This window comes from Panicum virgatum, chromosome 4K (genome assembly GCF_016808335.1).
Source record: "Panicum virgatum strain AP13 chromosome 4K, P.virgatum_v5, whole genome shotgun sequence".
Lineage (NCBI taxonomy): Eukaryota > Viridiplantae > Streptophyta > Magnoliopsida > Poales > Poaceae > Panicum > Panicum virgatum.
The window spans coordinates 7,817,908-8,055,554 of record NC_053139.1 but is presented as its reverse complement, the minus strand read 5'-3'; the positions used below and the strand labels follow the sequence as shown (position 1 = coordinate 8,055,554).

Sequence of the window (237,647 nt, the reverse complement as noted above, 5' to 3'; positions counted from 1 at the left end):
AATACCTTTCATTTGTTGCCTCTTGATTAATTGACTGGATTGATCTCACTTGCATCCTGATATTGCTGATTGTGTTCGGGCTGAAGAAAATGGATGATTTGCCTTTGTTTATGACTTGGCCTGAAGCTAACTCGTAAGTGTGTAGGATTCGCTTCAGTTCTTGTGCGTAAGCATGCCCTGCCTTCATCAAGATCAACGAGTCATCTGCAAAAAATAGGTGGCCGATCCTTGGGGCTTGATGACATATCTTGATACCTTCAATCTTCCCATTAGATTCAGCATGCTGCAATAAAGCTGACAAGCCTTCAGCACATATAATAAATAAATATGGTGAAAGGGGATCACCCTGACGCAAACCCCTTTGAGGGAAAAAACGATCAGTGTACTCCCCATTCACTTTTATGCAATATGAAACTGTAGTCACACATTTCATTATGAGATCCACCCATCGCGAATGAAATCCCAATTTAAGCATCATTTTCCTTAGAAAAGGCCATTCCACCCTATCATATGCTTTGCTCATATCAAGCTTAATGGCAGCCAAACTTCCGGTCCCTTTTCTTTTATTTTTCAAATGGTGGGTCAGTTCATAAGCTAACAAAATATTATCTGTGATCATGCGGCTTGGTACAAAGGCACTTTGGGAGGGAGAAATTATGTCAGGTAAAAATCTCTTTAGCCTATTTGCAAGAACCTTTGATATGAGCTTATAAAGAACATTGCACAAACTAATTGGCCTTAAATCTTTAAGTCTGTCAGGATGCTTCACTTTTGGAATAAGAACAATTACCGTATCATTCCAGCCTTGCGGCATTTCACCTCCATTTAGCACATCCAAGACTTCCTTCTTCACCTTTTCACCAATTAGGTGCCAGAAGCGCTTGTAAAAGATAGCCGGCATCCCATCAGCACCTGGTGCTTTTAGATCCCCAATAGTCTCCAAAGCAGCACGTACCTCCTCCCCTGAGAAGGGAGCGAGAAGTGCTTCATTCATCTCAGACGTCACACGCTCCTGGACACACTTCAGAACACCGAGTTCATAGCCACCTGCATGGGATAAGAAAAGGTTTTGATATTGGTTAGCAATAAACTGCTTTAGGTTTCTTCCTTCCACCGTGCCTCCCCCATCGTCTATTAATTTCTGAATATGATTCCTCCTCTTCCTTTCCGAAGCATAAGCATGAAAAAATTTAGTGTTCCGATCACCCTTTGTCAACCAGGCAGTATGAGCTCGCTGCTTCCAGTATATGTGAAGTTGATCCTGGAGGCGCTCTAGCTTGTACCGCAGAATATGTTCCCGGTTCACTTGATCTTGGCTTATGCCCCTCCTCCTACATCTCTCCAACTCTCGTCTTGCATTTTTAATTCTCCTTTCCAATTCACCTAAAACATCCTTATCCCATGCCCATAATTCTTCCAAAACTCTCTTCTGTACCTCCATCAAACTTACATCACCTGTCTCTAGAGCAGCCAACCACGCGGCCTCTACATAGGTACTGCACTCCTCCTCTTCTAGCCATCTAGCTTCAAATTTATGTAACATATCCATTGGTTGCCTCCAGCCCCTGGACACTCTTTCTCCCAAATCCACCACAACCGGTCGGTGGTCAGAGTGCCTTGGATCACCATTTAGTACTCTCACTAGTGGGAATCGAGCTCTCCACTCCCCATTAGCCACAGCTCTGTCCAGTCTTTCTTTAGTGTAACTAGAGGCCATATGATGATGATTCCTCCAAGTAAAAGCATCCCCAACAAACCCAAGATCATGGAGATCGCAATCCTCCAGAGCTGAACGGAATTTTTCCATAGAGCTCTCAACCCGTGGTGGACCTCCCTCCTTTTCATGATTAAATAAAATCTCATTGAAGTCGCCATAACAAAGTCACAGCAACCTGAATCTGCTTTTTAAATCACACAGCAGCTCCCAGGTTTTCTCCTTCTCGTCACTCCTTGACTCTCCATACACACCCGTAAGACGCCATTCAAAGCCATCCTCCTCTATTATCACCGCATCAATGTGGTGATCCGACAAACTCTTCACCAGCAAATTAACCTCCCTTTTCCAGAACAGTGCCAAGCCACCACTAGCGCCTGTACTACTCTTAGCTATCATGTTGGGCATATCAAGCTTCCATCTCCACCATTCCATCCATTTTCTATCATGCTTTGTTTCCGACAAGAAGAGAACATCCGGGGCCTCCCTCTTCTGGACATCCAGAAGACCTTGAACTGCCGGGTCATTCCCCAAACCCCGGCAGTTCCAAGCGATCAGCCTCATTTTTTCAGGCGAGGCCGCTTGAGCAGCCCCGCCTTTAATTGATTTTCATCACCAAAGACGCCTTCGACCCCTTCCCTCTCCACCTTCATCATTTTCTGTTCCTCTTCCACCTCCAGAACATCCCCCTCAAAAATTCTCTTCCTTTGAGTTTTTGGTTCTGCAGCATTCCCCTTCTCCATTGACCGTTGCAATCTTCTGAAAGTGCCCGAAGGCCTCTTGGATTTCCCCTGCACAACAGCTCCAGATTTAGCGTCTTCTGCCTCCTTTACCATTAATATGTCGTCATCAATCTCCATCTCTCCAACTTTACCATCCTTTTCTTCTACAAAAGACACATTGCTTCCCCCTACGCAGCACTCCTTAACAGCCTGGACAGATTCTTGAGCCCCATCGCCACCCTTCACTTCACCAAGAAACCTTTTGTCACCATCTTCCACTTCATGGGAAATATCCCTACCTTGCCTGCCCAGCTCCCTCCCAGACTCTTTTAATTCTTCATTCACCCCAAAATGTAGAACCCGTGCTGTGCCTTGTTTTTGAAATTTTGAGGGCTCCTTCATTGGACTGGTACCATTATCACGTAATTCAGACGTGTCCCGCGAGGAGTCTTTTTGGGAGCTAGTATTTGCTCGGACTAATTCCTTCCCTACTCCAACTCCCCCTCTCTCCAAAGAAAGTTGTTGACGACCTCCACCCGAGCTACCCCCACCTGACCACCTACCTTTTGTATCTCCTGATCTCCTTTTTGCTGGGCTAGCCCGAAGCCAATCCCCATACTGCTGCTCCCCTTCCTTCCCCAAACTGTAGTCACATTCTCGGAGGACATTGTCCTAAAAGCCCGCAGCCATAGCAAAAGTTGGGCAAGAACTCATATTGTATAGGACACCAATCACCATCCCCCTCACCATCATTCTGCATTGTTACTCCTCGCAAGAGTGGCTTACGAACATCCACCTGTACTTTCACCCGAAGATAGCCTCCAACTGCCGAACCATTGGCATCAACATCGGTTTCCAGAGCTTTCCCCACCTTGTCTCCTATTGCCTTTCCCGTTTCCTCATTCATCATCCCCAATGGCAAGTCGAAGACACGGATCCATACTGGAGCATAGTTAAACTCAAGTTCCTTCAGCTTTTTAGAACCATCAAAATCTGCCACAATCAGCAAATCACCCCCAAATTCCCATGGGCCTTCCATGATGGCACGCCTCTTTCCGCCCGGTTGCAAGAAAGTGAATAGAAACAAATTATCCCCTAGCTCCTTGCAGCTGATTCCCCTCTTTGGACACCATATTTTGCCAAGAGTCTGGACCATACCTTCAACATGGCCCGGCCTCCCTGAGAAGAGTTTCCCCACTGCCTGTGGCGCCTGTCCTGCCTCTTTTTCTCCTAACTTCCAGGCCCCTTTCACCCCACGCCTCTCTTCCTCCGTCAGCTTTAGGCCCTTCATGAGCCCCGTCAGACCATCACCCCCACCACTGTGCCTCCGCTCCATCAGCTCCAAGAAGCAGAACAGCAGAAGAGAGGAAAATGGAGGAGAAAAAAGATGGAAAACACCCAATCCGGTGGATGGATCAGGACGTTTGCAGATTTGTGGATGGGAATGGAAGAATCGTGGATTCACAGATTTTTGGTGGCAAGAACCGATCCGAAACCCCCACTGAGAGAGCAGAGGTTCGGGACTTTTCTCCAAGTCGCCAGAGCCGAAGCGGTACCCTAACACTAGAGACTTTTTTGGATGCGATTGCTCTTGGTTTGCCACGAGAGTTGGTGACGAGTGCGGAGTTTTTTTTAAGCACATCACAAGAGCTTTAATAATCAAGAGGGTTACAATGTTCTGGATACCTTCCTCTAGCCTAGTCGGAAGCAGTCCGACCAAAAGAACTCAGGATTGTGCGGAGTTCAGAACGATCTGATTTGCAATTAATGTGCAGCTTAGCATTTTACTTCAAAATTAACCAGATTTTGCTTCTTGATCGAATCCCGCCGTCCAACTTGCAAAATGTGCAGCTTAGCATTTTCCTTTCAACTTCTTAAAAAGAGTATCATTATTTAAATTGGAATAATTGATATTATGGAGTTCATTTTCATAATTATATACAAGTAGAAAACTTGTATTGCCGACATGAAAACATTTTATGCACTAAAGGTCAAAGTATGCAAATTTGACTAGTAAAAATTATAAAACAAACAGCCCCATATTTATAAGGTGTTTGGGAGAACCGCTCCTCTAAATTTGGCTCTACTCTATAAAAAAAACTCAAACACCTTAACAAGTTCCACTCCACTCTATCTTTTTTTTTCAAAGCTCCTCAAGAGGTGCTCACCAATCCTTAAGTGGTGTAGCACCATGCATCACAATTCAAATCAGGCCCACACAGTAAGCTTCTCAAAATGGCTCCACACAGGGCCTAACGCAGCAGGCTCAATGTGAGGAGGTGGACTGAATTTGATGGAGTGGAGTGACTATTTTGGAAGTGGAGTGCTCCCAATCAGACTCTAACCACACATAACTGCTATAAATAGAAAATAGGAAATAAATCAAGCATGCAAAAGCACTTCGTTTATATTGCGACACACCATATACTCCAACAAACTATATGTTGTTTTCATAGTACTCCATGTATTCTCAACAATTTTTGTGATATGATCCGAGTTCCAACTAAGGCCCTGTTCAGTTCCCAAAAAGTTTTCTACAGTACTCGTCACATCGAATTTTTGGACACAGGCATGGAGCATTAAATGAAGTTGAAATAACTAACTAATTACACAGTCTAGTTGATGAGGACTAGATGAATCTTTTAAGCCTAATTAGGCGTATAGCCCGCACATTTACGCGGCTAGTATTGAAAATTTAAAAAATTGCTTGTCATTTTATCCTTACTTAAAGGTTATACTATTTTTTTACCATACATCATCCTGTTCATTATCGTAAATTATGTCTTATTATTGATTAAAACAATTCAACTATAATATAACTATAATAACAATTTGATTTGTTGAGCTTTAATAATATTATGCAGATGATTATTCTTATTTTCATTTTATTTTGATTGAATGTTGTTAGCTTTGGTTTTTATTAATAGTATATATTTGTAATTGATACATAGATAAATGATATTTTATATTTAAATTTTCATAATGACATTGGTGGGTGATTTCTAATTAGGCACAGGGATATTTTAGGCTAATTTTTATCGTAATGGTAGTGGTGGGTAATTTTTATTTTTCTATTTTTCTCCGATTAGCGTGAGAATTTCTAAGCCTGATACATAGCTAAATGATATTTTATATTTAATTTTTCATAATGGCATTGGTGGGTGATTTTTAATTAGGCATAAGGTATTTTAGGCTAATTTTTATTGTAATGGCAGTGGTGGGTAATTTTTATTTTTCTATTTTTCTCCGATTAATGTGGGAATTTCTAGGGCTTGAGAACTTATTGTAATGGCAGTGCTGGGTAATTTTTATTTTTCTATTTTTTCGATTAATATGGGAATTTCTATGCCTTGAGAGCAAATGTGGAGGCTCCGTTTGTTGGCCAAATAATAAGATAATAGATTAGTCAATGATTGGACATTAATTGTCAAATAACAACGAAATATGCTACAGTATCAAAATTCAACCTTTTCGCGAACTAAACACAGCCTAAGACTGACTTCAACAGAGAGCGCAAAAGCATTTTTGCCTCTCCGCGGAGCACTGTGCATCACGAAACAGGCGTCCAACAGAGAAGGCAACGGCGCGATGCATTTTTCCTTCGAGGAGAGATGAGATGTAAAAATACATCCACTCTCTCCTCGAATGCATTTGGCGAGCGAAGGAGCGGCGCGGGGCGAGGCCGGCCGGCGGAGGAGCCCCTTCCTCCGCCCCGGACGGCTGCGGGCATGGGCGGCCGGTGGAGGAGCCCTTCCTCCGCCCCGGATGGTGGCGTGCCCGGCCGGCGGAGGAGCCCCTTCCTCCGCCCCGGACAGCGGCGGGCGTGCCCGGCCGGCGGAGGAGTAGGGGGCGCGGACGAGCGCCGGCGGAGCTCGAATCAGTGCCGGCGGAGGTCGAATCGACAACGCCGGTAACTAATCGGGGTCGAGCTCTTGATTTGGCACTGCTGCTGGCGGAGCTCGAATCGGCGCTGCTGGCAGCCGTGGAGCGCGCCGCGTCGGGGCGGCTGCGCGCGGCGGAGGCCGAGCTGGAGGACAAGGCCCGGCAGGCGGGGGGCCGAGTGCCAGGCGTGGATGAGCGTCGCCCAGAGCCACGAGGCCGTCGCCGCGGGCTCCGTGGCACGCTGGAGCAGCTCCTCCTCCGACCCTCGCGCGGCCGCGTCCGTGGGCGAGGACGCGCAGTCGTGCTGCTTCGAGGCGCCGGCCGCGGACGCGGCGTCGTGCGCAGTGTCGTCGGGCAGGTCGTGGGCCGCGGCGAGGTGGCCGGAGGCGGGCGGGGAGGTGGAGGTGCGGAGCTCGAGCGAGCAGGGCAAGGCTGGGCGGGCCGGCGGACGGGAGGGACACGGGAGAGGTTGATCCGCGCCGCCGCGAGGAGCTCGAGAGCGCGCCGCTGCTCCGTGCCGCGCACAGCTCCGCGCTCGCCGCCGGGGAGATAGGATTTCCTTTTGCTTTTGCCTCCGTGTTGTTGGAGATATGATTTTTGCCCGCGAGCTGCATCCACTGTTCACGAGAGGCAAACTCGATTTGCCTCTCCAAAATGCACATCGACTGTTGAAGTCAGTCTAAGACTACTATGCAAGTTAGTTCATGTGCACAGTTGTTAAAGAGCGTGAAGCATACAAGCACTCCTTGTCTTCTCAATTGCGCTCACTAGCATTCACTCAGTTCGCGGCTGCACCACTTTAGGCTGCTGGGCTGATTCCAACTGGGTTGAGCAGCCCAAGCCGTCTGGCTGCCCTCCACCAACCGTTCGGCTGCCCAACTAGAACAGCCCCAGTTCGCTACAGTGGCTAGCTGGAACCAGGCAGCCGGGCTGCTGCACGACGCGGTTTTTTTATTTTTATATTTTTTATTTTCATTTTTTTATAAAAATATATTTTTGTTTTCGAAATTTATAGGAATATACCCCGGCCGCCCCGCTGCCGCTGCTCCGGAGATATATGGCATAGGCAGTCTGAGATCATTCACTACACCAAATATCTCTACAATGTATATTCCTGTAAATTTCGAAAACAAAAATATATTTTTTATAAAAAATGAAAATAAAAAAATAAAAAAACCGCGCTGCACGACTGCGACTCCCTGCAACAACTCCAGCCCAGAGCAGCTCAATGTAGACCAGTCCAGTGTATTTTGGACTTAGTTTTCAGCTGAATGCTAGTTATTCCATATGCCATTGTAGCCAGACACGCAGTAATCTGCCAAGTATGCTTTTGCTGCTGCACCGAAAGCATAATAAAACAAGATTAGCCGCACTAGCCAAAACAAGATTAGCCAAAATGGTATTTGGCACTAATTATCTCCATCTTCGTCTCTCACTATAAACTCTCTTGTTGATTTTCTTAGAGCAACTCCAGCAGAGAGAGCAAATAGCCTGCCATATGAAAATTTAGTCGGTGGACATCAAAAATCAATCTCCAGCAGGGGGAGCAAATAGGGTGCCATTTTAGTAGGACTTCCAAATTTCTCCCCCCACCCCCAATTTGGTGGCCCTCTATTTGGGCTGCCAATTGTGGGCTCCACCAATTTCTCTTTTTTTCATTTTCCTTCATCTTGATCTGATCCCTTCGGCCCTCGCCCCGCCCCGCCACGCCGCCGAGCTCGCCTCGTCCTGCCGCCGCTCTTCTCCCCAGCTTACGTCTCTTCATCGCCATCCGCTGCCGTGCTCTGCTCTTCTCCCCAGCTCCGCTCGTGGCGCCGCCGAGCTCCGCCCGCACCGCGCGGGAGGGAGCTCCGCGCGCCGCCGCCGCCGGAGGGCCCGAGCACACCAAATCTAGCAGAAAAAAAAATCCGCAACCACCGTCCAAACGGGAGCAACACAGTCACGCAGTATTCGCAGGCAGAATGCCACCCACCGCGGTGGGACATTTCGAACCCAAACCAAGCAAAGCCTCCGGCGACTGAGCCCGCCGGCGCCAGGCACGCAAGCAGCAGTAGCACCGCCGCGTACTAGGGGAGTTCCGAGGCTCAGCAGGACAGCAGCCCGCCTCCTCGGGAGCGGCAGCGCAAGGTAGAGAGAGCTGGAGGAGCCGGCGGACGACACTCACCTCCATCGCGGCGACGGGGATCTCGCGGCGGCGGCGTGGACTCCAAGTCGACCAGGCGGGCGAGCAGCCACACGAGCAGGGGAGGCGCGCGTCCCTCGCGGTCTGGGCCGGCGTGCGGAGGAAGAGGACGACTTTTGGAGGCGCGTGTTTTTTGACTGCGCGTTGCGCATAAAGTTGTCGCGGCGGCACAGGGCCGACGCGACGCGCGGACGAGTGTGACTGGGAGTGGAGAATGACAGGTGGAGCCTAGTTGTCAGTTGGAAAAATAGAAGTCTAATTTACTCAGCCCGCTAGAATGGAGGCTCATATTTGAGTGAGTAAAATTTAGAAGTGGGCTTCTAAATAGACATTTGCTCACCCAAATTTAGCAGCTCTATTAGAGTTGCTTTTACTCCATAAGATCAGTCTCAGTCTCAGTATATCATTTCATTGTATAGTTATTAAAATTGAAAACTTAGTAATCGAGCTCAATAAGTACAATAACCTCATAGGCTGAAACTTCTCTCCTGTCTCATGAAGCCCTCTCTGGCAATTTCCTTACTTAGCGCGCGTGCGCTGCTTGCATGTCCCGCCGAACAGTTCCCAATGAATCTTGTTTGCTAGTTCTACGTGACTCTGTAAACATATTAACTATTTCAAGTGATGATCTCCTCACATCATCTATTTCTTGCCTATTATTTTTCACCTTTTTTCTTAGTTTTAGTGTCGTGTGTATAATTTTTTTTTTACGAAACACAGTATAGATGCAGACTTACATGTATGTATAGTCGTATACTCCTCCAATAAATACACGCACGCAACCTTACCTCTATAAGCACATCCGAGAGACTGAGCCAATAGATCCCAAGACCGACGAAGTCACTACAGACATCTCGTTGTCAATAGATGCATCGCCTACCACTAAAAGAAAGCATCAGTATTCCTAAAATAAATATAGAAAAATACGAGCACATATGCTAAGTTGAGGACTCGAATTTTGGATGGATACATTCCACCACAAACAACCTTACAAGCTGAGCTACACTCAATTCATGTGCATATAGGATTATGGCGGGCTCAGAATTTTTTTATATACTTTCAATCAAAGTTTTTTTTATATATTATTAAAAGTTTTAGGGTTCCTTCTTGAAAGCTTTCAACATACATGTCTAAAGATTTATCCAATATATGTTGTCTGGTCCTTTTAAGTGTTGGCTTAAAGTTTTAGAATTCATGTTTGAAAGTTTTCAACATATGGGGTCAAAGTTTTATCTGATATTGGTATTCATGTACTTTTTGTTATGTAGCATTAAAAGTCAAAAATTTCTCAATTTCGATTACAAAGTCTCCTACATATACCTTGAAAGTAGGGAATACTTTATTTTAATTAGCACATTCCAAATATTTTCTCCATAAATAGGAAGGTTTGAAATATATAACACGAAAGTTCAGGGTATAAAGTATTTGGTATGTGGTTTGAAAGTTTCACAAAATCATGTGTAAAGTTTTGAATATGTCATTCAAAAGTTAATAAAATTCACATTCAACAATACCTTTTGGTCACTGTGTTTTTTTAGTTGTTAGCTTTCAGTTGTAATTATATTATCTAGGCCTACAGAGTTCTTGGATTTCAGAATTTAAAGGCAAATTTGGTTGAGGCATACGAAAATTTTTACATTATTAGGGTGAACTAGCCTATATGAACCTACAATTTCAAAAGAAAGTTTTTTATCATTTGCAGGGTAAAGTTTGAAATTACAAAGTTTTTGTATATTCATAGTACAATGTTTGAAATGTAAGTTCTTAAATTTTGGAGTGCAAAGTTTTGAGTTATCATTTTTAACAAGTTTTTGACTAATGGCTTCAAAGTTCCTGAATTTAAAGTATGAAGTTCATAAATTTGGAACACAATATTTTTAACATGTGTAAATTTTAAAATTGGAGATGTAGAAAGTTTTTCATCTCCGGTTACAAAGATTTTAGAATATTACTTAAAAGTTGATATGTACAAAGTTTTTATTAGTGTTCGACAAGGTGCTATTCCAGGCTCATCAAGGTGAATTTAGCAACCTTAGTTTGAACTATGGGTACAAAGTTTTCGACATGTGATTTGAAAGTTGGAGACGTAAGAACTTTCAATGCTGCAGATATATGAAGTTTGAAATATATTTTGAAAGATTTTCACTTCCAATTGCAAATATTTTAAAATGTTACTTGAAAGTTTGATATGTACAAACATTTGAACATATTATTTGAAATTTTTTTATTATGCGTGCACTGGTTGACATGTGACTTGAAATTTGGATATGTAGCACATTGAAAGCTAGGGATGTAGAAAGTTTTGAATATATAGTATAAAATTCTTCCACTTCCAATTACAAAGATTTTATAGTGTTACTTGAAAGTTTGATATGTACCAAGTTTTTGACATGTAACTTTGAAAAATCGAGATGTAGAAAGTTTCTGAATACCCCACCCATGAGTATTTGAATTTTTTTTGTCAATTTAAAGTGATTATATATTTGGATGTGAAAATATTATAATACATATCGTATAGAGTTTTATTTTTTTATTAAAACTCACGAAGCTAATTTTGATGTTTTTTTCTTGTTCATTGCCGATTATTCTTCTTCAAATAGTTAAGATGATATATGAAAATATTTTTTAAGTTCTTCTACATCCATATAGGTGTAAAAGCAATTCCCCGCCCATATTATCTCCCACACACCCGCTGTCGCGAAGGGATTGGGAAAAGCAAAAAAAATATGCCGAAGTGCTAACAGAAGCTAGATAAGAGAAATAATAATCAAAGCTAGACAAGAAAAATGAGAACATCATTTGTTGCATGTGCACACACTATGCACCAGTAGCTAATTGCTGAGTTTGTGCGTCAGTAGTAGATCGCAGCACGTGTTCGCCGCGGACTCATCCTATCCTAGCGCGCGATCGCCCACCAAGTGCCCCCCCCCCCCTCTCTGGTCTCTTCTTATAACAATCCCACCGTTTCAGCAAATTTTGCTAATTTGATATAAAATTTAATGCCTACAATTTTTTTTTGAAACTCATGTTGAGACAGCGTGGCACGTGCAGGGAGCAATCCATGGTCGGTTGTCCGCTACTCCGCTCTGAATTATTTTTCCTTCACTAAATTTGAATAAACGGACAGGTGTCGTCCACCCGTCGAGCCCGAAAAGGTTCTCGAGTCCCGTACTCAAAAGACGCGTGACGAATATCCCACGCCTTGGATCCGCTCCCCCCCTTGGGCTCCTCGCGATCTCGCGGAACCAGCGCCGCCACCCCCACCCCTCCACTCTCCTCCAGCCCCGCCGCAACCGCGCCCCCTTCTCGACCCTTCCAGGAGCTTCCATACTCCCAGGCCCGGGCGCCCCCCGTCCGCCGCCGCCGCCGCCCGGCCCGGCCGCGAGCCCGGACGAGCAGGGATGGGGTTCATCGGCGCGCACGGCGTGGAGACGCTGAAGCGGTACAGGTACAGCGGGGAGGACCGCTCGGTGGTGGCCAAGTACGTGCTCCAGCCCTTCTGGAGCCGATGCGTCACCCTCTTCCCGCTCTGGATGCCGTGAGTAGCCCCTCTCCTCCCCCTCCCTCCCGCTGTTCGGTAGGCGCTCGCTGCTGCGTGGGTAGTTACTGGTCGAGTAGTTGCTGGCTTGCTGCGTTTTCCTAGCTTGTAACTTGTAAGTCCAGTAACAAGTGTCCTGGTCAGTACGGTGTGCCGATTAGGAGTTGATTGTGTGCTGTGTAGTGGAACCTGTGGAGAACTGGAAATGTCCAGAACGCTGCGTACGGTATTCCGCCTAAAATCATTTTCGAGAGGGAATATTCCGAAGTTAAGCAGACACTTAAGAAGTAGGGGGATTGATAGGACTGACCTCTGGTTGCTATCTGAAATTATATGGCTGAGAAAATTAAGTTGTGCATTTGCAACTTGTCCGGCTATTATACTGTTTTCAGTAGCCAATGGATTCTATGGCAATTTCTGTAAGCAGAGCAAGAATAAATTGTATACGCTGAATTGCTGCTAAGAGATTCTCCTTTTTTGTGGGTGCACGTGGAAAATATACATGTGGTTTCACGACTGTTGTTCATAGATCAAATTTGCGAGTGCGAGCTGACTCAGAAATACAGCCAAGCTATTGCAGCCTGGAAAACAAAGCACTCTTAGGCCCCATGTTGCAGACATCTGACTATTAGTAAATTAAGCATTAGCCCTATGCAAACATTATGCTTCATATTGCACTTTCTTTTCTCACCACAAGTTCTGTACTGACATATTTTTTTTCTCACCACAAGTTCTGTACTAACTTTTTTTTTCTTCTAAATTTCTATGCACGGATTCACAAATAGACCAAATATGGTAAGAGATTGATGGTTACATTGTCACTTCCTGGTTGGATTCATCTCATCTGGTTCAACACATGGTTATGCTTTCCAACATTTCAGATCACACTTACAGGATTCACGTTTCTAGTTCTATCAGCGCTGCTTGGCTATGTAAGCATCTTCCTTGCTTGAATTAGTTGCAATTTTGTGATGCTGTTACCTAGCTACAAAGATCCCACCTGTGCTTCTTTTGATGCATTCTATATCTCATGACGTCACCCTTCATTTTTCTTACTCATTGTGATGGTAATCAATTCTGCAGATATATTCACCTCGTCTTGACACTGCTCCACCTAGGTGGGTCCATCTTGCCCATGGATTACTTCTCTTCTTGTACCAGGTTTGTGAAACCAATGATAATATTCTAAATGGCCAATTATGTCTTCGTTATGATTCTTATTTCCCCCTCATTTAATTACCAAAGATTAACGCACCGCTTATGCAGAAGTATTTAGTTTGAAAGTTTTACAATGACCCTGCTTTTCCTATATTAGAATTTAATTTCCTACCAAGAGAGACAATACCCCGCAAACAAGGGTGTTGTGTCAGTGTTAATGCAAGTGTAGTAATAGTGTCTGACTAATGAGTAAATAGCATAGCTTATGGATAGAAGTGCAATTGCTCTAGGTGGTTGAATTTTGATTTCCATGTCATCTTTTGCAGAACAGTTATTTTTAGCTTAGTTGCAGGTGAATTGCAGGTCCAGAAAGTTTTTAATTGTTAAGGTTCGATTCAATTTTTACATGCTTTGGCGTGGTCAAAATTAGCAGTCATTGACAGAAAAGTAAACAAAATGTTTTGTTGTAGTCAAATGAGAGCAAACTACTCTTTTGGCTTGATACTGATTAGCACTTACCCTGTGCTTTTTCTGATGGTCTTGTGTTGCTAGAAGGGGTCTGATATAACCATATATCTTAAAACTTACTGAACTTTGTGTTGCTAAATTGGTTTATTGAGCTCATACTGTCATGCATTACCTTTTACAACATCCAACACAACTGTGGCATAATATCTTATTATCTTCAGATATGGACAATTTTACTTGGCAAACTCTAGCCCGTCCATATTCATATTATTTGCTGAATGTATTTTTGCGTCATATTTGCTTATGGACATTAAAAAAAAAAGTTCAGAACCTGCTTTCTTGTCTGCTGGTATGCAAAAAAGTTCATAAGTTGTCTAAATAAAGTGAAGACTATGATGGCAGCTTCTTCGCAATTTTGATAGAGTGGTAATGGCATAATATTTCCTTATAGCATCTTCTTTAATGGAATAATATTGCCTCTGTGCTAGACTTTTGATGCTGTTGATGGTAAACAAGCAAGGCGTACTAGCTCATCAAGTCCTCTTGGAGAACTTTTTGATCATGGTACCTTTTTCTAGCCCTCATTTTCTGTTTCTTTTCTCAATATTAGTATTTTATCTTACTATCTCGGAATTGTTATTTTACAGGATGTGATGCACTTGCCTGTGCTGTAAGGATTTTTAGCCCTTTCACCTTGTCCTCCTTTGATCTTTGAGATATTTCTCTGATTCATTGTTAGTTTGAAGCCTTGGCCCTTGGAAGCACCTTGATGTGTGGAGGATGGACATTCTGTTTCTGGGTGGTTGCTGCTGTCCCGTTCTATCTTGCAACCTGGGAACAGTAAGACCCTTTGCCTCTACTCATTTGGTGTGGAACATATTCTATATTTGAGCATGATTTGATCTCTTTTTCCTTACTATGTTTTCTGATCGTTGGATCAAATGGTTAAATTTGCGATGTTAGTTACTAGGCTTGTAAGCTTCGTACCCCCTGTGGTATTCAATTATCTGTAATGTTATCTATTGTGCATGTCATTGTATTTCTTTTGCATCTCATTGTTTTGTACTCCATGGAATACAATATGATAAGTGACAAAATAGCTGTGCTTGGATTGCCACCCTCATGATAACTTCCACAATAGCTGGGGAACACCTTGGTAATTGGCATGTGTTTTCATTTTCTTATCACTAAAGATGACAGTGTCTTGAAAAGCGCTAAGGCTCTAGACGGACAGTGGGGTGGTTCTGTATGCATCATCACTGATTAGGCGGGCTAGACGGTGATCAGGCGCTAGACAAGAGGATCTTACAGCGGGGGCTTCCCCCGCTGTACAGTTTTCAAAAAAGACAAGAGGATCTTGCTTAGAGCCTCAGGGTCACCTAGGCAGGCTAGAAGGCTTAGTTTTTAAACAGTGGTAGATGATCGCTACTTTCTCATTGTCCATAGTGAATGGAGGTTTTGGTGTGACAGGCAGTAGGCTGGGGACCTCAAAAACTTCCTCTAAGACCTGCTGCTTTTGTTGTTTGGGCCGTTTTTATTTCTGTTAAGTATGTGCGCGTGTGGGTGGGTAGTTGATGACTCCAGATCTCCTGTGCGTTTGAGAAAAAAATGGATGTTCATTTTTTCTGTTTTACTGGTTCCAACCATTGCTTCATGTATTGTTGGACTGGTGTTGTTAATCTTTAATTTTTCATAGTGTCTAGAATGTTTCTTTTAATAAATACTTGCACTTGTGCTACCAGCTTCTTTACAAATACACTCATCCTTCCTACAATAAATGGACCGACGGAGGGCCTGATGTTGATCTATGTGTCCCATTTGTTTACATTTCTTACTGGTAACAACCACACCCCCTCCCCCCAACCCCAAAAATCTCGATGTGCAATAATCTTCTTCTTGAAAATTCTATTATATTCTTCTTAAACGAAAACTTGTACCACAATTTATGTTTGTTCTCTCAACCTAGGCGCTGAATGGTGGGCACAGGATTTTCGGAAATCACTACCCATTTTTGGTTGGATTCCACTTCCATTTCTTTCTGGTATGTACTGTAGGAACTATCAGATGTCTCCATTGTTCCCTGTGAACTCAGTATTACCCTTTAGTTTATGCCTTATCTCTATGTTGTTTGACTGCAAGCATATAGGTATTGCTCTGCTTTTTGCTGCAGTATGATATCTGTTTCTTTAATCAATTGGATATGTGTGCTAGCAAGTGCAAGTGCTCAAATAACTATTACTATAGTTGTTTCTAATGTTCTTTCTTTTTGCTTGTTTCAGAAATTGAAATCCCCTTATATGTTATTGTGCTGATTCTTATGATTGTGGGTGCTGTTATACCTACTGTTAGATCCAAGTAAGTCTGTTATACCTACTTTGCGATAGTTCCCTAACATGAAGCAGGTCTTGTTGTGGAAGTACATGCAAATAAATCCTTCCAATTCCATGAATGATTCGCTTCCTGTTCAATTGACTTTGGGATATTCAGCACAGGACAGTAATGATTATTGATAACATAACTGTGCTATGCATCTCATTTGCTAATTGCTACAGATGATCAATTATACCATTATGTTACAATCCCTTGTAGTGAGTACCCAAAACTGCTTGCAAATGTTGATTCATCCTCTACCATTAACCTTTGCAACCACAAGATGAAGCGATAATAATAGTAAATAAATATAACTGTGTTGCATATGTCTTAATTAATCTTTGCTTACAAGTGATTCTCCTGTTGTCCAGTGTCAGTAATGTTCAGGAGGTAGTGAAGGCGCGAAAAGGAAGCATGGCACTGGCATTAGCGATGGTGGGCTTCTGATATTCTGATATGTAGGCAAAAATATTTTTTTAATGTTGATCTTAAGAAACATGTAGAAACGTGTATTCTTCAGTATTGCATTTTCAACTTTGTGTCCATTAGTAGAGTTTTTTCTTTCATTGAGTTCATATATGTTTGCACTGCAAGTGCTGAAAAAGCAATAGACATCTAGTTCCCTCCTGCATTTTGCCCCCTAGAGCATCTAAATTGTAAAGCTTAGGCATTAGTTTTAATGTGTCTTTAGCTTATACTTTATAGATACTAAGCTGTTTTGTCATTGTATGTGTGTCAGTCTCAGGTTGCATGCTCTATGGTTTTATATAACCTATTCGATTCACATTAATACATTATGAGAACTAGGAATAAAACTTTGCTTATCTCTACAGATACCACAAACCATTAGTGTTCATTCTTTTACTTTTTTATACTTGGCTGCAGATCCTTCCTTTTATTGCACTGCTAGCTGGAGTTTCTATCTGGTATGGTTATCGGACAACTTATTCTTGTTTATTGTATAGGATACAGCTTCTCTGAAATCTAAAAGATATAATTAGGTCCCTGTTATGTCTTATGCAGGTGTTCTCTTTCTCCTTCCAGTATTATGAGGAACCAGCCACATTTGCTTGTAATCGGAACTGGCTTTAATTTTGGATATTTGGTGGTAAGTTTCGTTGCTTTGTTTTTGTTGTTAGATGAAGCTCTGGAAATCTTTAACTGCAATGAAAATTTATATCTTTTGAACTTTATTTGCAAAACTTCCTTGTGGCTAACTATTATAGAGGGGGTTTGGTTCGACAAAGCAGTCTCAGAAACCCATGCAGGTTATCTCAGTGTGGTTAGTAGTTTAGTCTTCAGTACTTTATAGTCCCGTACCCATTAGACACCCCACCTGGATGTAATGTGTGACAGCATGAGTCAAGCAAATTCAGGAGTCGCTGATGACAGCACCTGATGACTACTACAGATTAATCAGATGTAAATTCAGGAGTTGCTTGATGTTCTTTAGTATTGTGTCATTGCGTGGTTGGTTTCATTGCGGGACAAAACCGGCACAAAATATTAACCCACGATCAAACCCTTTTTTATTTATCTCTAGAACTATTGTTCACCATTTCATAGTGTGAATAATCATGCATGGACAGGGAAGAATGATACTTGCTCATTTGTGCGACGAGCCGAAAGGTTTAAAATCTGGGATGTTCATGGTATGAATTTATTTGATGTCAAGTCTTCTCATCTTCACATACCAAGTGCAGGTCACATTTAATGCTAATTAAAAAACTCCTTTTGCAGTCTCTGGTGTTTCTTTGTTTTCCGATTGCTAATGCTCTCATTGCAAAGATCAATGATGGGTAAACTCTTTTGTTAGTTCCACCTAATACCAGTAACATCAGCTCTTTTATAATTATGCTAAATGTTTCAATCTTCTTACTGACAGGATGCCTTTGGTTGATGAACTTGTGCTGCTTGTTCTGTATTGTGCATATACAGGTGAGCTTGAGCATTTCCAGTTTCATAATTACACCTCATGATCAATTTGAAGGAACCCTCCCTGTGTCTTCCTAGGCACTAGTATTTTGCTTGTCCATTCCATTCGGTAGTATCACACCTGGTCACCTGGAGCCCTGGATAGTGGGACAAAAGGGCATGTGTATATTTATAAGGTGCCGTTTCAGATAGTGCATAGTTGGCTAATGTTTAGTCAAGCGTATCCAGATTTTATTTTCTGATTGACTTATACCGTACTGAGATAGTGGCTAATGTTTAGTCAAGTCTTTCTTCATTTACTAACGATAATGTCACAAGCAATATAAAAATGTACTGCTCTTTTTTTTTCTTTTATCGCTGTTATACTGGGTATGGTCAGGGGCCCACATGCATGCATGTGGTATTCTCTTGTTCATTTCATCTAACTATTGCATCTCGAAAGTCTGCACATGATGTGACAAACCTCTGTACTATGTTCTGCTGACTGCTGTTATGGTTACCTTTTATGCCAATCCTTCTGCTTGCTTCTTGGGCCGCAATAAGCATTTACATATCAGCATTTCATTTTTGTGACAGTGGGTCTTTACCTACACCTTGCCGTTTCGGTTGTGCATGAGATCAAGGATGCTCTTGGAATCTATTGCTTCAGGTCTGCAAACCTCTGTGTTATCCTACTATCAAAGAAAACTGCCATATTTCAACTTGTAATCACTTTCTCTTTTTGGCTGCTGCTGATGACAGGATAACTAGGAAGGAGGCTTGAGTTTGTTGCAATGTGGATATATTATTTCACAAATACTAGCACGTAGCAACAATTCATCACCATGAACGCTGGAGTTGTGTCCCTGGAAACGCCACAATCATCTGTTGGTTGTGATGAGAAGTCTAGGGATTGTAGTGCATAGTTATTATCTTGGTCATATGACAGTGTAATGTACATTATGGGCTGCAGATGTATGGTAGTAATAGGGCCCTTAGAAGATATGATGAAGGGATCAAAGGATACAGATAGCGTTTTTTTTTTTTGAAAACAGATCACCAGCTTTTCCAGAAAGCAAATAAGGTTAAGGTACAAAGTGAGTTGGGCCAGCCAACAGCACTTAAAAAAGAAAGGGAAAAGAAAAACAGCATCCTAGATACCGCCAACAAAGAAAAAGCCAACAGGACGCAGCCTGGGAACACAAAGGAAAAGTAGCTTTAGCACCAGACATCATCCTCCTCAGGCCCTCCGGACTCCTCAAAGGTCAGCACCCAGGTGTGCAGTTCAACAGCCTGTATCAATGAAACAAGATTTGAACAGCTTGTATCCTCCTTCCCGTAGAAGCACCGACCATCGCTGCATCAATGAAACAGATTTGAACAGGATTGAAGTTGGAGATCTCGGGTAATGTTGTTGTATTCTGATTTTATTTCTAGTCACCCACAAAGACCAAGCCACAATGACAAAAGCAAAGAATTTTAGATCATAATCATGACACCCCACCGGGATCCAGTAGTCTAACGTATGAGACAGGCTCGATCCCAACTCAGCATTTCTTTGAAGCACGCCCAAATGAATTTTGCCATAACACATTGGAACAAGATGTGATTGACCGTCTCGGGAGAGTTACATAGGACGCAGTTAGCGTCCCCCTTCCACTTTTTCTTCTTGAGAGCCATGCCCGTTTGCAATCTTTCGTGCAACGCCAGCCTCATGAAGATTTTTAATTTCATGGGAAGCTTAGATTTCCATCTTTCGTGCAACGCCAGCCTCATGAAGATTTTTAATTTCATGGGAAGCTTAGATTTCCAGAGTTTATCAAGCTGCTTACTCCGAACACCCCTAAACATGAAAAACCTATACATCGACTTTGTTGAGTAGCACCCACTCTTCTCGAAGGCCCAAACCGGCTTGTCTTTGCCTGGCTGCAAGGAGACATCGCTCAGCTTTGCGACCAGTTCCTCCCACTCCACTATCTCTAACGCCCCAAAGGAACGATTAAATTGAATATTGGGTCCCCCCTCACACATATAATCTTGCGCCAGAGCATCCTTCTTGCCGCAATAATTGTATAGTCTTGGAAACAGCAGGCGTAGAGGTACCTCACCAGTCCAACAAACATCCCAGAAACGCGTGTTCCGCCCGTCAAAGACCGTCATCCGCAAACCAAAACTGATGTTGTGTCGGATTCTCTGCAAACCTTTCCAGAATTGGGATCCCCCCCCCCCCCCTGCTGTTAATGAAAGGTCTATTCCTACAATATTTTGTTTTTAGGAGCTGACAGCATACATCCTCCTCCCTATCAACCAGTAGTCGCCAGGCCCACTTAAGGATGATGGCATCATTGAAGGTTCTTGTATTTATAATGCCCAGCCCCCCAAAGTCCTTTGGCACACAAAGTTGTTCCCATTTTACCATGTGATACTTGAATTTATCGTTGGCACCTCTCCAAAAGAACTGCGAGCGGATAGTGTCCATTTTGCGATGGATTCCCTCTCCCAACCTAAACATCCCCATAATGTAGGAGGGGATGCTACTTAGCACGGAATTTGTGAGAGTAATCCTCCCCCCAGAGGACAATAGTTTTCCTTTCCAAGGTGCAAGTTTTTTCCTCATTTTCTCCACCACCCCCACAAAGGAATTGGCCCCTAGGTGTCTATCACTGATCGGTAGCCCCAGGTATTGCATGGGAAAAGCCCCCACTTTGCAGTTTAAGATGTTCGCTACACGTTGCTGTTCCTCTTGGTCGACTCCGAAAACAATCATCTCACTTTTGTGGTAATTTATTTTAAGACCAGTCAGCCATTCAAAACAATAAAGCAGGAACTTCATATTGGTGAGAGGGATACAGATAGCGTTGATAGTGTAAAATCATGCTTGGAGAGTGATTCTAGCAGGCGATTGTCTTTGGGATTTCGCAGTTTCCATCTTTAGCTTTGTTTTTAAAATAGATCTAGCTTTTTAGGGAGACCATATGTATGCCAAAACCTGCTGGCCCATGAGGTCGACCCTTGGCTTCTGATTTGCGGTCGGTGGCCTGTTTTTCATTTCGTGGGCCGTTACTTCGAATAAGAAACAGGTGAGATGGCTCCCATGGCACATTAACTAGGCAGCTAGGACTCTCTCTCTCAAAAAAAAAAAACTAGGCAGCTAGGCCAAGCACTAAGCACAAAACTCAAACAAAGGGCTTATAGCCCAATAGTCCTAATGCAAAACAGATTGCAACGAACGAACCATAGGCTAAAATCTGGTTGATGCTCCAACTCCTGGTCGCTTTCAGAATTAGAAGTAATGCTATCGCATAACAAGGTAAAACCTATGGTGCTGCTCTGAGCTGGCTGTTAACAGTAACAACTGCTCTTCACTTTCTCTGAATTATAAGAGAAATTTCCATCATAGTTCATAGTTTAGTTTGGAGGGTGACAGAAGGGCCAATGCCCACGTGTACTTCCATAGAAAATGAAAGAGGAAGCAAACGGGCCATATTCACATATCCTCCTGTCATAGAAAAGGGATGGCAGGGTGTTAACAGTGGATATCATAATATCAGATATCCTCCTGTACTTGCAGATTATGATTTAGGAAAAAGGTGATGGATGCTGCTGAAGCTCACCGATTCCCATGTCAGAACAAGCAATTGGGTCTCAAAACTAATCATCAGAGAAAGAAGGGTTGATTCAAGTGCAGGAACAAAAACAAAGTGCTTAAAGCCCTGCTAGAACTTGGCTTCTCTAGTCCATTCTGATGCCGCAACCGTGCAGTTTCTTCAACATAACACTGCATACAAATCCAATAAAACTGTATATACGAGTACTGGTGACTATTGATACGCGGAAGAGAAAAACAACCGGCAAGACAGGCAATACAGAAAATGCATTTATTGAGACTTGATATATACCATCGAAAGAGGTTTCCATTGATATAGCATAACGAGTATTCAAATGGTATACAAAGGTTCATGACAGCATTATGAAGGGGGCAAAAGAGGTAAGACAGTTTTCCCCAATGCAAACCATCATAACTACTAAAGGAAATCCATGAAGAATTTTCTGCATCATATAGAGTTACCACAGGAATTTCTTAAGGAAATTCCCTCAGCCTAGACAAAGCCTAACATGCATCTAAAAAAACAGCTTATTCGCGGAGGCAAGCTTCAAAGTCATTGCTTCTTAAGGGTTTTCTAAGACAAAACCAGACATACGGCGTCCAGTTGGTGATATCTTCCTTGAGCTCCTCTGGGTATGGGATTTCTTCCATAACATTGGATTCCAAATGGAACACACATATCCAATACTTTTGGTAGCAATGTTTATCCACGTAGTAGATACAATTCCTCTTAATCGAAGGGAACTCCTTTGCAGAGAGGGCAAATGTGTCCCCTCGACCCACAAATAGCGAGTAGTCACCAAGGTCCATCACCCTCTCGCGGAGCTCCATATTCAGGTCCAGCGTCCACTCTGGTTTGTAAACCTCAGCCACCGATCGGTGGCTTCCCAAATGCAACACCACAAGCAACAGCTCGCCGTTGCAGGCTACCAGATGGGCCCCACGCCTGTCACACCTGCAGAGCTTATTCACTACCGACTTACCGAGCCAACATTGTACATCCTAGTGCACTTTGGAGAAGGATCGGCTGAAGGATCAGTTCCAGTGTTGAGATCACATATGATAATGTTTCTCTGGACATCAATATAGTATGCTTTTCCTTCAAGGAATGCGATGGAATCGATTTCGGACGTACGTACCATACTCGTACATCATGGTCCAGTCGGCATATCCAGGGCGCCAGATGAGCGTCGTCTGCCCTATCAGACCCTTCAGCTGGGTTGCAATGGCAATCCAGTTCGACGATATGAGCGGATCATCGGAGAGGAAGACTCGGGTGAGAGGGCTCGGACACGGGAGAGCGATCTCCGTGTTGGAGAGGGGCTCCCACAGCACGAGCCGCGTCGGGGATCGGGCGTCGTCGACCAGGGCGAGCCAACCCCGGGACGCGCCGCAGCAGTACGGGAAGCCGGCCGGAGGAGCGCCGACTCCCATCCTCTGCGCGCCGCGACGAGGGAGGCGGAGGGAGTAGTCGCCGATCGGAATCAATCCGCTCCGCCCCGCGCGGCCGGCGAGGACCCATGGGCGGAAGGCGGCTGGGAGGGAGGTGGAAGCCCGCCAGTGGGCGCAGACCTGGTGGGTGTGGAGGAGACCGGCGTCGGAGGACAGTCGGCCGGAGATCTCCTTGAGGAGATCGGCGGGGAGGGACGACCAGCCGCCGGCAGCCATAAGGAGAGGGTTTTCCTTTGAGATACTGTTGTTTGCTTTTACGGATGTATAGGATATATGATGCGGGGGCTTTGCAGTGGTTTGATGGCTGGTTGATGGGCCTAACTTTTGCGTACTAGGCTTCCTCCACTCTCTCCCGGGCCCAAATTAATTTGAGCCCGTCGTAGCTTTAGGACTCAAGGCCTACTAAAAGACCTTGGCATTTAACAGACTTTTTTGGACAAAATTCAGTCTAGCTTGATGCTGGATTTGTTGGATCGAAACCATGCCAGATTCCAATCTTGTTCGGGAACCATTCAGGCTGCCGAACAAGGCCTAAAGGTCCTTTCGGTTAGTTGGGATTTTAGTAATCGAACGAGCCAAGGTCTGGGGGTGGCGGCAGGAGTGACGATTGTGGGAAGGAGAGGACAATAGAGAATCAGCCCTCCCTCGGTGCAGGTGGTCTGGAACCCTCAGCCAACTTCCAGACCACCAGCGCCGAGGATTTCACCACCCATCAGCTTCCAGACCACCAGCGCCAGCTTCCAGACCACCAGCACCGAGGGAGGGCTGATTCTCTATTGTCCTCTTCCTTCCCACAATCGTCACTCCTGGCAATTTTTTATTTTTATATTTTTCATTTTTGTTTTTTATAAAAATATATTTTCGTTTTCGAAATTTAAAGAAATATACCCCAGCCGCGCCGCTGCCGGGCGGACGGGACGTGGGCGCCCCGCAGCAGGGGTTTTTCTGCAAAAATTTTCATGGAAAATTTGCGCTGAGGCCCCTGGAGGACCGGTCACCCGGCAGCAGGGCGGGCGGCCCTCCAAGCCGCCCGGCAGCGAGGCGGCCGGCTGCCCCTCCACTATTTAAGGGTTGGCTGCCCCCTCCCCCCACCCCTCATTTTCATCACTAAAATTCCAGAAAAAAGAAAAGAGAGGGAGGGAGGCGAAGCCCTGCCGGATTTTCAAACCGGCGACTGCAGGTAATTAAAATTCTTCTACGCTTTATAAACAGTTTATGTTGTAATTATTTTTGTTGACACAATAGATTAGCAATCAGTTTAATGTATAGCATTATTGTGTGGCCAGATATGTCGAGCAAGCTTCGTTTTCAAGTTCATTATGGTGACTACTATATTTCTCATGATGCGTATGGAGTAGATTTATCAGCTTTTGAACGCAGAGAGTGCGGAATAGATAAACTCTTAGAGAGGAGTTTTGGTTCCACATGCAAATGGCTTCACGAGATATTCAATGTGAATTCAAAGACATATTTCCTAACCGTTCAGACTGTGACGAATTGGGCAACTGAAGGGGATTTCTGAGAGTTTATGCTTATAACAAACACCGAAGAATGGCGGACTTACATGTAAGCAGCTCTTGATCGTGGGTGGCCTCTTGCAATTCTAATTCAGATTCACCAGAAGTCAGGTCATTTCGGTGAAGGGTCCACAAGTACATCATCTCATATGAACCAATCAATGGAACAAGAAAATAAAGATCAGAACATGCATGTCATAGAATCTGAGCAAGGTATAGCTGATTCGGTAGGAGAAAAAGAAGATCAGAACGTGCATGTCATTCAACCTGAGCCGCAAGGTTTAGCTGATGAGAGGGAGCGGATACCTGGAATAGTGGAAGCTGTAGAGAATGAAGACCAAGAGGCTCGAATGATGGAAGAATATGGGGACTCAATAGACGATGATGACTGCCCGTTGTTAGGTGAATGGCGAGACAAGGGTTTTGGAAATCCAGTGATACAGGATATTAGGGGTAATGAATATGAATACAGAGAGAATGAGGTTGTGCAGGGGGCAAAGTATCCTAGCATTGAAGCTGTGAAGGATGCTGTGAAGCTTTGGGCTATATCATTGAGGAAGGAATTCAGAGTTGTGAAGTCTAGCAGCAAAGAATATGAGGTGAAGTGTGTCAATGGCTATTGTACATGGCGAATACATGCCTACAAGGGCAAGTACAAGACACACGGGGAATGTTCAATTGTTACACCACATACATGCAAATTGACTCTTGTTGCGCAAAATCACTGTAACATCACATCCACTTTCGTGGCCAAGAAGATGTATGGGGTGATTCTCGACAAAATTGATTACGAGCCAAAATTGATAATTAGGGACATAGACGACCGTTTTCAATACAAAATCAGCTATGCAAAGGCTTGGCGGGCAAAATAAAAGGTGTTTGAGATGAGATTCGGCACATATGAGGCATCGTATGATAACCTGTCTCACATACTGTCAGCAATTGTGCAGAAAAATTCTGGAAGCGCGACTGATACCTACATTGTACCGATTTTATATGGGGGACCTGGGTTTCTACTTCGTGCTTTCTTCTGCCTTGGTGCATGTGTGAGGGCATTTATGTATTGTCTTAATGTTCTGTGTATCGACGGCACATTTTTGACAGTAAGATATAAGGGGATAATACTGACAGTGATTGGAGTTGATTGCAATAAGCATGTGGTTCCCATCGCCTTTGCTTTTGTTGAGAATGAGAACACAGAGAGCTGGTACTGGTTCCTTGAACGTGTGAAGATTCACGTTGTTGCTGCAAGGCCAGATGTTTGCCTCATCAGTGACAGACATGCAGGTCTTCTAGCAGCAATAAGTCAACTACATGAAGGAAGCCGAGGACAACCTCCTCTATGGCCAAATGTTGTGAGTAGGTGGTGCATAAGGCATATGGGTGCAAACTTTTATGAGCGCTTCAAGAATAAGGAGCTTATGAATTTGTTCAAGAGGTTGTGTACTCAGAATCAGCAGCGGAAGTTTGATGCTTTGTGGCAGGTGCTAGATAACATGTGCACCGAGCTGCTACAGGAACAGGCCTCAACCTCTAGCCGGAGACGTTCAGGCGGCGCACCTTTTGAAAGCATCTAGACCCTCTAGGTATGTTTCGGTGATTAATGACAACCATTATTGTGACTAATGAGTTTGTGCAGCTTAATGAAATCTTATCGCTCATTGGATCATATGTAAAAGAGGCTCCTAAATTTCATCATTCAAAAAGATGATCTTGGTATTCAACTCAAGTACATAACAAGACTAAGGATCTTTCTAGTCCTAAGTGTCGCAAGGTTGAGAAGGACACTTAAGTTATTATAGGTTTTATAGTTTTGTAGAGATCGCACTATTAAGAGGGGTTAAGGCCAAGTAATTTGAGCATGGACATGGTCAATCAAAAAATGGATGCACACATTGGTCACTCAGGTTCTTGGAAGCTCAAACAAGTGCTATTCAACTCATATCTCAAGAATATTTGGATTTCATTCAAGACTCAAATCAAAACAGCAAAATCAGGAAAAAGTCTTATCACCGGTTTAACCGACGATATCAATTTTCTATACGTCGGTTAAACACTGTCACTGAAGATGGACACTGAGTACACCGGTTAAACCGACGATATTTGAAATTAACGTCGGTGCAGTTGTCCAGAATGTTGGTTTTCCAGGGATTTCTAAGCTTATACTCACCGGTTAAACCGACGATGGATTTGAGTTAGCGTCGGTGCAGTTGTCCAGAGAGTTGGTTTTTCAGTTGATCAGTGGACAACTACACTCACCGGTTAAACCGATGATATATCGGTTAAATTGCCCGAGCTGTAATGGCTAGTTTTTCAAATGGACAGTTTACATTCATCGGTTAAACCGACGATGACTTTTGGAGGGCCGTCGGATTAACCGGCGTTGCGTACTTTTCTGGCAGCTTTTCTCCAACGGCTCTATCCGCGTGAGCTGCCTATATATACCCCTCCAATGGATCATTTTGAAGACTGTAAGGATCACCGGGGTGTCCGACCCTAGAGGGGGAGGGGGTGAATAGGGTCGCTAATCGCTTTCCATCCTAGGGCTCAATCTATTTGCATAAGATAAACCTAACACGTCCTACACATGCTAGTTATGACTAAGTTTTATCTATGCTACTCTCTACTTACCCCTAAAAGACTTGCAACCTATAGCAAATCCTAATCAAACTAACAAGGAAAGTAAAGGCACGCAAGAAAGAGTAAATGCGGAAACGTAATACGGTAAGTAAAGAGGTAAGGGAGAGAATATGCAAACTCCCGTGAAGACACCAAGACACATGATTTAACGTGGTTCGGTTAGGACACCAAGTCCCTCTCTACATCCACGGCCACTTGTCCAACAAGAACAAGTGTGATGCCAAGTCTCTTCGCTTGATCACCGTCTTGCGTTCGCCACCAAGGCTCCAGACAAGCAAAGACTAAGTGACCCCAAGTCACCCAGACAAGGCCACCGCCACCGTCTCTCTCAAAGCGTCACCAACGGCACCGTCTTCACTATTGGAGCTTCTCACCAAGAGGGGTCTCCTTCCTCGCACAAAGTGTCGTTGCCGCTCCACACCAAGTCGGAGGATCACACGACGAGTACACAAGATGCTTGCCGAAGCAAGACTTCTCTCAATGGAGCTCTCGCAAGAACTAATCTCTATTACAAGCACTAAGCACTCTCACAAATGTGCTTAAACCTATATGATGTACAATGAAGCTCTAAAGTGGTTGGAGAGGATCTTTAACTCTTTTATGCTTCCAAGGTCTCCATCAACCTCAAATGACCCGGCCTTGGGGGTATATATAGGCACACATCCAAAACTAGCCGTTGGGAAAAAGGCTGACGAATTAACTCTTTTATGCTTCCAAGGTCTCCAGCAACCTCAAATGACCCGGCCTTGGGGGTATATATAGGCACACATCCAAAACTAGCCGTTGGGAAAAAGGCTGACGAAATCTCTTAACGCCGGTTGATCCGACGCTCAGTTTTTGTCATCACCGGTTTAACTAGTGAGTGTATTTTCTGAGCAACTAGCCGTTACTGCTCCAACTTCTACTTGATCAATTGCACCGACGCTCTTGAAATCAACGTCGGTTTAACCGTTGAGTTCAAGCTCAGAACCCCCCCCCCCCCCGAAAATGGAGTCTCTGGACAACTGCACCGACGCTCACTTTGCCTTGATCGTCGGTTTAACCGGTGCCTGTAAAACTCCTGCTGTTTCTTCGGCCTCCAAGTCCATTACACCGGTGAGTGTAAAACACCCAACGCCAGTTAATCGGGTGCCAAACCCTAGCTCGCAGCTTCTGTGTTCATTGCACCGATGAGTGCAATTTACTCATCATCGGTTTAACCGGTGATAGCAAATTGTCTGCATCTTGATCTTTTCGACTTGGATTTCTTCACAGTCTCTTCAATTCTTATCCTTCGGGCCTAGCTACGCTTATCTTCCCTTTGTCATCACTTGAACCTAAAAATCCTGAGAATGGTCATATTAACAATCATATTAGTTCAAGTGTTGTGTGTGTCATCAATCGCCAAAACATTATATTGAAATATGGCATAAGAGGTCATTTTCGCTACAAAGACTCTTGACACCAGGCAACACTCATACACTCATTCTATTGTTGAGAGCCACCTTGAGCTTCATATTCCACTCATTTGAACTTTCAATCATCCAAGAAGCAAGGCTAAGGACTTGAGTAGAGAGAAGCTTGTGTGTATCCGTTCTTGGTGATCGGTTCTTGCTCAAGTGAAGGCCCTAGGTTGTTACTCTTATTGATTGGCATCACCTAGGCGATCTTGGTGATTGAGGTGTTTCTTGCGGAGCTTGCCAAGTTGATTGTGGGAGCCCGAAGAAGATTGTACATGGCTTGAGCTCCACCACGCCGGGATGGTGAACGGAGACTCTTAGTGAGCACCCTCGTCTCGGTGACTTAGGAGGTGACAAGACTCTTAGTGAGTGTCACAACGTGGATTAGGGGTGTGTGCCAACACATCGACACCACGGGAAAAAATCCGGTCGTCTCTTGCCCACTCTTTACATTCAAGCACTTACTTTTATGCAATATATTCATGTGCTTGAACCTAGAGATCATAACTTAGCTCTACCTTGCTTAGGTTTATATCTTGTTGTATTCTTTATAGCTTGTGTAGGTTGCTTAGTTAGCCGGTTGGTGAATTGAGCCTTACTAGTATTGCATAGGTTAAGGTTGCTTTATTTTGTTTTAGAAATTTAAAAAAGGCCCAATTCACCCTCCCTCTTGGTCCATCGATCCTTACACCTTTCACACAGTGGATTAAGGATGCACCTAAGGAGAAGTGGTCAATTCTATACGACACTGGTGGGCGTCGATATGGGATCGAGACAACCAACCACACAGAGTGTTACAATATGGTAATGCGTCATGTTTGTGGATTTTCTCTTGTTGGCATAGTTGAGTTCATCATGTACGGATGCACAAGGTACTTCAGAGAGCGGTACCAGCCAGCTGCTGTCTTACTTAATGATCCAAGAGTAGGTTTTGTAATAGGGTCACTAAATATATGAAAGAAAAGATTGAAAAGGCTCAATATCACAAAGTGGTCTCCATGGGCACAAAGGATCAAATGTTTGAGGTTTCATGCAAGGACAGGACAGGTCAGGGTGTCCGCAGACAAAGGGTCGTTCAGGATTGCTTGATAACACCGGAAGGCAAGGTGTTTTGCAGATGTAAGAAGTCACAGCTTCTTCACTTACCATGCTCCCATGTCATTGCGGCATGTTCAGAATCTGGGTTGGAAACTGGGGTTTTTGTTTCAGAATATTACAGAAAAGAAACCGTTGTGCACACTTGGGGCCATGAGATATATGGTATAAGCAGTCTGGGATCATTCACTGCACCAAATATCTCTCCAATGTACATTCCCAATCCAGATGCTAGGAGAGGGGTAGGTCGACAGGAGACAATTCGTATCCGTAACGGAATGGATGAATCTGAGGCAGGAAAGAAGAAAAAACGATGCAACCTGTGTGGAGCAGACGGTCACACTTACAAGAAGTGCCCTAAAATGCATGAAGATAATGCTGGTGCTGAGGTTGGACCTTCTGGGAATCCCACCGATGGATTGCCTCCGGATTTTGGAACCCGTCGCGTTTAGATTTCGTTATGTGTGGATATGTATTTGAACCAGTTGTATAGATATGTATTCCCACCTGTATGTGATAATTACATTTCGTTATGTGTGGATATGTATTTCAACCAGATGGTAGCACGTATCATTACGAAGGTATTTATGTAGTAAGATTTCTTGGTTGCAGTTCTAAATGTGTAGATTGGTTGAATTAGATTGCTCACTGAATGTAGTGTACTAAAAATAGAAGGTAGTTACGAACCATAAATTTCCGGTTTGCAATATAATTTTGTAAACAATGCTACGATTATAAAGCAGAGGCCTAAGGCGTTCGTACTATTAGGTACTTGAACAATGAAAAGTAGTGGCATGTGCAACACGATAATCTCGTGTTGTCAGTAAACCTAACATGCCTTAGAAAATGTAAAATGCCAGAATTACATGGTGATGCTTTACTGAGTGTACCGGGAATATTTTTCCTTTCTAATAGCTTCAGGCCCTGCTTTCTTAGCACGGCGGGCCCTCTCTCGCTTCCTCTCCCTATCAGCTTCACGTTTCTCTGCCTCCTGACGTTCCACTTCTGCAATCCTCTTCTGAATCTCTTCCTGGTCTTTCTTGCGCTTCTCCTCCATCTGTTCTTCATGCAGCATTCGTTGCCACCTTTGTGCAGCCCACCTTGCTTGACGCTCAGCGTGGTCCTTATCCTGCTGAAATTGCTCGGTGTCTAACCACTACACGAAATCACATAGAGGCGGTGGAGTCTTTCCCAAAATCATGTTAGAAGTCATTACCAGATCTGAAAGTGGCAAACTCTGATAGTATTTTGTAGCACCTTTGCTCGATCCTTACCGTAATGCTTGGGCGGGTCATACTCGTAATTCTCGCACATGAAGAACCTCATGCCAAAGTCGTCCCCCAAAACTCTTGATTTCATTAGCTTGCACAAGGATCCGCAAAATCACATAGGCACCTGGACTCCTTGGGGGACTGTTGACGTCACCTTACTCCATAGAATGTAGGTGGATCCTGAGGATGCCATGGTGTTGAGCCCTGGCAATCACATGTGCGCAATCAGATTGCTAATGTACTGTATCAATGCTTGTATTAAACTGTTTTCTAATCTACTGTGTCAATAAAAATAATTACAACATAAATTGTTTGTAAATCGTAGAAGAATTTTGGTTATCTGCAGTCGCCAGTTTGAAAATCCGGCAGGGCTTCGCCTCTTTCCCTCCCTTCCTCTCTTTTATTTTTTCTGGAATTTTAGTGATGCAAATGAGGAGTTGGGGGGCAGCCAACCCTTAAATAGTGGAGGGGCAGCCGGCCGTCCCGCTGGCGGGCGGCCTGGGGGGCCGGCCGCCCCGCTATCGGGCGACCGGTCTTCCAGGGGCCTTAGCGCAAATTCTCCGTGAAAATTTTTGTAGAAAAGCCCCTATCGCCCCGCAGCGGGGCGACCAGGTCCCGGCCGCCCGACAACGGGGGGCCGAGGTATATTTCTGTTAATTTCGAAAACGAATATATATATATATATATATATATATATATATATATATATATATATATATATATATATATATATATATATATATATATATATATATATATATTGGCACCATCATCGTTTCTCTGGCGGCGGAGAATCGCCATTCGTGATCCATCGCATGTTCCTGACCTGTCCGATGGCGATCGATACGCCTCGCTGATATTTGTGCATTTGGAATGCGTAGGAGACAAGTTCCTGACCTACTTCTCAGCTGCTTGCTTGCCACCAGAGAAACGATGATGGTGCCAAAAAAACGACGTTGGCGGCTTCCTCCGGAGCCGCAATGATACGCGCCGTGGCCGTACGCACGCCGACGACGCCGGCCACCGCGCCCCGCGCATCGGCACATGAACAGGAGTGTACGCACGCGTCGCCGCCGGGCCCCTCCCCCGCTCCCGGCGCGTCGGCTTCCCGCGCGCCCATATCCGTCCCCCTGCAGCCGAACGAGACCGCAGAATGGCTCGCGGCCAGCGGCGAATCCAAAGGGGGGCTGGGGGCTCCAGCCCCCAAGAGCCCCTAATTACATGTAAATTATTGTAGTAAAAAGCCTCAAATTACTATTAAATTTTTACACAAATCAACATATCTATTGTTTCAGCCCCTTGTCTCTCATCCTGCATCCGCCACTGCTCGCGGCGAAAACCAAACAGCGACGGCTCTGGCCGGCCTCGCGACGGGGGAGGCGGGGAGAGGGTGGGGGGGGGGGGGGGGGGGGGGGGGGGGGGGGGGGGGAGGAGGCGGCTCGGCTGGAGGCTGGAGGCTGGAGTGGCGCCACTCGATGGCGGCGTATCCGCGGGAGCAATGATGCGGCGCTTTTCCGGATGCGCAGGAGGCCGGTGGATCAGGGAGCACCCCGGCGGCCTAGCTAGCGGGCTGTGGAGCGCGGAGGCGTGCATGGAGCAGCCGAGCAGGGAGAGGTAGCTCCTCCCCGTCCTTCCTCGGCGTAAAGGCGCAGCGCAACGCGACGCCCATACCGCCGTGTCCTTTGGTGGCACGCTGATCATTTGGCCGCGTGGGAAGGATGACGCTAACTTGCAGTGCCCAGGCCCCATCCTGGATCCAGGTAGGATCCCAAGCAATCATGCTCCATCGACAGCCGTCAGCGCCCAAATTCTTCATAAACCTTTTAAAGCCTCTACTACGTGCAACATTTTGAAAGTTTTCTTCTGAAAGATTGAGAAAAAAAAAATAGAGTTCGTTCGGACGTGCTGAGCAGGCGAGCAGCTCGCATTATTCCGGGCCAAACATGTAGCGCGCTAATGGTGCACCTTCGGGGGGGGGGGGGGGGGGGGGGGGGGGGGGGGGGGGGGGGGGTGGGGGGGGGGGGGGCACGTCGCCCGGCGGCTACCGGAAATGGGTTGGGTTTCCTTTACCCTTTACCGCAAAGGCTACCGGCGTCCGCTTGCGGCAGCAGCCGCGCAGATCTGGGCGAGCACGAGCGGGCCTTCCCGAGGCCGGAGGAGCCGAGCCTGCCTGCCTCACCGTCAGAAAAAAAAAAGGCCCTTGCCTCGGCGCCCCCCATCCCTTTCAGCTCGCCGCAAACGGTAAAGAGGCCGGCCGAGGCCAACCACGGCGTGTCCGCGGCTGCCGCACCGGCGGGGCCTCAGCGGGCACTGCAGCGCGTGCTCACGGCGGCACGCTGGTGGTGTCAGCGAGCGAGAGAGAGAGGCCGCTCCCCGGAAAGTTACGGTGCCGCCCGCGAGCAAAAGCCCTTGGGTCCGTCCGTGCCGTGGCGAGCGTACGGCCGGCCGGGAGCGGCGAGCCCACCGGCCCGGCTCGTGTCCTCTGCCGATGGGGAGGCCGGAGGGGCCAAAAAGACGTGAGAGCGACGGGTGAGTGAGCAATGGACGAAGGGGGGTAGCAGCGCAGCGCTGCGCTTTGCGTGTGCGGCCACCGGCGCGCGGGACCCGCGGCGCGGGCCGGCCCCGCCGCCGGCTGCAGGGCACGGGCGCACGGCGCTGCCTGCCGGTGCGGCGCCCTTGGCCGCCCGGCGTCTCGTTGCTGGGCTTCCGGCCGCGCTGCCCGGGCCCCTCGCCGCGGCGGGCTCTTCTTTCTAGTTTTTTACCTGTGCCTTTTGTTTTTACTGGTACGGATATAGTTACCGCTGCGGCTGCAAGTCTGCAACTGCAATGCAGGCATGCAACCGAAACCAACGATCGGAAGGAACCAGCAGGGAACGCCGGCGGGAGGAGCGGCGATGGATCGAGGGCCGGCAGGGGGCCGCCCCCCCGTCGCCGCGGAGCAGATGCGCCACGCCACGGCTCCTCTACGGCGAGCTACCCCACGGATCGACCGAGCGTACGAACAGTCCGTTCTACTGTACAGGCGCCTGTGCGGCCATGCATGCTACACGTACGATACGAATACCGGAATACGTAGGGGTAGGGTAGAGGAGTAAACAAAAGGCTGGCCGCCGGCCCGTCACTGTGGACTGTGGTAGTACTGGTAGGTCTCGACTCTGCTCTACTACCATTATTCCACGGCCGGGCAGTGTCTGCCCCTTTTTTGCCCGACGGACGGGCCGTGAAAAGAGCAAGGGAGAAAGGCGCGCGACAGTGGGTTACGAGCAGCGAGCGCATTTATGAGACGTGCCATTTATGCCCGTCCGCGCCAATAATTCGCGGCGGCGGCACGGGAAGCCTCTGATGCGGCCGAGCCGTGCATCGTCCTCGTCCATCCACCAGCCGGCCATGGCACGGCCCGGCGACCGGCCGGCGTCCTGCTCTCGGCGTCGGCGTACGGCGCCGGTCGGCCGGTGCGTGAGGTACGGCGAGCGGGCGGCCGGGCGCGGGCGGTGTGGACTTTAAGGTACATGTGCGCGTACGTGCCGGGGCATGCATGCCGGGGAGTAACTTGGCGGGCCGTGTTCTCGGCCCGGATCTTGACCGGAATCTCTTGTCACGGGTAAAGCGTGCGTGCGGTGAAGCCCTAATCATGCGGCGTTATTACGGCGCACTGTTTGCTCGCTCGCTCGCTGCATGTCTCTCTCGACGTCGTGTACTTCTCGTAGTGCAGGGAGTGGACGAGTGGTATAGCCTGCCGAGCAGCGCCATCCCGGACGCGCCGATGGATGGCCATGGCTCTCTTTGACCCTTTCCAGCTGCTGCAGCTGGGAGGCTGGAGCTGCTGGCTGGGGATGCTGCGAATCTGCGACGCCGCGCAAAGTGGGAGTAGCTAGCGCCGGGTGCTGAGTTGACCCGTGCCTGCGCCGCGCAGCGCAGAGGTTCCTGCCCTGCCCGGGCTCTGCTCACGCATGCATGCGCCACTGCAAGTACCAAGGCGAGCGGAGGAGGGGAGGGAACTGGAGTGAACGGATGGATGGACAGTTGAGAGAGGAGAGGAGCTCCGAGCTCAGAGATCAGCCGGGTGCGTGCTGCATGCATGCCCGGCCACTGGCCTGGCTTCGGCTGTGGGTGCCGACTGCCGAGGGGCGAGGGGCGAGTGCCCAGGCCCCTGTGGTGTGGGTGACGCCGTGACGGTACAACTCGTCCGCCCGCCGAGCATCTGGATTCTGGACGCGACGTTTTCTATGGCCATATACTCCTTCGCCGCGGCCGCGCCCGTGGCCGCGGGCCGTGGCAGCGGCTGCGCACGACAGGTCCCCGTCGCTCCAAAGCGGAGGGGGACCTGCTGCTGCTTTCCGGCGCTCGCCAAGAACAAGAAAATCGAGGAGCGACCGGCGGATTTGCGCGGCCAAATACGGGGGACCGAATCTCCCAGCTCGCTGCTGCACAGGCGCCGCGCGCCGGTGGTGCCGTCCAATCAGTCCAGGCAGGCGTCTCGGCACGGGCTAGGGTTCTTTGTTTCCCCCTCCTCGTCAGGACAAGTACGCGGCGGCGAGGTTTATCGTCGTGCACGCGAAAGCGGCATGATTAGCTTCCGGAGCACGAGCCCCCCCGCGGGCCGGCGAGTCTTTTAAAAACTCCGCTGCCGGTTGCACGCCGGATTTGATCCCCCCCCCCCCCCCCCCCCCCCGGCTTAGGTTTGGTTGGTTGGTTGGTTGCTTTTCCTCGCGATCCGCATGGTAATGGACCCTGGCCGGGAGAAAGGCTGCGCCGTCGCTCTCGGAACGAATCATCAGACGCGGCAGCTTAGGAGCTCATTACTATAATACCTATTACCTTTTTTAAGGTTTTCATTCTCTCATCACTAATAATAGTAGCTTTGGCCGTGTTTGGTTTGCCATGAAAAAGTTTTCATAAAAACTTTTTGATGCTTTGACAATTAATTAGAGGTATTAAATAAAATTAAATTGCAAAGCCACCTCCGCAACTATGATACTGTAGCAGTTATTCTAGCTAATGATGCCTTTGACCGTAAAACTAGAGGATGATTAGGCGTGGTTACTGTAGCGTCACTGTAGTCAATCATGATGGAATTTGCCTCGTTAGATTCGTCTCGAAAAGTTACACTCATACTTGTAAAGGTTTCACAAATAAATTTTGTTTAATACTCTATGCATACATTCATCTTTTTGTAAAAAATTTTTGATGAGATAAACCAAACATGACCTTTGTATCGCATGAGGAGGGATTCATGGAGGCATGGAGCTGCTCCTCCCGACACGAACAGGCAGGCAAGGCAAGTGAGAGTAGGGTGGAAACGGATATTTATTTAAATGTCAAATTTTTTGTCATTTTTTATTATTATGGATAAATAAGATATAGAATTTACTATGTTAATTCATAATCTTGTATTTAACATCTACCTTGTAAAGATTCATAAAAACTAAACCTCAAATTTATCATATATATTCTCAAATAATAGATATAAAAATTCGAATACGGATCGGATACGGATTCAGATGTTTTTTCATCTTTTTAATTGTAGGGAGCAAATAATGCATAAAAAATCTATACAAAATTTCATTTTATGTGTAATAATATGGTTGATAATATAAAAATAGATTAGTATAAAATTTCAAACATATCTATTTTAAAATATCAAATTTGTTCTGATAATTCGAACGTCTGGTTCCACCCCTTAGCGAGACCACCCGCCGACCGATTAGATACATCTCCTCCGCCCGCCCGGCCTCGTGACTGATCAGTAACCTCGCTGGATTAGGGTTGGCGTAGCCGCAGCCGGGCTACTGGCTAGCTAGCCGCGCCGCGGCCCCCACCCGCGGCCTCGCCCGGCATGGGTGGAGCACATGGCGCCGCCTGCCGCTGCTCCGCGCCGGCCCCGCCAGTCATCCGTGGCGCGCGGCGACGCCGTGGAGGAGGACTATCGGTGGATCCGTACTGGAAGGTGTCCGGCCGTCCCGAGGGCGCGGGGCCGGACCGGGACGCCGAGGACGGGCGCGACAGCGACACGCGGGGCAAAGGATCGGCGATTGGATTGGAGAGGGAGGAGGGCGAAAAATCGTTGGTTGAGAGGCCCGAGGGGGGGAGATCACGCTCCCCGGGATTGATTGACGCGCCAGTTCGCGCCGCGCGGCACTGTTCACCCGGGAAAAGAACATTTCCATCGCCTGCCGCGCTGGTACTCCGCCTCGAGCTCTCCGGGCCTAATCTACATGGTTAAGCACTAACCTCTGCTCTCCTCCATCTCTAGCGTTAGGCTGGTTCCAACGGGGTCGGTACCGACCCCGCCGGTCGGTACCGACCCGCCTACCGACCCGCGCCGGTCGGTAAGCGCGGAAATCGAGAGCGCGGGGTGGTAGCGCTACCGACCGGCCGGGCAGTCGGTACCGACCGGCGTTGGAGCCGCGCGCGGTCGGTACCGACTGGTCGGTACCGACCCGGCCGGTCGGTACCGACCCCGCGTCCGGTCGGCTGCCACGCGGCGCTCTGTGATTGGCCAACGGCTGCCACGTCAGCGCCACATCAGCTAGCCGTTGCAATTAGCCGTTTTTGACCGTTTGGACTCCAAAAAATTCGAAAAAAATTCCAAAAAATCACAAATTTCGTCCTCAACTCATCTATAAATAGAGAGGGCTGGTTGGAGCTCATTCCACACCTCTCACTCCCCATTTCACCCACTTCCTCTCTCAAATTCTTCCACCATGGCAAACTGGAGTCCAAATATGCAGTCATACTTCGACCTGCTCAACGCCGACCCCGAGCGTTCGACTACCAATACGCCGGGTACCAATGCTTCCGAGGAGGAGTTCGACTACTCGCCGCTCCATCGCCGCTCGGAGACTGCTCCACCCTCGCAACCCCGAGCGCTGTTTCCTCCAGCTCCCGGCGCTTTCATAGGTGCTCCTCCGCCGTATCCGTACCCATCGTATCCCTACCCACCGTACCCGTATCCTCCAGCTCCCGCCACTTCCAGAGTCGCTCCCCCACCGTATCCATATCCTGCTCCCATGACCGATGCTCCTCCGCCATATCCCTACCCTCCATATCCGTACCCTCCATACCCCTACCCTCCGCCTCCCACATTCACGACATCTGCTCCTCACGGTCATGCTGGAGGTGCTGCCTCCGCCGGCTCGGAGAATGAAGGCGGGGGTACGACCGCACCATGTCGTCCAGCCATTCCCAAAAAGAGGAATGAGTGGACGCCCGCAGACGAGGAGAAACTGGTACGTCCTCATTCGTTTCTCGTGTTCGCTAATGTCAGTTGAAGTATAGTTTTACTAAGTTAGTTTTGTATAGGTTAATGCTTGGTTGATGCACTCGGTCGATTGCGTGGACGGAAACAGCAAGAGCGGCCCAACCTTTTGGGGCCAAATAAGCGACACCTACAACGCCACCACCGACCCACTCCGACACCGCACCGCCAAGCAACTGAAGGATCATTGGTCCATGTACAATGCACGGGTCTCCTTGTTCAATGCAATATACAACCAAGAAGTGTCGAAGCGGCAAAGTGGAGCCGACGACGACATGGTGATGGACGAAGCCAAAGCAAGGTATGCACGAAGGGCTGGCCATGAGTTTAAGCTTTTTCATTGGTGGGAAGCTGTCCGTCACCAGCCGAAATGGTCAGTGAAGCATGGTGGTGGGCCGAATATAGACGTGTCGAAGAGATCACGTCTCGGAGCTTCCGGTGAGTATAGCTCCGGCTCTCGGGAGACCGACGAGGAGGTGAACCGTCCCCCGGGTCGTGATAGATCGAAGGCGGCTGCGCGGAAGGGTAAGGGGAAGGTAGGCTCAAGCAGCCATACTTCTACTGATTCCGCAGAGATGGGCGAAAAGTTGGAAGATCTTTGCAAGATCACCCACGAGTACGCTCAAGCAAAACTGTGGAAGCAGTGGAACATACTCAGTTCACGCTCGACGGACGGTATGACGGATGCTCAGAAGAAGGTTCATGACCGAGCGTTAAAACGTCTGCAACAACAGCTTCACCTCAACGACGACGACGAGTAGATTTATGTAATTTTTATATTTTTATGTAATTTTCTTTATTTTAAATTGTCGTGTAATTTTTATTTCGAATTTTTATGTAATTTCTAAATTTTTAAATTTAATAAAGTAGTTTTGTTGTGTCAATTTAAATCATAGAGCAACGCGTTCTGAAATGGTTAAGTCTGGAATGGAGAAACTGACGTGGCGCTGATGTGGCTGTGGGCTGAGGCTGCAGGCTGACTGATGGAGCGCTGGGGTCGAGTGGGCTGGCGAGAGCTGACGTGGCGCTGACGTGGCTGTGGCTGTGGGCTGGGGCTGCAGACCCGCTGTTGGAACCAGCCTTATGGGAGCTCAGGACACGGCACGTGCGCGCAGAAGGCCTCGAGCCGGAAGCCAGCACGTTATGGGAGCTCCCCCTCGAGCCGGAAGGCGGAAGCACCCAGCTGGATGATGATCGCTCGACGCATGCAGGCGCGCATGTGAGCTCCTCGTCATCTCGTTACGCGCCCCATGCCATGCCGCGTGTCAGAGCTACTACTATCGTCGGCTCATCGTCCTCCGACGACCTCACCGTCGGCTGCGCGCGCGCACGGCCGACCCACGCCGTCCCCAGCGCCAACGCCAAACAGCGTGAAACCAGGCCCAGAAGCGAAGAGGAGAAGAAGCAGTGTTGGATCGCCGGTGCGGCAGCCCGGGCGGCTCCGGCTGGCTGTCGCAATGAATGGAGGCCGCTGCGTGTGCTGGCACTCCTGAAAAAGGGCCCCCTGCCGTGTGTGTCCTCGCAAAAACTGGGCGCGCACACGCCCCTATCCATCCTCCGTCCACCGCCCATCATTCGCATCATCCCTCTCTCTCTCTCTCTCTCTGGGGCCATGCAGCTAGGCAGTGGCTGCAGCTGCAGTGCAGGGCGGAAAGCGAGCGAGATGGGCGGTCACGTGGCGCGAGGCGTGCCCCCTGCCTCGTGGTCGGGAGCACAGTACCTCCACGGCTGCACGGCCGCAGGGAGGGATCCCGGTGCTGCTCAAAGCCTCCATCGATGCTCACGGCTCGTGCAGTCGTGCTCCCCCGGAAAGCTTCTCGTTAACGGGTGACCGTAGCGGATCAAACATACATGTATGATGGGAGCCCCGGCGTACGGCCGGTACCACGTACACGGACAGATACGCTACGCATGGATGGACGGCTTCCGTGATAGGGGCGCCCGCGCGCGCGGCCACAGAACTCGCCACCACCGCGCGTACCTCGGAGAATCTCTGGCCACCGCGTAGTACTCGTGCAGGTTTTTAGAGCAGCCAGCAACGGCGGCGCTGGGCAGCGTTGCTGTCAGCGCTGAGCGACTGCGCAGGGCGCACTGTTGCGGCCATTCGGTTCCGGCGATGGGATTCGGGTCCGCCGGGGCGGCAGGGGGCCACGGGCCGGTGGCGGTGCGCCGGCACCCTTAAATCGCCCCCGTCTGTTCGAATTTTTTTTTGTTTTATGAAACAGGAGGTAGAACCCAACAATAAAGTAAGAAATTGTTTTACAATGGAGCTCAAGAAACAAAGAGAGAAAGAAAAAAAATACGTTAGGCAAGGAAAATACGTGCCTTCTAAATTCGTTGCCACATTTGTTTAATCTTAAGTGCGGCTAACAACCAAACAAGTGATGCGACTCTTGATTTTCGAGGAGCCATACCATTTTTCTTTTCTTTTAACAACTAGGCAGGAGCACTGCCAATGCATGTAAGAAAGAGAGAGCAGAGTTTACGGTTAAAACAAAAGGTTGTGATTACATGAAACAAAATGAACTCCTCAACTCATCATTATAGCTAAATCCCCCTTGGGGTGCCACAGGCAACCCTTCTAAGGTTCACCTCCTCCTTGATAAGCTGAAAAACTTGTAGTGGCTGCAATGTTTTCTGTTCAAAGATCCTCCTGTTCCTTTTCTTCCAAAGATTTGAAGCAATATACATTTGGATTGCAGCAACTGATCTCTTTTGCACTTGTGGTAGAAGTTCCGGGCTTCTCTTCCACCAATACTCAATCTCTTCTGGGTTAGCTGGAAGTTGGATTGTGCCCGCTGTCCAATTGGTGACAAGGAGCCAAACTTGCTTGGCAAAGCTGCAATGCAAAAAGAGATGATCGCCAGTTTCAGGCTCCTGATCACACAGAGCGCAGATAAGCCAGTCCATTTTAAATTTGATCAAATTTATATAAAAAACTCACTAACATTGATGTCTCCAAATAGATTTAGAATGAAAATATATTACATGATTGATCGAATAATACTCATTTTGTAATATAAATATTAACGCATTTCGTATCGATTTAGTATATTTTGAAATTATCTTGACAACTCGAAAGCAAGAGTTGCGATTTTCTAACGTAGGGAGTAACCCATTGTGTACCTCAAGATCAGCGTCGCGGACGATCGGGAGAAGCATTTGCTTGCAGCACAAAAGGCTTCTATCGATTGCTAAAAGCCTAATGGCCCGTTTGGATGTTGGTATTGAGGCCCAAGAATTGGCATTGGCCTCGAATACCCTCAATTCTGTTGTTTGGATGGTCTTCACATTCGCAGGCGGAAACAAGCTTCAATACCGCGCGACTTTACATCTGCTTGCTCGACCCAGCCCACGATACCGAGGCCTCCTCCTCCGTATTCACCAGAATCGAACCTCCTCCTTCCCCATGCGAAAAAACCCGACGCTCGCCTCGTGTGGCTGTAACACCCCTCAATTAACCCTCAATTAGGAGTGTTAAACGAAATTTTAAGATTCAAATTGGGTCAAAAATATCAAGCCCATGTGTAGCTCTCTCTGCTCTCTCCTCCTTGTGCGTGGTCACCGTGGCCAAATTAGCCACGGCGCCGTCCGTGCGCATGCCGAGCGCCGCGCGTGCCTCGCCATACCGTCTCGCCCCACTCCGCACCTACGCCGCCCTCCCTGAGCCCGGTCGAGCCCTACCTCGACCGGAAATCAGCCCCTGTACTGCCGGCCTCTATTAAACTTTGACGAAACTCAGGTTGCACGTCGATCCGTCCTTCTGGCCCTTCTCCCTCCAACCTAGGTATAAGAATCGACTCCCCTCGACTCACTGATGCTCGTGCTCGTCTCGTTCCATCGCATTCACGTCGTTTCCGCGCTCGTTCCCAAGCCATGCCGCCGCCTGCATGCTGCTGCACGCCGGCGAGCCGCCTCCGGCCGTCCCAACCCACACCGAGCACACCACGAGATAGCTCGCGACCTCCTCTATCTCCTCCCCCACTTCCCCGTTGCCCCCCTCTCCCGTTTTCTCTGACCAGGGGCCTTGTGCTAGAATAGAAACAATTTCAGGGGGTTTTCTGCAAAGTCTGTGACTCATATGAATAGTGATGCGAAGGGTTCTTTTGCAATAAATTTGCCGAAACTTTGGAAAATCATAGTAAATCATAGAAAAATCAGAAAAAATGCAAACTAAAATTTGTTGGATTTCTTGTTCTAAGATCTATAACTTTTCTTACAGGTTGATCTTCAGTTTCTAAATAGTTTTTTCTCTAGTTAAATGTTAGTTGAAGTGGTTGCAAGCTTTGAAATGTATAGTAAATAGTAGAAAAATGGTAAAAATGTAAAAAGTAGTTGGGTTAGTTTTGTTTTGGCATGTAGAACTTATAAAAAATATTTAACCTACTGTTTATTTAATGTTTCTATGATGTATTGATTAGTCATGGTTAATGCTTGTCTTAGCTTGTTTATTTAATATCTGCAGTTTTGGAAGTTAAAAAATTATGAAATTTATGCAGTAGATCATTCTGTACATGCTTGGTTCACGGTAAAAGTTTCAAGTCCAGAAGATATGTGCATGTTTGTAAATCTATTTTTGTTCAGTTTGTCTTGTTGAGGCTAAAATAAATGCTTTCTGTTGTCAATAAATGTTGGTAGATTTTTGTTGCATGCTTTATTAAAACCCTGCCATGTTGGTAAAATTTGGTTACAAGTTTAATGCTGCAATTCATGTCTCTGCTTTTGTTTAGTAGTTGCTAGCCATAGCTTTCTTGTTATAATGGTTGCTAGGCAATTTTTTTCTGCAGGTTTAATTTCAGTAACTCATGTTGATCTGGTATAAGTTTTGTTAACTCTTTTAAAGACTAGAATGTGGATTACTTTTATATCACTTGGTTCCATGTATCTTGTTAGTTAAATAAATCGTTCTACTTGCTCCTGATTGTCTTATATCTTTGCTAGTCTTTTCTTAAATAAGTTTAGTAACACTTTTGTGGGAAACACTTTAGGCTAAAATTAAGTTGAATGACCTATCATATTGCAACGATGACTTTTTCCCTTTTGAACTTGTTGTTGTATTGTTCAGTAGATGGTTGCCAGTTCTGTTTTTCTTTTTAGTCGCATTGCATTGTATTGCATTGCATCATCAGTGCCATGCAATTGTGGCTTTATGCTTCCTTTGTATGCCTTTTATTTAAATGCATCATGTGGTGTTTTTCTTAAGTTCATGCATTTGCATCGTTGCATTTCATGTAGGTACGCTAGCTGCGCGATGCGTTGAACTAAAGGATAAAGTTGGAGCCAAGCCAGAAGATGATATACTGTGGACGTATTAGAAGATGGACGGATGGATTCCGATGTGCATGACGGACGCTGGGGTTGGCCCACCCGGCAGTACCCCGGAGGGCGGCCCTCGGGCTTTCCTTCCCAACCAACCACGCGATCCTGCTGCGCGCCCGCGCCAGTGGATTCCAGAGTCCGGGCAGCAGCAGCAGCCGCCGCGCCGCGACGAGCTCGCGCCGTGGCGCCGAACGGACTCTGCCTCGTGCGGCCCTGCTTGTGTTTCCTCGCAGTCGCAGGTGAAACGCAACGGCCTGCGCCGCGCAGGAGGGAAAAGCCTGGCTTTGGGCTGCTGCAGCGTCGCGTGACCGACGCGGGCGCCGCGCCCGGCCGGCGGGACAGGCCGAGCGTACGGGCTTGGGGTCGGGGAGGGGCAGTCGGAGGCAGTCGTCGCATAAATGCGGGGATGTCAAGGGGAGCAACTGATCGGATCGGAGGCAGCGCTAGTGTGGAAAAAGACTTCTACTAGACACCCGAGAGAGAAAAAAAAACCAATAATAAAATAGCATAAGATTGTTGGCTACACTATGGAAAAGATGCGGTTTCTCATAGTGGGGCGTCCCTCCCCGGTTTCCCTCCTCCGGGCAACACGTTGATCGTATTTGGTCTAGTTTCCATTTCATAAACCCCGTAAATACAAAAAATATCACATTTATTTTGATACATACATGGAGTACTAAATAAAGTTTATTTATAATTTTTTTTGCATATATAGGCGGTAAATCGCAAGACGAATATAATGAGCCTACTTAATCCATGATTTGCAACAGTAATGCTACAATAACTATCCACTAATTATTAATTAATTATATATTAATTAGCATCATTAGATTCGTCTCACGATTTACAACCCATTCATGTAAAATTTTTTGTAAATAGACTTTATTTAGTATTTCAAATTAGCAAAATTCCATCGCAATTTTTTTTAAAAAACATCTAGACACGGCCTTTATCGCTCGCTAAATGCGTGTCGATGGCTTTTCCCTATTTGCCGAGGAAGCCGAGATGGCATTTCCAAACAGAAGCTTTCAAAGTGATCGCCGCTCGATCTGCTATTCTGCAGCGTACACCACCGACCGCAACACGATTCTGCCAGCACGCGAGCTCCTGCCTCCGCCCCTGACCACCACCATTCCCCAGCAGCGGCGGCAGCAGGCGACACCGTCACGTGCCGCGGCCATCCCCGGCCGGAGCGACGACGTCCGCCACCGCCGCCTCGCGCGCACTGTTGATCCGCCGCACAGTGGACGCGCCCGCACTGTGCACGCCCGGCGACGCCTCCTGCTCTGCGCCGCCACTACGGCCGGCCTGCCACCGTCGTAGCCTCCATCACAGCATCATCTCCAGCCGGGATGCACAGGCCGGCCCTCCGCTTCCGGTTTGCTTGGAGGGTTCTGGAGGATGATGGTCCCTGGGGTTAAGCAGGGTAAAGGTTAAAAGAGGAGAATGAACGGCGAAGGGATGGCCGAATGGATAAAACCGAAGGGGGACGAGAGGGAAAAGGGGGCAAAAGCTAGGGAGATAAAAGGAGGGAAAGCAAGCAAGGCTCTGACAGTTGCGGCTGACGCCTGATAAACATCACGTGATCGCGTTTGGTTTGCTGGGGTCAATCATGGAGCGCTGACGTGTGGGGTACAGTGAGCTCTGGACCCCACATGTCGGTAGCCCGCATGTTTTTGGCATACGGGACGTGCTTGTACGCAAGGAGGTGGTACTGACTTTCTGTATCATAAGCCCAGGTAAATGGGAATTTTTTTTCCCTGTGCAGGTGAATGGCGCTAATACGCTTTGATGCCAACAAAGCATTGTGTGCTTACAACCACAACATCCTCTAGAACAAAGAGACCATCCGCATGCGAAGTCACCACTGCGGTTGATACTATGATCACTATGAAGTCTCGGCCCACAACCAATCTAATGCCAACAATTGGAAGGTGAGATTCGATATGATCATGATGTTTGCTCTCGTTGAATTTAAGGATAATACATGATTCTCTGGCCACTGAATTCACAAACTATTTAGTGTCTACTTAATGGGGCGGAGAATGAACCATGTACAAACCATTAACGATGGAATTTAACTCAAATTTGAATCAACCATTAACATCTTGATATCGAGTTGGCTTTTATGGCAAATGGGGGGCCTTTTGACATCTCCCCCACCTCTTGCCCATTGTAGGTGTGAACTTTTCTGATCTCCAGTTGAAAGGTCCATTGTAGGCCTGTTTAGTAGGAAAGATCGACACAGTGGATCCAAACACACAGCTTCAGTGTGGTGGCCCACCTGCAGGTGCACCCCTGCAGAGTCACAGGTAAGCATTTAACCCAATCCAAACTTGCTGGCCCTACATATCAGTTGTACCATGCCCCTCGATTTGTGACTCGAGTTCTACTGCTGTGTGTTTAGTTCGTGAAAAGTTCGTGAAAAAATTGTTGTAGCATGTTTTGTTTTTATTCAAATTCGTCTCGTTATTTACAATTAAACTGTACAATTAGTTATATTTTTAAATATATTTAATACTCCATGTATCGTAAAATTCGATGTGATGTGCGTCAGTGAAAAATTTTAAGAAGTTTTCGCGCAACTAAACACAGTCCTAAAGAAAAACACTGTACGACACTGATGTGACCTCTCAGTGCCCTTCCCTCTCCCCACTCTCTCTCCTCACAAGAAGCCACTCTCTCTAGCGCCTGAACTGCCCCCCTCCCCCCCTCTCTCTAAAAAACGGCAGCAAAAAAAAAAACTCCGAAACTTAGCCTACTAGGAAGCTACTCCCCTCTAGCTTATAGCCCCGGCCACTCTATCGCCCCGCCATACAGCTACTCGCTGTCCTGAGGCAGCGGCGCAAGTGCGCAAAGCCGAGTGCGAGAACCCACGAAACTAACCAAGAGCTCCGCCCCATTAAGGCAGGCAGGCAGGCTCGCTGCAGCACTCCATCGTCGTTGTCCTCTCCCTGTAATGTCACTCCCCCGAAGCTTGCCCGCAGCTCAATGGCCATGAGGACGACGGCCGCGCCCACCTCCCGTGCCCTCGTCGCCCTCCTCCTCCTCGCCGTCGCCGTCGCCGACGACGGTTGGTGATCTGTGCCCTTTTTCTATCTCCCCCTATCACCCTTTCTTCTCTGGGTGTCCTCTGGTTGGGTGCTGGGGAGCAAAGATTCAGGGGGGGTTGGGTTTGTTAGGATTAGTATTTTATTAGCGCCGCAAGTACGCGCTTTTGGAGGCATGGTGATTCGCTAGTGCTCCATTGCCATTTGTTTATTGCCGTAAGCCGGGTCGAACACTTAACTAATCCTTGTGATTTGTGCCATATTCTCATCTCGTCTTCTCTTCTTCCTTGCCTAGAAGCTTTTGGCAGCCTCAGCCTTCAACCTAGCTCTCCGATGTTCCGAAATGTATATCTTCTCCCTTCTTGTTCTCGTTTTGTTTTTACATGTGCCGTTTTCTGCCTTGTTCTGCTGCTTGTTGGAGCAAACTTTCAGAAGAATATGAAATAGTTTGTGCATCAAATCTTCCCTTTTTTTTCTTTGGCTCTTCAGTGCAGCAAGCATGGGTTGTTTTAATCTGTTTTTATGGTGTTTTTAGCCGTCATTTTGGTTTTGCTACTCAGTATGATCCTGCTCCATATGTGGATGAATCCTGGTACCTTTGTCCTTCACCATTTACCTATTTTTGGGCTCTTCAAATTTGATGTTCCTCAGCTTAGTTTGCTTTCTTTCCTTGGAAACAAGAGGAATGCTTCTTACTAGCATGTTAACCATGTCCCTTTCTGCTGATATTCCTTTTTGCCGAACCGTCTGTTAAGATTTCTACCAGTCTGGAATCCGCCGTGTCGCCGTTCTTTGTGCTAATGTGGCTGGTTCCACATCCTTCAGGTTCGACGCTGCTGGAGATCAAGAAGTCCTTCCGCAATGTCGGCAACGTACTGTACGATTGGTCCGGCGACGACTACTGCTCCTGGCGCGGCGTTCTGTGCGACAACGTCACCTTCGCCGTCGCTGCTCTGTATGATCAACGTCCATTAAAGTTACCTCCTTTCCTACCGACTAAGATGTGTGGCCACTGACGCTGGTTGGTCCCAATGCACTGCAGCAACCTCTCTGGACTCAACCTTGGGGGCGAGATCTCCCCAGCCGTTGGCAGCCTCAAGAGCCTCGTCTCGATGTATGGATGATTTCTTGTTTATCCTAATGACCGTGCTGCTTGCAGTTTTCTGGCCGAAGGTAACTTATGTGCTTTGGTATGTGCATCTAGCGATCTGAAGTCAAATGGGCTGTCCGGGCAGATCCCTGATGAGATTGGTGAATGTTCATCACTTAAGACGCTGTAAGTGATTGAGCTATGCGAGTTCGTCTGATGTTTGGGTTGTGGGCTTATGCTTTTCTGTACGGCTTGTTCAATGTTTCGTCTTTGGTTTTAGGGACTTCTCTTTCAATAACTTGGATGGGGACATACCATTTTCGATATCAAAGTTGAAACTCCTTGAGAACTTGTGAGGCCTGCTCTTGCCGACTGGATACAAAAACAGTTTGTTATGATGCCCCTTTTGTAATTCTTGCTGATCTTGTGCTGTTCTTTCCATTTTATAGGATATTGAAGAACAATCAGCTGATTGGTGCAATTCCATCAACACTGTCACAGCTCCCGAATTTGAAGATCTTGTAAGATGCTAGTGCTACTTGATTCGTATAATGTGGATTTAGTTAAATAGGGTGGTTCAAAGTTTTTAATGTGAAACTCATTCCAGGGACTTGGCTCAAAACAAACTGACTGGGGAGATTCCAAGACTTATCTATTGGAATGAGGTTCTTCAGTACCTGTAAGTCATCCTTAACCTTGTTTTGGTAGTTCATATAATGTGTACTAGTGCTGGACTACCACCACTGCTAGTACTGTATCTACATTATTAGTATATTTAGGGGCCTGGCCGCTCAGCAAAAGCTGGGCAGCTTCATGAAGTGTTTTTGGATTGGATGGTTTTGTGAAATGGCATTAATACTTGCTAAGTTTTATGAAGCATCAAATATTTCTTTAATGTTTGTGGCTAAATAGGTCATAATTCTTTGCTTAGGGGGTTGCGTGGCAATCGTTTAGAAGGGAGCCTCTCTCCTGATATGTGCCAGCTTACTGGCCTTTGGTACTTGTAAGTTCACTTCATGCCTAGTAAGTTGCAAGTTTGTTATATTTCTTCGACCTGATCTTAAGCTTTCCATTAATTTCGTCATCAGCGACGTGAAGAACAATAGCTTGACCGGGGTGATACCAGACACCATTGGGAACTGTACAAGCTTTCAGGTCTTGTACGTATATGCATTCTTGCCCCCTCTGACTAAGCTATTTTAATTTCCATTATGATTTTTCCTAAACTTTTATATTGGTAGGGATTTGTCTTACAATCAGTTTACTGGACCAATCCCGTTCAACATTGGTTTCCTACAAGTGGCCACACTGTATGTCTCTTTTATTTCTTTACTGAAGAATCTAGCTAAATGCCTAATAACAATAAGCTTACCTCCAAAAACGCATACATTCTGTATTAGGTCCTTGCAAGGGAACAAGTTCACTGGTCCGATTCCTTCAGTGATCGGTCTTATGCAGGCTCTAGCTGTTCTGTAAGTCCTACAATCAGTTCTGTAGTTACTAGATTATTGGTTGTACATCATTTTTAACATTTTTCTGTTATGCAAGAGATATTGTTGCTAATTGATACAGCCTTTTACTGTTCCAGAGATGTGAGTTACAACCAATTATCTGGTCCTATACCATCGATACTAGGCAACTTGACATACACTGAGAAGCTGTAAGAATTTTTTACTCCCAAAATATGGTTTAGAGCTGTTTTATATTTTTAGTAAAATCTGGTTTGGAGCTGTTTTATATTTTAGTTTTAACTGAGACATTTCATACTAACAAAAGTTTGATGTGAGCATATTTCTGAGTTCATAACAGCACATATCTTGTGCTCATAGGTACATGCAGGGCAATAGGTTAACAGGGTCAATACCATCTGAGCTAGGAAATATGTCAACGCTCCATTATTTGTAAGTTTAAATGTTTGTTGTGTGTTGTGGATATGGAAATTCGTGTAATTTATCGTTCAATCTGTGTTGACAAATTATCTATATTCAGAGAATTGAATGATAATCAACTTAATGGGTTCATTCCACCAGAGCTTGGAAAGCTTACGGGCTTATTTGACTTGTAAGTACCTTTTATGACCCTTTATGCTTGTCATGTAAACAGTGATTCTAAGTGCATCTGAAAACTAAATTGCTTGAACGCACAGCTAATTTTAATCATTTCACAGGAACCTTGCAAATAACAACCTTGAAGGACCAATCCCTGACAATCTAAGTTCATGCGTGAATCTCAATAGCTTGTAAGAACAAATAATTCATTAAGTTTTGCAGGTCTTTTGTAGTATCACAAATACATATATGATGCGCTAATTTTCTTTTACAGCAATGCTTATGGCAACAAGCTAAATGGGACCATTCCTCTTTCATTGCGGAAACTTGAAAGCATGACATATTTGTAAGTTCGAATAGGTTTAAAGCCTAATATATTGAATGAATTATTTTTTCATAGTGGTCTGCTGATACGCTCATATTAATTAGCAACTTATGTCCGTCACCTGTTTTTTAGAAATCTGTCGGCAAATTTTCTTACTGGCCCTATTCCTATTGAGCTGTCAAGGATCAACAATTTGGACACCTTGTAAGCCTTCATCAGCTTGTACTTTTTGAGTACCATTGTCATGCTATACTATATTTAACAATGATAATCGTACCAGGGACTTATCCTGTAATATGATGACTGGTCCAATTCCATCATCTATTGGCAGCTTAGAGCATCTATTGAGACTGTAAGTTTTTGGATGACTGTCTGTCTGTCTCTCAGATGTGTTGCTTGGTTCATGTACTGACATGAAACATGTTTCTCTAGTAACTTGAGCAACAATGGCCTGGTTGGATTCATCCCTGCAGAGTTTGGTAATTTGAGGAGTGTCATGGAGATGTAAGTGCCTGGTTTTCTAGTTTGGAAGCCTTTTTCCAGATTAGTTCCTTGCATGCTATTTTGAATAACTTGGCTGTTGTTTCTAGTGATATGTCCTATAACCACCTTGGTGGTCTGATTCCTCAAGAGCTTGGAATGTTGCAAAATCTGATGTTATTGTAAGTTTTATCCTTTGAAGTCACTTTTTTTTAATACAAATGATAGACAGCTCTCCTGCATATACGTGAAAAAAAGAAGTCGCATTTTTTTATTAATTTTGTAAATTTAGTTTCAGAAGGATAGTTTTTGATTCATCTGTTTATTTATTCATGTAGAAAACTGGAACATAACAATATCACTGGAGATGTCTCTTCACTGATGAACTGCTTCAGCCTCAATATCTTGTAAGTTCACATAACAAAACTTACAAAGATGCACAAAAGTCTATTTTTTTTCTAACAGTATCATTTTCATATGTGAACAGAAATGTATCATTCAATAATTTAGCTGGTGTTGTTCCTATGGATAACAACTTCTCGCGGTTTTCACCTGACAGGTATTGTGCTCCACCATTTCCATCACTATTCGATCCGTTTGCTCAGACTTGGAAACAGTATTTTAGTTTTTTTTTGTTTATTTTTTCAGTTTCTTGGGCAATCCTGGACTTTGTGGATATTGGCTTGGTTCTTCGTGTCGTTCCACCAACCACCAAGAGAAACGTAAGAACAGAGCTGCATTCGTGAATTGCTTTACTGCTTTGAAATAAACTTTATTAACATAAAGAAATTTCCACCTCTTCCCCTTGATCTGTATGCAGCACCAATCTCAAAGGCTGCGATACTTGGCATTGCTGTGGGTGGACTTGTTATCCTCCTGATGATCTTAGTAGCTGTTTGCAGGCCACACCGCCCGCCTGCTTTCAAAGATGTCACTGTAAGCAAACCAGGTAATGCATGACTAAGTTTGTAATCTACTCTTCAATAAATCAATTCTTTCATTACTTAATTGATTCTGATATCATATCTTACCCATCATGTTTAGTTACTAATAACTTTATCAAACAATACTATTTTCTGGGCCCTTTTTTATGAACAGTTTATTTTTATGAGTTGTTACCGATTGCTCATAGTTGATATGCTAGAACAGTATTAATACCTTGTAATAGATACACGTGCTGTTGCAGTGAGCAATGGTCCCCCCAAGCTGGTGATCCTTCATATGAACATGGCCCTTCATGCATACGATGATATAATGAGGATGACTGAAAACTTGAGTGAGAAATACATCATTGGGTATGGAGCGTCAAGTACTGTCTACAAATGTGTTCTGAAGAACTGCAAACCAGTGGCAATAAAAAAGTTGTATGCCCACTACCCGCAGAGCCTGAAGGAATTTGAGACTGAACTTGAGACCGTTGGTAGCATCAAACACCGGAATCTAGTCAGCCTTCAAGGATACTCACTGTCACCTGTTGGGAATCTTCTCTTCTATGATTATATGGAAAGTGGTAGCCTTTGGGATGTTTTGCATGGTAAGTACATGCAGCTAACTCATTTACCCAGTCTTTTTTTTGGGGGGGTCTAGGAATCATGAGAGAAATTTATTGAAGCAATCAGTACCTAGTGCCCACTATGCTCCTTTTTATTTCAATAGTCCTGTTTCTTTGATTTCATAGTCTTTGTTTGCTCACCCGTCACACATCATCAGCTGGGTTATCAAGACAGTTCATGTTTTGACAAAGATACTTCATGGTTGTGGTCTTGTGGATATTCAGACATAGTTACTATGACAGCATCATGCTGAAACTCTACTTTTATTTCAGAATGCTCATCCAAGAAGAAAAAACTTGACTGGGAGACTCGCCTCCGGATCGCTCTCGGTGCAGCTCAAGGCCTTGCTTATCTTCACCATGACTGCAGTCCGCGAATAATTCACCGGGATGTAAAATCAAAGAACATCCTCCTTGACAAAGATTACGAGCCCCATCTTACAGACTTCGGGATTGCAAAGAGCTTGTGTGTCTCAAAAACACACACGTCGACCTATGTCATGGGCACTATTGGCTACATTGATCCTGAGTACGCGCGCACTTCACGCCTCAACGAAAAGTCTGATGTCTACAGCTATGGCATTGTTCTGCTGGAGCTGCTAACTGGCAAGAAGCCAGTGGACAATGAGTGCAATCTCCATCACTTGGTAACAATTTTTCAGTCCAGAAGTCGTTTTCTTCAGCTTATATTGCTTTGGATTCCAGTAGTGCCCAATAATTGCTGAACAATGACCATTAGGCTTGTGTTCCTACAAGGGGACCAGCAACATGAAACCTAGCATGTGAGTAGATCTATCTGCACTGTAGACCTGCTGTGATGGTGAGCCGATCCATTGGACTGAAAGCTCCATTATAAGTTGCTGTGTCCGTCCCCAAAAGCCGGCCCTTTGTGTCCCCCTGTCATCAATAATACAGATGAAAAGCAAAAATGAGGTTACAGGATATCAGTTTTTTTCGTGTGCCCAGTAGCTTGCCATGCCTTGATGTAACATTTGATATAACCTCAGTGCCCACTGCCCAGTAGCTTTCCCATGCCATGAAGTAACAGGCCGACCATCACCCAAAATGACAATGCATATGGGCAGCAGTATCAGTCCATTCCTAAAACTATAATTTGCCCTGCTGCTGCTGCTGCTGCTTCTTAGGAAGTAAAATTTTCATATATATTGCTGAAGCATCAAGGAAACTTATTTAGTGCCTCTGGTTGGCAATTATGTCATCTATGCTGCATTTTAAGCTCTGATCAGGTTCTCAACCAATGCTTTAATTGTAGATCCTATCGAAGACGGCGAGCAATGAGGTCATGGAGACCGTGGACGCCGGCATCGGGGACACCTGCAAGGACCTTGGCGAGGTGAAGAAGGTGTTCCAGCTTGCGCTCCTCTGCACCAAGCGGCAGCCCTCGGACCGGCCGACGATGCACGAGGTGGTGCGCGTCCTGGACTGCCTGGTGAACCCGGACCCGCCGCCAAAGTCATCCACCCAGCAGCCGCTGGGCCAGCTGCCGCAGGCCCCGCCGTCCGTCCCGAGCTACATGAACGAGTACGTCAGCTTGCGGGGCGCCGGGGCGCTCTCCTGCGCCACCTCGACCAGCACCTCGGACGCGGAGCTGTTCCTCAAGTTTGGCGAGGCCATCTCACAGAACACGGAGTAGGGGTTCCTCAAGGGGTCTGCTGGGTGTTCAGGGCAGAGGGTGATGCTGCTGCAGGTAGTGGAGTAGTAGCTGACTGACATTTTGTCGAACATGTGCCGGGCCTGGTTACCAGTAATGCAGGAGATTGACAAGTGATGACTCCGTAGGGTGGTGGTGTTAACTGTAAAAAGTCATGTGCCTCTAGAGCTTCTTCCCCTTCTCTCTTTCCCCACTTTTCCTTGGTCTAACTTAGGAGGCTGCTGCATTGTCCGTCTCTCTCGCACTCCTGCCTATGATCTTTGCCGTGATTTCTGCCGTGTTGGAACCATGGGAAGTGGCCTTCATCTGCACGAGATACTACCAGCTCCTGGTTCCTACTGATGTTATGACTAGTGGATTGTTTGTTTCTGGGATCAAGATTGGTGGGCAAACAACCTGGATTTTCTGGGATCTTTTCTCGTGCACAGGCTGCACTGAACGCAGGACGGTTTGCCGCTGCCATGCCGTGGCCCCCGGGCGCCTGGAGGGCGGCATGTGCTCGTTGCGCGGCTGTCGCCGAGCTCATGGACGGACGCGCCGGCCCGCAGCGTGTCAGGGCGGCGTCGGCGTAAATGATGCGAGGCGAGGTTGCAGGACGCTGGGGCCGGTCGGGGGGATGGGGCTGCAGCGTGAGCATTTGAGCATGGTGGTGGTGGTGACTGATTGATGCGGGCAGTGGGGGCCAAGGAGGATGGGCGGCGCCGCGCGGCTGCGCAATGCCATCCTCGTGAACCCGAGGAGAGGACGGACGGAGGGCGCGGTAGGGCAGGGGCCCGTGGGGGCAGGGCAGAGATGAGATCTGGACGTGCCAAGGCGCACAGGGAAGCGTCGGCACTCGGCAGCGCCCAAGATCGTGCCACTTGCAGCTGGGGCCAGACAGCAGGTCCCATGAGCCCATGACCATGGAAAAACACACTGATTGCGGACTACTCATTCTATCATTAGCAGTGCAAATCAATGCGCCATGCGAGTTTATGGCCCTGCTCTCCTTGTGCATCCATAGGGCCAGGCTCTAGTGCCGTTACAGGCAGCCAAACAAGTTGAGGCTCAAATCAGCCGGTTGGCCGAGCTGAAGCAGCGTCTCGGGGCAAATGTTAGGAGTTGACCGGGCTACTAGCAGTCAAACCATCGCACAAAGTCTAATAACTATTTTTTTATTTCCGAACAATTTTTTTGTATTGCTAGAACAATTAAAAAAATATTTCAGAACAAAATAAATTTGTTCTAGACTATGAGCTAGTTTGTTGGGCTATTTTAGGCCCAAAAACATAAAATGTTAGGAGTGACAGGTCTGCTGGGGTCACCCGTGTGACCCAGCGTCTCGGTCCGTTGGTCGGTGCACCGGCACGGTGGACGAACAAGGGAGGTGTAATTGCAAATACTAAGAGTCGCTCGGGCGACTGAGAGTCAAACTATTACACAAGCCCCAATAACTATATTTTTATTCATGAACAATTTTTTGTAATTAAAAAATTGTTTCAAAAAAAAATTTGTCCTGAAATAAATTTGACTGGATTAAATATGTGGACTGATTTATTAGACTAGTTTAGGCCCAAAATATAAAATCTGGAGGTGGGAAAGCCTAGTGTGATAGGTCCCAGCAGCGCCCGGTGTGCGACGCCGCCAGCTCGGGAAGATTACGATCTTGCAGCGCCGGCCGACGATGGAGGCCTAGTGAGCCCATTACCAATCTCTCTATCTCGGGCAGCATCTAACGGACTTTTGTGGCCGTCTTTTCTCAATTTGGCCCACCCAGGTTTAAAATACTTTGGCCCAGCCACCCAGCTCGGCCCGCTTCTTCGACCCGCCGGCGGACCCAACACCAAGAGTGGCAGAAGTAGGAACGTGCTCAATGAAACCGGCTCTGATTCGGACACCTCACATGCACAGGTGCGAGACCAGAGCAACACTGAATTCGGATGAACACATACAGCCGCGCCACATGATCTGAGAATCCAGATGAAATTTGGGGCAAGGCGCAGTTGGTAGATGAGGCGAGCTTACCAGTGGCCTTGATGTCACATGTGTTTTGCACTAGACATACAGGCCAAGAGGATCCTTCAGCAATTTGCAAAATTATTTTGCTGCATGGTTACTGGTTACTCTAGTCGCCTGTGTCAGCACATAGAACGGTCGCCAGAGCCCAGCGGACGGCATCCATCAAGGCCAGCCGGAGCCCGGAGGCCAAACGATAAAGTGAAGCATGAGTGCACGACCCATGTCCAAGGAGACAAATACAGGTTACAACGGGAAAGTATTCAATGCTATTATGCTCATTGCACACCAGACTGCCAGCATCTGCTTGCTCGTCCAAGTTCGTGTAATTAAAAAAAAAACAAATTCCATCATATTTACAACAGTTTGAATGCACGCGCCATATTTGTGCTAGGAGCGAACCGCTTAAATACAACGGGAGATACGAGGAACATATAACGGTATCACATACAATCTCCTTAGTATGTTTAAGTCGAATGCAATTTCTTGCAAAACTACAGAGTCCTAGAGAATACAAAGCTTTGTAGTCGGTGATATTCTCCCGATAAGGTATCTTCGACTGATTTCACGGACCCGGGAGAAGAAGACATCAGTTGGTCCATCATAACCCCCACCAACTTTCTTATCGGATCTGAAAGCTGGATCTAAAGTCAAAACCTCCAGCACAGGGGCATTTTCCACAGTGTGCAGCAGAAACTCAAGTTGGCCTGTGCAAGCTATAAATCCCGAAATATACAAGTTCGTGAGATGATTATGTGGACATCGTGGAAGGCTCCTGAGAGGCTCCCAACCTAAATGTGCAAAGGAGCAAACACTGATCTGCAATAGTTGGGGAAAAGCGTGATGAATAGACATCCAATCCACAGTTTCAACAACTGATATACTCATAAAAATGGAAGAAAAATATACTTTCTTATAGCAAAAAAAAAGAGGGAAGAATTTGTTGCCAAGTGTCATCCCTAAGCATTACATGAAAAAAAACAAATTCAGTTTCCCAAACAAGTTCCCTGACAAGACAGCTACAAAATGAACTGAGTGGTGGGTACATCAATATCACTTTGGTTCCTTCACTTTGCTTTTGGCTCCAATGTACATACTATTATCAGCATGAGGCTTTAATTTTCAACTCCCTCTCATTCGTTTTTCAACCATTTACGACCGAGAGAGAGAGAGAGAGAGTGAGAGTGCATTTCGGCTAAGTGAATGCGAAAAGTACAAATTGAAGGCCTTGGCTTGATTTAGTTTGGGAAAGGGATGTGAAAATGTTCATGGTTTTTCCCTTCTCTTTCAGATAAGCTCATGATCAAGTCTGATGAGGGCAAAGCATGACCAACAAAGATGTTTTTGTGAGGACTTGTGAAAGTTGGAGACGGAGAAAATGCATGAACTCTGGTCCTGCTGGACACTAATTAAAACATGCATGTGAAAACTGAAAAAGAAAAATATAATAGATGGTAATCAGAAACACAAATGCATGACGTCAGCATCTTTAAAATACAACTGCAGCAGGCATTTAAAAGGAAACACAAGTATTAGTGGGGGGGAAGAAACATACAGTAGTATAGTACTTACATGTAACTCGAAGTTTTCAAGAAGAGGAGCTGCCCTTAGAATAGAGGCCAAAGAAAGAATGTTGTCAGCATCTTCATATACCATATATAACTCCAGCTGTAGATACTTAAGCTGAGAAAACCTGCAGGTGTTTTCTAGCAATGTGTGCGTCTGGAAGGTAGACAACTAAAGTTTAAAAACAAAAAATGTGACACAAAACTAAAATCATGAGAAAAAGAAAAGGTCGAAGTTTCCAACCTTTAATGTTGCAGTAGCTCGCAGATAGAGATATTCCACACTTGGAAGCACTGTAGGAAGTGTAGAGAGAGTATACTCAAGTGTTACAGAGTCAAAAAAATAAAGGTGTGCATCTTTCAGCTCCAGCGATTGAGTGAGGTCAATGGGATACCGGCTCCCTCTGCAATTAAAACTTTTGAGCTTCATGGCATTGAATTTTACTCCGGTTACCCTGCAGTGTGCAACCGACAAGTATAAGAGGCTAGGCAATGGGAGATCGACCTTTAGTTCGTCATCCAGATGGCGCCTAACAATACTCAACCACGCAATACATGAGCAACTTGATAGCATATCTTCAAGATCCTTTGCTGTGACATCGATGAATTGCAGATCAAGCTTTCTTAGATTTGGGAAACCACTGAATTGGGAAGGCAATTTGAAAGACACAAAGCCAAGTTGCACATTCTGTAGACATGATGTGCTTGCACTGTCCAGAAGTTTACTAGGAAGTAAATACCGATCATTATGACCACGGAATTCAGCTGGTACTAGATCAAAAGCTAGATTCTGTACATTTGATGACACAACAAACCCAACCCAGTTATCAAGATGAATAGCCAGTTCCCTGCTGAGATCAAACCTGACCTCAAAATGTCCGACAAAGTCACCTTTGTGTTGCTGAAGGACAGTATTGACATTCCTAATGAATTCCTGAGTATATTGTTCTGACCCATATTTACTGTTGGCGCTGCACATTGTCTTGCCGTCAAATCGAAATTTGGGATTAATCTTTGTAACACCCAGCCCATCTAGGCAGATAGGTGCTATGGGCCGTCATGCCACTCGTAACCAAGTCTACAGCCCAAGTGGGAGAGAAACACCTCTAAAAGAGGAACAGCAACACAGGAGGGGATAGATCAGAAATCATAAAGAATTTGGTTTTCCCCTTTCTCGGTCGTCTTCCTCACGAAGGAGCCTTCCGACGAGCTGTTCATCCGTCTCGCTCGGCGGCGACGCCCTGTCCGCGTGCTCAAGTCCCAGCAGTAGCTCGCCGGAGGCCACGGGTCGTGACAGTTGGTATCAGATTCAGGCTCCTACCCGGCACATCGCCCTCGCGGTCGATCGCCATTATCGGTTCGCTGCTATCCTTGTTGAGTTTGCTGTTCTTCTCTGTCTCTCTCGGAGTTCCTTGTTCTTCGCGTCTGGATTTTCTTCGTTTTCCCCTCGATCCCATCCAGTCTGGTCGCCGCCACGGCGATTTCGACCTGCTCTGCCGAGTGACCGTTCGACCTCGGTGTCCACGCCCCGTCACCGGCTCCCAGTCGGCGGCGGCCACGCAGACCGCCGGTTAGCCGCTCTGGCGCCGTCGCTCACTTCCATCGCGCCGCTTAGGTTTCTAGTTTGGGGATCGATTTCTCTCGCCGTTGGGTTCCTCGATATGGGGAAGTTTTGAAGGTGATTCGCGACGGCCGTTTGGTGGCTTGGATTTCGTACGGATTTCTCTCGGCTTTCGCACGGATCGGCTGCTGCGGGTGTTTCACTCTGGACGCTCGCGGGATTTGCTCTGGTGAGTCCGATTACCCCGTCGACCTTGAGCTGATCAACGGATTGGGTTTGGGTTCGCTTGGTTCTGGTCGCACCTCGCGCTAGAACCACTCCCTGTTATTCCCGTCCACGATTGGTTTGGTTTCCGGCGTGATTCACCACGGCGCCCCCAAAGCCATCCGCGCAAACACAGATCCTCCTCGAAGCCATGGAATCATCAGAACAGCGGGGGGATGCGCGTTGGGCTCCTGGTGGTGGTGTGCTCACTGGTAGCACCGACCCTGATGGGTGCGGCCATGGCGGCAGCGGGGCGAGCTACGGCGGAGATGGCAGCCTCGACTGCGGTGGTGGTAGCGGCTACAACGGCTGCAACGACTATGAGTGCTACATCCGTGACGAGAATGGTGGTGCTCCTCCGATGCTGTCTGAAGGTACGGCACTCCCTATGTTCGATGAAATGCGTCCCTCAGTTGTGGTTTGGGATGGGGACATCGAGCATGACGTCAACTACCATGGTGGGCTACTGGATCTGCTAGCTCATGGAGAAGAGCACTTGGTTGATAAGAAAATGATCTCAATTGCCAATCCAGACATCCATCACGAGCCACCTCATGTAAATGGCATCCACTTTCCTTTTGAGCTTGGTGTGGATGCTGCGTATGATGGGTTTGAGGGAATATCCCCTTCACATATGGTACTGAATGATGACATGCCGCATGACCGAGACTTGCATGATGGCTTGCTGTAGCAGGGGGTATGGAGTAGTGAGTGTAAGGGTGACGAGGTTGTCAAGTGGGATGATGAGTTGCAGCACGACCTTGAACCACATTGTTTGCTGCAGCACTTGGATCAACATGGAGATTATTTGGTTAGTGAGGAGAGGAAGCTAACTGCTGAAACATTCACCATTAAATTGCTTAGTCAGAACCATGGCATGGTGTTAAGTGATGCTACACAGGAGGTGCTTCAGCAAATGCCCAAGAAGATTGTATGGGATGAAGATCTGCTATCTGGCCCCGATGTGGGCAGCAACTTACTGCAGAAAATAGCCCTGGACGGACAGTACTTGGATAGTGAAAAGGCAGAGTCAATTGTTGGGTTGAACCGTGCAGAACAAAAGTTTGAAGCAATACTTGGCACACAAAATGCAGATACTTTGTTCAATGAAGTGGTGTGGGATGATGGCCTAGCACCTGGCCTTGGCACGCATAGTAGTTTGCAGAAGCAACTTGCAGGGAAGTGTAAGAAAAATTTTTAGTTCTATGCAGTGAGAGCCTTGTGTGGAACAACACAAACTGGACGGATCAATATCAACCAGTTAGTACTTAAAAAATCGCAAGAAGGGGTGTTAGGATGTTTCAGCCCATGGAAGGATGGCACCCTACCAATGCTGAAGGACAGGCCTATATGGAAGCATAGCAACATTGGTTCAGCAGTAGGTGAGCATCAATTTGCATTATACACGACTGCTATGAGACGGTGGGATCCAGGTATCCATAAGTTCACATTGTTTGATGCTAGTGTTATCTGGAGGTATATTACCATGGTATTTGCATTGGGTGACATATCAATGTTACTTCAGTTTGTGCAAGTGTTCAGTCTGCATATTGTCTATCCTGCTGATATGAAGAGTCATTTGGATCAAGATGGCATGGCTATATTAACAGTCAGTGAGGCTTGTGGACACCAACGAGATATAGAAGTTGTTGTGAAACCGAGGAGCAGCAGCAGCTCAGTAACCGCTCACTCCACAATTCTTCATTATAAGCGTATAGTTGTTCCAAGTAGAGAAGAATCAGAAGGTACCATGTGCAAAAGAAGATTACACCTTGTTGATGACAAGGATCACTATTTACACATTGTTATCTTATCAATGATCCAGCCATGGGATCCATCTGTTCCTGAATTCAGAGTACAGGTTGTCAATCCTAGCAGCATGATTAAGCAACCTATTCTGGAAGAAATGCTGACATGGAAGTTTGATAGTTTTATTCTGGTAGTAAGTGCTTTGCAAATTGATCCATACATGAGGAGACAATGGGATCCTGGTATTGAAATTGGCAGGTTAAATGATGTTGTTCAAGACAGCCTGCTCACACAAGTTCTTGAGACAAACTCAGAATGAGAAAAGATGGTATGCAACCTATTGGCGGCAAGCATATTGTTGCTTGGGGACAAGCAACATTTCGGCGGGGCGGTAATGTAACACCCAGCCCATCTAGGCAGATAGGTGCTATGGGCCGTCATGCCACTCGTAACCAAGTCTACAGCCCAAGTGGGAGAGAAACACCTCTAAAAGAGGAACGACAACACAGGAGGGGATAGATCAGAAATCATTCAGAATTGGGTTTTCCTCTTTCTCAGTCGTCTTCCTCACGAAGGAGCCTTCCGACGAGCTGTTCGTCCATCTCGCTCGGCGGCGACGCCCTGTTCGCGTGCTCACATCCCGGCAGTAGCTCGCCGGAGGCCACGGGTCGTGACAATCTTGTGGACAAATCGCCATTTGCTGGACAGAACACTAGATCTTACAACATCCTTCAGTGGCAATTCTAAAAGAATTGTGCACAGCACATCCTGCATCAATGGCGGGCTCATCAATCAAGATCCCTAAAATCTGCAGCTTCACTCACACCCGACAACTGTACGGAATGAGCTGATGTAAAGTACCTCCGGAAGATCTAAAATTTGAAGCTTTGGCCTACTCTTTTTTTGAAGACTGAATTGTCAAGGCTAGACCTTGTTTTGATTCTGCGACATAGATTATCCTCCATCATCTGTAACAAACAAAGGAAGGTTAGTTTTCAGAAGGCAAAGAATAATTGGAGAGCGAAAGTCCCGGTTAATCGAAACTCAGCTGCGGCAACCAAAAGAGACTTGCCTCTGGACACCGGGATTGTCGTCCTCGAAGCTGGTCCGGTCATATACCCTCAGCTCCTCTTCTGCGCCGTCGCTATACCTTGTCCCAGATCCAGCGCAAGCGGTCTCCGTGTCACCACACGCTGACGCTCGACCACCGATGTATATGCTACCGAGAAGGTCGCCTGATTCGGGAAGGGAGGAGTACCGGAGGACGGGGGAGCCGAGGCCGAGTCGCCGACGGGACGCCGTCTCCGTCTCTCGTCCCACTCGTAGCAATGTAGCATGGCAAAGGTTTGGCTCCCGCATGGACCCATCTTGTCAGTGAGAGCCAAACCGGAATCAGCCGCCACTTCAGAGTTTAGACATGGCTTGGAGATTTCAAATCAGATGGCACCTAACCATACTCAACCACTCTGGACTAGAGCAACTCAACAGCACATTAAGATCCTTTGTTGTTGCATGTACCAAGTGCAGATCAAGCTTTCTTAGATTTGGTTAGCCACTGAATTGAGAAGGCAATTTGATATGCACAAGGCCAAGTTGAATCCTCTGTAGGCGTAATGTGCTTCCATAGTCCAGAAGTTCAAAGGGAAATAAATACCTATCATAAAGACCACTAAATGTGGCTGGAACTAGATCAAAAGCTAGATTCTTTGTCTGAGAGGCTGTGACAAACCTAACCAAATTATCAAGATGAATAACAAGCTCACTGTGAAACCCAAACTTGACCTCAAAATCTTCGACGAACATGCCATTGTGTTGTTTGAGAGCAGCATTAACATTCTGAATGAACTCCTGGGTGCATTGATTTGACCCATAGAAACTGTTGGTGTATATGTGAGCCCATGTATAGAGACCCATCTAGAGGCTCATGTATAGCTACTATATCACCCACCTTTCTAGGATTTGGAGGAATACACACAATTATTCTCTCCTATATGGTATCAGCCTAAATCCCTCTCCCTCTCCAGCCACCGGCACCCCTCTGCGCCGCCGGCCGCCGGCCCTCTCCTCCTTCCCTCCTCTCCTAGCTGCTGGATCTGCTGCCGCCGCCGGCCCTTGGAGCGCCCCGGCCGCCGCCGGCCGCCGCCTTGGCGGTCCTGGAGCCTGCGCCGGACACCGCTGCGGGCGCCGCCGCCGGGGGGCCGTGGGCGCCGCCGCCGGGGGGCCGTGGGCGCCGCCGCGGCCGCGGGCGGCGGCGGCGGCGGCCCCCTGCAGCTCGAGGCAACGGTCTCCCGAGCCGCCCGGCAGGTGCAGGGGCCCCTGCCGCTGCTCGACGCCGCCGCCGCTGCAGGTGCAGGAGCGGGGGCCGCGGTCGAAGGGGCGCGGGGGCCTCTGCCGCCGCCGCCGCCAAGACCGTGCCCCTGCCTGACCCGACCGCCGCCGCCGCTACAGCACACCGCGCTGCTGTCGCTGCGGGCAAGCAGCCCGCCGCCGACGCCGCCCTTCCTGAAGCCTTTCCCGCGCCGGCCGCGCTCACACCCGCGTGGCCTGGCCTCGGGATACCCCCGCGGATGCGCCGCTCGCCGCCGCCGCACTCCGTGGGCCGCAGGTCGCGGCCCTCCTCGCTGCCAAGTCGGAGGCTTCGGCGGTCCAGGAGCGGGTCCGCGTGGTTGCCCTCGCTTGGGAGCGCGAGCGCGCCATGGCCGATGTTCTCGCTCTCCGGGTCGCCGAGGCGGAGCACTACTTCCGCGTCTTCTCCGGCCAGCAGCCCATCATTCCGGAGCATGGTGCCTCTTCTTCTCACCAGGCCCCGCCCTCTGGATCTGGACCCTGGCATGACCCGACCGACCCTATGGTCGCCCAGCTCCACCTCCAGGCCGCCGGCGTCCAGAACATCAGGGCCCTAGTCACCGTCCTCCTCGACCCCACGTCCTCCTCCTACGGACGCTGGCGGGACCAGGTTCTCCTCGCCCTCCGCCGCTACGCCCTCAACGACCACGTCCTCCTCGACACGCCGATCGAGATGCGGGACGTGGTGTGGTTGCGTCTCAACAGCGTCGCCATGTTCTGGATCTTTGGGACCATCTCCCTAGATCTTCAGGACATTGTCAGGATCCACGGTGACGCCGCGCAAAAGGCCTGGCTGGCGCTCGAGGGGCAGTTCCTCGGCAATGCCGAGTTCCGCGCTCTCCAGCTCGACATCATCTTCCGTACCTTCGAGCAGGGGGACCTCTCCGTTGGTGAGTTCTGCAGGAGGATGAAGGGCATGGCTGATGCTTTTCACAACCTCGGGTGTCCGGTGTCCGTTCGGGTCTTGGTGCTCAATGTCCTGCGGGGTTTGAGCAGCACCTATGACCACCTAAAGACATGGATCACCCGCCAGAGGCCCTTCCCTTCCTTCCTGCAGGTCTGGGACGACCTCGTTCTCGAGGAGATCACCAGGGGTCTCGCGCCCGGATCGTCCTCGTCCACCCCCACCGCGCTCGTTGCTGCTCTACTGGCTTCCTCCGCCGCTCCTGCCACCTCCCTCTTTGGGGCTGCTCCCACCGGGCAGACCGTAGGTGGGGGCCGTGGACGTCGGCGGCGGGGGGACGGGGTGATTTCTCTCATTACTCTTGGACTTTTCCTTTGCGCGCCAAGTTGAGACCTTCCCCATCCTCCTCCACTTCTTTGCCTGTGTGTCCACTCAGTTCGGCCTCACCATTAAGGCCGTCTAGTGTGACAACGGGCGTGAGTTCGATAACTCCACCACCCGTTCCTTCTTCCTCTCTCGGGGTGTTCAGCTGCGTATGTCTTGTTCGTATACCTCTCCCCAGAACGGCAAGGCTGAGCGGATGATTCGCACGACGAACGACGTCATGCGCACCCTTCTGATCCAGGCCTCTCTGCCTCCCCGCTTCTGGGCTGAGAGCCTCCACACCGCCACCTACTTGCTTAACCGTCTTCCGTCCACTGCTTCTCCTGCTCCCACTCCACACCACGCTCTTTTCGGTACCCCATCTCGCTACAACCACCTTCGAGTCTTCGAGTGTGCATGTTACTCTAACATCTCCACCACTGCTTCTCACAAGCTGGTGCCCCGCTCGACTCATTGTGTGTTCCTTGATTACTCCTCTGACCACAAGGGGTACCGATGCTTTAACCTCACCTCTCGCCGCGTCCTGATCTCCCGACACGTCGTGTTTGACGAGTTGGATTTCCCCTACTCCACCTCCTCCACACCTTCTCCCGACCCAGAGTTGGAGTTCCTGTTTTCGACTGACCCGGTGGTTCAGCCACCTGTGTCTGTCTGTCCTTTCCCTGCAGGTTTTCCCGGTACACCGGCACCGCTTCCGGTGATCCCTGCTGCGCCAAGCGCGGCCTCGGTGCCCGCTGTCGCGCCACGCGCGGCCCCCGGACCTCCGGTCATGCTGCGCGCGGACCCGGTGTCTCCTGCTGCGCCACGCGCGACCCCGGTGACTCTCCCTGCACTTGCGTAGTACGCTCAGCCGGTACAGGTGTACCGGCGTCGTCCGGCTCTGGAGACTCTTGCAGCGCCTACAACAGAGTCGCCGCCGCCGCTGCCGCCTCCGCCGACTCGCGCTCGAGTCGAGCCGGCGGTGTACCACCCGCCAATCATCGATCGGGATCCTCGGCATACCCATCCCACGGTGACTCGGCGGATGGCGTCTCAGGCCGCGACTCTCTCCGCCACCGAGGGAGAGCCACGGGTCTCTCCGGTACCCTCCTCTATCCGCGATGCCTTGGCGGATCCTCACTGGCGTCGCGCTATGGAAGAGGAGTACGCGACTCTTCTTGCCAACCAGACGTGGGACCTCGTGCCGCGTCCGTCTGGTTGAAATGTGGTCACTGGCAAGTGGATCTGGACACATAAGCGTCGGACTGATGGCACACTGGAGCGCTACAAGGCTCGCTAGGTTCTCCGGGGTTCACCCAGCGGCCTGGTGTGGACTACGATGAGACCTTCAGTCCAGTGGTGAAGCCTGCTACTGTGCGCACGGTCCTCTCGCTTGCGCTCTCTCGCTCTTGGCCTATGCACCAGCTGGATGTGAAAAATGTGTTTCTTCATGGCACTCTATCATAGACAGTCTATTGCTCTCAGCCAGCGGGATTAGTGGACTCCAGTCATCCGGATATGGTCTGCCGGCTCAACAAGTTTCTCTATGGTCTGAAGCAGATTTCTTGGGCTTGGTATTCTCGGTTCGCCGCGTTCTTGCTGACATTAGGGTTCACCGAGGCCAAGTCTGACACTTCTCTCTTCATCTACCGCCGTGGGGATGAGACTGCCTACCTGATGCTCTATGTTGATGACATCGTGCTCACAGCCTCCGGTCAGCAGTTGCTTCAGCACGTCATCTCCTTCCTGCAGCAGGAGTTTGCTATGAAGGATCTTGGTCAGCTCCACCACTTCTTAGGTGTTACTGTTGAGCCTCGTCCTTCTGACCTTCTCCTTCACCAGCTGCAGTATGCACTCGATATCCTGGAGCGGGCTGTGATGACTGATTGCAAGCCCTGCTCCACTCCTGTCGACACTCAGGCGAAGCTGTCTGCTGATCTGGGTGATCCCGTGGCTGATTCTACTGCCTACCGGAGCCTTGCCGGTGCCTTGTAGTACCTCACCTTCACCAGGCTGGATCTCACCTACGTTGTTCAGCAGGTCTGTCTTCACATGCATGATCCTCGGGAGTCACACATTGCTGCGCTGAACCGTCTCCTCCGCTACGTCCGTGGCACTGTGGACTTCGATTTGGTTCTTCACCGCTCTCCCACAGCTGAGCTAGCGGTTTACACCGACGCTGACTGGGCTGGTTGTCCGGACACTCGCCGCTCCACTTCCGGCTACGCCGTCTTACTGGGCGGCAACCTTGTCTCCTGGTCGTCCAAGCGGCAGCCCGTTGTCTCCCGCTCCAGCGCTAAGGCGGAATACCGGGCTGTCGCTAACGGCGTGGCGGAGGCGTCATGGCTCCGACAGCTCTTGGCGGAGCTCTACAACCCGCTCGCCAAGAGCACGCTCGTCTACTGCGACAACGTCAGCGCCATGTATCTCTCCACCAACCCCGTCCAGCATCAGCGAACGAAGCATGTGGAGATCGACTTGCACTTCGTGCGCGACAGGGTCGCTATCGGCGATGTTCGGGTTCTCCATGTCCCGACCACCTCCCAGTCTGCCGACATCTTCACCAAAGGTCTTCCCTCCTTGACTTTCGCGGAGTTTCGCTCCAGCCTCAACGTAGCCGGTGGCTAGTTGTGGCTGTGGGGGGTATTTGCCCTGCATGTACTTTCTTGTTGTCCAGTTTTGAACACCGCTGCACCGGTTGTTCAGACTGCGAGGGGGTGTTGGCTTTCTTGTTGTCCAGTTTTGAATATCGTTGCGCCGATAGTTCAGACTGCGGGGAGGTATTGGTGTATATGTGAGCCCATGTATAGAGGCCCATTTAGAGGCTCATGTATAGCTACTATATTACCCATCCTTCTAGGGTTTAGAGGAATACACACAATTATTCCTTCTACAGAAACTCCTGTTGCTGCACATTTTCATGGCATCAAATCGAAGTTTGGGATTAATTGTCCGGACATATCGCCATTTGTTGGAGAGAACACTAGTCCTTATGCCCTCCTTCAGAGGTAATTCTGATAAAATTTTGCATAGCATATCCTGTGTTGACAGAATATAAGATCGGACAGTTAAATTAATCCGTCTCATCAAGACTTCAAGTCTCAAATCAGGTGCAACATGCCTCTGGAAGGTCTAAAAGTTGAAACCCCAATTTACTCGTTTCGGACATTTGCTTCGCATCGCAATGTTTCGGCCTTTCTCTGCTACTTGAGCATGGAAGATTATCCTCCATGACCTGAAGAACAAAAAGGTAAATGGTCACTTGTCAGCAGAACTGAAGAAGACGGACTTAATAATTTTATTTTGAAAAGTTTGCAGGAGCACTGCTATTTCATCTAAGGGAGAATAGCAAATAGGTTTGTACACAGTCGTTATTAAATAAATAAAATAAAGTCTCATGCTCGAAGTAATGATACATAATCATGAAGTTGGTACGGACTTAATAATGAAATTGCAGTGAAGCTAGATACTTTTATCCAATCCTTACACATTCTAACCATTTGAGATTCTTCTGAGCGAGGCGGCGAGGCCCTGCTCAGGACGACGTATTTTTCAGTGTTGGACTCGCATACTTACAAGCCATCGAGCAACTAGATTAAGCAACTATGAATTGGCAGTGTGATTCAACAACTCAACCGTGCTGCATTTACCAATAGGTCATGAACTACAAGCGTCCATAACCTAAGGATACTAGGTCTTTCTGATTAACGCGAGGCTCCATAATCGCAATGCTCAGGGCAGGTCATTGAAATACGACGAAGCTCGATGCTTATCACGAGCGAAACTAAACTTGCAGCTATATCGATATCCGCTAAATCAGGGCTCATGGTTTGGAATCGGGACTCGCCATAAAAAAAAAAGGAGGGGTTTTCTTCGTTTTCGCCTACCGCATCAATCTGAAGAAACCCGTCGGATATCAACATACCTCACTCGCCGCCGACAACCGATCAGCTCTCCCGGCGGCCGCGGCCACTGGGGTTCCTCTTGCCTCCGCCGATCTTGTTTCTAGGGAATAACTGATTAACTTGATGCCTCTGCCCGGCGCCGGCGGCGTGCTATCAAGACGGGAGAGAGACACCACCAGACAGACCGAGATGCCCAAGGGCAGGGCCCGCAGGCCGCTTCCTGAGCACAGAAAGGCCGGCCCAACGGCTGAATCCAGCGAGACGTATGTGGTGATTTCGTCAATCTTGAAGATTTGCCAGCTCAGTCTTCAAAAATGCTCATAGAGGTAGGATTTGCATACATGTATTTATAAAAATGTGAATGTACGTGCGTTGTGAATGTCTAAGTTGTACTGTGTTATTAAAAAAACAATCGCACGAGCAACTCAACAAGCATACGCAGATCAGGCAACCCAGAACGAGCAAAGCATCAGACATTTAACTTGCCAAGTTCAGCATCTCTATCACTGATTGATCGATCATGTTATACTTATACCACTATGCTCTATGTATCAGGGGTAAGAAACTTAGCGCCACTGTACACAATTGCAGCCGAAACCTTACATGATCAAGCATCCATCCATGGCACTGAAAACGGGAGCACCGGCGACTGGATTCCGCCGCGTCTAGAAGAGACGGGCACCACACCAGTGGGTGGAGCTTGGTGGGCAGGCGAAGCTGCCCGCCGCTACTGCAAGCTCCTCCTGCGCTTCTCCCGGGGACAAAGCGAGGCGGTGGACTCCGCCACGTCCTCCAGGCAAACGGCCTGCATCTGGACGGCGATCAGCTGGGAGGAGGAGGAGCGGAGGGCGGCGGCGGCTGCTGGGGAAGTGGAGACGGCGGCCCTCGTGCTGGAGCTCCTCTGCAGCCAGCGGCGGGCGTGCTCATTGTTGGCACGCCCGCTGTGGCCCTGAGAGGAGCTTGCAGGAGCTGGAGAAGGTGCCCTCCTGCTGCTGCTTGACCCTCTGCTCCTCGACTTGGTCCAGCTGAAACTGAAGGAGAGGAAGCCCTTGCGCTTCTTGGGGGATGGGTTGCCAGGACTGGCAGTGGCTTGTGCAAGTTGAGCAGCACCAGCGACATTAGAACTTGACTCGCCATTGTAGAATTTGGATACTCTTTTCCTGTTGTATGTAGGTAAGAATTCAAATAGGTTAGAATAACTGAAGAAGTATATATATACAATAAATTGCCCGAATACGACAGCACAAATAATTGCATGTGAAAGATAAATGCAATTCAAAAATTGTTTGTCTCTGTCTAGCGCTAAACAGAGACAAACAATTTCCAGGCAGCTTGAGAGAAAGTGCTATTTAAAGATAAATGCATGTGAAAGAACTTTGTTGCACCTGTTTCATCATTAGCCACATTAATTACATGCTAAACAAAAAAAAAGTTACTCCCTCCGTTTACAAGTCTCCATCGTATTAGCCTTCGGTGCAATGACCAAGGAGCAGTAAATAATGTCAATTTGTATTTAAGGCAAGGAGTAGCCAAGGAGTCGTAGCCAATGAACAGCCAAGGAGCAATAAATTTAGACAAGGAGCAGCCAATGAGCACCAAATGCGCAGCCTGTACGAGTAGCCAAACCCGTAGTCCCAGACTAATACGAAGGAGATTTTTGGAAAAGAGATTTTTGCTTAGATGAAGGAGATAAATGGACGGAGGGAGTATGTTCGAGCGCGCTTGCCAAAAGTACGTTAAGCGTGTTATGCTGTTACAATTTTTGGCGCTTAGCTTGGTACATCAACTCATGAGGCAAAACCTAAAACTTCTCATACACAAAACCTTCTTAGTTCTCACCAGCTTCTTTTAGTGGGGATAAGAATTCACTATGCTCCATACATAAACATTGCAAAAGACCTGTCTATGGCGCTCATAACATGGTAGTATACACAATATCCTACAAAAACCATAACTGCATAGAAGGCGAGCTGCAGTTATCCTTGAAATCGATCAAATAATCTCAATGTAATGGCATGTGGAAGGTATTGCCAGTTATTGCAGACTGTATAGATAACACTGAGAAAACCACCAGGTAGAACTGCACAATATCGAAGCATAGCATTTAGATGAAAATACTCAAGAAAGATTCAAGAAACACGCAGCAAATAGAACCAAAGTGCAGCTTTAGTTTTCTGCTACTGTGGAGAACCGAAGAAACTAAGTAGGTGCACTACATAGTATATAACAATACATCTCCTCTTGGCTATAATTTTTAAATTAGCAAAAGTTAATATAGCATGATGAATACCTCATATAATTCACTGTATTCTGCAAATGTATCAACTAAAAATAATTACCTTCTGTAAAAAAAATACTTGGAAGAGCATGTAGTGTTCTAAAGGTTTACTATTGCTGGTTACTGTCCAAGTCAGAATTGTAACTTCACATCCTATGTTACTAATAGATCAGAAAAACGACAAGGGTTGAAGTATGTCTGCAAAAAATTTCAATGTGCATATGTTCATCCTGACATGGGGACATGGGGTCCCTTGGATGAACTCTGACAAAATGGTGCAAATACTCTATGAAGATTTCCAAAGAATCCCACATTGTAACTTAATAATCAAGCAAAAAAGCATGGACAAGAGCAAGAATTCAGTGAGTCTGGACAACATTCCAAGCTAAGCATGACAGGCCTTTCATGATGACATCAAAGTTACTCACAATTCACCTGGAAGAACACAAGTAGTCTTCCCAACAAATTGTCTGAAATCGTTATGGCACCACGCCAATAGGCATACCAAGAAATGAAAACTACATAAGCGGCCCCCATATGTCAGATGCAATCGAGCAGCAAGGAGCCAAACATACTAAATCCACTACTGTCCTTATCCAGCCTCTGTACCATAGCACCCACCAACCAGACCGATCAGGAACTAAACATTTAAGACAGTCATCGGTCGCAGTCCCCCTACAACGCTTATGCACACTGCAGCCACCAAAACATCCAGACCGAGTGCCACACCACTTTACCCGGACGATCACAAGAGAAATCCCCAGATTTCTTGACAGAGCACTTGAACACAGAGTCACAGACTGTTTCAGATAGCCCTCGAAATGCCACAAAATTTCACAACAAATTCTACAGCACTGCTCGAATCACCCAAGAGTCCAAGACCCCACAACACGTCAACACCCCCCAGAGATGATCACCGAAGAATCGGGTGAAAAAAAACAAATTTTACACCTACATCACTCCACAACAGAAGATCAGAAAAGTACTACCAGAGTACAAACTACAATCCGTTTATTTCTATCTGCAGTGCACCACATGACCCAAGAAGTAGAAGAACAAGCTACATAATCCTTGCAAAATCCGTAATAAACCAAGGATCCAGCACGAGTACGGATTACCAGAGGAAGAAAGATTGACAAAGCCGCGGATTGGACTGACCGACCTGTTGCTGGGCAGCGCGTCCTGCAGCGCCTCCATGGTTTCGAACGGGCCCCTGTAAGAGCTCTGCACCTCCCCGTCGCTCTCCTCCATCTCGTCGCACTGCAGCACCGCCGCCCTGCTGTCGCTGCCCGGCACCATCGTCGACGACGACGGCGACCACCCGCCCCGGCGGCCGAAGCCGGAGCTCCCGCTGTCCGCCCGCCGCGCGGCCTCGGACACGATCGGCATTGCTCCCACTCTCTCCCCCTCCTTCGCATGCAAAGAAAGGGAGCAGCGCCGCCTCACGCGCGCGCGCACGGGGAGGGTGGTGGCGCCGTGGCGGGTTGAGGGGTGGGAACTGCAACTGCCTGCCCCGCGTGCTGCTTGGCTCGCTCGCTTCTGACTTGTGCCGGGTCGTAGGGGTTTGGGCTGCACACCAGCTTTGGTTTTTGGTTGCAGTGACGTGCGGGCCAGAGCTTCAGTTGCAGCAATGGAGGCTTGCTTCCTGGAGCCGGAGATGGGTGCGCGGCCGTCTGATCTGCTCGGTGGGCGGCTCGGATCATCCGGTTAGCCTGCGCGGAGTGCAACGGCGGAATTCCGCCAGCTGTTGGGCGCCGCCTGCGGCTGGAGGCTTGTCATCGAAGCAGCCGCAGCCCACAGGCCAGTGGCATCGCGGTAATTTGCTATAACTTCAGCAACCATAGGGTTGAAATGCGAGTTTAAACATGGTAAAATTCTCAGTTGAGTTGGGCCTTTGAAGAGGTCAATTCCATTTACTGCTAACAAATAAGTTAATCAGCTAAATGTTTGGAGCGGTTTATGCTCTTTTCGTTATGTTATCTTGGCCGTTACATGTTCAAGATAATTAGCGCCGGCTGAAGCACCTCTCACAAAGTGAACCGTTAAGTCAATTTTCAGTTTTGTTGAAGATAAATACCAAAAATGCTTAATGTGGTGCATCAGATTGTGTGATTGTTATTTTTCGTTATATTCCCTTTCTCTTATTCTATCTTTGGCGGGTTCGATCGAGATCAAAACCTTCAATTTCCATATGCAAAAGACTTCTTATATACTCCCGTTTTGTTGGACTCACCGCTATTGCCATGTCATTTCCCATCTTGTCTTCACTCATTTTCCGTCTTGTCTTCACTCGGACATTCTAATTCAACATTTCCTTAACGTTATTAGGGTGTTTGTTCTACCTTTAAGAGTTTAGTTATGATGACTTCTTTAATGTTGCACGAATATATAGCAGAATAATATATGATAATATTTGTTATTCCAAATGTTGAGGTGAGCTTTCTATCAGTCCTTTTCCCTCTTTCTGCTACAATATGTCAGCAAAACCGCCATCTTCTTGCCATATTTAAACAAAGGGATGTACAAACCACATCATAAAGTATGATCTCGTTTGAGTTTGCGTTTTTTTTCATTTGCTTCTTGTTCCGATGTTCCCCACGCCCCGGTCATTGATTGTGAAGGTGGCCTATTCTCTTCATAAAGCAATTAAAACCACCTGATTCCTCCTAGGTGACCTTGTTTCCTGTCGATGTTTAGTGTTAACCTGCAGCGGCAACACACATGGTCCACAGAATCTTGAGGTACTATATATACAATCAAAACCCACAGCAGGGTTCCCAATTTCTTGTACCGCATGCTGTCCTTTGCAAATGCCTTGTAGCGCCACCCTGGTCCATTCTTCATTGCTCCGATCCTCAGCCCAACACCCACCTGAACAACCTACCTGCACTGTGCACCAGGAACGCACAGGCCGGTTGTGATTGTTCACTACTGATCCAGCACAATGTTTTCTACCTCCAGAAGATCAGGGTGGTCGACGTGCATGTTGCCATGGACTGGTGCTGACACTGCAGGTTTCAGCCAATTGGCCAAGCTCCGCTTCTGTAGAATTTCAACAGCTGGCGAGGCCAATGCAGCCGTCTGAAAGATTTAAGCATGATTCACCAATGGAAGGAAGATACGAGTAACGAAATGCTCAAAGAGTAGGTTACCCAGAGATACTGAACAGATGATTGGAGATTTCAGATTTGGAACATGCTCTGCTGATTTGGATCAGGCGTTGCCGCTAGCTGCCGACAGGTGCTGACAGCAGTGACTACCAGGTGGGTGGAGAGGACAGGCGATGAGATCCCTCCCTCGAGCCCGGCTGTCCAATTTTATCGCTGGCATGTAAACCGGGCACATGCGCGCGGCTGCTGCCGCCTGCCGGCCGCGCGCTCTACAGAAAATTCAATGCCCGCTGCTGCGCTGATCCTGAACTCGTGGAGCTTGGAGGAGGAAAACGAGCAGACCATGCGTGCCCTGCCATCCTTCTTCTGTTCCCAAGACATGGTTCAACGATGCAAATGTCAATGTTGACTGGCAGCATTACAGTAATTAACCAATCAACTGTGCAGTAGGAGTACTTGCTTTACTTCATGCTTCCTTGGTACTACTCAAATAAGGTGCAGTTTTCAGGTCAACTCTCTTGCTTTCCGTTTCTCCAGCCTTTCAGAACATATAGGGGGTGTTTTGGAATAGGGACTTAAAAAAAGTCCCAGAGACTTTTTAGTATTTAGAAGTATTAAATAAATATTAATTATAAAACTAACTGCAGAACCTGGGGCTAAACTGCGAGACGAATCTAATGAGGTATCTTAATTCATAATTAGCGAATGGTTACTGTAGCATCACTGTAGCAAATTATGAATTAATTAGGCTCATTAGATTCGTCTCGCGAAAAAGCACTCAGCTGTCAAAAAACATTTATAAACAGATTTTATTTAATACTATAAAATAGTAAGATTTCTTTTGATGTGATAGGGACTTCTGAAAAAAGTTGGGATCCAAACAGGACCATAGCAGCAGGAGTGCAGGACATTGCCTTGCTACATTATACATGTAATGAAGAACTGTTGGTTGATGTCAGAGTTGGTTAAGGTGAAAAATCGAAGCATTCTGAGATTGTTAGATACTCCCTCCGTCCCATAAAAACTGTTCGTTTAGTCTTCAAATTTTATCCCACAAAGACTATTTGTTTATATTGTAGTAAAGTTCATCTAATTAAAGCAATCACTCTGTTCGGCTGCAACCAGCCAACAGTATTTTTTCCTCACACCAAACCAACACCCGTCACCAGCCACCAGCAGTACTTTTCTCTCACAACAAATCAGCACCAGCCACCAGCCACAGCCAGCCGAACAGAGTGAATATCAAATACCAAGAAAGAATTGCATTGAGAAGGGCATGAAGCCAATCAAATGTTAACTTTTCTGGTTCCAATGCATTTGCATTTAGTGAGAATCTAGGAAAACAAATAAATATCATAATTTTCAATTATAATTGTTATAGTTAATTAGGATATCATAGTCATTTTCCACTATTAGTAGTATGTCTGAAATTTTTTAAGTGAGATGGAGGGAGTATGTGCCAGGTGTGCAGACAAAGTGTTGGTCTGTAGACATGATCCCGGATATATGGGCGCGTGCGTGCTCTTGGAGTCAGAACCAGGCAGGCAGGCACACACGTACATTCCGTACGCTTGCGAGAAATAGGAGTACATTCCCTTTTCTTCAATTATTACAGAGGTCATGTAAAACACTAACTACAACGTGAACTGAGATTTATGGTTGTTGTTTGTTTTTTGATGATGATGAAACTTGTTAACTGTCCGAGTCATCCACGTCGATGTCCTCATTACACAATTACAAATATTACAACTCAAAACATTGGAAGAACCTCTTTGTATGAGACAAAGATTATAAATATAAGATTATGAGTAAAGATTATGAAAACCTAAATCTTAAGGGTCTGTTTTTGCCATCTAGATTATATAATTTAATTTATGGTCCAGGGATAATATGGTAAAAGTACACCATGGACCACCAAAATGGCAGCTTATTTCAGATTATCCATGGTGACATTTTACCATGTTGTGCCCAGATCATAAGGTAGATCATATAATCTAGGGAGGAAACAAACAGAGTCCAAAAATATAGATTATTTGGCTCAATAGATTATAGAATCGTATGAATTTACAGTATTATCTACTTTTAGTTAGGTGAGACCAAATTATGGGATCGTAGGTTGGATTAGCTAGCCGCACTATTTGGGTGATGAGATCATAGAAATCTAGGTAGTTAGATTTTTACGATCCACACCATAATCTAGTTGTTTCGATCAGCTGCACTTGATCAAAACACCCTAATAGTCAGCTTGGTAACGAAGTCAGTGCAGAATACCTGCTGCGATGAGCCGCAAGCCGCATGATAGTCACTGAATTGTGAGGTCGTCCAGCCCATAGTCAGTGGTGGGCAGGGCAGTTGCTAACTTGCACATGGAAACGCTCGCACCTCACTTCACAGGATTTGCATCAATTGTTTCTTAGTTGTGCTTTAGGCCACCGTTACAAACAGTAATAAGGAAAAAAAATCAAGAAGCCCAGAGATAACAGTCAAGAACAGACGTATTCCATACGCTTCATTCAAGAAATGGAGCACAGATACAACAAAGGAGCTCTTATGGCCACATAGGATCGACACGTCGACAGCCCTCGGAAGTGCTGTTTACTGCACATCTTATGAAAAAATTTCTCCGGTGGCATATCTTATAGATGCTTCTACATAAGTACATATACATATAAAAGAAAACTAGCTGTCAAGTAAACATTTGGCGATAAATACACGGGGTTAGAACTTTGATGTCGCCTCTTTGATCTCCTCCAAGGAGATAGCCTGCCAGAAGTACACGAGTAAAATCATTGAGGGATTTGCGCTAAAGATGTCATGGATGCAGACAGTAGGGGATAACTAGAAAGTATTCTGTAGACAGTGTGCAAAAGGGACATGCCTGGTCCTTTCCAGCAAAATCATTGTCGGGAGTAAGAAAAAGCATACAGTGGCATTCCTTCCTGCAAAAGTAGACCACTCACATAGTTTGTTTGTTTATGATTTTCCTTCCAAGGGAAGAGAACCAAAAATTATATTCCCGAAGTTATCAACCAGAAATAATTAAAAAAAATATCAATATATGACAGGCTGGACTCCGTATTTTTTGCACGGCATTCATAGTGAATACTAAAAAAGTGAAAAGGAGCATCTGCAAAGTGCAGCCTTACTTTGAACATAAATTAGCGCTGTGGCAATATTTCGTCCTTCTATGCACTATCATAAAAAGAAAGCTGGAAGCATAGTTCACAAACACACCTCTCACGCATGGGAACGCATGGGCAGTTCCAAAATCCTTGTGCTACCTCGGCAGCTTTGTCATCATAATGCCTGGTTAGATTTACATGGAGTTTAGGAAAAATAAGTGCATGCTGTACAAATAATGTACGAACAATTGAGGGGGGGGGGGGGGGGGGATACGTATGATAAATTACCTACAAGGGCACAGAGGAGCTCCGAATGTATCCTTGTGATCAGCAAGTCCCTGCAAACATGTTAATAGTTTTAACTCAAAATGAAGACACAATAAGCATTATCATATATGCTTTAAAATTAAGCAGTTACTGAATTGCTGTACATATATTAGAAGATGATAATTGCTCTAATAAAACCGAAGTAGAGGACTTCACTCAACAAATACAGCAGCTGTTAAAGTTCTACCAATCACAGAATCAGGATTGCTCAGTTTAGCACAGTCCTTTGTTTCTTTTCCCCCCTTTTGCTATCTAACTTACCCATGTGCTTTAGATTATATTATTGCTGCTTTGTTACAATATAGTGGTGCACATTTCCTCAATCCCTAAAATGGCACTGAAGCTGATATCCTTAACCCTAATCTGCTTAAAAAGATCCTCCATCGACCCACAGCTCATAGGACTGTAGGAGGTGCATCTTCTGGATTTGGCTGAAGAAAATAAAATATCAGACTCCATGGTTATCTTTAACCGGTGTAAAGCATCTTCTGTCAATAAAATAAATTTACATTGTAAATCAGCACCTATTCCATTCAGCATAGTTATTCTTCTCTTTTAAGAATAAAATATAAAACGTTATTTGAGAAATTGGATGAATCATCGAGCCATCTTGTAGCCACCTAACACAGATGAACTGCAGGCCAGCCCCTGTACCAAAAGGCAGACGCAGTTTGCCTGCTATCATTCACAGTCTAACTCTCCTCTGCACAGTTACCACCCTCAGGTTATAAAGGCAGGAGCTGAGGCATCTAGAAGGAAGGCAGGGGGAATTAGTTCTCTCTGGTTCATCATTGAGGGCGACAGTGGGATTAGTGTTTTCTTTCTCTTTCAGCTTTATTCTTAGCATGAAATAGCTTCCATCTTCCCAGCGCAGGGATCTAGTTGTATTCCTAAGACACGGTTTAACGTACCTAAGCTTTGTCGGCTATGGCATCAACACTGTCCAAATCTTATCCTCTGAATCACCTGCTTCTTTCCAGCCTACTTCTACTCCTGTTCTTTGCTTCCATTTTCCCCCAAACTGCACCCCAAATACCCTCCTTTCTTGGTCTAAAGAAAAACCTGGTGCCGAGTTGCTAATATACTCTAAACCTTGGTGTTAATCAGTGGCTGAGTGAATGTCTTTTAAGGTTGGGTCGCAGCAGCTAGTACCTAGTAGGAGGTGAGTGGAGGACTATCGGATTTTCGGATGGTATACTAACCTTGATGACAACGGCAGTGACGGTTTTGTCCGCGCAGAAGTAGGTGTTGGAGCGGCGGGCATACTGCTCGGAGAACTTGCGCATGATCTCCACTGACTTGTCGTCGGAGGCGTCCGCTCCTGCGGCTGCCAACACCAGATTCCATTCAGCTCGTCCCGGTTTCAGTCAGGGGAGGGTAAAAAATTGCGTCCCCCAGAAATTTGGGGGATTAATTCTTAAAAAAAAAATTGGGGGATTGGCGCAGACGTACCTTGAGCTCGGACAACCCATCTGCCGCGGGGTCGTCGTGTGGGCGCCGTAGAGGACGGGCGGAAGGGAAGGCCCCCGCACCCTACGGTGGTGGCGACGGCGGATGTCATCGCCGGCCGGTGCCCGCCCGCCGATCTAGAGGAGGCGCTGGCGGTCGCGGTGGTTGGGCGGATGGGAGCGGAGCGGAGCGACCGAGCGAGGAGGAGCTGCAGAGTGAATGGCCCAGAGCAGAGCAGAGGGGCTTGGAGAGCTCAGTGCCAGTGTGAGGATGGAGGATGGAGTAGCGGCGGCCGTGCGTGTGGTCCGTGGATGCTGGATGGAGACGGAGAGCTTGCGCTAACGGAGACGATCACGCGGTGCCGTGTGGCCGTGCGGGAGAAAATATCCCAAGCCCTCGCAAATTCAGCTCAAACAGCGATTTTCTACAGGAGAATACAAGGGGTAAACCCGAAGTTATTAGATAATTTAAGAATGATCATTCGAGCTCCTAGATCGGAGGAAAATCGAACGAAAAAAAATAACAGATTCAAATATTTGTTATTGTCTCTAGTAAAAGTCATTTTTTGATGATAGCATGCTCTATATCGCTATTTTTTAAAAAAAATGTTTAAGAGTTATGTCAATAGTGAGTACTGTTGCCCCTCGCGGGAGACCGGTGGGCGGAGTGTCCGGCGGTCGGCAACACGCGAAGCGGGCCGGGAGATCGGGCTGCTGCTACCCTCGTCTCTCCTAGCGGGGCTCGTTGGGTCTAGCTCTTGGTGTTGCGGGCGTGCCACCTGGCTTGACCTACAGCCGGGAAGGGGTGAGTGATGAGGCTTCCGTCTCCTGCTTTCCCTACGTCATACAAGATAAAGCGTCAAATTCCTGCCGATCATCCGGATCGGCAAATTGTGAGCCCATCTGCTCTGTATCGGCACAATCAGCCGATCCAGTGATGTTCAGAGGCATATCGGCATATTTGCCGATTGTAGATGCGATCGATAAATAGCATGTAAACTGTATTAGTAAAAGATAAAACCTGCTTCGGAACATGATATAAATAAATCTACCTATCCAGATCGGCTCTTGCTACGCACGACATAGAATGATCTAAGCATACGTGAGCGTAGCTAGGATCTCCAAAGAAACCCATCCAGACAGATAGATCCGATCTAAGACATACCGGGCAGGGTGATCACGCGTTAACCCATCGGCAGGTCGCATGCACGTGTTGCAACGCACGTCGTGGATTGTAACAAACGGCTGGGCAACGCGTTTCGATTCGAAACCAAGGACGAAAAGGATCTTACAAATCCAGATAAAAACAAGTAAAACTCTTGGTATAAAGATACTCGCTCTGTAAACGACAAGTAAACCCAAACCACGACTGTTACAACTCTCACCACCATATAGCAACATTCCGTCCACGAGTTAGGCCAGATGATCGTAATAGACGGTGTCTATGACGCCATAGGAATCATCCAACACGTTTACCAGGGCCAGACATAACGAATGTTGAGCGAATTCTTATTAATTAAGGACGAACAATAACGATCGGATCTACTAGATGAAACAGAGCAAGGTGTCACCCCTGTGCGAATCGGCTCTTTGGCACGCTGAGTGAATAGGAAACTAGCCGATTCCACGCACAAGGATGACATGGTGAATGCAACAATTAAACAACGATAAAGCACGACCAATCTACTAAAGCCATGCTGCAAACACCAGGATAAGTAGCAGATCTCACCATCAAAAACGCTTTAGCACGAGATCCACCAAGGTAACAAGACATTGAGCCATGATGCTCTAAGGAAGATCCTTAGAGCCGCATGGCGCTTACCTCGAGATTAACCCTAATGTGATTAGAGATGGCGATGCGCCGAGAGAGAGTTGGAGACAACCGCTGCTGTGGGAACATTTGCCGTCAATCTTTATTCATCGGGTATGGTTACATATTTATAGCTTGTAGTCTTGACGGACAAGCTAACAAACCCTAATTTAAACTCATAGAAAAACTAATCTATCTCTAAAAAGATACAGATAAAACAGGAGCCCATCGGCTCCTAGCATGGACCGCAATCGCCACTCGCTTGGATGATCCGAACCGGCCCATTAACAGTCCAGGCCCATCAACATCTCGGTCAATTTCTGGCGATAACACATGCCCCCCTGGTTTCGTCAATAATATTTATTGTGAAATCAGAAAAGGACCCTTGGGAATCCACAGTTCCGTCTTTGACCGTCGGAGACTCCCATTGGAAACCGAGTCTGATGCCCTTTCATCTTCCTCCCAGCGTCTTTATAACCAGACGCTATCGCCTTGCTTCCGCACACTTCTTCCATCGGCAAAAAACTTCCTCTTTTCAAACACTACTCACCCTCCAATGGAGTCTTCCTGCAGCAGCAACACCACTCCACCATCTTCTCCCTCCTCGACACCGGCTCCTTCCACTCCTTCCACAACATCGACGCCCTTCCTGCAATATCCACCAGGCTTTTCTCTGAAAAGCCCAATGGATTTTCCTTCTTCTTCTTCCCCATCCTCATCACCTTTCACTTCGCCAATCCGCTTCCTCCCGGAGTCACCATAGACTCCGGTGAACTCCAGCAACATAGTGGGCTCTCCACCATGGAACTCACCTCCTCCTCCTCGCACAGAGGTCCCGCCGTGGTACGACGGCGGCGGCAAATCGTGGGGTTACAGCGACCCCGCTTGTTATACGCCGTCTCCCATCACCAGTGGCACGGAGTTCCTCCGTGGCCTCCTGTCCGGCTCCACCATCCCATCTAGCATCGACGACCGCTTCTCCTGGTGGGACACGACGGCAATGTCGTGGATGAGTGCCTCCCCAACCGCCTCCTACCTATCGAACGCCGGCGAGTCATCGGGAGGCACCTCCACCAGCAACACCAAGGGCGGCGGTACTCCTGGATCGTCCTTTGGAGCCTCATCGGCCGATTCTCCGCGCGAGCAGGTCGGGCAACAGCGGCGAAATCAACAGTAGCATTAGGGCTAGTAGTAGCACCAAAGCCGATAGCGATGAGTAAATCATCCCGGCTTATGTAAATTATCTGTAAAATATCAATATAAGCTACTTCCCAATAAGATATCATCTTGTTTTATTTTTGTTGTCATCATTTTTTTTGTCCGATGGCAACGCATCGGACTTACCAAGGCATCGGCAAAAGAACCACCATGCCAAGATCCAAGAGTCGATCACCCCTGGCCTCTGCATCGGCCGATGTTAGGAACGCTCATCCTTATCCTTTCACGCCGATAACCTATCGGCTCGGAGCACAAGGGTTCAGTCTTAAAGCCACAACTTGAACCCTTTTGCAACCCACTTAACCAAAAACTCCGCCTTCCATTCCGGCTAGTCGCGCAAACCTCCCTTCTCGCTCCAAGAATTGAACAGCGCACCTGCGAAGGATTCCGCTGCTCTACTTGCACCGAATCAGATGGCGTCCACCACTAGTGCTGAATCTTCAAAGAATCCGCAACAATTTCTTAGCCTAAAGGTAAGACTTTGGCCTCTCCTTTCTTCTCCAGATTTGGGGAATAAAAGGCTGTAGCATTTAAACCTCACGCTTCTTCGTGAATTTTCAGGTGAGTGATATACTAATCCCCAAATCTCCCACTTCCAAATCCCTTAGTTTGGGCCCTCAATCCTTTGAACCACCTCTGGATCTGATCTCCGCTGAACTGCGACGGATCCCTTTCATTGCCCAAACCACAGATCCGAACCTTTGGACCGACCAGTTACGAGCTTGGCCATTCCCCATGGAGGGCTGGGTGAATTGGTACAAGCGCATGGCAAAAAACCATGAGGCCGATTGGCAGAGAATAGGGATAGCCGATGCCCTCTCTTTAACTCTTTCCCCCATAGAGAAACATGAAAACCTCTTGAGATCCATCGGCTATTTTTGGTCGGATACCCTAAACTATTTCATGTTCGGCTGTGGTCCCATGACCCCAACTCTGATGGATATAGTCATAATCTTAGGTCTGGACATCCACTCTACTTGCCCATCTTCCTTTGCTCTGACAGAGTGCAGCCACAAAATAGTCGATAAGGCCACAGCGCGTAACTGGGGCCAATATATCGATCACCACCATAAACTGAAAGGAACTGTCAACCACCAGGAACACACCACGTTCTTAAATCTTTTCCTTGACCATTTCCTTTTCTGTGGTTCCTCCTTAGCACCTACAAAAAATTACCTCAATTTGGCGAATGCTTTGGCCGATGGAAATCGCATGGCACTGGGAAAACTCTTTTTGGCGCTCTATATCGCCACTTGTCTTTGAACAACACCCAGCTACTGTCAGGCGACCGCATCAAGGCCGGAGGACCATGGTGGTTTCTGCAACTCTGGTGTTAGCTGTACTTTTCTCCAAGCATCCCTAACTTCCCTCACTTGGCAACCCTTTCCTTTCCCGATTCTGATGGCAAGCTCATCCGGTGCACCTCCTACGGGCAAGCTTTATATTGGCTCCCTGGCAGTAGGCCAGATGAGGAAGAAACAGCCAAGTGGTTCAAGTTATTCTATCATGATATAACCCGTGTTTCCTTCTCTGTCTATTCTGAATCTGAAATTTTTGAAAATCCCTCTTTCTTCAGATTAGACGCTTTTGCCGATGATGCTGACACATGGGCACAGTTTGCACTGACAATTCACCCTTGCCTCCTGCCTGTCAGCATGAGCACTAGTAACAGAATTACCAAGCCAGGTTATGAGGCTTACCAGCCAGTGGTGGCAGCACGTCAACTCGACTTAAATCAACTTCCCCCTTCTTTTATCATACATGAGAACTTCTAGAGCCGAGCTGACCTTACTGAGGGCCTGACGTCCAACCGCGCATACAACCTCTTCTCAGATCTTGCCATCCCAATACCACACGACTTGGAATTCACATACTCCTCTGATGGCTTTGATCCTTGGTGCACTTGCTGGAAAACACACCTCTTTCGAGGCCCACTTGGAATCCTTCTGATCAGCATCAACCCATCACACGTGCCATCACAAGAGGAGGTAAGTTTGCCGATCCGGATCTTTCCAAAGTACCGCTTTACTTCTACTATTGAACTGAATATAATTCTCCTTTGCAGCTCGAAGAGAAACCTGCCCCCAGGGATGCCAAAGGGGAGCCGTTTCAATATGTGCTGACGGCACCAGTACCAATGTACGGCAAGAACGCTCCTTCCTTGGAGAAAGTCCTATTTGCTGCCCCCGAGATAAGACGTCGGCGCGATGATGCATGCCAGCCATCGGCCAAGAAACCCAGGATGACAAAGGTCCTGGGAAGGAAGAAACGAGCACCCCTCATCCCGGTTCCTGATACCGACGACACTCCGGTACGCCCCACACCTGAGATACTCTGGTCCGAAATGTTTGTTTTCCGACCATTCTTTTCTTTCTTGCAGGCATAGAAAACCACGAAGGGGAACGTTGGCTTGCTGCTCACAGCTATTGACGAACCCCTGCCAGAACTCCCGCCCGCCGATGCCTCTTTCTGCTGACCCCCAGCTATGCATCGGCTCTTCAGCCGATGTACCAGAAACTCCAAGAGGCGACGCTCCACCGGCGCCAGAGAACCTAGTAAGCGATACATTACCAGCTTTGGAGGTAAACATTTATCTTGCAGTTTTACCTGACTCCTTTTGTCTTGCCGATACCAATAATGCAACTTGCTCTCAGGTCCAAGACGTGCCATCTGCCTTAGGCTCCATTCCTCCTGCTCCAGACATTGCCATCCAAACTGCGGCACCTCCTTCACCACGGAGGAGTATACCAGCCGATCTCGCCGATCGGCTACGAGAGATGGTTGCCTTGCTAGAGACGCCCATTGACCAACTGGTCCAGGGTGAGGACCACCTCCGCGCGATGCCGGATTCCACAGCCGAACGTCTACCTGCTGATCTCCGAGAAGTGCTTTACGGTGCCGTCGATCTCCACCTCTACCGGGCCGAGGTAATAGCCGCACCGGCCCGAATCGCAGGACAGGAAAGCGAGGCTGTGCTGAGAAAAGAAATCGCCGAGGAAAGTTCAGCTCTACAACAACGAAAGATTACCTTGGTCGACGATAGCGCCCGGTCGGCCCTTTCCTCGGAGCTGCAGGAGTTGAAGAGGGCACGCAACGAAACAGCCGAAGAAATTCAACGCCTTCAGCAAAAATTCTCAGGACTTGATGAGAGAATCGCCACCAGAGAGCCTGAGCTCCAACGCCTTGACGATGAAAGGCAAACACAGGGGGAAGAAGTGGAATCCAGGTTGGTCGAACTCCGGGCCAGGAAAGCCCGACTCACGTCGGGCGCTGATAGCCTCGATCGCACAGTGATAGCCACTATCGATGCCGCTCGGAAGAAGGCCCTTGATGCTCTCCTGTCGGTCCTCCAATGAACAATTGTTGTAATGAACTCATGCCCCCCGAGCTTGATTGCTCGGCATTGTTGGACGCCTGTAAATTTATATATATATATATATATATATATATATATATATATATATATATATATATATATATACCCCCTTTAGGCGATGGCAAAGCATTGGCTTTTATATTTGTGGCCGATGGCAACGCATCGGCCTTCGTCCAAAAATTCTGGTATCTATGGCGCGGAAGTACATTGCCTCAGGGCTCTGCGCCGTGTCTTACTGTCTGCCCCCCGAGTCGGATCCTTCAAGTATTGGAGGACATAGACTCTCCAGTCGGCAGTGCTCAACTGCGATACCTGGACCGAAAGGTCATAAAAGACGCAGAATAATAAAGGGGCCGATGGCATGCATCGGCCGTTTTCATTTCATTTTGACTTGAAAATTTTACATATTTTTGTTGCCGATTGCTAGAATCGGTGTAAGCATCTAGGCCCTCAAGGTATGTTTTGGTGATTAATGACAACCATTATTGTGACTAATAAGTTTGTGCAGCTTAATAGATCATTATCGCTCATTTGGTCATATGTCAAAAGAGGCCCCTCAATTTCATTATTCAAAAAGGCGATCTCGGTATTCAACTCAATTATATGTCAAGACTAAGGATCTTTCTAGTCCTAAGTGTCATAAGGTTGAGAAGGACACTTAGGTTAGTATAGGTTTTATAGTTTTGTAGTGATCGCACTATTAAGAGGGGTTAAGGTCAAGTAACTTGAGCATGGACATGGTCATTTGAAAATGGATGCACACTATGGTCACTCAGGTTCCTAGAAGTTCAAATAAGTGGTTTTCAACTTATATCTCAAGAATATTTGGATTTCATTCAAGACTCAAATCAGAAAAGGCAAAATCAGAAAAAGTCTTTAACACCGGTTTAACCGACGCTTCCAATTTTCTATACGTCGGTTAAACGAAGTCAGCAGAGTCTGGACAAGTCAATACACCGGTTAAACCGACGTGTTTGAATTTAACATCGGTGCATTAGTCCAGAGTTGGTTTTTCCAGGGTACTTCAAGTTCTATACACCGGTTAAACCGACGCTATTTGAAATGGGACGTCGGTGCAATTGATCAGTGAGATGGTTTTTTCAAGGATTTCAGAAGTTGTACTCACCGGTTAAACCGACGATAGGTTTGAGTTGACGTCGGTGCAGTTGTCCAGAGACTTGGTTTTTCAGTTGATCAGTGGACAACTACACTCACCGGTTAAACCGATGATACGTCGGTTAATCTGCCCAAGTTGTAATGGCTAGTTTTCAGAAGGGGCAGTTTACATTCATCGGTTAAACCGACGCTGGCTATTGGAGGATCGTCGGATTAACCGGCGCTACGCAGTTTTCTGGCAGTTTTTCTCCAACGGCTCTATTTGTGAGAGCTGCCTATATATACCCCCTCCAATGGGTCATTTCGCATACTCTTAACACCAGGCAACATTCAAACACATATACCTTGTTGAGAGCCACCTTGAGCTTCATCATTCACACATATTGTTCATTCAATCAATCAAGAAGCAAGATTAAGGACTTGAGTAGAGAGAAGCTTGTGTGCATCCGTTCTTGGTGATCGGTTCTTACTCAAGTGAAGGCCTTAGCTTGTTACTCTTGGTGATTGGCATCACCTAGGCGATCTTGGTGATCGAGGTGTTTCTCGCGGAGCTTGCCAAGGATTGTGGGAGCCCGGAGAAGAAGATTGTACGTGGCTTGATCTCCACCACGCCGGGATGGTGAACGGAGACTCTTAGTGAGCGCCCTCGTCTCTGTGACTTGGGAGGTGACAAGACTCTTTGTGAGTGTCACAACGTGGATTAGGGGTGTGTGCCAACACATCGATACCACGGGAAAAAATCCGGTCGTCTCTTGTCCACTCTCTTTATTTAAGCATTTTCTTTCATGCAATTTATTCATGTGCTTGACTTAGAGATCATAACTTAGCTCTACCTTGCTAGGCTTTACTTCTCGTTTTATCTCTCTTAGCTTGTGTAGGTAGCTTAGTTATCCGGTTGGTGAATTGGTGCCTTACTAGTATTGCATAGGTTAAGGTTGCTTTGTTGTGTTTTAGAAATTGAAAAAGTCCCAATTCACCCCCCCTCTTGGTCCATCGATCCTTTCAATCGGCCCTACAGCTGGAGAAAAAAATATGACCCTTTAAAAAGGGGCCGATCGCTAGGATCGGCCATATCCTGGGTAGATATTTTCATGCGTCGTCGCCGGTTGCTGGAACCGGCATAACTCCATTTATTTACTGGTTGACAAAACACCAGTCTTGCTCCTTCCTGCCCGTTAGGCACTCGGTACCTTCTCCCCACCAGCTTGGAGGATCTACCATGGACACATCGCAGGAGTCGTCGGCTTGTACTACCTCCACTTCATCGCCGTCCCACTGCATCAAGCACTGATGCATGGTGGACGGTACGCAGCAGTTGACGTGGATCCAATCTCGGCCAAGCTGGGCCGAGTAGCACCCATCGGAGTCCACGACGAAGAAAGAGGTGCTGACCGTCTTGTGGACAATGGTCAGGTCAACGTTGAGAACCCCCTTTGCTGGCGTGGGGTTGCCCAAGTCATTTAGGACGACATTGGTCTTGACCAAGTCTTCCTCTGTCCTGCCAATCTTGCGGCACACTGCGTACGGCAGGAGGTTCACCGCCGCGCCGGTATCCACCATCATTCGATTGACCGGCTTACTGTTGATGTAGCCCTTGAGGTAGAGCGGCTTCAGGTGACGGTACTTCTTGTCGGCGGGCTTCTCGAAGATGACAGCCGCAGGCCCCAGATTGAGCTGTGCCACTGTTTCTTGGTTCGGCTGCGGGCTGCGGAACTCCTCCGAGAGGAAGAAGACCATATTCACATCGGCCGATGATCCTGCCCTCCTTTTGCCTGATGAGGCGCTTGACGTAGCCACTGCTGGATCGGCCGATGCACTCGCGTTGGCTACCGGCGCCGTCGGCTGCACCCTCCTCCAAACCATGCTGCGCGTCCTGCGAGGGGGAGGGATGGCCGCTAGCCCGGAGTTTACCTGTTTGAGGAGCCGAAGGTAGTGTTCTTCGGCTTGTTCGAGGCTGCGTAACCTCTGGACTCTCCGCTTCTGTGATCTGGAGAGCCCGTCTGGGCACCACCGAGGGAGGTGGCACTCGTCACGCTTCCGTCCGGATTCTTCCTGTGAAGGCCGCTCAAGTGAGGCGCGGCGTGACCGGGACGGCGACGGGTGTTCGAGCCTCTTGAACACCGATGGCCGTCGATCCTTGGGTCGCCGGGTGGAGCACTCCGAGCAGTCCTCGGAGGTCGAGAGCCGCTCCATCCCCTGGCTCCAGCAGTACTGGAAGAACGGGCACTCCCAATGTGCCCTGACTCCTCCGTTGTTGCCGTAGGCATGCTCTTCTTCATGACGCCGCTCGTGGCGGAGGCGTTCCTCCTGCCGATGCCGCGTTTCACGGCGGCGTTCCCCACTGCGTGAGTGGCAGCGCGGGCTGCGATGGAGCCCACATCCTTTGTTGTCCCGCCCGCAACGGTAAACGCGCCGGCCGTCGTAGTGTCGGCCTTCATTGTGTTGGCGCTCAGGTCTTGCGTACAGGCCGATCAACGCCCCTGAATTGGGTCGCGATCGGCGGCTCCTGGCGATCTCTTTGGCCGACACGTGGCGTTTGGGCTCGAACTTCAGGAGCCGATCAACATTAGGATCGGCTTCCTCTTTCCCCTTGGAACTGTGCGCGACTGACACCATGTTAATTGACGGGGAAAGGCATGCATTGTTCTCACCACGCGGAGTTCTGGCGATGGCGCGTCCTTGCTCGATCGGATTCCACATCCGCTGGAAGGATGCAGAGGAATCCCGAGGTGAAGCCAGCTGCGGCGCAGGTGCGACATCCACCATGTTGGTGCTCGGGAAGGGCATCTTGTCGACCTTCATCTGGTTCCGCATGTAAACCAGACGCCCTTGCTCGATGGCGTTTTGTATCTGCTGGCGCAGGGCTTTGCAGTCGACCGTGTTGTGCCACTTCCAGTACTTGTGCCCTTTGAGCTGGTCGGCCGAGGGAATTTGGTGCCCGGTCGTGAGCTCGCATTGCTTCTCCTTGAGGAGCAGGTCGAAGATCTGCTCCATCTTGGTGACGTTGAAGTCGTAGCCGATCACTGCCTCGGGGCGTTTGACCTAGGGGCAAGGCAAAGGCTGAGACGCCTTGGCCCACTGGACGACCGAGACATCGGTCTCATCGGCCGATTCTTCCTCGGCAGTGCGGAAGTAGGCGATCGGTTTCCGCGGCTTGTCTGCATACAGATCAGGATGTAAGCGTTCACATGCGGATACCTTCGATAATATGTGGCCGATGGAGTCGAAATCCGTCGGCCCGTAGACGCCCTTGGTGACCCGGGAGAGGCCACCGTAAGCGAGCTCCGCCAAGTTTCTCTCCGACAGATGGAGAGAGTAGCATCTATTCCGCGCCTCGCGGAAGCGTTGAATGTACTGATTCACAGTCTCCCCTGTGCGCTGACGGAGAGCCGTGAGATCTGACAATGTAGCCTCGTCGGAGCCGGAGAAGAACTAGGCATGGAACTATTCTTCCAGCTGCTTCCATGTAGTGATGGATCCCGGCGCCAGAGAGGTGTACCAACCGAATGCTGGTCCGGTGAGTGACAGAGCGAAAAGCCGAATCTTCATATGTTCGGCTGCAGTTGCGACGCCAAGTTGAGCCGTATATCGGCTAATGTGCTCCACCGTGCTAGTGCTGTCATTGCCACTGAACTTGGAGAACTCTGGCACCTTGAACTTGGGTGGCGGCGGCAGCTGGTCGTAGAGGTCTGGATACGGCTTGGAGTAGGTGATAGTACCTATTTTCGGGGCGATTCCAAACTGATTCCTCAGGATCTCAGTCAGTTGATCCTGGATGCTTTCCGTCCCTGCGCCAAGGGACTGGCTGGCCTGGTTGTGAGAAACCGGCCCTATTGCGTACTGGCTTTGCCAAGCCAGTAGCTCCTGATCGGCAGGTTTATCCTTGCCGATGGCGGTGTGGTTGCTGGTGCCGACCTCCTTGGTCGACGGTTGCCGACGGTAAGGTTGTTCGTCTGCCCGCAGAGGCCTGTTGTAGGATCAAGAACACCGACTAGAGGGGGGGGTGAATAGGCGGTTTAAAATCTAAAGCCAACAACACTAGAGAAATTTAATTGGTAACAAAGGAAAGCCCTATGTCATGCTATTACTATCTCTAGATGGGTTTGAAACCTAGGGTGACAAGATACAAATCAAGCTCTAGTAAAGTAAATTGCTCAAAGTAAAAACAAGAATTAAAGTGAGCAAGAGAAGTAACCAAGCTTGACATAAGAATTTATCCCGTGGTGTCGATGACTTGCCGGTCACCCCTAATCCACGTTGAGGTGGATTCCAAGAATCAACCGCTCCTCTATCAAGAACCTCTTGATCTTGAGCCGGCTTGAATCAAGGAACCGCTCCACACCTCGATTCCACTAGAGTTGCTCTTCACCACTCCGGTGAGGTGAGCACAAGACCTCTCACAACCGAAATCGGGGCTCCTCAACAATCTCCTTGGAGGAGCTCCACGAAATCCTCTTCTCCAAGCCGTCTAGGGAGCGGCAACTCCCAAGAGTAACAAGTCGATGACGCTTGCTTGAAGTTTCCCTAATGCCACAAAGCTCAAACTCTTGATGCAATGCACTAGAAAGCCCTCACACCCTCAAGAATGCAATCTCTAAGCAAGTGTGTGTGAGAGAGGGATGCCTTAGCTCTATGATGTCAAGTATGCAGTCCAAATGGCCGAGAGAGACACCCAATGGCCGGGCATTGGGTATATATAGACATCCCTCCAAAAACTAGCCGTTACACTCTTTTCTGCGAAGTCGCGGACCGTCCGCGTTTCAAAAACCGAACTGTCCGCCGTTATAAATCAGTGAGTCAGAGTGCATTTAATGCGTGTCAGAACTAGCCGTTAAACCCCAGCGGACCGTCCGCAGTTAAGAGATCTGACTCACCAGAGACAAACAAGCTCTCTGGTACAAAATCGAAATAGCCTGCGGACCGTCCGCGCCCCAAGGGCGGACCGTCCGCAGTTCACTTTTCAGCCCAAACCAGAGAAACAACCTCTCTGGTACAAATCTAAGATTAGCCGGCGGACCGTCCGCGCCCCATGGGTGGACTGTCCGCCGTTCAACTTTGAAACCCACCAGAGAGAGACACCCTTTCTGGTACAATTTTGAAATAAAGTGGCGGACCGTCCGCCCACCTGGGTCGGACTGTCCGCCAGCCCACCAGTGCCTCTGCAAGCTCTCTGGAACGGGCGCGGACTGTCCGCCCCTCGGGTGCGGACTGTCCGCCGTTACTCAGTCAGCTCTCAAACTTAGTCTTTTTCAAATCTTTTCAAAACTCCGTTAGCCCTCATGCATGCAACTAGACATTTTGAGTAAAATGGCACTAAAGACCAGTCAAGCATGAGTACACAACCCCTCTTGATAGTACGGCTATCTATCCAACAAATCCGGTCACTTTTCATCCACTAAACGCCTTGTGACCGGTAAAATACAAAAGCCCTATTTTATACCTTTGCCTTGAGCCCGAGCTTTGCTCATCATCTCCAAAACTCCATACGTTCACAACCAAATCTCTTTCATCCGTGGATCAACCTATACTCATTATCTCAAATGAAATTGTTAATCCACAAACCGTTGTCATTAATTACCAAAACTCGAATTAGGGGCCTAGATGCTTTCACCTGTAGCGGAGCTGGCAGATGTACCCCTCCGGTATGACTGTTGGCGGCTCTTCGTAGCAAGTTGGCCTATCCTGCAGGTCCTGCGGTGCGTGGAGGACGAACTCGGCCATTGTTCCCTCAGGAGCATTGATCTGAGGGACTTGGAGTGGACGCGTGTAGAACTTCTTTTCTCCGCCATGGGGAGTTGATCACTGGGCCGATGTCTTGGTCATGTTCACCGGCCAACACGGACTTGACGACGCGCACCACGACGTTTTCCATGGAGTTGATAATAACTTCGGTCTGCCGGATGATGGCACGGTGGATCATGTAGTTGATCTCTTGCCGAAGTGCCTGGCTTCGCTCCTCCGAAGGTACGGATAGGTCGATCCCGCTGAGTGCCGACTCGGGATCGCCGATGTACCTGATCTCTCCATTGCGGGTCCATGTGTACTGCTTGAGGACTTCTTTCCCCAGGTCAGCCATGACCTGGTCGTACTTGTGCTTGTGTTCCGCCGTGAGGTCATCCAGCGTTGGTGGGCCGGACTTCCCCTCAGGAAGGAAGTTGTTGTCGTCTTGCTCGCCTCCCTTGGACGTGGACACCTTCTGAGGCATGCTGACAGAGTCGGTGGTGTTGTTGTTGACGTGGTCCCACCGGGCGTGCCAAAAACGTGTTGCCCCTCGCGGGAGACCGGCGGGCGGAGTGTCCGGCGGTCGGCAACATGTGAAGCGAGCCGGGAGATCGGGCTGCTGCTACCCTCGTCTCTCCTAGCGCGGCTCGTTGGGTCTAGCTCTTGGTGTTGCGGGCGTGCCACCTGGCTTGACTTGCAGCCAGGAAGGGGTGAGTGATGAGGCTTCCGTCTCCTGCTTTCCCTGTGTCACACAAGATAAAGCGTCAAATTCCTGCCGATCGAACGGATTGACAAACTGTGAGCCCATCTGCTCTGTGTCGGCACAATCAGCCGATCCAGAGACGTTCAGAGGCATATCAGCATATTTGCCGATTGTAGATGCGATCGATAAATAGCATGTAAACTGTATCCGTAAAAGATAAAACCTGCTTCGGAACATGATATAAATAAATCTACCTATCCAGATCAGCTCTTGCTACGCACGACATAGAATGATCTAAGCATACGTGAGCGTAGCCAGGATCTCCAAAGAAACCCATCCAGACAGATAGATCCGATCTAAGACATACCGGGCAGGGTGATCGGCACGCGTTAACCCATCGGCAGGTCGCATGCACATGTTGCAGCGCACGTCGTGGATTGTAACAAACGGCTGGGCAACGCGTTCCGATTCGAAACCAAGGATGAAAAGGATCTTACAAATCTAGATAAAAACAAGTAAAACTCTTGGTATAAAGATACTCGCTCTGTAAACGTCAAGTAAACCCAAACCACAACTGTTACAACTCTCACCACCATATAGGAACATCCCGTCCACGAGTTAGGCCAGATGAACGTAATAGACGGTGTCTATGACGCCATAGGAATCATCCAACACGTTTACCAGGGCCAGATATAACGGATGTTGAGCGAATCCTTATTAATTAAGGACGAACAGTAACGGATCGGATCTACTAGATGAAACAGAGCAAGGCGTCACCCCTGTGCGAATCGGCTCTATGGCATGCTGAGTGAATAGGAAACTAGCCGATTTCACACACAAGGATGACATGGTGAATGCAACAATTAAACAACGATAAAGCACGACCGATCTACTAAAGCCATGCTGCAAACACCAGGATAAGTAGCAGATCTCGCCATCAAAAACGCTTCAGCACGAGATCCACCAAGGTAACAAGACATTGAGCCGTGATGCTCTAAGGAAGATCCTTAGAGCCGCATGGCGCTTACCTCGAGATTAACCCTAATGTGATTAGGGCTGGCGATGCGCCGAGAGAGAGTTGGAGACAACCGCTGCTGTGGGAACGTTTGCCGTCAATCTTTATTCATCGGGTATGATTACATATTTATAGCTTGTAGTCTTGACGGACAAGCTAACAAACCCTAATTTAAACTCATAGAAAAACTAATCTATCTCTAAAAAAGATACAGATAAAACAAGAGCCCATCGGCTCCTAGCATGGACCGCAATCGCCACTCGCTTGGACGATCCGAACCGGCCCATTAACAGTCCAGGCCCATCAACAGTCTCGGTCAATTTCCGGCAATAACAAGTACAGTAAGGAAGAGTGCAACACTTACGTACTTTTGTGTCAGAAATTTAAGAGGATGATATATTTAATGAGATCTAAATTATGTTCCAGCCTAGACTTTTTGTAAAATTATTAAGTGGCAGCAGCTAGCCTTTGCCAAAGCTACAATAAAGTTGATACAGGATAAAAAAAGATAGATGATGATATATTTAAAGTGGCCTATCAACTACAAGATAACATTCTAATAGTTTCGGAGGTACTAGGGTTCTTGAACGTCAGTTTTCAAGGCACAAAACTACAATTTGGGAAGATAAGAGAAAAAAATTGAAGGCTTGCATTTTCATTTCATGGAAGAAGCATCTTCAACTCTTAATGTTTTACAACTCCTGGCTCAATGGGAGCATACAGATACAGCAGCTACGAAGAAGCAAAAGGCCCATCCGAACAAGGAAAATAAAAAGGATGGGGGCCCTTGCGCAACTGAAGATGCTAACCTTCCGCATATACATTGGAACTTTTGCCTGCCTTGTTTACAAGACACAGATCACTCTATATACTTACAATGATTCTCGCCTATTTTTCCCGGTCATATGGTGTCCTCTCTAACTGTACAGAAGAATGAAATAATCATTCGACCAGCTGCCCTTGGATTTTCCGCTTTCCTCAGCTTCTTGCGATGAGTCCAGCCACGTTCTGGGCAACCTTTTTCTTGGCCTCCGGTGAAATCGGTGAATCGCCGATATACATGTCGAAGAAAGCCTCTGCTCATCAAACAAGAATCAGTTTAGTCAAATGTGAAAGAGGCACAAGTTACTTCCTCTATATAAGCTTATCTGTAGATTCACTTTCAGCACTTTCATATGTTCTGGGAGTAGAGTACAAGGAAAGCAAAGTGCAGAAAGTATAGCATCTTATGTAAATATTTACTTAGCAAGTTTTTACTTACTGCAAAGATCTTTGCTCTCAACAGCACCAATTTGTTTCCCATCAACTGCATGGAAATGTTCTTGTTAAGACTGATCCAATATTACAGTGGAGAACATTTCAAAAGATTCTAGCTAGCCTAAGGTACTTACTTTCTGTTATTAGCTTCCCATCTGATGTTTGACAGAAGTCGATTTTTGTGCCCTGCAGTTAAATTGACATATTATCACTGTAATGAAGCTGAGCACAAAGGACAGCTGCAGAGTGGGCAACATCAACAGCACTTTATCACTATATTCAGACCTAAATTGATTTATAAAATGCACCAAGGGAAAATTTTCCTGGATTATAAACCTACTATATATTTCAACGGCATACTAAAACGAAAAGACTGCAGTTTTAGTCATGCTGCATAGCTAGTTGCTCATTTTCTTTGGTCTTGATTTAAGAAATCATACTAAACTGTAAGAACTGAACAAAATCTTGGTGAAGTTCATGTTCACCACTACCACAAGGAACGCAGGGCGGCAGGGTGTAGGTAACTAGTCATGTGATTATGTCTAAAGTTACAGAGCACCAAATTATGGAGTGGACCTTACCGCAGGTATGGCGATATCTTCCGTGAAGTGAGAACCAAAGGTCTTCAAGCAGTGGTAGTCTGTGTTAGGATTCATCTGGTTGAATGAAAATATAAAAGGCCTGTAAGTCTAATGTTCTACTCTCTGCAGACTAGTAAAGAAGTGCAGTAGCAACTGAGCCACAAAGTACCTTCTGAAGACGCAGGCCAAGGGACTTCTCAAACACACTGCGAAAACAAGAAGAGAATTGTGAGCCTCGTCTTGCAAAGACTATTTTTTCTGGGAGAAAAGTGAAACAAAAGTTTTCTTTGTCTTACTCTCGCACTGCACCAACGCTGAGGCCATTGTAGTGAACTACCAATCTAACCCTCATATCAAGGTTTTCCCTGGAAAATGGTAATACAAGTTTTATTAGTGGAAATAGAATGTACAAGCAGAACTATTGGGTTTTGGATCATGCTTTTACAGCAACAAATTTAGTGCCAGCTTTCAGAAGCCTAGAGTCTACTTGCCCCCTGAACAAATATATCCACTCTGAGGATGAAGTAATCTTATGTGAGTGAGGCTGAGCACCTATCTGTTATGTATCATTGTCAAAAACATGCTGACATGAATGACACAAATACTCATGCAGATATAAGCAGGAACCCTAATGATAAGATATCAACTGATAGGAAGTATGTAGTGCTCCCAGAAACCACCTAGCACAATAACATATCCAGCTCAGTGCATGCTCCAAAACTTGGATCCTACAGTACTTAACAAGGCAATAAAATTTTGTGGAGTCACATTAGGAGGAGCTAAAGCCACTGTTTGGAAGAAGAGGATTGCTGTAGACGTTTTAGGATTTAGTGTAAGTTTTACTATAAGTATTTGAGAAAGAAGAAGTTGTACTATAAACCCTAAAAAAATCGGATCCCAAAACCTCCTTTCCAAATAGGCTGGGTAAGTAACAAACTTTGGGAATTAACACCAAAGAAACTCTGACGACAATATAGGAGTGGTGATATTGTAGTGTCCTGACCTCGGATGAGGCGATCAGAGCACCACGATAGCTGATCCCAAGAGATAGAGAGGGGGATCGGAAGAACTCAGAAGGGGATCGCAGAGGAGGAAGAACACGGGAGGAAGAGAAGAGATGCAGATAGGATTGTTTCCATTCTTTTCTTTCATGCCCAGACAGAAGTCCGTCGAAGTACATATAGCTAACAATACGGCCTCTGGCCCAAACTCATAAACGGCCCAAAAGGCGATAACTACAGTATTACATTTCCTACACTACTAGTAGACTAGCCACCGTGCGTGACATTGCCGCCGCCTTGAGTACCAGCCAGTCCCCAGGCTGGTGCAGTGGGAAATCTCTCCTTCAGAACGTAGTAGTCCTCCCAGGTCACCATGGTAACAGGCAGTCCACTCCATTTGATATGTACCTGTGTGATGGCAGAGTCTCCTTTCTTCACCAGGCGACGGTCAAGAATAAGCTCCGGAATAACCTCCAGGGTATCCAGGTGAGGAATAGCAGTGACATCCGCGAACACTGGTGTGAAGTCTGGTATGGATGATTTCAATTGGGAAACATGGAAGACAGGATGAATTTGAGCACCAGGAGGAAGGGCAAGTTTGTAAGCTGCTTGACCGACCTTCTCAACCACCTTGTAAGGGCCGAAGAACTTGAAAGCCAATTTAGGAAAGGGTCTGTTAGCAACAGACGACTGAGCATAGGGCTGCAGCTTTAGATACACCGAATCTCCCACTTGGAACTGACGAAGAGATCTGTTCTTATCAGCATAGGTCTTCATTTTGTTCTGAGCACGGGCAAGATGCTCCTTCAATCTGTCCAGCAAATCCTGTCGGTGTTGCAAAAATGTAGAGGCCTCAGTGTCACTTTCATTTTGCAAGACAGGAACAGCTTCAGGATTAGGATCGACACCATACAGTGCCTTAAATGGAGTGCACTGAAGGGCTGTGTGACATGTGGAGTTGTACCATAGCTCAGCAGAGGACAACCACTTGTGCCAAAGTTTTGGAGAATCAGAGACCACACATCTAAGGAACATCTCAAGACATTGGTTGACTCTTTCGGTCTGGCCATCGGTTTGGGGGGTGGTATGCTGAACTCATGTGAAGCTTAGTGTCAAGCAACTTGAAAAGCTCTTGCCAAAATGATGCAGTAAAAACTCTGTCTCTGTCAGACACAATTGTCTTTGGAACACCATGGAGTTTAACCACATTATCAAAGAAGAGATGAGCTACACTCTTAGCAGTGAACGGGTGCTTAAGGGGAAGGAAGTGAGCATACTTGGTGAGGCGGTCCACAACTACCAGAATTACTGAGAAGGAATCAGACTTGGGCAGACCTTCTATGAAATCCATGGAAATATCTTGCCAAGACTCTTCTGGAATAGGTAGTGGTTGCAATAGGCCGGGATACTTGCAATGCTCATGTTTAGCTTGCTGGCATACAGAACACTGTTTGACAAAAGAGTCGACATCAGCTTTCATACCAGGCCAATGGAACAGCTTCTTTACTCTTTGATATGAGGCTTGAACACCTGAATGGCCACCTACCGCTGAAGAATGAAATGCTGCAATAATTTTGGTCTTGAGAGCAGTGTTAGCACCAACCCATAGCTGTGAATTTTTGTACACCAAGCCATTTTTGAGGGAGAACCCAGAGGAGTTAGGACTGACCACTGCCAATTCAGCGAGCAATTGCTGAGTAGCCAAATCATTGGTGTAGGAATTAAGGACTTCCTGTAACCACACAGGAACAGCTCCAGAAATGGCTGAGCATTCAAAAGCATGACCCACCCGAGACAAGGCATCAGCTACACGATTCTCAGTGCCTTTCTTGTACTGCAACCTGAATTGGAGTCCAGCCAATTTGGCCATGGCTTTCTTCTGCCACTCAGTAGATAGTGTTTGGTCTTGTAGATGACACAAACTTTTGTGGTCAGTCTTAATGGTGAATGGACGTCTCTGAAGATAGCATCTCCACTTGTCAACCGCCATCAATATAGCAATGAACTCCTTCTCATATATTGACAGTTTTCTGTTATTAACACCCAATGCTTTGCTATAGAATGCTACTGGATGACCATTTTGAGAGAGGACAGCTCCTACTCCAGACTCACAAGCATCAGTTTCAATTTCGAATGGCTCCTGAAAATTAGGAAGTGCCAAAACAGGAGTGGAAGTCATAGCATACTTGAGCTGTTCAAAAGCCTGCTGAGCATCAGAAGACCAGCTGAAGGACTTAAGTTTTAACAACTGTGTAAGTGGCTTAGCAATCAGCCCATAGTTCTTGACAAATTTCCTGTAATAACCTGTCAAGCCCAGAAATCCCCTTAATTCAGTGACATTGGATGGTACTGGCCAATTCACCATAGCTTGAGTTTTAGTAGGGTCAGTAGAAACTCCCTGACCAGAGATGATGTGCCCCAGATATTCCAGCTTTGTTTGTGCAAAAGTGCACTTACTGAATTTGGCAACCAGATTGTGTTCTTTCAAAGTTTCAAAGACCAAGTGCAGATGCTCAGCATGAGCCTCCAGAGTGGGACTGTAAACTAAGATATCATCCATGCAGATCAACACAAACTTCCGTAGATATTTAGCAAATATGGCATTCATGAGACATTGGAATGTGGCAGGAGCATTTGTGAGGCCAAAAGGAATGACCCTAAATTGGAAGTGACCATGATGTGTTTTGAACGCTGTTTTGTACTCATCTGCAGGTAACATTCGAATTTGGTGAAAACCAGATTTCATATCCAATTTGGCAAAATAATGAGCTCCAGCAAGTTCATCCAGCAGCTCATCAATGATGGGCATCGGAAACTTGTTCTTGACAGTGATATCATTGAGTTTCCTGTAATCAACACAAAATCTCCAAGAGCCGTCTTTCTTTTTCACCAATAAGACAGGAGAAGCAAAGGGGCTCATGCTTGGAGTGATAAGTCCAGCTGCTAACATCTCCCTGACTTGCCTTTCAATCTCATCTTTTTGCAGTGGTGAATACCTATAAGGTCTTGAATTTACAGGTGTGGCCTGTGGAATCAATGGAATGACATGGTCATAGATTCTGGATGGTGGTAAGGTTTTGGGGTCTTGAAAAACAGCTGAATGCTCATCGATTAATTGCTGGATAATGGCTGGAATTGGCGGTGTTGGAGGAGGGGGCACATCTAGTGCAGGGGTGACAATTGCCATAGCCCAAATATCATTGCCCTTACTGGACTTGTACAACTGCTCAGCAGAGATTTCCTGGAGTTGAGGAGGAAGAGATAACACTCCTTGCAGCTTGACCAATTTGTCCTGATAGTGAAATTCCACCCATTTATCCTGCCAATCACATGTCATAGGTCGAAATTGTTCCAACCAGTTCATGCCCAACACCATATCATAAGCTCCCAATGGTAAAACCAAAGCATCCACTGTGAAAGTGTGGCCTTGCACCCACCAGGAAAAATTCTTCACCATCTGAGTGCACATAATTGACTGACCATTAGCCACCCTAACCTCTGTTGGAGCAATGTCCATCATATTACAAGGCAACTTGTTCAAGAGTCCGGCGTTTAAGAATGTATGGGAACTCCCAGTATCAAGCAGTTGGAGCACCACCTGATTGCTGGCCAATGCTCTGAATTTAATCAACCTAGCTTTGTCAGCTCCTGTTATAGCATTTAGAGAGACAAATACATCGTCAGGAGCATATATTGATTGCGGGGATTCCAACTGTTCCAGCACCTCATCTGATAAAATGATACCACCATCCCCCCTTCATCTACTGCAATATAGTTCAGAGTGGGACTGGCAGGTTGTTTGCACTTATGACCAGGAATGAACTTTTCACCACACTTGAAACACAAGCCATTGAGCTTCCTGTATTCTTTTAATTGCCGAGCCTTCCAGAGCTCACTAACTGGAGGTGGTGCTGGAGAGTCATGTTTACCAGCAGTAAGATTTTTGGGAGATGAAAATTTATGGGGTGGTGTCTTCTGTCTAAGTAACAGGCCCTCCTGGATTGCAGCCAAAGTGGCAGCCTTAGTCACCGTGTCAGGTAACTGAATCTCGACCGCTGCTCGCAATTCTTCTTTAAGTCCAAGCACGAACTGAGAGATTAGGAATGGTTCACTAATTGTCTTATCATACAGGCGAATGCTGTAGACCAACTGCTCAAAGGACTGCTTATATTCGGCCACAGTGGCAAACTGCTTAAGAGTTAAGAGCTCTGTAATCTTATCTCTATGGGTGGTAACATCAAATTCAGCAAGTACTGCAGACTGGAATTGATCCCAACTCAATACACCATAGGAATCCTTATAAGCCTGAAACCAGTGTGCTGCCCGACCATCCAAGTACATAGTGGCAGCAGTAACACGAAACCCCTCAGGAATTTGAAACATAGCAAAATAAGCAGTGCATTTATCAATCCAAATTCTAGCATCAGTACCATCAAATCGAGGAAATTCCATCTTAGGTAACCAAGGGCGACGAGAACCAGAGTCATCATGAAGTCCATGTGTACGAGAACTACCCATGCCTATAGGAATCAGTTGGCGACCATCCCCAGCAGTACCCACGACATCAGACGCAATAGCATTCGAATCAGGGAGGACAGGAGACTGAGGAAATACCACGTGTGAGGGATGATACTGTGGAGGCGGTGGGGGAGGAAATCGTGGGGGAGCACCCATCAGGCCGGAGCCATCGCGGCTCGGAATGGTCAGCTTCGGCAACGCAGAGGTCTTCAGCGCACGGGCGACTTGCAGCTGCTCCTGCTGAACCGAACCCAGGGATGTCATAGCCAGATCGACCTTGGTTTGTACTTGGTTGAGGCGGCCCGCCTGCTCCACCATCTTGGTGTTCATGTCGGTGAGTTGCTCCTTCAGCAGGGACAGGTCCTCCAGCTTGGTCACGACCGTAGTAAGCTTCTCCTCGAAGAGCTTGCGTATGCGCTCCTCCATCTCATCCATGGCGGCGCAAATCTGACAAGTGTGCGCGGCTTGGCGATTTGGCGCCGTGATGAATCGAGTGCCTCGCCGAGAGAAGAACAAGTAAATCCCCAACTAAACCCTAAGCGGCGCAAGATATCGTGGTGGTCGACGGCGCCGGAGCGGCTAACCGGCGATTTGCGTGGCCGCCGCCGACTGGGAGTCGGTGGGCGGGGCGTGGACGCCGGAATCGGAAGGATTCGCGGCGGAGCGGATCGAGTCGCCGGGAAAGCAGACCCGATCAGGGGAGGCGGCGGAGGAAAACTGGGCGGAGGAGAGCCAAGGAAGGACTGAGTCTGATACCAATTGTAGTGTCCTGACCTCGGATGAGGCGATCAGAGCACCACGATAGCTGATCCCAAGAGATAGAGAGGGGGATCGGAAGAACTCAGAAGGGGATCGCAGAGGAGGAAGAACACGGGAGGAAGAGAAGAGATGCAGATAGGATTGTTTCCATTCTTTTCTTTCATGCCCAGACAGAAGTCCGTCGAAGTACATATAGCTAACAATACGGCCTCCGGCCCAAACTCATAAACGGCCCAAAAGGCGATAACTACAGTATTACATTTCCCACACTACTAGTAGACTAGCCACCGTGCGTGACAGATATACTGATATCTCAACATACCTGAGAAGATCTCTATAGAAATCAGGGTTCTCCATCAGTTTGTCCGTTGGAACAGAAGCATACTTAGGACCCAGCTTCTCACGAATAGAACTCGGTTGCATATCTATGAGAAAATTTCATCAGCAACACAACACGAAAACGCTTCTAAAATAGACAGTATTCATTGCCAAAATGATAACAACAGCAGAAACAATTTAAAAATTCTGTAACTTACATAAACCAAAAGCGTACAGGTTCAAATTCTTGACCCTCATTACTCTCATGCCTTTGTAACCTATCCCAACAAGGGCCTGCAAATTCAATCATCAATGGGAACTGTGACAACGAGGCATCAACACCAAGAATTTTGACAGAATGATATAAAAACTGGAAAGTGATAGACCAAAACTGAATAGTGCAAGTCAAGTTATTCACGATCCACAAAACAATTGGAGTATGCAGATACAGTATGAATAGTAAATCATTATACACAACATAGTCATGTAAACTTCAAATTCTACATCATCAAAGAAAAATCGCGATAACACCAAACAAACAAGTATGACATTCCAGCTGGTTATATTGATATATTGGTTGTTTCGGGCACCACTTGTCTGACTATATAAGTAGTACATTCATAGGAGGGTTTTATTATAACAATTTCTATACATAAGAAACAACATCAATTTCTATGAAACAAGGGAAGCTAGGATTCTAAAGAAAAGGAAAATACCGGTGCAGATGGACTGGAATCACCTTCGAGAAATGCTGGAAACTTGATTCCAGTTTTTGGTTCAATGGCATCTTCTTTAAAGATAGTACTTGGCACAGAAGGAGAGGCACAACTTAAGCACTTTCCTTGTACATGAGTCTGGTCCACCGGTCTGCTGATATAACCATCAGCATTTCTTAATGTGATAGCCTCTGCAAGTATTATTGGCGATCTTGTCCATTCAAACAAGGAAAGGATCAGTCAACTGAGAGAGATATACAACAGAAAAAAGAGCAAATAATGAAGCTAAGAAAAAGAACGAGAGGAAAGAACAGAAAATAATAGGGACAGTGCATCATAAGTATAAACGAATTGTATCTGAGTATTGGCCTTACATAGTTTCGAGTGGTGGTACGACAGCAGCAGCGCCAGCAAGGGTGAGTAGATTGCAGGCGCCTTGTTTCTCAAAATCATTGCACAATCGCCCAACCATTGCATTTGCAAGCCTAGCTAAGAGTAGTTGTATTGCTTGCTCTTCTCTGACTAGAAACCCCAACTGCAATCTTGTCAAATTTTGCATGTGGGAGCTCACTTGCTTCATATGCAACTGACAGGATCTAGAACCGGTCGCTGCTATAGCTGACAGCCAGTGGAAAATCTTAGGATCAGATGGTCTAGAAAGCCAGAAAAAGAGAGCTCTGGAGAACTTGTTGAGGCAATTGAAAGCTCCATGGACCATTACATTTCCGGAAGAACAAATCTTCCGGTGATGTCTTAAAGAAGTCCCCACCACGGAACCAGCATGTGAAAACAAACTCAAACCAAGATCATGAGGCATTGGAAGCTCTGATGGGAACTTGTATACATATCCCTTGTCAATATCAAGGTTGGATAGAATTAACTGATTGGGCTTCATCGTGAATCGTCCTTCCAAAACACAGGCTTCTGAATGTAGGAAGTTGAATGTTGGGAATGTGTGACGAGGAAAATTTAGCGATCTGTCAATTGGAATAAAGTACGATGAATCAGATAAAGAGGTCTTTTACAGTAAGAAAGTATAAGCATCTAGCAAGGATGTGCATATGATGTCAAAAAAGATATTTCGCTTAAGTTGCTGGAAATAAACCTGGAGTACTATTCAATCTTGACCTTGCTCTTGCGACATTTTAGACCAAGTCAACGCTTATAGGCGAAATTTATAAAATTATGATAAAAAAAGTTTGAAGGGATACAACTGAATAGGTGACCCTGGAACATAATCTAGCTAGCTAAACAGGCTTCAATGACAATATTTCAGTAAAATCAGATTTTTTTAAAAAAAAGTATCAAAATTGAATTAAAATTCCACTTGGACCCGACCATTGTTCCAGCCAAGCATTTTTCCCCCCTCTACGACCAAAATCCGTCTAAGCTAACACCAACCACCCTGCCACCTCACGATCCCGATGACCGACAAACATACCCCGATGGTGGCCAGCAATCCGGTCTAAAAACATGCAAATTCCCCGACGCGGATCAGCAAGCCTCCACAAAACCCACCCGCATTCACATCTCCCCCGTCACGAATCGCACCGCAGACGAAAAAGCTCGAAGAATCACCGAACCTGTCGGCTCCAAATCGGCCGGAGAGAGGATGCCGCGGCAAAAGCAGGCGGAGGGGCGAGAGGCGGGGCAGGGAGCACCGCCAACGATCCCCCCCCCCCGGCGGGCGGGGTATCGTCGCGGATTCGGGCGCGGGATTGAGCAGCCGCGGCCGGAATCCGAATCGGGAGGGAAATGGGGAGGCGAAAAGGAGCTGCTCCGGGGATCCACCCTCTGCCTCCCCAAATCCGATTCGCTCTCGCCGGCTCGCCGCGCCCTCGCCCTCCCGTGGGGTGGAGAGGCGAAGAACGCGTGCTCGTTCTCGTGCTCCGACGCTGGCTTCTCCTCCTCCTCCTCCCCTCCTCTCTCTCTCCCCTCCGCCTAATTGAAGGTGAAATAGGGCTCGGTAGTTTCCCTCCTTTACTTTTCGCGGGGCGGCCGCGCAAACTTTCCTCGATTTATATCCAAGCCCTCCTCTCCGTTCACGTCTGGGTCCTGATCGTATACGGTGAAAACGCAGGGGGGCCGGGGGTAAGAAGTTCGGACCGTTCCGGGAATGTGCGGGGGTCCTGGTCGGGGAGCCGCGGGGATATTCCGCGGGATGATCGGACGGCCACCAGGCGGTCCAGCGAGTAGGTTGGCCGGCGGTGGCCGTTGATGTGACGCGTCCCCGGGGACGTGAGGTCTCGCGCGTCGACCGCGGAGAGGGGAGCGCGGGCGGCGGCTGAAACACGTGGAAAACGGGCGGGCCGGGTCCGACGTGGCCAGAGACTTCACCGGTAATTTGATCTGGCTCCTGCTTTGACCATTGTCTCGGGACCATTTGTGAGCACTGAGCAGGAGCCCGACTGCCCGTCGAACAGTCGGCCCTGAGGTTACGGGCGGGCTTGTTTCGTCGCCTTCCTCCCCCCGCGCACCATTTGCACACGCCTGCGCGCGGCGTCTGACACGGCACAATATACAGTGGCAAGCACGGCACGTGCGTCTCCACCGGTGTCATCTGTTACTGTTGCGGAGCTAGAAATGAATCGTATGAGGGGTTATTTTGCCTAACTTATGTAAAGTGCATATACATACATAGGGCTGGAAAAATAGCTCGAGCCTCGCGAGCCAGCTCGAGCTCGCTTTGGCTCGGCTTGGCTCGGAGCGGCTCACGAGCCTCCAACGAGCCGAGCCGAGCCCACTTCTCAGGCTCGCAAAAATGACGAGCCGGCTCGCTCCGGCTCAGTCCACTGAGGCTCATAATGGCCCATAAGCTGTTTTGAAATACTGTAACACTAACCTGTGCTGTGACAATATCAATATTAATCTATATCTATGCTTAACATGATTATTGTTTATTGATTACTTTCAACATATGTATATGCTTTTTATATATATATGCACTAGTTATATACTAACTGCATAATATATATTTTGTGCCAGACTCGCGAGCCGGCTCGAGCCGGTTTCGAGCCGAGCCAAGCCTCCTCGGCTCGCTCATGCGCCGAGCCTAGCCGAGCCGAGTGAGGAATGTTGAGTACTCTATCCTGCTTGTGATGAGTGAATTGTCAACCGTGCGGTGTGATCGTGCGCTTGGTCTTTGGATTGCAGGTACACGGGCGTCGAGTGTCGACGGGGAGCTGCCGTGGAGGTGCTGTGGCCGATGGACCGTGCGGTGGACGGCGGTGAAGGGCAGCCAGGACCGGAGCTCGGACCGGACGGCAGCTGTGGCGTCCACTCCTGGATCGAGGGCGCAAGCGGCGACGGAAGGCGGGTTTCTTGGTTTGCGCCACAAAACCAAGGAGGCGGACGGCGGTTGAAGACGCCAAGTCGTGGAGGCATGGGCGTCGGTCTCGGGACTGACGGAGGCAACGGGCGTCGACGGCGTCTAGGGCCTCGCTGCGGGCGAGGAGGTGACGGGCGTCGGGCGGCGTCTAGGGCCGTCAGAAGGCCGAGGCGGGAACGGCGTCTAGGGCCACGGTGTGGAGGCGGGAATCTTCCCGCGCGTGAGGTTTTGGCGGTTTTCTCAAAACCGGCCACCTACCCGGGTTTCGCGGACCCTCCAAAACCGTGGACTGGATCTTCATCAAGACGGCGGCATCGCGGAGAAGACTTCGTTTCGAAGAAAGAACCTCGGCCGTCGGATGAGATCGTTGTACAGGGGGTGCTGCAGGACAACCGGTCTGACCGGTCCCTGGCACCGGTCTGACCGGTGAGGTGGTGGACCAGAAGGAGTACAGGAGCATGATCGGCTCGCTCCTTTACCTGACGGCGATGCGACCGGACATCTAGTTCGGCGTCTGCCTTTGTGCGCGCTACCAGGCTTCTCCGCGCACCTCCCACAGGCAGGTGGTGAAACGCATCTTCAGGTATCTGAAATTCACCCCTGAATTTGGTCTTTGGTATTCTGCGGATTCTTCTCTGGTTTTGGTGGGATTTTCTGATGCCGATTTCGGTGGGTGTCGTTTGGATCGCAAGTCGACATCCGGCACTTGTCAATTTCTCGGTACATCTTTGGTGCCTTGGTCCTCTCGCAAGCAGGCTAGCGTAGCGCTTTCTTCCACAGAAGCCGAGTATGTTGCCGCTGCTAGCTGCTGCTCCCAGATACTTTGGATGAAACAAACCTTGCAGGATTATGGTTTGAGTTTTGGTAGGGTTCCCATCTTTGTGGACAACATGTCAGCCATTAGCATTGCAAAGAACCATGTCCTACACTCCAGAACCAAACACATAGATATCCGATTCCACTTCCTGCGAGATAACCATGAAAGAGGACACATAGACCTGATCCATGTCCCTTCAGAGAGGCAAACCGCAGATATCCTCACCAAACCGCTAGAGCAGGACACCTTTGCTCGCTTGCGAGGGGAGCTTGGGGTTTGTTACCCCTTTTGATCACTGACTTTTGTTTTGGTTAGCTTGGTAGGTCTTTATTTTGCTTCTCTTTGTTTTTCTAGGTTTGGTAGTTGCTTTGTGCATATGCATTGTACATGTTTGCATTTTGCATTATCTCACTTGCACTAGCATTCTCGTATACATTGCTGTGATCTTCTAGTGCCTGTTAGTGTTAGTTGTTAAACTTGATCATGTATAGCTTGCTCCATTGTGTATATGACATCATCTGAGTTAAGCTATTTTGATTTGAAAATCTAAAAACATGATCACCCTGTTTTGGCTACTAGCATGTTAGGGCGTGTTGATATGCTTTGCTATCTTATTCATGCTAGTGTGGTCTTTCGTTCAGCAATTCATATTTGAAATGATCTAAATCTGATAAAATTGCTTGAACTGTTCTGGAAATAGATGGAAAAGATCCAGGTGGGATTGCTTGTCGCACTGATCGAGCTTTCGGGACGGCTCACTTTGCACTTGTGAGAACCCGGGCAAGGCTGTACATGACTGAAACGAGTGCTTTAAGCTTCTGATTGTCTTTTGGCATAGGCTTGGTCTCGTTGCTAAGTAAAGCTTGACAAGCTTTCAACCCCTGGCATTAAGAATTGCTTGATACAAATTTAATTGAAAAATGAATGTTCGCAACATGTTTTGGCTGGTTTGGCTCACCTGTATGAGTTTGAGTAGCACTGCTTACCATTCCCTACTTGTTAGTGCTAGATCATGGGTGATGCTTTTATTTCTCCTAAACTGAACTTGCCTAGCTCTAGACTGATTTGATATACCCTGTTGAGCTAGATGCAGGTCTTGTTTATGAATGCACACATGCTTGAGACTAGATGTTGCTCATATCTTTGTATCCCTGAATGCTTTCACTTACACCTCCTGCATTGAATTCATTGCATAGCATCCGTTCAGGGGGAGTCTCAGCATCAGGGGGAGCTTTAGGTCTTTGTAGCCTTGATGTGTGCATGTGCCAACAAGGGGGAGAATTTTTTAGAGAAGTGATCGAACAAGGGGGAGACTTGTTTGATTTTTGAAAAACTTGTTGAGCACAGGGCTTTGTGAGTGCATCAATTTGGGAGAGTTGCACTTGTGAGAGGGAAAAACTTTGTTTGGGGAGTTTCTGCTTTGGTTTGGCTCCTGGTTTCCTCGTTTTCCCTCTGATTCCTGCATGACTGCGTCGAGCATTACCTCTGTCTTTGAGGAGTCATGTTTTGGCTTTTGATCGATCGCGTCGAGCCGTTGCCCTTGTCTTAGGGGATCGATCTTTGCTTGAGTAAGTGACTGCTCTTGCTTTTCTGAGTTTTTTGTCACGTGCTTGAGTTCTTCTCTTTCGTGCTTCTTTGTTCTTCTTTGGTTTCACTTCTCTTGGTTCGTTTGTGGTGTGTTGACAATGCACTCATCAAGGGGGGGATTGAGTAATGTTGAGTACTCTATCCTGCTTGTGATGAGTGAATTGTCAACCGTGCGGTGTGATCATGCGCTTGGTCTTTGAATTGCAGGTACACGGGCGTTGAGTGTCGACGGGGAGCTGCCGTGGAGGTGCTGTGGCCGATGGACCGTGCGGTGGACGGCGGTGAAGGGCAGCCAGGACCGGAGCTCGGACCGGGCGGCAGCTGTGGCGTCCACTCCTGGATCGAGGGCGCAAGCGGCGACGGAAAGCGGGATTCTTGGTTTGCGCCACAAAACCAAGGAGGCGGACGGCGGTTGAAGACGCCAAGTCGTGGAGGCATGGGCATCGGTCTCGGGACTGACGGAGGCAACGGGCGTCGACGGCGTCTAGGGCCTCGCTGCGGGCGAGGAGGTGACGGGCGTCGGGCGGCGTCTAGGGCCGTCAGAAGGCCGAGGCGGGAACGGCGTCTAGGGCCACGGCGTGGAGGCGGGAATCTTCCCGCGCGTGAGGTTTTGGCGGTTTTCTCAAAACCGGCCACCTACCCGGGTTTCGCGGACCCTCCAAAACTGTGGACTGGATCTTCATCAAGACGGCGGCATCGCGGAGAACACTTCGTTTCGAAGAAAGAACCTCGGCCGTCGGATGAGATCGTTGTACAGGGGGTGCTGCAGGACAACCGGTCTGACCGGTCTGACCGGTCTGACCGGTCCCGCGGGTATAAATACCCCTTCACTTGTGTTAGGTTAATTGCGGTTTTTGTAATCTGTTCGTGGACTCTCTGTTTCTTCAGGCCGCCGCCCCTGCGTCTTCCTCCCCCTGTTCCTCTCGTTTGAGTTGTTTTTGTCCATGGATTGTTGAAACCTTGTAAGGGATTTGTTTGGGAAAGGAGGCCCTATCCTCCTTGTGCCCTCAGGGCTTTTGAATCTGCTGAGTTCACTTGTATGTGCTGAGCATCTCGTCCTTCCTTTTTCTTTTGCGTTTTGGATTCAATTCTTCTCTTTTGGTGCGATTCTTGTTTGGAGGAAAACAATCCTTGTTTCCGTGGTTTAATGAACTCTTTGCAATGATTCTCATGCATCTAGCCTAGTGCTACACTCCCTGTAATCATGAGTTCTCACGGATTGTCGATTTCGTATTCTTGAGAAAACCCCAATCCTCTTCGATTCTCCCTCAATTTCTCACGATCTGTTGATCCTTCGGGAGAGATCTTTTGGGGATATGTTCATGGGGTAGTTACGACGTTTTCCTCCAAATTTGATGAGATTTGGACTTCGTTTGCTCAAGATTTGCGATTTGGAGATTTTGTTCGCGGGCTGTCTGGGAGCAACCGGTCTGTGAAACCGGTCTGACCGGTCGACATTTTCAAATCCCAGCCCGACCGGTCTGACCGGTCCGGGCAAGCGGTCAGACCGGTCTGTCTCAGCAGAGCCACAGTTTGAGAAGTGTTCTTGTTTTGCTTCCGCTTTGCGACTCGGGTCTTTTGCTTTGAGATAGCTTGTTCATAGCTATTCTTGCTGGTTCAGGTTCGAGGGTTTGCGGTGGTTTTGGGATATAGGCCAACGGTTTGAATTTCAGAAGAAATTTTGATCGGCTCCTATTCACCCCCCTCTGGTCGCCGGCTTCGGTCCCACACCGAGCCGGCTCGTTTCCGGCCCTATACATACATATGGTTAATAATATTTTGATCATATTCAACAAAATACAAGTGACCCATGAAACTGACAAAATACCAGCCTTGGTGACTATACCTAACTAGGAGCACACGAAATGGGCCTATAGCTATGTGATTTTGTTGGGCCAAGGGGAGGCCACTGCCCACTTTTGCCGATGAACAGCCGCCAGTGTCTGTCAGTACTCGATACTTGCAACAATCCCAGCTTCTAGAGAAAGGGATGTCCCAAAGTCGCGCTCAGCTGGCTCAAACAGTCAATCGTATCGTGCGCGAACGAATCGAATGCGCCATCAATCTCGCTTGTTGGCATTGCTTCCTCACATCCGAATAATGTGATGGACCATTGAACCTGTTTGCCTAGCACCCTGAGCCTTTGTGTCATAAGTACTGTGGTAAAGATTATGCTAGAGATGCATGATACCGGCGTACCGCATGTCACGTCAATACGTGCAGTTTCTTCTTTTTGAAAATCTGCCAGGAGCTCTGGCGCACCATGTTTTATGGGTGATTGGCGCACCGTGTTTAGTTTCCAAAAAATTTTATACAGTATCCATCACATCGAATCGTCGTACATATGCATGGAGTATTAAATGCAGTTGAAAAAAAATTAATTATACGATTTAACTGCAAACGATGAGACGAATTTTTTAAACCTAATTAGTCAATAATTAAATATTAATTATTAAATAATAATAAATATGCTACGGTATTAAAATTCAAAAAATTCCGCGAACTAAAAGTCGTGGAGCACCCGCGCTTCGAAAAGGGTGGGCTAGCCAATACGTACAGTACAGTAAGATAAGATGGGCATTTGTGAATGAACGGCACACATGTCGGTTGACGCTTAAGGATGGCAACGGATTGAGTTCGGTTCGGTGGAGTGTCTGGGCACCCAAAACCGAAACCCGAACTTGAAACCCAAACCCGACCCGAACTCCAGTTCGGGTGCAAATTCATGCCCAAAACCGAAACCCGTGGATACCCGAAATCCGAACGGATAACCCGAAACCCGAATTTTTTTAACAAACCAGCACTCCAGCAGCAACATTTCCAAAATTCCAACAACAAGGGACAATTCCAACAACAAGGGACAGCAAACAGTCCAACATACATGATTACATGAACTGTAACAACATTGCAGCAAGACATAATATAGTTGAGATCATTACAAATAGTCGAGAAATTACAAAACTCGAGATCCAAGTAAGGATATGCCGTTGTACCTCCTGGTGTGCTTGATTCGCGGAGGAGCGCCGTGCGCCGAGAAGCCATGGGGGGCGGGGCGAGCGGCCGAGCGGGCCGCGGGCGCCGAGCGCCGAGCGCCAAGCGGCCGAGCGGTCCTCTGCCGTGCGCGGTGCGCTGAGCTGACGGGATGCAGGATGGGGATGGGTGGGCACTGGGCAGGCGGTCCTCTGCCGGTCCTCTGCCGGGCGGGCAGGCGGCGCCTCCGTGCCTGCGCGAGCGCCGAGCGGGCCGCCGGGATGCCGGATGCATGATGAGCAAGCGGAGGGGGGCGTCCGGGCTTGAGGTGAGGCACTGCCGCGCTGCGCGCCACTGTGGGCGCCGGGAAGCCGGCCTGGGCTGGGCGGAATCCGGGATTGCGGCGCTGCGGGGTCACCGGGGGGGACGGGAGTCACGGGTGAGGACTGAGAAGAGTTAGGGTTATATATGTAGGGTTGCTACGTGGGCCTCTATTAGGCTGATAGTTTCGGGCCTCCGATGGTGATCCGTGGGTCAAATTTGAAATCCGCCCCAAACCCGAACTTTTTCGGGTACCCGAAACCGAAAATCCGCGGGCGAAGATTGGAACCCGAACCCGAACCCCACAAACCCGAAATCCGCGGATACTCGCCCCGAAACCGCCCCGCTGCCATCCTTATTGACGCTCGTCGGTGAAGGAAAACATGTGGGATCTTCTTGGTGGGCCTAACGTACAAGGTAATTGTCCAAGCCCATGAATAAGTTCGGCCTATCCAATCCAACCGGCCGAGCCTAGAGTGCCCCGGCCCATGAGTGTGGCCCGATATTCCGAAAAAAGTCCAGGCCAGATAGATGAAACGAATCGGATAGGCCCACCACGGCCTACGCCAGTTGGTATCCCGCGAAGCAGCTGCAGGCCTGGAGCCGCCGCACAGGGCAAACTCGGCGGCGGCGCAACACACGCACGACAGCCGCGCAAGTTCATTGCCTCACTGGCCCGTCCGGCCGGTGCCATCCCGTTCGGCCGGAATCCACCTGCCAACCCCAGTTCCAGCCTTCCAGGCTGGCTCGCAGTCTCCAGTGACTGGCGGAGGGACCGCGCGTGACATGCGGCCTGGCCCGCGGCAGCTTTTCAGCGACCGATGAGACGACGCCGTGGGCTGGTTGTTGCAGCACAAGTAGTACAAAAATTTTGACCAATAATTAGAGGTACTAAATAAAAGCAATTTATAAAACTAACTTCACAACCCTGCGCTACTCTGCGAGACGAACCTAATGAGGCCTTTGACCGCACGATTAGATGATGGTTACTGTAGCATCACTGTAACCAATCATTGATTAATTACTGTCATTAGATTCGTCGTGAAAAGTTACACTCATCCGTGAAAAGATTTTGCAAATAAACTTCGTTTAATACTCCATACATACGAGATTCTTTTCTCGAGAATTGTGCGTGCTACTCGTGCTACTAAACCAAACACGGCCCGTGTTGACGCCTCGGGTCTCCACGTCGTCGCCGTTTGATTCTTCCTTCGTCCAAGTATGTAATGTTTGGGACGGCTCCATCTCGAGGTCGCTTCGACTCCGCGCTACAGTAATTGATACTGTATGCACTGTGGAGCACTGTGGCTCAAGCTGAAACCGTCCGGCTCCACGCTACAGTCAACTGCGGGAGAGAAGGAGCCGATGGAGCTGGAGAAACGCTGCTTCACCGGTTTCCCGCTACAGTAGCTGGAGCCGGACCCGGCGAAGCCATCCCAAACAGGCCCGAACCGGGCTGGCAAGCATTCCGGACGACAGTCATGCAGCTGGGGCCTGTTTGCTTCGTGCCCTGCCACGCAATACCGTCGCCAGACATGCATCGCAGCCTCAGGCGACTGAAATCGGACGCCTGGGAGCGTTGCCTGCGCCAGGCGTCTTTTCCAGGGTGGAAAGCAAACAGGCCCAGTGCCGTCGTCCCTGTCATCCTAGCTAGGTTCAGTAATGGACGCCTTGAACATGTTCAGGTTTCGGAGCACCCGATCCACAACAAACCAGAGAGATAAAGTGCCTAGTCGTGTCTGGTCTTTGTCTGCCGATTAGCTAGCACTACTCCGACGAGATCAGTTGTGAACTTAGCATTTGTGTCTGTCTGATTGACGGAAGACCGGACCAACCATTCATCGTACGCGTCACTGAACTTGCCCAGCAGATATAGTAGGATACCCAAACGGCCATTCCATTGCACCACACGTTAACCGGCCGGGGGTGGGCAACAAGTGAGCGTAAAGAAACGTGCCGCAAATGCACAGTCAACGCCCTACCATTTTGGCGTTCTCACCCTATTATATTTCTAGAGAAAGTTTGGTTTACACTCTTAAACTATTATAAAAATTTGATTTTCAACTTTTAACTACGAAATCGAATAAGGAAAGCTATCCAACTGTTGAAACTAGACAAATTTGAATTTCCAAAACATAAATGAAATAGACCGGTCCTCTCAGCGGACAAGCACGACCATCCAAGATTTTCAACTTGCGCAAGTGCGAGCATAAGAAAACGTGACGCAAATGACAGTCAACCCCCCGCTAGTTTTGTCTTCTTTGCTAGACTGGTATGGTATAGTAGAGTAGGAGTAGTTGCCCAGTTGCTGCCCGTACCGATCGGCGGCCGGACGGAACGGTCAGATGGCCCAACAGGACAGGCGGACCTGCTCCCCACCCACAGCCACAGGACGAGCGAGCAAGCCGGACTGGTGCTCTGCTCACCAAGGGCCCCTTGACCCGAGCTGCCGAGCCCCTCGTTTGACTCGAGAGAAGAATCGCGTTCGAGTGCGCGCGTGGCGTCGCGGACCGGACCGCCGCCGGCCGTGCCCGTTCGGGGAGCTGCCCGCGCGCGCGGCGTACGACGACACGGGAGGGGAGGGGAGGCCCCGCTCCGAAGCTTCGGCGGCGGAACGAGCGTGAGGGTGAGGCCGCGCGGCCCGGATCGAGATCGGCCGCCACGAGCCGGCCGGGGCACCTGGCCGCTGTTGCGTCACGACTCACGAGCGCGTGTCGCGGGGCGCGCACCGGCCCCCGTGATCCCGGCCTCGTGGGTCGCGCGCGTCCGCACGTGCTCGCCGATCGCACCGGAGGAGCGCGTGCACTGCTGCCGCAGCACGTGCAGGAGTCCCTTTCCAGATCAGAAGTTCAGAACGCCCACGCCTGCGGGAGTCGGACCAGCACCACTCGATCAGCGTGTGGATGCTCGGGGAGTCGGGGGCTTATCTCTTGGGCCAAATGCGGACACGCACATACAACAAAAAGGATTCCCACTCGTCCCAGGCGAGTCCCTCCCTAGTCGTGTCATGATCTGCTGTGTCTCCCGCCAGTGGTGGAGCCTGGAGCTTTGATTCGATGTGCAGGGCTCACCACTCACTAGCTTCCAGCAAAAAAAAAAGCATTTCGAAGAGATACTTCTTCTTTTCTTTGATGGGAGATATTTCTTCTTCTTCTTCTTCTTCTTCTTTTTACAGCTCATGAAAGACACTTGTGAATCTTTAGGCCAAACGCATGCGATTTGTAGCACTCTACTAATGAGTAGTGATTAAGTAGCAACATGCGTGAGCACGTTTCACCAGCCACTTGCGTTACACTGGCAACCACGTGGCCTGACTTTTATTTGTTCCTCTCTGCTGATCGGCGTGGTCAATAGGGTGTTCAAAAACTAGGGTAATTTTTACTAAAAAAGGAGGGAACAAAACGCTTTCCGTTTCCACTTACTGCTCAAACTACTGAAATTTTTTTTAGGGTGTGTGTGTGTGTGTGGGGGGGGGGGGGGGGGTAGCAGAATTCACAATTTGATCTTCGCAAAAGTTGTTGCCCACCGCATCGTTAGTGGATGGAGGTTTTCTTTCGCGCTTTCTACGATGGAAGCCAATTCACAAAGCTGTGCCGAAATGGATCAATGAGTAGTCTGCTTTCCCCGCTAGGACAATTTGCAACATGACAAAACCGCATCTCTGCTTTTCTTGTTTGGAAGGTGAAATAAACTGCTTTTTTGTTTGCCTTCATCAGGTACTGGTTCCAACCTCGCTCAAACAGGTACCTCCTCCTCTTTTTTTTAAAAAAAAATAATAGAAAGAGAGGACCGCAACCGCTACTGTTCTCTATGAAACTGCAACCACCACTCGTACCCATCCACGGGATTTCTTTATGAAAATATGTACAATCACGACCAGCTTTGTGTTTCTAACCTTTGGGAAAGCTCTATCCACCACCTCCTAGTTTAACAAAACAGCGGGAAAAGAGGAACCCAATCTGAAAAGGACATGTGAAAGCAACTCATGTTTGGTCAGACGCCGTGTATAGGTCAGGGTTTTAAAATCCGACCGGACCGGCCTAACCGCCGCCCTCCGGTACCGGTTTACCGGACCGGTTAGGCCGGTAACCGGTGGAAACCGGTTGAATTCAAATCCAAATTCAAATAAATTCAAAAACTCCCATGCAACCGGTTCCGACCGGTTTACCGGTCGGTTTGACCGGTTTGAAATTCAAAAGCTCCCGTGCAACCGGTTTACCGGCCGGTTTGACCGGTTTGATCGGTGGGCCTTCATGGGCCGGCCCATTTTTTTCTTTTTCTTTTTTGATTTAACTTTAAATTCCCACAAACTATACTAAATGAATGAATTTTCGAGAAAATTTGACACCATTAGATTCATCACACCTTGAAGTATTTTTAGGAATTTTTTAGGAATTTTTCATTTTTTGAATTTAAATTTAAAATTTGAATTTTGGCCGGTTGGGTACCGGCCGAAACCGGAACCGGACCGGACCGGTTTGACCGGTAACCGGTCAAACTGGACCGGTTCCCACCAGTTAGGTTAACCTTGGTATAGGTACGTCGTCATAAGCCCAAGATGGTGCACAGTAGCTTTTGAACCTTCAACGCGATCGCAAATTTGGTAGTAATCGATCCGTGTTTAACAGGTCGTGGATGAGCTCATACAATGATTTTGTGTTGAAGGAGCGTCTAGAACCTACTAAAGGTAGTATGTATGGCACGGTAACTGCGCATGAGGTCACACACACACACGGTTGTACAAGAATTTTTCCTTTTTTTGAAAACTCAATGGAATGGAGAAGTACTGCACGTTCATTTTTTCAAATTATAGTTTTTTTAACTTTTTGACCTCAGTTTGACTACTCGTCTTATTCAAAAATTTATATAAAATATTATTTCTTTTGTTGTGGCTTGCTTTGATAATTGCGTGATGTATATATAAACTTTTGATCATCTTTAATTTGCGCTTCTTCTCAATGCAGCAATGTGGAAAAGCTTTCGGGATTAAAAAACAAAGTGTGGGTGGATGTGGTTCCTTTTTTTTTGAAAAAGTAGGCGGATGTGGTTTGCTTCGATACCTTTCGAGCCACATCAATTTTCTTTTATATTAGCACGTGAAATGCTTTTAAATTCGAGACACAGTATAACGACACATGAATCATTGAGGAAACGGTCGAGGCCTGCCAGCACGCACGCACAGATACGACCAGGCTGGTCGTGTTGGGAGTTGGAACGAAACTCCAAGATCGCCCAGCACGTACAGTCGATCCCAATCCCATCACCCAAAACCTTTTTTTTAGGGCCGCCCAAAACTACTTACATCATCTATCTATTATCTTAATACAATAGTGTTAAAAGAAGTTATCATGTTCGCCGAGAGAGTCTAGAAATTCTCACGTTAATCTAAAAAAGAGAATAATATACACTGTTGGATTTTATGAAGATTCAATGGTCTAGACTTAATTTAAAGAGTCCATATCCATTTCACATAAAAATCTATATTAGATATAAATTTTGTATTTCCTATTAGACTTGGACTCAAAAATGAAGAAATAGGGGCAAGTATGACCAATAAATACATAATTTTGAAATTGAAAAATATAAATTTGAAAGTTGATTTCTATACGAATTAGGCACCCAAATAGCTCGATGAACTCTCATATGGATTTTAAATGTAATAAAAGGAAACACAATTCCGTAACCAATGAAAGAAACAAGATAGTCTTATACTCTTATGGATTTCTTTTTTACTTAACGTGTCACAATGGTCTATCCATAGCTTTCAAGGCGAACCAAAAGCAAAAAAAAAAAATGAGCAGATGAAGTGGCACGATCGCGACACATGAAGAGGAGGGATCAAAACAATATAAAAGCTAGATAGATAGAAGCAAAATATTGGATCAATGCAAGACTACAGCGAGATTGATCCACCGGACCAATCTCCACACACGGGTGCCTAGGTGCCTAAGCGAGGGCCACTAATCATGTATTTGCATCCGCGATGAAGCCTTCTTCACAATTAATGCGATGAAGCATTCTTCACTTTTGAAAAAAAGGCGGCGATGGAGAGGACAGACACATAGCAGGTGTAGAAACTGAAGGTAGCTGTGATCAAGCAATCGAGCAAGGAGGCGGAGCTTGGATCGCTACGGCGATGCAGCCACGGAGCGCAAAGATGCGTGATGCGAATGGGAACAGGTTGGAGGCATAGCAAGCGCCGCTTGCAGCTGTAAATACTTATATTCTCACACTCAATATATAAATAAAATATAAATACATTTGGTATAATTATCTTTCTCTTGCACAGACTTTTCTAGCCGGAAGGATTTTCTCCATCTTCTCCCACTCAGATCGCTCAAAGAACTTGGCCAGGTAATTGTTAACTGAATCACAATTATTTGAAGAGTTCTCTCGCGTAAACAACTTGGCTAGAGACTGAATTTGAAGATCATCAACCAGTTAGCACATAAAAAAGAATATACACCATTAAATTTTATAGAGATATAACAGTTTAGATTAACCTAAAGAGCCCAAATAAAATATGACTAATAAATAAAACTTTGTAATTAAAAAAATAAAAAATAAAATTGCCAGCATGGAGAATTTGCGGGTAACAAAATATACCACTTATAATTTTTTTTTCATATGAATGTGTAGAAAAAAATCTACATATAACAAGAGGTATGACTCTAGAATCTAATTTCTTTTAACAACAACATGTCTATTTATGTTTCTTCACTAAGACATGATAGGAGTTGAAAGTTTCGACGGTGCAAACAAAGCTTGGCAAAAAAATCCATTTAGACACCTAGGGGCAGAGCTACACTGTGAGTTCTGGATACGTCCGCATCTTGAAAAAAAATCCATAATCATTTATCACCTCTAAATTTTCACCATATTTTCTTGAATATCATTCATATTCTATGAAGTGTTGCACCTCCTCTATTCTTCTCTAGCTCCGCCCCTGGAGAGACCCACCGTATCGATAGAAATACAGAGTAGTAGTGATCGAATAAAAGCCCCTGCCGATTGATGCTTACTCTCTCAAATTGAATGATCATGGAATTGATACACACATTTCACAAAAACACACATTACACAAAATCAAAGGCTTAGAACCCCGAAAAGTGCATACCAAACTGTGGCAACGAACTTTACATCCATAGATGGAGATTCAAGCATGGCGAGAAAAAAATTGAAACTCCGATACACTAGGATGGATGCTTGCTGACATAATCTATGTGGGGCTCTACAAATTGGCCCAATCCATCTATACCCTCAAAAGTCAACACTCAAGTGCAGATCAAAGCACTGATGACCAACTTTGTAGTGGATGCATCTAAGGAGAGTCGCCACGCACCTAAAGTTGCAATGAGCTCAAGATGACATGGTACTCTACGTTGGTGTCGAGACATGCAGCTACTGAGTATGTTGAGTTATGTATCCCGTTGGTCATTATCAATGTGAGGTTAATGACTTAATGTGAGTCGGGCATGATGCAATCTGTATCCAGTTTATCATCGATGTGAGGCCGACCAATATAAGTCACCAAGCAACATGAAGGTCCATGGAATCTAAGAATAATTTTTTTACAAAACAATCTATTCTATATACATATGAAGGTCCAAGCTTTTCAAAGCTAACCATATTTGCCCAGCTATCCGACCACATACCAAGAAGGGTGGTGGTCATCAATGTATGAATCATTAGCTCAGTGACAAATTGAAGATGTGTGTGTATTGCATCTTACAGCAATGGGGCCAGGTCAATTATTTCGGTAAATGCTTAGGTGCGGACAGTAGTGACCAATGACTCATCAACACAATCTTGAATGTGCAATAGATAGCTCCGCACAATTTTTGAGTTATACATATGACAATTCAAAACACGTACATCTCAAGATTGTCGCATTTCACAAGCAGAAGGGGGAGGGGGGATGACATGGCTTACATAACGCTTATAGACCTGTTGGCCTATCAATTGACAACTAATATTAATAATTTCATCAAATATATATATCTAGCCCGCCCAATGTGTGTTTTGTTCAAAACTAATAATTGGTTTGCTTCATATCTTCTTTATGTGTAAACTCTGTCATTCTATATAGAAATGTTGAAGGCGTGTGTTTGCCACATTAGTGAGTGATCAATACATAAACTACTAGAGTTCCAAACAAAGTTCAACATATCTTCTGACTTCTTTTATTACATATAAATCTATGTCCACAGCGATAAGGTGGATGGTAGAGGTGTTCACTGGTATGGTGGGCAATATGTCTTGGAAAGCATGACTTGGCATTGAGATGGCATCTACATCTGAGCACTCAACAATGGTTGGCAATTGGCATGGTTAATTCCTGTGCAGAGTGTGGGCCTACAGGCTCGGTTGATGCTAATAAGGTGACATGCTAAGTCTGCCAAAACTCAAATTGAGATCGATATCTGATACAAATGTCTGTCTATAGAAAACTACAGGCAATTCTTGACGAGATAGGATAACACAAATCGTCCAAGATGTATTCTCGATGACTATCGTGACTTTATACAAAAAGTTACCTGGTTGTGTTACCCGTCCAAGATGCAAAAAGTTTAACAATGGTTGGCAATTTAATGGTTTGTATAAAGTCAGGCTGATCACTCTTGATGACTATATCACAAAATATAAACAAACTTTTTGCATAAAATAAATATTAATATAAATAATCTAGCTACCCGTGCTATTTGTGCGGGCCATCCTGCTAGTTAAGGAAAATGAGAAAAAAAAATCATGCGACACCCTAGCTATAACTGCCCTACCAGTGCCACTCGTCGATAAGAACGAGCCGGCCGGGCCACATTTCGTCTCCCCCAGTGGTTGGCGTGTCGCTGTCTCCCCCCGGCCAGGCTGCGTCGTCCATCGGCGGCACACCTCAGCGGCCACCAGCGCCATGTCCTCCTGTACTGTACCCCATGCTTCACCGAGCTTTCGCCGGCCAGGCACTAACTAACTAGCAATTAGCATAGCAAACCCCCGGCCCGGCCGGCATCACCAATGATCCAAAAGCACTAGGTAATCCGATCACCCGCCGAATTCGCTAGCGATTAACCTGTCCCAGTCAAAAGGCGACGCTTCTCCAACCTCACCCACCTCGAAGCCACCCGGCCGCCGCGCTCGCAAAGCCGCTGCCTTTATATATACCCGCGCGCCGTCCCTCCCTCCGTGCCAGCGACTCCCTCTCTCTCTCCCACAAACCAAGGCCACGGTTCCTGACCACCACCACCACGGCACCACCACCACCACCAGCAGCCAGTGCCCGGATCCGGCGAGGGTGCGCCGGAGCAGCTAGCGACGAGGTGAACTGATCGATCGACCGGCAGCAGCAGCAGCATGGGGCTGAGGAAGCGCCTGCTGCTGTGCTTCGGGCGCGGCGGCGAGGAGGAGCGGCGGCAGGAGGAGAAGCGGGAGGAGGCGGGGGGCAAGCGCCCCGGCGGCGGCGGCGGGGGGAAGCCGAAGCTGCGGCGGCTGAGCACGGCGAACCTGCGGTCGCTGTCGCTGCAGGACCTGTCGCGGAAGCTGGAGACCACCAGGCTGCACGCCTTCACGCTGGACGAGCTCAAGGCCGCCACCAAGAACTTCTCCGCCGCCAACTTCCTCGGCGAGGGCGGCTTCGGCCCCGTCTACAAGGGCTTCGTCGACGCCCGCCTCCGCCCGGGCCTCCTCGAGCCCCAGCACGTCGCCGTCAAGTACCTCGACCTCGAGAGCGACGGCGTCCAGGGGCACCGCGAGTGGCTGGTAATAGCATGTCCCTCCTGTGTCAATTCAATCTGAATCCGAATCTGCCTCTGAATTTTTCTTCGGAAAAGGTAAAGGAAACCTGACGAATCTGATTGGTTTTATTTGGTGATCAGGCGGAGGTTGTGTACCTCGGGATGCTGAGCCACCCGCATCTGGTCAAGCTGGTGGGGTTCTGCAACCAGGACGACCACCGGATGCTGGTCTACGAGTACATGCCCAGGGGCAGCCTCGAGAACCACCTCTTCAAGAGTAAGCACCACTGCTTCATCAACAGATTGATTCTGAAACTTCTATGGCCTTCTCTGAATCTCTGATCGATAAATTGGTTTGACGCTAACGGTTTCTGCTCCTATGGCTGCAGATCTCCTCGCGTCGCTGCCATGGTCGACGCGCCTCAAGATCGCCGTCGGCGCCGCCAAGGGGCTGGCGTTCCTGCACGAGGCGGAGACTCCGGTGATCTACCGCGACTTCAAGGCCTCCAATATTCTGCTCGATTCGGCAAGTTTCTTTCACTAACCATCATTTTTTTTTGCGAAACTACCATCAAGTCATCAACAGCTAGCACACAGCATATTCGCCGTAAAAGCCAGCTAGAGCTAGCCGACATCTTCCATAGCCTGCTTGGGTGCCTAGTCGCTGTCAAGTGGTTTATTTCCATGGGAACTGCATCCTCTTTGCTGATGTTTCTTACCTACACGCCAACCGTGCTAACTGCACGCACGTTTTTTTAACAAGTGATTGATTGCACGCACGTTGTCAACTGTTCCGTGTCAAAGCTTCGCTTCGTTGAGAATTCTGGAAACTAGGACACTCGTGCTCAAATCTAATTTGTTTGCCAACTACCGACAAATTAGTGGCAAAAGCCTCTGTTTTTATTCTAGGTGCCGGCCGTTGGGGATAATCTAATTTGAGTATAATAATTTGGTTAGTTTGGAACCTAAACCTTTGTTTTCTGAAAGTAAACCTAACGCTCTGTAGCAGTTGCAAAGTGTAACCAACCTTGACGTTTACAATCCCCAACCACTATTGTGATGCACAACATTGATGAATGATATGAAGCCGAAGTGTACAAAAAGCACAGTGCTTTTTCCTTAAGAAACTGTTGCTGATTCTGACATGTAGATGAACACAAATGTTGCTGAATTCTGACATGAAGTTTTGTCATGGTGAATTCCAGGACTACACCGCGAAGCTGTCTGATTTCGGGCTGGCCAAGGAGGGCCCCAAAGGGGACGCGACGCACGTGACGACGCGCGTGATGGGCACCCACGGGTACGCGGCGCCGGAGTACATCCTGACGGGCCACCTGACGGCCAAGAGCGACGTGTACAGCTTCGGCGTGGTGCTGCTGGAGCTGCTCACGGGGCGGCGCTCCGTGGACAAGCGCCGCCGCGGGCGCGAGCAGAACCTCGTCGACTGGGCGCGCCCCTACCTTCGGCGCGCCGACAAGCTGCACCGGGTCATGGACCCGGGCCTGGAGATGCAGTACTCGGCGCGCGCCGCCGAGAAGGCGGCCCGGGTGGCGCACCAGTGCCTGCAGAGCGTGCCCAAGGCGCGGCCCTCCATGCGCGACGTCGTGGCCGCGCTGGAGCCGCTGCTCGCGCTCGAGGACGACGTGCCCACGGGGCCCTTCGTGTACACGGTCGGCGGCGCCGCGCCGGCCGCCGCCGCGGCGGGCGGCGACGAGGAGCAGGAGGAGGAGGAGGCGGCGGAGGCCGGCGGCCGGCAGGGCAAGAGGCACGTCATGTCCGCCGTGCACGCGGAGAGCCCGCTGCGCTACGCGAGCGCGGTGAAGAGACCGGAGAGCCCGCCGACCCTGAGCAGAGCGTGAGAGCATGGCGAGAACCGGCGAAGGGATCGCAATCTACAAGTGTACATAGCTGACAACGACGTGTCCATGGATTCTTTTGTTTTTGGGTTTCTTGGTGATGTTATTAATTCTTGCTCCCAGGAATTTAGAGGGGAGAGATCTTCTTTCGTTTCCCATTGTGTTATTATTAGTATACCGCCGAGAATATGAATACCTCGAATTGATGTATTTGTATACTGGATTTTTGAGGCAACAGTATTGCAAAAGAGTATCAATCAACATCATTACTCTGAACTTTTCGTCTACGGAATTACGAATGCGTTGAGCTCATGATTGGAGGAAGGTAGGTGAGGAAACACAAAGACTTCCGCTTTGACCCAGAAATGCGCCGAGACGAAAAGTTTGAACGCCATTTCAACGGCGTACCTACGACCACCAGAGAAAATGTAACAGAAGTTGATTTCGTCTGCATCCAGACGAAACTTTGAAACACGATGCTAAGTACTAACCACAATGTATAAGCCCATCCAAACACGATGCCAAGACGTTTTCTGGCAACTAATCGATCTTCTAGCTGTATCAACAGGCAGAACCTCCAGAAAAGGGGCTTTTTTGTGCAATGTTCGCCAGGGTACCCCTTAGCTAGATACTATAATGCACAGGTTCTTTAAATAGGCACCCACATGAATGTCCTCCCTCCCTGGTTGGCCGCCGCCGCCGAGGTGTGTGCGGCGAGCCGGCGAGCGGGTTAACGGCGCGTCCCGACTCGCGGCGAGCCAGGAAGAAGATTCGGTGCGGATCGGCGGGGAGACGGGGAGCGTGCCGCAAGCGATCGGTGAAGCGGTCGAATTTTCCAATGGAGGCGGTGGACGAGACTAGGATTCGGCGCGGCGGAGGAAGAGCGGCGGCGGCCGCCGCCGCTGGCGCACGGTGTTTGACATTGGAGTTGTGGAAACGTGAACGCTTGAAAGCCGAGATTGGGAAATAATTGAACTGATATGGGCCTAGTTAGGAAATCCGCTGCAGGCCAACATGGGCCTTTTGCGAAAGAACATGTCCTTAATTAGTCGTCACAATAAAAGGATAAGACATGATCCTCGCTGGCCTGCTTAGAAAGCCCAACAATAGTTCACCCTCTCGAGGAGTTTTGAAGTCCAGAAGAGATGCTTAGCCCAGCTGCAATTCTCCAGAGACTTCCAAGCTGTGGTTGCGAATTCTCCAGAGACTTCCAAGCCTGTTTGCTTCGTGCCCTGCCAGGCAACACCGTCGCCACGCATGCATTGCAGCCCCAGGTGACCAAAATCGGGCCTGGGAGCAGAATAGGGTTGGTAATGGGCCATGACCCTATTGATCTTTTTACAGTCTAATAAGACTCTTAAATTTTTTAGTTCAAAATTATATAAAATTAAAGTCCGATTTTTTTAGAATCCGACCCTTAGATTTAGTAGTTCAAAATTTTGAGCCCTTTACCACCCCTACCTGGGAGCGCTGCCTGCCCCAGGCATCTTTTTTAGGGTGGAAAGCAAACTGGCCCAGGCCTATATGCGTGCCCATGAACTCCGGAGCGGGGCACGGGGTGCCTATATGCATTTTTTTTTCTTAAGGCGGTTGGCACGCCCAGCTCATGTTTGTGTTGAGATTGTAGCTCTGATACTGAATGAATGAAGAGCGTGTGCTCTTTCTCTACATAAAAAAAATCCGCGTAGGCAATAATCGACGTAGCGGCGCAAACGCGCACGAGCAGCCGTTGCGTGGCCAAGCACATAAAAACGAGGACAGCACGGCATGTACGGCGCATCGTCCACAGTCCACTCAGAAGAAATTGAGATACTAATTTTAGTTCACACAAAATCGATGAATTCGAACGCGACCAAACCGAATCCAAACTCGAGCCATATCCATCGATAGGCGTCCAAGATTTCCAAGGCTGCGCCGCATTTCACCCACGGGTCTCCCATCAGAGTCCCGTTCTAGCCCGGAAAGAGGAAGCAGGAAACAAGAATTTATTGCCGCCTGCTCCCTCCTCTCCTCGCACATGCTGACCGCGCACGGTCGATGCCGATCTTTCGCTTCGAATCGATGGCAACGTCTCTCTTCCAGTCTTCCTGATGAGCAGCCGAGAAGGAAGAATCCGCCGCCGCCGCCGCCGCGTTGCCTTCGACGTTGGGCAAAGCCGGAGCGTGACGAGAGACGGCTGACGTGCCCGGCAACGCGCAGCGATGGGAAACAGGGAAAAGTGCCTCACTCAAAGTCTAATCCTGCCGGCGTCATGCTTTGAATTCAACTGCTAGTGGCCACCGGAGTGGATCAGCACATCCGTGATCCGGCCAGGGACGACAGTTCATCACGTCAGTGGCCTTTTTGTAGGAGTGTTCCAAGCACCCGACGGAGACATACAGTGCAAGTAGTTGATTACACTGGCTCGTTGATGAACTCCAACAATCAGATCACATGGCACCACCAAGAAATACTAATATTGTTAGTTTCAGGATTCCAATTAAACCAACAACAGTCCCATGGGCCATGGGGAGATCAATTAATACTACTAAGATATCTCAACTGGTCAGCAATAATCCCATTATATCGCTGCTGCCGTTGACGGTTGATCTCAGAACATTACAATCAATAAAACAACTGCTAGACAAAAAAAATTGGCAATTAACTGGCCTATACTACACAAAAGATGTTACTGTAACAGCAACGTTTAACTGTAATGCGTGTGCAACTTTTTTTTTTCTCCAGCCACGGCCGTAATCTGGTTCTGATCTCTTTCTGAAAGGACATGCTTACGTTACGCCTCGGTTGTTACCTTACCTGCACACAACGAGAAGCAACAACGAACAACAGTCAGAAAAATGCTCAGCATGCTGTAATGACCAGATCGACTAACTGGACATTGCAAAAAGTAAACAAATTAAATTCAGCCACTCCAACATACAGTCAGAATTTCAGGGAATGAACTCACTTGGTGTTGGTGTAGACGGCAAGGACGATGCTCGTGACGCAGACTAGTGCAGCTCCAAACGTCAGATTGGCGAGGAACCGTACGCCGGCACCTCCTCCGCCGTTGCCGGCGTGTTGCGCATAGACGAGGGAGATGCCGAGAAAGAAGGTGACCGAGGCGACAGCAGGCAAAGCGTGGGCAGCAGAGACGGCGAGCGCCGGCGCCCCGTCGTCTGCGCCACCTTCTCCTCCAGGGTGCTGGACGAACAGGAAAAGCTGGAGGAAGCCAACCTGCAGGCATATGATGAAGAAGGCGAGCTCCGAGACGTGCCAGTTGGCGGCGGCGTGCATGTTCTGGCGGTGGCTGTAGATGATCGCCGCGAAGACGAACAGGGCTTGCATCCCGGCCAGCGACAGCAGGGCCTGCAGAGCGGCGCCGAAATTGGCATCCTGAGCGGACGCGGATGCCGTGGTAGTTCCTCGCGGCGGGTCGGTGCAGGATGGAACTTAGGGAGACGATCGACACTAATAGGGCGAGGCAGGCGATGTTCCGAGCTAAGGCCGCCATGACCGTGGGTTGTGATTTCCTGTGTTCTTGCGGGCGGGCGTGGGGAACGGGGAGCTGTGGGCGCTGTGAGCTCGTAGGGGAGTGACTAGAGATGCCTCCGGTAGTCTTATGGTGTGGCCTACAGAGCTAGGGACATGGCTACGCAAGTCTGGCTACGGGCTGGTTTGGTGGTTGGAAGTTTAACATCAACACGATCCTTTGACGCCATAGCGAGGTAATGTTCTAGATTGGAATTACTGAGACTCTTCAGGTCGAGTCAAACCTTTTTTTTAATAAGCGTGGAGTCAAACTTTGAAGACGGGCCACAAAAACAAAAAACCTGCGGCTACTGATGATTTCAGCTCATGTTCTGATGCACCTTAGCTAGTACTCCTGGTCCTGGCATGACTCAGCCAGCAGGGACCGGCACTGTAACAAATGCGGCGGCCACTGCTTCTGTGCACAGTAACACGGATGATGATTTCAGCTTTTCCGAAATCAGCACACGTAGAGATCGAGCACAGGGAGTGACGACACCATATGCAAGAGAGATTTGGATTACAAGGGCCAAAGGGCGACGCTTCCATCATCACACATGAAACAACGAATTAAGCGTTGTTTAGGCCTCGTCGCCCAGGTCTCCTTTTCATCGTAGAAAAAGAGTACTGGCGCACCGTCCACTCTGAACTGTCAAGTCGAGTGGGCTGGAGGCAGCGGTATCATGAGACCAAGATTTTCTTTCTCTATCCATGTCATTGTCGCCCATTTCCCTGCTGAAAGGAAAGGCAAAGGAGTGAAAGGTGGCTGCCGCCTGCTTGCCGCGTTGCCTCCGCGCTTCAGCCAGGAGCCAAAGGGCAGGCCTGCCGAATAAAGGTAAGGTTGTCAGAAAGGGTTCAGGCAAACGGACGTCGTATGCGAGGGAGATTCAGGCAGCAGTGGTCCGTGTGCTCATGTCTAATACAAGACACCTAGGTAGTGTTTGGTTGAGGAGCGGAACACGGGATGGAGCCATTCCGCTCTGTGTTTGGTTCGCCAGCATGAGAATGGAGCCGTTCCAGGGAGCGAATATTCGCCTCAGATTCGGGATGAGTCGATTCCGCGAAATTGAACGAACCGAGCCGTCCCACTTCGACGGCGTCGCTTCCCGCTGACGGATCGCGGATCCAGTGTGGAGGAAGGAGGCGCCGTGGGACGAGCTCAGTCAGAGCGGGGCGCGGAGGAGCTCGGGCGGCATCCGAGCTCGCGTGAGGGCGGAGCTTGGTGCGGAGGCGGAGGCGGAGCTTCGGTGGGCGAGGGAGGAGGTGCTGAGGCGGAACGGGAGCTCGGCATCGAGGCGGAGCTCCGACAGGTGAGGGAGCAGGTGCTCGCCCGGAGTGTGTGGAGCTCGGCGCGAGGGCGGAGCACCGGCGGCGGCCGTGCTCGGCGCCAGGGCGGAGCTGGGTGCGGAGGCTGAGATCCGACTAGCGAGGGCCGCACTCGACGGACAGGAGAGGAAGAGGCCAGCGACGTGGGGAGGCCCGCCGCACGGCGCTATGTGTGGGGGGGAGGGCAAGGTCGGGCGGTGCGGAGCCAGGCGCCGCAGGGGAGGAAGAGGCCAGCGGCGCAGGGGAGGCCTGCCGCACGGCGCTGTGGTGGTGGGGGGTTGGGCAAGGCCGGGCGGTGCAAGGCAGGGGGAGGCCTGCGGCGCAGAGAGGAGCCATGGCCGAAGCAACTGGGAAGAAAGGTAGGAGGAAGAAAATCGGGTGACTAACAGATGGGCCCCACATAACGGTGTGACGGCAGCTTCATACTCATACCTCCAACCAAACAAAAAATTTGGAACAGTTCCATCCCTCCAATCAAATATGTGGCATAGAATTATCTCATCTCTAAAATCTGATATGGAGCCGTTCTATTCTACCTCGCTCTCCAACCAAACGCATCTCTAAAGAACGGAGGGAGTAGATCGGAACTTTCAGAGTGGTTCAATGATTGAACCAAGCTTTGGCGACTGTACTTATTTGTACTTATTGACCCTTTTATGCCGTGTTTAGTTCCCTGTCGTGTAAACGCAAAAAATTTTTATGACGGAATCTTGCTAATTTGAAGTACTAAATGAAGTTTATTTACAAAACTTTTTGCACATATGTGTTGTAAATCGCGAGACGAATCTAATGATACTAATTAATCTATGATTAATCACTAATTAGCGGATGGTTACTGTTGTATCACTGTTGCAATTATGGATTAAGTAGGCTCATTAGATTCGTCTCGCGATTTACAGCCCATCTATGCAAAAAGTTTTGTAAATAGACTTCATTTAGTACTTCAAATTAGCAAGATTTCAAATTAGCAAGATTCTTTCGCAAAATTTTGCGTTTTTGTGTTTACGGGGTAGGAACTAAACAGGTCACCATGCATGAGCCTAGCCCGAAGCTCGTGTGGACAACTTTGCTTGTCGCGTGCTCAGAGTACAAGACTGGACCTCCGTCCGTTTACTCGGTTACGGAACGCACCAACATTCACATTCCCAGTCGAATTCAAACCTCATCTACTCGAGTACTCCGACTGACTTTTGAGAAAGCAGGACACGAAGAGAGCACATCGAGGCTCGTAGCACTCTAACCCTTGTTATCACCGAACCGGCACCCAAGAAACTTGTCCTAAATCAGGCTATGTACGAGAGAGCACAAGTAGAGCATGCAACTTGTTTGATTAAACAAATCGTCGGATTATTACGAGAGAAGAGAATTTCTCAATCTTTTTTTTTGCTTGCAAGGAAATGCCGACCCCCACACAAAGCAAGTAAAATGAAACCGAGCGCCGGCGCAAACCTGCCACGGTGCGCGCGCTCGGCGCTCACGCCACGGCACCCGAACCGTGCCGGCGAAGGGTGGGGCTTTGCAGTACGGCCGGCGACGGCGAGACGGGGCGGGCAAAGCTGGTCCCGTGGGCTTCAGCTACTCCTCTCTCCTCTGAGCCGGAGACCCGAACGAGCCGGGACTTCGGTTGGGAATTATCCGCACGGTTCTCGTGTGACAATATTTTTAAGATCAGTCTCAATAAAATTTTTATGAACATAGTTATTTAGATTGAGAACTAGATAATTGTGCTAGATGGATTTCATAGTGATGAAATTCTCCTCACATCTCATGAAACTCCGTACTTCTCTCTTCTTGTCATGCCAGTAAAATTGATGAGGTTTAATATTATGAAACTCTCCATAAAATACACATTGAGACTGGCCTAATCCTCCCGTCGATGAATTAACGGGCCCAACAGAACAGGGCCTCTTTTTGTCACAATGATGATCAGGTGGCAATCTCTAACTCAGGACGTACCAAATCAGATCGCTACCGTGGGCCACTAGGCCAGGCCCAGCTAGCGATCACGCGGCTTTACAATCTAGGGCCACCACATGTACCTGTCGCTTCCTAGCACAAAAGGGCCTGTAGCCTGATTAAAAAACCTCGGTAGTACTTGAGATCCTGAGTTCGACTTCCTATGGAAGCAAATATTCTGAGATTTAACGGCGTTGTGCATTCAGTGGTAGGCGACGTTTCCCTCGACAGCGAAGCGCTTGTGGTGACTTCGTCAATCTCGAGGATTTGCCGGCTCAGTCTTCGAAGATGCTCAGTTGTACTGTGTAATCTAAAAAAACCCAGCAGTTGTTGGTTCTAGAACAACAGTTCCTAGGCAAAGATTCGTGCTGGGAATGATGATGGCCTAGCCATTTGGAGGTGATTGGTTCAAGGTAACGATGGTGGCATGGCTCGCTAGTGTAGTGTAGTGTACATAGCTCATCAGCCATCGGTACACAAACATCATCAGAAAATGATGGAAACGGAATAATCGATCTACAAGTAGGAGTACGTCAAAAGGAAGGAATCGAGAGCGCCTCTGCTTCTCTTCTAGGTGCTGTCTGCTGGGACGACCGGCCAGGGAGTCGCCGGTCACGCTGCTTGCCTTCCTCTTCCTCGTTCGGCAAGGATCTGTTCGGCAACGGGGGGCAAGCGCACGCGACGCGTCGCCGTCTTCTTATCCGCCCGGCCGTATAAAAATTAGAACCCCACTGTTACCGTGAGCAAGCCAATCGAAACCCCTTCTCCCAGCTACCGTTACTTGTCACTGTCAAATGTGTCGACACGCAACGGGAGTTCTAGAAGCCTTCGGAGGACAAGCACGTACTGAAATTAAACTAATCATCTACTTCAACGGATCTGCAGTAGAATCTTTTTTTTTTTGGTTTCTACTCCCTTGTAAGTCACTCAACTTTGCAAAAGTCTGGGTCTAAAGTTGGCCTTGGAAAAGATATACTTCCCAGTCTAAAGTGGGATGACATCAGAACTTTTTAACAACACACAAGAGAACTTTTGCTGCCGTGGCGTCTTCTGATTTCCAGTCAAAGCAAAACAAAAGGCTTTTGTCCTCGTCAACACATCAAGGCCTCGAGTTCATGACACACAGAAACTGGAGCGGCGTAATCCCCTCCACTACTCTGTGTCATCTCTTCATTGTCTCAAACGGTTTCTTCAGGAGTTGGCCATACGATTGATGATACTGATATTCCCATCCCAGGATCAAGTATCACAATGTAAGCAATTAAACCTAATTGGGGGCACAAGCCACAATCGAATCGAATGGTGGGTAGATTATCAGGACATCAACACAATGAGGACGGCTGCAATGGCTTAAGATCTTGAGATGTGAAAACAGCACAATCAACAAGGCATCATTGCCACAGTCAGATTGCAATAGCAAGCCAAGATGACACCAGATGCGACTAATAACTCCTCACTAGTCTTATTGTAGTAAAGTTTAGAGACAAAACTTACAGGGTCTTGTCTTATTTGCAGGTTGTGGTATGATCAACATGGAGTTGGAGATTATGATTAACCTTGATTATTTCTCCCTGCAGATGACAAAAATGAAAAATAATTAATTATAAACTTTTGGCATACAACAAACCACAATATTCGTATAGGAATTGGGGTTTGTATTAAACCCAAGACTTAACACAAGGTAAAATCTTAGAAAAAGTATATAGGGGGGAAAACTAATAAAACAGCAATTTTATCTAGATAATCACATTACGAGTGCAATCCCATGGAAATCACTGATATCACAAAGTAGTATAATAAACGAGCAACTAGACACAATGAGATTGCGATGTAGTAGCTACGTTAGATTGGACAGCACACATTAAAAATATGAATAGCAACAGCATGTAGGTTCACAGCTACATATTGTCACAGTTTGTCACACCTGAAATTAAGTTCTTAACAAGTGTAAAAAAATAACTCATTAACAAGTACCGAAGATGCCATAACAATCAACGATGGTCTTACTCTAAATAGGTTTAAAGGCAAAATTTACAGCATAATTCCTATTTACGGGCTATGATATGATCAAATATATGGAACTGAAGGAATAGGTGAGGCATTTGATCGCTACCTGCACTGCTATACACACTGTACAAGCAAAAGTATATGATCAGATAAATTGCCGGCGCTCATTCAGATATTTTTAGAGCAAAAGAGGATGTAACTAAACCCCACAGCAAGCCAAGAAAGATGTCTTACAGAAGTACTCCGTACATTACAAAAGGGGGAAGAACAAACATGACAGTAAACCAACAAACAAGATGACTCTTTCCTTCAAAAAAGAGAAAGAAATAGATGACTCCAACATGCCCCCAAAATCCCAAACCAACTTTCCAAGCCTGAGACTAAAGCTGTTTTTTTTTTAAGAAAACAGAAGTTTGGAGTACTACTGCCTTGAGTTGACGACACACTGAAATTGGAGTGCTTCACTACTCTGTCTCAAAACCGTTTCTTCATGAGTGGAAACACGACGACACATAATAGCTACCCATGCACACATTGTGCAGCGACTATTGTGCAGTGCCATGCCCATGCACATATGTAAATTGGCCAAATAATGCAAATCATGACAAACATGATAATGAACTTATATACCACCCCAGAATCAAATGATACAAACGTAATGAGCAGTTCGAATGAAGTCAAGTCAAGATGGAGAGTGTGCATATCCTCACAAAATAACATTTTTTTTCATAGATGAACAGAATAGTATAAATGTATAATGATAAATAACTAGCCACAATCAGATTGATTGCAATAGAGGCATAGAGTTACACAACGCTGGATATACAAAGCAAAGATGACACAACACTCACCTAAATGGTATGTCACAGTCTTACTGTACCTAGATTCAGAGGCAAAACTCACAACATCATGTCCCATTTCCAGGCTATGTTGAAGGAATGCTGACTCATTGATGCATAAAAAGAACAGAACTGATCAATTGGAGAAATTTTCATCAAGTAACCGATTTTCTCTTGGAGGAAAGGGGGATTTGCATTAACCATGGATCTGTACTTACAAAAGTATTAAAAAAAACTAATAGGAAAGTCATCAACAAAATAAAGAGAGCATTGTATAGATATCTGCAATCCCAGACTATCGTAATCTTGCAAAGTAGCATGATAAAAAAGAACTAGAGACAGCTAGATTTTTTGACAGGAAATAGCCACAGCTTGATTATTGCAATTGCAATAGATGTACACAAGATTGGATAGCAAGCAAAGATATGCATAGAACAAATGCGATGCAAACTCCTTACAGAAGTCCCAAAAAAGCTGTTTCGAAGCAAAACTTACATCATTATGGCCGCATATGGTCAAAATGAAGTTGAAGAAATATAGTTACGCCTTGGCTGCTACCTGCACACGTCAAGAATGGAAAATAAATAATCAGAGAAATTTTGCAGCATGCAACTAAAACTTTATAGAGGAACCACTAACAAAAATCTTTTAGAGGAAATGGGATTTTGTAATACCCTTGGGTTGAACATTAGCCAAACGAGGTGTTACAGTAATATATAAAAGGAAACAAAGCTAATAGCCCCTAAAATTCAGAGCCAACTGAAAAAACAACAGAAATAAAAGTGAAGCTTGCAAACGTAGAGAGCCCTAACCTTCATAAGCTTGTCCCTTTTCTCACGATACTCTTCTTTTTTTTTTTGAAAGATCATTCTCACGATACTCTTCAAAATTCTGCTGGATGCGCCAAGTCTGAAGCTGTAGATGGACAGTAATGGATCGTTCCAGCAGGCAAAAATGCCGACCCATTTGATTCTTGAATATACCAGAGCACCAATACGTGCATCTCGGATTAGTAAAATCAGCAATGATCACGTACATGCACCAGACAGAAGATTGTTGCATCATATTATTATTAACCCACCACACAGTCCCATATTTGATTGCTATCAAATGGTGGCAGAAGCTTAGAGAAAAGTTTTTCAATCATAACAATCACACAAGTTCTAGGTATCAGAAATGATCCACACAAGTTCAAGGTAACCAGCACAACCATACTCAGTTTCATCCAATTATTATTACAAATAAAATCGGGCAATGTGACAATATCCCAATGATGAGCTTCGATGGTAGTCAGCCAGCACCTCTTGCAGCAGCTTATTCGCAGTACACAAAACCCACATTTTGTCGTCAGGGCTACATTAACTGAGCATTGCAAAAGGGAAACAATTCAGTGACGGTTGTCTAACGTAATAACGGTGTGTTAAGAAGGCTAGTTGATTGGTTAATCACCAACCATCTATCAGTAATCACGCGAATCGATCGTGACAATTCTAGGAGAAACGAAAAGATTGAATTTGAAGAAGCACCGGAGCAGCATGGCGGCAGCGAATCAACGCCAGCAAGCGGCAAAGCGAGCTCTTGCACGTTCCAGATAATTTGGTTTCTCGCACAAGCTCCAGCCGCGGCGACGGGCGACGGCAGCTAGCTCGGGGTCAGATGGAAGTGCGCACATCGGGGGCGGGGCACAGTCGCACGGAGAGGATGATCGTGGGGGTGTTCGGGGAAACTTACACGAAGGCAGTGGCCATCAGCCAGAAGAGCCCCGCCGCCGCTCCGACGGCCATCTTGGCGAGGACTCCGGCGACGGCGCCGCCGCCACCCTCGCCGCCGGCGCGGATGTGTCCGACGATTATGAGCGAGATGCCGAGAAAGAAGGTGGCCGTGGCCGCAGCGGGCAGGGCGCGGAGCGCGGCCAGACCGAGCTCCCGTGCCGCGCCGTGATCCACGCCACCTGGAGCCTGCAGGACGAACAGAACGAACTGGAGGAACCCAGCCGACGCGCACAGGGTGAACTTCACGAGCGCCGGCAGGCGCGGGTTGCCGGCGCCCGCGGCGCCGGCGCGACGACGGAGGTGGCGGTACATAAGCGCGACGGAGGTGAAGAAGCCCCCCGCCGCAGCCAGCGGCAGGAAGGCCCGGACCGCGCCGCGGATCGCCGGGGCTTCAGCGGCTGCCGTGGTGCCGGCACCCTGCTGCGGGACCTGCAGGAGGTTGACGAGCTCGAGGGCGGTGAAGGCGGCGCACAGGGCCGGAGCGGCGGCGGAGGAGATCGCGTTCCCCATTGTACGGTGCTTGGCCGGCCGGGGACGGGGAGGACGAGGATCTGGAGGCGACGAGGGAGGGCCTGACGCGGCTTCGAGGATCGGAGAAGAGCGACGGTGCTTTCGGGGTTTATGAACTCCGGCGGTGGGAGGCAGGACAGCGGGAGGAGGTGCCAATGGCGTGCGGCCGGCGCGAGGAGTGGCGACGGAGATGGTTTGGTGAACAAGAATGTAAGGACTCGCCGCGGCGTGGATTTTGTTATGTTATGCCGCGACCTGGGCTCGTGTGAGTCCACTCGACAAATTGAATGAATATGGTAGTAAGAGGCAGCAAGATGTGTCTTTTCTTCCCTTTTCTTTTTTCTAACGAGCCAAAATTTTCTACTAGGAGTGAAGCTTATGATGAGTATGTAATGGCTTAAGCGGGTGTTTTTCTTAGTATTTCAGAGTGATTACCTCATGGGCCCGACAGCTTCCCTGTGGTGAACTGGCCCGGCCAAGTCCCAAATCCACACATCATAGGCTCTCATTGCACACTACTAGTACTTTGCTCCGCCTAGTGCCAAAACTGTTGGCAGCCTAGAAGTCTAAACCCCCAATCAGTTGGATAACCCATGGCCTCCTTTTGGTCTAGGACAGCAGCAACCACGTTAAGAGAGACAAAACGCCTATTTATCACCGGACGAAGGAAGGTCTGACGTACTATTCAGAAATATATATTCACCATCCTAGACCTTTTCTAGCGAGCGACTAAAGCTAGCAGTCAGATCTGTAGCAATCAACGTCATGTTTCTTCACCCATTTCGGAGGAGCCGCTTGTCTGCTCCCTGAAATGAGTTGCAGATTTACTAGAGCAGTCAAGTGAGTGGGTCTAGCCCAGCACTGTGTTGCTGCTCGGAACAAACTAGGGATTTCGCAGCTAGTAGATTTGATCCGAGAATAAAGCAAGCAAAAAGGGACGATTTGCTTTCGCATCGGAAGTGAAGAAGACGGGGAGAGGAGACAAGGGGAACCTGCCAGTGCTCGCCACGGCAACAGCGGACGCAGCTCAGCTCGGTTGAGCTGAGGCCATGCACGATGGTGTCCAATCGGCTAGGCCATCTCCAGCGGCGACAGCAGGTCGCCGACGCCGACACGCGGCGGCGGGCGGAGAGGGGCGGCGGCCGGCGGCGGGCGACAGCATGTAGATGTGGAAGCGCTGCTGTGCTCCCTGCTCTTTTGAACCGAACCCGTTGACTCGGGAGCGGCCAAGTCTATCCCCATTCCCCCCCTGGGGCCTGGGCCCTGGCCCCTTCTCGGTGTCTAAAAAATACTACTCCCTCCTTCCCCGTTTATAAGGCATACACGTATATCAAGATTCAAATCTTCTCATCTTTGACCAATAATTTGACTATTAAATTTTTATTTTTATAATGCAAATTTCATATGATTGGATTCATAATCAAACATAGTTTACAATGATTATAAGTTTATAATCAAAAGTGATATAATATATGATAAATAAATAGTCAAAGTATTGTTTAGAAGACCGTGTCATGTTCCACCATGCCTTATAAACGGGGAAGGAGGGAGTAACAAGCAGAGGGAAGAAACACAAACACCTTCCATTACACAAACAGAAACACCAAGCACCACCAAGCGGCCGTCACGTACGCTACAAATACTACTAGTAGTTTGTTTTAAACTCTCTTACTTATTCTTGGGGGGAAAAAGGGGGCGCTCGTGGTTTGCAATTTGGGAAGGAGACCTCTCCGATTCTTGCGGCGCGTACGTGCGGCTTCGTTTTCAGGTTGTGCGTGATGCTGGACCGGGTCCTGGTCGCCGTGGGGGGGTTTTTGTTCGCGACCGTTGATTTGGCACCTGGTCGAGGCGCTTCGTCACCACCGAACAAATAACTCTCCGACTCCGACGGACGGCGTGTGTGAAAGTGAAACTGAAACAGCAAAGCCGCAAAGGGCGCTCATTTTCTTTTGGATTGGAGTAGTAACCGTCAACCACCGGGACCGGCCTTCGAGTGTTCCGGAACATGCAAGGAAAAAAAAAATCTTGAGCCCATTGCCTCTGCTCCACGGCGTATTGACAGATTAGCATTATCGTGAGCGTCAGTTTCGTCCAGAACGGCTTCACCTTCGCGCTACACTGTAATGATACGTCACTGTGTAGTATTGTTTTGCTTTGTAGTACGGAGCCAAAACGCGGATGGACATTCAAAATGAATTAGCCAATGGGTGGAAAGCTGCAAAAAAAAAAGTGGTTCTTCTAGTTGGGGGCTTGGGGCTCCGAAGTGCTACATTAGCACAGCTGTAGACGGAGCCGAACTGCTGAAAGCTCTCCCAAACAAGATCTGAATTTCAAAGGACTGCTCGTGACACGATAAAACGCACAAGAGCTGCTAGTCCACGACCAACACTTCCATGGGTTCCGCGCCAAATAAAAGGGTCGTGGAAGAACCCCTCCTCATCGGCGTGGGATTCTGTTTTCTTTTTTTTTTAAAGGCGAGCGAGACTAAATTATTTTAGAGCTCTGACGCTGGCTGTTTTGACAAGCTTCTCGCTGACGAGTGACGATGGAAACATCTCTTGACGATTAAAAAAAAAAAGCGAAGACGCGTTGCCTTCGTCGCGCGACGACTGGCACGGCATGCCGCCTCGTTCTAGTCTGGTACGTCGTACTAAAACTGCACGAACAAATCCCTACAGTTCCCATCATAGTTTGCAGACTGTGCGTATCAGTTATCACTGTCCACAGGGCCTTGTTCATCAGGATGGCAACCGCGGATCACCAATTTTTCGCCCCCATCTTTTTTTTAGGCACCATCGATCTAAAGTAGCTAGATCCTGGAGCATTTTAATTGGCACCAGAACTTTTGGCAAAGTGGCGCATATATATCTGCTTGTTTGAATATGTGCTCTGATCTCAAAGGGAAAGAAAAAAAGGATTTACTTGTCCTCATCAACCTTTGTGGGAATGAGGATGCCTCCGAAGATTCTCACAACAATCTTGCAGTTCACATAGAAAAGGAGAATGATCCCATACACTACTTTTTTTTTATCACCCTTCTGAGGACTCATATGGTTTCTTTCATGCGCCTAAACTTAGTTAATCAAAAACTCATATTGGAAGCCAATAGCAGTGGTAACTGTGCTTTGGGACTGCCAACGATTCCATGGTGGACAAACCATCAGTTTATATCAACAAAATGAAATTTGTGCGTAACTAATAACCTCGCAGCCCCATGACTAAATCACCAACCCCACAACAAGATAATTTTTTATATGATCAAAATAGCATAATTAACAAGAAATAGACACAATCATATTTCCATAAGAGCTAGATAAGGTTGGATGCCAAGCAATGATGACAAAATGTGTGATTAACTTCTCAAAACTCTGAAAATAAAGGAGTGCAAGTGTTCAATCATCATGGTTTTACTATAGTCAAGTTTGGCGGCAACCTACATAATCATGTCTTATTAATTTCCAGGCCGTGAAATGATCAAGATGGAGTTGAAGGAATTGCTTATGTGTTGGCATACAACGAAATATCGTTAGGGATTTAATTATGTTTTCAGCATCTAAATGTCTCACAAACATATAAAAAAGGAAAAGAAAATCCACATGAATATAAACAATTTTATCTAGATAATACCATTAACAGGAAAATAAATAGAGGATCATATAGAACTATGCAATACCATGGCTATCACAAAATAGCATGATCAACAAGAACTTGCCACAACCAGATAATATTGCAATGGAGCTAAACAAAGGTTATAGAAAACATGCATGACTCCAGGACCAGATGCGGAATTGCCACACTTTACCACAACTCAAGTTCTCATTATCAACAAGTCTGAAAAGACGCCTAGGTGATCAATCAGGGGTCCTCGCTCCTTTTGATAGGTCTAAGCTAGAGGCAAAACTTACTGAATGCTTAGACCTTGATTCGTTACCTGCACTGCCCACATAATCATTGAACTAAAAGTAAACAATCAGAGAAATTATCAGCACCCTGCAAAAAGGGGAAAAATTGCAATTATAGGGCTGCAACTGCAAATATTGACCACTCGTGATTTTGATACTCCCAGTGAATGAACTACCTGTAACGTCCCGCCTCCTCGAGGCCGAGCCAGCTTACATCTGACTGCTTTTTAGGACATAGACTGCCCTCACAGACTAACACCAGTCTTTTCTGCACACTTTGTCCTCACTCGTGCGCACTCGGAAAGAACTTCTCGATCAGTCACCCATCCCTAAATTTCTCCGGGCCAAGCACGCTTAACCACGGAGTTCTTTAGAGATCGGCTTCCGAAAAAAAAAGTTACAATTTGTTGGTATGAGTATTCTATTAATCCTATTAAGCCCTGTGCCGGGGTGTCACATACTCACCCCCTTAAGAGACCGACGTCCCCGTCGGTCAATTCCAAGCCAGGAATGTCCTCTCTTAACCACGTCCCGTATGTCCAGTGTCAGCAGCCCATGTGCCACGTCCGTGCGTCCAGTGCCAACGGCGCATCCCAGATGCCTGCGCACTGACCCGCCACGCACCCGTGCACATGCCGGTGGCATCTGCGCCCCCACGCGCCCGTGATCATGCCTCCGCACTTACGCCCGTACGTGCCCGTGAAACCGCGAGAGTCGGCTCTGGTACCATTTTGTAATGTCCCGCCTCCTCGTGGCCGGGCCTGCTTACATCTGTCTGCTTTCTAGGACATAGACTTCCCTCACAGACCAACACCAGTCTTTTTTGCACACTTTGTCCTCACTCGTGCGCACCCGGAAAGAACTTCCCGGTCGGTCACACATCCCTAAATTTCTCCGGGCCAAGCACGCTTAACCTCGGAGTTCTTTGGAGATCGGCTTCTGAAAAAGAAGTTGCAACTTGTTGGTATGAATATTCTATTAATCTTATTAAACCCTGGGCCGGGGTGTCACACTAACCCTCAAAAAAGATTTTTGAGCAAGGAGGATGTGTGTACTAACCCTCAGCCTGAACAGTCAACAGACTCAAGGGAAGCTGATGAAGTCGCCAATTGTAGGTAGCCATAACCTGCACCAGCACCTCTCACATGATACTCTAAGTTACACTGCAAGTCTCAACCTGTAAATGGAAAGAAAAGGGTACATTCCAGCAGGGCAAAAGCCAACACATGCATTTGCCCATACCATGTGCACCAATACAAGCATCTCAGATTAGTAAAATTAGCTATCATCAGGTACATGCAGCAGACAGAAGACACATTCCCATATTTGACAGTATGAAGTGGTGACAAATGCACAGACAAGTTTCGGTCGTTATAGATACACAAGCTCAAACTATCATCGATGACTCGACTCCCAAAGTCACAAGTAACCACCACAATCTTATTCAGTACAAGATCGATCTGAATATTACAATACAGAACACAAAATCCAGTATGGAGATGTAGCAGTTAACATCTGCAGTGTAGATGTAAATCTCTGAATATCCCCACACGATGCCTCTTCTTCCAGCTTTGCTTTTAGTACCTGCATTGCACAAGAACGCACATTTATCATCTGCATGTGATCACAAAACCAACTGAAAATTGCAAAAGGGAAACACATCTACTGTAAGGACGATTACATGCATGTAACAGTATATATCATAAAAGGCTTGCAACTAGCTGATATACTGTTACGCGAGACTGACAATTCGAGTGGGGGAAATGTTGAACTTTGAGGAAGCAGAAGAACCATGCAGCAGCGGAATAACACCAGCACGTGGCCTGTGGCCCTGTGCTCAAACGGAAGAAGATTGACTCCCAGGCACCACTGCATCATGAACAAGATCATTGTAATGTAGCCAGAGGGAGTTGGGACCCGTCCTCTGGGGCAAGCAAATCCTAGTCGGCATTTGTCTGCTTCTGCTGAAGACGTCCGAGTCGTTCACCCAATCGATCGGATCAGATGGGCGTGGTGGTGCTCGTCGGCGTACACTGCGAGCGAGAAATGCGATGCTCAGCTTACCAATGGACCACGACGATGGAGCACTGACCGCGTGGGCAAGCACAGGAGACATCACTATTCACTAATGAGAAGATCGTCTAAACTAAATAATTAATTTCAGCTACTGAGAACAAATATTTTAAGAACACGAATGAATAATTATTTAACTCGAACAAAAAACTAAACATAACGAACAAATAATAATGCGTAATGAACAAAATATTACACATCACAAACATTTAATTGTATAAGATAAATAATAAAAAGTTAATATCACGAACAAATGGATTAACATCGCGGAACAATTTAATAATCTATAAAACGAACAAATAATTTAGCGTTGCGAACAAAATAGTTACACACATACAAATAATATAAACTCAGGAACAAATATTTATATATTAAGAAGAAACGAGTTTCTGGAATAACAATTTGTATACCAGGAACAATACTATATGAACACACACTAGATTTTATGATGTTTTGAAAAGTTTAAATGAATCAAATTATGTATAAAAAGTAAGGGAGCATGCAAACTAAATAAGAATAAAAATAAAAAGGTAGATAATAAATAAGATATTTAATATGAAATGGAAAAATAAAATAAAATATTATTATATGAGAAACAATGGAAATCAAATAAATCAAAGTATTAAAAAAAAGATGAAAGGAAAATATCAAATATTAATATCTGTCTAGCCATTATGCACATTGTTTAAAAAAACACATGAACCATAAAAATAGATTATATGAGTATTATATAATATAAAATATTTGAAATTAGAAACAAGAGAGAAAACGTGAGAAAAAAATAATAAGAAAAAGGTATTGGAAAAATGAAAAAAATTAAAGAATCAGAAAAGCAAAAGAAATATCTATAAAATAATCACTAAAGTAGTTACTAAAAATAAAAATAGAAAATAGAAAGAAAAAATGAAAGAAGCAAGATCGAAACAAGGAAAGATTATGAAAAAAGCAAGCAGTAGCAAAAAAAGAAGAAAAGAGAAATAAAATAAGATGAAGAAAAGAAAAAACTATAAGGAGAACCTTCTAGTAGGTGCTGCAATAAGCCCACCAACATTAGTAACAAAGTAGGCGGTTTTTTTTATTTTTTTTCGTTTTTTACAAAAATATATTTTCGATTTGGAAATTTACAGGAATATACCCCGGCCGCCCGGCAGCGGGGCGGCAGGTCCCTGGGGGCCGGTCGCCCGGCAGCGGGGCGGCCGGCCCCCCAGGCCGCCCGGCTGCGGGGCGAACGGCCGTAATTTTTGCAATTTAGCTCTTTTCGCGAAAGAATTTCACATATGTGCTCTTTTTGTAACTTTTTTGTAGAAATAGACCCTGGGGGTCGGCGCCGAGATAACACGTCTTTGCGCCACAGATCACGGCGCCGAGGTGACACGCACGCACAAGCAATCTAGTGAATCTTCGAACTTGACTTTAATATTTTCGGACCTTTTCAGGAGACTAGAATACTGTGAACCACACATGAAATATAACGGTAAGAATTAAGAACTAAAAACTGCATTACACAATGTAAACCATAGGAATTACATCATAATACAATGTTAATGAAACACACATCAGACATGCAGTGGCATGGCAGAACCCGTTGCAACTACGATAAATAGATTCTGAACTAAGCTAGCATGCCTTAGGTAATTTAAAAAAACACAACAAACACAACGATGCAGCATGTCACTAGCACTAGGTAGTCCTAGTAGCCGTACCCCCACGTAGCAAACTGCGTTGAGTCTTCTCCGCAGTATCCACCCATTGCAGGTGTTGCAGGCGGTGGTGCCGGAGGGGCAGTGCCCTTCTTCTTGTGACAAGGGCAGTTGCAGTAAGGAATAGTGCATGGTTCATCCTGTGAAGTGGCAGCATTGCTGGTATCATCATCTTCGTCGTCTTTGTTACCCTCGCTCACTTCCTCGTAATGGTTCACCTTGCATTCCAGATCAAGGATCTTTATCTGGAGGTACTCGATGAACTCCTGAACTGAATCAATTGGTGCAGGATCGACCCACATGGTAAAACCACAGTTTTCTGGAGCATCTGAAGACTGCAAAATAAATTTCATGTAAGGTGTCTCAATGAAGATAAAGAAATAAAATAACCGAGTATTACCCATGCGTGTGGGCATTTGAAGAAACGCCGACCGCCATCCATCCCATCGGTGCACATCTGCACTAAACAGTCATCACCATGTCTGCATTTTGGCCACGGTTCTCTACGGTTATCGTATTGTCGAAGAGGAATTTCATTGGTAAATTCAATCTTGTGCTGTGGCGGAAACTCAAACACTGGTTCCGGAAAGGAATCAGGTCCAAGAGGCCCCTCCCATATTATGGGGTCTCCCTTTCTTCCCCCTTTTATTTTCCCAAAACCGTAGTAATTCTTCCCGCTAGACCCACCTCTAGACATTGGGTATACAATGAGCTTTGGTGTTTGATTGCTGCTGGGAGTTCACAAACTTCGGAGTGTAAATGCACCTGAAAAACCTACATGACAACACAGTGACGAGGCTAGCTGACCGAACACTGAAAATGCTAGATTCAATTCTCGAACTGACTACTCGATGCATATCTGTGCATGCAGAGCATCTAAGTGCATGCAGACTCACAGCACTGCATCGCTGCCGCTCGGTTGATCGTGCCTAGATGCCTCCTTCCCCACTACACGCCACAGAACTTCGCTGTAGAATGACAGTTTCGTCGTCCTCGCCCGAGAGACTGCTTTGAAGGTGAGCTGGTGTGGTTGACGTGTTGTCACATCTTTTTGAAATGGTGAAAGGGCACTGTTATTGGGCTGTCGTCTTTTGTCACGTTTGTCTGGGCAAACAATGCGACATATGGGAAACCCGTGATCGCCGTGCTGAGCAGTGACAACCTGTGATCTCGTACTCGCAGCTAGATACACTATGGTCTCTATTTTGATCTATACGAGCGTGTCACGAAGTTTACTCTGTATGCGGTAGTCGTCATCATCGTCGGCGGGATCTCGGCCGCTAACTCCTCCCGCACCTAACTTGTCCTTCATTAAATCACGGAAAAAATTTCGCAAGAACTCTCCTTATTTCACGAGCATTATGGAACCCATAAACATAACAAGTTCACATCAATAATATCTATAGAAACAAATAACAAGTAAACTACCACAATCATAAACAACCATAATCCGAACAGTCGAAACCGTTCATAATAACAATAGAGAAATAAGTGCCAACAACTAACCACCCCTACCATTCCGACCTCTCTTACGTCGTGTTTGTACGTGATATGTAGGGTAGCTATGACGGTCCGGTGGCCTTACGTCTCTGGCAGGATGGCGTAACAAAGCCACAGGTGTATGCAAGCTGGGATCATCGTCCTGGGCAGGCGTAGCAAACAACCGTGTAAAGTCGTCCAAGGAGGCCGCGTCGTTGTCTTCAGACCACCCTACAGATCACAAAAAAAAATTTAAGCAACATTCAATAGGTGAATGCAATTCTATACAAATTATACTACGTACCATGTGTTCCAGGTGGTGGTGGTGGTGGATAGAAAGAAGCTCCTTCATATCCTCCTGGTGGAGGCATAGGGTGATACGAAGACGGCCCCGCTCCGGTGAACTGTTGTGATCCTGAGTATAAATAATAACGTATGAGCCTTCGACCATAAAATATAAGCAAATAAAATTATGTACCACATATTTACCTAAAGTCCCTCCAACTGGTGGCATAGAGGTAAACTGGGTTCCTTGAAATGGAGCCCCTTGCGAGGCACCTGGCCCTCCATAGGGCTGAGAACCGGGGTACACGTACCCTGTGTGGAGTCGTATTTAAATACTACATATAAACATACGGATTGGTAAATATCACACCATACCTTCGTACTGTCGATGGTATAAGGAAGACTGCTGCCATGCGGGACCACAAGGAACCGACGTCGACACTTGCGACGATCCGTAGGAATCCTCGTACTCCGTCCGCGTACCAAAGGCCTGAAGGATGCCTCGGGCTCTATCACGTTGAGTGGTCCAAGCCTCGAGTTGTGCCGGCATGCTCATCGTAGACCCGCCATGAATCCTCGTTACATTCAGTGAGCAATCTAATTCAAGCAACCTACAAGCCTCGAACTGCAACAAAAAAACTTAGTATACAAATCTTAAAAGATCAAAAATGCCGTCAACATTTACTCACCGCCCCAGCTAATGCCTCATCCCTGTGTCGTGCATAGCGATCCTGCGAAGTCGCAACATGCGGCTGTGGATGCATGTCAACATACGTCAAACGGCAACGAGTCTTCGGTTCGTACCAGGTCAGGTACGCCCGAAACGAAGGCTCAGTGTGTGGACTGGTATCCTCAGCCAACTGCTCGCCTGCATCATCCCACGCAGCCACCCATGGTTGTAATCTAGTGAACCACATTGACGAGAAAGGATGTCCAGCCCTTGATAAACTGCACGTTAAATAGAAATTAGTTTCATGTTATTAGTACATGGGGACTTATACATTTTTGTTACCTATGATCGTGGCGCTGAACACGATCCAACGCTGAAGACACAGGGAAAGACTGACGTCGACCAAAGTGCCTCATGACTCTATCCGGGCAGTGGGCCTCAACTGCAACGTCATACACCAAAGCTGCAGTATCCATCCATAGGCCCTGGTCCTGTGTGCACACTGAAGATATCCCAAGCGGTGCACGTGCGGCTATAGCCGAAGGACTATATGGCTCCCACACAATGTCTTCTGGGGTCAATCGATCAAATTCGGTAACAAACTCAGGATAAGACCGCCGGGTCTGTACATGTGTCCATGTTTTCTGCAAACATAAAAATTATGTGTCCATAAGAAAGGTATTGAGGGAACAATGTATGACCATAGTATGCATAGAATATAAATTTTTATCGGGTCCATACCTGTCGAGAGTACCAGAGAGTCCCCATGGTGGGTCTGTCGTCCTCCGTGTCACCGTACATATCCGGCTTGTGCGGTGACTGGTCAATTATGGGACGACCGATAGCAATCCTCTCGTAAGACCAAAGCTATAGCAGAATTGGGCACCCCGTTAGGACAGCATTCCTATCATTCTGCCGTGATGCTTTGCAGAGTCCACGATATGTGCATGCAAGAACCGCTGAACCCCAACTATATAAGGGTATGACATCCTCATCTGCATCGGCGATCTCCTGTGCATAGGGCAGAAGCACCCTATCCACACAGTGGCCGTGTGAGTTGTTGAACATGATGTACCCAAACAACCACAGCAGGTATGCCTCGAGTGATCTAGTCACGCTGTACTCATCAACATCAGCTGCCAACAGATCCGGCTGCAATGAAGTACGAACATTGAGAATAAGAAACACATGAGGTATTTCAAAGCCATAAAATACATCAACACATCGTTTTGTACGAAATTGTACCTGAAACTGTAGGAGCCATGACTTGGAAGGGCCTTTCGACTGTGGGTGCTCATTGAAATCTTTAGGATCAATCATGGTGGCAACACCTACAAAACATTCCTCAAGATCCTCCAGCCACGTAGAAGGTACCACGCGGGGCCCAACAGCGTCTCCGGTGATAGAAAGACCAAGCAGCATCGCAACGTCCTGCAGGGTCGGTGCCATCTCCCCACAAGGGAGGTGGAACGTGTGTGTCTCAGGTCTCCATCTGTCAACGAGAGCTGAAAGTAGAGACATGTCTAGCTTCACCAAAGCACTCTTAGCAAGACGAGCCACAGTGAGAAGACCTGCTTCGCTCAGCCTGCATCATACAGTGCACAAATGTTAATACATTATATAACAAAATGTATAACGAATAAAAACAGAAAATAGACGACATATCACCTGGGCACCCATCGTGGGTCTACAGGAACCAACTCTACAGGTGGACGTGGACGCAGCACGTTTAGTTCTTGGTGCTGAACCTTCGCAAGGAAGGACCGTTGACCCGAGTCTATTGTTGGGTCCAGCAACGCAGGAGTAACCCCGGCCATACCTACCACGTAAGATCAAAATAATATAATACAATCACACACATCTAAATATTTCTAATAGTTCCTTATATTTCCTAAATAATTTCTAAGATTTTCTAACAATTTATAATAATTTCTAATATTTTCTAACATTTTATAAATTTTCTAATATTATCTTGCAATTTTTAAGACTTTCTAATAATTCTCTAACAATTTTCTAGTACTTTCTAATATTTAATCTAGCAATAATCACTACTAACATTAATTAATTAGATTGCTAATGTACTATATCAACGCTAATCACTACAAGTAACTACACCTAAATGTACCACTAATCAGTCCTAATAATAATTAAACTGATTGCTAATCTACTGTTTCAACAAAATAGTTTCTATAATTTTCTACAATTTTCTAACATTTTCTACAATTTTCTAACATTTTCTATAATTTTCTACAATTTTCTAACATTTTCTACAATTTTCTAATATTATGTTGCAATTTTTTGATTTTCTAATACTTCTCTAACAATTTTCTAGTATTTTCTAATACTAAATCTAACACTAAATGTACTATATCAACGCTAATCACTATAAGTAACTGCACCTAAATGTACCACTAATCACTCCTAACAATAATTGAACTGATTGCTAATCTACTGTTTCAAAAAAATAATTACAATATAATCTATTTATAAAATGTAGAAAATTTTAGTTACATACAGTCGCCGGCTTGAAAATACGGCAGGGCTTCGCCGCTTTGCCTCTCCCTCCCTCCCTCCCTTTTCTTTTTTTCTAGATTTTTAGTGAGGCAAATGAGGAGTGAGGGGCAGTCAACACCTTATATAGGGTTGGGGGGCCGGTCGCCCCGCAGGCGGGCGGCCAGGGCCCGCCGCTCCTATGCCGGGCGGCCGGTCCTCCAGGGACCTCGGCACAATTTTTTGTCGACTTTTTTTGCAGATAAGTCCCTGCCGCCCGGCTGCCGGGCGGCCAGGTCCCGGCCGCCCGACAGCGGGGCGGCCGGGATATATTCATGTAAATTTCCAAATCGAAAATATATTTTTGTAAAAAACAAAAATAAAAAATAAAAAAAATAAAAAACCGCAACAAAGTAGTAGTGCATGTATGCAACAGCTAGTTGATGGACTAACAGCATACAGATGCAACAGCCCACTACACAATTGTGATTCAGCAAATAAATGGATAATGGGCTTCGAACACTAAGCAATATTGGGCCGAATTGGTTCCACCAAGTCTTTCAGGCGATGGGCCAGTGATATGTCGCACGAGCGACATATAGCTGTGACGGGCCTAGGATCTCAGCACGATGGGTCGTATGGCACGGCCCGCATTTTGGACTGTGCTTGGGCGGCATGGCACAAAAACAACCCATCGACTCGTATTTAGCCTGTTATTGTACTGTAATAGATAATCTTCCTTTCTCATTAACAACAATCATGGAAGTAAATATTTATTCAAGAAAATCATGTAAATTTTTTCTACCATCCATAATTTATATGCTTCCTAATTGCAATAGTAATATTTGTCCATAGATGCATATAGAATCAAATTGCAAGTATCTGGAGGGCCGTGCTTGGGCCGGCACGGCATGAAGACGTGCCGGCGTACCGTGGGCCGTGATTGGGCTTAGTAAAAGACTTATCGTGCCGGCATGGCACGGCACGATATGCCCAATCGTGTCTAGAAATCTAGGCCTGACATGGCACGAGGCACGAGAGAGACAGGCCGGGCTGGCACGGCACGGCCCAAGACAGCTCTAGATAGAACATAGCAACAAATTTCACGGAATAAATACCTCCAGTCCAAACCACTTCCACAAATACAGTGGAAAATGGGCTAGTGTGATGGAGGTGAAGGTAGAGTTCCTCCGCTTTGGCACCTACACAATTAGAGATGGATCACAAATTATAGTCTAGTCTAGGAGATAATTGGTTAAGAAACACACCTCTTCGAGAATGGTACCCTAACTTAGGGTGTGTTTAGTTAGTGAAAAATTTAGATTTTGATACTACAGCACATTTCGTTATTACTTGAAAAAAATATCCAATCATGGACTAATTAGATTTAAATGATTCATCTCATGCTAATCAGTTAGACTGTGTAATTAGTTATTTTTTAACTGCATTTAATGCTCCATGCATGTGTCCAAAAGTTCGATGTGACGAGCACTGTAGAAATTTTTTTGCGAACTAAACAGGGCCTTATCTAACGTTGCCGGACACTGTTTATTTGAGATGCCGCCTTATCTAACTTGCCGGACACTGTTTATTTGAGATGCAGCTTTTAAGATTTCTGAAAAGCTGCTGCTGGTTTTTTTTTAAAAAAAATCCAATACTAGCTTTTAGAAGATGTGTTTAATTTTTTGAGCTAAAAAAACTACAAAAAGCTTTTAAAACTAAGCATTCCATATAAACTCAGCTTTTCTAGGTGTGAAAATATGGAAAATTGATAAAGCTTTCCTTATCGAAAAAATCTGAGTGGTGAAGCGACCAGAGAAGCACAACAATTGTTTAGTGGAGTCCAAAAGGAAGGCACATCATATATAACGAAAGGGCGGGGGAAAAGAAAATTGCTCGGAAAGCCAGAACCGGCTTTATGATCATCATTAGTTATTTCCTAGTGCGTACAGACATTAGGATGTGTTTAGTTGGTGAAAAAGTTTGGGTTTTAGTATTGTAGCACATTTCGTTGTTACTTGACAAATAATGTCTAATTATAGACTAATTAGGCTTAAAAGATTCATCTTGTGCTAATCAGTTAGACTGTGTAATTAATTATTTTTTCGACTGCATTTAATACTTCATACATATATCCGAAGATCCGATGTGACGAGTACTGTACAATTTTTTTTTGAAAACTAAACAAGGCCTTAGTTTCCTCTGCAACTACCGTGGTCTAGTCATATATATCAGGGGATGATTGTCTCTCCATTTTGGGTGAGGCGATAATGGTACGGCTTAATAGTTAGTTTCATCAGTCACCATTTCCACTTTGGGTACACTGACAACAAACAACATTTCCACTTTGGCCTAAACTTATGTTTCTCTTACTTTTTTTTAAAAGGAACCAGCAAGAATTTTGCCGTTATCCATCTACCTTATATTTGGGTGCATTATCTTCTTTTCCTAAAAGCATTAGGATTATGGGCCTTTGATCTAATTAAAAATGAACAATTTTGATCAAAGTTCTTTCTTCGTAACCTCTCTCGGCCGGTCTGGCATCTTTCTAGACATAATACATGTACATTCCTTCCCTTTAAACCGTAACCTCAAAACGAGCTAGAGAACTTGTAGAGATGCGAATAAAAAAAAAATCAGGTGTGGGAGAGATGAAAAAAAAAACACCTAAACCCAGTATAACATTTCCATCTTTTACGCACCAGAAGAAAACCAGCTTGTCACACGAGGAAAACATGTGGTGATCCAAGAAACCAAACCACGGCGTAAACAATGTGATATTTCCAGAGCTTTCCTCAATACAGCATTTCCCATCTTTTGCCTTGGCGGTGGGGTTGGCGCTCTGCTTTGCAAAATTTGTCGCGGTCGCAGGCGTGAACAGCAGCTGCCGGAGCACATGCACATGGTCGCTGTGGATGCTGGCCTCGCTTTCGATCAGGTCGCGTGATGTTGGCGCTGAGCCGCTGGCTTGGACCGGTGCTGCTGCTGATGTCCTGGTCGCTGGATGCCTGGATTTCACGCCACTGATTTCCTATGCTCCAACTCTACATACAGTGCACCTGGTCAGGCGCTTCGGCACCACACGGACACGGAAGTAGTATATGCGTACTAGTAACTGATTCTGACAGCCTAGCCAATGGCGTCCTCGTTTGAATTCGAGGAATGTGAGTACTCTATCCTACTTGTGATGAGTGAATTGTCAATCGTGCGGTGTGATCGTACGCTTGGTCTTTGGATTGCAGGTACACGGGCGTCAAGTGTCGACGGGGAGCTGCCGTGGAGGTGCTGTGGCCGATGGACCGTGCGGTGGACGGCAGTGAAGGGCAGCCGGGACCGGAGCTCGGACTGGGCGGCAGATGTGGCGTCCACTCCTGGATCGAGGGCGCAAGCGGCGACGGAAGGCGGGTCTCTTGGTTTGCGCCACAAAACCAAGGAGGCGGACGGCGGTTGAAGACGCCAAGTCGTGGAGGTACGTGCGTCGGTCTCGGGACTGACGGAGGCGACGGGCGTCGACGGCGTCTAGGGCCTCGCTGCGGGCGAGGAGGTGACGGGCGTCGGGCGGCGTCTAGGGCCGTCAGAAGGCCGAGGCGGGAACGGCGTCTAGGGCCACGGCGTGGAGGCGAGAATCTTCCCGCGCGTGAGGTTTTGGCGGTTTTCTCAAAACCGGCCACCTACCCGGGTTTCGCGGACCCTCCAAAACCGCGGAAGGATCTTCATCAAGACGGCGGCATCGTGGAGAAGATTTCGTTCCGAAGAAAGAACCTCGGCCGTCGGATGAGATCGTGTACAGGGGGTGCTGCAGGCCAACCGGTCTGACCGGTCCATGGCACCGGTCTGACCGGTCTAACCAACCGGTCTGACCGGTCCTGCGGGTATAAATACCCCTTCACTTGTGTTAGGTTAATGGCGGCTTTTGTAATTCGTCCGTGAATTCTCTGTTTCCCCAGGCCGCCGCCCCTGTGTTCCTCTTCCTCAGTTCATCTCTTTAGGGTAGATTTGAATGTTGTTTGTGTGAGAACTCTTGTGGATTTGATTGGGAAAGGAGGCCCTAACCTCCTCGTGCCCTCTGGGCGATTTGAATCAATCCATCTCCTCGTTTTGTGCCTTGTTTGATGAAATTTCGATTTCGTTTTTGGTGCACTTTTGCGAAGAGTCCATGAGTTCTTTGCTGTGATTCCCGTGCTCCCAACTCTGACCTAAACCCTCTGGAATCACTGGCGTGTTCGAATTCGAGTTCTTGAGTGTTTGAGAAAACCCCAATCCCTTTTGATCTCCCCCATAATTCTCATGATTCGTTGATCTTTGGGCCGAGATCTTTTGGGGATATGCTCACGGGGTAGGGGCGAAACAATCCCCCAAGTTTCATCGGTTTTCGTGGTCGTTTGCTCGGGATTCACCGTTTGAATCCAATTTCTCGGGGGTTTTCTAGGTGCTACTGGTCAGACCGGTAGGCACGACCGGTCAGACCGGTCCAGCGCACCAGTCAGACGGGTCCAGGCAGATCAGTTCTGCAGTTTTCCCGATTCGCTTCCGATTTGCTTCGTGGTTTCGCTCGCTCGTTCGAGGCATTTTGTGTTGGTTTAGCTTTTCCATAGCTATTCCAAACTTTGGCCAGAACGCTTGAGGGCTTGGGTGATTTTCGGGATATAGGCCGATGGTTTGAATTTCGGAAGAAATTTTGATCGGCTCCCATTCACCCCCCCTCTGGTCGCCGGCTTCGGTCCTACAATTGGTATCAGAGCTTGGTTGAGGTTTTCAGTACCTTAACCGGTTCGAAAACCACTCGGCGACCATGGCGAGTCTTGGTAAGATCCCAGTGTTTTCCGGCGAGGACTATGCCTACTAGAAAGTTCGCATGAGAGCCGTCCTGCAGAGCATGGGAGCCGAGGTCTGCGAAATTACCACGAACCAGCTTTACGAGGTGCTGGCTGTTCGGACCATGCCTCTTCAGGTGACCCAGCACGAGGCTAACGCCAAGGCCGTCAATGCCTTGTTCGCTGGCATTTCTCGTGCGGAGTTCTCACGCGTCCAGGGTTTTCAGGAAGCCCACAAAATTTGGACGTGCCTTGAGAACTACCACGAGGGTACACCTCAGGTGAAGGCCAGACTGTTCGAGACTCACCGGCGTGAGTACGAGAACTTCACACAGGAGCCGGGTGAGAGCATTGACCTGATGTTCAGTCGTTTTCAGTCGATTGTGAACAAGGTAAATGCGAACAGATCTGCTGGTGCCCTTGAGTACACAGAGCACGAGAAGACCCTTAAGTTGCTTTACGCACTTGATCGCTCTGTGTGGGATCTCAAGGTGAACGCCATCATTGAGTCTGCTGGCTATGAGACTCTGACGGTGAACGAGATTTTCAGCAAGCTCAAGGCCACTGAGGTGGATAACCAGACACGAGCCAAGTCTGTTGGTGGGAAGTGGTACGTTCTTGTGATTGTGGACGACTTTTCTCGCTATTCTTGGGTCTTTTTTATGAGAACCAAGGATGAGGCTTTTGAGTTTGTTCGAGACTTGATCTTGAGGTTGAAAAACGAGTTACCCCAGGCCATGAGAGCGATCCGCAGTGACAATGGCACAGAATTCAAAAACGCTCGTTTTGACGCCTTTTGCAGTGATTAAGGGCTCGAACACCAGTATTCTTCTCCCTACACTCCACAGCAGAATGGAGTTGTAGAGCGGAAGAATCGGACGCTGGTTGAGATGGCGAGGACGATGCTCGATGAGCATAGGACTCCTCGCAAATACTGGGCTGAGGCGGTTAACACCGCTTGTTACGTGTCCAACCGCATTTTCTTGCGTGCTTTCATGCACAGGACTTCTTATGAGTTACGGTTTGGACGCCAGCCCCGTGTTGACCATCTCAGAGTTTTCGGTTGCCGGTGCTTTGTGCTGAAAGATGGAAATCTTGATAAGTTTGAGTCTCGCTCGTCTGACGGTGTTTTTCTCGGTTATGCTTCTCACTCTAGAGCGTACCGTGTGCTGATTATTGATACTAACATCGTCAGAGAGACTTGTGAAGTCACTTTCGACGAGACTGCACCGTGCAATTCTTCTGTCTTTGAAGTTGCAGGAGATGATGAGCTCGGCACCTCCATCTTTGAAGATGAAGAGGAAGAAGCTGCAGATGGCGAGGCTGAGGCTACCACGCGTGCTGTGGACCCAGCTATCTCTGCTACGAGCTCGGACGATGACGACGGCCCCGACCCGACTACGTCTACTTCTCGGGGGCTGTTCGAGGAGGTGACTCAGGCTACACCAGTTGCATCTGAGGAGGCACCAGCTTTGGTTGAGGAGGAGGCGACTTCGACACGGGAAGCACCGCGACATATTCAGCGTCGCCATCCACCTCAACAGATGCTAGGTGATCTCAACGAGCGAGTCACCAGGTCCAAGGTAACAAGTATCGCTGGCTTCGCTCATTCAGCGTTTGTTGCCTCTTTTGAGCCCAAAGATATTGGACACGCTCTTTCTGATTCTAATTGGGTCAATGCCATGCATGAGGAACTTGAAAATTTTGAAAGAAACCAAGTTTGGGTCTTAGTCGAGCCTCCACCTGCTTGTAATCCCATCGGAACGAAGTGGGTTTTCAAAAACAAGCAGGGTGAGGATGGTTTGGTTGTTCGAAACAAGGCTTGTCTTGTTGCCGAGGGGTTTTGCCAAAAAGAGGGTATTGATTTTGAGGAAACCTTTGCTTCTGTTGCTCGTTTGGACGCTATTCGAATCTTTTTTGCATTTGCTGCTTCCAAGGGTTTTAAGGTTTTCCAAATGGATGTTAAATCTGCCTTCTTAAATGGTTTTATCGAAGAAGATGTTTATGTAAAGCAGCCCCCTGGTTTCGAAAATCCCAAGTTTCCAAACCGTGTTTATAAACTTCAGAAAGCTCTTTACGGTTTGAAACAGGCACCTAGAGATTGGTATGATAGATTGAAAACCTTTTTGATGGCTTAGGGTTTTAAAATGAGATGTGTTGATAAAACTTTGTTTCTCATACGATCTGGCACTGATTTTCTTTTAGTTCAGATATACGTGGATGATATTATCTTTGGTGGCTCTTCTCACGCTCTTGTCTCCAAGTTTTCTGAGCAGATGTCCAGGGAGTTCGAGATGAGCATGATGGGTGAGTTGCAGTTCTTCCTCGGGCTGCAGATCAAGCAAACTCCTCAGGGCACTTTTGTCCATCAAGCCAAGTACACTAGAGACTTGCTGCGGAAGTTCGACATGAGCGACTTGTCTCCTCAGCCGACTCCGATCAGCACATCGACGGCGCTTGATGAGGACTTGGACGGCGAGGCGGTGGACCAGAAGGAGTACAGGAGCATGATCGGCTCTCTCCTGTACCTGACGGCGACGCGACCGGACATCCAGTTCGGCGTCTGCCTCTGCGCGCGGTATCAGGCTTCGCCGCGCACCTCCCACAGGCAGGTGGTGAAACGCATCTTCAGGTATTTGAAATTCACCCCTGAATTTGGTCTATGGTATTCTGCGGATTCTTCTCTGGTTTTGGTGGGCTTTTCTGATGCTAATTTCGGTTGGGTGTCGGTACATCTTTGGTGTCTTGGTCCTCTCGCAAGCAGGCTAGCGTAGCGCTTTCTTCCACAGAAGCTGAGTATGTTGCCGCTACTAGCTGCTGCTCCCAGATACTTTGGATGAAACAAACCTTGCAGGATTATGGCTTGAGTTTCGGTAGGGTTCCTATCTTTGTAGACAACATGTCAGCCATTAGCATTGCAAAGAACCCTGTCCTACACTCCAGAACCAAGCACATAGACATCCGATTCCATTTACTGCGAGACAATCATGAGAGAGGACACATAGACCTGATCCATGTCCCTTCAGAGAGGCAAACCGCAGATATCCTCACCAAACCGCTAGAGCAGGACACCTTTGCTCGATTGCGAGGGGAGTTTGGGGTTTGTTACCCCTTTTGATTGCTGACTTTTCTTTGGTTAGCTTTGTAGATTTTATTTGCTTCTCTTTGTTTTCTAGGTTTGGTAGTTGCATTGTGCATATGCATTGTACATGTTTGCATTTTGCATTGTCTCACTTGCACTAGCATTCTTGTATACATTGCTATGATCTTCTAGTGCCTGCTAGTGTGAGTTGATAAACTTGATCATGTATAGCTTGCTCCACTGTGTATATGACATCATCTGAGTAAAGCTATTTTGATTTGAAAATCTGAAAACATGATCACCCTGTCTTGGCTACTAGCATGTTAGGGCGTGTTGATATGCTTTGCTATCTTATTCATGCTAGTGTGGCTTTTCGTTCAGCAATTCATACTTGAAATGATCTAAATCTGTTAAAATTGCTTAAACTGTTCTTGAAATGGATTGAAAAGATCCAGGTGGGATTGGTTGTCGCACTGATCGAGCTTTCGGGACGGCTCACTTTGCACTTGTGAGAACCCGGGCAAGACTGTGCATGACTGAAACGAGTGCTTTAAGCTTCTGATTGTCTTTTGGCATAGGCTTGGCCTCGTTGCTAAGTAAAACATGACAAGCTTTCAACCCCTGGCATTAAGAATTGATTGAGATAAATTTGATTGAAAAAAGAATGTTGGCAACTTGTTTTGGCTGGTTTGGCTCACCTGTATGAGTTTGAGTAGCACTGCTTTCCATTTCCTACTTGTTAGTGCTAGATCATGGGTGATGCTTTTATTTCTCCTAAACTGAACTTGCCTAGCTCTAGACTGATTTGATATACCCTGTTGAGCTAGATGCAGGTCTTGTTTATGGATGCACACGTGCTTGTTACTAGATGTTGCTCATATCCTTGTATCCCTGAATGTTTTCATTTACACCTCCTGCATTGCATTCATTGCATAGCATCTGTTCAGAGGGAGTTTCAGCTTCAGGGGGAGCTTTAGGTCTTTTTAGACTTGATGTGTGCATGTGCCAACAAAGGGGAGAATTTTGAGAGAAGTGATCGAACAAGGGGGAGACTTGTTTGATTTTTGAAAAAAAAACTTGTTGTGCACAGGGCCTTGAGAGTGCATCATTTTGGGAGAGTTGCACTTGTGAGAGGGAAAAGCTTTGCTTGAGGAGTTTCTGCTTTGTTCTTGGCTCCGGGTTTTCCTCTGCTTCTTGCATGACTGCGTCGAGCGTTACCTCTGTCTTTGAGGAGTCATGTTTTGGTTTTTGATCGATTGCGTCGAGCTTTTGCCCTTGTCTTAGGGGATCGATCTTTGCTTGAGTAAGTGACTGTTCTTGCCTTTCTGAGCTTTTCGTCACTTGCTTGAGTTTTTCTCTTTTGTGCTTCTTTGTTCTTCTCTTTCACTTCTCTTGGTTCGTTTGTGGTGTGTTGACAATGCACTCATCAAGGGAGAGATTGAGGAATGTGAGTACTCTACCCTGCCTGTGATGAGTGAATTGTCAACCGTGCGGTGTGATCGTGCGCTTGGTCTTTGGATTGCAGGTACACGGGCGTCGAGTGTCGACGGGGAGCTGCCGTGGAGGTGCTGTGGCCGATGGACCGTGCGGTGGACGGCGGTGAAGGGCAGCCGGGACCGGAGCTCGGACCGGGCGGCAGATGTGGCGTCCACTGCTGGATCGAGGGCGCAAGCGGCGACGGAAGGCGGGTTTCTTGGTTTGCGCCACAAAACCAAGGAGGCGGACGGCGGTTGAAGACGCCAAGTCGTGGAGGTACGGGCGTCGGTCTCGGGACTGACGGAGGCGACGGGCGTCGACGGCGTCTAGGGCCTCGCTGCGGGCGAGGAGGTGACGGGCGTCGGGCGGCGTCTAGGGCCGTCAGAAGGCCGAGGCGGGAACGGCGTCTAGGGCCACGGCGTGGAGGCGGTAATCTTCCCGCGCGTGAGGTTTTGGCGGTTTTGTCAAAACCGGCCACCTACCCGGGTTTCGCGGACCCTCCAAAACTGCGGAAGGATCTTCATCAAGACGGCGGCATCGTGGAGAAGACTTCGTTCCGAAGAAAGAACCTCGGCCGTCGGATGAGATCGTGTACAGGGGGTGCTGCAGGCCAACCGATCTGACCGGTCCCTGGCACCGGTCTGACCGGTCTAACCAACCGGTCTGACCGGTCTAGCGTACTGGTCTGACTGGTCCCGCGGGTATAAATACCCCTTCACTTGTGTTAGGTTAATGGCGGCTTTTGTAACTCGTCCGTGAATTCTCTGTTTCCCCAGGCCGCCGCCCCTGTGTTCCTCTTCCTTAGTTCATCTCTTTAGGATAGATTTGAATGTTGTTTGTGTGAGAACTATTGTGGATTTGATTGGGAAAGGAGACCCTAACCTCCTCGTGCTCTCTGGGCGATTTGAATCAATCCATCTCCTCGTTTTGTGCCTTGTTTGATGAAATTTCGATTTCGTTTTTGGTGCACTTGATTGCGAGGAGTCCATGAGTTCTTTGCTGTGATTCCCGTGCTCCCAACTCTGACCTAAACCCTCTGGAATCACTGGCGTGTTCGAATTCGAGTTCTTGAGTGTTTGAGAAAACCCCAATCCCTTTTGATCTCCCCCATAATTCTCACGATTCGTTGATCTTTGGGCCGAGATCTTTTGGGGATATGCTCACGGGATAGGGGCGAAGCAATCCCCCAAGTTTCATCGGTTTTCGTGGTCGTTTGCTCGGGATTCACCATTTGAATCCAATTTCTCGGGGGTTTTCTGGGTGCTACTTGTCAGACCGGTAGGCACGACCGGTCAGACCGGTCCAGCGCACCGGTCAGACCGATCCAGGCAGACCGGTCCAGCGCACCGATCAGACCGGTCCAGGCAGATCAGTTCTGCAGTTTTCCCGATTCGCTTCCGATTTGCTTCGTGGTTTCGCTCGCTCGTTCGAGGCCTTTTGTATTGGTTTAGTTTTTCCATAGCTATTCCAAACTTTGGCCAGAACGCTTGAGGGCTTGGGTGATTTTCGGGATATAGGCCGACGGTTTGAATTTCGGAAGAAATTTTGATCGGCTCTCATTCACCCCCTCTCTGGTCGCCGGCTTCGGTCCCACAGAATTCCAATTCAAACGATGTGTGTTTGTGTGTGAAGCGGGTGCTAGTTTTCTTCTGGGGCAAAAGGTGTCTTCGGAGACATGGAGGAAAAAAAAATCCCGAGTCCAGAGTTTATTGCAGCAAATTGATCGTCAGGCACGCACTGTCAATCTAATCCCCCACATGCGCTGCGTCCCAAGTTCCCAATCCAATGTCCACCAGAACCGGTTCCTTCGCCACCATCGATCTCGACACGGGCGATGTGACAACGGCCTAAGCGTTGTCGGCCGGCGCCGGTTCGCACCGGCGAGCTGCCCGCTCGACGGAGACAGGAACATGGCAAAAACAATTAGAATTACGGATAGGTTCATGCGACGGGTCTTCTTTTTCTTTCCTTTTCTTTTCGTTGGCCTCGCACACGCACACGCACACGTTTGCCGCTCACTTTTGATGGGAGCGTCTCTTCTCGGCGCGGGGAGCCGGGGACGACGCTGCGCGGCTGCTGGAGCCCCGCGCGATGCCTTCCTCGTCCGGCAAGGACGGCTCCACACGGCTGACGGATGACGAGTCGACTGACAATGACGGCCGCATCTTCGTTCCAATCCCTGCGACCGTCACTTGTCACTGTCCAATAATGACCGATCAAACCAAAGCGACTCGGGAGTAGATTTCAATGCACCAAATCAACGACGAGTAACTAGGATTCTAGAAGCAGAAGGAAGAAAAATAATCGAGGTACCTACTTTAAGATTAAAAAAAAACTCAGAAGAGGATACAACTCATCGTCTCCTTCGAACGGATGTGCACTAGATCGTTCAGATTTTCATTTTCCGGTCTCAACTTTCCAAAGTCTGAGGTCAAAAGTTTCCCTTGAAAAAGATGAAGGCTGTGTAAAGTAGGAAGGATGATCTCAGAACTTTTGTGGCCGTGGCGCGTCATCCCTTACCTACTACTCCCTCCGTCCTAATATATCTGCATTTTAAGAACCAGGGGCGCAAATTAATGTAGAAAGCAAATTACAATTTTGCCCCTATTAAAAGGTTGCTGCTGGGGTCGTAGAGTCACAGGTGAGGGTAATTTTTTTATTGCCAATGAGGGAAACTCCAGCTTGCGTTGGGAACGCTGGCCATGCGGGAGATAGAAAAAAAGAGCGGAAGAAACTAGAGCGTTCTGGCCTTTTCGGCGCAGCAGGAAGCTTCACTTCCTTTTTTAACTAATAAATGGGCCCATAGATTATTTTACTCCCTATACTCCGTACAGATGTTGGCATACTAAGCGTTTAATTTGGAAAAAAATTTTAATCTTATAAGTGCAGTCAATATGGGACGGAGGGAGTACCTCTGTAGAATATGCTCCAGATTTCAAAGAAAAACCAAAGGCATCTTCGTCCTCATCAACACACTAAGGGGTCCTTTGGTTCGTGGGTGAACCGCAGGGAGAGCAAAGGAAAATTTCCTCAGGAACGAGCTGACATCATCATCCCCTTGGGAGCGCAAAAAACGTTCCGGAGGAATCGCAGAGGGAAAGGATTGGCTCTCACTGTACACGCAGGAAACGAAAAATCCACGGCGACTTGATGTTCCGCGCCTGGGGAAGGAAACGAGTGCCCGGCGGCGGAGGCACGGGGAAAGAAAAGGAAGAGGAAAGGAAACGGCTGCCTTCCTATTCCTGCGCCGGCTCCTTCCTATTCCTATCCTACGTTTTACCAGCGAGCCAAAGAGGGCCTAAAGCCAAGCAATCGCAGGCTTGATGCATCACGCACAACTCAGGCAGTTCACATAGGTTGGAGTATATGTCAAACTAAAGTGATTTGGAGCATATCGTTGCCAGGCACACCGAAATTTGAGCAGCATAAACGGTTTCATCAGGAGTCACGCTGTTGCGCAATACTTTTAAGAGAGAACCATGTTGCCAAATCATACTATTCATGAAAAAAAATGGACATACTTAATGATAGCAATGTAAGAGCAATTCAACGTACTTGGGGACACAACTAACAATCCCATGGATTATCAGGACATCAAAAGGTGAGGACTGAGGAGAAGAGTGTGCATAATCCAATAGCTATCACCAATCTCACAAAATAGCTTGATTTCTTTATTAGATGTAAAACTAGCATAATACAAGATCTAGCAACAATCAGATTGCAACAGCAAGACATCAGAAAAAATATCTAGATATTCTCATTATGCGTAGATCAATAGGGTCATCATTAAAATAAAGAGAGCATCTGTAGGCATATGCAATCCCAGGCTATCCTAATCTCACAATATAATAGCATGATCAACAAGAACTAGCCACTACTAGATTTTTCCATGGGAAATAGCCACAGCTAGATTATCGCAATAGATCTACACTACACACCTACACAAGGTTTGATAGCAAGCAAATATATGCAGCAAATGCGACACGACTACCTCCTTATATGCTCCGAAAGAAGCCTAAGTGGTCAACCATGGCCTTACTGTGTATAGTTAGATTTAGAGGCAAAACTTAATGCATTATGTCTTATTTTAGGTATGTGTATGATCCAAATGGACCTGGATTATTTTTTAGGGAAGACCTGGAATAATGTTACACCTTGACTGCTATCTGCATGCGACAGAAACGAAACATTTTAGAGGAAAGGGGATTTGTATTACCACTGCGTTGAAGCCAAAGTCTAATAAAAGTATAAAAAAGGAAACAAAAACTAACAGGAACACAACAACTTTATCCATGTAATGGCATTATGAGTATATCACTAGGGTCATCAAAAAAAATAAAGGATCATATATAGAAATCTGAAACTACATGGCTGTCATTAATCTCAAAAAATAGCATGATCAACAAGAACTATAGACAAACAGATTGCATTAGAGCTACACAAGGTTTACAACAAGCATGACAACAGCTGCATATTGCCACACGTTGTCAACCATAACAAGGCAAAACTTACAGTTCTGTTGTGATATAATCCAGATGAAGCTGAAGGAATATGCTTAGGCTTCAATTACTACCTGCACTTCTTTAAAAAAAATTACTACCTGCACACAACAGAAAAAAAGTAAACAATCTGAGAAATTACCACCACTCTTCAAATCTTTACAAAGAGGGTGTATACCATACTAACCCACAGCTTGGATATAACTAAAAGAACAGTTCCAATAGGATCCCAACAAAGTAGAACTGCAATAACTCCAACATGCCCCTAAAGTTCAGAGCCAACTGGAAAAATTAACAGAAATAAAATTGAAGCCTACAAATGTAGAGAGCCATAACCTGCATAAGCTTCTCCATTTTGTCTGCTACATATTCTGTTGGAACATCCAGGTCTTAACCTGTAAAATGGAAAGTGATGAACCCATTTCAGCAGGCAACAGTCAACCCATTTTGGTACTTGCATATTGCTGAACAACAACACGTGCACCTCGTATCAGTAAAATGACCAATGATCACGTACATGCACCGGACAGTAGATTATTGCATCATATTACCCACCGCACAGTCCCATATATCAGATAGTGGCAGAAGCAAATCAAGAGAAATTGTTGGACCATAATAGTCACACAAGTTCAAGCAGGTATCAGCCCTGACTTGATGAGACAATCACAAGAAACCAGCACAACCATATTCAGTACAACAGTTATCTGAATATTATTACAAATGCCATATTCATTATGGAAACGTTATTAAATCTGGCAATGTCAGGGCATCCCCGCGATGAACCTTGACAGTAGGCAGCCAGCACCTATTCTTCAAGGAGCTTATCTGCATCACACAAAAATGCCACATTTTATCACCAGCGCCAAAATAAACTGAGCATTGCAAAAGGGAAACGTACAGTTAACTGAAGATTGCCTAACGCAGCAGTATATTAGAAGGCTTGTGGTGGGTGATATGGCTTAGGGCTAATCCTAACGAACAATGGCAGATTGATAACACCCTAACTCGCCCTCCTAGGGAGGCTCTGAGTTCTTGAGGGATTATCTCTCTGCTTAACCCTAATGAGCCGCAGCCCTTACAATTATATAGAGTCTCAAAGCAACAACTCGCTCCCTAAAATTCAGCCGAGTAAAATGGAAACAAATCAAAACTATCTCTAATTTGTTGTGGGCGCTGTTTCCTTCTTCTTGCGCTGGTACTTCTTGCCAAAGAATGCGTCCACAACAGTGGGTTAGTCACCAACCATCAATTGGTAATCACGCGAGCCAATGGCAATTTTAGGCGAAATGAAAAGATCGAATTCGAGGAAGCACAGAAGGACGGCTGTCGGAGTGGGCTGCTAGCACAGAACAACAGACAGTAATACAGGACAGTCATTCACTCTCACACTTGAAATTCGACCACACTCATCGCGGAACCACCACCACCTACATCCAAACCCAGCACCAGTACACCACCACAGACTCATCGGGATTATGCCGTCGCCTATCTCTCGGAGAAGGAAAGTGCGAGGAGGCACGGCGTGGCGGGGCGCCGGCACCAGCGCGGGCGGAGTTGCGGGCGCACTGAGGGGAGGTTGGGGGCGAACTTACTAGCAGGCGCCGTAGAGGGCCATGGCCATGAGGCAGACGAGTCCAGCCGCCGCTCCGATGGCCATCTTGGCGAGGAGCCCCACGGGCACCTCGATCGGTCCGTTTCCGGCGGCGGCGCCACCGCCACCCTCGCCACCGGCGCGGATGTGCCCGACGATTATGAGCAAGATGCCCAGAAAGAAGGTCGCCGTGGCGGCAGCGGGCAGCGCACGGAGCGCAGCCAGACCGAGCTCGTGTGCCGCGCCGTGATCCACGCCACCTCCAACTGGAGCCTGCACGACGAACAAAAGGTACTCGAGCAAGCCAACCGACGCACACAGGGTGAAGGTCGCGAGCCCCGGCGTGATGAAGGTGGCGGTAAACAAGCGCGACGGAGGTGAAGAAGCCCCCCGCCGCAGCCAGCGGCAGGAAGGTCCGGACCGCGCCGCGGATCGCCGGGGCTTCAGCGGCTGCCGTGGTGCCGGCACCCTGCTGCGGGACAAGGAGGTTGACGAGCTCGAGGGCGGTGAAGGCGGCGCACAGCGCCAGAGCGGCGCCGGAGGAGAACGCGTTCCCCATTGTACGGTGCTTGGGGCCGGGGACGGGGAGGACGAGGATCTGGAGGCGACGAGGGAGGGCCTGGCGCGCCTTCGAGGACCGGGGAGGAACAGCGACGGTGTGTTTTCGGGATTAAGAACTCCGGCGGTGGCCGGTGGGAGGCAGGACAGCGGGAGAAGGTGCCAATGGCGGGCGAGCGGCCGGCAAGGGGAGTGGCCACGGAGATTGTTTGGTGGGCAAGAATCGAGGGACGGGGCGCGGCGTGAATTTTGGTTTGGTAGCGTGCGCGTTATGCCGCGACCTGGGCCCGTGAGTCCGCTAAAACTGAATAGTACTATGGTAAGCAGCAACGAAATGTGTCTTTTCTTCCCTTCTCTTTTTTCTAATGAGCCACAATTTTCTAGTGAGCTTATGATGAGTAGTAGTATCTAATGGCTTAAGCGGGTGTACTTAGTATTTCAGAGTGATTACTGATTACCTGTGCTGAACTGGCCCGGCCAATTCCCAAACCCACACATCATATACTACTTTGCTCTGTCTGTCCCAAATCTGTTGGCAGTCTTAAAAGTCTAAACCCCCAATCAGTTGGATAATCCCATGGCCTCCTTTTGGTCCAGGACAGCAGCAACCACGTTAAGAGCGACAAAACGCCAGTATTTATCACCGGACGAAGGAAGGTCTGGCGTATTCATAAATATTTATCACCGGACGCCATGTTTCTTACCCATTTCAGAATTCAGAGGAGCCGCTTGGTTGCTCCCTGAAATGAGTTGCAGATTACTAAGAGCAGTCAAGTGAGTGTGTCTAGCCCAGCAGCAGTGTGTTGCTCGGAACAAACTAGGGAGTCAGCTAGCAGATTTGATCCGAAAATAAAGCAAGCAGAAAGGGACGACTTGCTTTCGCATCGAAACGATAAAACGAACGCTGAAGATGGGGAGGGGGAAAGGCGAAGAGTTAATTCCTTGAATGCCATCAAAATTTATATCAATCCCTTCAATGCCACTGAAAATTAAGCTATTCCTTTGTTGCCATCAAAATTTAATGTTTTATCCCTTCAATGCCATTCCGTTCAATTCTGCTGTTAACCTAACGGAAACTGCTGCGGACCCCACGTGTAAGTGAAAGGGAGGGCTAAGGCCTCTGCTCGCGCCGCACCCCCAACAGCACCTCCGCTCCCTCCGCCCCGCCGCGCCATGGCCCCTGCTCCTCCTCCCTCCCTCCCCCCGGCGCGCCACAGCTCCTCTATCCCGCCATGGCGGGGCGCGCGGCCGGCCCCCATGGCGCTCGTGACCGGCGCCCTCCCTGCTCCCTCTCCGCGCGGAGGCACGACACGGGCCGGCCGCCGGCGCTCCTCCTCCTCCCTCGCCGGCGCTCCCTCACCCATCGCCGGGGACGGTCCTCCCCCTCCCTCGCCGGCGACTGGATCGGGGCGCCGCCGACCCTCTGCCCCCTCCCTCCCTCTCCGCCCACCCTCGCCGGCGCCGGATCCGGAGTGGCGCGCGGCCGGCCCCTCCTCCTTTCCTTCCATGGCAGGCGGCCGGATCCGGAGCGGAGCAGCGGCCGGCGAGCGCGCAGAGGCCTGCTTCCGCTCCCCCCTGGCCGTGGCCGCGCGACGGCTTCAGCAGGCGGCGCGTCACTGTGGGGGCGGCGGTGGAGGCTCTTTGCGGCGGCGGCACCCGGCCGCGTCCTCCTCCGGCGAGCAGGGCCATAGCGCGGCGGCCCGGCCGATTCGGAGTGGCCTCGACGGCAGCAGCGCACACGACGCCCTCCCTGGAGCTCGGGGGCGCTCGAGCTCGGCCTGCCTCGACCTCTGCCCATCGGCTCGCCTCGGGGCGCCACGGCCAGCTCTCCTCGCCGCGCCGCGCCTCCTTCCTCGGCGCCGCGCCCCCTCTCTGCTCCCTCCGCCGGTGACCGGAGCTCGGTGCGCGTGCGTGCGGGCGGCCCTGCGCGAGCTCGGCTGCTGGCGGGCTGCGGTCCATGGCGGAGCGGCGCAGCGCGCCGGGGGGAAGGAGGGAGGGAGGAGGAGCAGGGGCCATGGCGCGGCGGGGCGGAGCGAGCTGAGGCGCTGTTGGGGTGCGGCGCAAGCAGAGGCCTTAGTCCTCCCTTTCACTTACACATGGGGTCCGCAGTAGCTTCCGTTAGGTTAACAACAGAATTGAACGGAATGACTTTGAAGGGATAAAACATTAAATTTTGATGGCAACAAAGGGATAGCTTAATTTTCAGTGGCATTGAAGGGATTGATATAAATTTTGATGGCATTCAAGGAATTAACTCAAAGGCGAACCTGCCAGTGCCACGGCAACAGGCCAACAGCGGACGCAGCTCAGCTCGCTAGAGCTGAGGCCGTGATGGTGTCCAATCGGCTAGGCCATCTCCAGCGGCGACAGCGGCAGCAGGTCGCAGAGCACGCGGCGGCGGGCGGAGAGGGGCGGCGGCCGGCGGAGAGGTCGCCGAGCAGCTACTCTAGATGTGGAAGTGCTGCTCCCTGCTCTTTTGAACCGAACCCGTTGACTCGGAAGCGGCCAAGTCTTTCCCCCTGGGCCCTGGCCCATTCTCGACGTCTAGAAAATAACAAGTTGGCGCGCCATCACTCTGCGCCGGATATCACGCACTGTACCTCGGTATAACGCCTCCACCTGTCAGAGGGAGGAAACCCCTTCCATTACACAAACAGAAAATACCGGCGATAGAGACGCAAAGCACCACAAGAGTAGACACCAGCCGTCACGTACGCTACAAATAGTTTGTTTTATGCTCTCATATAACGTGTTTGGTAGAGCTCCATCTTATTCCAATTCTTTATAAGAGCTGATTCACGAGAGCCCGTGGTTTGCAATTTGGGATGAAGAAAAAAAACTCAGCCGGTGGGTACAAAGCGACTTCAGCTTTTCAGATGAGAAAAGTCCTTAATTTTTGCTTCTCTGTCCAACAAGAGAATTTTTTTAACTCCAACCTAAAATTCGCTCGCAGCATAAGTCGAACCAGGACCGAGCACTGCTACCATCTAACCAAGTCAATTATTAGAGCCCTCCGATTTGGGGCTTTCTAATTGACGATTTTTTTTTTTTGCGAAAGGAGCGAGTTGTATTAAACCGTAGGGGAACAGTACAACCCAACTTTTTAAAGAAAAGACCCTTAAGAAACTGGAAATTACAACCGCCGGAGCCAAGGCTATAGCCGACGTCTGCACCAACGACGAAGTCCACAAGGTGAAGACCGCATAAGAGGACTTACTGATAGGCGACGAAACCGAGTAAATGGCCTCCCAAGCACATCGGCCATCCCGTCATCAGTGAAGACTGGCAAGACTGTCCAGCAATGACCAACAACAGCCCACTGTCCGCCACCGCCGGCAAAGCACCCGACGGCCGGAATCCAACTCCCACAGACGGGGAAGACTGGAAGCTCCCATCCCATCGCAGGGATGAAACAAAGGGATCTCACAACACCAGCTCCGACGCCTACACAGATGCCGAAACTAATATGGAGGACAGGCAAGCTCACCTGCTGAACACAGGAGAAAAGGCCACCATGGCCACATCCACCGGAGAAGAAGAAGGTGAGCACAAAAGTGCGGAGCGAGGACACCTCACTCGCAAGCTGTTGCATCCTCAACACCTCTCCACCAGCTTGACTGTCGGAGAAGACGAACTCATCGGATAAGAGGCAGAGGAACAAAAGCAACCGACGCTATGGAGACGCCGTTGAAAACCTAGCTCTAGACCTAACTCTAGGAACTAAGCTATACAAGGGAACCCGGGCGTCGATTCACCAAATCCCCACCCCCTCCGGCGCCGGAGCAGCCATCGGAGGTGGAGATCTGGTGAGATCGACGCCGGACCCAACGAAGTCGCCTTTCGCCTCGCTCTGTTCTGTAGCAGGAGGGGAAAGTGAAGTTGGTTGATCAGACAAAACCCTGCCTCCCCTCTCGCCGTTGCTGCATATCCGTCCGACTCCTAAGGGCCTGCCAAAGGCACTGTCCATCCACATGCACATGAGTCCGTGATCCCCGTTCTCTTTTATCATTCTGACTGAGCAAAAAATTTCTATGAAACAAAATATAAATCCAAACTACGTCAGCATAAATTATAAAAAAACTACATACATTATTTATTAAAATTATAAATTTATGTCTAAATAATCTGTTCATAAAGTTTGCATAAATTGTATGACACAAAAATTATGTGCATAAATTTCAGTGCGAAAATATGCACATGTATTCTTGTTCAAAAGTTACGCAAAAAATGCATATATTGTATAAAAACAAAAATTATGTTCATTAGTTGTTCAAAAATACTTACGAAAATTATGTTCATTAGTTGTATGCACGCATTGTCCAGCGGCACCCCCTCGCGCTGGATGCTATTGCCATTGCGGTTCACACAGAGAAAAAAATGAAAAATTAAGATAAGCATCCGGCGGCGGGCCTCCACACGTGGCGTGCGAGCCGAGCGGACGGCGCGGGCGGAAATCGAGCGCGTGGAACTGGAATCTCGCTCCGATTCTCGCGGCACGTACTACCACGGCGCGCATGTCTTCTCGCCGCCACTCGTGCGGCTTCGTTTTCAGGGCGCGTGATGCTCAGGGCGCAGCCAGGATTTAATCATTGGGGGACTAAGTAGTGATTGGAGAGCCAACAGTCTTGCCGTAGATGTCACTAGAGTAAATTCTACTTTTAATAATACTCCCTCCTTCCCCGTTTATAAGGCATGGTGGAACATGACACGGTCTTCTAAACAACACTTTGACCATTTATTTATCATATATTATATCACTTTTGATTATAAGCTTATAATCATTGTAAACTATATTTGATTATGAATCCAATCATATGAAATTTGCATTATAAAAACAAAAATTTAATAGTCAAATTATTGGTCAAAAATGAGAAGGTTTGAATCTTGATATACGTGTATACCTTATAAACGGGAAATGAGGGAGTAATACTATAATGGTGCTACGGGATCGTTGGGGGGCGCTTCTTCACCACCGAACAAAAACTTGCCGACCGCGACTGTCCAGCCAATGCAGTGAAGTGGCGTCCTTGACTGATGAGATCCGATTCGGACGGACGGCGTGTGTGAAAGTGAAACAGCAAAATTAAAGGGCGCTCATTTTCTTTTGCAGTAGTAACCGTCAACGGCCGGACCGATCGATGCAAAATTCGAGTGTTCTGGAACATGCAAGGAACAAAAAGAAATCTTGAACCCACAGCCTATGCTCCACAGCGTATTGACCGATTGGCATTATGGTGAGCTGCTTCAGCTTGGTCGGGAATGGCTTCAGTTTCGCGCTACACTATAATGATACATCACCGTGTAGTATTGTTTTGCACTGTAGCACGGAGCCAAAAAAATACGAAGGGACATTCAAAATGAGGTATAGCAAATTGGTTCAAAGCTGGAAAAAAAATGGCTCTTCTATTTTGGGCTCCGAAGTGCTACAATATGTAGCGCAAAGGTAGGCGTGACGATAAAATGCACGACAGCTGCTAGTCCACGACCGACGCTTCCGTAGGTTCCGGGCCAAAGAAAAGGGTCGTGGAAGAACATCTCTTGACGCGGGATGGCAACCTAAATTGTTTTTGAGTTCTGACGATCGCTGGCGAGTGAGGATGGAAACATCTCTCGACGATAAAAAAAAAGGTGAAGATTTATCTCAAAAAAAAAAGGCGAAGACGCGTTGCCTTCGTCGCGCGACGTCTGACACGGCATGCCGCCTCGTTCTAATCTGGTCGTACTAAAACTGCACGAACAAATTCCTACACAGCTGTTCCCATCATAGTTGGCAGACTGTGTATCAGTATCACTGTCCACAGGGCCTTGTTCATCAGGATGGCAACCGCGGATCTCCAATTTTTCGCCCACATCTTTTTTTTAGGCACCATCGATCTAAAGTAGCTAGATCCTGGAGCATTTTAATTGGCACCACCAGAACTTTTGGCAAAGTGGCGCATACGGCATATCTGCTTGTTTGTATATGCATGCTCTGACGGTCAGACCTCAAAAGGAAAAAAAAAAGAAGCCTTTACTTAGCTTGTCCTCATCAACCTTTGTGTGGGACGAGGATGCCTCCGAAGAATCTCACAAAAATCTTGCAGTTCACATAGAAAAAGAGAATGATCCCATACACTATTTTTTTTACCCCACTTCTGAGGACTCAAATGGTTTCCTTCATGTATGTGTTGGAATTGATCTCAGCCGTTAAAACATAAATGAATGGCTAGGATCTAAACCATTAAGCCTCAAATGGTTTTTGCCTATGATCAGTGGGCAATGACCAAATTATGGTGCTGGTTCCCCTAGTGCACAGTAGTATAAATAGGGAGATAAACATGGTAAAAGATAAGTATCTATCCTCCCTCATTCACTCCTGATCAAAATTTTCTACTGCAAGCACTAGGAAGAACACACACATACCATCTACATATATAGATGGTATCAATTTAATGGCTGTGAAACTGTCAAAGTGTCAGGTGCATATCTTGTCTTCTTTATTTTTCGGCATTAAATAGAGACATACTTTAAATAAACTAGTATAGACATATCAATTTAATGGCTGTGACTGCCTAACCGCCAAGCTTCTTCATTGGCGCTCGATCGGGGACGATGCCACTCGCATTCGAAGGAAACCCGTGTCCGTGTGAAGGCATTGCCGCCCCGCCGCGTCGTCCGGCGGCGTGGACGAGTCAGCAGTCTGCACATGACTGCTGACGACTGACGACAAGTGCAGGGCAGGGTACAATCAGCGTCAGAAGATTCGAATAACGGGCATCAACACTCAACAGTGTCGCAAGTTTGGCACAATGCCCGTACGTACTAAAACAGAAGGGAAATTCGAATTTGATTGATAACTACTCAAACGGTTTCAACGAATTCGTGTATGTTTGGTTGACGAATAACAATTAAGGTATGTTTGGTTAATCGATAGCAAATAAAATTCATCAACAAAATAATAACAATTAAGGTATGTTTGGTTCGTATCGACAAGATGCCACATTTTACCGCAAAACATCAGGTTAACTACAACTTTGAAAAAAGGGTTTAAGTGGTTAACCATGGTCTTATGGTAGGGTTTAGAGGCAAAACTTAAAATGACTTACTGAAGTATATATAACAAAAATGGGACAAATTAATAAAATATTAGGAACACAACAAACTAGAAAAAGATATATAGTCCCAAGAAGCCCACAAATTCCAGAGTAAATTAAAACAACAATCACCAAAAAAAGAAGTGTGTAAAACGCAGAGATCCATAACATGCATCAGCTCTTCTTTTCCTTACGCTGCTCTTCAAGTTTTGTTAATAGCTCCAAATCTGAACCTGAAAATTGAAAACCACCGATCCATTTCAGCTGACAGCAAGCCCCATTTGGGCATTTACAGATAGCAGCACACACCAGTACAATCGCCTTGGGTTAGTTAATAAACCAAGTGATCAAGTACAAGCACCAAATTTTGAAGATTGCACCATGCATATTAACCTGACCAAAGTATTCACACCTCAGATGTTTCAAATGATGACAGAGTAAAGTTTGTTCAGAATAGACCAACAAGCTCAAAGAATCACCCCTGACTCGATTACCATAGTCACAAATAACCATCACGACCAGGACCATATTAAGTACAACATTCATCTTAATATAGCTACACATGACTAAATTCATTATGGAGATGTAGTCGAATTCTGCTCTGTAGATGGCAATCCCAGGATATCCCCACAATGAATTTTGACCGGAGCCAATCGTGGTTGAGCTTGCTTTTAATACCTGCATCACACAAGATTGCCTAAATTTTATCATCTGCAAGTAGACTATTTTTTTTTGGGAAACAGGAGGATTTTTTGGCCCCTACTGGTTATATAATTTTTTTAAAAAAAAGTAGGCTACAGCAAGAAGGTATGGCAAACTTTGCAAGAATGCATTGCTAGGCTACTACCACACAATGAATTGGGATGTATCTCAACCAGTTCCCCAATAAACATCTCTCAATAAGATAGTATTGGGATGTCATAATACCATTTTCATATATAATATTATTGGGAGACATGCTTTTATAGTTCCGAGTAACCTTATCCTAATACAACTAATATATTAGGAGAGCCAAAACTCTCCCTTTATTTGGGGGAGTAGGATGAAATATTAGGACAACAAATAATTATTGGGGGAAGGGAAGATTTTGAGGAAGTGCTAGAGTATAGCTTCTCCCTAATATTATCAGTTTATTGAGGAAAGAGGGTATGCTAGAGATGCTCTAGTCGGTTTTGCATTGGTGGTAGGCTGTAAGGCAAGATCTGACAAGCTGATTACAGCCGTGCGATCACTGATCCAGTGATCCTCCAAGCCACTTGGGAGTTGTGGGAGGAGCAGAATTCAGAGATCCTTCAGCAACGACATTCCGCAACACGCTCATCGCTAAGATTGAGGATCGTGTGTGGTGCATCGCTGGCGCAAAGCATCTTTAAGAGCGAATAAAAAATGGGAACGTATCAGCTGCAAACCAACATCTCCGTACAAATTATGGAAACTTCAATCTGAGTCATTGGATCAACATCCAAGAGATATGGGGGGATTGAGTAATTTTACAATTTAGACCCGCTCTTGGATTGGGTAATCACACTTTTGAAAATCACCCCTCCCACTTCTCTGCGCCCCTCCCCTTGGATGTTGATCTGATGGCCCAGATTGAAGTTTCTATAGTTTGCACGGAGAAGTTGGCTTGCACCTGATATGTTTTCATAAAAAATGTAGTGCTAAAAATTTGGTTTAAGGACTTCCCTGAAAATATTAGGAGGAAAAAATACCCCCACATCCAACAGTTCCCAATAAACTGGTTCCAAAAACAATTTAGTTGCTGCACATCCCCAATTTGTGGGCTCAACAACTGATTTTTAGCCATGCCTGAACAGGAAGTCTTTTTGTCACCGTTTTTTCCGTGGGATTGGGAGCACGGAAAGGAGGGAATTTGGCTCAGAATTGAGCCAGTATTGGATATATGGATAAATTTTAGGAGCAATATTCACTACCGGAAACGGCTCATTTGCTGTGTGCCCGCATTTTACCGTGAGTAAAAACGCGGGCACACGGCAAACAATATGTTCACCGTGTGCCTCCATGAAGGGCTCACGGCAAAAATAATACACACGGCAAACTCTACTTTTGCCGTGTGCTGGCCATAAAAGTACACGGCAAAGAAGTTGCACACGGCAAAATGGAATGTTTGCCAAGTGTCTGTCGTCAGGCACACGGCAAACATGCCGTACCAGAACAAATGCCACCTGGCCTTGGGTTTTGCCGTGTGCCGCATAGTGGCACTCGGCAAACACAAACATTCGCCGAGTGTTTTCCTCTTTTGCCATGTGTCTTGGTTGCTGCACACGGCAAAAATAGTTGAAATTTTTTGATTCTACACTCCATACTTTTTGTGCTGTTTATACATTGTACGTGGGACTCTAAATTAAGTTCTTATATTTTTATCTACCAATCTGATATATTTAACTACTTTATTTCATTTAAAGGAATTGTTGAGAATAAATCAAATTTGAAAGCCAAGTACTATTAACAATGTAATAAATCAAATCTGAAAGCCAAGTTCTTATATTTTTACCTACCAATTTTATATTTAACTAATTATTGGGTATTTTCATTGGATACTCTTGGAGATGCTATTAAAGGAAATCATTCAGCTGTGCGAGACCTTTTGGTGTTGTCTTTTCGTGTTTTCCCTGTCCATTGCCTTTTGGCTCTAGTATAAAGTTTCTTTAGTTTATTGCTTCTTCTCTAGTAATACTAATACATGCTTGGCAAAGCTCTAGTCGGTTGGTGCTTTTCAAATATAAAAGGTAAACCAAATTGACCGAACTAATTGAAAGGAAACAAATCAACAGCATGACATACTGGTGCTCCACAAAAGGTGGATCAAGCAAAGACAAAATCTGGTGAAATGAAAATGTTAAACTCGATCGAAGAAGCGATGTGCGGCCGCGAATCTAATCATCTAGCAGCTCGTGCGCTTCAGCGGATTATTGACTCCTCAGGGACCAACAGCAAAATCACTACTTCAGTAGGCTGGGCCGCTGGGCGCCCGGACGGCAGGAACTCGGATCCAACGTCCAGGACGCCACAGCGCCCTCGCCAGCGAAGGGGGCGAGTTGGGAAGACCGGAAGAGGCACGGCGCCGGCGCAGCGAGGCCAGCAAGCGCGCCGCTGGTGGAAAGGAAAGAAAGGATGCGGCGGGGGCGGGCCGGCGGGGGCGCGGGCGCGGGCGCACGGAAGCCGGCGGGGAAAAGCGGGAAAGAAGAACTGAGAGGCGCCCGGCGGCGGGCGAGGTTGTGGGACTTACTTGACGCCAAGAGCGATGGTGACGAGCAAGACGAGCCCCGCCGCCGCTCCGAGCGCGACGTTGGTGAGGAGGCGCACGGGCCCCTGGACCGCTCCGGCGCCGGCGGCGCCACCGCCTCCTTCGCCGCCGGCGCGGACGTGTGCGACGACGATGAGCATGACGCCCCAAAAGAACGTCGCCGTCGCCGCGGCAGGCAACACGCGGAGGGCGCCCAGGCCGAGCGCGCGAGCTTGCGCGACGTGGTCCGCCGCGCCGGCGCCACCACCCGGCGGCTGCGCGGACAAGGAGAAGTGGAGGGCGCCCGCCGACACGCACAGGATGAAGATGGCTACTCCCGACAGCCGCCTGCCGGCCGCGGGCGCGGGGGCGGCGGCGTGGCTGAGGCGGCGGTAGATGGACGCGACGGCAGCGAGGAGCGCCGCCGCCGCGCCCAGCGGCACCAAGAGCCCGAGCGCGCTATCGAGCAGCGGGGCTTGCGCCGATGGCGCGGTACCCGCGCCCGGCCAGGGGTCGAGGAAGCAGAAGATCTCGAGGGCGATGAGCCCGGCGCACAGGGCGACGAAGCCCGCGGCGGAAGCAGCGTTCACCATGGTGGCCGGCAGGAGACGATCTCGACGTCTGAAGCGAGACGCCGGCTTGCCGTTGGCGGAGCTGCGTTAGCGTGCGAGGGTTTAGAGCCTCTTGGAGCACACGGTGGTATGGTGGTGTCTGCGCCCCGAGAGGTGGTGGGTGGCTTGCCGATGGGGTAGGAGGGGGGGATTTGTAGCCGGCTAGCGGGAGATGCCTGCTAGGCGTGCTAGTTAATTTTTTTTTTGAAGAATGCTAGTTAATGTCAATTCAGGCATGCTGGGTACGTAAGCGTCGCGTTGCAAACAAAGGCCCCGTTTAGTTCTCAAAAATTTTCAACTCCCCTCTAAACACATGTATGAAGCACTAAATATAATTAAATAACAAAACTAATTACACAGTTTGGATGTACACGACGAGACAAATCTTTTAAGCCTAATTAGTGCATGATTAGCCATAAGTGCTACAGTACCCACATTTACTAATGATGCGGTCAAAAGCCTCTAAAGATTCGTCTCGTGGTTTCCGAGTGGGTTCTGAAATTAGTTTTTTAATTAATATCCAAAAAACCCTCCCGACATCTGGTCAAAGGGATGATGTGACATCCAAAATTTTTTGGATGGGGAACTAAACGCCCCCAAAAAGAAAAGGGCCTGGGAGGAAATTCCCTGGTGTCATCATTAGCTAACCAGTGAAGTGATCGAAAGATTTTGGTTCTTGGCCATTTGGGACGAGCAGGTCAAGGGTGCCCTTTCTTTGTGTGTACTATGTGCGTGCGAAAAGTCATGACACTGTGTGTTCACACGCGTAAAAACACTAACTATTCCAATATTTGATCAGACCCTTGTACTTTAATTGATTCGAGCTTCCATACTAACTTTAATTTAGACCTTTCATTAATCCCTTGCTTGTGTTATCTTCCAAGATGCACTCAGCCTCGAAAAGGAATTCAGTTAGCTCGGCCTTACAAGCTTCTTGAGACGGGCCGAGACGGCCCATTGAGTGAATCGCTGCGTTCGGCTTGTTGCTCCAGCTCCAACCCAACAATATTTTTCTCTTACACCACTCCAGCTCCAGCCTCCAGCTCCAGCTCCAGCCAGCCCAACAGTATTTTTCTCTAACACCACTCCAACTCCAGCCTACAACACTAGCTTGCCGAACACAGTGATTCTGGGCTTTTCCCTGGTCCACGCTCGACCTTCTTCCACAGACCACCACTACCACAGTGCCGCTGTTAGACTGAGCTTTTATCCTACCTTGTGGTTGTTTGGAATGGATACATCAATTTCCCATGTGAATTGGAGGAAATCGACTTAGGGATTGAGAGAGAAATAACTCCAATCCGCTGGGGGGGGGGGGGGGTATCCGAACCGAGCCTTAATCAGTTAATCAGTTGTTCCGTTCCGTGACGCCCCTTTCGTTTGAGGTAGAAGGAAGATGAGCATATGCAATTACCAATATCACACATTTTATCCTCATAAGGAAAGGCAATAAGAAATTCTCCATTCGTAATCAGTTTATCTGTCTTACTTCTTTTTTCTCCTCTAGCAGAGAGTCCGTTTCAGAAGAGTCCGTTTCAGGAGAGTCCGTTTCAGGAGAGTCCATTGCTCTCTGGGAGGAATTGTAGACTTTCAGACTGCTGACTGCTGACTGCTGACTGCTGACTTTATATAGCCAGGGGTTGTGTTGGTCGGTACAAGGTAAGACGGATTTTGGTTCCAAAATAAGGAAAGCTAAAGGTAAAGGAGTAGCTTGCGCGGCAAATTAGAACGAGCACAAAAGACAGGGAGACCGGACGAACCTGCCATTGCCATGACTTGAGTGGAAGCAGCGAAGCTCAGCTGATGAGGCCGTCGCGATGCTCAGTCGCCCAAGGCCTTTCTTCCCATCTGCAGCGGCGGCGACAGCACGCAGCAGATCCGCGAGCAAGGCTTTGGAGTGTGCTCCAGGACGGAGAGGTGTGGGAATTCTGCAGCTCATCATTTGAGCTGGAGCTAACAGTTGACTTTGCAAGTCTCCGGCTCCTCCCGAACTCAACATCTTCTATTACAATAAACAAGTGGACACTGTGGCATCAACACTCCACACCACATCTCTGTGAGTGGGCCTGCTGGTCAGTACGACGGGCGGGTCCGCCTGTCAGAGAGAAGAAAAGTGAAGCGGACGTCACACGCTGTACTGGAAAAACCAAGCGGTAATATTCAATTTTCGTTAAAAAAATGTTCTGCCAACCCAGTCCGTGCTCCAGGTTAGTTCTCTTTGAGCGAAAAGGACAAGGAAAAGCTTACAAATTGTACTGGTAGTGAATCCAGAATTTCTTCAGGTTAGGGTGGTCTAATAGAAAAATATTTAAATATTATTTTAGTAAATAAATCAATCTAATCATATGAAGATATAATTTTGCACTGTCCACCTCAATTCAATTATCAGTTGCTATATACAATAAAATAATTAGTAGCTATTTTTCCGCTACTAGTACTAAATAAGATCAAATAAGAAAAAAAAAGAGAGTGGAACTTTTTGACCGAATTTTATGGTGGGCTGGGCCCACCTGGCCCACCCCCAATATCCGCCTCTCATAGGTACCTTGCTGCAGAGTTGAGGAGTACTATTTGTTCGGGAAAAAAGAGTTGAGGAATACTGGAATTTACATATTCAGTTCAAATACATCCTAGAAAATCAACTGAAACCGCTGCATGAGTTGTCGTCATGGAGAGCCTCAGTGCTCCAACGTCATTCTTTAGGGTTGCAGAGATATTGGAGCCCCGAAATCTTAAGCGCCGCCACTCTGGAACTCCAACAGCACTCTCACGCTCGCCTTGATCCTCAACGATACAAACTCCGGGATTGACCGGGAAAAGGAAAAAAAGGGAGATCTAAAAATCACATTGGTTCAAGAAAAAGCAAAACTCTAGCCATGCAGTGCCACGTGGCGGGGTCATCCAAACAAATGAAATGACCGGCCTGCGCAGAAGTTGCAATTTCCTCTGAGACTGGGACCAAATTGACGAGGAGCTGTTGGATGCTTGGTGCCCAAACCCAACCCAACGCTAGTCTACAATACAACTGACCAGCACGTCTGCTGCGCCGTCAGCTGTGTCCCGCCGCCTCGCAGCCGGAGGGCGCGGAGCCGGCTGGGGCGGACTATCTTCTCGTCAAGTCGTCAGGAATTTCGACGTGGGAGCAGCGCCGGCCGGAGTGTGAACTCCCTACGGAATTCGGCGCAACCAGCGTAGCTAGCCCGCGGATCACGATCCTCGATTCTTTATCTCACCACGATGATGTACGCTGCTTACGAAATGAGATGGCTAGGTAACAGTCTAACTTGACTCGACCTTTTGGGCAAAACCATGCACACTTATTGAGTGATGGGTCATGTATTCTTTTTTTCCCCTCACTAATGTAGCAAGCAGTAGTAGAAAAGAAGATATTCCAGCAGTATGTGAAAAGCATATAAAGCAAGAAAATCTAGACTGCACATGTCGACCGAGTCCGTCTATCACAAATTCACAATTCACAAGTCTGTCAACCCAAAAAAAAAAAAAACAGCACCAGGCGGCCCCAAATTGGCGAGTCTGCTTCGATAAAAGCAGGATGTGAAACAAGTCTGCCCAACCACAGCCGGACAGTCAGCGATCGCCTCCACTGGATTGACAACGGGAAAAAGGTCGGATCCGTCCCGCCGGCGGACACCCGGGCCAAGCAGCACCCGGCGCTTTCGTACCAGCTGCTAGGCTGCCGCCAGCGACGGCGATGCCACCCGCTGGCTGGCACGTACGCACGGCAGCGCTGCAAGTGCGGTCGGGATCGGAGACCGTACTACGGTGGCGCCCGCGTCCCGCGACGCGCCGCGGCATCCGGGTGGCCGGACCGCGCACACGCCTAGGCCCGGCTGGCTGGCTACGTGGGCGGGTGCCGGAGCAAGGGGCGCGCCAGGCCAGCTGCTCAGATGCCGGCGCCCCGTTTCGCAGCAACTCCAAAGCCACGCGGCGGCGGCGGTTGACAATGACGGGGTAGGACAGTGATCGCCTCCACTGGATTCGCAAGAAAAGAAAGAAAACTGCCCAGCCTAGCAAACCACATAGTAATCCTGTGCGACATCACTGTGGCTCAGCACGACGCCTCCACTTGTCAGAGGGGAGAAACACCTTACTATACGATAATCTACGGTGATTTCTATTCATCGCGCGCGCGAATTGGCACGGACGCATCGCAGAAACCTTGCCGCAGCTCACAACCTTCACATGCATATCTCGATTACCGTGCAAAGTATGTACCCAAACAAAAAATATTCTATTTCACAAACTGATTATTCAAATTCAATTTTGATTGCACCATTGTGTGTCTTACGAGGAAACCTTCAAAACTAGACCACTCTTGACTATATTTAGACAATATTATTTTTAAAACATTTTCATTTGTTCTAAAACAATTTATTTTGACGTGACATTTTTATTTGTTCTCTATCTTTTATGGAACATTTTTATCTGTTTTATATTGTTATGGAACATTTTTATTTGTTTTATATTGTTATGGAACATTTTTATTTATTCGAGAATAATTTCTTTTTTAATAAAAATTATCTTGTTCGGAAACATTTTGTTTTGTTCTTGGACTATTTTCTATTTTTTGATAGAATGGATCTGATTGTTTTTCTTCCTGTAGAACACTTTTATTTGTTTTTGCAATAGTGGAATACTTTTATTTGTTCTAGATGGATCAGGATCACGATCGGTTCGTGCAGCAGTGGGGTCTTGGGGAGCTCCTAAGTAGACCTTTCCGCGACATCACAGCAGCGGCTCGCGCGCGCTGTGAATAGAAGCCCCCATAATCTACGGCTCACCGCTGGGCTGGCTCTAGGCGCTAAACAACGTTGGACTAGCACTCGAAACAACCAGTAAATAATCTCTTTTCTCGAGGAACCAGTAGGCGCCATCAACCAAATCCCTATCCCTCTACGGTTGGATTAGCTTCCACCTTTTCAACGGCGCGATGCGTTTTCACAGCAGGCTGAATGTTCATCGTGAAGAACTGGTGCTACTGCTACTTTTGTCTAGCAGCACAAACTAACGGCAGCCGTGAGATTTGGAGACCCCATAGGCACACCCTGCAGCTTGCTCTAGTCTGTGGTTCAGAAACACTGCTATGCTGAGCAAGGTAGCAGTGCCAACGTTGCCTTTGGTCGATCTGCGATGACAGTGATAGGCAAAAGTCCGCAAGCGCACGGCTGGTGCTGATCCGGTCATAAGCTAGTGTAATTATTCTACGAGTAGCGGATCAAGACCCTGCTAACTCCCATGATAATTTAATTAATTGCAGACTCTCCCTATCAGTTACTTATCACCGTCCAATTACCCATGTTCTTCAGCATGATTGCAAACCTGGATCACTAATTGCTCGTCCTGGTTTTGTCTGCTCAAACCTCAAAGAAAAACAAATCAATAGCTATCCTAACTCCGGCTTCGATCGACCTCCTCAAGGAAATTTGCACCACTCCGGTACCCCTCTCATGCATGCGCTCAAATGTTTTCTTCATGGGTGTAAGCTTGTGCAATGCCATTTAATCAGGTACTTTCATGACTTCTATTGCCAATCTGTGGATTATATGAGTTCCATGTACTTGAGAACAACCCGCAATAATCCCTTACTAGACAGGGACAGATGAAGAGGACATCAACAAAATGAGGAGAGCGTGTATTAAGATTTAATAAAATTTGATAAATCTTTAATATAATTGCTATACTTAGTGTGTGACTCGTTAGCTTTTTCTTTAGGGTCAAAATTGGGGATTGAAAAAAATTGGCTCAGCCCTATTGAATAAAAAAATGAGTACATCTACCTATCTTATAGTTGTAGCAACTTCATTTTTTTCTCTCTACAAAAGAAATCTGATTTTAGGCTACAATGGCTACCAATCTAACTAAATAGGATAATGAACAAGAACAGCAGGGCCACAATCAGATTGCAAATATAGCAATGATGAAACTAGATATTAAATCATGGTCATAATGTAGATAAAACATTGGCCACAATGTTGGCTACAGGCGCAGCTAACAGGAAAGGGGAGGATTTCTTAACCACCAGATTGAACAGAAACCAGGAAAAAAAATCTTGAAAAAGGCATGGCATGAGTACAACATTATGCCTTTCAACAGCAAAAGAGAAGACCATTATTATTATAAACCTAGTAGCCAACACTCTCACGGTGCAATTGGCCAGCCAAACATGATAGAGAAACGGTTCACTAAACCAGCCAAGGTTTGAGTCATGGCACAAACTTCTTAAGATGAAAATCAGGGGGACATCTCTCCCCTTGGCTGAGTCCTTTTTTATTGTACCAGAAGTCCAGAACTAGCCACAACTAGATTCGAATACAGCTATACAGGGATGTATAGCGAGCAATACATGATACCAAAGGCAACTAGAGCAAGTTTAGTTCACTGCTAAAAAATACCACATTTTGTCGTCGCACCTCAAGTTATTATACTCCTTACAAATGATCAATCATGGTCTCATGGTAGATAAGTTTCGATGTAAAACTTACAGCATCGTGCCGTATCTCCGGGCTGTGATGTGAACAAGATGGATCTGGCGAATATGCACTTGGCCGTCAATTTCTACCTGCTCGTGCCTCGCAACAGGAAAAAAGTAAATATGAACACAACAAATTAGAAGTAGATAAGCACCCCCCCCCCCCCCACACACACACACAAAGTGCAGAGTAAACTGAAACCACAAAAGAAAACAAACATGTAAATAATGCAGAGTGAGTCACCTGGATCCTGCTCAAAACCAATTTTCCTCACGATGCCCTCTTCCGGTTTCGCTAATAGCTCCAAGTTTGAACCTGTAAATGGGAAGCAATAGATCCATTCCACAAGGCAACCAGCCCATTTGGACATTTGCATACCAGAACACCAATATAATTCAAGCATCTCAGGTTGGTAAATCAGCAAAGGCACATGCACCAGATAAGAACTTGCAGCATATTAACCCGCACATAAGACACAACCGTATCCTGATAGTTTCGAATGATTATACAAGGCATAGACAAATTCCGGTCATAACAGGCGCTTAAGTTCAAAGTACCATCCCTCACTCTCTCATAGTCACAAGCAAGCAGCACAGAAACATTCAGTACATTCACAATATAATTAGACAGGCCAAAATTTATTGCGGAAATGCAAGTAGTTAACATATATGCTCCGTAGAAGACAATGCTGGCGCAGATGATGAATCTTTGACTGTACCCAAACCCAACCAGCAGCACATCTTCCAGCTTCCTTCTAGTATCTGCAGTACACAAGATTTGCCCATGTTTTATCATCCGTATATATGCAATCAGACTAATTATTGGACATTGTGACAGCGTTAAAAAAATCAACTGTAAAGACAATTGCATTATGCATTACGTATCTCTGCATCCTAAAATTAAAGGTCCTGCGACTGGTCGATCGCTAACCAGGTCTACTGGTAAGGCAGTAGCTAGCAATGACGCCCAACGGCTGATAATTTTAGCATAAAAAATGGATGCTAATTAGCCTACGGCAATTCTTGCAGAATGAAAACGTGAAGCTCGGAGGGAGCATCATACAGCTACTAGCTAGCAACGAATAAGACCGGCGGCCGGCAAGATCGACGCCGGTGACCCCGTGAGCTCCAACGGCTGATAATTGATTCAACCTGGGCGCTCAACTCAAATTCGAGCCTCGAAATGGGTCCTCTCCCACATCAATTGAGCCGCACCGACACTAATCAGCTCGGACCCGAGGTCCCGAGCTCCCCCGTCCGGTGCCTGGCCCACCGCGTATCAACCCGCCGCCGACCGCCGCCACTCGCAACCCGCCTCCGCCGCCGGGTTTCCCTGCCACCCTGCAAGGGATCCCACCCGCCGCCGATAGCAGCGGCGGCCTCCCTTGCAGTCCGGCCGCCGCTAACCTCGCCCGGAAGATAAACAGTAGCAGCGGCAGCCTTCTACGATAGCACGGATCCCACCCGCGCGCGATGAATAGAATTCTACCGGCCGGCGGGCTGGCGAGCTGGTGCTCGCGCGGCCGGCTGGCGAGTCGCGCCTCCGTCAGACTCAGACGCAGTGCGTGGGCGGGATGCGGAACAAGTCGAGGAGACGTCAGACGTGACAGTCGGAGAGAAGTCGGCAGGGATGGATCGGATATGATGAGGCGGCGGCGGCGGCGGCACAACAAGGCGAGAAGGGCAGACGGGGATCCGGCGGGCAGCAGCAGGCCGCACAGCGCGGCGGCGATATGGGGCGCATGGCGTCAGCTCCCGAACGTCGCGGACAGTGGTGGGTGGGGTTGCAGAAGGAGGGCATGCAGCGAGCGCCGGAGAGGTTAGAGGCGAAAGATCCGAATCGAGGCGAAAAGGGCAGGTGAGGTTGCGGCGGGTGGCCGCGGGCACAGCGCGGCGGCGAGCTGGGGGGACGGGAGTTCGAGGGAGCTTACTTGGCGTACAGCGCGAAGGCCATCAAACAAACAAGTGCAGCCGCCGCGGCGAAGGCGGCGTTGGTGATGAACCGCACGGGCCCCTGGATCTGCCCGTCTCCGGCGAGGGCGCCGCCCCCTCCTTCTCCGCCGGCGCGGACGTGCGCGACGACGATGAGCATGAGCATCATCCCCCAAAAGAACGTCGCCGTCGCCGCAGCCGGTATCGCGCGGAAAGCAGCCAGACCGAGCGCGCCGACGACGTCGACGACGGCGCTGGCGCCCTCCTGCACGAACAGGAAGAATTCGAGCAGGCTAACCGCTGCGATTAAGAGGACGACCACGCTGTCCGGCAGGCGGCGGCGGTTGCCGGCGCCCGCAACGGCCGCGGCTTGGAGTTGGTGGAGGTGGCGGTAAATGAGCGCCACGGCGGCGTAGAGTCCTCCCGCCGCGACCAACGTCAGGAAGATGTGGAAGTCGCCGACGGACGCGGGGGCTTGAGCGGATGGTGTAACACTAGTACCCGCTCCTGGTCCTGGCTGCAGGTTGAGGGAGTAGTAGAGCTGGATGGCGGTGATCGCCGCCCACAGGTCGGCCAAGGCGGCGGCGAAATAAGCAGCTCTCGGCATGGTGTTCGGCCGGCCAAGGCGGACGGGGAGGCCTTCGCGGAGCTAGGGTTTATCGACTTCGCGTTTCGCGAAGGGTGAGAGGGTGGTTGTGCGTGGTTGATGGCGGAGGGGGAAGAGGAGGGAGAATATAATTGCAGGGCGATGGGCGGCGACGAGGGCCGGGAGTGTGGGTGTGGCTTTGCTGCCGTGCCGTGCGACGCTGCCTGCTCGTGTGAACCGAGCGCTGGGCGGACGAGGTCCAGGCGTGTGTGGCTTTGGCCTTGATGGTGTCAGTGCAGATTGGGAAGCTTCGCTCCAGCTGCTTTTCACTTGTTAGCGGATAAACTATAAAGGCCTAGTACGCCGTAACTGAAACCGAACAGGGTAAGCGAATTGGGTGACAGGGAAAGATTGGGGCCGGGACAAATCTTCCGGGCTCATCATCAACCTAGCGATGAACCGCCGACACGTGTGGTGTGGATCGGAGCTCGCTGTTTGTTTCTTGCAAGTTGCAACAATGCAGGTTGGGCATCCATTTCTCAGCTCTGGTCCGGACTCAGGAACTCAGGCTATTTTCTCCATGGTTAAGCTTTGGACAAGATTTGAATCAAATATTGAGAATATAAATCATCGATAACTTTTAAGTTGTTGGATTTTAAAATACAAAAACTATATGAATAGATTTGTTTTGAAAAATACTTTCATAAAAATATGAATACATTATTTTGCGAAAAATATTTTTATAAAAATAAAAAAGTTAAAGTTAAGCTTTGGAGACTTTTTTTTAGCATGGAGGGAGTATCTGCACCTTCTCTCTGTGTATGTATGTGTGTCAGTGCGTGAGAAATTTCTCCAGACCATCGAGGAACATGGCAAGCAACTTTAGGACTGCTGGAACGATCAAGAGAAGCGGGCATGGCTGTGCTGCGTCCTCCCCAGTGGAGGAGAATCCACCACACTATCGCGGCCCAGCCTAGCGAAAAGCCCAACTTTATCTTAAGGTGAGCCCAACGGCCCCTTCAAAGGAAAACATATACTGGGCTTTTGCTTTGCCAAGCCTGGTGGGCCATGCTCGAGAGCTCGGCATGAGTTTTCGGTACCGCTTTTTAAGAGCCTACTTCAAGATTGCAGCCCCGGTATTAGAGCAAGTATTATGATTCTAGTCAGCAGGCTAAACGGTTTGTCCATGTCATCGAAATCCTAGCTGGAAGAGAGAGAAGGGAAGAGAGAGAAGAGAACAGACGACTCTTGAATCGCTGGTGTAGAGCAGCAAACCCAAGCAAAGGACGGATGACTGTCTCAGCGTGAAAAGCGGACCACATGCATCTAAATAGCCAACAACAGACTCTTTTATTATATGAGCATTAGTTGTTGTGGGCGTTGAGTGACTCGGCACGGCTCATGCGCCGGCAGCCGGTGTTTTATTATCCTTGCTCAGTCAAACAACTTGAAGATTTGTGGTTCAGATTCGATCTGATCTAACTATATGCTAAGAAAAATTGTTGGTGTTTAAGAGATTGTAGCGCTCTAATATTAATCACACCATATTTTCAAAAGAAAAAAAAAGAACCCAAAACGTTATAATTCATGTTAGATAAGCTTAGCCGTAACAAGATACAAGAAAACAAATCATGTGTTGCAGGCTAGAAAACCCGTCAATTTTCCCTCCTTACCCTATATATACTTATTATGACAATAAAACACAAATCCAAGTCACTAGAATTCATGTATTGGAGTCTTTTAAAACACTCATGTGAAATTTAGCATCTTTTTAAGAAAAAAACAACAACAACCACCACATTTCCTCTTTTATCAGCAGATGAAGCAACAGATCCGAAGGTACCATACACGACTCTACGGCAGCGACTGGAAATTCTGCATTATTAATCAGTGTACCTACTACTGCAACACACAAACACGCACCTTTGGCTGCGAGGAGTCAGATCTGGGGCAGCTGTACTGTATGCATGTTTATTCTTTCCTTTTCCAGGAGCTGCCTCGTTGCTCCCTATAACACGACTTGAAAAGATCTAGTACTGGCGATCAAAGTGGCTCTAGCGAGGGATTGCGTTGCTCGGTAGAAACTATAGAAAGTCACATACTAGATTTTGTCCAAAAAAAAGATGAGGCAATGCAAGCAAAACGGGCAGAGAATCAGCAGCATCCCTTTGCGCAGCATGGCGAGTAGTGTGAGTCTTGGGATAGCAGACAAACCTGGTGTTGCCAATTGCCATGGCACCAGCGGCAGAAGAGAATCGGAGCTCAGCTCAGGCCTTGCCGTCCGACCGCCCCGACGCCCATCTCCGGTGGGGATAGCAGCAGATCTCGGCGAGCATGGCGATGCAGAGGGGCGGGCGAGCTAGATGCAGATTGAAGCAGCTGTGCTCATTCGAGCGGGCGGGAGCCCGTTGACTGACTTGCAAGCACCCTCCTCACTTCCTCTCATCGTCCAACGGCACCTAAAAGCCAAGTGGGCAATGCGCCTCACTCCGCTCCAGGGACGTCACTGTGAGTCCGTACAGCGGGCGGGTCCACGAAACCAATGGGGCATGTGCTGCACGCCTCAGTTTTGTTTTGTTTTAACTCTTAAGAAAAAATGATCAAATGTTCCGCAACGCCTCACGGTTATCCAACCCCTTTTCCATTTCCAAGAGAAAAACCATGCAAAAATGATCAAATGGCCGTATTGCGTCATTGCGACCTTCCCGGCACGCGACGGCGCCCGCCGGTAGCCCACCACATGGCGTCATTGCGTCACCGCACACAACCGGACAGCGCCTCCTTGTCTTGGGTGAGGAGACCGCGGTGTCGACACGGTTCGGCACGGCGGCGGCGCCATGCGCGCGGTCGCCGCGCACGAAAGCTTCTGCCGTTCCCGTCGGCGCAAAGGTCGCCCGTGCTACCCACCGCCATGTCCAGTTACGGACCTCGGGCACGTTAACTATTCCGGCGCGCCCCACGCGATGGCGCCGGCACGCCGCCGACGCGTCCCATGGCGGAACGAACGCGCCAGCCGGCCGACGCTGCAGCGCTGCCGAGCCCGACACGTACTGACAGCTCCAGTGCGGCAGCCGCATCGAAACGACCTGCGCCCTGTTCGACTTGGCAATAAGGGCATGTACAACGCATCTGTATACCCCATCGATTTGTCGCCAGTTTTGAAAAAAAAAACCCGCATGCCAGCGACGACCCGTGCGTCGTCTCACCAGACGACGGGGAGGTCCCGTTCTCCCAGGCCCAATCGACGCGAGTCGCCGCCGCTGTACAGTTCATCGCCCCGAATCGCCGCCGCCGCCGGATCCCGCGTGGAGAGAGCGCGCGCGGGAGATTTGTCCGCCAAATCCAGGTTCCTCCACCATATAGCCTCTGCTCTCTTCCCCAATCTCCCACTCCTCCAGTCTCCAACTTCCCTCGCCGGATTTTCGCCGGAGTTTGGAGCTCAGATATGTCGACGACGGCCGCAGGTAGGAAGAAGAATGGAGGCACACCGTCGGGCTCGGATGCAGCGGCGGCAGCCTCTGGCCGTACCCTAGGTCGCGGTGGCGGGTCAGCGATGATGGCTGCCCCCTTCGATCGTGGTGACGGGTTGCCGCGCTCTCTTGGTCGTGCTGTCGGTTTACCACCGCCGCCTCGCTCTCTCGGCCGCGGTGGCGGGCCAGCATCACCAGCAACCCGTCCACCCACCATGGATGGTTTCAACGGAGGTGGCTTCCCCAATTTTTCAGGTGGATTCCCGTTCCCTTCACCTCTAGATGGATCTTGCGGAGGTGGTTTCTCCATATCTTCATCTTTGTTGGATGCGGCCGGCGGTGAAGCCTCTTCTCCTGGATCATGGTTAGTAGATGCAGTATGTTTGTGACTACCCTGGATATCTCTGTAGTTGTTCATGGTTCTGGCATATTGGTAACTGAAAGAATGAAGTATTCTTCCCAGCTAAATATCTATGCTGCAACTCTTAGGGATACAGTAAATACTTGTGATATTGCTTAATATTTTATAATTAAAAGAAAACTGTAAATTTCCAGTACAATATTTTCATATGCTGGACAAATGAACATTCCCAAGGTTAGTGTTACTTTCCATGGGATTTAGAGCACTACAACATTAGTATAAGTTTCCATACCAGAGTGCTACCACTGCTCAACTTGGTTCAACTCTTCATCCGCTCCGATTTATGCAATTTTTTTTCCAGTTCTAGTTGAAACAATATCTAGGACAATTTCCCACTGATAATCATAACAATGTCTTGATGAGTTAAAAATGGGAGTTCAATGCATAACATCACATAAGTACACGTTTCCTCGCAAAAAAAAGCATATAGGTACACAAGATCTAGGAACAATTCACTAAAAATGTTCCTGCATTATATTATCATCTTAGAATATTGCAATTCGAAATGTATAGGCAAGTAGTATTTATCTCTGTACTTATCTTATTTATCATCAGTGGAACATAGGGATCAGAATGCTAAGCTGTCTATTAACTAGCACCCTTGTTCTCTAATTTAGGGTGTATGTTATAATATTGTCACTTGTGTAACAGCTTGTGGTTCTCTACAGGAACAATGGTGGTTTCATGAGCTACTTCAGTAATCAGCCACATAATTCTCATTTGGTTGGGGCAATAAATCAGGCACACAACAATGATGGTAGTTCACCACCCGAAGTGGAAGTCTTATTGGGGAATGAGAATGAGCATGAGAATGAGAATGAGAATCAGAATGTAATAGCTGAGAAGAGGACTGAGAAGAGGATCATGTGGAATGTGGATGAGGATGTTAGACTGATGAGCGCTTGGATAGAACATTCAACCGACTCAACCTGTGGAGCGGATAAGGGTGGTGGCCAATATTGGGGTGAGGTTGTCGAAACGTACAACAAGACTACCCCGTTGTCGACACAGTGGGCCAAAGAGGTACATACCAAGGAATCGTGAAAAGGCTCTTGATGATCTTGTCGCTAATTACTTTTGTGCAAATCCTATCTACACCGATGAGATGTTCCGTAGGAGATTTAGGATGAACAAGCCTTTGTTCCTCCGTATTGTGCATACACTTAGCAATTGGTCCCCTTATTTCACCCAAAGAGTCGATGCAATTGGTAGAAATAGTCTTATATCACTTCAGAAGTGTACGGCGGCTATCAGGATGCTAGCTTATGCAACCTCGGCTGATCAACTTGATGAGGTCTTGAAGATAGACGCAAGCACTTATTTGGAGATTTTGGGAAAATTCGCTGAAGGTGTGATTGAAACATTTGGTGACGAATATCTACGGCCTCCAAGAATCGATGAACTTGAACAAATCTTACAAGAAAATGAGGCTCGTGGTTTTCTTGGATGCATGGGAAGCATCGATTGCATGCATTGGGGATGGAAGAATTGTCCGAAAGGTTGGGCGGGGCAATTCACAAGTGGTAAACAAGGAGTTCCTACTATGATCCTTGAAGCAGTGGCATCAAAGAATCTTCGTATATGGCATGCTTTCCCCCGGGTCTCAGAATGACATAAACGTTCTAAACAAGTCACCACTGTTCATTCAAGCAATAAAAGGGGAATCTCCTACGGTGCACTATACTGTAAATGGAAATCAATATGACATGGGTTACTATCTTGCCTATAAAATATATCCGGAATGGGCAGTATTCGTAAAGACAGTTAGTTCCCCTCAATCGGCGGAAGACAAATTATTTTCATTGAGGCAAGAAAGTGTGAGAAAAGATGTCGAGTGTGCATTTGGTGTTCTGCAATCACGCTTTAATATTGTTAATCAACCATCACGGTTATGGAAGCAAGCGGACGTTATCAACATAATGCAAGCTTGTGTTATCCTACACAATATGATAGTGGAAGATGAGAAGGAAGCAATTAGGGATGTCTTGGATTTGAATGAGAATCCAAGTGCGACGATAGCGATCCCACCTGAAGTGCATACAAATGAGAACCCTAATCCAAGCTTTGCAGAGGCACTCCGTAGAAATTCGGCTATCAAAGCTCGGCCAACACATAGGCAACTCAAGGATCTAATCGAGCACATATGGCAACGCTATGGAAACAAAGAAAATTAGACAAAAAGCAGTGTAATTATATATAATATAATTATTATTTTTATGATTCCTAAAATTATTGTAATCATGTTTCTATTATTTATGCTTGATATTATTCAATCAAATAGCCACACAATGGTATACACAATTGCATTTGTAGTTGATCTTAATCTCCATGCAAAGCATTAAACAGCTTACAGACGGGCTCTCTGTCTGTGGGTTGTATGAGCTGTCTGTACATCTATCTGTATGCTGAGTTCGAGATTCTGCGGACGACTAGCCATCTGTGGGCTGTACATGACCTAAGGCCGCGTCCAACAGTTGAGCCGGCTTGCTAGCTCATAGCATGATGTGGCGATTCCACATCACCCACCCATCCGTCTACACAGGTCTCGTGGTTTCATGGGACCTACATGTAAGTATTTTTTTACTCCATTCAATCCCGCCATCCCGTTTCTCGCTCTTCACCCGCAGCGCCTGCCCACTTGCTTACCTCGGGAGACGTGATTGAGCTAGTCTCTTGTTCCCACGCTAGCGCGAAGCTTTGGCCCATTTTGATTTGCAGCTTTCTCGTGAATAGTGATACTTTGACTGCTAATTATAGTGTCAAATAAAATCAGTTTACAAAATCAATTTCAAAATCCCTGCGCTAGTGACTTTGAAGAATCTAATAAGGTCGCGATTTGAGAATGGTTACTGTAGCAAATCATCGATTAATTACCGTCATTAGATTCGTCACGAAAAATTACACCCATCCCTAAATTTTTTTATAAATAGACTTCATTTAATCTTTCATGCGGAGACTAGAAAAGACGCGCTAAGAATCCTAGCACTTGAACCAAACGAGGCCTTTTCTTCCTTTCTCTCTCTTCCACGGCCGCAAGAATCCAACGTGGCCTGCTATGAGCTAGCTGACCTGCCACCGATGGAGGAGGCCTAAGCAGCCGCTGATGCCAGCTGCGGCTGATCTTCTCCCTCTCACAAGCACTGTTACGCACTATAGAAACAGCCAGCCCCAGCCGGCTTATATTCCAATCGAACACGCTTCACAAAGAATCCACGCGTACACACACAGCGCGCCGCCACGACTGCCGCGCCAAGGCCTTCGCCGCCGCTTCACAGTCGAACCCCCGCCGCCGGCCGCCGCCGAACTCGCCAGCAACTCGTCCGAAGCCGCCGGCTACCGCGCGCGCCACGTACGGCGCCCGACAGCAGCCGAATCGAATGGGCTGGAGGCTGGAGCACCACGAACACGCTGCCCACACGAGCGCCGGGCGCACGCCGCCGCCAAGCCAGCACACTGCATCTTGAAACTCGGCCCCCGTTCGCGTCATCAGAAACACATGAATAATGCTCTAGAGCAATCGCCCCAGAACAAAAGAGCAGCCACAAAAACAGAGCTTGAACTCCAACGAAACGAAACCACATCCAATTTGTGCAAAAGACTCTCTTCTTCTAAAAAAATCCATTACAAACACCAGAACCGCAATTATTCACAGCAAAAGAAACAACCACCGCGGGCATGGCAAGAACCCGAGCGGCGACGGGCATTACATGTGGAAGAAGTTGCAGGCAGTTCACTTGGTGTCGAGGATGAGGGCGGCGGCAAACAAGCTGAGCACGCACGTGAAGAGAGCAGCCGCAAGCGTCAGCTTTTCGAGGAGCTCCACCGCCGCCGGGTTCTCCTGGTTCGAGTCAGTGCCGGCGGCATGGCCGTGCGCATAGATCAACGTCACGGCCAGGAAGAACGTGGCCACCGCAGCAGGCGGCAGCACTCGAGCCACTGCCGCAGAGAGCAGTGGCGATTGGACGGTGCCTGGCTGCTGCGCGGGCAAGGAAAGATCCAGGAGCGCGACGGAGCCGCACAGGACGAAGAGCGCCTCCTCCGGGATCCGCCGTCCGCCGCGGCGGAGGTGGACGTAGAGGAACGTGACGGCGGCGAAGAAGGTGGCGGCAGCGAGCGGGACCGCTTCAGCTGCGGGGTCGCCGGACCGCGCGGCTTGAGCGCCGCCGGTTGATCCCGGTGAGGGTGAGGACTCGCTGAGGAAGGAGGGCAGGAAGGCGGCGCTGATCGCCGTGCACAGGCCGGTGAAGGCGATGGCCGGTGAAGCTGTGATGGCCATGGTGCAGGCTGGTTTTCCGGAGGAATGCCTGCGTGTGGGGGAATGGAATTGTGGTTGTTGGGTTATTTATGGACATGGTTTGTTTTGAACTTGAACCTAATCTAATTATAAGCAACTGGTTAATTTTATGGAGAGGCAGGCAAGTGGACCTATGGCCCTGTCTATCCGATTCCATCCACATCCAGGGTGCCAGCGTGAGACTGTGAGAGTATCTCCCTCGCCTAACTTTTGCATGAACTTTCCACCTTGATCGAACGCATGGCTTTGCCTTTTTGACTTCGCTAATCAGTACCCGATGTCGCTGTCACTAGCTTGGCTTGTTTGTAGAGTTCCAAGGAAAAGATGTTCACGGCCGTGTGTTTGGTTCATTCTAGAATTCTAGAATACGTTTCCGATAAGAGAATCTCCCATGCATGAAATACTAAATGAAGTCTATTTGCGAAACCTCTTGTCGTGATCACGAACGGCAAATCACGCAAAACCGGTAAATTGGTGGAGAATTAGATGGGGAATCGCTAGCAAGAAGAAGAACAGGGGAACGGGATAGAAGAACAGGACAGGGAGGACAGATAGGTTCAGGTAGTTTGTTATTCCATCGATGCCTTTAGCAGTTGATCCTAGTGGCCTTTATAGCACAGGTCCACCGAAGGTACAACGGGCCACGCCCAGATATCAATACAACGGGCCAGGCCCAAATACATGCGGCCCACTCAAAAGTTGAATACGTCTCGCGCCTTTCATGCTCCCTGTACTGTGACATTCCCCCCGGCTTGAATTCCAGCTTGTCCCCAAGCTGGGGCATCAGGGAAGCGTCGGGTCAGATCTTGCAGCTCCTCCCATGTTGCTAGTACTGGAGGAAGAAAAGACCATTGCACCAACAGTAGAGTTTCTGTGGACGAACCTCTCTGAACAAGCTTGCTATCCAGGAACTTCTCAGGGACAAGCAATGCCTTTGGATCAGTGGAGATTGTAGTCAGGTCCGGACAAACACTAGTGGCAGCTGGGATATGCTTCTTGAGTTGGGAGACATGTACTACTGGATGGATCTTTGCTGATGGGGGTAAATCCAGCTTGTATGCCACATTACCAATTCGTTGGAGGACTGTGAAGGGGCCAAAGAAATGAAAGACCAGTTTCTGATTGCTCCTTTGGGCCACTAATGTTTGAATGTAAGGCTGTAGTTTGAGATACACCCGGTCTCCCACTTGAAATTCTCTCTCTGATCTGTGTTTGTTTGCTTGGTTCTTCATGCGTTGTTGAGCACGCAATAGGTGCTGATGTATGAGTCGAGATAAGAGTTCCCGCTCCTTGAGCCAGTCCTCCAAATCCAGAGCAGAACACAATTGCAGACTTGTAATCCCAAAGTGACGGGGAGAGTGACCATATAGTACCTCAAATGGAGACCGTCCAAGAGCAGAATGATGGGATGTGTTGTACCAAAACTCGGCGAGAGGCAGCCATTGACTCCACTGTCTTGGACAAGAATGAACCGTGCATCTTAGGAATGTCTCTAGGCACTGATTAAGTCGTTCGGTCTGTCCATCTGTCTGCGGATGATAGGAAGAGCTCATTGCTAGCTATGTATCTGTCAGTTTGAAGAGCTCCTGCCAAACCGTGCTGGTGAATATTCTGTCACGGTCCGAGATGATGGTTTTGGGCAGACCGTGGAGCTTGTAGATGTTGGCCAAGTAGACTTGAGCAATTTGCAAGGCAGTGAATGGGTGTGCCAAGGGGATGAAATGGCCATACTTGGTAAATTTGTCGATCACCACCAGGATGGTGTTGTATCTGTTGGACTGAGGAAGACCTTCTATGAAGTCTAGGCTCACCACTGTCCATGGCTGAGTTGGAATGGGCAATGGATTCAGAAGTTCTGGGTATTTGACATGCTCCACCTTTGCTTGCTGGCAAATAGCACAAGACTGATCATACTGCTGGATGGTTTGTTTCAATTTCGGCCAAGCAAACAATTGTTTGACTCTTGAGTAGGTAACTTGAATGCCAGAGTGTCCCCCAATGACACTACTATGTAGAGCCTGGATGATGTGTTGCTGTGCCAGATTGTTGTTGCCTACCCAAATTCTGCCTTTGTACTTGATAACCCCATCATGTAATGTGTAATCCTTGACTGGTCCATTGGCTAGCACCAAGTCCTGCAATAGCTGTGTTGCTGATGGATCATCAGAGTATCCAGTGATTAGTCGTTCTAGCCATACAGGAGTAGACTCAAAAATTGCAGACACAGTGTCATCAGATGGGCATCTAGACAAGGCATCTGCTGCTGCATTTGTGATGCCCTTTTTGTAGGAGATGGTGAATGATAAATCCATTAGTTTCAGCACAGCCTTCTGTTGTAGCTTGGTGGTTGCTTTCTGCTTTGACAGGAATAGTAAGCTCTTATGATCAGTTCAGATCATGAAGTGATTGTGTTGCAGATAACACCTCCATTTGTCAACAGCCATCAATATAGCCATACATTCCTTTTCATAAGTTGAAAGGCCTTGATTCTTTCCACTAAGTGGTTTGCTTAAATAAGCTATAGGGTGTCCTTCCTGCATGAGAACAGCACCAAAACCATAGTCACTGGCATCTGTCTCGAGTATAAAGGTTTTTGTGAAGTCAGGTAGTGCCAATACAGGAGCCTGCACAAAGAGCTTGCTTCAGCAACTGAAATGCCTCCTCAGTGACAGAAGTCCAATTGAATGGTGTTCCTTTCTTGAGCAGCAGAGTTAATGGCTTACTGAGCATCCCATAGTGCTTGATAAATTTTCTGTAATAGCCTGTGAGTCCAAGGAATCCTCTCAATTGCTTGACATTGGTTGGGGTTGGCCAATTCTGAACAGCCTGGATCTTGGATGGTTTAGTGGAAAGACCTTGGCTGGATATAACATGGCCAAGATACTCAATGCTCTGTTGGGCAAATGCACATTTAGATTTCTTAATCAGGAACTGATTGGCTCTAATGATTTGGAACACTTGGTCCAGGTGGTGCATATGTTGATTCAGTGTCTTGCTATATATCAATATGTCATCCATGAATACAAGAACACATTTTCTCAGTAGGGGAGCAAAAATTGTGTTCATCAGACTCTGGAAGGAAGCTGGGGCATTTGTAAGCCTAAAGGGCATGACAAGGAATTCATAGAGTCCATTGTGGGTTTTAAATGCAGTCTTGTGTTCATCCCCACGAGCAACACATATCTGATGGTACCCTGAACGAAAATCCAGTTTGGTGAACCAGACAGCACCAGCTAACTCATCTAGGAGCTCATCAACAATTGGTAGAGGCTGCTTGTTTTTCACTGTGATGGAATTCAAATGTCTGTAATCCACACAAAAGCATCACGTGCCATCTTTTTTCTTGACAAAGAGTACAGGAGAGGCATAGGGGCTAGAGCTGACCCTAATTATCCCATTCTGTAGCATGTCATTTACTTGTTTCTCGATTTCTAACTTTTGAGTAGGTGAATACCTGTAAGGCCTGGCGTTTACAGGTTGTGAACCGGGTAGCAGGGGGATCTGATGATCAGCCTCACGTCTAGGTGGCAGACTAGAGGGTTTAGCAAAGAGGTCAGCATTGCTATCAATAAGCTGCTGAATGGGTGGAGGCACACTGATCTCTTCTGCAGAAGTAAGTGAACAGACATGCTAGTCCACAGGTGTGGCCTCAGAATCAGCGGAATGAGAGAGCTGCAGGCAGTATGCAATGGCACCATGTTTTAGAAGGCCTTTCAACTTGGTTGGTGATACAGCTGAGCATTTTGAATTATCATCAGTGACACCTTGTAGGGATATTCTCTTGCCCTTAGGGGTGAATTTCATCAACTTCTTGCCCCAGTGAATCCACATTGGGCTGCATGTCTCTAGCCAATCTTCTCCCAGTACCATGTCATAACACTGGAGATTCAACACTCTGGCATCTGATAAGAAGGTGTGGCCCTGCACAAGCCAGGACAGCTGGGGTACTACACTATTGCAAATCATTGTGCCACCACTTGCTGACTTATAACTGGACTCTGCACAAGGTTCTGTGGACAGCTGCAGCTTACTGACCAAAGAGTGACTGACAAAGGTGCCAATACTACCCGAGTCAACAAGAATAAGAACTTGCTTCTTGCCAATTGTGCCCAACAGTTTCATGGTCTTTCTTGTGTTCAGACAAGAGGTGCCCTTGTCAGCTATAGCCAGGATGGGAGACTCTGAATCGCTGGTCAGGTCAGAAGCTTCATCAATACAATCTTCATCTGGTTCAATAGCATCCAGAATCTCTTCTAACACATGCAGAGGTATTTGTTGAGGGCATCTGTGGGAGTGGGACCACTTCTCTCCACACTTAAAGCATAGACCCAGTTTCTTGTGATGGGCTATGAGAGCTGATAGCTTGTCGTCTTTGTCAGGCTTCCCATTCTTCTCTGGGTCATCCTTTCGAGCAGGAAATTTCCCTTTCTCAACAGAATTGGCTCTGGGGGCTGATTTCATGGAATCCCGGTGCTCAAAACGGGGCAATCCCCTCCGCTTGGTGTTCTCTATTTCCTCCTCCTGCAGTATAGCTAGGGTGCTTGCTGTCTGAACATCTTTGGGCTGATGGAGTGCAATCGCAGCACGAATTTCTTCTTTCAAGCCACCCAAGAACCGAACCACGAAATAGGTGTCGTCGTAGGATGAGTTGTAGAGGAGAATCCCATGGGACAACTGCTCGAACCTATCAAGATAATCTGCTACGGACCCAGTCTGACGAAGAGCATCCAACTGGCGCAACTGCAACTGGTACTGATCCCGACAGAATCTTCCCCAATCAAGCTCGCGGCCACGCCTCTCCGCAGTCTGCAACCAGGAAGCTGCTGCACCAGAGAAGTTCAGTGCTGCGAATCTTGTCTTCAGATGATCTCCGACCGAATACACCTCAAAAAACATTTCACAGCGGTCAAGCCAAAGTTGTGGGTTATCACCATCAAACTTGGGAAACTCCAATTTGGGAAGTGGGCAGAGCGAGGGGGGAAATCTTGAGCGAAATCATGTTGGGATGAAGATGCGTTGAACATACCCGTGACCGGGCGTGGCGGCTGGGAACCAAGGATCCCACCGCCGACATCCCGGTGGTTCGTTTCGACGTGGTGCCCGCTGGGCCGCTCCCCGTTCGACGCAGGTGGGTGCGTCGCCGGTGGTGGAGCAAGGTTGAGGTCGAACGGGTCCGTCCACCTTGATGAGGTTGGAGAGGGCGCCGTGGATGGACGCGGACCCGGTGGCGGCGGAGGTGGTCGGGGGGCATCCTTGAGTCGATGGAGCCGCGCCGCGAGGCGCTCCGACTGGGTGAGTAGCCTGTCAGTGGCCTGCTCTGCCGATGTCTTCCACGCCTCCAGGCCGGACAGCTTGTCGAGGGCTTGAGTCATCAGCAGCTCGAAACTGTCGAACTTCTTGGTGAGGTCCTCCATGGCGGTGGTGACGCTTGCTTCGAATTTGGTGGGTTTGCGGGGCGCCAGATCGCCGCGGAATGGATTTTGAGAAAAAATTTGTTTGGAAAAGGAAGGGAAGGCTCTGATTACCAGTTGTCGTGATCACGAATGGCAAATCACGCAGAACCGGTAAATTGCTGGAGAATTAGACGGGGAATCGCTAGCAAGAAGAAGAACAGGGGAACGGGATAGAAGAACAGGACAGGGAGGACAGATAGGTTCAGGTAGTTTGTTATTCCATCGATGCCTTTACCGGCTGGGCGGTAGGGGCTTATCTATAAAAAAAGATGACAAAAAATTGCAGACAGGTCCCTAGGACCGGCCGCCCGGCAGCGGGGCGGCCGGCCCCCCAGGCCACCCGGCTGCGGGGCGGCCGGCCTTATTTTTTGCAATTTTGCCCTTTTCGCGAAATAATTTCACATTTGTGCCCTTTTTGTAACTTTTTGCAGAAATAGACCCTGGGAGTCGGCGCTGTTGTCGGTACCCCAGGACTGGGGTACCCCCTCTTGCTGTGTCTGGGCAAGGGTCTTGTAGTTATCCTTAACTACATCCAAATAGCCGGACCCCTGAGGTCCGGAGTCCTGTTCTCCCAGCAGCGCTCCGGACCGTTCCACAGTTGGGAAAGGTCCGGAGACACCACGTGTCCCGGAAGAGGCAGGAACTCGTGCGCAAGCAGCCGGGGCTCCGGACCTCCCAAGGAGACCGGACCCCCGCAGGGTCCCGGACCCCTCATTGGGTCCCGGACCCCCTGTATAAAAACCGGACCCCTCACTAAGGGAAGAGATCGGCGCCCCGCGTCGGGGTGGTCCGGAGCCGCCACGTGTCTACAAGACATGGCCATTTGGGTTTCCTTGCTAACGTTCACCCACCATTGCATTTATTGCAGTAGGTGAACGTCTGCATTGATATGACAGAAGCTGAGGCGTTTCATTGACCAGGGGACACTATTGATCGCGTATTACCAAGGCAGTGAAGCCGCTGGCGCCGCCCATACCGCATCTGCCAGCCTGCCGTGACAGATGGATACGACGGCTCGGCTTCGCCCATTATGACGCTACATAATAGCCTCAGCAGGCTACGCCGCAAGCTACGCTACTCCAACGGGCGCCTAGCTGACAGGACAAGAAAAGACCCCCCTGAGTCAGAAGAGCAGCAGTGTGCATATCGGAGGAAAGATTCGCGACCACTGTAGCCACAGTCACGTTGGACCCACCTGTCGGGGCACCAACGTTCTATGTATCCGCTCCCCCTTGATCTATAAAAGGGGGGGCGCCGCTAGAAAACCTCAGGCCGGGCAAGAGCCAAGGCCAGCAGAGGATAGGTTCATACACACCACCAAGAACAATACATCTCCCAGTGGACGTAGGGTATTACGCTCCGGCGGCCCGAACCACTCTAAATCGTGTGTTCTTGAGTCCTTGTCTCAGCGTAGATCCAGCCCATCGCCTAGTACTTCCCCGAGTACTCCCTCACTGGGAATAGGCGGGTGCGTTCCGCCACCCGGCTGTGGGTACCCCTAGAACCCCACAACATTTTGGCGCCGTCCGTGGGGAAGAACAGGCGCTGACTGGATCTTCAGGCCTCTGGGCTGTGTTCTTCCTCTGCAACGACGAACCTGAAGATGAAGGAAGGCAGGGCCACACTCACTCCACCTGTCTTGGCACCGGCGCAGCAACGCCCTCGGTGCGGCGGCGCACGACAGCGACGCCTGCTGTGCGTCGCCACTGCGACACCCCGGAGCCGGCGTAGCGGCGCACAGCGGAGGCGCCGCTGGGCACTGCTGCCCCTACGCCGACTCAAGGTTTTCTCTCAAGCAACGGCCACGCTTCCCCTGCGGTGGCATGGTGTCGGCTCAAGGCTTCCTCTCAACATGGAGCCTGGAGCCGACTGCCATCCCGGAGGAAGTTGGCCGTGTCGTCGTGTCCGGCACCGCCTGAGGTTCTTGGTGCTGTTACAGACAGCACCAAGGACAAGCCGGCGAACGACCGCACCCCTTCGCGCTCCACGTCCGGTCCATCTGCTGCGCAAGGGCGTCTGGCTTCCATCGGCAGACGACGACGACGGCTGGGGGCCTCTCCCATTCAAAGCCAAAGAATTTGTCTCATGCCATGTAAGCATGTGACAGCTCTTAAGGCAAGGAGGGGTCCCCCGAGCTCCCGAGGTGATGCTGGATGATGCGGTTCAGGCACGTCCAGGGCGCCTTCACCTCCGAAGAACACGCTGTATAGCATGCAGCCGTAGGTTACTCCTAAGAAAAGACTAAGAGAATTCCTCCTTTGTAATAACGTGGCGCCTACGTGTGTGTCCAGAGCGGTCAAGGTCCGACCTTGTAAACCCGACCTCTGGCCCTATCACACAAACAGGCAAAAAACGGTCCGGAGCGGTGGAGGTCTGACCTCGTAATCCCGACCTCTGATGTATACCGTGACAACCACAATAATAAAGGAGATTTACTTTCTCGGTTTTACCTAGGCTCCACCCTGATTACATTTATTCGCCTTGGTTTAACTATTCTTTCCTCTTGAACGGAGTTTACCTTTGTTGCTAACAATCCAAGTTAAGTTGCTGGCTTGTGGTCAGGAGAAGACACCCCTTCTAGCTGGAAGGCAGTCCGGACCCCTAGGGACCTGCTCTGGAGAAGTGGTATTTGTATCCTGGGGTAGAGAAGCTCCGCGTGGCTTAGCCTGGTAATGTACCCTAAGTTTACGTACTTCACTACCCTGTTACAAGTACTCTAGTATCCAAGACTGCTGTCTTTAGAGGTCCCGGGCTCTCTTCTAGTATAAGGCTTGGTTTCTTTGCACCTTACTATGAGGTCCGGCAACATGCTTCATCGGATTGTCAGCAACGGTCACCCCAAGTCCACTCCGGTGGCCCGCTCCGGCGGAGATCGCTCGCCACGGTCGCTCCAAGTCCACTCCGGTGGCCCGCTCCGGCGGAGACCGCTCGCCACGGTCGCTCCAAATCCACTCCGGTGGCCCGCTCCGGCGGAGACCGCTCGCCACGGTCGCTCCAAGTCCACTCCGGTGGCCCGCTCCGGCGGAGACCGCTCGCCACGGTCGCTCCAAGTCCACTCCGGTGGCCCGCTCCGGCGGAGACCGCTCGCCACGGCCGACAAAAGCCGGGTCCGGGAAGTGGTGCTTACTCCCTGAGCGATCCGAAGTCTGTGTAGCCGCTTAGCTTGGTTCCGTACCCTAAGCCTACACCTTCGTCGCCCAATGGAGAGCACTCTAGTACCTGAACCTGGGAACAGGCATACCGGCCTCAGGGGTCCGGGATGCCCGCTCTCTCCATGAGCACACCAACGCAATCAACTTGCGTAGGAACACATCACGATGGTGGCCCCACCTGCGGGTTCGTACCTCACCCGAGGTGGGCCCGGGGGCCACTGTCGGTACCCCAGGACTGGGGTACCCCCTCTTGCTGTGTCTGGACAAGGGTCTTGTAGTTATCCTTAACTACATCCAAACAGCCGGACCCCTGAGGTCCGGAGTCCTGTTCTCCCAGCAGCGCTCCGGACCGTTCCACAGTTGGGAAAGGTCCGGAGACACCACGTGTCCCGGAAGAGGCAGGAACTCGTGCGCAAGCAGCCGGGGCTCCGGACCTCCCAAGGAGACCGGACCCCCGCAGGGTCCCGGACCCCTCATTGGGTCCCGGACCCCCTGTATAATAACCGGACCCCTCACTAAGGGAAGAGATCGGCGCCCCGCGTCGGGGTGGTCCGGAGCCGCCACGTGTCTACAAGACATGGCCGTTTGGGTTTCCTTGCTAACGTTCACCCACCATTGCATTTATTGCAGTAGGTGAACGTCCGCATTGATATGACAGAAGCTGAGGCGTTTCATTGACCAGGGGACACTATTGATCGCGTATTACCAAGGCAGTGAAGCCGCTGGCGCCGCCCATACCGCATCTGCCAGCCTGCCGTGACAGATGGATACGACGGCTCGGTTTCGCCCATTATGACGCTACATAATAGCCTCAGCAGGCTACGCCGCAAGCTATGCTACTCCAACGGGCGCCTAGCTGACAGGACAAGAAAAGACCCCCCTGAGTCAGAAGAGCAGCAGTGTGCATATCGGAGGAAAGATTCGCGACCACTGTAGCCACAGTCACGTTGGGCCCACCTGTCGGGGCACCAACGTTCTATGTATCCGCTCCCCCTTGATCTATAAAAGGGGGGGCGCCGCTAGAAAACCTCAGGTTGGGCAAGAGCCAAGGCCAGCAGAGGATAGGTTCATACACACCACCAAGAACAATACATCTCCCAGTGGACGTAGGGTATTACGCTCCGGCGGCCCGAACCACTCTAAATCGTGTGTTCTTGAGTCCCTTTCTCAGCGTAGATCCAGCCCCATCGCCTAGTACTTCCCCGAGTACTCCCTCACTGGGAATAGGCGGGTGCGTTCCGCCACCCGGCTGTGGGTACCCCTAGAACCCCACAACAGCTGTAATATGTGGCGCCGAGATAACACGTCTTGGCGCCACAGATCACGACGCCGAGGTGCCACGCACGCACAAGCAATATAGTGAATCTTCGAACTTGGCTTTAATATTTTCGGACATTTTCAGGAGACTAGAATACTGTGAACCACACATCAAATATAATGGTAAGAATTAAAAACTAAAAACTGCATTACACAATGCAAACCAGAGGAATTACATCATAATACAATGTTAATGAAACACACATCAGACATGCAGTGGCATGGCAGAACCCGTTGCAACTACGGTAAACAGAGTTTGAACTAAGCTAACATGCCTTAGGTAATTTAGAAAAACACAACAAACACAACGATGTAGCATGTGACTAGCACTAGGTAGTCCTAGTAGCCGTACCCCCACGTAGCAAACTGCGTTGAGCCTTCTCCGCAGTACCCACCCATTGCAGGTGGTGCAGGCGGTGGTGCCGGAGGGGCAGGGCCCTTCTTCTTGTGACAAGGGCAGTTGCAGTAAGAAATAGTGCATGGTTCATCATGTGAAGCGGCAGCATTGCTGGTATCATCATCTTCGTCGTCTTTGTTACCATCGCTCAATTCCTCGTAATGGTTTACCTTGCATTCCAGATCAAAGATCTTTATCTGGAGGTACTCGATGAACTCCTGAACTGAATCAATTGGTGCAGGTTCGACCCACCTGATAAAACCACAGTTTTCTGGAGCATCTGAAGACTGCAAAATAAATTTCATGTAAGGTATCTCAATGAAGATAAAGAAATAAAACAACCGAGTATTACCCATGCGTGTGGGCATTTGAAGAAACACCGACCGCCATCCATCCCGTCGGTGCACATCTGCACTAAGCAGTCCTCACCATATCTGCATTTTGGCCACGGTTCTCTACGGTTATCATATTGTCGTAGAGAAGTTTCATTGGTAAATTCACTCTTGTGCTGTGGCGGAAACTCAAACACTGGTTCCGTAAAGGAATCAGGTCCAAGAGGCCCCTCCCATATTATGGGGTCTCCCTTTCTTCCCCCTTTTTCTTTCCCAAAACCGTAGTAATTCTTCCCGCTAGACCCACCTCCAGACATTGGGTATATAATGAGCTTTGGTGTTTGAGTGCTGCTGGGAGTTCACAAACTTCGGAGTATTTATAGGCGCACAAAGGTCTTATACCCGGAGTGTGGAGTGTAAATGGACCTGAAAAGCCTACATGACAACACAGTGAAGAGGCTAGCTGACCGAACACTGAAAAGGCTAGATTCAATTCTCGAACTGACTACTCGATGCATCTCTGTGCATGCAGAGCATCTAAGTGCATGCAAACTCAAAGCACTGCATCGCTGCCGCTCGGTCGATCGTGCCTAGATGCCGCCTTCCCCACTACACGCCACAGACCTTCGCTGTACAATAACAGTTTCGTCGTCCTCGCTCGAGAGACTGCTTTGAAGGTGAGCTGGTGTGGTTACCGTGTTGTCACATCTTTTTGAAATGGTGAAAGGTCAATGCTATTGGGCTGTCAACTTTTGTCACGTTTGTCTGGGCAAACAATGCGACATATGCGAAACCCATGATCGCCGTGCTGAGCAGTGGCAACCTGTGATCTCGTACTCGCAGCTAGATACACTATGGTCCCTATTTTGAGCTATACGAGCATGTCACGAAGTTTACTCTATATGCGGTAGTCGTCATCATCGTCGGCGGGATCTCGGCCGCTAACTCCTCCCGCAACTAACTTGTCCTTCATTAAATCACGGAAAAAATTCGCAAGAACTTCCCTTATTTCACGAGCATTATGGAACCCACAAACATAACAAGTTCACATCAATAATATCTATAGAAACAAATGACAAGTAAACTACCACAATCATAAAAAACCATAATCCGAACAGTCGAAACAGTCCATAATGCCGCCGGAGAAACAAGTGCAAACAACTAACCACCCCTACCATTCCGACCTCTCTTACGTTGTGCGTGTACGTGATCTGTAGGGTAGCTAGGACGTTCCGGTGGGCTCACGTCTCTGGCAGGACGGCGTAACTGAGCCAGAGGTGTATGCAAGTTGGGATCATCGTCCTGGGTAGGCGTAGCAAACAACCGTGTAAACTCCTCCAAGGAGGCCGCGGCGTTGTCTTCAGACCACCCTACAGATCACAAAAAAAATTAAGCAACATTCAAAAAGTGAATGCAATTCCGTACAAATTATTGTATGTACCCTGTGTTGGAGGTGGTGGTGGTGGTGGATAGGAAGAAGCTCCTTCATATCCTCCTGGTGACGGCATAGGGTGATACGAAGATGGCCCCGCTCTGGTGAATTGTTGTGATCCTGAGTATAAATAATAACGTATGAGCCTTCGACCATAAAACATAAGCAAATAAAATTATGCACCACATATTTACCTAAAGTCCCTCCAGCATGTGGCATAGAGGTAAACTGGGTTCCATGAAATGGAGCCCCTTGCGAGGCACCTGGCCCTCCATAGGGCTGAGAACCGGGGTACCCGTACCCTGTGTGGAGTCGTATTTGAATAATGCATATAAACATACAGATCGGTAAATATCACACCATACCTTCTGCCTGTCGGTGGTATAAGGGAGGCTGCTGCCATGCGGGACCACAAGGAACCGACGTCGACGCTTGCGATGATCCGTAGGAATCCTCATACTCTGTCCGGGTACCAAAGGCCTGAAGGATACCTCGGGCTCTATCACGTTGAGTGGTCCAGGCCTCGAGTTGTGCCGGCACGCTCATCGTAGACCCGCCATGAATCCTCATTACATTCAGTGAGCAATCTAATTCAAGCAGCGTACATGCCTTGAACTGCAACAAAAAAACTTAGTATACAAATATTAAAAGATAAAAAATGCCCTCAACATTTACTCACCGCCCCAGCTAATGCCCCATCCCTGTGTCGTGCATAGTGATCCTGCGAAGTCGCAACATGCGGCTGTGGATGCATGTCAACATACGTCAAATGGCAACGAGTCTTCGGTTCGTACCAGGTCAGGTACGCCCGAAACGAAGGCTCAGTGTGTGGACCGGTATTCTCAGCCAACTGCTCGTCTGCATCATCCCACGCAGCCACCCATGGTTGTAATCTAGTGACCCACATTGTCGAGAAAGGATGTCCAGCCCTTGATAAACTGCACGTTAAATAGAAATTAGTTTCACGTTATTAGTACATGGGTGCTCATACATTTTTGTTACCTATGATCGTGGCGCTGAACACGATCCAACGCTGAAGACACAGGGAAAGACTGGCGTCGACCGAACTGCCCCATTACTCTATCCGGGCAGTGGGCCTCAACTGCAACGTCGTACACCTAAGCTGCAGTAGTCATCCATAGGCCCTGGTCCTATGTGCACACCGAAGATATCCCAAGCGGTGCACGTGCGGCTATAGCCGAAGGACTGTATGGCTCCCACACAATGTCTTCTGGTGTCAATCGATCAAATTCGGCAACAAACTCAGGATAAGACCGCCGGGTCTGTACATGTGCCTATGTTTTCTGCAAAAATAAAAATTATGTGTCCATAAGAAAGGTATTGAGGGAACAATGTATGACCATAATACGCATAGAATATAAATTTTTATCGGGTCTATACCTGTCGAGAGTACCAAAGAGTCCCCATGGTGGATCTGTCGTCCTCCATGTCACCGTACATATCCGGCGTGTACGGTGACTGGTCAATCATGGGACGACCGATAGCAATCCTCGTGTAAGACCAAAGCTGTAGCAGAATTGGGCACCCCGTTAGGACAGCATTCCTATCATTCTGCCGTGATGCCTTGCAGAGTCAACGATATGTGCATGCAAGAATCGCTGAACCCCAACTATATAAGGGTATGACATCCTCATCTGCATCGGCGATCTCCTGTGCGTAGGGCAGAAGCACCCTATCCACACAGTGCCCGTGTGAGTTGTTGAACATGATGTACCCAAATAACCACAGCAGGTATGCCTCGAGTGATCTTATCACGCTATAGTCATCAGCATGGGTTGCTAACAGATCCGGCTGCAATGAAGTACGAACATTGAGAATAAGAAACACATGAGTTTTTCAAAGCCATAAATACATCAACACATCGTTTTGTACGAAATTGTACCTGAAACTGTAGGAGCCATGACTTGGAAGGGCCTTTCGACTGTGGGTGCTCATTGAAATCTTCAGGATCAATCGTTGTGGCAACACCTGCAAAACATTCCTCAAGATCCTCCAGCCACGTAGAAGGTACCACGCGGGGCCCGACAGTGTCTCCGGTGATAGGAAGACCAAGCAGCATCGGAACGTCCTGCAGGGTCGGTGCCATCTCCCCACAAGGGAGGTGGAACGTGTGTGTCTCAGGTCTCCATCTGTCAACGAGAGCTGAAAATAGAGACCTGTCTAGCTTCACCAAAGCACTCTCAGCAAGACGAGCCACAGTGAGAAGACCTGTCTCGCTCAGCCTGCATCATACAGTGCACAAATGTTAATACATTATATAACGAAATGTATAGCGGATAAAAATAGAAAATAGACGACATATCACCTGGGCACCCATCGTGGGTCTACAGCAACCAACTCTGTAGGTGGACGCGGACGCTGCACGTTTAGTTCTTGGTGCTGAACCTTCGCAAGGAAGGACCGGTGACCCGAGTCTATTGTTGGGTCCAGCAACGCAGGAGTAACCCCGGCCATACCTACCACGTAAGATCAAAATAATACAATACAATCACACACATCTAAATATTTCTAATATTTCCATATATTTCCTAAATAATTTCTAAGATTTTCTAACCATTAATAATAATTTCTAATATTTTCTAAATTTTCTAATATTATCTTGCAATTTTTAAGATTAATTAATTAGATTGCTAATGTTCTATATCAACGCTAATCACTACAAGTAACTACACCTAAATGTACCACTAATCAGTCTTAATAATAATTAAACAGATTGCTAATCTACTGTTTCAACAAAATAGTTTCTATAATTTTCTACAATTTTCTAACATTTTCTAACATTCTCTACAATTTTCTATAATTTTCTAACATTTTCTACAATTTTCTAATATTATCTTGCATTTTTTTAATTTTCTAATACTTCTCTAATAATTTTCTAGTATTTTCTAATACTAAATCTAACACTAAATGTACTATATCAACGCTAATCTATATAACAAAAATTTTAGTTACCTAAAGTCGCCGGCTTGAAAATTCGACAGGGATTCGCCGCTTTGTCTCTCCCTCACCCCTCCTCTCCGTCCCTCCCTCTCTTTTCTTTTTTCTGGATTTTTAATAAGGCAAATGAGGGGGTGAGGGGCAGCCAACACCTTATATTGGGGTGGGGGCGGCCGCCCCGCAGCCGGGCCCTAGGGACCTGTCTGCAATTTTTTATCTTCTTTTTTTACGGATAAGCCCTGCCGCCCGGCTGCCGGGCGGCCAGGTCCCGGCCACCCGGCAGTGGGGCGGCTGAGGTATATTTCTATAAATTTCCAAATCGAAAATATATTTTTGTAAAAAACGGAAATATAAAATATAAAATTAAAAAACCGCGTGGCCTTTACAGCACAGGTCCACCGAAGGTACAACAGGCCACGCCCAGATATCAATACAACGGACCAGGCCCAAATACATGCGGCCCACTCAGAAGTTGAATACGTCTCGCGCCTTTCATGCTCCCTGTACTGTGACACCTCTTTAAGAATGAGTGTAACTTTTCGTGACGAATCTAATAATAGTAATTAATTAATGATTGACTACAATGATGCTATAATAACCCTCCTCTAATCACGCGGTCAAAGGTCTCATTATATTCTTCAGGGTTCCTAACGCAGGGGTTCTAAAGTTGGTTTTGCAAACTGACTTTATTTAATACCTCTAATTAGCGGTCAAAGTGCGTTCTACGATCTTTTAAGGAAAAAACCAAACACGGCCATACTATAGTGGTAGCATCCATAGCAACTTGGGCTTTGTTTAGATGCACTCTGTAAAATTTTTGAAAGGAAATATTTTCATATTTGAAGTATTAAATATAGACTAATCACAAAACTAATTACAGAACTCATATGTAAATTACGGGAAAAAATTATTAAGACTAATTAATTCGTTATTAGCACATGTTTACTATAGCAATTACTGTAGCAAATTAGTGTCTAATCATAGCCTAATTAGACTCATTAGATTTGTCTCGTAATTTACAAACAAACTATATAATTAGTTATTTCGTCTAGATTTAATACTCCATGCATGTGCCGCATACATTCGACGTGATAGTTTTGGAATTTTGAATTTTCCTTGGGTTAAACATTTCTGCATCATACTCTGGTGATGAAACTGACAGGGACTAGGCGATCTTATGTGTGTACGATGAAAGCAGCATCAACTAGAAGCGATGTTAGACTATCCGCACCCCACACCTCCACCACTCCCCCACCCGTTTAGAGCTGTTATTTGGAGTGGAAAACGCTGCAGCCCACACCTCTACGATGAACTCCATGGTGGGGAGAGAGAATGGACACCTCCACGCTTGGAGTGAGAGAAAGACACCTCCACTGCCCTGGCGTGGGCCCTGCGAATGGTGCCATGCCGCACGCGCACCTGGACGGAGAGGTGGGGTGGTTGATACAAATGTATAGAATATTGAGTAGTGGGGTATGGAGTAGAAATGTAGAGTTGATGGAGTGCGGGAGAAGTTGGTATGGAGGGAAAAATCTCGATGACTAGGCAAGAATATTTCTTTTAGAGTTGAAATTTAGAGGGGATGGGGTGGAGATAGCCTTAGTAGTGCCGTAAGACTATCCGCACCCCACACCTCCACCACTCCCCCACCCGTTTAGAGCTGTTATTTGGAGTGGAAAACGCTGCAGCCCACACCTCTACGATGAACTCCATGGTGGGGAGAGAGAATGGACACCTCCACGCTTGGAGTGAGAGAAAGACACCTCCACTGCCCTGGCGTGGGCCCTGCGAATGGTGCCATGCCGCACGCGCACCTGGACGGAGAGGTGGGGTGGTTGATACAAATGTATAGAATATTGAGTAGTGGGGTATGGAGTAGAAATGTAGAGTTGATGGAGTGCGGGAGAAGTTGGTATGGAGGGAAAAATCTCGATGACTAGGCAAGAATATTTCTTTTAGAGTTGAAATTTAGAGGGGATGGGGTGGAGATAGCCTAAGCTCACAGAGGCGGTCGTTGGATCATGCCAACATCCATTGGTGTAAATACAAGTTTTTTTTTTTGCGAAAGGGGATATCGTATTAATAGAGAATAGCACAGTACATCCCCCATTTGTTACAGAAAACACCCTAGAACAAATAAAAATTATAGAAAGGTCCTCGTCCAGAGGGTCGTGGTCACCGTCCTCGCTCCCGCTGCATAACAGCCAGGCAAGATCCACCTTCCGTCTTGCTGAGCAATGCCAAGACCTTGGAAATGCCGCAGGAGCCATCGCCCGGCCAACCACCAAAGCGAATCGTAAACGCAGAACGAACATCAGCCGTCGGCACAGCAGAAGAGGGAGGGGAAAGGGGTTCCGCTGCCACCGGCCCAAAAGCCGGCGACCGGAAACAAGAGCCGCCATTGCTGAGCAAGTCAGCAATCCGGGAAAGCAGCCCCACATCGGGGAAGACAAGATCTCTCGCCCTTTCGCACAAGAGCAAAAGAACAATCCTCACGACGCCGCAATCCACGAAGCTTGAAATGCCCAAGACAGCAGAGCACCTCGCACCGCTACTGAGCACCAAGCGAACGGAGAGGATAAGGAGGAACAAAAGCTTCACGCCGCCGTCCATTCCGCCGGCGGGGAAGAGCCCAGACTTATTCCCTAACCTCATGCACTCGCCAGCCATAGAAGCGGGGAAGCCACCATCGATGAGCGAGGAAGGCACACCGTCCTCACCGCATCTCTGGCGTCGCTCACCGGAGACGAAACTGCAGAGGAGACCGGATCCACGCCGAGCCGCCGACATGGATAACCTACCACTAACCTACCTAGATCTAGCCTAGGAAGCGGGACCTGTACACCGGCCGCCCAATCCCACAGGTCCACCCCACCTCAGCAACGGCGAGGTCACCAGAGGCGAGGAGGACCGGCGGATTCAGGCGCCAGATCGAAGATCGCCCTCGATTCGCCCCTGTGGAACTGTAGCAAGGGGAAAGTCGAGTCGAGAGAGGTCTTGTGCTGGTGAGCAAACATTTCTTCTCATGCGGATTAGCCAATCAAATTGGATGACGCTGGCAGTTCGTACCGCTTTCTTCTTATAATGAAATAATTAGGCATTGTTTAGTTCGCAATTTTTTTTAGATTTTGGTACTATAGCACTTTTGTTGTTATTTGACAATTAATGTCAATTATAGACTAATTAGGCTTAAAAGATTTGTGTCGTCGTTTACAGTTAAACTGTTAATGAATTATTTTTTCCAACTACATTTAATGCTCTATGTATATGTCTGAAGATTTGATGTGATGGGTGCTGTAGAATTTTTTTTTAAACTAAACATGGCCAGTCACGTTCGAAAAAGAAGGCCGCGGTTTCGACCGTCTCCCACACGCACGCGAAAGCCCGGCCGGGCCGGCCGTCCCCGACACGTTCGCGTATGAGACCGCGTCACCGACCGACGGCCGGCCTTTTTTCCCCGGCGCGGCGCCTGATTCGGATAAGCACGCAGGGAAATAACGAGGCTTTCAAAGGTTTGGATCTCGAAGACAAGAGGCTTTGATTTAGCAAGGGGTCGCTGTCAGCGCGTGGATGGAAACAAAAAGGCTTCGCATCATTCGGTGCCACCGAACGGGTGGTGGCATTGCGAAGCAGTTAGGCCAACAACTTCCACACTTGGAGCGCAAAATTTTATTGCATTTCTCCTCTGCGGTTGGGCACTCCCGCGGAACCGCGTGTGCGCGACGCCGAGAGCAGCGGCGGCACGGCCGCACGGAGCCATCCTTGAGGTTGAAGTCGAGGGGGCCGCGTCTCCGCTCTGTCGGCCCCACGACGCGACCTCGCGGGGCGGGGCGGCGGCAAAGGCGTCGCGCATCTGATCGTTCCCGTTCCCGGGCCGACGCGGGTGGCTCGGACCTCGGTCTCGGCCGCCGACTGTCCGCGACGGCCGGCCAGGGTTACACGGCTCCGGCGCCGGCGGCTCCATTTGGCATGGTAGCTCGTGCCGCTCTTCAGCTTCGTAGGACAGACAGATCCATCACCTGCTTTGGATTTTCTATGTCCTTTTCTTTCTTTCTTTTTTGGAAAAGTCTGCACGATGTACTAACAGATCGACCACTACATCCACTAAGAGCAAGTATTATGGTGCCACATAGGCGGGCGGTATACAAGTACACGTCAGAAAAGTCCTCATTGACAGAAAGAGAAAAGAAGGAAGTGAGCGGAGCGGGCGCTCTACTACTCGCTCGGCTGAATTGTCGCTCCCGAGGACAAAACGCCCGCTCCCAGCCCGACGCAGGCGTAGGAGCCGCCGCCTCCGATCACGTGCGCCTCCCCGCTTTCCTGCTCCCTCCCGCGCCAAATCAACCCTTCCCTCCCGCCAAATCGTTCCTCCTGCACCTGAAATCGATCTCTCCCGCGCCAAATCGTTCCTCCTAATCCCCCCAAAATCGATCCAGGCACCACCAAATCGCCCCAAAATTTCCAATCCCCAAACCCTAGACTCCATCCCCAACCTGTGCGATGAGCGGCCAGTCCAAGAGGACGCGTGCGCCGCCGCCTTCGGAGGTTCCATCGCCGGCGACTCCCCTCGTCATGCCACCAGGGACACCAGGAACACCGCAATCCATGGCACCCGCATCGGCAACAAGTTGGCTTGCTGGTGTACAGCAACCAGGCAAGGCGGGTCAAGTTCCATGGTGGGCACCAACGAGCCTTGGTGCACCTGCAGGTTCTACCCCAACTACTGAGAATGCTTAGGAACCCGATCTGCAAGTATAATATGAGCTGGCTGAATTGCAGGCGTTGTATGACATGGCAGAGGCTCCCAGCCGGCAGCCGACTGGGTTATAATCCTTGCTCTAATCCCCATCCATTACAACTACCGATTTACATTACTCTCACCCCAATTCCCTCCACTCAGATTCCGCGTCAACAATCTCACCCCAATTCATGCCAAATCGGCTTCACAAATCAGAATAACAACCTGAGAAAGTACACCGCTCCAACACTTCTCTATTCCCGAAATGGCAAATATGAGCACAGAGCCACCGCAGCTCGTTTAGTATCGCATCAAACAGAGCACGACAGGTACTCCCCGCCGCCGCCGGACTCGCGCCGGGGCTGAGCATACGCATTACGCAAACGGGATGACGAGAAGGGAGGCGACAGCGAAGGCTGCGACGGCCAGGAACGCAGTCTCCCGCGTCAGCTTGCCCGAGCGCCGGGTGTCCGGTGCGGCGGCGTTACGCGCCCCGCGGGAGGAGGGGGCGAGAAGCGCCGCGGCGACGGCGACGGGCACGCCGGCGAGGAGGATCCAGCGCGCGTCGATGGCGCCGGGCGCGAAGAGAGGGACAACGAGGGCGAGGCAGGCGGCGACGAGGAGCGCGCCGACCAAGGACAACGTCTGGGACGCGGCGCGGTCGCCAGCAGGGGAGGCGCCGCCGGCGGTAGTACCCGCACGGCGGCCACAGTGGACCAGAGGCATGGTGCAGGGGATGACGACATGGGACGCGACGTCGACGGCCACGAACGCAGCGTTCCCCCGCGTCAGCTTGACCGAGCGCCGCGTGTCCGCGGCCGGCGCGCCGGAGGCGTCACGCGCCCCGCGCGGGGAGCGGGCGAGAAGCACGGCGGCAACGGCGACGGGCACGGCAGCGAGGAAGCTCCAGCGCGCGTCGATGGCGCCGGGCGCGAAGAGGGGGACAACGAGGGCGAGGCATGCGGCGACGAGGAGCGCGCCGACCAAGGACAGCGTCTGGGACGTGGCGCGGTCGCCAGCAGGGGAGGCGCCGGCGGCGGCACCCGCACGGCGGCCGAAGCGGAGCGGAGGCATGGTGTAGGGGAAGAAGCCGCCGAGACCGAGGCCGGCGGCGGTGCCGGCGCCGATGGTGAGGACGGTAACGGCCACGATGGGGTTCTTGGCGGCGAAGCCGAACGCGAGGCGGAGCGCGCCGAGGCCGCCGGACCCGGCGAGGAGGCACGCGGTGACGAGGAGGGCGGCGCCGACGGACACCGTCGCGGTCACGCGGGCGAAGAGGTCCGTGGCCGGCGCACCGCCGCCCGCGCGCGCCTTGCGGACGAAGCGCACCAGCAGGGTGGTTCCGAGGACATGGGCGGTGAGCGCGGCCATGGCCAGGACGCAGGTGAGGATGTCGTGGAGGGGGCTCCGCCCCGCGGTCTCGAGCAGGAGGCGGAGCGCGTCGGGCCCGCCCAGCGCCCCCGCGCCAAGGGCCAGGACAGTGGTCCTCGGAGCAAAACCCGCCATGGAGATCAGGATCACCCAACCCGATCGAGTAGCAACCGTCTCCACGCTGGGGCGGCTGCTGCTGCTGTGATGGACGGCATCAGAATTTCACACGAGCTTTATAGAGTCCAAAAAGCAAGGTCGCACTCGCACACCAGACTACCAGAGTACTCCACATGGCGGCGTTCTGTTGGACCCACCGCGGTGTGTCCACGCGCCCCGGCCCCCGGCTAAAAAATCGCGCACAAGCGTGCTTTTAATCAATCGAATGGATTTCTAGTCGAGGTAGTTGTACACTAAATTGTTGGTTGAATCCATCATCTTCTTATCAAAAGTAGGAACAGTTGTCTGTTTAGCTTGTAAGGATACAAGATATACACGATGAAAACAAATCTGTTCTGGATTTCTGATCAAGTCAAGGTATACACTAGTTTTTTTTTTTTGCGACTAAGGTATACACTAGTTGTTGGTGAGATAATGTACTTCAAACCCAGTTGGGGCCATGCATAATGCTACATGCTGGGCTAGAAGGGTTTCAATCAAATAGAATGCATTTGTTCCAAAAAAAAGAGTTGCAATTATTTTTTTAACCAAATTCATCAAAATAAAGATAGACTTGATGACATAGTACAAAGCAAAAGAGAACTATTATTAAATGAGAAATTTTACGATGATTGAAAAAATAGGAGCCGTCCATCTGATAAAATTATACGGTGGTGAAAGTAGAAAGTACCCCGAAGTACTTAAGATAAAGTACCTGGTACTTCCAAAATGTGGGACCAAGTACCAAAAAGTGACCGAATACTAATTAATTTAATTTTTATAAATACTTTTCATAGATCAACGGCTAGAAAAGTTCAAGATAAAATTACCTCAAAGTATCCATTAGTACTTTACAATCATTATAAAAGAGCTCTTATTAAAAATAGACAGAGACAGAGTACTTAAATAATACTACAAGTACCCATTCTTAAGCGACATGCGAAAGCGCAGGGGTAAACAAACCACTGTTCCTATCGAACTAATCTAGAGAGCATGCTGAAACACAAGTTGCAAGTGCAATTCCAAATAAACTGATGATCATGTCGCTATCAATTGAGGGGACCATGAGTGTCAGCATGCAGCGTCACCCCTGACGTACGCGCTCCGCCATCGTTAGAAGTTTTCCCGTGGAGTCAAGTCTGAGGTTTTTACAAACTGCATGCGACCGCAGGGACGGAGGAGGGATTCTTTAATCGTGTTTCGATTCATTGATGCTAATATTGCTAGTAGGGACTACCTATTGATATAGGTGCTTGATTTGATTTACCACGTGGTCCTCTCTGCGCTGTGATATGGCGCCATGCATCCAGGGGCAGGGGAGGCTCGAGCCCTCCTACCCCCAGAAATTTCATGGAAAGAAGAGGAGAGGAGGAGGGAGAAGAAAAAAAGAAAGAAGGGAGAGAAGAAGAAAGTGTAGCTGGAGGTAGCAGAAAAGAGATAAAGATCCTTAAAATACAAATTCTTAATCCGCCACTGCATCTGCATGCATCCTCCTCTAGCATTTCGTCCACATCTGGGGCCGTCGTTAGCCATGCTTTAATGAATCTTTCATCTGATCTGGCGAAAATTTCGTCAGCAATTGGATTTCGCTCAGATTTGCTCATGGATTGTGTTGTACAATATGATAATGATTCGTCAATCTAGTCAACCTAGACGCTCGCTTCATGTACCACGTCTTGAATTTTTTCTCTCCTTTATTATGACTAGGGCACGTGTTTGAAGTTGAATTGCATCAAATCGAACTACTACTAAAGGGTGTACCCAGTGCCGTAGGCTTCCCGCACTGTGCGGGGTCCGGGAAGGGTTGTCTTTAAGCCCCAAGCCTTACCCACACAAATGTGCAGAGGCTGGGGCTCGAACTACTACTAAAAAGTCTTATTTGTTGCGAGATGGAATAACCAATAGGAGTTTGAGTGAGGCTATATTTATTTGCTTGAAGGAAAGCAAAACTAAACAAAATACTCCACTGAAAGAAGCGTACGATTAAAAAAGGCAGTGCTAATTTAGGAAAAAAAATATAATGTGTGTTTCATTATTACATGTGGGCATGATAATATAGGAAATTAAAAATACTTCTCGACATCCATGTTTCTTATGGAGTAGACATCAGCTCTTATATCTTTTGGGTAGCGGTGCTCCGACGAGCGATCCTACGCGGAACAATGGAAGGACGAAAGGGGAAACAGGTACGGCGTGCTCCTTACCCCCGCTCGTAACTCCGGGGTGGCGCAGAAGTCGAAGATCGGCAGCGCAGGGGTGGATTCACAGCGGAGCAGGGCGGCTCGACGGTGATCCGGCACGAAAAATTCCCATGCGCACAGGGCCGAGGTTGGGGAAGGCGGGCTCGTTGAGGATCCTGACCCCAAGGCGAAGCTTCTGCAACGACTCGCGGTGGCGGAGGCGCGGCGGAGCGGCCGGACCACGGCGGCGCAGCATCTCTGCGGCTCCGACTCCGACGGTTTGCTGTGTACCTAGGTTTGTGGCGGCGGCTGTGGTGGAGAAAGGGTTTAGGAGGTGCGGCTGCGGGGCTATTTGTAGGGCGGCTGCGGGTCTTGGCGTGCGTGCCCCGGGCACAGGTGTGGCGGAGATCACGGACTCGGCTCGGGCGCGTTCACGTGCGGTGCGCGGGGAAGATGGAGCTAGCAAGAGGGCCCCAGACGGCAGGTGGGCTGGCTTCCGGTGGAAGACTTGCGCCTGTAGGACATGTGGCAGCACCGGACCATGGGGTCAGCGGCCGCGCCCACAGGGGCACGTGGCGGCTCCGGACCCCTACCCTAGTGAGGAGCGGGGTCCGGGCCCCCTGTGGGACACGTGGCGGCGCAAGTCTTCCGGCAGGTGGGCTGGCTTCCGGCAGAAGACTCGCGCCTGTGAGACACGTGGCGGCGTCGAACCATGGGGTCAACGGTCGCGCCCACAGGGTCACGTGGCAGCTCCGGACCCCTACCGAGTGGGGAGCGGGGTCCGAGCCCCCTGTGGGACATGTGGCGGCGCCGAATCATGGGGTCAGCGGCCGCGCCCACAGGGGTACATGGCGGCTCCGGACCCTACCCGAGTGGGGAGCGGGGTTCGGGCCCCCTGTGGACACATGGCGGCGGCTAGACCATGGGGTCAGCGGCCGTGCCCACAAGGGTACGTGGCGGCTCCGGACCCCTACCCGAGTGGGGAGCGGGGTTCGGGCCCCTGTGGACACATGGCGGCGCTAGACCATGGGGTCAGCGGCCGCGCCCACAGGGGTACGTGGCGGCTCCGGACCCCTACCCGAGTGGGAAGCGGGGTCCGGACCCCCTGTGGGACACGTGGTGCGCCGGACCATGGGGTCAGCGGCCGCACCCACAGGGGTATGTGGCGGCTCCGGACCCCTACCCGAGTGGGGAGCGGGGTCCGGGCCCCCTGTGGGACACGTGGTGGTGCAAGTCTTCCGGCAGGTGGGCTGGCTTCCGGCGGAAGACTTGCGCCTGTGGGACACGTGGCGCGCCGGACCATAGGTTCAGCGGCCGCACCCACAGGGTGCGTGGCGGCTCCGGCCCCACAGGAGATGAAGCCCACAGGAGATGAAGGGATTGGTCAGAACAGAATGAAGAACAAGAGTAAACGCATATCAGTTTGCTTAGCACTCGCCTGAACTTGTCGAGCTGCATCCAATCATGTTCGTGTAGCTTGTAGGTCTTCATCCACATTTTGTCGAGCAGGTTGTAGGCCTTTTGTACGTCCCTGTTGCCGGGTTAGGTTCACTCCACCCCCAACGCTGCCCCAACGCATCGTGGTCAGCTGAGCAGGATGTTGATCGGAGGCACCGGCGGCGTGGCGGGGTGGTGGGGTGGCGGTGCCGCGACGGGGAGTCGGCGTCGCGGGGTGCGGCGGCGTCGGGAAGCAGCAGGGCGTGGACTTGCAAGCTGCCCCGGTTTGTGGCGGCGCCGGGTGCGGAGCCGAGCGACGCGCGTGCCGTTTGAAAGCGTAGGAGGCGCTCGACCAGGTGGGCATCGGTATGCACAGCCGCGGCGGCGTCGGGGGGAGGTGGCGTCGCGGGGTGCGGCAGGGAGCGGCGGAGGAGGCGGCGGGTGCGGAGCCACGGCGCCAGCAGAAGGCTTCGCAGGCGGCGGCCGGCTTCGCAGCGCACGGCGGAAGCCTTCACAGCGGCGCACAAATTAGGGAACGAAGACGATGGCGATCTGCTGCCATTAATATGGTAATGTTTTCCAACGTACGGAAAGATCGCACAAATCAGGGAAAGGCAGCTAACGCAACGCATGATACGTCTGATGAGCAGAAAAAAAAGGAAGTCAGCAGCGGGTACGCGTGCGCTGCGCGGTGAATTTTTTTTTTTGACGTTTTGGGCGGAAACATTTTAGAAACATCGAAATCACGAGTCTCCACACTTCCTCTCAAACCTCTCGGCCTAGCAGATGGGATCTCTATGAGGAATAATGTGGGTCTAACTTTGGTGAGAATTGATTTCAATTCTTTCAACCTTTATAGTATAGACTTATTATGATATATAGGCGCCACGAACCAATGCATCAATTTTTATAAAAAAAATATTCTGAAGCATCATTGTATCCAGCATCATCCATCAGTTTAGTTGATGCCATCATTTGCACAGGTCCAGGTGGCGCATATGTGGCTTTGAAGCTGCGATGACTTGGGAATCAGGCACGCACGGGGAGGTGGTCATGGTGCCGCCGTCGGCCGTCGGCCGTCGCCCGTCGGCCGTCGGCCCGCCGGCAGCTCGCTTTCCTAGTTTCCTGATCCGCTTTAACGCGGGAGCCGAGCCCGCCCAACGAAACGACCCCCCCCCCCCCCCAGAGTGAGTGACGACGCTGACCCGCTTGGATTTTTATAGCAGGGAAAGCGGCGGCGATAGCCATCTCCATTCTGGGCTGAGATTCTGGAAGCAGGTCGGTTGCTTGCGACCATCATTCGCCCGCGTGGCCCGATAGATGCTCCCGTCCTCGTCGTGCACTTTGGTCTTTGGTGTTTGGTGTAGCTCCGTCCGTCCATGGTGTCGTGTCCTTGGCGCTCCTTCGGTTTCGCGGCGGCCACGAGTGCTCAAATTCCGACAGCCAGTTCTTGTCGAAACCTGGAGAGAGGGGAACAGTTTTGCTGCCGTTACTCAACCTGGTAGTGGTGCAGGAAACTAGCCCAAAACTGAACCAAACAGCTTCGATGATATACGTTTCACACTCCAAACCAATCCCAGACCACCAACTTCCGGAACCAATCTAAACTGGGCCGCGACCATCATTTCAGCTAAACCACCTTTCAAACCACGGTTTCACCTCATGCAACAGCTTCCGGCGGGTGTTTGACATGCTCATTCAACAGCTTTCGGCGGTGGGGAAGCGGCGGCCCTGGCAGCGCACCGAATCGAATTGGTAAAAAGGAAAAACCCGAACCAAACCAGCCCACTAGACGTGTCGACCCACTAGACACCAAACCAATTGAGCCCAAATAGTAAAACCAGCCCACTAAAACCAGGCTCAGCCCAGACCACTGCCAGATTGAGCTGTTACCGTGTGCACTTATATATGGCCAAATAGGCTGGGTCGAATGCACGACACGAAAAAACACGACCCTAACCCAGCCCAGCCCACGACTAATAGTGTCAGGGTCGACCGACCAGACCCGATAGCCCGTGTCGTGTCTCTGTCGGGACTCCGACCCATAGTGCTGACCCGGATCCGACATGATTAACGGGCCTGACCCGATCCGACCTGACTAACAGGCCAACACTATTCAGCCCGTTTAGGGAAACCCAGCCCATTCTTCCTGCCTTCCAATCTTCCCCTCTCTCCCTTATCTCTACTCTCGCTCCCCAGCTCTCCTCTTTCCCCCGCAGCCACTTCCCCTACCTCCGCCTGCTGAGGTTGGAAGCCAGCCGGTGGCGCGGCCAGGATCGGCGTGCGCCGACCGCAGGCGGCACGCGAGGCGAGGGCAGGCAGCAGGCGGCGCGTGGGCGCGGGGGGGGGGGGGGGGGGGGGCGGCAGCAGGCCGCGGTGGAGGACGGCGGCCGTGATGCGCGACCGAGGACGCTCCTCCTCCAGCGCCAGTGCGCGCTCCTCCTCCCGTGCTTCTCGTCACCGCCGCCATGCTTCAGGCTTGGGTCGGCACGAGCACACCGGGCGGATCATGCCTATCGTGCCGGCACGCCACGACGCCGCGTCTATAGTGTCATGTCTGGGTCGATGAGCAGGAATGCAGGGTTAGAGTCAGGTCGTGCTGTGTTGGCCCATTTGGCCATCTATAGTTGCACTACGTGCATGCCAACGGAAGAGCCGTTCTCCTAATTGGCATCAAACATCCGATGGGATACAGACTAAAAATTAGTCCCTCGATCCAAACACTCACTAAGCATAAAGCTAATTATAAAACTAACTGCATAAGCCTAGGGCTTATGACGAGATGAATCTATTAACCCTAATTAATCTATAATTAGTATATATTTACTGTAGTATCACATAGGCTAATTATTGACTAATTATCCTTAACTAGTCTATCAACCCGTGCTCCCGCACGGACTAGCTAGAGATATGTAATAATTATCTATCTCACGCTTTCTTTAGCCAATTAAATATTCTAATCCAGTAATGTAAATATACATATTTATCATTATGTAATTGTAATAAATGTAATAGATTTAGTTACTAATTATTTTTCTCACCTTGCATCACAACTCCATATATGTTTGATATTTATTTAATTGAATATTTTGTTTGAGCTATGTGAAAAGCATGAAACTTGTTATTCTTATCTCTTCTCTTATATATGAATATATAGTGACACACACATTATGGTTAGTATTTTTATATAAATAATAATATAAGTAATTTATTATATTATTAATAATAATAGAAATAGTAATTTAGAATTTTATATTGATACCTTTAAGATTTTATTATAATAATATAATTTTGATTCAGATTTGGAGTTTATTTTAACTTTTTATTATGATATCATTAGATAATATATATATACATATATATATATATATATATATATATATATGAAATTTTAGGGGATTATTTGATATTATTTTATAATAGCATAAGAGGGTAATTTACATAAAGATTATGGGGTTATTTTAGATTATTTTTTTATAATAGCAGAGGTGAGTAATTTAGATACATGTTTATGGGGTTAATTTAATCTATTTTTATAATAGTAAATGTGGATAATTTATTAGAAAAAAGATAACAGATCTAATGGCTATTATGATTAGAGTTGCTAAATTGATGGCCGGATGTTTCTGATTTTTGTGAGAATTTGTATAATTTCTCTATTTTTTTAGACTATCCACCTAGGATCCTATGTGGCTTCATCTGGAGGCTTCAAAAGAAGCCTCCAATTAGTAATAGTAAGATAAGATAGATTTATGTAAAGTCTAGGGGTTATGAAATTTGTTTTTATCATTAATCTATGTTTAGTATTTGAAATTACCATCTGAACATCCGTGATAGGATTTAAAATAAACCCTAGTAACCAAGCACCCTCTAAATATGTGCATAGCTGCATATATACTTTATAAGGCCGAGTTTAGTTCTTTACGTGTAAAAATTTTGCGTTGGAATCTTACTAATTTGAATTACTAAATGAAGTCTATTTATAAAACTTTTTGCATAGATGAGTTGTAAATTGCGAGACGAATCTAATGATACTAATTAATCCATAATTAGCCGATGGTACTGTAGCATCACTGTTGCAAATCATAGATTAAGTAGGCTCATTAGATTCGTCTCGCGATTTACAGTCCATCCATGCAAAAAAATTTATAAATAGACTTCATTTAGTACTCCATACATGTGTTTTCCAACATTCGATGTGACTTTTTTTTTGTGTTTACGGGTAAAGATCTAAACAGGGCCTAAGTTGCAAAGAAAATCTTCTCTGTCACGTCCTACTTGGTACACCGTACACATATCCTTACGCGGCCGAGTGCAGAGTCCGGGGGCGCTTGCATTTTTCCATGGCATATTGGCATCCCAGAACTCCACAAGATTCAGGAAAGCAACAACCAGGGGATCATGCGAGGATCGATGCTCAAGCTGGAAGCTGAAGGAGGGCGAGCTTCGCCCAAAACTAAGAACCTTATCACGCCCTGGGCCGCACCGGCCCAGGCCGAACGGAATTCTCCGGCCACAGCTTCCGCGAAACTCCCCGGCGCACCTTCCGTTCAACGATTCTGATGGTCTCCTTCGGCATGCTGGTTCCGGGAAATTACCTCGGGACGAGAAATTCCGCCTCCAGACATCGCATGTCCCCACGAAAACCTTCCAGAAATCCCCGGCTCCGAGCCTTAATCGCCAAGCAAGAAACTTCGCCGAGGCCTCAGCGGCTGCCCGCCTCCTCGTTTTTCTCCGGTTCCAGCCTATAGATCAATAGCTGTCGCCGCACCACCAACTTGCCATTGCCAATGTCCTTTTCATCAGAACCTAGCTGTTCAGACAGCCGCGTATATATAGTACCCTCCTGTCTGCTTCGCTTACCTTGCAATGTTTCAGTTTCGGTTTCCCAAGGGAGAGAGAGAGTGTGTCCGTTGGGGCTACAGTGCAGAGCTCCGGCGCCATGTCTCAGCTCATGGCCTCCTGTCTTTGCTCACTTGAGAGTTGGCTTCGCTCAACCTAGAGGTGACTTGGGTTTTCACTTATCAGGATTCAAGGTCTCGGTGGCGAATGAGAGCAAGTTGCCGCAGTTGTTTCGGTGATCATGGCAGCTGACTGAGGGCCCTGCACCGAGCATGCAGCTTGCTGTTACTCATCGGCATCTTGTTGGGTGCTTCCATTCCTGATAGTTCGCAATGGAGGCTGTGCAGTGCTTCGCCCAAGACACCCAAGGTACTTCATTCAGAAAAACAGATTTCAAGTTTAAGAGATTCCAGAGAGGTTCTGTTCAAGTGCGAGCATCAGAGGGGTTTCAGGGTGGAAGATGGTTTAGACAGCCTTCTATAGAATCTACTGAAGGGGGGATATACCTCATCACATATACTAGGCAGCCAAAAATTGGTTTTTCTGGAGTGAGAAGAAATCAAGAAAACAAACTTTGATGCTAATGGTACTGATATATATCTCTTGAATAAAAGCATTCGTAGTAGTAGAGAGAGTATGTTTGTGCATATATGTGAGCACCCGTGCTGGAGATGTGTTTCGCGGGAGAGGAAAGAAAGACTAAGCTTCCCTTGTCGCCCAGTAAATTAAGACCGTTTCTAGTGGTAAAAGAAAAGGCGCCAAAGTTCATGAGCAAAAACATGAGAGGTCTCAGGTACATGCAAATGGTACTGATATATTCTTCAGCTATCTTTCACTTCCTTCTGATTGCTGCTTCTATGCATTTGCTAATTTTTCACTTTTGCTTCCTTAATAGTCGATCAGTTTAGCACCACACTCTCGAGCAGAAGTTGGGCTGATAACAGAATACCGTAGTTCCCTAGTTTATATCGACACCATTCCTAATATCAGCATAGTCACAGGGTTGGCGGGCTCGCCCGTCCGGGCTCGAGCCCGGACGTGTGAAAAAAATCTCCCTCGCCGGCAGTGCCGGAGTTCGGGGTTTTTTTTCTCGCGACCTGAAGGCGGTGTCACTTGCTCTTAATGAAATATGGCGGGACCGTCATATTCTCCGGTCACGTTTTTTTATATGTCCCAATTCTCTGCAAATAACTTGTGTTGCATGTCCAGGATTTCATCTTTTTAATAACATGCTGCTCTCATTTCATTATTTCAAATTTTTCTTCTTATGGGCTAGTACAGTTTGGCATTGGCTGGGATTTTCGCAGTTATGGTCTGAATGTGTGTTAGTCATAACGTGTCACGACACCACACTGATATAATCATAGTCCTTCGGTTTGAATCGGAACATCAAGCAAAAGTTTCATCAACTGTGCCACCACACAATTTCGCCACAATTTGACATCCAATCTGAGCCCAACTTTAAATCAAGCAGGATTCTGTTATGGCATGCGAACTAGGGCGATAACGAGCCGGCTCGACTCGATCTGGGTCGTTAAGATAAAGAAAAAAAACCAAAAAACAAAACTTCTACTAGTTTTTGAAAGGAAAACTACTACTACTAGTAGTAGGGGGGGAAAAGAAGAATCACATGGCAAGTCCCCTCCAAGATCCAAGTTCCAGCTGCACGTAGAGAGGAAACCGGGGCTTTTCTTCAGAGCCAAAAAATCACCCCCCCCCCCTCTAAAATCCACTTGGGAACCATTGCAGTTCACAGCATAACGATTTTCAGGCAGAAAACACAATTAATAATATTGGAATTTTCATCAAAACTCTGCAGGATCTTAGCCAGTACAGATCCTACAATAATCCAATGAAATCCAATCCATATATATTTACAAGGCGTAAAGAAACACAGCCAAAAAACTTGACTGCTCCTAGGACGAAGCTGAAAATGGCACCTGAAGTACTTGAAACTGCCCATTATGCAACCAAAGCAACTGACAGCTCCTCCCAGGACGAGGCTGAAGAGCAGCAAACCTGACCAGTCCAACTAACCATACTAAAAATGCAGGAGAGTGATACGTATCCTTGGTACTGTCTACTGTGGTGGGTCTCTGTACTGTGGTGGGTCTCCAGATTCTCCATCTCCTCTGGGAGCAAGCAAATAGGCATCTGGAAACATGCAAATAGGCAAGAGCGTCAGGTCTCCAATTGCAGAGTTAGGCCAGGAGCAAATCCGTACCGAAATGGGAATTTGCTGCATTCAGAGACAAAACCGATAATCAGTGCAGCTGGATCAAGATTAACAGCAGAAACGGTGGTGTTAAATTGCAGTGTTTTTGTCAAGGGGTAAGTACAGGGATCCCAAGATCAGGAACAACCACCGTTTTTTTTTTCAAAAAAAAAAAAGATCAGACTTGAGAAGCGCGCAGTGAACTGAAAACAGGCAAGAAGACGCCAAGGTTCGTGAGGGAATCTGTTCTGGTTCTTACTTCATCTGGACTCAGTCTGGAGACTGGAGCCGACCCGCCGTCAGCCTACGCAACGAGGCGCAGCACGGCTCCGAGGCTAAGGACCGCCGCGGCTGCGGCGAGCGTCGCCGCAGCGAGGCGGCCCGTGGCGAAGCCGTGCTCCGCTCCACCGGGGCCGGCCGCGTGGGGGTGGGCACCGAGCGCGCGGACGTGCGCCAGCAGGAGCGCCGAAGCGAGCGTGAAGGTTGCCACGATGGCCAGGAGGAAGGCTCCAGCGGCGGCGGCGGTGGCGGCAGCCCCGTGACCGGCGGGGGCCTGGCTGCGAGTCCGAGAGGCGAGGAAGGCCTCGTGGGAATCGAGGCCGCCGAACGCGGCCCAGAAGGCGGCGACGATGACAAGCGCGATGCAGCGCGCCATGGAATGGAACTAGCTTTGGTTCGATGGGGAGCGAGTGGCGAACGGGGATTCTGACGGTGCCGCCGTTTAATAGGGGCGAGTGGCGATGGATTCAGAGGATCCGCATGCCCGCGGCCGGTTGCACGTACTTACTACTTACTCCCTGTTCGCTTTTTTTTCCCGGCTTATTTCGGCTTGTTTTGGCTTGTTTCCTCTCACATGGTACTATTAAATCAGCCGAAATCAGCCGGCTTTTCCACCAGCCGAACAGCCCCTTAGCGTGGTGACGGAGTATGGCTCTACTAATTTCATCACAATTCAACTTAACTTTTATATAATTTTAATTAAAAATTAAATAAGATTAGAGTGTGATCTTTTTAAATCCGGTTCTTAGATTATCTAGACTAAATTTTAAGCAAGTACATTGATCTAATCTAATAGGCGGTCTCATGCATTACCATGTCATATTGAGACGATATAACTTACAATACATACAGTGGTTTGTTTTATAAGCTGTCTCATAATAAATACTAATTCCATAATTTGTGAATAGAAAAAAATATTGTAAGTTACATAACAACAACGAAAGTGGTCTTATAGTCCTAAATTTTAGTATATGAGGCGGTTGTCTCGCGAAACAACTGCATTGTTCTCTCCCCCTTTCTTTCCGCCATCTAATAAAAAAATCTTACGTGAACTTACACGAGAACTATGAGAGCCGCGTATAGCAATCTACTCTACCCTTATCATCCCTACGTGCAGCAGCAGCTCTATGGTCCAGTCAGTGTTGTCTTGTCCGATGACTCCGCGGGCAACACGGAAACTATCGCGGTACCGTTGGGAAAAGAATAAAACTGGGATTCGACGCGGAAAAGGAAATGTCAAAGCTATGTGTAGTTCCATTCTTGACCCTGACGCGTGCGAATGGGATCGATCCTAAATTTGTTTAGTAGGTTCGTCGATGAGGTTTCATCATCTTTTAAAATAAAATATCTACGAGGAACCGCTTATCATGTCGCTGAATCATTCTAGGAATCGAGGAGCATGTATCATTTTGCTAGGAATCGACGGCTTCCCTTTACCAAAGTACAGTAAAATTTAATTTTTTTGTTCTTGAAGGAGGCTGAGCAGTCAACATTTTTCAAGCCCGCGGGCTTTTACGGCTGAGGAGACCGTTACCAGTTACCGCTTCTAGCTAGTTGGACAGTACTACAGCAGTTCATTTACAATCCTGCTGTGATCCTGCTCAGTCCGCTATGATATATTGGCGCGAGGAACCAAAGCATCATTTCTGATTAAACTAAATTCCGAAGCACGATTGGATCCAGCATCGATCAGTTTAGTTGGCGCCATCATTTGCACAGGTCCAGGTGGCGCATACGTGGCTTCGAAACTGCGATGACTTGGGAATCAGAACGTGCATGCCAAATCAAAATAGAGCACGAGCCACGTGGGAGCTCGCTTTCGTGATCCGCTTTCACGCGGGAGCCGAGCCCGCCCCACGACACCCCAGAGTGAGTGACGACACGGACCCGCTTGGATTTTGTACCATCTCCATCCTACTAGAATATAGCTGCGTTTTGATTTTTTTTCAAAGTCAGTTTATTTTAACTTTGACCGAAAATATCTCTAAATAAATTATTTCAAATAGAAAATAATGCATTTGCATACTATAATAGTTGATTTCACAATGAATCTACTAGCACTTTGGTCTTTTTGTTTGGTAGTGTCCTCCATGGTGTACATGTCGTGTCCCCGCTCCCTGCGCGGGGATATGCGGATATACCCAGCCTCTAGAACTCTGGACCCATCGACCATGGCCGCCATCCAGATTCGCAGGACGCCCTACTTGTCCAGGTCCAGGGCGCCCATTCCCCACTGCTACTCCACTAGGCCCGGTCGCCCGGAGGCCGCCGGAGCACAGCAGAAACCAGTCATCCTCCTCCGGTGTCCGGTCCGCCGTCTCAGGCGGGGCCAGACGAAAAAAATTCCGACCGGACAGCGGTTCCGCGGCGGCCACGATTGCTCAAATTCCGACGGCCAGTTCTTGTCTAAACCTCGACTCCTGGAAAAAGAGGAACAGTTGCACGCGCATGCCAGCGGGCGGAAGAGGGCCTCTTGCAGTTGCAGGTGCAGCGAACACCAGTGCTTGCTTTTCCCATCGCATCCCAGAAGATTCAGGAAAGCAACCAGGGGGTCATGCCATGCGAGGATCTCCAAAGCTGGATGCTGAGAAGGGCGAGCTTGTACATGCTTGTTCGTCATGCTCATGCTGAAAGTGAAACACATCTAGACTAGACGAGCTGCTACCTGGACGATCATGTACTCGCGGGCGCGGCAGGCACAAACGAAACGCTTGCCCCGGGCACCGGCCCTGGCGGAAATTATCTGGCCACAGCTTCCGCGAAATTCCCCCGTTGGGCGGTGGCCCTTCCGTTCAACGATTCAGACGCTCTACTCCGGCAGGCTGGTTCCGGGAAATTGCCTCGGGACGAGGAATTCCGCCTCCAGACATGGCATGTCCCCACGGAAACTTCCCGGAAATCTCCGGCTCCGAGCCTTAATCGCCAAGCACGAAACTTCGCCGAGGACTCAGCCGGCTGCCCTCCTCCTCGTTTTTCTCCGGTTCCAGCCTATGGAGATCAATTGATGTCGCCGCACCACCAGCTTGCCATTGCCAATGTCCTTTTCAGAACCTAGCTGTTCAGACACGTATATATAGTACCCTTGTGTCCGCTTCGCTTACCTTGCACCCATGTTTTCAGTTTCGGTTTCCCACGAGAGAGTGTCCGTTGGGGCTACAGCGCAGAGCTCCGGCGCCATGTTTCAGTTCTTGGCCTCCTGTCTTTGGTTACTCGAGATTGGCTTCGCTCAACCTACAGGTGACTTGGCTTTTCACTTATCAGGATTCAGGGTCTCGGTGGCGAATGAGACTATGAGAGCAAGGTGGCTGGAGACATAGATGCAGAAGTTGGTTGGTTCGGTGATCATGGATTCATGGCAGCTTGTTGAGAGCCCTGGACCGAGCGTGCAGCTTGCTAGTATCACTTGTCGGCATCTTGTTGGGTGCTTCCATCCCTGATAGTTCGCAATGGAGACTGCGCAGTGCTTCGCCCAAGACACCTCAGGTACTTAATTTTTTTTTTGAAGGTCAGGTACTTCATTGAGAAAAAGCAGGTTTGCAGTTTAAGAGATTCCAAAGAGGTTCCATTCAAGTCCGAGCATTAGAGGGGTTTTCGGGGTGGAAGATGGTTCGAGCATGGAGCAAGCACAAAGGCACAGCCGCACAGGCAAGGGAGCAGCGAGCAGCACCGAGACTGGGATTCAGTGTCATATATACTGGGCAGTGGCACCGACCTTCTCGGCTACTGCTTCCCACTTCCACCCCTTTGTTGGATTGATCTCGGAACGGTTCAAACCGAACCGTGACCGAGTAGGATTCGCGCCCTGATCGGGGGCGTGGCCTCACCCTTCTAGGTCGCGGCCCCGGTCACCAGTGCGCTATAAAAGAAGGCCCAGCGGCCGGCGCAGATGCCAACGCGTCCTGGGCGTCCGCAAAACCCTAGCCTACACACACCAGAGGGATCCGATCTCCTAGCGCACCGAGTGATCGGAACCACCGCCGCCATCATCTCTTCCCCGACCCGGATGGCTGATCTAGCAACAACGCCGTCGACCACCCTGAACCCGGTGGCCGACCCCGCGTCCAGCGCCCTCGCCCAGCAGGAGGAACAAAGGAGAAGAGAAGCGGAGCGGGCTGTAGAGGAGCGCCGCGCCAAGGAGAACCAGGACAAGCTCGACCACGACAACAGGCTGCCCAACACCGTTGCCCCCATGGCACCGGCCGCGCCCGTCATCAACCCCGAAGGTTTAACCCAAGATCTCTCTCTCTCTCTCTCTCTTCTCTACTCTGAATGATTTCCGCTGTCATCATCCTATTGCCCGCTAGTGGTAGGCTTTTCTAGCCTAGATCTAGGGAGCTAAAAATAACAATTGGTACCAGAGCACGGGCTTTGGCCAGAATACGAACCCTAACCCTAGCGGGTGAGAACAGAATAGGGGGAGGAAAAACCAAAGCCGAACCCTAGAACACAGAATAGGGAAGAGGATCCGAAACCCTAACCCTAGATTCAAACCCCGCGAACAGAACAAAGAAGAGCACTTACCTTGGCCTGCTGGTCCCGCCGGCGTCCAAGGAGATGATGAGCGCCACCATGAGCAGATGCTCGCGCGGAGGCCTGACTAACCCGACTGCGCGGCCGCTCGGTGGCGACGCGTCCACCCAACGGCGGGCACGAACGCCGACGAGAAGCCTCGCGGGCGGTGCCAGACCTCGTCCCCGTCCTTCTCTCTCTCTCTGGCTACGACAGTGGAGGCGAGAGCAGAGCGGCGGTGGAGGCGAGCGAGCGGCGCCGACGCGAGGAGAAAGCGACGCGGGGGAGAAGAAATGAACTAGGGTTTCCACCCGGTTCCGAAATTTGCGGGTCTTTATACCCAGTGAAGACGAACGTTCGACCATCGGATTCCATCCGACGGCCGAGACCAACGGCGGGCGCGCGCGTTGCGCCGCTGGGCTGGGCCAGATGCACGACCCAGGCCCAGGTTTTCGGCGGCCCGTCTGTAAACGCGCGCGCGTTTCCGCCCAGTACTGTGCGCGGCTGGCCCGCGTGGGCTCTTTTGGGCCAGATTCACGGAATGCACAGTGAAATTGATTTATTCTTTTCCAGAATTTACAGATTGTTGATAAATGCAACCTTTTACATGATTCAAATGATAATTTTGCTTGGAGCTGATTTACACAGTTTTACATATGAGATTATGACCATGTTTCTGCTGCTGATGATATTAATGTGTATTTTTATTCTAAATAATTTGAAACCAACGTCAATAATTATTTAGAGATGCACATTATCGGATTTTTTATGACTTTATCGTTATTTTTTAACCAACGTTAATTTTTAAATGATAAGTCATGAGTATTCTCTGAATTTTATTTTATTTATCATCCAACGATGAATTTAGAATAGAGATTATTTTTTATGCATGATTTATTTTTGACCAACGTTGATCTTATTTCGTGCATATGACTTTTATTGCCTTCTGACAATGATCTAATTGATTTATGTTTTATTTACCGAAGGTTTTAATGCTGCGATGATCCTCAATCATATGAGGACGATTGATCCGCTGAAGGGGACCAACAATCCCGCTTGGCGAAAGGAGATTGACATGCTATTGACTTTAGCTGATTTGGATTACTCAATCCAGATTGACAGACCCACTGAGCCTCAGATGGGCGATCATCTATACGATGAGAAGATGCTACATTATAGCATCGAGAAGAAAAAGTGGGAGTTTTCAAACACCAAGTGTTTGAAGATTGTCAGACACCTCATAGATGACTCCATTGAGGGGTCAATACCAGAGTGCACTACTGCCAAGGAGCTTCTGGACAGACTGAGGTCTCAATTTACCGGATCCTCCAAGGCATATGCTAGTGCTTTGGTAGACGATTTCACGAACATGAGGTGTGACAGTTCTGGAGTGAGAGCTTATATCCAGAAGATGACAAGTACTGCTGCCAAGCTGAACAAGTACTTAGGCAAGGATTTGCCTGAGGAATTTGTGGTGCACATGATCATGAAATCACTTCCAAAAGAATATGAGACTTTTCATGTGCACTACAACACCACTATCAAGGACAGATGGACGATTGACCAGCTGATGGCACAGTGCTTGCAAGAAGAGGAAAGATTGAAGAGCCACAAGGGTGACTCTATCAACTATGCCTCGAATCAGCTAAAGAAAATGAACAAGAGCTCCAAGCCAACCTTCAAGAAAGGACCTAAGGGCGATGAAGGACAGTCCTCCTGCAAGGCTCCAGCCCTCAACTACAACCATGGCAGAGGGGTGAACCTGAACAAGTTCTTCCCTGTGCCTGTCGACACTTGCTTGTACTGCAAGCAGAAGGGGCACTACAAGAAGGACTGTCCCGACTACTTGAGGTCACTCCTCAAGAGAGATGAAGGTACAGATCAGATTACTTTCATAGATGAATCCCTGTATTTAGATTTTTCTGCTAATTCTTGGTGGATTGACTCGGGTGCAACCGTGCATGTTGCGAATTCTTTACAGGGCTTCAGAACAAGAAGGATGCTGGAAAAGGGAACAAGAAGCGTTAGAGTTGCTAATGGAAAAGAAGCTGCAGTCAAAGCCATTGGAGATCTTTCTCTAGAGTTAGATAATGGTTTTGTACTCTTATTGAGAGATGTTTTATTTGTTCCTTCTTTAAAGAGGAATTTGATTTCAGTCTCTAGACTTGATGATGATGAGATACATTGCCATTTTGGGGATCATAAATGTGTTATTCGTTGTAATAACAAAGATGTTGGTCTCGCCATCCGACGAAACATGCTTTATTTGCTTTCCCAATGCAATGTGATTAATGTGATTGATGCATCCGAAACTGTACCTAACCCGAATGAGACAAAGAAAAGAAAAAGAAACGATGGAGAAATCTCGTCGAAATTATGGCATTGTTGCTTAGGCCATATTTCGAGGGGGAGGACTGAAATTTTGATAAAAGAAGAAATTCTCCATCCGTTAGACTTCACAGACTTAGAACATTGTATTGATTGCATCAAAGGAAAATATGTGAAGCAGATTAAGAAAAACGCTAAGCATAGCTTGGGAGTATTAAAGATAATCCACACAGACATTTGTGGTCCTTTCTCTGAAAAGAGTGTGGATGGTTATGACTCTTTTATAATGTTCACAGACGATTACTCTCGATATGGCTACATTTACCCCATCAAAGAGAGATATGAAGCGTTAGATAAATTCAAGATATTCAAAGCTGAAGTTGAAAATCAGCATGACTTAAAAATAAAGATAGTAAGACCGGACCATGGAGGGGAGTACTACGGTTGACATACGCAGTATGGACAAGTTCCTGGATCTTTTGCAAGGTTCCTCCAAGAGAATGGAATAGTAGCCCAGTATTCTACACCGAGCGAACCTTAGTAGAATGGAGTAGCAGAAAGAAGAAATGGTACCTTGATGGACATGGTGCGGAGCATGATAAGCTACTCAACACTTCCGGTTAGTCTGTGGATGGAGGCGTTAAAAACCGCCATTCATATACTTAATCGGTTCCCAGTAAGTCTGTTCCTAAGACGCCATACGAGTTATGGACTGGGAGAAAGCCCACGTTGAACTACTTGCACATTTGGGGCTGCCCAGCTGAGGCCAGGATATTTAACCCTTCACAGGGGAAATTAGACGAACAGACAGTGAGTTGCCATTTCATTGGCTACCCTGATAAGTTGAAAGGCTTTAGATTTTACTGTCCAGGCAAACACACAAAATTTGTAGAAACAAGACATACTGTGTTTCTAGAAAATGACATGATCCGGGGGAGCACGGTACCTCGAGAAGTGAACCTTCAAGAGAAGAGGGTGTATGTTCCATTTCCCATGATGGAAGAACCTTACTTCTCGATACCTGCTGAGGTAGCACCACCAGTTCAGCCGACTGTTGTTGCGACTCCTGCTGTGGATGTTGGCCCGTCAAGTACGACGATGAATGAACAGAGAATTAATCCTGAGCCTTCGCCTCCTGCTGAGATTCCTGAGTCACTGACTCCTGCTACAGCTGAGGCTATGGGATCAGGACAAGAAAATGTGCCTGACGATCCACCACCAGAGCAGCCTCAGATAGAAGAACATGATGTGCCCTTGAGAAGGTCACACAGAGTTAGGAGATCTGCAATTCCTAACGACTATGAGGTATATGTTAGTGAGGATATGACCGTAGAGGGAGATCCTACTACATATGAGGAAGCCATGAGAAGTCCTGACTCACCCAAGTGGCTTGCCGCTATGGAGGATGAAATGAGGTCCATGGACACGAATAAAGTCTGGGACTTAAAAGAAATTCCCAAAGGAGCATAGAAAGTAGGCTGTAAATGGGTCTACAAGACTAAAAGAGACTCTAGAGGGAATATCGAAAGATACAAAGCCCGTTTGGTGGCGAAAGGCTTCACTCAGAGAGAGGGAATCGATTACAACAAAACCTTCTCACCTGTTTCATCGAAGGACTCCTTTAGAATCATTATGACGCTTGTTGCTCATTTTGATTTGGAGAGCTTAGAGAAAATGTTTTCATGGCTCAACCTAAGGGTTTTGTCGTGGAAGGAAAAGAAAATATGGGATGCCACCTAAAGAAATCCATATATGGATTGAAACAAGTTTCGAGACAGTGGTACTTGAAGTTTGATGAGACCATTCGAAAGTTTGGTTCAAAGAAAACGATGAGGACAATTGCATTTATGCAAAGTTCCGGAATGGTAGGTATATTTTCTTGGTTCTATATGTGGACGATATCCTACTAGCTAGCAGTGATGTGGACTTACTGCTGGAGACAAAGAGATTTTTATGTTCAAATTATGACATGAAAGATATGGGGGAGGCATCCTATGTCCTGGGGATTCAAATCCACAGAGACGGGAAAAAATATATACTAGGACTGTCACAAAAGACATATATTGAAAATATCTTGAAAAGATATGGTATGCAAGCCTGCAATGCAGGGTCTGCTCCAATAGCCAAGGGCGACGAATTTAGGAATTTTCAGTGTCCTAAGAATGAGTATGAGAAAGAACAGATGAAATCGGTTCCATATGCTTCCGCTGTTGGCAGCATAATGTATGCACAAGTGTGCACACACCCAGATTTGGCTTTTACGACCGGGATGCTTGGTAGATATCAGTCCAACCCAGGAAGAGCTCACTGGGTAGGAGCAAAGAAAGCCTTGCGATATATGCAAGGGACGAAAGACCTCATGTTGACATACAGAAAGACAGACAACCTATAGGTAGTAGGCTATGCAGATGCAGACAACCTAAAGGAATACCTATGATTCTGGATTGAAGGGCTATAAAAGCGACCGTCTCACAGAAAGCTTGATTCTAAGATAGATAGATGTACTGTAGTCAATGAGTTCAGTGGCACGTAACTGGCCATCTAAACGCATTGGTCTTTGTATGTTGACCTATCAAGGAACTGAGCACAGAATGACTGTGAAAATGATAAGACCGAGATCAAGGGGGAGAATGTTGGATTGATCTCGGAATGGTTCAAACCGAACCGTGACCGAGTAGGATTCGCGCCCTGATCGGGGGCGCGGCCTCACCCTTCTAGGTCGTGGCCCCGGTCACCAATGCACTATGAAAAGAAGGCCCAGTGGCCGGCGCGGACGCCAATGCATCCTGGGCGTCCGCAAAACCCTAGCCTACACACACCAGAGGGATCCGATCTCCCAGCGCACCGAGTGATCGGAACCGTCGCCGCCATCGTCTCTTCCCCGACCCAGATTGCTAATCCAGCAACAACGCCATCGACCTCCCTGAACCAGGTGGCCGACCCCGCGTCCAGCGCCCTCGCCCAGCAGGAGGAACAAAGGAGAAGAGAAGCGGAGCGGGCTGCAGAGGAGCGCCACGCCAAGGAGAACCAGGACAAGCTCGACCACGACAACAGGCTGCCCAACACCGTTGCCCCCATGGCACTGGCCGCGCCCGTCATCAACCCCGAAGGTTTAACCCAAGATCTCTCTCTATTCTCTACTCTGAATGATTTCCGCTGTCATCATCCTATTGCCCGCTAGTGGTAGGCGTTTCTAGCCTAGATCCAGAGAGCTAAAAATAACACTCTTCACCATGCCCTCGCCACGGTCATGATTGCAGCTGTCGTCTCTACTCTCTAGTGGCTCTCCGTCACTGGACACCACTCTGGCGCTCTCGCTAACCAGCTTCCAATGGTTGCCCGCTTGTTGGGCCAGTACGTTGCAACTCTTCGGCCAGCCTGCTTCCTTTCCTGGCCCCCAAAGCTCATCACATATTAGGTAGCCAGAATATTGGTCTTTCTGGAGGGAGAAGAAACCAAACTTTGGTGCTAAACGAGGAAGAAGTTCATAATTAAAGAGAAGGCGCCAAAGTTCAGGAGCAAAAGTACGAGAGGTCTCAGGTACATACAGAGGGTACTGATATATTCTTCAGCTATCTAGAAGCACTTTCTTCTAATTGCCGCCTCTATGCATTTGCCTCTTTCACTTTTGCTTCCTTAATAGTCAATCAGTTTAGCTCCACACTCTCGAGTAGAACTTGGGCTGATAATAGATTACCTTAGTTTATCTCGACACCATTCCTAATACCAGTGTAGTCACAGTGCTTATGCCCCAATTGACTGACAATCAAGTGATCATATTCTTAGTTTTCTGGCTTAGGATCCCGGGTTCTAGAGAACTTGGTGACTGAAAACTGGAGGTTATTTTTCCCCTATCCCTAAAAATTTCTCTGCAAATAACTTGTGTTGCATGTCCGGGCTTTCATCTTTTTAGTAACATGCAGCTCTCGTTTCATTATTTCAAAGTTTTCTCCTTATGGGCTAGTACAATTTTGCATTGGCTGCTGCTAGCCTTGCTTCCGACCTGAACCCAGCCATTTGGCTGGGATTTTCGCAGTTATGGTCCAGATCCATGTGTCTTGAGGTCACCCTTGGATGATGAGTGATTGATAACGTTGAGCGGATTCGATGTATCTTTTGGCTTGTGATGTGCAGATGTAGGGTGCGACGCGACGGTCGATGGCACGAGGTGAAGGGCGAGCTCCAGCTTGGGTGCGATGCACCATGCGGTGATGACGAGCAAACAAGAGGCTTGACGCCAATGCATCATACGGTGGTGAAGGACAAGTGGAGGCGCCGAGGGACCCGAGAAGTCCGGACGAAGTCATGGGCGGTTCACATGGTATGTGATCAGAGCAAGAGTAGGTACCCGAGAAGTCTGGGAGGAGTCATGAGCGGTCCACATGGTGCGTGGATCAGAGCAAGAGTATATGGAGGGCGAGATGGTGATGAAGATGACGTCGGTCAAGTCAAGAAGAAAGGCGATGGCAAGCTTGAGTAGGCTGCCCGTGCGGTGGGAGTGCGAAAAACTTGAAGGTGCCAAAGCTTGGCGGAGGCCGGACATGTGTCGACATTGGAGTTGACAGGTTTACCGGTTTGGGCCTCAATGCGTCTGGTGTGGCCGGATGGTGGTGACGGAGGGCACGTGGCATCATCGCGAAGCTTACGTCGAGGTGAAGCAAAATTATGAAGGCGGCGTGTCCGTCTGGTGCTCTAGTAAAAAATTGGACGTTTTTACCTCTGAGAAGTATTTGGGTTGTGTGCTTCATGTAAGGGCGTTGACGCCTGTATATATGTGGAGGGGTTGGGTGGACAGCTACCTCTTGCTTCTCTTTTGGTGGAGGTCCTGTCATTTATGTTTGTGATAGTTTGGCTAGGGTTCGAGAAGGAGAGAGATGAATGGATTTTTGATTTGATCTTTTTGCCATCCAATACTTTGATTAGGTTAGGAGTGGCTTGTAAGTGGACCTCGTGAAATCCAAGGATCGATCTCTTGTTCAACCTATCAATCCCGAGCATTTTTCTTTTTCTCAATTTTTCGGGTCATTTTCGAGTGATTTTGGATTCGTGAGATTTACTCGATATTTTTGCAAACTTCTTTTTGAATCTATTAGGCCCATAGGATCCATGAAATTTTGAGAGTAATTTGAAGTTGAATTTCTGTTTCGGTCTCTGCTTTCCCTTTGTTTTTCCTCTACTCTTGCGCACGAGATTAGGCAGCGCGCACGCGGGGACTGGGGGTGGGCCTCCTATATATTATATGGAAGATAGATAAGACATCCATTTTTAAAGCCCACTTTGACCAATTATCTGCTGCAAACATGTTCTACATTTCAACAAGATTAACTTATTATTTTTCTTAAATAGGTTCAATGTTTAACTTTCAAAATGTTGAAACTGTAAAGACGAAATGTTAAAATCGGAAGCATGAAATGTTGAAAATACTAAAATTAAAATGTTGAACAATGTGTTTCTTCTTTGGCGAGCTAGGCGCCTTCTTCTCCGGAGAGCTGGGCGCGCGACGTGGGAAGGCGGCGCGGCGCGTGAGCAGGGCGCACGCGCTAGCGGCCCAGGTGGCGCGCAGGCGGCGGTGGGCACAAGCGGCGCGCAGGCGTGGGGAGCACAGACTGCGGCGCGGGAGAGAGAGGAAGGTTGACGAGATTGAGGAAGCTAAGATTTGGGTATGGATTCAACAGCTTTGATTCTGTACCAATCCCAAACACTGAAAGGTGTGAATTTTTTTCGAAAGATATATAGAATTTCTGCACGCGGAGGCGTGCTAGCAGGCCAAGCCTGGCCAGCCCAACTAGCGGCCTGGGCGCCAGGCAGGCTAGGCAACAGGGTTTTTTTAGTATTTTTTAATTATTTTTTATAAAACTAGCACCCCAATTTTTTTAGAGAAATAGCCCCCTGGCGCCATGGGTGGTGGCGCCAGGACCAAATGTAAAAAAAATATATTTGGGTCCTGGCGCCCAGGGCGCATTAAATAATTAATTTATAAAATTGATATAAAATCATAGACAAAATCGAAAAAATACAAACTCAACTGTTATGGATTCTATGAAACAAGATCTACAATTTTTGTTACATAAAGTATTTTATTTGATTAATGTATCTTGCTTTATTTTAAATACTAGTTTAATACATTTTTATTTAAATCTCAAGATCCATCCGTAGGATGCATATTATCTTTGGCCAGAGTGTTGCATGTGGTGAGTCCCCAGGGACCTGCGCGCAATTTTCTCCGTGAATTTTTTTCAGAAATGCCCTTGCCGCCCCGCTGCCGGGTATATTCCTGTATATTTCCAAATCGAAAATATATTTTTGTAAAAAACAAAAATATAAAAATATAAAAATAAAAAACCGCCGCAGGCAGGCACACACGACCCAAGGCGAGTGAAGGCACCAGCAGCAGCTGCCGACGGGAGCAGCAGGTCCATCTGCTTGTTAATTTTGTTGTGCAATCTTTCCTCATCTCATGATTAGTTCTAGT

At 48.2% G+C, this 237,647-nt stretch overlaps 15 protein-coding genes, 4 long non-coding RNA genes and 1 pseudogene across 33 annotated transcripts; 6 read left to right on the top strand and 14 right to left on the bottom strand.

The window, feature by feature from the left end:
- Positions 1–11,717: 11,717 nt before the first annotated feature.
- LOC120702947 (choline/ethanolaminephosphotransferase 1-like) lies at positions 11,718–19,347 on the top strand. Of its 2 annotated transcripts, XM_039986941.1 has the most exons (18): positions 11,718–12,038; positions 12,824–12,833; positions 12,920–12,970; positions 13,122–13,199; positions 14,153–14,228; positions 14,312–14,334; positions 14,404–14,504; positions 15,407–15,501; positions 15,631–15,705; positions 15,944–16,019; positions 16,406–16,469; positions 16,920–16,960; positions 17,058–17,142; positions 17,624–17,686; positions 17,775–17,833; positions 17,920–17,972; positions 18,546–18,618; positions 18,711–19,347. In XM_039986941.1, exons 1-18 carry the CDS (start codon positions 11,902–11,904, stop codon positions 18,730–18,732), a joined length of 1,182 nt encoding a protein of 393 aa, XP_039842875.1. In that variant the 5' UTR covers positions 11,718–11,901; the 3' UTR covers positions 18,733–19,347. The 2 variants fall into 2 exon arrangements, with proteins under 2 accessions (XP_039842875.1, XP_039842876.1); XM_039986942.1 differs by lacking the exon at positions 12,824–12,833 and having other exon boundaries at positions 11,719–12,038; positions 18,711–19,045.
- On the top strand, positions 17,979–18,317 carry LOC120702948. The gene is made up of 2 exons (XR_005686591.1): positions 17,979–18,177; positions 18,232–18,317. It is a non-coding gene; the product is annotated as an uncharacterized LOC120702948 (long non-coding RNA).
- Positions 19,348–21,814: 2,467 nt separating the features above from the next.
- Positions 21,815–23,254, bottom strand: LOC120702946 (annotated as a pseudogene).
- A 14,304-nt stretch (positions 23,255–37,558) lies between these two features.
- Positions 37,559–39,310, top strand: LOC120702945. The gene is made up of 2 exons (XM_039986940.1): positions 37,559–38,198; positions 38,272–39,310. The coding sequence occupies exons 1-2, from the start codon at positions 37,674–37,676 to the stop codon at positions 38,986–38,988; spliced, it is 1,242 nt and encodes a 413-aa protein (XP_039842874.1). The 5' UTR covers positions 37,559–37,673; the 3' UTR covers positions 38,989–39,310.
- A 6,900-nt stretch (positions 39,311–46,210) lies between these two features.
- On the top strand, positions 46,211–54,132 carry LOC120702944 (LRR receptor-like serine/threonine-protein kinase ER1). 3 transcript variants are annotated; one of them, XM_039986937.1, is made up of 27 exons: positions 46,211–46,619; positions 47,422–47,551; positions 47,639–47,710; positions 47,801–47,872; positions 47,967–48,038; positions 48,136–48,207; positions 48,294–48,365; positions 48,618–48,689; positions 48,775–48,846; positions 48,928–48,996; positions 49,087–49,158; positions 49,275–49,346; positions 49,516–49,587; positions 49,676–49,747; positions 49,854–49,925; positions 50,009–50,080; positions 50,192–50,263; positions 50,340–50,411; positions 50,492–50,563; positions 50,650–50,721; positions 50,878–50,946; positions 51,027–51,098; positions 51,188–51,261; positions 51,360–51,488; positions 51,726–52,073; positions 52,365–52,738; positions 53,365–54,132. In XM_039986937.1, the coding sequence occupies exons 1-27, from the start codon at positions 46,538–46,540 to the stop codon at positions 53,743–53,745; spliced, it is 2,952 nt and encodes a 983-aa protein (XP_039842871.1). In that variant the 5' UTR covers positions 46,211–46,537; the 3' UTR covers positions 53,746–54,132. The 3 variants fall into 3 exon arrangements, with proteins under 3 accessions (XP_039842871.1, XP_039842872.1, XP_039842870.1); XM_039986936.1 differs by having other exon boundaries at positions 46,339–46,619; positions 51,708–52,073; XM_039986938.1 differs by lacking the exon at positions 50,192–50,263 and having other exon boundaries at positions 46,337–46,619; positions 51,708–52,073.
- A 1,886-nt stretch (positions 54,133–56,018) lies between these two features.
- On the bottom strand, positions 56,019–61,867 carry LOC120702942 (F-box/FBD/LRR-repeat protein At1g13570-like). 3 transcript variants are annotated; one of them, XM_039986934.1, is made up of 5 exons: positions 61,759–61,867; positions 61,576–61,665; positions 57,568–58,335; positions 57,331–57,480; positions 56,019–56,577 (listed from the first exon to the last, which is right to left on the bottom strand). In XM_039986934.1, the coding sequence occupies exons 3-5, from the start codon at positions 58,300–58,302 to the stop codon at positions 56,263–56,265; spliced, it is 1,200 nt and encodes a 399-aa protein (XP_039842868.1). In that variant the 5' UTR covers positions 58,303–58,335; positions 61,576–61,665; positions 61,759–61,867; the 3' UTR covers positions 56,019–56,262. The 3 variants fall into 3 exon arrangements, with proteins under 3 accessions (XP_039842868.1, XP_039842867.1, XP_039842869.1); XM_039986933.1 differs by lacking the exon at positions 61,759–61,867 and having other exon boundaries at positions 61,576–61,749; XM_039986935.1 differs by lacking the exon at positions 61,759–61,867 and having other exon boundaries at positions 56,265–56,474; positions 61,576–61,749.
- Positions 61,868–68,986: 7,119 nt separating this feature from the next.
- Positions 68,987–72,082, bottom strand: LOC120701837. Its single transcript, XM_039985649.1, has 2 exons — positions 71,856–72,082; positions 68,987–69,575 (listed from the first exon to the last, which is right to left on the bottom strand). The coding sequence occupies exons 1-2, from the start codon at positions 72,080–72,082 to the stop codon at positions 69,143–69,145; spliced, it is 660 nt and encodes a 219-aa protein (XP_039841583.1). The 3' UTR covers positions 68,987–69,142.
- A 4,198-nt stretch (positions 72,083–76,280) lies between these two features.
- On the bottom strand, positions 76,281–79,071 carry LOC120702941 (ferredoxin-thioredoxin reductase catalytic chain, chloroplastic). Its single transcript, XM_039986932.1, has 6 exons — positions 78,705–79,071; positions 78,455–78,579; positions 77,214–77,263; positions 77,038–77,109; positions 76,682–76,742; positions 76,281–76,566 (listed from the first exon to the last, which is right to left on the bottom strand). Exons 1-6 carry the CDS (start codon positions 78,811–78,813, stop codon positions 76,522–76,524), a joined length of 462 nt encoding a protein of 153 aa, XP_039842866.1. The 5' UTR covers positions 78,814–79,071; the 3' UTR covers positions 76,281–76,521.
- A 15,216-nt stretch (positions 79,072–94,287) lies between these two features.
- On the bottom strand, positions 94,288–104,774 carry LOC120702940 (fatty-acid-binding protein 2-like). 3 transcript variants are annotated; one of them, XM_039986930.1, is made up of 12 exons: positions 104,393–104,761; positions 103,335–103,786; positions 103,184–103,301; positions 102,810–103,020; positions 102,312–102,387; positions 102,098–102,200; positions 95,794–95,862; positions 95,667–95,703; positions 95,498–95,572; positions 95,051–95,102; positions 94,921–94,965; positions 94,288–94,735 (listed from the first exon to the last, which is right to left on the bottom strand). In XM_039986930.1, exons 2-12 carry the CDS (start codon positions 103,702–103,704, stop codon positions 94,638–94,640), a joined length of 1,254 nt encoding a protein of 417 aa, XP_039842864.1. In that variant the 5' UTR covers positions 103,705–103,786; positions 104,393–104,761; the 3' UTR covers positions 94,288–94,637. The 3 variants fall into 3 exon arrangements, with proteins under 3 accessions (XP_039842864.1, XP_039842863.1, XP_039842865.1); XM_039986929.1 differs by having other exon boundaries at positions 94,452–94,735; positions 103,184–103,786; positions 104,393–104,757; XM_039986931.1 differs by lacking the exons at positions 94,288–94,735; positions 94,921–94,965; positions 95,051–95,102; ... (1 more) ...; positions 95,667–95,703; positions 95,794–95,862 and adding an exon at positions 95,869–96,486 and having other exon boundaries at positions 102,080–102,200; positions 103,184–103,786; positions 104,393–104,774.
- On the bottom strand, positions 99,551–102,068 carry LOC120702939. Its single transcript, XM_039986928.1, has one exon. The coding sequence runs from the start codon at positions 101,449–101,451 to the stop codon at positions 100,159–100,161; it is 1,293 nt and encodes a 430-aa protein (XP_039842862.1). The 5' UTR covers positions 101,452–102,068; the 3' UTR covers positions 99,551–100,158.
- A 16,178-nt stretch (positions 104,775–120,952) lies between the features above and the next one.
- Positions 120,953–123,692, top strand: LOC120702938 (serine/threonine-protein kinase RIPK-like). Its single transcript, XM_039986927.1, has 4 exons — positions 120,953–121,585; positions 121,702–121,837; positions 121,950–122,086; positions 122,766–123,692. Exons 1-4 carry the CDS (start codon positions 121,181–121,183, stop codon positions 123,417–123,419), a joined length of 1,332 nt encoding a protein of 443 aa, XP_039842861.1. The 5' UTR covers positions 120,953–121,180; the 3' UTR covers positions 123,420–123,692.
- Positions 123,693–125,850: 2,158 nt separating this feature from the next.
- LOC120705031 lies at positions 125,851–127,020 on the bottom strand. Its single transcript, XM_039989572.1, has 2 exons — positions 126,364–127,020; positions 125,851–126,212 (listed from the first exon to the last, which is right to left on the bottom strand). Exons 1-2 carry the CDS (start codon positions 126,741–126,743, stop codon positions 126,209–126,211), a joined length of 384 nt encoding a protein of 127 aa, XP_039845506.1. The 5' UTR covers positions 126,744–127,020; the 3' UTR covers positions 125,851–126,208.
- Positions 127,021–131,088: 4,068 nt separating this feature from the next.
- On the bottom strand, positions 131,089–176,908 carry LOC120702931. Of its 6 annotated transcripts, none has more exons than XR_005686586.1 (3): positions 176,647–176,904; positions 133,867–134,416; positions 131,089–133,612 (listed from the first exon to the last, which is right to left on the bottom strand). XR_005686586.1 is itself a non-coding variant. In XM_039986923.1 (3 exons), the coding sequence occupies exons 1-3, from the start codon at positions 176,883–176,885 to the stop codon at positions 171,700–171,702; spliced, it is 897 nt and encodes a 298-aa protein (XP_039842857.1). In that variant the 5' UTR covers positions 176,886–176,908; the 3' UTR covers positions 171,381–171,699. The 6 variants fall into 6 exon arrangements, 1 of the variants encoding a protein (XP_039842857.1); XR_005686584.1 differs by lacking the exon at positions 176,647–176,904 and adding an exon at positions 136,329–136,586; XR_005686583.1 differs by lacking the exon at positions 176,647–176,904 and adding an exon at positions 134,786–136,322 and having other exon boundaries at positions 132,919–133,612.
- LOC120702936 lies at positions 145,687–146,983 on the bottom strand. Its single transcript, XR_005686590.1, has 4 exons — positions 146,691–146,983; positions 146,187–146,597; positions 145,788–146,089; positions 145,687–145,723 (listed from the first exon to the last, which is right to left on the bottom strand). It is a non-coding gene; the product is annotated as an uncharacterized LOC120702936 (long non-coding RNA).
- A 4,332-nt stretch (positions 176,909–181,240) lies between the features above and the next one.
- On the bottom strand, positions 181,241–186,348 carry LOC120702933. Of its 2 annotated transcripts, XR_005686588.1 has the most exons (3): positions 186,109–186,348; positions 181,621–182,138; positions 181,241–181,466 (listed from the first exon to the last, which is right to left on the bottom strand). XR_005686588.1 is itself a non-coding variant. In XM_039986924.1 (2 exons), exons 1-2 carry the CDS (start codon positions 183,913–183,915, stop codon positions 182,132–182,134), a joined length of 615 nt encoding a protein of 204 aa, XP_039842858.1. In that variant the 5' UTR covers positions 183,916–184,088; the 3' UTR covers positions 181,816–182,131. The 2 variants fall into 2 exon arrangements, 1 of the variants encoding a protein (XP_039842858.1); XM_039986924.1 differs by lacking the exons at positions 181,241–181,466; positions 186,109–186,348 and adding an exon at positions 183,308–184,088 and having other exon boundaries at positions 181,816–182,138.
- Positions 186,349–191,370: 5,022 nt separating this feature from the next.
- On the bottom strand, positions 191,371–192,108 carry LOC120702934. Its single transcript, XM_039986925.1, has one exon. The coding sequence runs from the start codon at positions 192,059–192,061 to the stop codon at positions 191,516–191,518; it is 546 nt and encodes a 181-aa protein (XP_039842859.1). The 5' UTR covers positions 192,062–192,108; the 3' UTR covers positions 191,371–191,515.
- A 12,164-nt stretch (positions 192,109–204,272) lies between these two features.
- Positions 204,273–204,770, bottom strand: LOC120702935. The gene is made up of 3 exons (XR_005686589.1): positions 204,528–204,770; positions 204,357–204,464; positions 204,273–204,282 (listed from the first exon to the last, which is right to left on the bottom strand). It is a non-coding gene; the product is annotated as an uncharacterized LOC120702935 (long non-coding RNA).
- A 7,088-nt stretch (positions 204,771–211,858) lies between these two features.
- LOC120702930 lies at positions 211,859–213,454 on the bottom strand. The gene has a single exon (XM_039986922.1). It carries the CDS (start codon positions 213,362–213,364, stop codon positions 212,234–212,236), a length of 1,131 nt encoding a protein of 376 aa, XP_039842856.1. The 5' UTR covers positions 213,365–213,454; the 3' UTR covers positions 211,859–212,233.
- Positions 213,455–223,593: 10,139 nt separating this feature from the next.
- On the bottom strand, positions 223,594–224,799 carry LOC120702929. The gene is made up of 2 exons (XR_005686582.1): positions 224,319–224,799; positions 223,594–223,998 (listed from the first exon to the last, which is right to left on the bottom strand). It is a non-coding gene; the product is annotated as an uncharacterized LOC120702929 (long non-coding RNA).
- Positions 224,800–227,211: 2,412 nt separating this feature from the next.
- Positions 227,212–231,125, top strand: LOC120702928. 2 transcript variants are annotated; one of them, XM_039986920.1, is made up of 3 exons: positions 227,212–228,561; positions 229,834–230,721; positions 230,829–231,125. In XM_039986920.1, exons 1-3 carry the CDS (start codon positions 228,225–228,227, stop codon positions 230,873–230,875), a joined length of 1,272 nt encoding a protein of 423 aa, XP_039842854.1. In that variant the 5' UTR covers positions 227,212–228,224; the 3' UTR covers positions 230,876–231,125. The 2 variants fall into 2 exon arrangements, with proteins under 2 accessions (XP_039842854.1, XP_039842855.1); XM_039986921.1 differs by having other exon boundaries at positions 227,214–227,821.
- The last annotated feature ends 6,522 nt before the right edge of the window (positions 231,126–237,647 follow it).

Excerpts from the sequence above, each read along its gene's own strand:
- LOC120702947 (XM_039986941.1), top strand. The coding sequence starts at position 11,902 with ATGGGGTTCATCGGCGCGCACGGCGTGGAGACGCTGAAGCGGTACAGG. Across the intron at positions 15,706-15,943 it reads TCCACTTCCATTTCTTTCTG|AAATTGAAATCCCCTTATAT; the intron begins GTATGTACTGTA and ends TGCTTGTTTCAG. Across the intron at positions 17,143-17,623 it reads TTAATTTTGGATATTTGGTG|GGAAGAATGATACTTGCTCA; the intron begins GTAAGTTTCGTT and ends ATGCATGGACAG.
- LOC120702945 (XM_039986940.1), top strand. The coding sequence starts at position 37,674 with ATGGCAAACTGGAGTCCAAATATGCAGTCATACTTCGACCTGCTCAAC. Across the intron at positions 38,199-38,271 it reads CCGCAGACGAGGAGAAACTG|GTTAATGCTTGGTTGATGCA; the intron begins GTACGTCCTCAT and ends AGTTTTGTATAG.
- LOC120702944 (XM_039986936.1), top strand. The coding sequence starts at position 46,538 with ATGGCCATGAGGACGACGGCCGCGCCCACCTCCCGTGCCCTCGTCGCC. Across the intron at positions 50,264-50,339 it reads ATCAACAATTTGGACACCTT|GGACTTATCCTGTAATATGA; the intron begins GTAAGCCTTCAT and ends TAATCGTACCAG. Across the intron at positions 50,412-50,491 it reads TTAGAGCATCTATTGAGACT|TAACTTGAGCAACAATGGCC; the intron begins GTAAGTTTTTGG and ends ATGTTTCTCTAG.
- LOC120702942 (XM_039986933.1), bottom strand. The coding sequence starts at position 61,686 with ATGAGCCCGCCATTGATGCAGGATGTGCTGTGCACAATTCTTTTAGAA. Across the intron at positions 58,336-61,575 it reads AATGGCGATTTGTCCACAAG|ATTAATCCCAAATTTCGATT; the intron begins ATTGTCACGACC and ends GGTGTTACAAAG. Across the intron at positions 56,578-57,330 it reads TTGAAAACTTCGAGTTACAT|ATCAGTGTTTGCTCCTTTGC; the intron begins GTAAGTACTATA and ends CAACTATTGCAG.
- LOC120701837 (XM_039985649.1), bottom strand. The coding sequence starts at position 72,082 with ATGCCGATCGTGTCCGAGGCCGCGCGGCGGGCGGACAGCGGGAGCTCC. Across the intron at positions 69,576-71,855 it reads GACGCGCTGCCCAGCAACAG|GAAAAGAGTATCCAAATTCT; the intron begins GTCGGTCAGTCC and ends TACATACAACAG.
- LOC120702941 (XM_039986932.1), bottom strand. The coding sequence starts at position 78,813 with ATGACATCCGCCGTCGCCACCACCGTAGGGTGCGGGGGCCTTCCCTTC. Across the intron at positions 77,264-78,454 it reads TCACTGCCGTTGTCATCAAG|GGACTTGCTGATCACAAGGA; the intron begins GTTAGTATACCA and ends ACATGTTTGCAG. Across the intron at positions 76,567-76,681 it reads ATTTTGCTGGAAAGGACCAG|GCTATCTCCTTGGAGGAGAT; the intron begins GCATGTCCCTTT and ends TACTTCTGGCAG.
- LOC120702939 (XM_039986928.1), bottom strand. The coding sequence starts at position 101,451 with ATGGATGAGATGGAGGAGCGCATACGCAAGCTCTTCGAGGAGAAGCTT.
- LOC120702940 (XM_039986929.1), bottom strand. The coding sequence starts at position 103,704 with ATGAAGCCCAATCAGTTAATTCTATCCAACCTTGATATTGACAAGGGA. Across the intron at positions 103,021-103,183 it reads GTACCACCACTCGAAACTAT|ATCGCCAATAATACTTGCAG; the intron begins GTAAGGCCAATA and ends TGAATGGACAAG. Across the intron at positions 94,736-94,920 it reads TGAGAGCAAAGATCTTTGCA|AGGCTTTCTTCGACATGTAT; the intron begins GTAAGTAAAAAC and ends TTTGATGAGCAG.
- LOC120702938 (XM_039986927.1), top strand. The coding sequence starts at position 121,181 with ATGGGGCTGAGGAAGCGCCTGCTGCTGTGCTTCGGGCGCGGCGGCGAG. Across the intron at positions 121,586-121,701 it reads AGGGGCACCGCGAGTGGCTG|GCGGAGGTTGTGTACCTCGG; the intron begins GTAATAGCATGT and ends TTTGGTGATCAG. Across the intron at positions 122,087-122,765 it reads CCAATATTCTGCTCGATTCG|GACTACACCGCGAAGCTGTC; the intron begins GCAAGTTTCTTT and ends GGTGAATTCCAG.
- LOC120705031 (XM_039989572.1), bottom strand. The coding sequence starts at position 126,743 with ATGCAAGCCCTGTTCGTCTTCGCGGCGATCATCTACAGCCACCGCCAG.
- LOC120702931 (XM_039986923.1), bottom strand. The coding sequence starts at position 176,885 with ATGTTGAGTTCGGGAGGAGCCGGAGACTTGCAAAGTCAACTGTTAGCT. Across the intron at positions 174,930-176,646 it reads TCAAGTCATGGCAATGGCAG|CTCCGCCAACGGCAAGCCGG; the intron begins GTTCGTCCGGTC and ends ACGCTAACGCAG.
- LOC120702933 (XM_039986924.1), bottom strand. The coding sequence starts at position 183,915 with ATGCCGAGAGCTGCTTATTTCGCCGCCGCCTTGGCCGACCTGTGGGCG.
- LOC120702934 (XM_039986925.1), bottom strand. The coding sequence starts at position 192,061 with ATGGCCATCACAGCTTCACCGGCCATCGCCTTCACCGGCCTGTGCACG.
- LOC120702930 (XM_039986922.1), bottom strand. The coding sequence starts at position 213,364 with ATGGCGGGTTTTGCTCCGAGGACCACTGTCCTGGCCCTTGGCGCGGGG.
- LOC120702928 (XM_039986920.1), top strand. The coding sequence starts at position 228,225 with ATGCCAACGCGTCCTGGGCGTCCGCAAAACCCTAGCCTACACACACCA. Across the intron at positions 228,562-229,833 it reads GCCCGTCATCAACCCCGAAG|GTTTTAATGCTGCGATGATC; the intron begins GTTTAACCCAAG and ends TATTTACCGAAG. Across the intron at positions 230,722-230,828 it reads ACTCCTCAAGAGAGATGAAG|GGCTTCAGAACAAGAAGGAT; the intron begins GTACAGATCAGA and ends AATTCTTTACAG.